This window comes from Pelophylax lessonae, assembly GCF_965119305.1.
Source record: "Pelophylax lessonae genome assembly, chromosome: 2".
NCBI classification, from domain to species: Eukaryota; Metazoa; Chordata; class Amphibia; order Anura; family Ranidae; genus Pelophylax; species Pelophylax lessonae.
In genome coordinates, this window is record NC_138769.1 from 159,458,816 (window position 1) to 159,747,173 (window position 288,358).

General features: G+C 46.1%; 2 protein-coding genes across 2 annotated transcripts; one reads left to right on the forward strand and one right to left on the reverse strand.

Moving 5' to 3' along the window:
- Positions 1 to 12,925: 12,925 nt before the first annotated feature.
- On the reverse strand, positions 12,926 to 42,563 carry TRIM50 (tripartite motif containing 50). The gene is made up of 6 exons (XM_082247234.1): positions 42,094 to 42,563; positions 34,513 to 34,608; positions 29,967 to 30,197; positions 20,046 to 20,068; positions 19,837 to 19,961; positions 12,926 to 13,532 (listed from the first exon to the last, which is right to left on the reverse strand). The coding sequence occupies exons 1-6, from the start codon at positions 42,496 to 42,498 to the stop codon at positions 12,964 to 12,966; spliced, it is 1,449 nt and encodes a 482-aa protein (XP_082103360.1). The 5' UTR covers positions 42,499 to 42,563; the 3' UTR covers positions 12,926 to 12,963.
- A 29,355-nt stretch (positions 42,564 to 71,918) lies between these two features.
- On the forward strand, positions 71,919 to 219,941 carry FKBP6 (FKBP prolyl isomerase family member 6 (inactive)). Its single transcript, XM_082247378.1, has 8 exons — positions 71,919 to 72,010; positions 119,108 to 119,225; positions 145,271 to 145,360; positions 145,445 to 145,647; positions 145,843 to 145,962; positions 164,989 to 165,183; positions 172,773 to 172,882; positions 219,774 to 219,941. Exons 1-8 carry the CDS (start codon positions 71,936 to 71,938, stop codon positions 219,850 to 219,852), a joined length of 990 nt encoding a protein of 329 aa, XP_082103504.1. The 5' UTR covers positions 71,919 to 71,935; the 3' UTR covers positions 219,853 to 219,941.
- The last annotated feature ends 68,417 nt before the right edge of the window (positions 219,942 to 288,358 follow it).

Below are 288,358 nucleotides of genomic sequence, written 5' to 3' on the forward strand. Positions count from 1 at the left end.
ATATGTCTAGTAAAGCTTTATTCAATATAAGTAATCCACTTACATAAAACCAAGTAAAGAAATCACTCTTCTTCCGCGTGGTGGAAGCTCCTCTCACCACTCTCACCGTACCAGAGTGGTGAGAGGAGCTTCCTTGAAATATTGAGCAATATTTTTACAGAACATGTTATGAAAATTTTTTATGAGCAAGCACTGATACAACTACATATTTTCCGTATCTGTATATGGCGTTATATCTCATAGACTGCTATATACACATCAGTTGTGTCACCCACACATAGATAGCGGTCAAGGGGAGCTCAGTGTTCAGGGAGCAGAGGAAGATCAATATTACTCCATCCTGATATAGGCTACTAATGCCCTGATTTCTACCCCCCCCCCCCCCATTGCCTGCTATTTGTACAGTCCTTATCTCTTTAGTTATGTGTAAATTATAAGCTGCACTGGATATGTGGGAGGCCAGAGGCCTCCAATCAATAGGCTGCATTCACGTCTCTGTGAAAATTGCAGACACTGAGGCGGCACCATTGCAAACTTATATTCTGAGGTTTTAATTACATTATTTTAATATAGTCAGACGTGAACTAAAGTGGGCCGGTTTAAGGCATGAAACTCCAAGGCTGAAAATGAGTCCCACTCCGGCCCTGCCCACAGCCGTACACTCTACACTTCTCTCCTGCACATACTACCCACCGCCGTACACTCCACACTCCTCTCCTGAACATAATATCCACCATACACTCCGTACTCCTCTCCTGCCCATACGTACTCCTCTGATGCACATACTACCCACCGCTATACACTCCACACCCCTCTCCTGCACATACTACCTTACACCTTACCTTGCCTTACACTCTGTACTGTGCATTCCCTATGTATTATTACCACATTCTGCACTATGTAAGTCATCTCAGACTCTATTTAACCACACACCCTTTAAGCCATACCCAATATTTAAGCACAATTATAACCATGCCCACTTTTTTGCACGCTGCATTTTTATCAACACCTAGGGCCCACTTTTGATCTTGCACACTGGCCCACTGATTTCATGATAGACCCCTGCTTAAAGTGATTGTAAATGTTGGAATTCTTATTTTAATAACATGCATATCATACTTACCTGCTCTGTTTATTGAAGAAAAGTATCCAAAATAGCAGACATCATGGACATAAAGGCAGCAAGATGGTTAACGCATTTCACAAAAAGATTTGGTTAGTCATAACCTATGAGCATCCGACTTCCAGGTTTTCATTACACACAGCTGAGCGGCTTTTTGTCCATCATTGTTCAGCTTTGCACAGAGCAGCCCCAAGCCTCCACTTCTGGGGTCCCCAATTGCTATAGGAGCACCCGAAGTGAAATGTCCAAACTGAGGCCTAAAGTGTCAATATTTTGTGTGGCCACCACTTTTTTCCAGAACTGCCTTAACCCTCTTGGGCATGGAGTTCACCAGAGCTTCACAGATTGCCACTGGAGTCCTCTTCCACTCCTCCATGATGACATCACAGAGCTGGTGGATGTTAGAGACCTTGCGCTCCTCCACCTTCCGTTTTGAGGTGTGATATGTGACCAGGTAATATCAATTGACAGGCTGGAGATTATGGGAAACATAGGAGAGTAATAAGAATGGCCTGAAATTGGCTGCAGAGATGGAGAGGCTTTTAGATATCTTTCATGCAGAGAAGACCATATAAAGGCATGTCACTAAGGGCCCACTCATACCTGTTCATTCTGTTAATGTGCATTGTATTGAGACATTGCATTAACATAAATGAGTCAGCCATGCAACTTAGTTGTTGAGGTCCCACATCCCGAAATGAAATATAGTACAAGAAGCTGAATAATGGATGGGGTTGTAAAGGCACTACAAAAAGATTTGTTGTTTTTTAAATAAAATACATTAATTTTATTATGCAAAAGTTAAAAAAGAAACCAAAGGTTCAGTTACATGAAACACAAAATATCACATGGTTATCATCAAAGTCCTCAATCCATTAGAAGGGACCCTCAGAATCCTAATGTATTTTATTGAAAAAAAAAAAATCTTTTTGTGGAGCCTTTAAAATCCCATCCATTATTTAGCTTCGTGTACTAAGGCATTGCAATAATTTTAAAAAAGCTACTAACACACCAGAGTGGACAGAATGATGTACCTGCACCTCTTTTCCTGTTGCAGCACACGGCAACACACAGTAGTGCTTTGCTACTAACACAGGTGCATTGGGTGCCATTCAATATGCCTGAAAAATGGTACACTAATGCACCACATTACCATACCATTTATGCTGATGGTGTGGCAACAGTGCTTTGCTCCTTCTGAATCAGAGCAGAGTTGCCACTCTCATGGGGAGCAGGTGTGTTAAATTTGGTGTTATTGCTCTCACTCTCTCACACTGGTCACTGGAAGTTCAACATGGCACCTCATGGCAAAGAACTCTCTGAGGATCTGAAAAAAAAAATGTTGCTCTACATAAAGATGGCCTAGGGTATAAGTAAATTGCGAAGACTCTGAATCTGAGCTACAGCACAGTGGCCAAGACCATACAGTGGTTTACCACAGGACAGGTTCCACGCAGAACAGGCCTCGCCATGGTCGACCAAAGGAGCTCAGCATCATATCTAGAGGTTGTCTTTGGCAAATAGACGTATGAGTGCTACCAGCATTGCTGCAGAGGTTGAAGGGGTGGGGGTCAGCCTGTCAGTGCTCAGACCATACGCTGCACATTGCATCAAATTGGTCTGCATGGCTGTCGCCCAGAAGGAAGCCTCCTCTAAAGATGATGCACAAGAAAGCCCGCAAACAGTTTGCTGAAGATAAGCAGACTAAGGACGTGGATTACTGGAACCATGTCCTGTGGTCTGATGAGACCAAGATAAACGTATTTGGTTCAGATGGTGTCAAGCGTGTGTGGTGGCAAACCAGGTAAGGAGTACAAAGACAAGTGTGTCTTGTCTACAGTCAAGCATGTGGTGGGAGTGTCATGGTCTGGGGCTGCATGAGTGCTGCCAAAATTGGGTAGCTACATTTAATTGCCAGAACCATAAATGCCAACATATACTGTGACATACTGAAGCAGAGCATGATCCCCTCCCTTCAGGGCAGTATTTCAACATAACGAAACCAAACACACCTCCAAGACGACCACTGCCTTGCTAAAGTAGCTGAGGGTAAAGGTGATGGATTGGCCAAGCATGTCTCTAGACCTAAACCCTATTGAGCATCTGTGGGGCATCCTCAAATGGAAGGTGGAGGAGCGCAAGGTCTCCAACCACCAGCTTTGTGATGTCGTCATGGAGGTGTGGAAAAGGACAACATCACAGAGTTGCCTCCTGTGGCAACTTGTGAAGCTCTGGTGAACTCCATGCGCAAGAGGGTTAAAGCAGTGCTGGAAAATAATGGTGGACACACAAAATATTAACATTTTGGGCCCAATTTGGACATTTTAACTTAGGGGTGTACTCACTTTTGTTGCCAGCGGTTTAGACATTAATAGCTATGAGTTGAGTTATTTTAAGGAGACAGCAAATTTACACTGTTATACTGTACACTCACTACTTTACATTGTAGCAAAGTGTAATTTTTTCAGTGTTGTCACATGAAATATATAATAAAATATTTACAAAAATGTGAGGGGCGTACTCTATAATAAAATATTTACAAAAATGTGAGGGGTGTACTCAAATTTGTGAGATACTTTAAGTGTACTGAAGAGACAGCAAATGCCAGAAGAACAGGGATGTCCAGCTTCAGCGTGGAGGCACGTTGCTGGAACACCAACCCACAGGTGCAAACACTTAATAATACCTAGGTTCAGGGCGGATTGGTAGGAACCTGAGCAGCTGGGACGGGGTAAAACCCGGCGCTGGACCAATGTACACAAGACCGTGACATTGATTAGCACTGGATCCTTGTAGTGTAGTAATTAGTACCGGACCCTTGTAGCGTACTGATTAGCACTGAATCCTTGTATTGTACTGATTAGCACTGGATCCTTGTAGTGTACTGATTAACGTTGTATCTTTGGAGCATACTGATTAGTGCTGGATCCTTGGAGCGTACTGATTAGTGCTGGATCCTTGGAGCATACTGAATGGCACTAGATGCTTGTAGCATACTGATTAGCTCTGGATCCTTGTAGTGTACTAATTAGCGCTGAATCCTTGTAGTGTACTGATTAACGGTGGATCCTTGGAGCGTACTGATTAGAGGTGGATCTTTCGAGCGCACTGATTAGCCCTGGATCCTTGTAGAGTACTGATCAGCACTGGATCCTTGCAGCGTACTAATTAGCCCTGGACCCTTGTAGCGTACTGATTAGCGCTGGATCCTTGTAGCGTACTGATTAGTCCTGGACCCTTGTAGCATACTTATTAGCCCTGGACCCTTGTTGCGTACTGATTAGCCCTGGACCCTTGTAACATACTGCTTACCACTGGATCCTTGTAGCGTACTGATTAGCACTGGATCCTTGTATTGTACTGATTAGCACTTGACCCTTGTAGTGTACTGATTTGCACAGGACTCTTGTAGTATACTGATTATGCTGACAGCACTAATCAATCATTGATAGTACAAAGTTCTTCAGGGGGTTGCATCAAAATTTAGCTAAAGAACCCTATGATCTGTAGTTACACACCTGCATAGGATGAATAAAATGTAATTATAATAATATATTTCAGAATGCAATTCTGCATTACATTTTCAATTTTATTAAGAAATGTCATTCATTTTGTTCACAGCCATAATACAAAGTCTGCGGTTTTCATGACATATTCCAGTGAAGTTTTATTTTTAACAGTGCTTTCATTTATTGGGAAGAAAGTCCCACTTTATCTTCTGTTCATTGTTTTACACATTATATTTCTTGCATTAGCCATACAGAGTATTTTTTATTGATTTATAGTTTTGTGCTATTAAAATAATTTATTACAAGCAAATTGCATTGAACTTGAAATGTAGGCTTCAGATTAGAATTTGAGAATAGATGTATTTATAGTTACTTTGCACCTCATAAAAATGTTAAACTGAGCGAACATATATTCTGCAGCAAAAAATCGAATTTATCTTTTGAAACAATGGAGGAAGACAAAAAAACTGCTATGGGCAACACACCCTGTCCAGGCTCGAAATAATTAAAAAGTTATCAAGAAACAGATAGCAAGACTTCTGCTTGTCCTTGGCTATACAGTATCTTGCAACTTGAATAACAGCTGAAAGTTGTGTCGTGCAGTTAGGTGTTTGATGTGCCTGCTACACAGAGATTTTTTAGTAGCTTGGGAAAATCTATGAGTGAAACAATAAACACTTTTTACTATTCCCAAGTTAGGCCATACATTATATACCTTGTACCTTATCATAAGAAGCCACTCCATGACGTGTCTACCTAAAAAGTCACAAAGAATATTGCATTCAACTATAGATATTTCTTCATCTTGGATAATAAAAGGGAAAGGCCAAAAGCTCTTTCACTTATTGTTAATGGTTCTGGTGTCCCTGTTGGTGAAACTGTCCCTCATTTACTGTACCAGTGATAGGAGTCCCGGGGACAAGAAGTTAGAAAAAAAAAATCTCCCTAGTGGGGACAAAGCCACCAAAATACTTGATAGTGTTTCTAATCCTTCCCAGCTCTATTCAAAAACTAAAATAACGTTTTGAGAAATGTACAACATTTACAAATGATTGTGGCTTTTTCTAAAGCGTTATGCTTTAAGCGTATACAAACCTTAACAACAAACTTATTTTATTTGCTCCCTTTTGGATTGTTTACTTTACAATTGAAATATTTTTGTTATTCCTGTTTGATAAGTGCAAAAAAACGAACAAAAACAACTGTTGATTAAGCCAGAAATGTGTTCTCTGCTCACTTCCTGCGTTATCTCAAACAGCCTTCCTAGTTCTTATCTTGGACTACAGATTGTGGCTTCTTTATTGGAGGGTATGAAGGTGAGAGTGGTTTAATAGTTTAGCAAAAGACAATGAGTTTGGCTGACACCACTGTGATGTTGAGTTACTAAAGGCAAACAGACTTTGCAAGTGCAATTGCCCTTATTTTCTCCAGAGCCTAGTGAAGGCAGTGAGGCTCTGCTGATTTCCATCATCCAATCATGTGCAAGCAAAAATGCTGTTTATTTTATTTTCCTTGCACCTGATTGGGTATTCTTTACAAATTGAAGCTTCAACACCCTAATTAAAGCCAGTCGTACATGGATTGAATTTTGGACGGTTCAGCAGGGACCAGACGAATTTTAATCTATGTATAGGCAGACTAATTGCTAAGCCTGTCCGATTTTTGGCATGTGATTACTGCTGAGGGCTATAGCCGCTAACAGTAATTATTGTGTTTTGGCATCCAGGAAGGCACCCCGTGCCCCCCCCCCCCCCAACCGCCAGAACACAATAGCTGTGTTGATGGGGGAATCAAGCAACTTTCTTTTCTTTCCCCTGTGGTGGAAGAAAAAGGGCTGCTCTGTGCCAAACACTTGCACAGAGCAGGTAAGTTTAACATGTTTGTTATTTAAAATAAAAATAAAAAACAAACCTTCACAATCATTTTAAGAGATGAGTGCTTTTTGGCACATCAATGGGAATTTTTCTGTACTTGCAGGGGTATTTAAAGGGATAAAGCAGATTTGTACGGCATATTGTTTTTGTGACTTTAATGTTATGTAGCACCCTTGTCTTAAGCAGGGTTGCTAGTAAAATTTAGTTAACTAGCTTGGCTGATTATTAATACTGTGGTAAATTGGACTTCCTCTTAATCTGGGTTTGGCTGTGGTTCTCCCTTCTGTCAGTAGGTGGCACTGTTGCCTCTGACATTGGAGTGAGAAGTCCAGTTAAACAGGTTAGAAATATCTATGTCTCTCTTAGCCAATTACAGTGCAGCTGAGGCATGCTGGGAGAGACTATTTAACTGGGGGGGAAGTCCAATGCTCGCTCTCTTCCCACCCGGACCCCCTCTGGGGTGGGTGTGTGCCACTATGCTGCTGCTGGGTAGGTCTGAAGCCTGGCCACATGCCTGGGACTCTGCTGAGGAGAGCCAGTGATCTGCATGGAAGTGAGCATCCACAGAGATCCAGCAACCTTTGTGAGTTACCTGCCTGTTTACTAAAGAAGACAGCTGTCCAGCCAGCGCAGACCACTAAAAGAGATTGGATCTAGGGGAGAGGAGTTGCCTCCCAGATCAATCTGAAGTTTCATGGATACGGAAAGGGACTGGATCTAGGGGAGAGGAGTTTCCTCCCAACCCAGCCTGAACCTCAAGGTCTGTTTTCCTGTACCGCTGTCTGATTGCTGTCATTTGTGAATACGGAGTCTGCCCTTTCAAATGTTCACTAAGGATGTCCTGTGCCCTACCTCTCTCTCCCTTATCTTATTTTTGTCCTGTTGATAAGAAATACAATTCTTCTGTTGTTCAAGCATAAAAGTGACTGGCTCCCATCATTTCTTTTACTTGTATCATTACCCACCATGCCTGACAATCCACACCCAAAGGAAGTATGTAGGCCCTCTCTGCCTCTGAGGGTCACTATCAGGCCCTAGGCTATGGTCACTATCAGGTTCGCTACAGTTATTTCTTGTGATCATTCCTGGGAAATACTTAGCAATCATTGTACAACAAATGTCAAAATAATTTATCCTGGACAATCAAGCTGCCCATTTATGTAATAGCCTTTCTTCTATTTCTCAATCCTCATCATATAGAGTATGTCATTGTGAAATAATTGTTTGCATTCACAGTGACAAGCTAAGTAAGAGGAGCTGGGAGTTTAATGTGATGTGGACATTTGTGATAGGTGACATTTCATGAGAAACAGTGAGCTTGCTCATTACAAATAAGTAGAGCCTTCAATAGAAACAGATTCTCATAACACTTTACTCTTCTCTTAGGAAGCCACTGTAGTGAAAGAAGGTCCATATCCCCCTGTGGATCAATACATTAACGTTACTAGGTACAGTGAGGGGAAAAAGTATTTGATCCCCTGCTGATTTTGCATGTTTGCCCACTGACAAAGAAATGATCCAACTATAATTTTCATGGTAGGTTTATTTTAACAGTGAGAGACAGAATAACAACAAAAAAATCCAGAAAAAAAACATTTTAAAAAAAAGTTATAAATTGATTTGCATTTTTATGAGCAAAATAAGTATTTGACCCCTTCACAAAACATGAATCAGTCTTGGTGGCAAAATCCTTGTTGGCAATCACAGAGGTCAGACGTTTCTTGTAGTTGGCCACCAGGTTTGCACACATCTCAGGAGGGATTTTGTCCCACTCCTGTCTGCAGATCCTCTCCAAGTCATTAAGGTTTCAAGGCTGACGTTTGGTAACTCAAACCTTCAGCTCCCTCTACAGGTTTTAGGATTAAGGTCTGGAGACTAGCTAGGCCACTCCAGGACCTTAATGTGCTCCTTCTTGAGCCACACCTTTGTTGCCTTGGCCATGTATTTTGGATCATTGCCATGCTGGAATACCCATCCATGACCCCCTTTTTTTTATCATGCTTTTATTAAAGATTTAAAAACAAACATCAAGATAGGATACCATCCATTTTCTGTCAATATAGAAACAAGGACATTGGTGTATAATCCAACATAATCAGTACAGGAAAAGGAAAACAGAACACTAAGAAAAAATAGATATGAGGAACCTTGTAGATTACTAGTAGTGCCAGTCAAGGCCTTGGGACATATGGACACCCCTTATTGGAAACTAACTGTGTCCGGATGGGGGAAAGACCACACATTTGCGTAATCAAGAAGACTGTATAGAAAATGAACAAATGCAGAAAGAATTTCTCTTCCTCAAAATGCAGTTTTAAACAATGGTTAAGAGATGAAGGACCATTGGTGCCATGCCAAATAATCATGTCATTGGGTGAAAAGTTATCAAAGCCCTGCTTGGGGATGCGTCACGACCCCTTTTCAATGCCCTTGCTGAGGGAAGGAGCTTCTCATCCAAGATTTGACAGTACATGGTCCCATCCATCGTCCCTTTGATGCAATGAAGTTGTCCTGTCCCCTTAGCAGAAAAACACCGCCAAAGCATAATGTTTCCATCACCATGTTTGACGGTGGGGATGGTATTCATGGGGGCATAGACAGCATTCCTCCTCTTCCAAACACGGCGAGTTGAGTTGATGCCAAAGAGCTAAATTTTGCTCTCATCTGAACACAACACTTACACCCAGTTCTCCTCTGAATCATTCAGATGTTCATTAGCAGACTTTAGATGGGCCTGTACATGTGCTTTCTTGAGCAGGGGCACCTTGCAGGAGCTACAGGATTTCAGTCCTTCACAGCGTAATGTGTTACTAATTGTTTTCTTGATGACAATGGTCCCAGCTGCCTTGAGATCATTGAAGAGATTCCCCTGTGTAGTTCCAATTTCTCACCGTTCTCATGAGCATTGAAACGCCACAAGGTGAGATCTTGCATGGAGTCCGAGACCAAGGGAGATTGATAGTTATTTTGTGTTCCTTCTATTTGCAAATAATCACACCAACTGTTGTTACCCTCTCACCAAGCTGTTTGGCGATGGTCTTGTAGCCCATTCCAGCCTGGTGTAGGTCTACCATCTTGTGCCCGACATCCTTGGACAGCTCTTTGGTCTTGCCCATGGTGGAGAGATTGGAATCTTATTGATTGCTTCTGTGGACAAGTGTCTTTTATACAGGTAACAAGCTGAGATTGCTGATTGATAGGGGATCAAATACTTATTTCACTCATTAAAATGCAAATAAATTTATATCTTTTTTTAAATGCATCTTATGGATATTGTTGTTGTTATTCTGTCTCTCACTGTTAAAATAAACCTACCATTAAAATTATAGGCTGATCATTTCTTTGTCAGTGGGCAAACGTACAAAATCAGTGGGAGATCAAATACTTTTTTCCCCTCACTGTACAACGTCCTTCACAAGATAGAACACACACACACACACACACACAAGCACTTGAAATAAACTTTCTATAAAATTAAGTGATCAGTGTTTTTGAGTCTGAAAAAAATATATATTTAGATGTGTAGTTTATGCTTACATATCCTGGCTCTGCGACCTACTGTGCAGTGCTACACAATGAGTGTGCTTTACTGCTTCTTCTCACAATGCAAATCTGGGAGTCAGTTGACTTGCTAAACACACTTTCTTTTTGACTGAAATCCTACTTCAGCAGTTGTTAAGCAATTAGGCAGTGTCATAGAGTTGGGTAATCTATACTGGCTCTAGTGGCTAAACTACAAATCTATATATTTAATAAAAGATGTGAAAGCCACATTGTGAAAATGTAAAAGCAACATTACAAATTACTACTACATAAACTAAAATAAGAACTAAATAAGTGCTCACTAAAATATGCAATATTTTCTTTGTTGAAAAGTCCTACAACTGTCATATAAGGGCTGGACTATCCCAGTATGTAAAGCATGCCTATTAAAATCTTGACATCCATTTCTAAAGTGTGTTTTTAACCACTTGCTGCCCGCCCACCGTCAAATGACGGCGGAGCGGTGCGGCTCTTGTTCTGGGACGCCATCATATGATGGCGCACCAGAACGACCTCTCTCGCGTGCCCGCGGGGGCACGTAGTGCGGCGATCGTGGCCGCGCTGTGTTGCTAGGACACGGCACTACCCCGATCTTGGTAAAGAGCCAATGACATGGCTCTTTACTCATGTAATCGGCTTTGTCCAATCACAGCCGATCACATGTAAATGAGGAAGTGCCGTTTATTGGCTCTCCTCACCTCACACTGTCAGAGTGTGTGGCGAGGAGAGCCGATCAGCGGCTTCTCCTCAAAGAGGAGCCTAAGACAGGTAATCAGTGCCCTGATTACTGTACAGTAAAAAAAAAGAAATGTCCATAAGTCCCCCCAACCAATGCCCATCAGTGCTGCCAGTCAGTGCCCCTCAGTGCCTGCTCATCTGTGCTGCCCATCAGTGCCACCCGTCAGTGCCCATCAGTGCCACCCATCAGTGCTCATCAGTGCTGCCCGTCAGTGCCCATCAGTGCCACCTCTCAGTGCCCATCAGTGCCGCCTATAAGTGCCCATCAGTGCGGCATATTAGTACCTCCTCATTAGTGCCACCGCATCAGTGCCCATAAGTGCCACCTCATCAGTGCCCATAAGTGCCACCTCATCAGTGCCCATCAGTGCAGCCTATCAGTGCCCACCAGTGCAGCTTCATCAGCGCACATCAGTGAAGGAGAAAAATTACTTATTTTCAAAATTTACTCACAGAAAATAATAAAAACGTTTTTTTTTTCAAAATCTGTCTTTTTTCTTTTGTAAGAAATAAATAAAAACCAGCGGTGATTAACCACTTGCCGACCGCTCACTGAGCTGGTACTGCGGCAAAGTGGCTCGTTATCGTCTGGTATAAAAAATCGCAGATCGCTGCCATTACTAGTAAAAAAAAATAAACAATAAAAATGACAAATCTTTCCCGTAGTTAGTAAACGCAATAACTTTTGTGCAAACCAATCAAAATACGCTTATTGTGATTTTTTTTACCAAAAATATGTAGCAGAAAACAAATTGGCCTAAAATGTTAAAAAATTTTGATTTTTAAATTTATTTTTGGGAATGTTATATATCAGAATGTAAAAAATATTGGTTTTTTTTTTCAAAATTGTTGCTCTTTTTTTCAAACATTAAAAATCGCACAGGTGATCAAATACCACTAAAAAAAAGCTCTGTTTGTGGGAAAAAAAGGACGTAAATTTCGTTTGGGTACAGGGTTGCATGACCGCGCAATTGTCAGTTAAAGTCGCACAGTGCCAAGTTGCAAAAAGTGGCCTGGACGTAAAGCAGGAAAATCCTCCGGTGGTAAAGTGGTTAAATACTACCAAAAGAAAGCTCTATTTGTGTGGAAAAAAAGGATAAAAATGTCATATGGGTACAGTGTAGCATGACCGCGCAATTGTCATTCAAAGTGTGACAGCGCTGAAAGCTGAAAATTGGCCTGGGCAGGAAGGGGGTGAAAGGGCCCTGTATTGAAATGGTTAAACAATTAAACACTTATCAACAAATAAGTTGTTTGCTGTTTATCAACAAACAAGTGATGAGTTTCTAAAATTTGTTAAAGATCTTCTATGAAAATTAATTGACAGGGAATAATTTGCAGCTGTATGTTACATTATGACAGAATCTAAAATTACCCTGACAAGAGGACTGCAAAGTATGAACCTAGAGGTGTGCTTACAAAACTGTCAATATTGCACTAATACTCAGGTCCCTCATCTATACAAGTAGTGGCTTTGCCTGAAGAAGGAAATGTGGCCTTTATTTCTCTGCACCTCTCTTACTGGAGCTCACTGTAATGGCTAATCTCAATGACAAGTAGTGATGCTCGTGTAGTGGACAAGGACAAATCAGTGTTGCAACTTCAGCAAATGAAGCTAATTGAGAGCCCCTAGTTTGTAGGTTGCTTACTTATGAGGGCTGGGGTAATGAGGGGTTTGGTCAACAACCTCCAAGTGCCTTCTTTAAAATCCTTGTACCATTGTATTATGTTTAGACTATATACAAGTTTACTTTACTTTAAGTAATTATTTAAAATAAATGTGTGTTCTTAAGTAATGATATACAAGCAAGTTTTCTGGTTACAGTCATTGAAGTTAGATGCTGAATATTCGTTTGTAGAATCGTACATTACAAATACACAAGACCAAAAGTTAAGGACTTCTAAGAAGTAAACATCTATAAAATAATTAAAGCAGTGCAAAAATACTTAAAACATGCTTTAAAAGAGATCTTTTTTTTTTTTTTTTTTTACAGTATGCTTTATATTTGATCCCTAATGGTTGAAGTAAAGTGGCTGAAAAACTTAAAAAACATCTTTTATCCTACTGTTCTGTTGAAACTTTGATTTGCCATATATAAAATATAATGTCATCTGAAAGGATAAGTAAGGTGCTTTTGTTAGGCTAGGAAACACAGTGAATAGATTTTTAAAGCATTTACAGGGTCTTCACCACTCTTTCTGGAAATGGCAATATAAGAGGTTGAGGATTAGTTCCTCTCTCCTGCCAACACACATCCAGAACAGGGTACAACTTTCCCTGGAACTCTGCATGGAATGTATACAGAGGAATGAGCTCATCAGGGTTGTCCGCATTATAGAAGGTTAGCTCTCCTTTCTCATAATTCAGGAAAATACCAATGCATTGTGGGCGGGAGTTGATGGGCAGACTAACGCTGGGAGATGTAAAGGCTTCATAGAAACGTCCTTCTTTAAGCCCTATGAGCCAAGCACCTGCTTCGGGTGCTCTAATCATTTTGCCTTTGCGACTTACAGTACCCTTTACTACACCAATTCTCCACTTTTGTTTGGTGCCAACAATCACTTCCCAGTAGTGCTTTCCAGTAGAAAAACCACGTGTTGCCAGCACACAGCTGCTGTTTTCAAAGCCCTCAGGATTGCTGCCACGGCGGTTTGCTAGTGATCGGCACTGAACAACGGTATTCCCTTTTGCCAACTCCAGAAAAGGGTGTGCAGTGAGAGGGTCAAGTTTCAAAATCTCTGGAGCTGAACAAGTGAATGGAAATAGGTACAGCGTTACAATACAAAACACAGAAAGGAAGTACTTATACATTTCATGACAATTCTCATTATATTTTTGTTTTTTGTTTTCTTTTTTTTCTTCTTTTTTTTCCGCACAGCTGTTTGGTTTATTCATTTACTTGGGCAAAAAGTTTTGGGCAAAAGATTTCCCATGCAAATTTTTTTTCAAATTCATCTTGCAACTCATTATTTGTTTTCAGGTTAAACGGAAGGTTATTTTTTTTATATACAGGTGCATCTCATACATTTAGAATATCATCAAAAAGTTATTTATTTTAGTAATTCAATTCAAAAAGTTAAACTCATACATTTTATATTGATGTGTTACACACAGAGTGATATATTTCAAGCATTTATTTATTTTAATTTTGTTGATTATGGCTTACAGTTAGTAAAAACCCAAAATTCAGTATCTCAAAAAATTTTAATACTACATAAATTAAAGAAAAAAGATGTTTAATACAGAAATGTTGGCTTACTGAAAAGTATGTCCATGTACAGTATAGTATGCACTCAATACTTGGCTGGGGCTCCTTTTGCATGAATTACTGCATCAATGCAGCGTGAAAAAAAGTGATCGGTGTTAAGCACCAACCTTCCTGCACAATGAAAGGTGAAACGAAAATTAATCCAAATGATGCACAGTGAATGGAAAACAAAAGGAATGGGAGCCGCAGCGTAAACGTGAAAGCACGCAAGGAATGACTAAATTATATGTTAATATATAATGGCCGCTCTCTCCAATATATGATTTCTCATAAATAAATCAATAAACCCTAATTACTGTTAAATTAAAGACAATAGGGTGAATTATGGTGAATAATACAATTCCCAGTGTATGAATAATCACTTAACTCTAAGCGCCACCTTAAAATGTGTACAAAATAAGTGATCAATAATTGGGCCACAATATGTGGATTCTAACAGATTAAAAAAAATTATATATGCACGGATACAACAATACAGTATATAAATAGTGCAAAATTGCAAACGACTGTGCAAATTAATAGTGCAGATAAAAGTCCCAACAACAATGTAAATGGGCCAAAAACAGTCCAATAAATATCATCAAAAGAATGGAATGTCAGAGGGATCCTGATCTGAACTTCTTGCGACAAAGACACCTCCACCATAAACACAGACCACCCGGTGAGTCAAACCTCTTACCAGATATGGTAGACCCTCAAGTTATAGGGGGTCAGTAAGAGCTTTTGAGACAAGGTGTGACAGAACCCACTGTCACTGTGTGTTTTGGAGGGGACTGTGCGCAAGCCTCCTACCGACAGATTATGGGCCAGAAGATACTGGAGTTTGGCGCTGCAGCCTTTTGACTTTATCATCCACTACTGCCCTGGGAAGCAAAACGGCAACGCCAACGAATTATCCAGGCAAACAGACATTGACAAATGATCCGTGAGTACTCCCCGGACATCCCCAAGCCGATCCGTTAGGATCAGACTGTGTATGCCGGCTTGGTTCTGGGGGAGCATTGTGGCAAACACAGCCCCTGTATATTGTCCTTCATGTATGCATTATGTTTATTGCATGTGTATACGTTTAAGAACCAAGTGTTTGGAATGTAATGTTACAGCCCACCCCCCCCCCCTCCTGTTTCTGTGTCTAAGTGTGTGGAATCCTGACACAGACAATGGTCTGGTCTGGCTGGAGACATCTCTCCGCAGGGGGTGTGTATTAAGACTGCCTGTTTCAAATGTACAAATGTTCAGTTCTCATTGGTTGGACCCTGTTCCCTCCCCCCCCTCTGCAAGTCTAAGGGGAGTTTCCCTAACTGTGTGTAAAACTGTGTCTTGGAATGTAATAAACAGTTTAAGCTCTGCATGGTTAACCCTCAACACCTGTGTGGATTGTCTCGTGATTGAGGGGTTTATATACTGTATTGGTATATCCCTGCATATATAATTTTTTTTGATCTGGTAGAAGCCACATATTGTGGCCCAATTATTGATCACTTATTTTGTACACATTTTAAGGTGGCGCTTAGAGTTACCGTAAGTGATTATTCATACACTGGGAATTGTATTATTCACCATAATTCACCCTATTGTCATTAATTTAACAGTAATTAGGGTTTATTGATTTATTTATGAGAAATCATATATTGGAGAGCGCGGCCATTGTATATTAACATATAATTTAGTCATCAATGCAGCGTGGCATGGAGTCGATCAGCCTGTCGCACTGCTGCAGTGTTATGGAAGCCCTGGTTTCTTTGATAGTGGCTTTCAGCTCATCTGAATTGTTGGGTCGGGTCTCTCACCTTCCTCTTGATAATACCCCATAGATTCTCTATGGGGTTTAGATCAGGCAAGTTTGCTGGCCAATCAAGCACAGTGATACCATGATCATTAAAACAGGTATTTTTACTTTTGGCAGTGTGGGCAGGTCCCAAGTCCTGCTGGAAAATGAAATCAGCATCTCAATAAAGCTGGTCAGCAGAGGGAAGCATGAAGTGGTCTGGAGCTTCCTGACAGAGGGCTGCGCTGACTTTGGACTTGATAAAACACAGTGGAGCCACACCAGCAGATGACATGGCTCTCCAAATCATCACTGACTGTGGAAACTTCACCTGAACCTCATGCAACTTGGATTCTGTGCCTCTCCACTCTTCCTCCAGACTCTGGGACCTTGATTTCCAAATAAAAGTGCAATATTTTACACAGTCCATGATATTTTGGGAAATCATGTCATCTGCTGCTGTTGGTCCACTGTGTTTTATCAAGTCCAAAGTCAGCACAGCCCTCTACCAGCAAATTCTAGAGCACTTCATGCTTCCCTCAGCTGACCAGCTTATGGAGATGCTGATTTCATTTTCCAGCATGACTTGAAACCTGCCCACACTGCCAAAAGTACCAATACCTGGTTTATTGATCATGGTATTACTGTGCTTGACTGGCCAATAAACTCGCCTGTGGGGTATTGTCAAGAGGAAGATGAGACACCAGACCCAATAATGCAGACGAGCTGAAGGCTGCTATCAAACCAACCTGGGCTTCTATAACACATCAGCAGTGCCACAGGCTGCTCGCCTCAATGCCACGCTGCATTGATGCAGTAATTCATGTAAAAGGAGCCCCAAGTATTGAGTGCATACTATACTGTACATACTGGTGTACATATTGGTCTTATGTAATATTCTAATTTTCTGAGATACGGAATTTTGGGTTTTCACTAGCTGTAAGCCATATTCATCAAAATTAAAAGAAAGAAATGTTTGAAATATATCACTCTGTGTGTAACACATCTATATAAAATATATGGGTTTCCCTTTTTGAATTGAATTATTGAAATAAATTAACGTTTTGATGATATTCTAACTTTATGAGATGCACATGGCTACCTCAATGTTTACACTGGTGAGGCAATTGAAATGTGCTTCTGTGTGTGTTTAAAAATGGGCCTGTGTAAAAAGTATAAGAATACAAATTTCTGAAACAATAAAACAGGATGGAATTGTGAAACCAGCTCCCAACGTGTTTTTGGAGACTGAAATTGTGGGTTACCTATATATTTTTCCTGCAATGGCGCCTCCTTTTGAAATCCTTTTCTGCAGGAAGGTCATTATGCTCTGCACTGTCTATGGCAGGGATCCTCAAACTACGGCCCTCTAGCTGTTGCAGAACTACACGTCCCATGAGGCATTGTAAAACTCTGATATTAAAGACATGACTAGGCATGATGGGAATTGTAGTTCCTGAACGACTGGAGGGCCATAGTTTGAAGACCCCCTGGTCTATGGTATTTGCTTATGGTGTTCACTGCCTGAGTGATGTTCCTTGGGAGCAGGTTTAAAGTGAGGAGCTATAGACTCTATCAGGAAAACATTTTCTGTCTCTATCTTCTGTTAGTACTAATTAACCTTAAGTTGTTGCTATGGATTCCTTCGTACAAGACAGCAGCACTGCCCTGGGAGTGCTTTGCTGGACAAGACTTGAGGGACACAAGAACTAACCAAACAGTGAAAAGCACTGGTATGGATATTATAAGTCATTTCACCTGGTACCAAATTACACTCTTTCTACTAATGAAATACTACTTTTTGAAAATGTTCCAACACTTAAAGTGTTACTAAACCCAGGACCCTTCATTTATTATATCTGATTTCCAAGAGTACACAGGAGATGCAAATTATTTTAGTAAATATAAGCTGCTAAATACCTTTTCTCATCAGCAGTCTTGTGACTTCTATTAGTGTCTGGCTGAGCACTGGTTAAAGCTTGTAGGAGGAGTTTTCATTCTTCTCTGACTGTCCTATGAGGCTGCACGACTCCTGACCTACTGCCTGGACAGTGCTGATTGGCCCTGTGCTGATCGCATGCACCCTCCCAAAAAAAAAAAAATGCTCCAGCAATACACACCAAACTGAGCATGTGCAGAATGCCCCCAAGGCTCTGCACTATCAGGAGATGGATTGGGGACTGTAGAAAAAGGGGAGGATCAGAGAAGACAGGATCAAACAGCCTTTTTACACAATGCTGAGGATTTAACCCCTTAAGTTCCACAGTGTGTATAACAAACATGCTTTACTGCATATACTGTACAGACTGATTTTACTGTTGTGGGTTTAGTAACACTTTATAATGCATTAACCACTTTGTAAAAGCTTTTCTATAAACTATGTGCATATTTATTGAATTCTTAGCACAATGGAAAACAATCCAATGATTCTCCAATGTCTTAACAACTTTGATAATAGGATTGTATACTAACTGTACTTTCACATTCAGAAGCTGATTGCAAGTTTTGTTTTGCACTGTAGTTCTAAACAGTGCAATTGGTTTTTCCTTGTTCATGAGGTTAACCACTTTTTATGTTTATCTTTTTTCTCACTCCTTTTCTTTCTTCTCCAATTCAGTGGGGAAAGGGGTACGGCCTACATCCATGTCACACTTTTTTGATGAAGTGTCTTCACTCCTGCTTTAATATGTAATGTGAATCAGACTCATACAATAGGAGTTACATATATTACATATCATTGTGATTGTAATGCTGTTTGCCAGATACAACCCTATTTTTGTAGTGTTAGATTATATCCATGTTGCATTGCATGTATAACTTTGGACACATATTGGCCATTCCATCTGTATTGTTTTTGTTTTTAGATGAAAAAAACTTAACAAAATTTTTTTAATGATTTAATGATTTAAAAAAGAAAATCCTATGCATGTTTTCACTCCTCTAACACATGCCTTAACAAACTGTATCAGGCCTCAAGGTTGCTGAGAATGTACTACTATGAAACAACTAAAATGCTGACTTCATCCTTCCCATCTAAACACATGCAACTTGGCACTAACATGACATAGCAGCAGCAGGAGTCACTTACTGATTTTTTTTTGAGTTTTGGACATAGTGGAGGAAGGTTAAAAACCGCTGATATTTTTAAATTGCTATCCGGGGGTCATTTAGAAAGATTTCTACTCACAATCACATTAATAATAGTTTTACCAGACAAAAAGTGAGGGAAAGTCTGCAAGACACATACACAGCAATAGAACGCCTTCCCCTGCTCTACTATGTCTATGTTACTGTTGGACATTTTCATATACTTCCTTTCCTGTCTGTTTAACCATTTTTATAATGAACCCCAGATAGCATGAAAAGCATGTTAGATATTCCAGGCCTTCCCCACGCTATCTAAAAACAAAAAAAATTAAACAATCTGACTCGACATAAACTGTTAAAGTGGTTGTAAAGTTGGAAAGTTTTTTATCCTAATGCATTCTATGCATTAAATGAAAATACCTTCTGTGTGTAGCAGCCCCCCTAATACTTACCTGGGCCCCCTCAGCTGTCCAGGTCCCTCCTGATTGGCTGAGACACAGCAGCAGCACCATTGGCTCCCGCTGCTGTCAAAGTCAGTTAGCCAATTAGAAGATAGCGGGGGCAGGGTTGTGCCGCAGCTCTGTGTCTGAATGGACACACGGAGCTGTGGCTCAGCTCAGGTGCCCCCATTGCAAGTTACTTGGAGGAAGGGGCCAGGAGAGCCGAAGAGTGACCCGGGAAGAGGAAGATCTGGGCTGCTCTGGGCAAAACCAACTGCACAGAGCATGTAAGCATAATATGTTTGTTATTTAAAAAAAAAAATAGACTTTACAATCATTTTAATATATAAAGCTGACAAACACTGATGTAAAATATAGCATTGATTTGCCTTTTTCATTGGAGATCTGCACACTAAATAAAAAGTGCAAATTGATGGTGTTTCTACCAAAAAACATGCAAAATTTACAGCAAATTAAATCCTTACGAGGAAGAATTCTGCGCTGCAGACGTTTCCATACAGTCAATTTAATGTCATCCTGACGGAAACCAGGCTTGAAGGAAACAGGGCTATAGGTTGTGTCCACACTGCGTGGGCTTGGTGGTTGACAGCTGTGGAAGTAAAAAAGTAAATATTTCCATAATTTTGTTTCCATACCTCCTATCCGTATAAAAATTGGGAGTTGGGTCTCATACCTGGATGTTACAGCAGAATAGTCCTAGAAATAGAAATACAGAGAGAACTGGTTAAAGTGAGCTTAGATTAGCTGTGATCACAGGGTATTTTTCATTATAAAATAAATCTGGATCTACTTTACTGCAGCATGGTAGAGCAATCGTGCACTGGGAAGAGATACTCTCCCATAATGTTACACAGGTTGCACAGTTAAACCCACGATTCACACTTATTTTTTAATTCACTTGGAAAAATGTGTGAATCTATTATGAAAGTTGTGTGACACTCAAAATTCCTGAAGACTTGGGAACCCTGGCTTAACTACACCTTTCCATTCAGTTTAGGCAAATTATACCATGCTGTCCAACTGAATCCTGAGTCTGTGGGGGATGTCCTTTATACTCCCTCCCTCTCTTTTTTCACTTTCCTTCCCTCTTAACTACTTTGGGTTGCTTAAGCCCTAATGGGTGCCCCCTCTTCTCAAAGCATCCTCGCCCCAGGCGTACTTGTTCTCTGGGAAGCCCCATCCCCAATGCCGACTTCATATGAACATTTTGTATAATGTTTTCACGCGTTAAAACAAAGCAGTAAAACTTATTGAAAGAAAGCTGGGTGGCCCTTGGGTGAAAACATTTTTAAAAAGACCCCTTAATGAACATAATATGATCAATATATGTAACAGTAAAGGGCCGAATATCGGGAGGTGTGTACGGCAGGGGTGTGTATGGCAGTTGGCCAGTTTCTATTGAGCCGGCCAACATTCAGCCTGAGTGTAAGGCAGCCAGTCCAACAGAAGCTGGCCAAAAGGGGCATGACCAAAAAAAAGTCTCCCATCAGCATCTGATCAGCGCTCTCAGCAAATGGCTAAGAGTGCTGAAGTGTTTTCTGGCGGTCCCCTCTCAGAATACAATAGCTTAGCGGGGAAGATAGCTGTACTAACAAACATCACATGGTTAGTACAGCAGCTCCTCCTGAGTTCTTTCGTTTTTTTTGTTCAGCCCGCTAGGTTGAACGGAAAAAAAATGAATAGTGTGTACTAGGCTTTAGTTCATATAGCTATTTTAGTTTCTCTTTCGTTCATCGATGGACACTCACGCTCCATAGATCATAACTACTTGGTTATATTGCCTCCTCCAGGAGTAGGACTTGGCAGAACAAAAAACACCTGGCTATGCCAATGGGCCATCTCCAGTTTGGTATATAACCCCCCTTTCTGCTCTAGGTAATCAGTTTTAATTTGTCTAGTCAGGAGTAAGGACCTAGGCTCCTGGCTGGGATCTCTGTTCCTAGCAATTTTTTTCTCCTTTCTTACATCTTTTTTGTTTTTTCCCTTAGGAGATCTACAATCAACTGCCGGGCTGGGCGATAGGCTGGATAATCTAGATCCAGTCCCCCCCCCTAGCCCAGCCAGCGAGCGTGTGCAGACCGCAGCTACACGTTAGGTCGGCCGTGACATAGTGTCACATACAAAGGCTGGCCCGCGAGTTAAACGCCTCGCAGGGTTGCATACGACTGGGAATGGGTCTGTGTCGCAGCGGTCCCTTGGCCAACAGCTCCCCTACTAGGGTGGCAAGGAGTTCTGTCTGGAGCATTACCCACACCATGGAAGGGTAAGTACAGTTCCCCCCCCCCTCTCCCCTTTTGGCGTTTTTTTTGAGTGGATGCGGGTAACCTCCTGGGACGGTCGGACCTCCTCCCATCCTAAAATCCTTCAGTGAGCTGGGCTTCCCTCACTCCTTTTCCCCGCGTCTGGACCTGGAGTCTGGTGGGGGTCCGAGGATGCAGTGGAGACCCCTGGGGTCTCCTCCGCATCCCCACTCTGTAAGGGTCCTGGAATAGTGTGTGTCCTACCCTGGTAGTCTGGAGGGGTGCCAGTGTAGGAGACCCCTAGGAGCATGCCCTAACTGGTTGCAGTGTGGGTGTAGTGCAGAGACCGGTGCAGAGTGCGCAGCAGAGTCTCCCTTAACGTGTGTCCTGTCCTTGGAGTGGAGGACCTTCAGGGGGATCCCCTTGCACAGGGATCAGCATTCCCTCCTCCCATCCTAAAATCCTTCAGTGAGCTGGGCTTCCCTCACTCCTTTTCCCCGCGTCTGGACCTGGAGTCTGGTGGGGGTCCGAGGGCAGAGGATGCAGTGGAGACCCCTGGGGTCTCCTCCGCATCCCCACTCTGTAAGGGTCCTGGAATAGTGTGTGTCCTACCCTGGTAGTCTGGAGGGGTGCCAGTGTAGGAGACCCCTAGGAGCATGCCCTAACTGGTTGCAGTGTGGGTGTAGTGCAGAGACCGGTGCAGAGTGCGCAGCAGAGTCTCCCTTAACGTGTGTCCTGTCCTTGGAGTAGAGGACCTTCAGGGGGATCCCCTTGCACAGGGATCAGCATTGCAGAGGGTGCAGGGAAGATCCTGGCAGCATGCTTCAGCATCTGTGGCTGCCCGTGGCCATGTTGTAGAAGTCTGATGATGTCATGGTGGCCATTTTCCTTTGGTCTGGTCTGGCTGGTCTCCGGCTGGCGGCTATGTTTGTGTAGCCCGATAATGTCACGGCAGCCATTTTCCCCTAGTCGGGGAGACTACCGAAACCTCGTGGGGATGCCAAAGCTCCTCCTCTTCCTCCTCAGTTTCCTCTTCCTGTGCCCGGGACATAAGAAAAGGGATGGCATCCATGGTGGAAAAGAGGCCATAAAGTCAGCTCAAAATAAGGCAGAGGGAAAATAGTTTTTTTTACTCACAACAGGTAGTATGATAAATGGTAATCAAGTTTATTAACCACTTCCATACCGAGTCATGTAAAATGACATCGGCAAAGTGGTTGTCTAGATCCGGGCCGCCGTCATATGACGTCGGCCCGTTCTAGCTGCTACTGCGCGCCCCCCGGCGGCGCGCAGCGGCGCGATCAGGGAAGAGGCTCGTCCCTCGGACATAGCCCATCCCTGATCAAGGTAAACAGCCAATAGAAATTGGCTGTTTACCACGTGATCGGCTGTGTCAATCACAGCCGATCACATGAGCGGCTCCAGCACGAGCCGCTCGTTCTCTCTGCAATGCGCGCCCCCGGGGGCGCGCAGAGCAGCGATCGGGGACGAGGCTCGTCCCTCGGACAGAGTCGATCCCCGATCTAGGTAAAGAGCCAATGAAATTGGCTCTTTACCACGTGACCGGCTGTGTCCAATCACAGCCGGTCACAAATGTCAACAGAGAACACGGTAACTAGCTGTCACCGTGCTCTCCTCCTCACACACTGATCCTGTGTGAGGAGGAGAGTGTGGTAACAGCTAGTTACCAACTACAGTACACCCTAAACACACTGATTGCCCCCCCCCCCCAATAAAGAGCACCTGTCACTAGCCCATCAAAGTACCCGAGTACCTGTCACCAGCCCATCAGGTACTCAGATGACAGGTACTTGGGTACTCTGATGGGCTGGTGACAGGTATTCGGGTACTCTGATGACAGGTACTCAGGTACTCTGATGACGGATACTCTGATGACAGGTACTCGGGTACTCTGATGACAGGTACTCGGGTACTCTGATGACGGGTACTCGGGTACTCTGATGACAGGTACTCGGGTACTCTGATGACAGGTACTCGGGTACTCTGATGACGGGTACTCGGGTACTCTGATGACGGGTACTCAGGTACTCTGATGACGGGTACTCGGGTACTCTGATGACGGGTACTCGAGTACTCTGATGACGGGTACTCGAGTACTCTGATGACAGGTACTCGGGTACTCTGACAGGTACTCAGGTACTCTGATGACAGGTACTCGGGTACTCTGATGACGGGTACTCGGGTACTCTGATGACAGGTACTCGGGTACTTTGAGTACCTGTCAACGGAGTACCCGTCATCAGAGTACCTGAGTACCTGTCACCTACCCATCAGAGTACCCGAGTACCTTCCACCTGCTCATCAGAGTACCTGACGCCTGAAGTACCCAAGTACTTGCCGCCTGCTCATCAGTACCCATCACTACTCATCAGTACCTATCACTACTCATCAGTACTCATCAGTACCTATCACGTATCAGTACTGATCATCAGTACCCATCAGTACAGTATCACCTATCACCTATCAGTCAGTGAGTACTACTCATCAGTACCTATCACCTGCCTGTCACCTGCCCATCAGAGTACCCGAGTACCTGTCACCTGCCTATCGGAGTACCCGCGTACCTGCCACCTGCTCATCAGTACCAGAGTACCTGTCACCTGCCCAACAAAGTACCCGAGTACCTGTCACCCTTCATACAGCCACCATGTCCAAGTCCAAAAAGGTTTATATACGTCCTCCGTTTAAACCTAAATACCGGTGTTATGGCAGCAGATAGCTGCCATAACCCTGGTATTTTTTTAAACGGTGGACGGTTGGCTTTCCGATAAGGGTGGTCCCAGCGGCGGATTCGCCGGGGGATCACCCTTCCGGCATGGCGGAAGAGGCGCCCCCCCCTCCCGACGCGTTCCGGTCCTTTTCCCCGCTTACCGGACCCGCCGGCAGCGGGGAAAACGATCCGGTCCCGAATCCTCACAGACAGGATGTCGAGTGAGGGCAAGCTTGCCCTCACTTGACTCTATGGTCTTGGAGGACCGGAGCTACGGAAAATGTTGTTGCCTAGCAACCGGTTTAAAGGTCCTTTTTTTTTTTTTTTTTCATTTTATATTATAATTATTATTTTTTTTTTTTTTTCTATCTTTTAGTGTACTTGTGAGATCTGAGGACTTTTTGACCCCAGATCTCACAAAAAAGAGGTCCTGTCGTGCCTATTTCTATTACGAGGAATATTTACATTTCTCTTAATAGAAATAAAAATGATCAATTTTTTTTTTTTTTAAACGGTGTAAAAATAAAAAATAATAAATAAAATAAATAGTAAAAAAAAAAAAAAAAAAAAATTAAAGCGCCCTGTCCCCGTTAGCTCGCGCGCAGAAGCGAATGCATACAGAAACCCCGCCCACATATGTAAACGGTGTTCAAACCACACATGTGAGGTATCGCTGCGATCGTTAGAGCAAGGGGAATAATTTGAGCCCTAGACCTCCTCTGTAACTCAAAGATGGCAACCTGTAGAAATTTTTAAATTGGGCTAACTTTACTGGTTTCTTATTTTTTAATTAAAAAAATTGAATTTTTTCCAAAAAAATTGCGTTTGGAAGACCGCTACGCAAATACGGTGTGATGAAAAATATTGCAATAATCTCCATTTTATTCTCTAGGGTCTCTGCTAAAAAAAAATATATAATGTTTGGGGGTTCTAAGCAGTTTTCTAGCAAAACAACTGATTTTAGCTTGTAAACACCAAATGTCAAAAATAGGCCTAGGCAAGTGGCTAGGATGCATGATGATGCTCCTTAGATGTTAGGTCCCTCTATATGGCTAGGCTGTGAAAAAGTCTCACACATGTGGTATTGCCATACTCAGGAGGAGTGGCAGAATGTATTTTGGGGTGTCATTTTTGCTGTGTACATGCTATGTGTTAGGAATATCCTATAAATTGACAACTTTGTGTAAAAAAAAAAAGTTTTCATTTTTTTCCCACATTTTCCAAAAACCTGTGGAAAAAAATGATATGTTCAAACGACCCATAATGCCTCATAGAATATACGTTGGAGTGTTTGCTTTCCAAAATGGGGTCATTTTGTGGACTTTTCCATTGTATTGGTGCTCTAGGGCCTTGAAAAGTGTGATAGGTAGTGAGAAAGTTTTATGTGTATTTATGCTCCTAGAACGCCTGAATGTGCTTCTTGGACGTGGAGTCTCTTTTTGTGGCCAGGCTGTGTAAAAGTCTCACACATGTGGTATCGCCATACTCGGAAGGAGTAGCAGAATGTATTTTTGGGTGTAATTTTTGCTGTGTACATGCTATGTGTTAGAAATAGCTTATAAATTGACAACTTTGTGGGAAAAAAAAGAAAAAAAACATTTTTTCTTCATTTTCCCAAGAATTGTGGGAAAAAATTACAACTTCAAAAAACTCACCATGCCTCTTACTAAATACCTTGGACTGTCTAGTTTACAAAAAGGGGTCATTTGGTCGGTATTTGTACTGTCCTGACATTTCAGGGCCTCAAGAAAGGAGATAGGCAGTCAGTACATCTGGTGTGATCAATTTTCAGTAATTGGTACCATAGCTTCTAGACTCAATAACTTTCACACAGACTAAATAATATACACTAATTTGGGTTAATTTTACCAGAGACATGTAGCAGTATACATTTTGGCCCAAATGTATGAAGAAAAATTTATTTTTTGCAAAATTTCATAATTGAAACTAAAAAAAAGTGTTTTTTTTTTCAAAATTTTTGCTCTTTTTTTGCATATATCACGAAAAAAAAAAACCCCAGTTGTGATCAAATACCACCAAAAGAAAGCTCTATTTGTGTGAAAAAAATGATAAAAATGTTGTTTGGTTACAGTGTAGCATGACTGAGCAATTGTCATTCAAAGTGTGAGAGTGCTGAAAGCTGAAAATTGGTCTGGGCAGGAAGGGTGTCTAACTGCTCTGTATGGAAGCGGTTAATGTAGGGGGGAAAAAAAAAATTCCCATATAATAAAATGACAAACTGGTTGCAAACTATATGTAAAAAAAGCTGCAGCAGCAAAACATAAAACAGAAGACAAGACTTGTCTTCTGTTGATTTAGCGGACCAGTTGGTTCATGGGCTGCAGGTTATTTGCGATGCAACTTTGGATACAGCTCCTGTGCTGTCCAAACTTTCTGTTTCAGCGGTGGTGATTAGGCGCGTGCTGTGGCTTAAGAATTGGTCTGCAGACCAAGCCACTAAGAAAGTCCTCATTAATCTGCCCTTGTAAGGTGATCGCCTGTTTGGTGCTACCCTGGATGAGAGGTTCCAAGCAACCTTGGTCTGGTAAGCCTAGAGCTAGCTTTTCGGGACCCACAGACAAGACCCCTTCAGTATGAAGGTCTGCCCTCACCCATTACTGGGGTGGGGGGACATCTTCACTGGTTTCTGGCCCCGTGGATCTCTTTCGTGAGCGTCAAGGAGGTCAGCGAAATGTTTATTTTTCAGGTCCTGAGTCTCCTTGTGCGGATTTATTCCTGCAAGGGTTCAGGTGACATCCATACTACCTAAGCTCCCCCCTATCCCTGTCCAGGGAATTGAATTACCTAGGTCTGATTTAAAATTTTGACCAGGGTGGTCCTTCCTCTGGACAAATGTCAGGAACCACAGAATGATTCACCGGCTGCTGTCACACAGACAGTTCTCTTACCCGATTTGCATACAGGTTGCATACAGGTTCTGAGTCTGGTAATATCCCCCTTCAAGACAGTTCTGTTTGCACAGTCCTACATGCAGCTCCTTTAGCAGGTTCAGCTCCACAGGAGGATACTGAGGTTGCTGGCGAGGTCACAGGTTCCTCTAGCAGATGCCAAAGGCATCCAAGAGCCACGGTAAGGCCACTATCATCCTTGGCTCAGGCTTCTTTTGCGGTTGCTGCGAAGAATCAAGGGCGAGGATCTTCTGATCATTCTGGTGGCTGTAAACACCCCTTGGGGGCTTCCTCTCAGAGATGACCAGTTGTCCCAAGGGCTGACCTACTATCCTGCTGGTTTTAATGGCTTAGCTATTGAAAGCCAGGTACTGAGGGATAGAGATCTGTCTGAATCACTGATCTCTACGATGGTAAAAGAGAGGAAGTCGTCTTCCAGCAAGATATACCATTGTACGTGGAATGCATACATTTCTTGGTGTGAGTTAGTTGGCACTCATCCTCAATCCTTTCCTGTGGCTTGGTTGTTAACCTTTATTCAATGGGCGTTAGCTTTAAGTATAATCAAGGGCAGGTGTCTGCCTTGGCAATCTTCTTTAGACGACCCCTAGCCATGCACTCTTTAGTTCATACCTTCATTCAGGGGGTCCAACATGTGAATCCACCTGTACGGTCTCTTTTGCCACCAAGGGATTTAAATTTAGTGCTTTCAGTTCTCCAGAAACCTCCATTTGAGAATATTCGGGAGATTCCATTGTCTACATTATCCCAGAAGCTGGCATTCTTGGTGGCTATTACCTTGGCCCACAGGGTGTTGGAGTTGCGGCATTATCCTTTCATAGTCCCTATTTAGTGGTCCATAGGGATAAAGTGGTTCTTTGTCCCTGTCCATCATTCCTGCCCAAAGTTGTCTTTGACTTTCATTTGAATGAGGACATTGTGTTGCCTTTCTTATGTCCCAAGCCAGCTCATCCTAAGGAATTTGCCTTGCATGCCTTAAATGTAGTTTGTGCAAATCGGGTGTATCTGGCAGCTACAGAGTCCTTTCGGAGGTCAGACTCACTTGTTCTGGTTACGGACGGACCAAGGAAAGGGCTGGCCGCTTCTTCAGCTACCATCTCCAGACAGACAGTGACTCAGGCCTATTCCATTAAAGTGCAGGTTCCACCTTTCCATGTCACAGCACATACTCGGGTGCTGAGTACTTCTTGGGCCTTCTGTCATCAAGCATCAATATCGGAAGTTTTCAAGGCGGCCACTTGGTCACTGGTGCATACCATTACAAAATTCTATAAGGTAGATACTTTGGCATCTGCGGATGCTTTTTTTGGCCGCAAAGTTTTGCAGGCTGCTGTTTAAGAGAGGTTGTTCCCTCTTGATGAGTGTTTTTATTTAAACTTTTATTTGTCAGATGGGGCTCCTGTGACCCAGTTAAAGCTCCTGTATCCTGGTTAAGGGCTCTTATGTTTAGCCTTGGGTTATTCTCCCCACATCTCATTTTCCTTTTGGCACTGTTTTTGGACATCCCATTATTTATGATCTATGGAGCACTGTGTCCATCGAATGAATGAAAGAGAAAATGGGATTTTTGTACTTACAATAAAATCAAATTCATCGACGGACACAGCGCCCACCCCTCTATGGAGTTTTGATACTTCTAATACTGCTTGCTACTAAACTGATTACCTAGAACAGAGAGGGGGGGTTAAATACCAAGCTGAGGATGGCCCATACATGTAGCAAGGTGTTTTTTGTTCTGCCTAGTCCTACTCCTGGAGGAGGCAATATAACCCAGTGGTTATGATCTATGGAGTGGTGTGTCTGTCGATGAACTCAGAGAAATGGATTTCACGGTAAGTACAAATCCCATTTTTAGCACAAATTAAAAGTGTATCTAAGCCCAAAAACAAAAATGGACTTCCAATTCACAGATGTTGATTTTTTTTTGTTTTATTTTCACTTGGTGCTACTGCCAGTAAAATAATTTCTGTCCTATTGAAACAACACTTAAGGCTCATACACACTACTAGTTTTTTTTTTCATTAAACCCAGCCTGTGTGTACTAGGCTTTACCCACTGTGGTGTGTTCAGGGAGAAGCAGCATTGCCACCCTAAGACATGAGGGGGGTGGATTTACTAAAAGCATTTACACCGTGCACTTTGCAGATGCAGTTGCAGTTATTTTCCCCAGAGATTAGTAATATGGTCAAGCTCTGATTTCCATCATCCAATCACGTGCAAGCGAAAATGCTGTTTTTTTTTCTTGTACCTGATTGGTTATTCTTTACAAAGTGAAGCTTTACCATGAAAAATAAATACAACTACACTTACAAGGTGCACAGTCTACTTGTCTTTAGTAAATCCACCCCAAAGTGTATTAGGACTAAAGAAAATTCCCACACCCCATGTTATGAAGACGGGCAGAAGGGGAGGTGATTTGTCATCCACAGAGAACTAAACAGAGCTAATGAGACTGCTTGATATAACGCTGCAAAGTGCACAAGACAGAACTGGGTTTCGATCATCATTAAGTTTTTTTGCACTTATCAAAATGATTTACCACAATGCTGGGAGTGGTTTATTTAAATGACCATAAGGGAGCAAATAAGAGAACTTTATTGTTAGAATTGATATACACTTTAAGTTTAACACAGCAGTACATTAAATGTGATTGATACTATCTATTGTGGACCCAGTTTGGTAGAAAGGCTCACCTGGATGAAGTGCAGGTGATTCTCATTTCCCAGGATCTCCAGCTGTCTTTCTTTCTCCTTTACAGAGCACAGTATTTCATTTTTCTGCTTTAATTGAATCTCAATGTTGCTGATGAGCTCTGTAGCTTTCCTGGAGACTTTTTTAAGGAAGTGATCCTCTTCCTCTGCAATGTATCTCTGAAGTTCCTGGAACTCCCTGCAGATTAGACGCTGAAAGACATCTGATTCATTCTGTAGCAAAACAGAGAAATTAAACATAAAAAAAAAAAAAAAATCAATAGGAATATACAATAACAAAAACATAACAGATATACAGTCATGGCCAAAATATTGGCAGCCCCACATTTCTGTCAGACAATGCACTACATAAAATTGTTGCAATTACAAATGTTTAAGCATTCTCATATTTATTTATTTTGTTTGTATTGGTATGGCACAAAAAAAAGTGGAGAAACAAAAAGCCAAATCTGACACATTCCACGCAAAACTCCAAAAATGGATTGGACAAAATTGTAGGAAATAATTGCATTCCAAGTTTGTGATCCTCCTGTAATTTGTAATTAAACTTACCTGTATCAATTACCAGGAGCTGACAATATAGAAATCCTACCGGCAACCAGTTAAAATGGTGAAAAATGTACTCAACCTTTCTGTTATGTGTCTCTGTGTGCCACACAGAGCATGGAGAAGAGAAAGAGCAGCAACTAATTGAGGATTGCCAATTATTTGGCTATGACTGTATATGTTTTACTGAGAGTAGAACAACGTATGCTCTATGAGGGGTTCATGCAATTCAAAGGTTAATCTTTCCAAAACCTTTCAAAACAAAGCTGCTCATAAGACCTAATGCTAAGATTATGAAAGTTGCACTTGTCCATATGGGGTAAACAACCACTATCCTTGATAAGGTTAAATACACCTTGCTGTTTTGGAACAGTAGATTGTTTGGGTCACACATTTGCACAGGCAAATAATTAAAACCTTCTTCTGTCATTGAAAAATTAAGGAAAGTTGGCCAACCTATATTATTTGAAAGTCCAAGGGATTTGATACAGTTTCAGAAAAACAAAAATTATTGTAAACCTAATAAGGGTCTAGGAAGATCTGAGATGTAAACTTTTGTCAAACTTTACAAAGTGTAGAATTTATTCCAGGAATTCTAGAAATATCCTGCACAGGACATGAGTCATTAAGATGCTGTTTCTTCTATTGTCTGTTTGATGGGTGTTAAACACCTTATGCAAGACCACTGTTACTGTGCCAGGAAAGCCTTATCTCCAGTCTTCTGAAGGACAAGTCACAAGGACAACTGATTCGGTTTCATTGTGACTGCAACCTAATCAGTGTGTGTGGGATTGTCACAGCATTACAAAGTACACAATGAGCTCACAGTAGTTTAAGAAAGATATTTTAGTAAACACCACACATTTGTAAAATGGAAAGTTTTGAGGAAAACATTGCTCATTTAGAACTGTGGTTTATTAGTAGAAATTCTGGACATACAGTAATGGTTTTAAAATCACCACATGGACAAAAGTGACAGCATACCTCCATAACTCTGAAAATTCCAATATGGGAAAGTCAGATACCTTTGAGCAAAAATAATGAAGACAAAAGGCACAATCCATAGCATGCCTCAAGCTACACAGGCCGCAACTAATTATTACACAAACGTGCTTCTTCTTTTATCACTACTTTTCCTTTCTGCTGGCCTTTAAAAATATCAAATCCAATAATTTAGGGGTTGGATAAAATGTATAGTACACTATACCAGTTTTGTTACCACTTGCTGTCCACCCTATAGCAGTTTTACTGCTACAGGGCAGCAGCCTTGCGCCGGATCACGTATTTATACGTGATTCAGCTCTTTAGGGGGCGTGCATGGGTGCCACTGGCGGCTCGCTCCTGCTGTGATCCCGCGTGGACTTGATGCCCGCCGGGACCTGTCGATCGTCCTGCAGATACACAGAATGGCGGTCTGACTAGGTAAACAAGGCAGATCTCCATTCTGACAGGAGGGAAGGCATGGATTTAGTTTTTTTTGTAAAGCAGGAAATGAAATCCACCTCTTCCCCTAGTAAAAGCCCCTCCCACCATTTAGAAAACACTGGCTAGGCACACAGTTAACCCTTTGATCTCCCCTGATGTTAACACCTTCCCAGCCAGTGTCATTAGTACAGTGACAGTGTATATTTTTAGCACTGATCACTGTATTAGTGTCACTGGTTCCCAAAAAAAGTGTCAGTTATGGTCCGATATTTCCACCTCAATATCGCAGTCCCGCTATAAGTCGCTGATCGCTGCCATTACTAGTAAAAAAATTAAAATAAATAAAAATATCCCATAGTTTGTACACACGAATACTTTTGCGTATACCAATCAATATTAGCTTATTGGGATTTTGTTTACCAAAAATATGTAGCAGAATACATGTTGGCCTAAATTGATGAAGAAATTCCATTTTTTGTTTTATTATTATTTTCGCATATGTTTTATAGCAGAAAGTAAAAAATATTGTCTTTTTTTTTTTTTTAAATTGTCAGTCTTTTTTGTTTATTGTACAAAAATGTAAAAAACCCAGAGGTGATCAAATACCATCAAAAGAAAGCTCTATTTGTGGCAAAAAAGGGACTTACATTTTATTTGGGTACATCGTTGCATGACTGCTCAGTTATCACGTAAAGTAACACAGTGCCGTATCACAAAAAATGGCCTGGTCATGAAGGGGGGTAAACCTCCTGGAGGTCAAGTGCTTAAATAAATAGTGCATTTTTTAATAGATGTCCATTAATGAAACTATGAAGAAGGATAACTGAAGAAAGAGGTACAGAGGGATTTGGTTTCAAATGGAGGATAGGCAGGAGTTAAAGTGGTTGTAAACCCTTACATATACCCAGGGAAGAGACTGCCCTTAGGTGATACACAGAGATGAAACAAATCCTCCTACATAAGTTGGAATTAATAAGTTGAAATTATAAAGATTGTTAGAGCTGTCAGAAGAAAAAGGCTAGCTGAAGCGGCACTCTGCAGAGCTCAGTGAGGAGAGCTCTGAGAGCTGAGTGGAGAGAAGGGACACCCCCCCCCCCTTCACACAGCACATAGGAACAGAGCTGAGGCTGCCAATCAGCTGGTGCGCCCTACCCTGTCACCTTTTTTCTCTTGGTGTCAGGAAAACTTGTCAGACAATATTCATACTGATAGCAGAGGAATGAAGCAGCAGAGAGAAATTACACTTAGTGCTTTTAAATGAGACACACACACACTATAGAGGGTTATGATTTGTTCATATTTTATGTTTGAGGCTTACAACCACTTTAAGCATGTCCTGTCAGCAACTGCCTACATGAATCTCAAAATTTTTCATGAAAAATTAATAACAGGTTGCATGGTTTCAGTGATTTGTACTAAAAAAAAAAAAATTATCAGATTGTCCTCATTTTAAAAGACAATCTTGTACAGTTGACACATGGCTGAGACCAGGTAGCCGAAGTGCCAACTGCTGGTGTCTAATTTTTTGGAATGATTTCAGCCAAGGAAAAGAATGTTCCCCTTGTTTGGTGCATTTAACTAATTCTTTTGTCTTTTGGGTACAGATCTGACTGGTAATCCAAGTTGTCCACATCTGTATGAGTACTCTAAGAGCACTTTCACACTGATCCGTAGCAAAAACACAGTAAAAATGCTTTTTTGTGTTTTTTCTCCACTTTTACCATGTTTGCTGTGCATTTTTCGCAGGACATGGGACTCAAAAACCGCATTAAAACGCAAACGTGGGTGCGTTTTTTTTATGCATTTCATTGGGGAGGTGCGCTTTTTTTTAACCACACCAAACCTGCACCAAAAATGCAGCAGGCAAGATTTTAATAAAAACAGAAGACCTACGATGGATCAGTGTGAAGAGTTCCATAGGATTACATGGTCACATGTTTTTCTTCTGCTTTTTTTAACGCAAAAGGGAAAGAAAAACAGATCAGTGTGAAAGCTGCCTAAATGGGTAATGTTAGATTAAGCTGTCATACAAAGATTCACAGTCAACAGGAATTATGTAACAATAGCAGCAAATTACACTATGTATGTCCTGCAGAGGTAAATCCTACTGAGCTTCCTTTCTTTATATAATTTATGTTTAAGAAGCAAAAGTTTGCTTTACATGTAAACAAATCAATAAGGTCTGAAAATATAAACCACATGGCAAAAAAAATATTTTATGGCAATTAACACAGGCATTATAGCTCAATGAATTGTGCCTATAAAATAGTTACACAACAGGTTCACTAAAAATATTGATTTGATGAATATTTCTACAACTCAGAATAATACATAAGATATTTTCAAGAAGAATAATTATCAATTTCATGTCATCCGTCTTTAGTAAAGACACCTAGCATAAAAGGGCTTGATTCTTTCAATTTTGTGATTGTAAGTTGCAGCTCTCATTGTCTGTCATTAGTGAAAATTACTGTTTTCTAGGTAAATAACAATCGTCATAGTTTATAGAATTGATCCTATAATAGTTTCCAATGCCTAGGGGTTTGTGGACACTCACTGTTATACGGGTCTTGTTGTTGGTGAGTTTGCTTATCTGCTCCTCCAGAGCTCTCCTCTCCTTTTGCAGCTCAGTCATAAGTGCAGACACATCTTCCTATAAATGTAGTAATGCAAAATATTAGACAACAAATAGTGACTGTCATACAAAATTAATTTTAAATAATGGGGAAAAGTTACAACCAAATTGTTATATAAATGAAAGTCTGTAGTTTAGGCCATGTGGATGGCCATGGAGGTCTTGCAATCAGAGTTGTTACCAGATTAATTAACTATTCAAAAATTCTTTGAAGTAGAGAAGTGTCACATGTAACACCTGCTAAACACTGATATTTACTACTAAACCTATCAAATTTCATGGCAAACGAGCCTCATGATATCTGGGCAAAGAAATAACATTTGAAATGTTGTAGCTTGGTGTGCTGTCAATTGCTTGTGCCTCTCTCCCTTCACTTGCCTCTCCCCATTGTCACTGTGCTGCAGCGGGTGCCTTTCACCTTTAGCTTCCCTACTGTGTGAGCAGAGTGGCTTTGTGTGAAATGCCCCACTCGTATATGCTCCCCCTCCCTCTGGGCAGTAATTTGAGCCAATCAGACAGCAGGGGAGTTTTAGCCAATTGGAGTTTCAGCGAGATGACTTGCTGTGCAGCAGTGGATCATGGGATATGTATTCCTTAAAGGGGCATTGCTCAATACAAGTGAATGAAGGTTTATGGCCGCAGAACTAGAGGCACACAATTCCCTACATACAGTCGAGGAGAAATACAGCATTTTTCCCAGACAAATTACCAGAGCACTCGAGAGAACTGGGTGGTCAGTGAATAGATGCAGACCTGCTGCCAGGGTCTGCGCTGGACTCCGGGAAGATAGTGTGGAGAAACCAGTGTGTGCTGACTTGTGCTGTGTTTGCCTGGTCTGAGGACAGAGCCTTTGGGGGTCAGAGCAAAAGACTGAGGCACAGAGAGAGTTACTGTGCCTTGAAATCCAATCTGGGGAGACCTATTGCTGTGTGCTACCACATCAGAGATGACCTGATTGTGAGGACTTTTGGGACCATTGAACGCCAAGCATACTGGAACTGATCCATTGAATACCAGGAGTGGTGACCTCAACTACCAAGCTTAACCCCTTATTGCCCACAGTTAATGCCATATAGACCAAATACTTGCCTAACGGCCCATTAGCCATCTACTGCAGATTGCCATAAGGAGACAGTTTCACATGCACCACCTCACAGAAGGGCCCCAACAAAAACTGGCCAACACTGACAAATGGGCGCTAGGTACTTTGTTGACACTACTAGGGGTACCTCTTAGTCAGGAACATATATGTTCACCAGCTATTGGGGCTGTATAAGTAGAGTTCACTCAGGAACATTCCTTGAGTAGCTATTGCTAAGAAATACAGTGAGGTTTCATTTATGCCATTCATGCTTTCATGGCTGATGATATTCTTACTAATACTGTGTAGACCAGTGTAGCGAGGCTTAGCCTTATTGCGGCTTTGTTCAACGGCCATAGGTGATGCTAATATTCCAATCAGTTACCCTAACAAATTCTGTTGTCTTGTTTACATGTCCTATACATTGTATTTGCTCACTCTTCAATAATACATCCACCTTTTTAAATCCTCAAGTTGCTTGTCTTCTATTTTCTGTGTACTATCATAGAGTGGTAGAATATTAATACTTTTTTCTCACGTGTATAAGTAACCTATAACCAGGTGTGTCAGTAGAGACCGAGGAGCTTTAAGAGTTGTGGAAGAAAAGTATATCAAGTGGTTCCTGCAGAGGTAGCACTACAAATTTATATTGTTTGACACATATTTATCAAAATGGAAAATTTGATGATTTCCTCTTCATTTGTTTTTCTCTTATTTTTTAACTTAATAAGTCTTTATATTTCAATGATGAATGAATTGACAAAGTCAGGCCCAACATAGTCTGCAATTCAATATGGGAAGATTGTAATTCCTCAAACCATATCATCACTTTTTATTGTTGGGAAACACATCATCATTGCTATTAGAATTTAATTCCAACCACACCAATATTTTGAGTATTGAATAGAGTGAGGAAACAGAAGAACCTCTGGTTTTAAATTCTGTCTGGGATTTGCACATGCAATTTCTCCTGTGAACATATAAACACTAGCAAAAAAAGAAAAGAAAAAAAAAACTGATATGATTTTGCCCTTATTTACTCTGACCAAAACAACTAAATAGAGTTTCGTCTGAAATTTAATTTCAGGTTTGTTCCTGGTGTAGAATTGTGCAACTTTCCCTTCATCTCAGGGATCTGATTTACAGTTGCCCTTGATAAACAATTGTTCCCTGAGTAAGGAAATTGTCCCAGTGAGCTGAATCAAAGTTGATAAAGAAAAATTCCCTTGCTATGATAAATGTTCCCTTTAGTATGTTCATGCTGCAGGCTCTTTAAAGGAAATGTACACTGTTTTTCCATAAATTGATTTATTATATTAGGTTGAAAAAAAAATATTTTGATGTTTTAAAGCAGGTTATTATGGAATATTAGAACTCTAGGATCACTATTTTAGCATATTAGGATCCTTTTGTATTGCCAAACTATGTCACGGGAGCCACAAATCGCTTCATACCTTTGTTTTAGTTATCACAAGTTAATGAGGAAGAATAACAACTGAACAACTGAAGTCAAGAATTTTGCATGCAGTTTAGGCTTTATGTATAGTAACAGCTTTTGGCATTTTTTTCTGTCCATGTACACATAGGCTTTTAGCAGAGTTCAGGAGCTGCCGTGTTTAGTTGAGGCTAAACCTCTCTCTCCTGAACGTGGAAGAATCACGTTCAGGACAGAAAAAGTCAAAAACACAACAAAAACGAATTTTGCGTTTTCCCGCAGCCACGGTCAGGGAAAGCTAGTGTACACATTTAGCCTTAGGTGGTCCAGTGCTTGTTGAGAAATGCACAATGCGGCACATATGACATCTGATGCAAAGGTACGTCTACTCTTGCATCTTCCAAAATGAGGTAAACTGCAAGTGGATCTTCAGATAAAAAAGAGTTTCTTTATTTGGTTAATGCATGCTTCATGTACACTGGCAGCTCCTACGCTCAAGTTTAGGAGCTTTTGGCGTTTTTTTGCCAAAACTCCTAAACTCAACTCCATAAAAGCCTATGTGTCCATGTATACATAGGCTTTTAGCAGAGTTTATGACATGCCGTGTTTAGGTGAGGTTAACCTGCCTCTCCTGAAGGTGGAAGAATCGTGTTCAGGATAGGATAGGATAGGACCGCCAGCCACGGGAAAATGTAAAACACGGCCAAAATGTAAAACACGGCCAAAATGTAAAACACGGCCAAAACGTAAAACACTTTTTTGCCACATTTTTGCATTTTCCCGCAGCTGCAGTCAGGGTAGGCTAGTGCACATGTAGCCTCAGGCTGTTTCTACCATTTTAATTCAATAAAGGAACTCTTGCATCTGGGGATCAGTGTGCAGTTCATATAATTTTGGAAGATTTGTTATCAAAAAGGTGAACCAGTTTATTATGCCTTCTCTTAATCTGAGCCTTTGACATTGTTTTTTGATATAACATTAAAGGGCCTAACAAATAATTGTGTTCTTTTTCCCTACTGCCACCAATTGGATTTAAACTTTCACTGACGTTTAGAATGTGACTAGCACTGGGAGGTAACCCCAGTTATGAATATAACTGCCTTGTGTGCCTCCCAAATGATTCCGGGGTCAGTATCTGCAAAGGTGTTAGTCTGAAAGAAATGGTCTAGTTCCGTAGTAACATCTGTCAACACAGTCTCATCTTGGAGTAGGCTCTCATTCAGTCTCCACGTCCGGGTTCCGGATGATCGAAAATCCGTCAGTGCGTAAGAAAGTATAACAGGGGCATGGTCGGACAATGTGATAGAGCCTATTGAAGAGTCACGGATCGAGTGTAACTGACAATGCGGGATCAAGGAATAGTCTACACGGGAGTATAGTTGGTGAGGTGAGGAATAGAAAGAAAAGTCTCATTCTCTGGGATGCATCAGGTGCCAGACCTCTATCAATTATGCACCATGGAGGGACTTTGCAATACGTTTGCGGACGTTAGGGGGGATAGAGGAGGATACCAGGATGTATCCTCCGAAGGAATCAGAGGGGTATTAAAATCTCCCCCAAATAATTAGTTGACCCTCAGAGAATTCCATGAGTTTCTCCATACCTCTAGTAATGAACACATCCTGTTGGCTGTTGGCATAAAAGGTGGCAAAAGTCACTTTGACGTCACCAATATCGCCCTTCAGAAACAGAAATCGGCCATTGGGGTCTTTTAGAATTTGCACGCAGGTCCACAGTACTGTTCTGGAAAAAATGATAGGGACTCCATTTGATTTAGCCTCTGGGTTGGTAGAATGGTAGGCCAGAGGGAAATACCGATTCTTAAAAAATGGGAGCTTGTCGTCTCTGAAATGGATCTCCTGAACAAAAGGCGATATCAATGTTGGACTTTTTCAAATCGTTCAACAAAATTTGCCTCTTTTCTGGGACGTTAAGGCCCTTAGCATTGATTGAAAGGGAAGGCTAAGATAGTATGAGGGAGAAAGAGAACGGAAAGTCAGGCAAGCTAAGAATATGAGAGAGTGAATGGGAAAGAGGCAATCCCACAGGGAGAAGCCTCAATTAACTAAATGATAGCAAAGAAAATGCTAAGACGCTCACCAGCAGGGAGCCAGGAGAATGAGCGTGTGTCTATGTGTGGTTGTGGTTGGAAAGAGCCAATGGACGGGCCCCCGACCCACTCTCCCTAGCCCGATAATATTCGTGAGTAACTGAAAGGTACATGCATTAAAGGCGTTCACATGAAGAACTTAGAACAGGGAAAAGAAATTTAGCTCTAAACAAACTCATGGAAAACAGTAGCAAAATCAGTAGGTAACAAATAATTCTGAACAGTGAAGGAAACCTCAACTTTAAACCGTAACTCCAAAAATTGGAGTGTAATTTATGCTGCGCAGAACCCGGATGTCACCGGAGCGGGACGGCACAGACAACAACTGGGGCAGACACCACCCCCAAAGCCAAACAGGCAAAGGGGGAGGCCCTCCACCTCGCCAGCCACCCCCCAGCGCAACCCAGACCACGCGTCCATGTCAGCTCCATGTCAGCTCCATTCACCCCAGCCGTAGGGTCCCCCCGGATCCCACCAGGGCAAAAATAGAGGGTATATAACTCCCGCTGTGGGGGGGGGGGTAGGACACGCCGCCAGCACGGCACACAGACCGGCATGAGGGCAACCCCATTAATCACCGGAAGGTAAGAGGGTAGAAAATATAAATCCCAACATGAACATTTAAACAGACAATGTGACCATAAGCTTAGCAAAATACACATGGTAATAAACATTGAGGCGCTAAGACCTCCTAAAGATATTATGATGGGATCTCCTCCTGGATCGCTGTGGACAGGCTGACCAGTTGCCCCGGTTTGCCCCCATTTCAGGAAGGTCCCGATGGGTGGGGGAGAATGAGGAGCCAGTTGGGGATCTTCATGGGATCTGTCTCCGGAAAACTAAAGAGAGACGGTAGATCTGCAGGCGTGCCCAAAGTGTAGGAATCTGCATTCCTTAGAAAGGTGACTGCCAGAGGGTAACCCCAGCGGTATGTAAACCCGAGTTGCCGTGCGAGATCCAAAACCATCTTCAACAAGGCCCTACGATGCAGGGAGGCTCTCCGGGAGTATTTTGATGGCTGTGCCGTCTAAGTCTACCATGCCCAGCTCCAAAGCTTTGCGGAGGATCTCTTCCTTTTGGTTGTAGTGGTGGATGTGACACACCACATCGCGAGGTCTGCTTGGGTCAGCGGGCTTGGGGCCCAGTGATCTATGCACCCTGTCCAGTTCCAAGGGAGCGGAAGGGGTGAGACTATAATTTTATTAAAAATATCTCTTACTGTATCTTGAAGGTCTTCCTCTCCCTTCATCTCTGGCAAGCCCCGGAGTCGGAGATTATCGTGTTGACTCTGATCCTCCAGGTCCTCAATGTAGAGTCGTAAGGCGATGGCTGTGTCCATATAAGAGTCCCTGGAGCTCTCAAGGGCCAACACACGAAGCTCTAATGCTGAGAGGGACGACTCACCAGAGGTCACTCTATCTGAGAGGGATTGAAAGTCTGTGCAGACCGCCTGGATGTCCCAGCGGTGTGCCTCCTCTATGGATGGCTAGATCTCCGTCCAGGTAGGGAGGGCCCGCAGGAGCACACATATGTCTGAGTCTAGAGCAGTGGTCCCAGAATCCTGTGGTGTGTCTGTGTATTCCATAGAGAAATGTGTAGGAGCCTCCGGGACACCGACAACCATTGTGGAGGGCCTGGGAGATGTAGGCAGGGTCCCAGCACTCTGGGTCGTCTGAGCAGGCCTCGCGGAGCCGCCATCCTGAAGCCAGGGGACCCGGATTGTAGATGTGGAAAAAAGTGGTGTATTTCCCCTGCCGGTCTGGATGTTCAGGCTGTTTGGGTAGACGAGCGTTTCTTGTGCCTTTTCGCCAATAACATGCCAGTGCAGAGAGTCTAAGTCAGCGGGGCTGCGTAGGAGATAGCCGGAAGCTCATGCAACATGCGTCCTCACACAGCCATGTCCAAGTCACGCCCCCGCAACAAAATGTTTGATGGTTCTGTGATCACGCCCAAATATCTTTTCAATTTCAAGAGTGCTGTATTCCTCTAAAGGACTTTATTCAATTTTTTCAGTTTTATAATTTTCAGAATCAGTTAAATCTCTTTTTTTGGCCAAGCTTGCCTGAGAAAAAGAAGCTGCCTAATAATTATGAACACCTTGATATGGGACGTTGATCTCCTTAGGTAACACCCTCCCTCATTACACAAATACACATCACCTGATTTGCTTAAATCCATTAAGCATTCAATTTTATACAGCTTGGAGTTGGACAATATGCATTAAAAAGGTTGATTTGGTCAAAATATTCACTTGCCTAATAATAGTGCACACAGTGAATTTATTCTTAGCTATTATTTAAAAAAAAACAAAAAAAAAAAAACTGTGCTCCCTCCATGGATAACCCATATTGGTCTATACAGTAATACCAGAGTCATCATTGAGCCTTCTACTAAATGTTTATTTGTAAAATAAAAACAAAATCTGACCCCAAACCTTTATACTGTAGTTTCCTTTTTAACAATTAAAGTACAGTTTGAACTTGGTATCACTCATTTTCTGACAGATTCTAAATGTACACTTTCTGATTGTTACATACAATATGATTACTTCTCCGAAGTATGTATTATTTTTTGAGACCATAGCTTCAATATTTATAGTTAATTTGCCATAACATAGCCACAGTGCTCCTTACCGCAAAGTTATACCTAAAGGCATGCAAATAAATGAAACATGTATCTACACATCACTACTGACTACAAAATACCGAAAGCATTGACTACAGATATATTTGATAAACCGTATTTTATTTTCTATACAAAAATCATCCCCTGTATACAGTTTTTAGGTAAAAAGATTTATACTATTACATGAAATATCCCCATACATTCAAGTCTAATCATTTTCTTTTTTAAAACAGTAGGACTGCGTATGCATACCTTCATTCGACTATACACACTTGTGAGTGGTGTGATGTGGTGATGCTTGTGGTTGCCAATAGTCCCGCAAAGGCCACAAATAACTTCTTGGTCTTGCTCACAGTACAGGCTGAGGGGGTTATTGTGATTTGGGCATATCTCAGCTGCAGCTTGCTCCTCACTTAATACCTTCAGAGTCTCAATGAGGCGCTTTAATGTAACATTGGGAGGTGAGGAACTGTAGTCCACTTCTTGGCGACACACAGGACACAGTAGGATAATGTGGGATTCTTTCATCAACCCCCATAAACAGTCTCTGCAGTAGGAATGTCCACACTGCAGCATGGCTGGGTCCTTAAATACCTCCAGGCATATTGGACAAGTCAACTGGTTCTCCAGTAGAGGAATCCTTATATTGAAAGCCATCCCTTTCTATGTAGATCTGCAGTATAACTTTAGAACACCAGCAGGTAAATATCACGTTACCTTGTTTTTCTAAAAAAAATAAAAAAATAATAAAAAATAAATAAATAAATCTTTGAAGTTTCTTATCAATCAACTTACAAATGGGTTTGATAATGTAATAAACTTGTTTATCTCTAAAGTGTACTTCTTATCTTCATTTAAACAAACTGAATGTACCATACAAGAACAGTGTGTACAGCAAAAACATGAAATGGCATCAGCATACACAAATAAAGTTTTTTTTTTCCCTTTCTTAAGCCCCCACACAGTTTCCTAGGAACTCTGGTATATGTTGGAGGTAATGAAAGTAGCAGCTGGAGAGTTTTGTACAGGCTGCAGGAGGTAAAACTATGCACTGTCTTCCATGTCTCAGGACTCCAGGGAGGAGAGCTCACCACCCATTTTCCCACATTTCCACACCTGTCAACATAAGGAGCGCTTGAAACTACTGCTGCAATAAGTGCAATGCTACTACATGGAGGGGGGTGAAGATGTCACTGATAGAGTTCCTATGAAAAATTATTTTTGGTTAATTAATACCAGAATATAATTTAAATATAATTTTTAAAAGGACTGACCCTTTAAGAGAGCAAGCCATAATTTATAGAAGAATTTTGCTTATATATTAAAGTGGAACTCCAGGCATGTCAAGCATGCTTGCTGTGTCACCTCAGGTCTGGCAGATGCTGACTGTCCCCTGTCAACTGTCACCCAAATAGCATAGAATAATACCAAATAACACCGCACTCTTGGTAGTTGTGAGATATGGTGTGATATCAAGAAGTTAACACGACAACAATTGTCATACTATTAAAGAAAAGGGGGGGGGGGAGAGCCCAAAGGGTTGGAATAGAATCCTGGTACCCACATCTCATAATTGATTGAAACAAAGGAAAAGGAGAAATGCTGAACACTCAGCCCTATCTCCAGTATATTGGGGCGGGACTTTTTAGGGTACTGTAAGCATATGTATACACATCAGATCCGAAAAATATATATATAAAATTAGCTTTTATTGACATATAGAGCAATCTAAATAAAAAAGAAGGATACTGTGTTACAGAATATTCCATCTATACAATAAAGATACACAAGGGACAAGAATTGTTTAAAATACATATACCCCCATAAGAGTTGACCAGCTTACCAACAACACATCCAAGATCCAATTGGCAGACACAGCAATCCCACCAGGTATAAAATCCCCCCCCCCCCAGGCGGACACGGGGGAGGTAAACAATGTATGACCTAGTAGATAAGAGATCAAGAGGGTATATATCATTTCAATGCTCTATATATATATATATATATATATATATATAAATAAATAACAATCATGGCTATATCTGATGTAGTCAAATTGTTAGCCAACCTTTAAGGCCCCAGATGAGCAATCCAGGAGGAGTGGGAAAAGACTGGGTATTGCGCATGCGCGGAATACCACACATGCGTGTAACTAGCCACGGTTCGCAAGGGACACGGCATACATCAGCGTAGAGAAGCCAAGGTGAAACCACACCTGGCACATCACATGTCCGCCGGGGGAAAAAACCATGGGAGGAGCCTGTGTCAATGCCGGATCAAGGATGTGTATATGTAAACACTCAGATACAGATATCCAGATACAGTGCATACATCACAATTACAACAAATAATAAATCAACAGTTACAGAATGGGTATGTTGAGAAACATATACATACAACACACAAGATCTTATATGCATTTTTAAAGGAGGGGTACGCCCTCTTAAGGCATACATAAAAAGACCCATAGAATAAACATTGAGATTGCCACTTAATGGTCCATACACAAAACAAGGTCCAAAGACCAAAAAGAAAGGAAATGAAGGGGTGGGGGGGGGGGGGGGAATTAAAGACACCAAATTTAAAGGAAAGGTTTGTATGTCAAAACTTAATTTAGACCTGATGAACTAGTGGCATTGAGTCTCTCAATCCATAAAGTTTCACATTGCGGGCTTCCACCAGAGAGACGTTTAAGCAGTAAGTGTTGTTAGTTGGGGACTGGTTACTGATAAGAATTCCCTCTTCTCTCATAATTTTACCCCGATATTCCCTTTAATACAGAAAGAATGTTTTTTTTGTCATTAGGGTAACTTTTCATGTTTTCCTATATTTTCTAACATTACAGACAGGATTGAAAAATCTTCTTACGGATGCTGCCTTTCGGTTTTCTGCATCTAGGCATATATATCCTGGTTTAAACCCCTTGACTGGTTTCTTACCCAGTCTTTTCCCACTCCTCCTGGATTGCTCATCTGGGGCCTTAAAAGGTTGGCTAACAATTTGACTACATCAGATATAGCCATGATTGTCGTATATTACACATACAGTATTGAAATTATATATACCCTCTTGCTCTCTTATCTACTAGGTCATATATTGTTTACCTCCCCCATGTCCGCCAGGGGGGGGGGATTTTATACCTGGTGGGATTGCTGTGTCTGCCAATTGGATTTTGGAAGTGTTGTTGGTAAGCTATATCAAACTCATAAATAAATTGTAACCAGGTTTTGTAATCCTTCTTTGTATATGATTCACTAACTAATATGTCTAGTGTTTATTTGCTAGATTTATTAAACCATGGTGAAAGATTGTATTAACATGCCTTATTATATTTCATATATATATTTCAGTTTATGCCCATTCTATGATGAAATGTGGCCCCCTGCAAATACAGATTTAACGAGCCAGGCTAACATCAGACAGCTGTATTTTGCATTTAGACGACATGTTAAACCACCTGTCCATTCGTTCATTTGAACACTTGACAGTTGGATATTTTGCATTTAGATTACAAGACATTTTGCATAGAGATTACTGACACCACCCATAAACAATTGGCACTTGCTTACATTAACACAGACAAGCTGAACACAGACGGACCGACTCTCCAACAAAACACAGATTCAGATACAAAGACACCTCATATTGACACAAATGCATAGGGAAACAAAAGCCTTTCATGTACAGTTTCTGTGAGACATGTTCTATTGTCAAATTGACCAGTAAATTGTAAACCAGTTAAAGCAGTTTTTTCCTGCTCAAACGTGCCTTAAATATGAGCTAAACTTGTAATAAAATCAGTTGTGTCTGCACTAAGTTTGAGTGCTATGTGTCGTCATAACTCCCGGCCGGATGAGGGACAATTCACTATCTAGGGGGGGTTAGCAACTGAAGGGCTGTACATCATCGTGATTGACTCCTGACAAGATTTGAGCTAACACATGGTCTTGTGTTTTTCTAGAGTACCTGTCATAAATACCCTTCTGAAGAAGCAGGCCGTGTCCTGTGAAACATGTAGAGGATTGTCAGTACTCTCAAAATATTGGAAAATTGCTGTCATCTTGTTTTCCTTGAAACAACTACATGCAATATTGTTGTTTGTCAACCCCTATGGTAGTATATGTATTTGAAACAATTCTAGTCCCTAGTTTCTCTATTGTATAAATGGATTTTCTGTAACACAGTATCCTTTTTATATTTATATTGCTCTATATGTCAATAAAAGCTATTTTTTTATATATATTTTTCTGATCTGATGTGTATACATATGCTTACATACCCTAAAAACAATTGTCATACCTTATGTGACCTCTGATCACTGGCACTTAAAGTGATGTTTCGGGATCAGATGAAGTAAAAGCAAAATGGCAAATGGCATATAGAAACCTTTCAGAAAAAAAGGCTGCACAGTTGCAAGTAACAGTTTAACATTTTCACACTTTAGGATTCTACAGTATATTTATATTCTTGCATCATCCCAATCATTCTTTTTTTTTTTTTTTATAGAGTAAGGAATGAATAAAACCCTGGGATTTTTTTTGTATGGCTGTCTGTATCCCTCTTCATTGTTTTCCTTCACTTGCTGATACAGAGACACAAAAGAAAGTGGGAGGAAATCTGGCCAAAGTGATGTAGTTATCACCAGAACAGGTGTACCTTAGGTCTAGGTCACACTCACAAATAGGGCTGTTGGTAGATTCCTGCAGCAAGAATCAGCAGGTTCTTTTACAAAGGTTTTATTATTTTTTTCTGACAAAAAAAGAAAGAGTTAGGATATTTGAGCAAGTTGAAAATTTACAGAAAAGATATACTTGTTGCAGAGTGTGATCACTGGGTGCAGCGGAGTCCATTCAGATCAGACATTGCGGAGTAAACAGGAACTGGCTTCTTTATTGGAACATAACACAGGAATCAAACATATCACCTCATTGTAATAAGAAGAACAGACAGGAAGAGATAACCAACAAGTTCAGTGCAGTGTACAGGAAATACACATCATAGAAAATGCATAGCATATCACTTAGCATTAGCGACATCTACTGTCCTATTTGTGAACTGCAGTTAATCTATAATAGGCTAAGCTTTAAAGTTGTTGTATCTCCAACACCCCTTCTCAACAGCTAAGGCTTAGTCTATTAAACCCATCTTCTTTGTAAGCCTTGAGTGTCTTTCAGCGGTCAGAGGCTTTGTAAGGATATCTGCTGTCATATCCTCGGTTGGGCAATAAAGTAACTCAAGAAGACCTTGCTCTTGAAGATCCCTAAGAAAGTGGAACTTCGCATCAATGTGCTTGGTTCTTGAATTAACTCCTTCCATGCGCGCAAGTGCGAGGCATCCTTGATTGTCCTCATAGATTTCTGTTGGTCCCAACTGTGGTTGACCCAAATCTGTTAATAGCTGTCTCAGCCATATAACTTCTTGACTTGCCTGCGCTGCAGCAATGTATTCTGCTTCAGTAGACGACAGTGAAACAGAGAGTTGCTTTTTACTAATCCAACTGATGGCACCTCCTGACAGAAAAAATAAGTATCCACTGGTAGATTTCCTGTCGCTGGTGTCTCCTGCCCAATCAGCATCCACATATCCTGTTAAGGTGCTTTCATCACTTGCTGGTAACTTTAACTTGTAATGCAAAGTCCCTTTTAGATAGCGAATGATTCGCTTTACAGCATTCCAGTCCTTTTGACTTGGCATCGAAACCTTTCTGCATAGGATTCCAACACTTGCTGCAATGTCCGGCCTTGTAGCAGTGGTAAGATACAGCAATTTCCCTATTGCCTTCCTGTATTGAGTATTAGTAGGTAATGGGTTATCTTGGCAATTCATCTCCTTTAGGTAGTTGGTTTCCATAGGAGACTTTACTGGTTTGGCGTCTTCCATTCCAAATGTTTCAATTATTTCTTGTATTTTGTGTCTTTGGTTCAGAAGAAAGCTGCCATCTTCCTCTCTCTCGATCTGGATGCCGAGGTAATTCTTTATGTTGCCAAGATCTTTGGTGTTGAAGTTCTGATTTAATTTTTCTAGTATTTCTTCTCCATCCCCTTCTTGCTCAAAGCAAATCAGGATATCATCCACATAAATAAGCATATAGACCCATCTGTTTGCCAATTTCTTTGTGTATAAGCAGGGGTCTGCTTTACTCCTCAGAAAGTTTTGATGTGTAAGCACTTCATTTATTTTTATATTCCACGCTCTGGCTGCTTGCTTTAGTCCATATATATACTCCTGCGAAGTTTGCATACTAGGTCTGGCCTTTGTTCATCTTTGAACCCTGGCGGCTGTTCCATGTAAATTTCTTCTGTTAGCTCGCCATGTAGAAACGCGGTTTTCACATCAAAATGTTTCACTTGCATTTTCCTTGTGACGGCTACTGTCAGTAAAGTCCTTATTGTAGTGTGCTTGACTACTGGAGCAAATGTCTCGTCATAGTCCTCTCCATATTTTTGAGAATAGCCCTTGGCTACTAGCCTTGCTTTGTATCGATCAATTGTGCCATCTGCATTGTATTTCACTTTAAAAGTCCATTTACAGCCTATGGCTTTCCTTCCGGGTGGTAGTTCTGTAAGTGTCCATGTTTTAGTGTCATGCATGGATTTTATCTCTTCATCAGCAGACTTTATCCATTTACTTGCTTCTTGTTCTGAAAGCTGAGATATTTCTTCCCAGGTTGCGGGTTCGTTGATACTGGCAGTACTTGCTTTGTATGAGAGACGTACAGGTGGTTTACCTTTGTTTTCTCTTGTTGAACGTCTTGGTTTTGTGTCTGAGCCTTCTTGTGTCTGCTCTTCAGTAGTGGTAGAGTCTGCACTCACTTCAACTGTTTGTTCAGAAGTTACAGAGATGGGCTGGTCAATGTCAGTTTTCCCTTCTATTCTTGCTTCTACTGTAGTCATTACATTGTCTCTGAAATCTTCAACAAAAGTTATGCTGTTGCTAACGGTAACCTTGTCTGTTTTGGGATCAAGGATTCTGTAACCTTTGACATTGTCACTGTATCCAACGAAGATACCTTCAAATGCTCTGTTTTGGAGTTTGGTGCGTTTTTCTTCCGGTATGTAGATGAATGCTTTGCATCCAAAAACTCTTAGGTGTTTTACATTTGGCTTCTCATTGTGCCAAAGTTCATATGGAGTTTTCTCTATTGTTCTGGAAAGAAGTCTGTTCTGCAAATATGTAGCTGTCATGGCTGCTTCACCCCAGTATTTTTGTGGTAGTCCAGAGTCTGTCAGCATACATCTGATCATTTCAGTCAGAGTTCTGTTCTTTCTTTCAGCTACTCCATTTTGTTCTGGTGTATATGGGACTGTCTTTTGATGTTCTATTCCATTCTGTTTTAAGTACTCTTGTATCTTATATCCTGTGAATTCACCTCCATTGTCACTCCGAAGTATGAGAGGCTTCCTCTGAAACTTGTTACTGGTCTTTATTATATAGTCTTGTAATTTGTCAAAAACGTCACTCTTGTGTTGCATTAGGTAGGTGACTGTGTATCTTGAATAGTCGTCTATGAAAGTCACTATGTACCTTTTGCCTCCAGATGTAGGTGGGTTTAGGGGACCACACACGTCACTGTGAACTAAGTCAAGTGGTCTTGAAGCTCTCTTCTGACTGACTTTGGGAAGTGTTGCTCTTGTAGCTTTGGATTTAATGCAACATTCACACTTAACAGTAACTGGACAAGGGGATACTGTTAGAGCCCTTGTCAGATTTCTCCTCTGTAGTTCCTGTATGCTTTCTGGGTGTCTGTGACCTAGACGTCTGTGCCATATATGTATACAGTCAGTGTGCTTGTGTGCACATAGTCTCACCTTTTCCTTCACTGTGTCGCGGTGATACAGATGATCATCCAGCTTGGCACTTGCTACTGTCTGGTTGCCGTTTAGGATTGAACACTTGTCACCTTGGAATGTTACAGTTAGTCCTCTGGTTGTCAGACGCTTCACAGATAACAGTCCTCCTTCTAGATTAGGAACATAAAGCACATCTTTCACTGGTATGGCTAGGTTGTGTCCCGCATCATCAGGGCATACAAGGGTTCCATGCCCATATCCTTCTGCATGTATTTTGCTTCCATCTGCAAGATAAATAGTTTCTTTGTTGTTCAGATCAAGTTCTGTGAAAAAACTTCTATCACTTGTCATGTGACTGGTTGCCCCCGAATCGATGCACCAGCCTTGATATTTATTGTTGCCTGTTGCTTTAAATGTGGCATTCCAGTTTCCTTCCCATGGATCATTGATTATGGCTTTGACCTTTTGTTTAGCATAAGATGGACGCTGTCTTCTTTGCTCTGCTTTCCATATAGTACAGTCTTTCTTCATGTGTCCCTGTTTGTGACATCTGAAACACACTCTGGTCTCTTTCCTGTGTAACCTTGGGTCTGTAGCTTTAAGAGCGGTTCTGGTGTCAGTTTCTGTCATGTACTAATTCCTTTCTTCTCTGATACTCATCTATGAGCCTGGTTTTTACAAATGTTAGCGTCAGATCTGTCTCAGGTCGTGTCTCCAGTGCATTGATCATTGCAGTATATGTATCGGGCAAACTGCATAACAACATGGCTGCAGCGTGGCTGTCTGTTATATTCTCCCTGATTGATCTGAGTTGTGCAATCACTTCCAGCATTGCATTTATATGCGCCTGCATGTCCTGTTCTCTGCTAAGTCTCATTTTGTAAAGTTTCCGCAGTAGAAACAGCTTGCTGTTCAAACTGGATCTTTCATGCAGTCTTTTTAGTATGTCCCACATGCCTTTCGCTGTGTCGTCATGGCGTATATGTATGAGCTGATCATCCTCCACTAGCAAGCTTATGGTGGCCCGTGCCTGTCTGTTTTTCTTGTCCCAGTCCTGATTATTGTCCTGTGGCCTCTCTGTGGTGGTAACCTACCACAAGTCGTCTCTAGATAATAGCATTTCCACTTTAAACTTCCATAGCTGATAATTGCCATTGTTCAGCTTGGCCACTGAGAGTTTAATTTCTGAGTTTCCAGCCATTTTTCCCTCCTTTATATATGAACAGTCTTACTTGTCTATAGGAGATGTCACTGGAAACCTTCCTTATGTCGATCTTTATCCTGATCCTGGGCCCATAACCTGTTGCAGAGTGTGATCACTGGGTGCAGCGGAGTCCATTCAGATCAGATAGGCGGAGTAAACAGGAACTGGCTTCTTTATTGGAACATAACACAGGAATCAAACATATCACCTCATTGTAATAAGAAGAACAGACAGGAAGAGATAACCAACAAGTTCAGTGCAGTGTACAGGAAATACACATCATAGAAAATGCATAGCATATCACTTAGCATTAGCGACATCTACTGTCCTATTTGTGAACTGCAGTTAATCTATAATAGGCTAAGCTTTAAAGTTGTTGTATCTCCAACAATACTACACATAATGAGTCAGCAAGCATCGTTGAGGAATGGCGTTAGAACAAAGAGAAACAGGGGTTAGCTAACTGGTCTCAACTATCAATTGGTGTGACTCATTGGTTAGGAGCATGGGAGGAAAACTGAAAAAGAGTAAAAAATAAATAAAATAAGAGAGACTAGCATTGAATAATCTGGGCTTGATTGGGAAACGTCAGTTTTCTCAGAAGTATGGTCTCTGATGTATGGATTGTAAGACAGAAGATAAAAGATACTGAGGAGATAGTGCTAGAATAAGGGTGCAAAGAAATGCTCCTGTTAAGAGTCAAAAAGGGAAGAAACAAAAAGTTTAGTAGTTTAAATAAAGTAGGAGTGGTAAGGGTGGCGGGGGGGAAGAGAAAGTGGTTTGACTAGATTCCGCAATACGTGATTCTATTGGATTGAGTTTACTTGAACTGGTGAATTCAAACAATTACTGGCAGTCTAACCGAGCTGATGTCACAGCAGCACCGAGGTGGATCGCCGAGGTCCTTGAATGTTTATGCAATATTTATACGGTGAATATGGCTGAGGCCTCTGCCCGTGGCTTAGCTGGAGTGGGCCCCCGCTGATTGTACCCTACCCCTCTCCCTCTCCCTACTTTACTTCCTTTTTCGCACCCCCCCTTTTTTTTTTTTCTCTTCCTCCTTCCTTCATGACCTTTTGTAAGTACTCTTCTCTACCAACTACTGCTTGGAGGCAGCTTGGTCTCTCTAAAAACTGAAAGACACAACCCCCGGATACATGGTGTCCCTCCCTTGTTGAGACAGATCCCTAGCCCTCTCCCCCACAATTGTATTTTCTGCTATTATGACTTAAGGGCCGAATATCGGATGGCATCGGCCAGTTTAATAAAAACTGGCCAACATTCGCACTGTGTGAACAGTAGTCGGTCCGAAAAGGGTCATGGCCAAAAAGGGTCTGCCGATCGGCACCTGATCAGCACTCTGGGCCAATGGCTGAGAGGGGGGTGGGGGGGGGGGGGAGTCCTGCCAGATATATCTGCTCAGGGAATGCTCCCTTTAATCATAAAGAGAGAAGGACATGGTCAAAGTTAAAGAGGAACTACAGTCTGCCCACATAATTTGTAATAAAAAACATATTTGCCATTCAGAAGCTTCCCTCCAACCACATTGCAGATTATTTTATTTATTTTTTATACTATATACTGTAATTCTGTACTTGCCAAATATGCTGCAGAAATCTCTCTCCACTAAGTCTGGCTGCAGCCATTTTAACTGTAGGCAGCTTAAGCTGCTGCCTGTTCACTTCCTGGATTTATACAGACACACACACACACACACACACACATATATATATCAGTGGCACACACATCCGGGGAAAACTATCTGGGGAAATCGAGTGTGGTTGGGTGAGACAGGGCTTTACAGACGTTCAGTCCGCCACGACGCGGATATGCCAGTAGCATTGCTGTCATTTTTAATGCGTTACCTTACTATGCATAATGTGAGTGCATTGTATGCGGATTAGCTTTAATAAATTGTGATAAACATTATTGCACTAGTGGTATCTTTCTTTATTTATACACATATCACTTGTATGGATCTACACTGAGGAGTGGATACAAAGTGTGGATCATCATTAACCCTAAAGGGGGTAATTGCCTAATTTTGCCAATATGAAAATATTTGGCAATCTTTTTTGGTGAGCGGACTTCTGAAGGGGAGAGGTGTCACCTGTGCACGTGGTGTGGTGGATAGTTACTGGAGAATATTGAATTACTATGGACACTTATGTTTTCCATTACCATTTTTTGGATTCTCAACCTTTTGATTGAAGACCTTTTTAATTGAATTCATTCTGGACTTTATGCACTTGTTATTCACGGGGGTTTGTTTAGTTATGGCGCCACTAGCTACTATATCTGATCATTTGCACTTTGTTAGATACGTTGTCATTTTTTTATGTTTAGGTGGAAGCTGCTCATAGATACATACAGGCAGTCCCCGGGTTACAAACATCCGACATACAAATGACTCCTATTTACAAACAGAGAGAGACAACAGGAAGTGAGGAGAAATATACCCCTAAGAAGGGATATTCACTCCTGTAAGAGTTCTCATGGGAAAAAGATGTCTCCACTGAAGCTTTATCACTAGTCTCTGTTTCCACAACAACCCAAAATTGTCAAAATACAGTTGTCATAGGGAAAGAAAGTGAGGTGAAATATTCTGAACAGGGGTACAGACAGCAAAACAAATGGTACAGGGGTGTTAACCCTTCCCTATGCTATCCAAAAAACGTAAACATTATTCTTTTGGCTGGATCTAAACTTTAAAAAATGTACCTATTCCGACTTACAAACAAATTAGACATAAGAAGAAACCTACAGTCCCTATATTGTTTGTAACCCGGGGACCGCCTGTATTTTCAAGACATTATTGCATGGCGCAGTGGTAGGATCTCTTTATAGGCGCGCTCCAATCACGGATCCTGTTGTTGTCTGTACAAAGCAATGACAGCTGTGAGGAGCTGTGCCTGTCTGCTAATGTTCTCATGTATGCATAAATCCAGTGTTTACCTGTGGCTAGGGATAGATGACCAGCCCTGGATGAAGATAGGTTGCCTCCAGGACTGGTCATCTTTGCAAAAACAACATGGGTCACATGCCTGATGGCCTGCTTAGCAGCGAAACGCTGCACTTTTTCGCTGTAATCTTTGGATAAAAAGTGCGTGTATATCACTTGGAAATCCTTGGTTTGCTTGCAAATTTACATTGATCTGGTTGTTGCCCATTTAGCTCTCTATTCCAGGAACTTGTGCAATGGGATTATCGATAGTTTTCAGGACTAATCATCTGTCCCTAACCTCAGGTAACCACTTTATGTGCTGATAATGTGCTGATAAATGTGAAAAGCGACGGTTCCTGTCAGCCTCTGGGTTGCCGTAGCTGTTCTCTTTTGCCTGATTCCAGCTGCACAAATCTGAAAATTCTTCCTGCACGAAACTGCTAACAGCCCTATTTGCTTTTGCATGAATGAGGACTGATACGAGATTTTCCATTCACCTGGAGGTGCCAAAACCAAAATATTGACTTTTTCTTCAACCAAGTGGGGACACAGACAGTAATAAAAACCTGACAGAATTTCTAACACTTATCCATGCTAACTAAAACGCAAAAAACACTTAAAGGGTAACTCCACTTTTGTGGGAAAAAATCAGCAAATAAAGAAAAAACAATATAGCGTATACAATTGTGACACAAATCATATTGTAATTAAATGTTATTGAAAAATATCTTTCCTTTCCAATCTGTAGCTGTTGCAATGTTCTGGAAATGCAATGCAATATGGCTACCTGGAGCTGTTCTATACACAGAATGTGTACTGACCACACCCCAGAAACATAATTTCCTGTTTGTGTGATTGGCTCACCAATTTTCCCAGAAGCCTGCCTAAGATACAAGTCAGATTTCTGGCATCCCCTGCAAAAATAATTACATTTTTGGCAAGATACTCACAATAGAAACACGTCTAAAGGGATGCAGACCCAGCAGATTTCCTCATTAGAGCCCTGCAGCTGCCACAGCTGAATGATAATTATGAAACCACTCCCATTTGACCCACTCAGCACAGAGGAACAAACAATGATTTCTTCAGAATAACAAAAGGTACGAGTCTGCTAAAATGTTTATTAAAATCCCTGCAATGTACAGAGATCACCCAGAGGGAAATGTTTTTTTTTCAACAAACGTGGAGTTACACTTTAAGGCGGAGTTCCATTCGTTTTTAAGTTAGCAGCTACAAAAAGTGTAGCTGCTGCCTTTAAATAAACACACACTCACCTATCCCACGGTCCAGCGATGTGGGGCTCCGGCCTCTCGCCTTTCCCCAGCGCTGGCATCACAAGTGTTGGCATCCGGCTGTGACAGCTTGCGGCTTCACAGCGGGGTGCACACTGCGCATGCACGAGTCGCGCTGCACCTCCTCATTGTGCGGGCAATCTTCTGGGACCTGTGACATGTTGCAGGGAGGGAGGAGGAGAACTTCCGTTCGAGCCGTCAAAACTTGGTACCCGCACCCCCCCCCCCCAAAAAAAAACTTACATGCCAAATGTGCCATGTAAGGGGGTCAGGAGTGCTTAAAGCGGAAGTTCCACTTTTTTTTTCCCGCTTTAAAAATACACTACAGGTGCATCTCATAAAATTAGAATATCATTAAAAAGGTAGATTATTTCAGTAATTTATTTAAAAAAGTGAAATTCGTATATATTTTATTCAGATATGTTACACACAGTGATATATTTCAAGCATTTCTTTCTTTTAATTTTGCTGATCGTGGCTCACAGCTAGTGAAAATCCAAAAATTCTAATCCAAAATTCAGTATCTCAAGAAAATTTTAATATGACATAAGACCATTAAAAAAAGGATTTTTAATACAGAAATGTTGGCTTACTGAAAAGTATTTCCACAGTGTGTGTATATATATATATATATATATATATATATATATATATATATACACACACACACACACAGTATCTCACAAAAGTGAGTACACCCCTCACATTTTTGTAAATATTTTATTATATCTTTTTATAGGACAACACTTATGAAATTACACTTTACTAGAATGTAAAGTAGTGAGTATACAGCTTTAATATAATGAAAATTTTCTGTCCACTCAAAATAACTCAACACACAGCCATTAATGTCTAAACCTCTGGCAACAAAAGTGAGTACACCCCCAAGTAAAAATGTCCAAATTGGGACATTTCCCTCCCCGATGTCATGTGATTTGTTAGTGTTACAAGGTCTCAGGTGTGAATGGAAAGCAGGTTTGTTAAATTTGGTGTTATCGCTCTCACTCTCTCAAACTGGTCACTGGAAGTTCAACATGGCACCTCATGGCAAAGAACTCTAAGGATCTGAAAAAAAGAAGTGTTTCTCTAAATAAAGATGGCCTAGGCTATAAGAAGATTGCCAAGACCCTGAAACGGAGCTGCAGCACGGTGGCCAAGACCATACAGCGGTTTAACAGGACAGGTTCCACTCAGAACAGGGCTCGCCATGGTCGACCAAGGAAGCTGAGTGCACATGCTCAGCGTCATATCCAGAGTTTGTCTTTGGGAAATAGAGGTATGAGTGCTGCCAGCATTGCTGCAGAGGTTGAAGAGGTAGGGAGGTCAGCCTGCCAGTGCTCAGACCATACGCCGCACACTGCATCAAATAGGTCTTCATGGCTGTCATCCCAGAAGGAAGCCTCTTCTAAAGATGATGCACAAGAAAGCCCGCAAACAGTTTGCTGAAGACAAGCAGCTTAAGGATATGGATTACTGGAGCCATTTCCTGTGGTCTGATGAGACCAAGATAAATTTATTAGGTTCAGATGGTGTCAAGCTTGTGTGGTAGCAACCAGGTGAGGAGTACAAAGACAAGTGTATCTTGCCTATAGTCAATCATGGTGGTGGGAGTGTCATGGTCTGGGGCTGCATGAGTGCTGCCGGCACTTGGGAGCTACAGTTCATTGAGGGATCCATGAATTCCAACATGTACTGTGACATACTAAAGCAGGGCACGATACCCTCCCTTCGAAACTGGGACACAGGGCAGTATTCCAACAAGATAAGGACCCCAAACACACCTCCAAGACTACCACTGCCTTGCTAAAGAAGCTGGGGGAAAAGGTGATTGACTGGCCAAGCATGTCTCCAGACCTAAACCCTATTGAGCATCTGTGGGGCATCCTCAAAAGGAAGGTGAAGGAGTGCAAGGTATTTAACCTCCATCAGCTCCATGATGTTGTCATAGAGGAGTGGAAGAGGACTCCAGTGGCAACCTGTGAAGTTCTGGTGAACTCTATGCCCAAGAGGGTTAAGGCAGTGCTGGAAAATAATGGTGGCAACACAAAATATTGACGCTTTGGGCCTAATTTGGACATTGTCACTTAGGGGTGTACTCACTTTTGTTGCCAGCGGTTTAGACATTAATGGCTGTGTGTTGAGTTATTTTGAGGGGACAGCAAGCTATATACAAGCTGTACACTCACTACTATACATTGTAGAAAAGTGTAATTTCTTCAGTGTTGTCACATGAAAAGATATAATAAACTATTTACAAAAATGTGAGGGGTGTACTCACTTTTGTGAGATACTGTATATATGTGTGGTATGCACTCAAAACTTGGTCAGGGCTCCTTTTGTGTGAATTACTGCATCAATTTGGCGTGGCACGGAGACGATCAGCCTGTGGAACGGCTAAAGTGTTATGGAAGCCCAGGTTTCTTTGATAGTGGCTTTCAGCTCATCTGCATTGTTGGGTCTGGTGTCTCATCTTCCTCTTGACAATACCCCACAGATTTTCAATGAGGTTTAGGTCAGGCGAGATTGCTGGCCAATCAAGCAGAGTGATACCATGATCATTAAACCAGGTATTGGTACTTTTGGCAACGTGGGCAGGTGCCAAGTCCTGCTGGAAAATTAAATCACTATCTCCATAAAGCTGGTTAGCAGAGGGAAGCATGAAGTGCTCTAGAATTTCCTGGTAGAGGGCTGTGTTGACTTGCTAAAAACACAGTGGACCAACACCAGGAGATGGCATGGCTCCCCAAATCATCACAAACTGTGGAAAATTATGCATTTCATTTGTAAATCAAGGTCCCGAAGTGTGGAAGAAGAGTGGAGAGGCACAGAATCCAAGTTGCATGAGGTTCAGTATGAAGTTTCCACAATCAGGGATGATTTGGTGAGCCATGTCATCTGCTGGTGTTGGTCCACTGTGTTTTAGCAAGCAACAATCAAAGAAACCTGGGCTTGCATAACACTTTAGCACTGCCACAGGCTGATCGCCTCCATGCCACGCAGCATTAATGCAGTAATTCATGCAAAAGTAAGCCAACATTTCTGTATTAAAAATCCTTTTTTTTATTGGTCTTATGTAATATTCTAATTTTCTGAGATACTGAATTTTGGGTTTTCACTAGCTGTAAGCCATAATAATGAAAATTAAAAGAAATACTTGCTTGAAATATATCACTCTGTGGGTAACGCATCTATATAAAATATAAGAGTTTTACTTTTTAAATTGAATTACTGAAATTAACTTTTTAAAGATATTCCACTTTTATAAGATGCACCTGTATATAAAATCTACACTTAAAGTCAAGCTTAGTCTTTCCTGCCCTTTGTTGACTACATGTCATTTCACTACCAGCCATCCAAGCAGTTAAGCTGTGTATGCCAAGCCTGCTTATCCTGCATTATCAGTATGCCCACATCTTAGTAAATAATAGCACAACAAGCGAATTTTAAGTGGTTGGAAACCCTTACATACACCCAGTGAAGTGAATGGGATACACAGAGGTGAAACAAATTCTCCTACATAGGCCGTACTAATTAATTGCAATCTTCTCTTCTCTACAGTAGTGCGAAGTGCATCATTTTTACAGCTTGACTGATCTTGCAGAAAGCAGGGAGCTGAAGTTACAATACATGGGGAGGGCTGAGGGCTGATTGGAGGGAATGGACCCCCCCCTTTCACACACAGAAACAGAGTTGAGGCTATCAATCATAGGCTGTGTACTGGAGCTCCCTCCCCTGTTACCTTTTTACCCCTTGGTGTCAGGAAAACTTGTCAGAAGTGACTCATGCAGAAAGCAGAGGAAAAAGACAGGGGATAGAAAGGACACAGTGCTCTGGATGGAGACAAGAACACTCACTATAGCAGGATATGCTTTGTTCATATTCTATGTCAGAGGTTTACAACCACTTTAAGCATATAACTATTCCATATGTACAGTACTCTCCATATTTGCTATCTAATGCATGTGAAAATAGCTCAGACAATATAATTCACTTGTTAAGAATGGCATGTAACATTTACTTTTCAGTTAAGTATATTTCTTTGTTACTTGTATAGTGAGTTACTTGTAGAGAGAATAGTCCAGTTAACAAATTAGTGGCACATTACTAAGGTTTACTTCTTTCTGGTTTTCTTTATTTTATATTGATCTTAAAGTGGTTGTAAAGCTTGAAGGCTTTTTACCGTCATGCATTCTATGCATGACGGTAAAAAACATTCAGTACGCAGCGCCCCCTGCAGCGTCCCTAATACTTACCCAAGCCCAATTTTGATCCACCAATCTGCACAAAAGCGGCTGGTGTCTCAGCACTCTGCTCCTCATTGGCTGAGAGACAGCAGTGGGAGCCATTGGCTCCCACTGCTGTTAATCACAGCCAGTGAGAGAGGGGGGCAGGGCCAAGCCGTGTTCTGTAAGCAACACGCATGAGTGCCCCCCCATAGCAAACGGCTTGCTATTATGGGGGCACTCTCGGCAGACGGAAGGAGCCTAGAGAGCCAGCGGGGGACCCAAGAAGAGGAGGATCGGGATTGCTTTGTGCAAAAACAGCACAAAGCAGATACGATTAACATGTTTGTCGTTAAAAACATTTTTTAAGGCTTTAGCATCAGTTTAAAAATCATTATTAATGTGTTTAATTCTTTTCATATTTCCCTTTATTTTGTCAAACTGGCCGCAAAAAATTATAGCAAGCTCATGGTTCCAGCTGCAGCCATGAGCTTGTTTTGACCATTTGAAAACCAGGCCATTTATAAATCATTTTAAAAAAAATGAGTCTACCCAAAACTGATATATCTGCATTTTGCAAGGTTTTGAAAATTGCAGAATAAACAGGTTTGATTCAAGAAGCAAAAGAGAATGGAATTCAATATATGCCAAGTTGACGCTGCCTTTTAATTTTTCCATGTATTGTATTTTTATCATAACATTTGTTCCCTTCTCTCAGAGCAGTGGGAGTTGTCAGGGAACTAAGATTTTAGTTTCCTTGTTATATACGTATTTTACATGAACTTTACATGGCAAATTTCCAATAAATGAGTCAATGTGTAAAATAAAACACTAATTATAATAAAACATACAAAGCATGATCACTGATTGGATAACAGCTATGCAAACCAACCAATTTAAAATCAGTTTTACACTTTAATGATGCTTGGGGTCATTGTAGCCGTATTAATGATGAAAGTTGAATCTAATTAGAAACTGTGGGCAGAGGAACATCATTGTTCTGAACATCCTATTGGATAATAAAGTTTTAAAGTATATTTATTTGCTAAACTACTATACAAAGATGCAATTAAAATGCAAGAGTGATAGAAATCTAGCATAACATACTAAGTGCTTGGATATTTGATGTTGACAATTAAAGCAAACTTTCCTATTCAAGATATACAAACTATTAGACAGCGCATTTATTTTTTAGAGTCCAGAAACATACCTGTTTTCCAGAGAAGCAGCCAAACTGCAGGATTGTGCGTTTTACTTCTGCGTATTGACTCTGCTTCCTTCTTATCTGCTAGTCATATGAGGCGTACTTCATGTGTGTTCTAGAAGAAAGGAGGTACCAAGAGGAACAATCAGATTGGATAACACCAAGCGAATATTAACCCTGAAACATCTCTTTATGTAAACAGTAGAATAATAATTTTACCAATAGAATTAGGGGTGTGTCTGTGATAAAACTTGAGAATGCAGATTGTAGAAGGAAGAAAATGCGGAAAGTTAAAATAGGTGATATTTTATGAATAGGTTATATTTTTTAATTAATTTCAAGAGTACCTACTATCCTATATTTTTTTTCATGTTAAAGTGACCCTGTCACTACAGAGTCACTTATGTAAACCCACATTGTAAAGAAGGATGCTCCATGCTCATACCTCCCAACTTTTGAACTTCAGAATGAGGGACAATTGAGGGAGTAAGTGAGCTGCGGCATGCATAACGGCAAAATGTGGGTGTGGCTAAAGTCTTGATGTTAGGGGCTTAATGGGGTGTGCTAAAAAAAACCCAGCTCTCTTACCAATGCTCCTAGCTCTCACTAATGCCCCCAGCTTTCTCACCTCTCACAAATGCCCCCCCAGCTCTCTCACCAATGCCCCCCACCCTAGATTTCTCAGCAATGCCCCCCAAGCTCTCTCATCAATTCCCCCCAACTCTCCCACCAATTCCCCCCAACTCTCCCACCAATTCCCCCCTCCTCTCTTACTAATGCCCCCCCAACTCTCTCACCAATTCCCCCTCCTCTCTTACCAATACCCCCCAACTCTCTCACCAATCCCCCCTTCTCCCTTACTAATGCCCCCCCTCCAACTCTCTCACCAATTCCCCCCTCCTCTTTTACTAATGCCCCCCAGCTCTCTCACCAATTTCCCCCTCCTCTCTTACTAATGCCCTTCAGCTCTCTCACCAATTCCCCCTCCTCTCTGATAATGCCCCCCCAACTCTCTCACCAATTCCCCCCTTCTCTCTTACTAATGCCCCCCCCGTTCTCTCACCAATTCCCCCCTTCTCTCTTTCTAATGCGCTGCCACCAGCTCTCTCACCTATTCCCCCCTCCTCTCTTATTAATGCCCCTCCCAGCTCTCTCAGCTATTCCCCCCACCTCTCATACTAGTGCCCCCACAACTCTCTCACCAATTCCCCCCTCCTCTTTTACTAATGCCCCCCAGCTCTCTCACCAATTTCCCCCTCCTCTCTTACTAATGCCCTTCAGCTCTCTCACCAATTCCCCCTCCTCTCTGATAATGCCCCCCCAACTCTCTCACCAATTCCCCCCTTCTCTCTTACTAATGTCCCCCCGCTCTCTCACCAATTCCCCCCCTTCTCTCTTTCTAATGCGCTGCCACCAGCTCTCTCACCTATTCCCCCCTCCTCTCTTATTAATGCCCCCCCAGCTCTCTCAGCTATTCCCCCCACCTCTCATACTAGTGCCCCCACAACTCTCTCCCCAATTCCCCCCTCCTCTCTTACTAATGCCCCCACCCAGCTCTCTCACCAATTCCCCCCTTCTCTCTTTCTAATGCGCTGCCACCAGCTCTCTCACCTATTCCCCCCTCCTCTCTTATTAATGCCCCCCCCCAGCTCTCTCAGCTATTCCCCCCACCTCTCATACTAGTGCCCCCACAACTCTCTCACCAATTCCCCCCTCCTCTCTTACTAATGCCCCCCCCAGCTCTCTCACCAATTCCCCCCTTCTCTATTACTAATGCGCTGCCCCCAGCTCGCTCACCTATTCCCCCCTCCTCTCTTATTAATGCCCCACCCCAGCTCTCTCAGCTATTCCCCCCACCTCTCTTACTAGTGCCCCCCCCAGGTCTCACCAATTCCCCCCTCCCCTCTTACTAATAACCCCCCAACTCTCTCACCAATTCCCCCCTCCTCTCTTACTAATGCCCCCCCCAGCTCTCTCATAAATTCCCCCTCCTCTCTTACTAATAACCCCCCAACTCTCTCACTGTCCCCCCCTCCTCTCTTACTAGTGTCCTACCCCAGCTCTCTCACTATCCCCCCTCCTCTTTTACTAGTCCCCCCCCTGCTCTCTCACTATTTCCCCGTCCTCTCTTACTAATGCCCCTCTTCTCTCTCACCAACTCCCCCTCTGCTCTTATAAAATGCCCCCCCAAAGGCTCTCTCACCAATTCCCCCTCCCCTCTTACTAGTGCCCCCCCAGCTCTTTCCCCATTTCCCCCTCCTCTCTTAGTAATGCCCCCCCCAGCTCTCACCAATTCACCCCTTCTCACTTACTAGTGTCCCCACCCCCAGCTCTCTCACAAATGCAGATTGATTTGAATTCCTGTGCACAGTGCTGCTGACAGCTCCGAGTGTCAGGACTGTAGCATGGAGCCGAGGAGTTTCACAGCACTTCACTCGGCTCCAAGCCAAAAGGATTCCTCTTTTTTGTCACTTGCCTGGGAGAAGCTAGGGGGCGAGCGCGCTCCGCTGGCGGGACACGCTCCTGTCCCCAATCGTCAGCGGGGAAGCCAAGGTGTGTGTCAGGCAGCTCCGATTGCTGCCTGACACCCGCAATTGCTCCCCGCAGAGAGAGAAGGGAGGTCGGCTGTTGTAAACACAGCCGAACGTCCTTCTCCCTGAAATGATCACAGAGCTCATGTGATCCTGCTATATAGGATTGCATGTTTCTGTGTAGTCCAACCCCCATACAGTTAGAATCACTCCCCTAGGGTCACATTTAACCCCTTGATCACCTATACTGTTAACCCCTTCCCTGCCAGTGTCATTATTACAGTAACAGTGCATATTTATAGCACTGATTACTGTAGTAATGTCACTGGTACCCAGTGGCGGCTGGTGCTCAAAATTTTTGGGGGGCGCAAACAGAAAAAAGTAATAGGCATTGCTTTGCGGCAAAAAATTGCATGACTTTGAGGTCACAAAAGTGTGAAAGGGGCCTTCAGCAATCAAAGTATAGTGTGCCCCCTTCAATGCATAGTGACCACAGCGTGCCCCCATCAATGTAGAGTGACCACAGCGTGCCCCCATCAATGTAGAGTGACCACAGCGTGCCGCAATCAATGTAGAGTGACCACAGCATGCCCCCATCACTGTAGAGTGACCACAGCGTGACCCCTTCAATGTAGAGTGACCACAGCATGCCCCCTTCAATGTAGAGTGACCACAGCGTGCCCCATTCAATGAAGAGTGACCACAGCGTGCCCCCTTCAATGTAGAGTGACCACAGCGTGCCTCCTTCAATGTAGAGTGACCACAGCATGCCCCCATCAATGTAGAGTGACCACAGCATGCCCCCATCAATGTAGAGTGACCACAGCGTGCCCCCATCAATGTAGAGTGACCACAGCATGCCCCCTTCAATGTAGAGTGACCACAGCATGCCCCCTTCAATGTAGAGTGACCACAGCGTGCCCCCTTCAATGTAGAGTGACCACAGCGTGCCCCCTTCAATGTAGAGTGGCCACAGCGTGCCCCCATCAATGTAGAGTGACCACAGCGTGCCCCCTTCAATCTAGAGTGACCACAGCATGCCCCCATCAATGTAGAGTGCCCACAGCGTGCCCCCTTCAATGTAGAGTGACCACAGTGTGCCCCCTTCAATGTAGAGTGACCGCAGCGTGCCCCCATCAATGCAGAGTGACCACAGCGTGCAGAGAGACCAGTACACTTACCTGATGCAGCGGCGGCTTCTCCTCAGTCCTCCGCGTCCTCCTCCTCCTCCTTGGCCAGTGGCAAAGGTTCGCCTTTCGGCCAATCAGGAAACGGGTCTCTGACCCGCTTCCTGATTGTCCAGGAGGAGGATCCGTGTGACAATAGCGAATATTCATTCGCTATTGTCACACAATGGGTGGGCTCGGGGCGCACTGCTCTGCGCCCCGGGTCCACCCTTTTCTGAAGCCTATTAGAGCCTCTGGCTCTAATCACGTGCTTCAGAAGAAAAAAAAACCCCATTGAACTCCCTGCGCCCCCAACGCACCGGCCACCACTGCTGCTACCCCCAAAAGTGTCGAAAATGTCAGTCAGGGTCTGATCTGTCCGCCGCAATGTCGCAGTCCTGCAAAAAATCGCAGATCGCTGCCATTACTTGTAAAAAAAAAAAACAAAACATTAAAAATTACATAAATCTTTCCCGTAGTTGGTAGATGCGATAACTTTTGCGCAAACCAATCAAAAAACGGTTATTGCTATTTTTTTCACCAAAAATATGCAGTAGAAAACAAATTGGCCTAAAATGTTTAAAAATTTTGAATTTTAATTTTTTTTTTTGAGAATGTCATATAGCAGAATGTGAAAAATATATTTTTTTCAAAATTGTCTCTCTTTTTTTGTTTATAGCGCAAAAATAAAAATCGCACAGGTGATCGAATACCACCTGGTCATTAAGCAGCAAAATCTTCTGGTCCAGAAGTGGCAATGAGGTGGCAACCATAGGCACCGCCCACGTCATTAATTCACACAGCTTTGTGTGTGAATTAACTACAAATTGAACCATAGAGAATAGTGCACACATACACAAAAAAAGGTTGCTTTCAAATCTTGCAAGGCTACTTAAAAACACCTGATCTTAATAAGTAAATATGGGGATTTAGTCCCACCATATGGCCAAACCGTGCTTAAGCCCACCACTGCGTCAAAGTACCCCATTTTCAGTGGGTCCTACACTATTCACAGAATGGAATATAAATCCCACTTCTCAAAACCATGGGGCATACTCACTCCTTACATGGGAGAAGTGTGCTAGCTGCAGATTCATCTGCTAAAACTGCACTTTAAGGGCTCTTTTCACATAGTTTTTCTAAGCAGGGGATCGATCCGCCGATCCCCCGCTGAGCAGGAGAATGACAGCTGTCAGAGCCCCATACATCTCTATGGGGGTATCGGATGGGAACGGACCGTCGGTCCCAGGGCCGATCCCAGGGTCACAGACGCCTGGGTGCAGAAATATTTCTGGCGCCCCCACTTGGGCGTGGTCATCTTACTAACTCCTCCCCTTTACAAATGTTTCTATGGCAACGACTTAAACACAGAGATGCTCCCCTAAGGAGTCTTCCTTACCCCGGGACCCTCCCACGATCTCTTAACAATAAACAAATACTCTAATGGGATCTGGAGGGGGGGTCTCTCTAATGGACACAGAGAGGGCCTCTGTTAGAGAGTCTGTTAGACAGAGCCCCCAGACATACTATAGGAGATGGTCAGAGACTGCAGACTTGATACAAGAGATGGTCAGAGACTGCGGATATGATACAAGAGATGGTCAGAGACTGCGGATATGATACAAGACATCAATGTATCGATGCAGCCTCACCAGTGCCCATCAAATGCAAGCTTATCAGTGCCCATAAAATGCTGCCTTATCAGTTGTGCCCACCAAATGCAGACGCAACAGTGCCCACCAAATGCAGACTCAACAGTGCCCACCAAATGCAGCTTACCACAGCCCACCAATTGCAGCATTATCAGTGCCCACCATATGCAGCCTACCAGTGCTCACCAAATGCAGCCTTATCAGTGCCCACCAATGCAGCCTTATTAGTGCCCACCAAATGTAGCCTATCAATGCCCACCAAATGCAGCCTAGCAGTTCCAACCAAATGCAGCCTACCAGTGCCCAGCAAATGCAGCCTTCACTACCTCCACCTAACCTCCTAACCCCTCCCCTACCTCTTCCTTGCAGCATGCATGCCCCCCAATACTGCACCTTCACTACCTCCACTTAACCCCTCTCCTACCTCATCCCTGCACCCTGCATACCCCACTCCATACTGTACCTTCACTACCTCCACCTAACCTCCTAACCGCTCTCCTACCTCATCCCTGCACCATGAATGCCCCCCTCCCTCCATACGGCTCCTTTACTACATCCACCTAACTCCTCTCCTGCCTCATCCATGCACCATGCATGCCCCTCCCTCCATACTGCTCCTTTACTACCTCCACCTAACCTCCAAACTCCTCTCCTACCTCATCCATGCACCATGCATGCCCCCCAGTACTGTACCTTCACTACTCCCACCTAACCTCCTAACCCCTCTCTTACCTCATCCCTGCACCATGCATGCCCCCCAATACTGCACCTTCACTACCCCCACCTAACCTCCTAACCCCTCTCTTACCTCATCCCTGCACCATGCATGACCCCCAATATAGAGGTGGGGGACTTGAGTCACATGACTTGACTTAAGTCAGACTTAAGTCACCAGTTTGAGGACTTGAGACTTGCTTGACTAAAATTAATAAAAGACTCGACTTGACTTTGACTTGGTATTCATGACTTGAGACTTGACTTTGACTTGAGACATATGACTCGAAATGACTTTACTTTTTTAAGTTATTAAATATTTGCATTTTCTCAAGAAGTGTTAAAGCAAAATTAATGTGCCTGTTATGTTTCTGACACCACAGTCACTTAAAACACCTCAGTGTGTTCCGATTTGGCTGTTTAACAATGGAAATACTTAAAGCGGAGTTCCGGCCTCGGAAACTATTTTTCAATAAAAATACCCCCGGGACAGTCAGGGCTAGTACATTTCATAATGGATAGTCTCTGAACTGTCCCAGGTTGCACTTACCTTTTAGAAGAAATACTTACCTTGAAAATGTCTTGTCCAGCGCTGCCATCTCAGGTGTGGGCAGCTGAAGCCAGCGCGTCCTCTTCAGCGTCCTCTTCCGTGTCCTCTTCGGTCCCACAATGCCCTGCACCGGCCCCGCTCATCACTTCCGGGGCAGGCGTGTCATCCCTGCACAGCTTCTGGGCATGCCCAGAAGCTGTTTAGCAGGAAATGACGTGCCTGCCCTGGAACTGACGAGCGGGGCCGGTGCAGGCGCATTGATTCCTGGGAGCGATAATGTTCAGCTCCCAGGAATCAATGCAAGCAGGAAGTGATGGCGCGAGCCGCGGCCGCAGAGTGAGGGAGTGGAAGAAAGGTAAGTATATTTTCTTCAATAACAAGGTAAGCAAAGAAAAAAAAAATCGGCATTATCCATTTCTTTTTCACGTGAATGATAGCAAGCAGATGGCCCAAAGTCATTTTTGAGGCCGGAACTCCGCTTTAACATGTTTTTTGTGGTGTTGAAACATGACCGGACGAAGGATTTTGAACTGTTTGGGCATTCAAAGTGTTTCTTTAATATGCCAAGAAAAAAGCACTAAGCAGTTTTGTTAATGTTGAAAATAAAATAAAACCTTTCCTGACCACTGACTTTTAACTGATTTAAAGGTGAAAATTGGGGTAGATCAGTATTTTGACTTGATTTGTGACTTGACCAAAATAAATGACTTGACTTGCTTGACTTCTAGCAGGGACTCGACTTGACTTGCTTGCTTTTCGCCACAGTAACTTGGGACTTGCTTGAGACTTGAAGGTTAAGACTTGAGACTTGCTTGTGACTTGCACATGTGTGACTTACTCCCATGTCTGCCCCAATACTGCACCTTCACTACCCCCACCTAACCTCCTAACCCCTCTCTTACCTCATCCCTGCACCATGCATGCCCCCCAATACTGCACCTTCACTACCTCCACCTAACCTCCTAACCCCTCTCTTACCTCATCCCAGCACCATGCATGACCCCCAATACTGCACCTTCACTACCCCCTCCTACCCTCCTAACCCCTCTCTTACCTCATCCCTGCACCATGCATGACCCCCAATACTGCACCTTCACTACCCCCACCTAACCTCCTAAACCCTCTCTTACCTCATCCCTGCACCATGCATGACCCCCAATACTGCACCTTCACTACCCCCACCTAACCTCCTAACCCCTCTCTTACCTCATCCCTGCACCATGCATGACCCGCAATACTGCACCTTCACTACCCCCACCTAACCTCCTAACCCCTCTCTTACCTCATCCCTGCACCATGCATGACCCCCAATACTGAACCTTCTCTACCCCCACCTAACCTCCTAACCCCTCTCTTACCTCATCCCTGCACCATGTATGACCTCCAATACTGCACCTTCACTACCCCCACCTAACCTCCTAACCCCTCTCTTACATCATCCCTGCACCATGCATGACCCCCAATACTGCACCTTCACTACCCCCACCTAACCTCCTAACCCCTCTCTTACCTCATCCCTGCACCATGCAGAACAGGCGCTTCTGCTACTTGGCCGCCCAGGAACTCCATTCAGAGGCGAGCTGATCCATCCCACAGGACCCACACCAAGACAGGAAGACCGCGGTAAGAAGATTTAAGGCATGTGATGGACATCGCTTTCGATGCACCCATTGGCTGTGTAAGCAGCAGTAGGCGGTGCAGCCTGCAAGATTTAGGCTGCACCGACTCCTGCTGCTTCCCCAGCCAATGGGTATTTGAGGTTCTCCTTAGTCCCTCCCTGGCTCCCTCATGACATCACCCAGAGGTAGGACACAAAGTGAAAGTAAGATACAGGACGCTTGTCCGGTCCTGTCTTGGTGTGGGATGGATCGGTGGCGCTCCCCTGTGATTCCTCCGCTCCTCCTCCCTCCCTCTGACCTACCAGCTCTGCTCTCCATCCGCCTCCCTCCGCAGCTCCCGGCCGTACAGCGATCCCCTGTGATTCCTCCGCTGCCATAGAAACTTAAAGCGCTGCGGCGCCAGGCAGCGGGAGGCTGAGTGCCATTTGAGCCTCGGCGCCCCCCCTTCTGCCTAAGCTTGCAGCGCCTGGGCGTGGTGCACCCCGTGCACCCGCCCAGGATCAGGCCTGGTCGGTCCGTTCTCATCCGATCTCATCCGATCCACTGGACGGATATAAAATAGGGTTTCCATCCGTCCACATTTGATGGATCGGATCGGGTGTCAGCGGACATGTCTCCGCTGACATCCGATGCCCCATAGAGATGCATGGGGGGACCGTTCAGATCCGCCAAAAAAAAAGATAGATGGATCTGAACGGTCCGCCTGTGTGAAAGGGGCCTAAAGGGACTCCTATACCTAGTACCAAACTACAAGCCCCGACATCTACCTGCAAAAAGATGTGCATTTATTATTTTTTCTAAAAAGTGAACTTATCCTTTAACATGGATTCCAGTGGCCCTAGTTCACACCAGTGCACTCAACAAAAGTAGAACATTTTGCATTTTTTTCTGGATGAAACACGGCAAAACTTATTGAAATTGCACAGGTCCTCAATTGGGATGAAGAAAAAATGCTCTGGAATGCTTAAACAATGTGCAAACAGAAATTGTGGTATGAACTGGCCCTAAAACAGCAGGCCAGCTGCCTGTTTTTACAGTCCCCTGGCTACTAATCTAAAGGGGCCCTTACTAGGGGTGACCAGTCCATAAGGTAACCCCCCCCAAGTTCATAGAACTATTTATTTTTAAATAAATGATAATATGACTAACATTTTTTTACATCTTAAAGTTAAAAAATGTTAGTCATATTATCATTAATTTAAGAATAAATTGTTCCATGTGTACACAGTGCACTGTGCCAGACTAATAGGTGTCTAATAGCTCCATCTATTTTTGACACTTGATTAGAGCCTCAGAGCACTGCGCCCCAAACTCTCCTACTTTTGATTTTAGCGAATCAGTATTCACCATTGCCTCATTTCCGGCTTCTCGTCCCGACCAATCAGGAGGTTGAGGATTTGGAACACGGAAGCCGCTGGGTATCAGGGCAGCTGTGACAGCCCAGGCTGGAAGCTCTGTGTGTAGGTAAGTCTCACCACGTCCTCTGGTGAGTGCGGACCTCAAGTAGTTTGTTTGCGCCATTATAATCAACTCTCAGTGGGTGGGTGTCACCCTACCTCTGTAATGGCCAGGGGCGGCTGGTGCTAAAAAAAATTTCTGGGGGGTTAGGGTTGCCACCTCATCCATTTAAACCAGGACATATTAATTACACAGGTTCTGAGGCTAATATAATGCACATAAGTCACAGAGTGAGTTTAATCACCACCTTAACAAGCCACAGAACCTGTATAATTAATATGTGTCCTAGTTTAACCACTTGCCGACCGCTCGCCATAGTATAACTGCAGCAGGGCGGCTTGGCTACGTCCAGTCACGTGACTGGAGTGCAAATAGTTTAGGTGCTGCCGGAGCCGCGCTCTCGATGTGTTTAGACACAACGGGAGGCGGGCCACGGGAGGAGCGGCGGCGATTGCCGCTGCCCTCCCGCAGTCGTCGGAGAAACCGAGAGACCAGCCTGCTTATGTAAACAAAGCAGGCGGATCATCTGTTGGACAGGCAGGGAGAGATCAGCAGTTTCAGCGATCTCTCTGTGCCTGTCACAGAACCCCCCCCCCCCACACACAGTTAGTAAGCATATTGGTCATACATTTTAACCCCTTCCCTGCCAGTGTCATTTATACAGTAACAGTGCATATTATTTTGCACCGATTACTGTATTAGTGTCACTGGTCCCCAAAAAGTGTCAAAAATGTCAGTTAGGGGTCCGATCTCTCCGCCGCAATGTCGCAGTCCCGCTACAAATCGCCATTACTAATAAAAAATAAAATAAACTAAAAGTCCATAGATCCTGTAGTTTGTAAACGCTAGAACTTTTGTGCAAACCAATTAAAATACGCTTTTTGGGATTTTTTTTACCAAAAATATATAGCAGAATACAAATTGGCCTAAACTGATAAAAAAAATGTAATATTTAAAAAATTGTATTGGGAATGTTTTATAGTAGAAAGTAAAATATATGGCGTTTTTTTCAAAATTGTCGCTCTTTTTTTGTTTATAGCGCAAAATCTAAAAACCGCAGAGTTGATCAAATACTACCAAAAGAAAGCTCCATTTGTGGGAAAAGGACATCAATTGTATTTGGGTACAGCATCGCACGACCGCGCAATTTGACATTAAAGTAAGGCAGTGCCGATTTGCAAAAAATGGCCTGGTCATTAAGGGGGTAAAAAGGGGGCTGAAGTGGTTAATGGGACGAGGTGAACCCCCCCCCCCAAAATTATTATTATTTTTTTTTTTTTTAGCACCAGCCGCCACAGAGATTGTAGCGCAAGGTAGGTGTCACACCGACCCACTGAGAGGTGATTATAATGGCTCTCCCCTGGCACAGAACTGCAAGTAGGTCTTTTTTTTCCAGAGGCTGAGAGAATTTTTATCTATTATTGAAACTGACCAATCAGCTATAATCTGTCAAGTCAAAAAAAATGGGATTCACAGAGTCTCGGGATTCACTCGTCATTTATAATGACGGGTTTATAAAAAAAGAAAAAAAAATCAGGCAAACATAAACTGCACTCATGTTCATGACCTCCTACCGGTACTTCACACACTGAGAGCTTCTAGAATGGACTGTGACACGCCCCGTTGGTCAGGCGCAGGCAGAAGCTGATTGGCGGAGGGCGGTGAAGCGGCAGGCGCTGAGGGTCCCTCAGTGGCGGAGTACTGAGGGGAAGTCACGTGTTGAACGCGGAGTGAAGAGCTGCGAACAATGGCGAGAGAAGGGGGCGTCGGTGGCACTCACAGCCAGCCTTGTACTCCGCGGGGCCGGGATGCGGATGGTTTGGTGAGACCGTACACCGAGGATGCTGAAAATGTGTTTTCACGTAGTGGTTTTCAAGTTTACTTGTTAGGCCGCACACGGCCCCCGCGTACCTGGCAGCCTCCATTCAGGCATCACGTAGGCCGGCATTTCCTAACAACGGCTGTGTCCATATCACGTGTAGAGCTCCATCTACAGGTAGACCGTGACCTGGCAGGTGTCTGTCTGATCGGATTCAGCCAAATTATATTTATCTTTATTATATATACATATATTTTTTTTTAGTTAATATACCTTATGGCCTGTTTGGGTAGGCCTAGTGGCGCCCTCTACTCCTTTTCTGAGTGCCCCCCTCAGCAGGCCCTGTGCTATGGGGCACCATTGAGGGAGCGTTCCTGAGCTGGGCTGGGGTGCCTCCAGCTTCCTCCTTTCAGGATTTCACTGACAGCAGCAGCAGCAGCCTATGGCACCTGCAGCTCTCAATGTAGCCTGTGATCCGAAGAAGAAATGTGAGTGGGGCCGCCTGTGGGGACAGCCCTGGATTGTGAGAATGAGAAGTGTCCGTTAAATGTTTGGGGGAAACCGACTTAGCGCCTGCCCACAATGTACTGCAGGCGCTGTAAACAAAGTGACGTGCCTGTACACTGCTGCTTGTTTTAGGGTGCTTGCCCGCTGCCTGGCACCTGATATGTTTGTTCACGGCTGGAGATGGGTTCCGACGTGCGTGTTCAAATTCCCGTGTGCCCTATCCCGCCAGGAAGCCAACACTGCACACTTCTGATCACAGGCACTGAGACATTTCCCGATCCACAGCTGCACAGATCAGGAAATGTCTCAGTGCCTGTGATTAGCGGAATGCAGTGTCGGCTTCCTGGCGGGATCTGGCACTTGGGAACTTAGACACATGCAAACCCATCTCTCTTCACAGCTGAAGCCTGTCAGCATGTCCCGACCAATGATTTATGGCTGGGACCTGCTGATTAGCTGTGTGCAATCACAAGCTAGAGCTCTTGTGTTGGTAAACAACACAGAGCTCTGTATGTGGGGGGTGATCTGTCAGTTTCTCTGAGTGATCCCTGTAAAAGCAGCACACTGATTACGCATTACACATAGTTAGGCACATGTTCAACCCCTTGATAGTTCTACGTTTAACCGCTTCTCAGCCAGTACAGTGAAAGTGTACAGTATTATCACTGAATAAATGTCACTGGTCAAGTCAGTGGCAGTTAGTCCCCCCCCCCCCAGTGTCAGTTAGTGTCAGATTGCCATATGTAAAAACAGTCCATGTAAAAAAATAAACTGTATATGTAAAATGGTCATAAGCCTGTAAACCCCACACTGGAAGTGATATAAAGTCCATACAAATATACTGCAAAGGTTATCCAACCAGCCAATGAAGCCTGTAGTGAAAGTAGTAGACAGTCCAGATAAATACACTGCAAAGGTTATCCACCCAGGTGACTATGATGATATCAAACCGCGTAAGGTCCCGACCACCATGTACTGCCTCTTACCAGAAAGCGGTGGGATAAGCGCATTGAGTAGTTAAGGACCACTGCAGCCTATCTCCCTGACGCAACTGCTCCATGGACTTCCAAACCACTTGAAGAGACCGGCACAGGCTCCCCTCGGGATCTTGATAGTATATGTCTCACATAGGGTATCTCACATGGAGTGGGGGGATAATAAACAAACGGGACATGCCCATAGTGTATTACCTCAATAACAGTTTATTGACAGAACACAATAGGGTATGCACTCACCCACAAAGGATATGACTAAACACATAAGCGCTGTGGAGAACGCGTTGTCAAGGGGGCGTCAGAATGATGAAACGCGTTGGAAGGAGCTAGTCTAGCATCACCAAGTCCGAGGTTGGCCATCTTTTCGGTGGTACTGGGAAGATCCATTGCCGAAAGCCTCCGGTTCTCCACAGCGCTTATGTTTTTTTTTAGTCTTTTTTTTTCATTTATATTGCAAAAAATAAAAAAAACTAGTGGTGATTAACCACTTCAGCTTCAGAAGGTTTTCCCCCCTAAAGAGGAAGTAAACCCTCCTCTGACACTTTTACCTATAGGTACTGTAAATATCTCTTAAACATGCACCGTTTAGGAGATATTTACCTTACATGCAGCCAGTGACGTCACTGGCGCATGTTCTATGAAGGAACGGCCGCTGGTGCCGTTTCTTCAGAGCCCTGTGCCGTGACCGTCGGCTCCCGCGTGCGTGCACGGGAGTGACGTCACTGCGGCTCCGGCCAATCAGATGGCCGGATGCCACGATCCCGGAAGACGGGCGACTGGACATGTCGTCCGTCATACAGGTGAGCGGGCGGCATGGCGGGGCCTCGTTCTTAGGTAAGTATTTCATAATGGGTTTCTCTTTCAGGTTGCAGCAAAAAAAAAAAAAAAGTTTCATGGGTTTACAACCTCTTTAATGACCAGGCCATTTTTTGTGATTTGGCACTGCGTTATTTTAACTAACAACTGCGCAGTTGTGCGACGCTGTACCCAAATACAATTGATGTCCCTTTTTCTCACAAATGGAGCTTTCTCTTGGTGGTGTTTGATAACCTCTGTGGTTTTTAGATTTTGCGCTATAAACAAAAAAGGAGCGACAATTTTAAAAAAAAAAAAAAAACGCCATATTTTTTACTTTCTGCTTTAAAACATTCCCAATAAAAAAATTCGATTTTTTAAAAATTTTTTTATCAGTTCAGGCCAATTTGTATTCTGCTACATATTTTTGTTAAAAAAAATCTCCAAAAGCATATTTTAATTGGTTTGCGCAAAAGTTATCGCGTTTACAAACTACGGGATAGATTTTTGGACTTTTTTTATTTTTTTATTAGTAATGGCGGCAATCAGCAATTTTTAGCGGGACTGTGACATTGCGACGGACAGATCAGACCCCCTAACTGACATTTTTGACACTTTTTGGGGACCAGTGACATTAATACAGTAATCAGTGCTAAATAATATGCACTGTTACTGTGTAAATGATGCTGGCAGGGAAGGGGTTAATACTGGGGGTGATCGAGGGGATAAATGTATGCCTACTTGTGCTTGCAAACTGGGGGGCTCTTTGACAGGCAAAGGGAGATTGGTGTTTCAGGCTAGCTGAAACACACTATCTCTCTCTGCTGGTCTGACAGAAGAGCCGTCTGCTTTGTTTACATAGGCAGGCGGCTCTTCTGTCAGTGTCTCTCAAGATCGTGGGAGGCTGACGGCGATCGAGCCTGCTCCTCCCGCAGTCTGACTCCCGCTGTGTCTAATCACAGCAAGAGCGAGGCTCTGACGGCGTGCGAGCCGCTGAGACTGCATGCACATAATCACGTAGTAGATTATATTACGAGTAAATCTGCGCAGGGCGGTCGGCAAGTGGTTAAATACCAGCAAAAGGGAGCTTTTTTTTTTTTTTTGTGAAAAAAAAAATATTCATTTCTATTGGGTACAGCATTACATGACCACGCAATCCCTAGTTAAATTAGCGATTTTTTTTTTTTTTTTTTTTTTTTTTCAGAAGCATCACAAAATGACACTTTAGTTCTCTGAACTGTTGCATGTTACAAGTAGAAATTAGCTCAGGCGTGTTCGGATCCCAGTCCAAGACCCCCAGGAAGCTGTCCCTGCTGTGTGGCAGTCATTTGCAGCGAGGCATTCCCCACCCTGCAGCTGCATGTACGTAAGGAGTCTGATACAGGGACAACTTCCTGGTGGGCTCGGACTAGAAACTGAACGTTTTTTAGTTCATCCCCATTTACGACTCTGGCATACTTTAAAACTGAATCTCATCCAAAAGGGGAAGTTCCGCTTTAATTTCTTTAATACCCCCCACCTCTTCACATTTGGCATGTCTTTTTTTCTTTTTTTTTTTTTTTTTGTGAGAGGGTACCTAGTTTTGACAGGTACCCGCCTGTTCCCACTTACGGAGCGCTGCTGGAAGTTGCCTGTGAAGCTACACGCTGTCACAGCAGGCTTGCCACACTAAAGATGCCAGAGCCAGGAACCCAGAGACTAGTGAGGAAGTAGCTCAGTTGTGGATGGAGCTGGATCCCTGGACAGGCAAGTGTCCTTTTATTAAATGCCAGCACATACAGTATTTGTAGCTGCTAACTTTAATTTAATTATTTTTTTCCCCAGAGTGATGAAGCTCTCTGTGTTTGCCCACACAGGAATGCACAGGTGTTTCATGCTCCCTGTGCAGGCAGTCCCATTCATGTAAGCTGGGATGCTGCAGCTGCACAGGTACAGCTGCTGCTACTCCTAATTTGACATCCAAGAGTGTTCCGGTCCCCGAACGCAATGTCCCGTCGAGGACCTGCACCCACACAAATGTCAGATGTGTGCAGCTGCTGCATCCCTATTGACATGAATGGAACCGCCGGCACAGGGATGCATGAAATACCTGAGCAAACATGGCCCTCGCACTGGTGGTGCTTGTGCTTAGGTACGCTAGTGTAAATAAGGCCTTACTGCAACATGCCAAATGTTTTGTTCACATTTTCTTCCCAATGAAATGTTAAAGAAAATAGTGGTACTTTGGATGCTGAACACTTGACCCATACCAAAGCATTGATCAAATGGTCTCTGCCAGGGGAAGTGATATTCACAGCTTTTCAACAGCAGTGCTCGCCATGTGAACATTTTCCTACCTGGTTATCTTCAGAAGTAGCTCAAAGCCCCATTTGGGCTTGTTTACATTTGTGTTGCACGTTGAACAGCGGTTCATGTTGGATTGCTTTTCAGAGGGCATTTGATGAGCAGTGAGGAAATGTTATGTTGCATCCTCACTGCCCATTTTAACCCATAAAAACCTGCACCATCCTTTGCATCTTAAGGAGAATGGTTGGGGGTAGCCCCAACTGCAAGTGTAAATTAAGCCTTTATTAGTATTTCAGGTTACTGATTATAGGTGTGGTGGGAGAGAAGATGGGTGAATGCGAGTCAAAGCTGAATTTCAGAAAATTCTCAAAGACACAATTAAATGCAGCTCTGTATTCATTACCAGCTTGACGACCGCTTCCTCTAGCTTTACTGCTACAGGGCGGCTTGACTGCGCAGAAATGCGTAAATATATGTGATTTGCATTTCCAGGTAGGAGGCTTGCACACCTGCCTGCCCTGACTGTGCTGATATTCGCTACAGCACAAGCCGATCCCGGTGATAAGCTAAGCGAATGTCAGAAGAGAGCCCTGTGTTGGTAAAAAAAACACTGGGCTCTCTATAGACAGCAGCAATGGGCCATATTTCCCCCCTCCCTGCTAAGCAGGGAGTAAAGACTGGCACATTGCTTAGGAAAACAAAACACACACTAAACATTGTTAGGCACACAGCCTCTTGATGGCTCCTAAATGCTAACGCCTTCCCAGCCAGTGTCATTAGTACAATGACCGTGTATATTATTAGCATTGATCACTGTATTGGTGTCAGTCAGTTCCCCCCCCCCCCCCGATTACCACCATTACTACTATGAAAAAAAAAAAAGAAAAATTCCAGTATAAATACTATTGTTTGTAGACACTAACTTTCATGCGAACCAATTAATATACACTTGCTGAATACCTATTAGCCTAAATTTTGAAAGAAATTTTATTTCTCTATCATCTGTCTCTCAGGACAGCACCTAAAAGCTCCTGACTCCCCACTAGGTGTTCCTGGACCGGAGGAAACACAAAATCTGATGAGCTGTGGGGAGAAGCCTCCTTTTAAAGTTTGGTGGAGGTGGCGTTTCCTGTTGGCAAGTGGGAGAAGCCATCTCTCAGGTGCTGTCCTGAAAGACGTTAAAGGGAAACAATATTTTCTCTTGCGTCCTCCGACAGTCGCCACCCACTCATACAGTCATCACTAATGGAGTATTGCTTCCTCTCCGCAGGAGTATCTAGGCATAAGACTTGTTAAGAACAATTCATCTACATAGTCAAACCCATGGGGGCTGTCCCTCTGGTCCAATACCCCCCTGCAATAGCCATCCCAACTCAGTTTGTCTTCTACATAGCTTAGGAGTAGATAGGCTTCCCTGTGCTGGGGCTACAGTCTCAGCCTTCTTCTTTTCTTTTATGATTTATTTTCTGAAAAATGTAATTTTTTTTTCTTTGCATTGCTAGCTGTTTAATTTGTCCAGCATTAGTTAGTCGAATCTTCGGATGAAGACGGCGTTTGCGGAGCTGGGAATCAGACTGATCTTCCTGATTCTCCAGGACACAGGGTCAGATGGAATCCCAGCCTGCCATCGAGCGTTTGCGAGGCCAGGGCGAACACACAGCCTGCTAAACGACCCATCCCTGGTCCTCAGGGATGCAGCCTGTGAGGTGGCTACCTCACTGGACACAACGGTTAGTCCGTGCACCACTAGTGTCCTGCGTTTTTGGCTGACGGCACTCCCCTGCCATCTGAGGGCGGGTGGTTTCCCGTTGATATGAGGCACCTCACGCCATCGGGTACAGGTAAGTACACTCTGTGTGGGGCCTCTGTCTGGGGTCGGCAGTTCTGTGTGTCTGTGGTGTCCCCTATGTCTGTGCGTTTCGGGCTCCCTGGTCCCGGTCCCTGCGGAGGTTTATTCTCTCACAGCCAGCGCTGTGTGGGGTTTTGGGGGTCCCTATCCTACTGTCACTTTAGGGTGCCTGGAGGTACAGACACGTGCGGCGGCCGCTGCCGGTTTATAATCGCCGGTCCCCCATTTTAGGTGTGGGCAGCATGTTATGTAGTGTATTTTGGCGCCTTGCGGCGCCATCTTGTGTGTGGCAAACGATCGTTCCGTTCACATGTCGGCGGCCATTTTACCGAAGCCTCCCATTACTTTCAATAGGCATCCATTTTTCCTTGGCCTGCAGCCTCAGTTCAGCCTTCGTCGGTGACATCACTTCCTTCTTTCTCTCAGGAGCGACCGAAGGCGGTGGTAACACACTTGTGGGGTTCTGTTTTGCTGTCCTTTCCTTTCCTACTTTGTGCAATCTTCCTGGCTTCAGTTTTGTCCCTGCGGGGGGTCTGTGATACTGTCATTGTAGCGGTGTGCTGCAGGGGTCCACGGCGCTCCTAAATGGCCAGTACCTTTTTAAAAAAAAAAAAAAAATGGAATCCCAGGACAGAAAATTCCCTCCAGCTTTGGTGGGGGATTCAGGTTCCTCTGAATCCTCTACGCTGACTAATTTGGCTGCTGTAGTGGCGACTTTGGTGTCCAAAATGGATGTGCTGATGACTGAACATGCTGCTAGAAAAAGGCCTAGGCTTTCTTTTTCTTCTGATTCTGAATGTGACATGGTTGCTGTGGGTAGCGTGCCCCTTTCAGGGTCTCGCTCTTCTCTGGACCCGCAAGAGTCTGAGGGGGAGGCGGAGGTTGCAGGGGTGGATGATTCCCCCCCCCTGGGACGCCTGAGGAACGCGCGGCTATGGATGTGCTGATTCTTGCCATAAAAGAAACACTACATTTAGAGGATGAGCCCAATCCTCCGGGCATTGTGTCCTCTTTTGGTACACACAGGACCCGCAAGACGGCGCAGGTTTTTCCTTGCCCCGCAGAGTTTCATCACACGGTGAATGAGCTATGGCGCAATTTGAAACACACCTTCATGGTGCCTTAAAAGTTTCAACTTCTCTACCCTTTTGCGTCTACTACGGTTGCACGCTGGTGTGTGGCTCCTCAAGTGTATCACACTGTAGCCAGATTGAACAAGGCTACTCTGGTTCCCACCAAAGACTCTCCGGTATTTAGGGATCCTACTGATAGGAGGCTGGAATCTCTTGCTCGACATTCCTACATGGTGGCAGGTTCCATGATAAAACCTATTTTTGCCTCTGTTATGGTAGCTCAGGCTGTGGCGGATTGGACCAAGATGCTCAAACGCACACTCGTGGCTGTTTCTGCCCCCCCCCCCCCCCCACTACCGTGGAGATGGTGGACCAGATTTATCAAGGGGTCATGTATTTGTGCGATGCGGCTTTAAATGAGGCGCCTGTCCAGTGTGATTAACCGTCGCCTGATCTGGTTGAAAAGCTGGCCGGCTGACCAGAAATCCAGGAAGACGGTGACTGATATTCCCTATGCGGGGGCTCGCCTTTTTGGGGACTCTCTGGATGAATTGGTTAAAGGAGTCACTGGGGTCAAGAGCACTCTGCTGCCCCAGAATCCTAAGGGCAAGTTTTTCCGCGGCAAGCGGGGCCCCTCCTAAGCCCCTCCCTTAAACCAAATCAGGGGTCCTTTCGTGCCTTCAAGGCGCAGAACAAGGGAAAACCCTTCAAAGGCCAAGGTGGCCAGAAAAAGCCCTGGTTCGGCAAACAAAAATCCGGCCAAGCTGGGGCGGCGGCTCAGTCCGCCTCTGCCTGAAGGGGCGCTCTCACCCGTTTCAGGGGTGGGGGGACGTTTGCTCGGTTTCCTCCAACCTTGGCTGTTCCGAATCACGGACAGGTGGGTTCAGGAAATCATTCGGTCAGGGTACAAGATCGAATTTCTTTCACGGCCAGCAGACAGATTCTTTCCCTCAAATCTTCATTTGACCCCAGGGCAGTTACAGGACCTGCATCGGGCGGTGCAAGATCTCTTCGTCCAGGGGGTGATCGTCTCGGTGCCTGATCGGGACAGGTTTCGGGGGTTTTATTCGAATCCGTTCACTGTGCCCAGAAAGGAGGGCAAAGTGCGTCCGATTCTGGACTTAAAAGCTTTGAACCACTTCGTGCGCGTTCGAAAATTCCGAATGGAATCGCTCCGCTCGGTGGTAGCCTCCCTGAATCCGGGAGTTTTCCTGGCCTCTATCGATCTGAAGGATGCGTATCTGCACATCCCCATTTTCGAGGGTCATCAGAGGTACCTCCGATTCGCTATCGCTGAGGATCATTACCAGTTTGTGGCGTTACCTTTCGGTCTCGCTTCGGCTCCAAGGGTCTTTACCAAAGTGGTGGCGCCTGTTCTGGGCCTGTTGCGGGCACAGGGCATTGCGGTTTTGGGATATCTGGATTATCTCCTGCTAAGGTTGAGTGCCAGTCAGACCCTGCTACGCGATCTGTCCACTACGGTCCAGACGCTCCAGGAGTTCGGTTGGACCATCAACGTTCAGAAGTCGACCTTGTCTCCTTCGGTTCGTCTCCCATATTTGGGGATGGTTCTGGCCTCTCCTCAAGCAAAAAGGTGTTCTTACTGGAGGACAAGCTCCGGACCCTACAGGACGAGGTCAGGTCCCTCAGGGACAACGAATCCTTGTCACTCAGGACCTGTATGTGGTCCCTGGGATTGATGGTGTCGGCCTTCGAGGCGATACCATTTGCACAGTTTCACACGCGATCTCTACAAGCGGAGATCCTAGCCAGGTGGGACAGACTACCTCCAGTCATTGGACCCGAGAGTGTCTCTGAGTCGCCAGACCAAAATGGATCTCTTGTGGTGGCTTCAGTCCCTGGCTGTGTCGGACGGAAAATCCTTCCGACTGATTCTGTGGACGGTGATAACCACAGATGCCAGCCTGTCGGGCTGGGGTGGTGTTCTCGGCAACCTGTCTGCCCAGGGCACTTGGTCGGTGAAGGAATCCTCCCTTCCAATTAACATTTTGGAACTGAGAGCGATCAGGCTGTGCCTTCTCCACTGGTCGGATCGTCTTCAGGGCCGTCCTGTACGGGTGCAGACGAACAATGCCACTGCGGTGGCTTACATCAACCACCAAGGGGGCACCAGGAGTGCCCGCGCGGCCCAGGAAGTGACCAGTATTCTGTCTTGAGCCGAGACTCGTGTCCCAGCAATACTGGCAGTTCATATTCTGGGTGTAGAGAACTGGCAGGCTGATTATCTGAGCCGCCAGACCCTGGACCAGGGGGAATTGTCCCTGCACCCGGAGGTGTTTCAAATGTTGTGCGCGAGATGGGGATCCCCGGATGTGGATCTGTTCGCGTCTCGGCTTTCCTCCGATTTCAGTTGTTGTCCAGGTTCCTTCGCAGGTTGGCCTCGGAAACCGACAGTGGTGATACTGGTGGCGCCGGACTGGCCACGCTGGTCCTGGTACGCGGTCATCGTTCACCTGGCCATCGAGCCTCCGTGGCGGCTGCCGATGCGAGAAGATCTACTATCTCAAGGACCGATCTTCCATCCTGCTTTACAGTCGCTGGCTTTAACGGCATGGCTGTTGAAAACCAGGTCCTGAGAGACAGGGGTCTCTCCTCAGAGGTCATTCCTACTCTAATCAAGGCTAGAAAAGCCTCGTCTGGTGAGATCTATTACCGTACATGGAAAGGTTATTTTGCCTGGTGTGAGTCCAGTGGCTTCTCTCCTCGTTCATACTCGTTGGCGAGGGTGTTGGCTTTCCTTCAGTCTGGTGTGGACCAGCGCCTTGCGTTGGCCCACGATTAAGGGCCAGGTATCTGCCCTGGCTGTTCTTTTCCAGCGCCCTGTGGCGTCTCATTCCTTAATTCGCACCTTTATCAAGGTGTGCGTCACTTGGCCCCTCCTAGAAGGGAGCCCTTGCCTCCATGGGACTTGAACTTGGTTCTGTCTGTGTTACAACGGTCCCCGTTTGAAAACGTCAGGGAGATTTCGTTACCTCTGCTGTCTAAAAAAGGTTGCCTTTTTGGTGGCGATCACTTCTGCTCGCAGAGTGTCGGAGTTGGCGGCGTTGTCTTGTCGCTCCCCTTACCTGGTGGTTCATAGGGATAAGATGGTCTTGTGACCTAATCCGTCCTTACTTCCGAAGGTGGTTTCAGAATTTCACCTCAATGAGGACATGGTTTTACCTTCGCTCTGTGCGAATCCTAAGCATCCTAAGGAGGTTGCTCTGCATTCCTTGGATGTTGTCAGGGTGATCAGGGTTTACCTGTCGTCGACCGAGTCCTTTTGGAAATCAGATTCTCTCTTTGTCCTTCCTGAGGGACCTCGGAAGGGTATGGCTGCGTCTGCGGCGACCATTGCAAAATTGATCAGACGGACAATTGTACAGGCCTATTCGGTGAAGGAACGGGTAATACCCTTCCCTGTCAAGGCGCACTCTACCAGATCGGTGAGTGCGTCCTGGGCCTATCGGCATCAGGCTTCGGTGGCCCAGGTGTGCAAGGCTGCGACTTGGTCGTCAGTGCACACTTTTTCCAAATTCTACAAAATTGATGTTCTGGCATCAGCTGATGCCGCCTTTGGCCGCAAAGTTCTCTGTGCGGCAGTACCATAGGGGACCCTGGTTTTGTGCGGGTCTCTGGCCGTTGGGGTTGTTTACCCCTTGGTTTTTTGCTTTCCTGGGTTGCTCCTGTTGAGCTTTTTGTTGCCCAGAAGGTTCCCTTGCTGTTATGGTAAGGTTCCTGTCTCTGATGTGGGTACTGCGTTGCCTTTCTGACAGTTGCGTTGCCCGCCCCTCATGTCTACACTGCTTTGGGACATCCCCATTAGTGATGACTGTATGAGTGGGCGGCAACTGTCGGAGGACGTAAGAGAAAACTGTATTTTTGTAAAATCTTACCGTAAAATTCCTTTCTCGGAGTCCTCAGACAGTCGCCGCCCCCGCCCCTCTATTGGGGTTCTTTATACACTTAACTGCTTGCGACCAAACTGAGTTGGGATGGCTATTGCAGGGGGGTATTGGACCAGAGGGACAGCCCCCATGGGTGTGACTATGTAAATGAATTGTTCTTAACAAGTCTTATGCCTAGATACTCCTGCGGAGAGGAAGCAATACCCCATTAGTGATGACTGTATGAGTGGGCGGCGACTGTCGGAGGACTCAGAGAAAGGAATTTTACGGTAAGATTTTACAAAAATTCCGTTATTTACTCTCTCCTATAAAACGTATCCCCTAAGAAAAACTGGATTTTTGTAAGAACTTACTGTAAAATCCTTTTGTCTGAAGTCCATTGACAGATGCAGCAGCAATGCTTCTTTACCCTTTGGTGCCATCTACAGGAGTAGACTAGGCAATGAAAAAAATAACTGGCAAGCCTATAGGGGCTGTTCTTCTCGGCATAACCCCCCACACACTGTGCACTTAAATCAGTTTCTTGCTGCCTAGTGAAGGATTAGGACCTAGGTCTTGCTGCTGGGGCTTTGGTCTCAGTTTTTTATTCTTATAAGAATGTTATATACAGTGCCTTGCGAAAGTATTCGGCCCCCTTGAACTTTTATCGCGTTTACTAACAAAGGGAAAGATTTTTGTCATTTTTGTTTTTTAACGCGTAATGGCGGCGATCTGCGTTTTTTTTTTTTTTTTTTTTTTTTTTGCGACATTGCGGCGTACAGATCCGGACCCATGACTGACACTTTTGGGGTTACCAGTGACATTTCTACAGTAATCAGTGCTATACATATGCACTGTTACTGTAAACTGTAAAATTACACTGGCAGTGAAGGGGTTAACTTTTTTTGAAAGGGAGGGGTGGTGTGTGTCCCTAGGGGCGTGATTCTAACTGTGATTGGCTGTGGCTTGAGGTGTAGGAACAGTGATCAACGGTCCTACATAGTAGAACCGTATGATCACTGTTTCCACACAGGGGAGAATGACAGGCGGCTTGTTTACATCAGCCGCCTGCCTTTCTCCCTCTGCACCGACGATTGCCGACGGTCACACGCGCGGGGGGGGTCCGTGACCACGCCTCTGGGGGGGGCGCGCGCTCGCTCCCTAGACCCTCACAGGCTAGCGACGTACGTCGCTCTGCCTGTGATGGGCTGACTGCCGACGTAAATAGTCGTGCGGCAGTCGGCAAGTGGTTAAGTTAATACAGTACTTTGTAGCGCCACCTTTTGCTGCGATTACAGCTGTAAGTCGCTTGGGGTATGTCTCTATCAGTTTTGCACGTCAAGAGACTAAAATTTTTGCCCATTCCTCCTTGCAAAACAGCTCGAGCTCAGTGAGGTTGGATGGAGAGCGTTTGTGAACAGCAGTTTTCAGTTCTTTCCACAGATTCTCGATTGGATTCAGGTCTGGACTTTGACTTGGCCATTCTAACACCTGGATATGTTTTTGTGAACCATTCCATTGTAGATTTTGCTTTATGTTTTGGATCATTGTCTTGTTGGAAGACAAATCTCTGTCCCAGTCTCAGGTCTTTTGCAGACTCCATCAGGTTTTCTTCCAGAATGTATTTGGCTCCATCCATCTTCCCATCAATTTTAACCATCTTCCCTGTCCCTGCTGAAGAAAAGCAGGCCCAAACCATGATGATGCCACCACCATGTTTGACAGTGGGGATGATGTGTTCAGGGTGATGAGCTGTGTTGCTTTTACGCCAAACATCTTTTAAAAAAATATCCAATATACTCAATTTATGTCATATTTTGGCCAAAATGTATTTAGCTACATGTCTTTGACAAAATAATCTCAATGAGCGTATTTTTATTGGTTTGCGCAAAAGTTATAGCGTCTACAAACTATGGTGTAAAATACTGAAATTTACGCAGCTTTAATTTCTGATTGCCGATCTCATTTCATGAAGTGCTAAAATGGCAGGGCAGTACAACCCCCCCCCCCCCCAAATTACCACTTTTTGGAAAGAAGACATCCTAAGAAATGTCCTGAGAGGCATGTTGAGCTCATTGAATATTTCATTTTTTTGTCACGGGTGTTTGAAAAATGACTAAAAAAATATATATATATTTTTTTTTACACAGAGTTGTCATTGAAATGATATATTGCGCACACATGCCATGGGTATATGTGTAATTACACCCCAAAATATATTCTGCTGCTTCTCCTGAGTATAGGGATACCACATATGTGAGACTTTTTGGGAGCCTAGCTGTGTACGGGACCCCGAAAACCAATCCCCACCATCAGAATTTAAAAGGGCGTACTTTTTTCATTGCATTTTCTCACTACCTATAACAGTTTAGGAGGCCCTGAAATGTCAAGATACCACAAAACCCCCCCAAATGACCCCATTTTGGAAATTAGACACCCCAAGCTGTTTGCTGAGAGGCATGGTGAGTCCATGGAGTATTTTATATTTTGCCCTAAGTTTCGAGAAAATTACAAATTTTTTTTTTTATTTTTTTTAACAAAAAGTTGTCACTAAAAGATACATTTCTCACACATGACATGGGTATATGTGGAATGACACCCCAAAATACATTCTGCCGCGTCTCCTTAGTATGGGGATACCCCATGTGTGAGACTTTTTGGGAGCCTAGCTGTGTACGGGACACCAAAAATCAATCACCATCTTCAGGTTTTCTAATGTCGTAAATTGTGCATTTCACTACTACCTGTCAGTTTCGGAGGCCCTAAAATTCCAAGATGGCACAAAACCCCCCCAAATGACCCCATTTTGGAAAGTAGACACCCCAAGCTATTTGCTGAGAAGCATGGTGAGTCCATGGAATATTTTATATTTTGCCACAAGTTCCGGGATATATATATATATATATATATAAATTTTTTTTTTTTTTTTACACCAAGTTGTTACTATATGATATATTGCTCACACATGCCATGTGTATATGTGAAATGACACCCCAAACACATACAGTGTGCTGCTTCTCCTGAGTACAGGGATACCCCATGTGTGAGACTTCTTTGCAGTCTAGCCGAGTACAGGACCCCGAAAACAAATCCCCACTTTTAGGCTTTCCAAGGGCGTAAATTGTTGATTTCACTCCTGACTACCTATTACAGTTTCGGAGGCCATAAAAATGCCAAGACAGCACAACCCCCCCCCCCCCCCCCCCAAATGACCCCTTTTCGGAAAGTAGACACAATAAGCTATTTGCAGAGAGGCATGTTGAGTGTTTTGCAGATCTCACTTTTTGTCACAAAGTTTTGGAAATTGAAAAAAAAGAGCAAACAAAATGCATTTTCCTGTTTTTTTTTTTTCTTCATTTTCCGAAATAAATGAGAGCTGCAAATTACTCACCATGCCTCAGCAAATAGATTGGAGTGTCTACTTTGCAAAATGGGGTAATTTGGGGGAGTTTTGTGCCATCTTGGCATTTCATGGCCTTCAAAAGTGTGATGGGTAATAAGGAGTGAGATCAATAATTTACGCCCTTAGAAAGCCAGAAGGTGCGGATTGGTTTTCGGGGTCCTGTATGCGGCTAGACTGCCAAAAAGTCTCACACATGGGGTATCCCTGTACACAGGAGAAGCAGCACACTGTATGTGTTTGGGGTGTCATTTCACATATACCCATGGCATGTGTGAGCATTATATCATTTACTGACAACTTTGTGTAAAAAAAAACAAAAAAAATAATAATTTTCCTGAAACTTGTGGCAAAATATAAACTGTTCCATGGACTCATCATGCCTCTCAGCTAATAGCTTGGAGTGTCTACTTTGCAAAATTGGGTCATTTGGTGGGGTTTTGTGCTATCTTGAAATTTCAGGGCCTCTGAAACTGTGACACGTAGTTCAGAGGTAAAATAAGCAATTTACGCCATTAGAAAACCTGAAGATGGGGATTGGTTTTCGGGGCCCGTACATAGCTAGGCTCCCAAAAAGTCTCACACGTGGTATCCCTGTACTCGGGAGAAGCAGCAGAATGTATTTTGGGGTGTCATTTCACATATACCCATGACATGTGTGAGCAATATATCATTTAGTGACAACTTTCTGTAAAAAACAAAAAACAAAAAAAAAACAAATTGTCATCTTCCTGAAACTTAAAATACAAAATATAAAATACTCCATGGACTCAATATGCCTCTCAACAAATAGCTTTGGGTGTCTACTTTTCAAAAAGGGGTAATTTGAGGGGTGTTTGAACTGTCCCGGCATTTTATGCTCAATCTTAGCCACACATCACCCACTCTTCTAACCACTTGAAAATCAAGCCTTTTCTGCGACTTCTTGTTTACATGAAAAAATATATATATTTTTTTTTTACTAGAAAATTACTTTGAACCCCCAAACATTAAATATTTATTTAAAGCAGAGGCCCTATAGAACAAAATGGTGGATGTTGCAATTTTTTTTGTCACACGCTATTTGTTCACAGATTTTCCAAAAGCAATTTCAGCGAAAAAAAAAAAAAAAAAAAAAAAAAAAAAAAAAAGAGAATTTAAATTTATTGCACAAATACACTATGTAATTGTTTGGTAAAATTTAAAAGATGATCTTATGCCGAGAACATAGATACCAAACATGACATGCTTTAAAAATTGCGCACGCCTGTGCAGCGGCAACTAACTACGTACATTTTTAAAAGCTTTTAAATGTCTTTACAGGTTACCACTTTAGATTTACAGAGGAGGTCTACTGTAAGAATTCTGCACTCGACCTGGCGTTCGCGGCGATACCTCATATGCATGCTGCAATTGCTGTTTACATATGACACTAGACCAACGCTTGCGTGCGCCTTTGCGCGCAAGCACGGGGGGACGGGCTTGATTTTTTTTTTTTTAATCATTTTTATTGTTATCACAGTGAATTTAAATATCCACTATGATGGCAATCTGTAGTGACAGGTACTCTTTTTTTTTTTTTTTTTTTTAAATAAAAATTGGGCTCTTTTAGACTCTAGATCTCTCCTCTGACCTTAACACATCTGACCGCACCAAAATTGGTGTGATAAAATACTTTCACAATTTCCCAATGGCGCTGTTTATTTCTGACGAAACAGAAGTCATGAAATGCTCGTAGCTTCCGATATCTTAGGCCAGGGGTCTTCAAACATTGGCCCTCCAGTTGTTCAGGAACTACAATTCCCATCATGCCTAGTCATGTCTGTGAATGTCAGAGTTTTACAATGCCTCATGGGATATGTAGTTCCACAACAGCTGGAGGGCCGTAGTTTGAGGATCCCTGTCTTAGGCCATAGAGATAATTGGAGCCATTCTCATCTCCAATCAGCTCTATGGTTAGATAATTGAACCACCGGCTGCACTCTCGGGTTAACCGGTGGGACAGGAGAGTTTGAGAAAAACCATGAAAGGCGGCAGTCTAGCGGCCAATTATCTGCTAGGATTGCTTTTACATGTAAGCCGACTGCTGGCTGTGAAAAACGATACCAAGGTGATGCCTAAATCTGCAGGCATCATCCTGGTATAACCATTCAAAGTCCAGCAACGTACCAGTACATTGCTGGTCCTTGTTTGGCATATAGTGTAGATTTTTTTTTTTTCATGCAGCCTGTGGGCTGAACGAAAAAAAAGAGAACCTAACAGGACGTAAGATTACGAAACGCGTACGGCGTGTCACATCACTTCCGGTTCCTGTTTTGAGGCGTGGACCGCATTGCGTTCCACACGCCAGCTTAGATCGCCTGTTGATTACTTTCTTTCTTTACTTTCTAAATGTGAGTACCCGTAATCTTTTATCTTTGCACAATAAACTGATTACCGGCAATACTACACTATGTGCCTTTATTTCTGAACACCTGCACCTTTGACCCCCGTGGACACCTGGAGCATATACCTCAAACCACCAGGATATCATTTGACCCTTGATCTCACCCAGGACCCGTCCTATCTAGACGCCCCATAGACGTCCAACCCAGGATTGTCCGAGGAGATTAGGACCCAGCACTGGAACAGCATTTGTACCCGCTCTGTACCCCTGTGTGGGGTGGGTACCTCTGGTGAGTGTGCTATATACCTAAGGGGTCACCTAGCACCTCACTGCCCACCACGGGGTTATTTATTGCACCTTGTTAATATCAGTATGGCACCTGCTGAAACCACCTTTGGACTTTTCAAGTCACAAAAGTGCACGATTGGACTGATCACTTCCCTTTTCTTTTTTATAACACCAATAACTATTGAGTTTGTCACTTACCTGTATTTATATGTATGCATAACAATACGATTTCATGCATTTGGCACTTTATATTTCTTTTGCATATGCACTCATTGCATGCACTTGTTAATTTACCCTATTGATGATTTTTCACTTTGTATCCTCCGCTGCACCTGCGGTTTTTTGACACTATTTCTTATCACTTTTTTATGGTATTTTAAGATATATATTTATTTATGAGTACATTTAAGTCCATGTTCACATTGATTGCACATTTTATGCACACAGCACTTTGATTTTCCAATTTAATTTATTTTTACATATATTTATACAGTGCATTTTTTATATATATATATCCTTTTTATCCATCCTCTTTTATATATTTACATATCATCTTTTAATATATTTATTGCCATACTAATTTAATAACAGACAGCGCCATTCCCCAAACCCCCCTCTTTACATTATATAGCCTTCGGGCTATAACCAAGGGAGGCTGCAGTCTCACATACTAGTTACATCCTTATAAACCACAAGCGCGGAGTCCATTACTTCTAACAGAAATCACCACAGGAATATTGTGTAGTATTACACACCATTAACCACTTACCGCATACTGACGTACCCATACATCGGCAGAGGCATCATCCCGATACCGTGGTTTAAAGCCGACGGTCAGCTTTCCGTCGGTAATGACCGATGCGGCTCGGGAGCCGCTCGATCGTTACCCGGGTGAGCGGGAGGGGACGTCCCCCCCCCCCCCTCCCACCGCCTTCCGTGGCTTTGCTCGGGGCTCCCGTCCCACCGGGAGACCTGAGCACCCAGCCGGCACGTCCGCCGGTTGGATGGAGTCCCGATGAATGCCGGAAACGGCATCGATCGGGTCTCCGATGACGTAACTCAGAGGTGGCGTCCATGACGTCCCTTCTGGGTTACTGTGCTGCAAAATGGCTGTATGCAAAAACGCAGTTTTCGGCGTTTTGCATACATGGAAGTGTAGTGGAGGGGTCTAGGGTCCCTCCATAAAGTGTACCTGTCACTACATATTGGTGTCACAAGGGATGTTTACATTGCTTGTGACAGCAATAAAAGTGATCAGATTTTTTTTTTTAAAAAAACCTGTAATAAAGTTAAAAAAAAAAGAAAAAATAAATAGGAAAAAAAAAATTTAGCCACCCCCGTCACCGTTAGCTCGCGCACAAAAAAAAAAAACGTATACGCAAGTCGAGCCGTGAATGAAATCGCTGTTCAAACCACACATGTGAGGTATCGCCGCGATCGCCAGAGCGTGGGCAATAATTTTAAAAAAAGAGCTACACTCTAACTCTAAACTGGTAACCGTTAAATACATTTAAAGCGTCGCCGATTGAGATCTCTATTGACCGTAGTTTGTCGCCATCCCACGGGGGGGGGGGCGCAATTTTAAACCGTAACATTTTGGGTATCTATTTACTCGGCTTGACATCATCTTTCACAATATACAAAAAAATGGGCTAACTTTACTGTTTAGTATTTTTTAAATGCAGTGAAATGTGATTTTTCAATTTTTTTCCCAAAAAATGGCGTTTTAAAGACCGCTGCGCAAATACCGCGTGACAAAAAATTTTGCAATGACCGACATTTTATTCTCCAGAGTCTTTGCTAAAAAAATATATATAATGTTTGGGGGTTCTAAGTAGTTTTCTAGGAAAAAATTCTGGTTTTAACTTGTAAACAAAAAATGTCTGAAATAGGGCTGGGGCTTAAGTGGTTAACTGCCCAAACAGCCACCCACTGAATTTAATGGTGGGTATACATGACAATATTCCACGTATACCTAAAAGGTATTTAACTGCAGTGGTGAAATCAGCCTACCACAGCTGCTGCCAGCAAAGGTATCCATATATGCTGTGCGCAAACACTGTTTGTGTCAGAATATATAAAATCAACGTGGCAGCCAACGGGTACCTGCAAGAGAAACAGGTTAACAAAAGAATTAAAAACAAACAAAGTACAGTAAAAAGTACAGTAGGAAGAGTAGAAGAACATAAAAAAATGACACGACAACTGTTTTTGGATTTTTTAAAATTTTTTTTTTTTTTTTTGTAACACTTTTTTTTTCTGTGAACTGCGATTTTTCCAGCTTGGGTCTCTCAAAATGTCGATAGCTATCGAACATCTTTCTAGACCCTTTGTTTGTGTGCCCTATACTATGTCGTGCTGTACCCTACACTAAAACTAAACTAGTGTATGGTAGCGCTCGAAACATTCCCCGATGCAGAGACCAGGTTGGTCAGGACCTCTGGGACAATAATAGCGGGTGTCATGCCTACATCCGTGCCTGCTACAGACACGACATCTTCTTTGGGGTCGTCTTTGGGTAGGGGTACTCGGGAGGACATGTGGAAAATGTCTCTCATGCAGCCGGCTTACTGCAACTGGAAGGGGAAGTTGGGCAGGCATACCTCCTGGGGTACAGGTAGGCATTGATGATCTCTTCCTGGAATTCTCGAAAGGATCCAGTTCGTCCTGACGCCCTGTATAGGACAAAGGCGTTCAGCATAGCCAATTGGAATAAATAAACAGACACTTTTTTGTACCAGCATCTGGCTTTACGGGCAACTAAATACGGCGCCAAAAGCTGGTCGTTAAGGTCCACCCCTCCCATTTTAAGGTTGTAGTCGTGGACACAGAGGGGTTTCTCCAGAACGCCAGTTGCCGTAGAAATTTGGATCGTCGTGTCTGCGTGAAGGGAGGACAGAACGAAAACATCCCGTGTATCCCTCCACTTCACTGTAAGCAATTTGTCCGTTGTCAAGCAGGCTTTTTCCCCCCGACTAAGACGGGAATTTACAAGCTGTTGGCGGAAGCCCCGGTGATTAGTTTGCACAGTGCCACATGTGCCAATTTGTAATTCAAGAAGATGACTAAATAGTGGCACACTTGTGTAAAAGTTGTCCACGTATAAATTAGGGATGCACCGAAATGAAATTCTTGGCCGAAGCCGAATAATAATAAAATGTTTGGCCGAAGGCCGAATACCGAACGCGGTGTTTCGCATTTTTTCCATTTATTTTGCCAATTTTTTGTTCGTTCTCTCTCTGTCTCTCTCTGTCTCTCTCTCTGTCTCTCTCTCTGTCTCTCTCTCTGTCTCTCTCTCTGTCTCTCTCTCTGTCTCTCTCTCTCTCTCTCTCTGTCTCTCTCTCTGTCTCTCTCTCTGTCTCTCTCTCTCTGTCTCTCTCTCTGTCTCTCTCTCTGTCTCTCTCTCTGTCTCTCTCTCTCTCTCTCTCTCTCTCTCCTGGGCAGGTCAGGGTTAATGTGGTAACATCAATTACTCAGTGACAGTCAGTCAGTGTGGACTCGATCAGATTATACAGTGACAGACAGTCTCTCATAGTGGTGGTAGTAGGAGGCTGGAGGTGGACTAGTAGGAGCCTGGAAAGGAGCACAGCCGCATACATACATTACTCACTCGTGCACTGCAGCCCGCCCCACACATTCAGTGAGTCTTACTCTCCTCCCTAGTTTTTTCAATGGCACATTCAGGAAGCCAATCACGCCGTGAGTAGCGGCACAGCGGAACCAATCAGGTGTGCAGGCACGCGTGATTGGTTCGCTGTGCAGCTAATCACGGCGTGATTGGCTTCCTGAATGTGCCATTGAAAAAACTAGGGAGGAGAGTAAGACTCACTGAATGTGTGGGGCGGGCTGCAGTGCACCAGTGAGTAATGTAATGTATGATCACCGCTGAAGTGTCCTGGCTTCACGGAAGTCTGAGAGTCCTCCTGTCCTCCTCCGAGTCCCTTCCCCCTGTAAATATCGTGACCTCGGCGATATGAATATCGCCTACGGCCACAGAACGATAGTCGATATCATATCGACTATCGTTCAGCCCTATTATTCGGCACAAAATTATTCGGCCTTTTGACTTATTCGGCCGAACACCGAAAGTGCTATTTTTTCTATTTTCGGCCGAATAATGTTCGGCCGCCGAACATTCGGTGCATCCCTAGTATAAATGGTACCCCTTTCCGGATAAGGGTGACACCAAGTCCCAAACTACCTTACCACTGCTCCCTATGTAGTCTGGGCAGTCGTGGGGCTCCACAGAGCTATCTTTTCCCTCGTAGACACGGAAACTAACTGTATAGCCTGTGGCCCTGTCACAGAGCTTGTACAGCTTTACCCCATATCTGGCACGCTTGCTGGGGAGGTACTGTTTCATAGCAAGGCGGCCAGTAAACTTAATCAGGGACTCGTCAACGCAGACAACTTGTTCAGGCGTAAACAAGGCTGCAAGCCGCTGATTGAAGTGGTCTATGAGGGGCCGAATTTTGTGGAGCCGATCATATGCAGGGTCTCCCCGAGGACGACAGATTTCATTGTCGTTGAAATGCAAAAAACGCTGAACTTGCTCGTATCTCGCCCTGGACATGGAGGCAGAGGTACACGCGCATATGTTGAATTGGGCTAGTGGACCAATATAGCCGCAATTCACTCTTTTTGGTTATGCCCATGTTCAAGGAAAGGCCCAGAAAGATTTTAACCACTTAAGCCCCGGAGGATTTGGCTGCTAAAGGACCAGGGGTTTTTTTGCGATTTTTTTACTGCGTGACTTTAACGGACAATTGCGCGGTCGTGCGACGCTGTACCTAAACGAATTTGACGTCCTTTTTTTCCCACAAACAGAGCTTTCTTTTGGTGGTATTTGATCACCTGTGCGATTTTTTGATCACGCGCTATAAACAAAAAAAGAGCGTAAATTTTGCAAAAATAACAATATTTTTCACATTTTTTTATATGAAATTCCCCAAAAAAAAAAGTAAAAATCAAAATTTTTTAACATTTTTCGGCCAATTTGTTTTATGCTACCTATGTTTGGTAAAAAAAATCGCAAAAAGCGTATTTTGATTGGTTTGCGCAAAAGTTATCGCGTTTACTAACAAAGGGAAAGATTTTTGTCATTTTTGGTGTTTTTTTTTTTAACGCGTAATGGCGGCGATCTGCGATTTTTTTTTTTTCGGTACTGCGACATTGCGGCGGACAGATCGGACCCTTGACTGACATTTTTGACACTTTTGGGGGTACCAGTGACATTACTGCAGTAATCAGTGCTATACATATGCACTGTTACTGCAAAAATGACACTGGCAGGGAAGGGGTTAACTTTATTGGACAGGGAGGGGTTAAGTGTGTCCTAGGGGCGTGCTTTCTACTGTGTAGGGACATTCCTATTGGTGTAAAAGCAAAGATCAACCGTTCTACATAGTAGAACGGACAGATCTTCACTTTTACACAGGGAGAACTGACAGGCAGCTTGTTTACACAAGCTGCTCTGTCTTTCTCCCTTCACAGCAGCGATCGCAGTGTGACTGGCGGACATCGAGTCCGCCGGTCACACGCACTGACTTGTCTGTGAACGAGCCGCGGCGGGCGCGCGCCTCGGCGGGCGCCCGCCCGCGATAGGCTCGCAAGTCAGTGACAGGCGAGTGACGTACCGATACGTCACTCTGCCTGGCCGGGGCTGACCGCCGCAGTATATAGTCGTGCGGCGGTCGGCAACCGGTTAAAATTGGGAACTGTTAGAGGTTTCCAGCCGAATTGTCTGGCAAGGGGCGAATTTGGGTTGGCGGCAATGAATTGTTGTGCATATAAATTTGTTTGATCCACAATAGATCCGTAAAGATCTTCCGTAAAGAACAGCTCAAAAAAATTCAGGGACGTAAAACCAGCTGTCTCCACGTGGATTCCAGGTTGGGCAGTGAATGGGGGAAGTACTGGCACTGTAGAATCAGTGGATTGCCAATTGGGATATGCCAGCGCATCAGGGTGGGGGCACTATGGGCTCTACGGGCCTGTCTTTGAATACGTGGTGGCTGCGGGCCACTACTCGTGCTAGCCACCGCACCAGCTTCAACTGCACTTATGGGACTCGCCACGTCACCAAGTGATACTACAGTGAAGGTTGTACTAGGTCCAGGGTGTACTAGGCCGCTGGCGCTTGTCAGGCCACCAGAAGATGAGCGGCACTAGTACCGACACTCTGCTCCATACGAGCACCCTGCGATTCCTGCATCTCAACAACTCCAGAATGGGGTCGGTTACACCTGGGTCTAACAGGGACCCATCTGTCGTCTGAGCTATCTGTCAGGGAGCCGCTGCTGTCATCAGGTTCCTATACTGACCCTGATTCTGCCAGTGAGGCTTCCCCATCGCTCTCATCTGACATGGTCAGTATACTGTAAGCCTCTGCACTACTGTACCAACGTTTGGACATTTTGGTAACTAAATTTACCGGTACAGTAGTGTGACTCACAGGTAATAAAAGCACCTGGTTGTCAAGGACTATTTCAAGCGCTACCAAAAATAACTTGCTAATGCTAGCAGGGATCAGGCCTGACTCTGCTAACACAGCGGTTTTGTGTGTTGTGTTTTTTGTAAGTGACAGTAATCTATTGATTACTACACTTGCCTGGGTGGGGGGGGGGGGGGGGGAGCTGGGCGGAGGGGTAAAACGCAGGTGCTGGCAGGAATCAGTGCTGATCGTGCAAACACCGCGTTTTGGGAACCCTAAACTATGGGGACGCTAGTATAGTTCTGATCAGATATTGATCTTTTCAAACTCTATACTAGTAATGGAAGTGTATATGTGTGTGTGTGTGTGTGTGTGTGTGTGTGTGTGTGTGTGTGTGTGTGTGTGTGTGTGTGTGTGGTAATCAAGGGGTTATTTCTAACTCTGCGCCGGGGATCTGCGCTAGTCTAGACTGACGCGAACACTAGCTAATGTCAACTGTGTCACTAATAATAGTGATTAGAAAAAAAACTGTACACTATAAAAGTGACACTGACAGGGCAATGAAGGGGTTAACTGGGGGTGATCAAGGGGGGGATCAGGGGGTTAAATCTTTATTGGGGAGGGGGGGGGTTGGCGGGGACCCTAAACCTCCTTGGGACAGAAACTAAGTCGCTAGTGCTAACTCAAGTCACAATCACACTAATAGAAAATACAGTAAAACAGTACATTACTATGCATTAGTGTGCAATGTGACAGGGGGGGAAGGGGTTAACTGGGGGTGATCAGGGAGGGATCAGGGGGTTAAATCTTTATTGGGAGGGGGTGGCGGGTATCCTAAAGGATAAACGGAACGACCGCAAGCGCTAAACCTGGTCACAAGTCACACTTATACGGGTATATAGGAAAATGCTATATACTGTATACAGTGTGTGTTGTGACAGGGGGTGTAGGGGTGATCAGGGGGTTAAATCTTTATGGGGGGGTGGCGGGGACCCTAAACCTATTTGGGACAGAAACTAAGTCGCTAGCGCTAACTCAAGCCACAATCGCACTAATACAAAATACAGAAAAACAGTATATTACGTTTGTATTAGTGTTCAGTGTGACTGGGGGGGATCAGGGGGTTAAATCTTTATTGGGGGGTGGCGGGTATTTTAAGTGTAAAAGGGGGGACCGCAAGCGCTACACCTGGTCACAAATCACACTTATAAGGGTATATAGGAAAATGCTATATAGTGTGTGTTGTGACAGTGGGTGAAGGGGTTAACTGGGGGGGCGATCGGGAGTGAAATATGCCTATCTAAGTGTGTGTGTGTGGGTGTGCTTGGTGCAGTACTCAGTTAGATGTGCTCTCTCCTCTCGATGAATCCAAAAAGGATCATGGGAGGGGAGAGCACGTCTTTTCTGAGCCTGTGTTTACATTACATAGGCTCAGCATGGAATCTGATTGGGCAGGACCGATTTTTGTACCAGTGTCTGGCCTTACGGGCAATTAAGTATGGTCCCATCATCTGGTCGTTGAAGTCCACCCCTCCCATTTTACGGTTATATTCGTGGACACAGAGGGGCTTTTCAACAACAACACCGGTGACCGTAGTAATTTCGACTGCCATGTCTTGGTGAATGGAGGACAGAACGAAAACGTTCCGTTTGTCCCTCCACTTCACTGCAAGCAATTTATTGCACCTCAAGCAGGCTCTCTCCCCCGGGCTCAGTGGGGCATTTACTAGCCGTTAGGGGAAGCCTCGGCGATTAAATCGCACGGTGCCACAAGCGCCAATTTGCAATTGAAAGAGGTGTCTAAAAAGTGGCACGCTTGAATAAAAATTGTCCACGCTCAAGTGGTACTCCTTTCCGAATAAGGGTGACACCAAGTCCCAAACTACCTTACCGCTGCTCCCTATGTAGTCTGGGCAGTCGTGGGGCTCCACAGAGCTATCTTTTCCCTCGTAGACACAGAAACTAACTGTATAGCCTGTGGCCCTGTCACAGAGCTTGTACAGTTTGACCCCGTATCTGGCACGCTTGCTGGGGAGGTACTGTTTCATAGCAAGGCGGCCAGTAAACTTTATCAGGGACACGTCAACACAGACATCTTGTTGGGGGGGTAAACAAGGCTGCAAACCGCTGATTGAAGTGGTCTACGAGGGGCCGAATTTTGTGGAGCCGATCATATGCAGGGTCTCCCCGAGGACGACAGAGTTCATTGTCGCTGAAATGCATGAACCGAAATATTTGTTCGTATCGAACCCTGGACATCGCAGCAGAGGACACACGCATTTGATGAATTGGGTCAGTGGACCAATATAACCGCAATTCATTCTTTTTTGTAATGCCCGTGTTGAAGGATAGGCCCAGAAACTTTTTCAAATCGGGAATCATTATAGGATTCCAGGCGAATGGTCTGGCAAGGTGTGAATTTGGGTTGGCGGCAATGAATTGTTGTGTGTATAAATTTGATTGATCCACAATAGATCTGAAAAGATCTTCAGTGAAAAACAGCTCAACTGGATTAAAACCAGCTGTTTCCACTCGAATTCCGGGTTGGGCAGTGAATGGGGGAAGTACTGGAGCTGCGGAATCTGTATGCTGCCAATTAGGAAATGCCAGCGCTTCAGGGAGGGCACTATGGGCTCTACGGGCCTGTCTTCAAATACGCGGTGGCTGCGGGACACTACTCGTGCTAGCCACCGCACCAGCTTCAACTGCACTTTTGGGACTCGCCACGTCACCAAGTCTTACTGCAGTGCGGTTGTACTAGGTCCAGGGTGTACTAGGCCACTCGTGCTTGCCAGATCACGAGAAGTGTGAGCGGCACTAGTACTGGCACTCTGCTGCATACGAGAAACATCCGGTCCTTGCATCTCAGCAACTCCAGAATGGGGTCGGGTATGCCTGACCTTAGCAGGGACCCCTCCGTCGTCGGAGCTATCTCTCTGGGAGCCGCTGCTGTCTACAGGTTCTTATACTGACCCTGATTCTGCCAGTGAGGCTTCCCCATCGCTCTCATCTGACATGGTCAGTATCCTGTAGGCCTCTTCACTACTGTACCAACGTTTGGCTATCATAGTAACTAAATTTACTGGTACAGTAGTGTGACTAACAGGTAAAAAAGCACCTGGTTGTCAAGGACTATTTGGTCGCTACAAAAAAAACTGCTAGTGCTAGCAGAGATCAGCCCTGACTCTGCTATCGCAGCGGTTTTGTGTGATTTGTGTTTTTTGGAAGTGACAGTAATCTATTGATTACTGCACATGGCTGGGTAGGGTGGGCTGGGCGGAGGGGCTAAATGCAGGTGCTGGCAGGAATCAGTGCTGATTGTGCAAACACTGCGTTTTGGGAACACTAAACTATGGGGACGCTAGTATAGTTCTGATCAGATCAGGGCGTTCCATGGCCCTCGGCTCCGTACCCGGAAGTGACGTATGGCGGAGTCTGAACGTCGTACGTCACTTCCGGGTACGGATCCGAGGGCCGTGGAACGCGGAAGCTTCCCGACGCGAGCTTTTCTCTGATCCTGATCAGCTAACGAGTGAGTGCATATCGTCTTTATACACTACTGCATTGGCATTTTTTATATCATGGGGTTTCATCTCTGTTGGAGCTTTTAGAGCGAGACCATCAGGTCACAGCCCTCCAGAAGCGGAGTCCGAACCCCAGAACCACACAAGCAGTGGGGACCACACACAGGTCGTATTACTAGCACGCCACCTAGTGGTATATTTGGATGAGCACATGCACCTTTCTTTATTTATTTTACATACACAATTTTGTGGTGTTCACTAGTATCGGATAACAACAACTGAGGTTCTGGTTTATATAAACCCAGTTCTTTGACACTTATAAGTTGACCCAGACATTGTCCGTGATTACTCAGTTTTCCACCATGCCTCAGTCATTTGTGTTTCCTCCGCCATGGTGGAAGCATTGCAGGAGCTATGTGGAAAGGGCTACACTCTCTCCAGGGGGAGAGAAGGATTTGTTGCCCATTTTTTGTTTGCTGTTTCAGCATGGAGACCATCCCAGCTCCCCTCCCTGGAGTGTCAAAGGGGGTATGCTCCGGATCCTCTCACCTCGTTCGCTCAGGGGAGCTGAAACCCATCGGAGGATCCGGTCCGGGCGTCAGAGGTCCGCGCTTCGGCCGGTCGGCGGGCGGGGAGCCGCTTTGGCATTCGAATCTCCCGCACTTTCGGACTCTGATCCTGGGGACGCGCTGCGTCACTTCCGGTGGACGGGACTTCCGGTGGGGGCGTGGCGGCGTTTGCTCCAACCGCAATACACGCAGGGGTCAGAGGCAGGTCACGAGGTCTGCGCTTCCGCTTCCGGTCCACAGAGGAGGACGCGGGAAGCGGTATTTAAATGAGAGATCTGCCAGCAAGCTGCGCTTTTCATCAAACATGGAGGAAAAGTCTGCAGCGACGGTGGAAGCAGGCACCGCCAGCGCCGGCCAAGCTCAGGTAGGAGAGGCGCAGTGGTGCCTCTTTCTTCTTTACTTTGTGAGCTTTTATTTGGGGTTTCTGTTCCCAGTTCTGAGTAACTGTTCCCAGTCTAACAGGATATATATGCACATGGGAGTCTTTTCTTCTGATCCTTTTTGGTGTGGGTCACGATTTCTTCTCCCTTGCAAAAAATCACTAGGTGGTGGTTTTTTTATTAGTGGTTATTGGGGTTTCATGGTGGCTTTTTCTTTACTAGGTTAAAGCCACAGTGAAGACAAGAGCCCCAGCATCAAGGAAATGCCCTTCATGCAAGAATCCACTCAGAGATTCCTGGGTGAAGCCACTTTGTAAATCCTGTATTGCTGACCTTGTGAAGGAAGAATCTAGTCAGCAGAATAGTGAATTCTTATCCTCATTCAAAGAACTCACAGACACCCTGTCCTCGGTTAGTTCCCTGTTATCCAGGACGCCACAAGTTCTATCAGATTCCCAACAAACAGGTGGAACATCTTCCCAGCCGTCTACTTCTAAGTCTGCAGTGTCAAGTGATTCAGAAGATGAGGGGGAGAGTGCTCTTTGTTCCATCAGGGATTCGGAGGAGGAAGAGAAGGAAGAGGTGGCTACATCTTCCAGATACAAATTATCCTTGGAAGAAGTTGATGATTTGCTGAAAGCGATTTACACCACGTTAGAAATCGCAGAAGAAAAGATGCAGTTTCACTTCATGACAGAATGTACCAGGGCCTTGAACAGACAAAGCGCAGGGTTTTTCCTGTTCATAAAGTCCTTACGGAATCTATTGAAAAAGAGTGGAAGGACCCAGAGAGGGCCCCTTTTTTTCTCTAAATCCCTAAGAAGGAGATTTCCATTTGAAGAGGATACGGCGCATCTATGGAACAAGAAGCCCAGAGTGGATGCTGCTTTTTCTCAGGTGTCTCGCCGCACGGATTTGGCGTTCGAAGACATGGGTGTTCTGAAAGACGCCATGGATAAAAGGGCAGATTCTCTCCTTAAAAAGGCTTGGGACTCCTCTACGTCCAGCCTTAAGCCGGCCATGGCCTCCACGGTGGTAGCCAGGAATCTTGAGTGCTGGCTCGAACAACTTAAAGGGCATGTGGAGGCTGGAACAGCAAGGAAAGATCTCCTGGATTCATTTCCGCTGCTCCTTAAGGCAGTAAAATATATGGCTGATGCATCTATCAAAATGTCCGCCAGGTCAGCAGCCCTCGTCAATTCTGCTAGGAGGGCGGTCTGGTTGAAAACCTGGTCAGGTGATTCAGCTTCTAAGGTGAAACTCTGTGGTTTACCTTTTGCCGGTGACTTGCTTTTCGGGCCAGATTTGGAAGCAATTCTTGACAGAACGGCGGATAAGAAGAAGGCCTTTCCGTCAAAAAAGAAATCGCCTCCTAAAAAGAGATTTAGTTCTGTTCAACAAACCAACAGAGGTCGTGAACAAGATCAGAGATCAAGATGGACCTCCCAAAAAGGCAAAGGGAAAGGTGGAGTCCTCTTCAGACCACCTGACCAGGCCAATAAAAGCAAGTGACAACAGTCTTCCAGTGGGGGGAAGGCTGTTATGGTTCCTCCCACGTTGGGAAGAGGTATCCGCAAGCCCCTTTGTAAAGAATATAGTGGCTCAAGGATACAAGCTGGAATTTTCGGAGACACCTCCAAGCAGATTCCATGTTACTCCCCTTCCAAGGGATCCGGAAGAGGCTTCCTCAATGTCTTTTACAAGAGCTGATTCAACAGGAAGTGATTATCCAAGTCCCGGAGGGGCAACAAGGCCGTGGGTTTTATTCTCAGATATTTCTAGTAAAAAAACCCTCAGGAAAGTACCGAATGATCCTAAATTTAAAGATCCTGAACAGATCAATTTGATACAAGCACTTCAGGATGGACACCATCTATTCAGTGACCAAACTGTTGTCCCCAAACTGTTTCATGGCATCCTTGGATCTGAGGGACGCTTACCTGCGCATCCCAATAAATCAGGAGTGCCAGAAATTCCTAAGGCTGGCGGTCAATCTGGGGGAATCGGTCTGGCATCTACAGTTCAGGGCCCTCCCCTTTGGCCTCTCATCTTCTCCAAGGGTGTTTACCAAGGTAATGGCGGATGCCCTAGAGCCGTTAAGGCTGAGGGGTATTTCAATTGTCCCTTACCTGGACGATCTGCTAATTTTTGCAGAGTCCAAGAGCCAGGCGTTGGTACACCTTCAGGAGACTCAGGACCACCTAGAGAGTCTGGGGTGGCTCATGAATTTGGAGAAGTCCAGCTTGATTCCTTCTCAACAGATAAAATTTCTGGGATACAGAATAGATTCGGTCCTCCAGAAGGTGTTTCTACCTCAAGAAAAGATCTAGAAGACTCAGAACGCAGTGGCTCGATTGCAAACCAATCATCAGGTTACTGTCAGGTCGGCCATGGCAGCTCTGGGCTTGCTCACAGCCGCTATCCCTGCAGTACAGTGGGCAAGACTGCATTCCCGTCTTCTCCAGAGAGACATTCTGCAGAGTTGGTCATATCCGGAATATCTGGAGAAATCCATCAGAATCTCCACGAAAGCAAAGAGATCTCTGTGGTGGTGGAGGAATTCCAGAAATCTGGAAGAAGGTCTGCAATGGACTTTCCAGACGAGCAAACGTCTGACGACGGATGCCAGTTCGTGGGGTTGGGGAGCCCACTTGGAAGGTCGGACGATGCAAGGAACATGGTCCAAAGCAGAGTCCAGGAAATCATCCAACTGGCGGGAGTTGAAAGCCATCCTTCTGGGTCTTTGGTCCTTTCAACAGACAGTCAGGGGCCATCATGTGCAAGTTCTGTCGGACAACATGACAGCAGTGGCCTATGTGTCAAAGCAAGGAGGCACAAGAAGCAGACAGCTATCAGACCTGGCAATACAGCTACTCTCCTGGGCGGAGAAAAATCTAGCCTCTCTGACAGCGGTGCATCTGAAAGGGTCACAAAACCTTCTAGCAGATCTGCTGAGCAGGAAAAAGGTGTTGGAATCGGAATGGAGTCTGAATCAAGAAGTATTCACACAGATCGTGGAAGTCTGGGATCTTCCCCAAATAGATTTGTTCGCTTGTCAACAGAACACCAAAGTCCAAAGATTCTTTTCCCTACACAGGGAAGATCAGGACTGGGGCTTGGATGCTCTAGCTCATCCATGGGACTTCCATTTGTCTTACGCGTTCCCTCCATTCCAACTGATTCCGTTGGTTCTCAAAAAGTTCAGGGAAGAAAAGACCAACTTGATTCTGATTACACCTTACTGGCCAAAGAGACCTTGGTTCGCCCTCCTGCTGAATCTTGCCTCAGAACCTCCCTGGAAACTTCCGTACAGGAGAGATCTTTTGACACAGGGGAACCTAGTGTATCCAGAACTGGACCGCTTACAACTGACAGCGTGGTTACTGAAGAAGACCTCTTGAGAGCCAGAGGCCTGTCAGAAAAAGTTATCTCCACCCTTCTCTCCAGCAGGAAGAAGGTGACTAGGGATATTTACTTGAAAGTCTGGATAAAATACAACTTTTGGTGTTCCAGCAAAAATTTTGAATTAAAAAATTTTAATTTCAGTGCTTGAGTTCCTCCATGAGGGAATGGAGAAAGGTCTAGCAGCAAGCACTCTAAGACGCAAGTAGCGGCACTTTCAGTTTTTTTCGAAAAGACTTTGTCCCAAGAGACTCTAATCATTAGATTTTTCAAGGCATTCGCCCGCAATAGGCCAATAGCCCTTAAAGTATTTCCAAAATGGGATTTGACCATTGTGTTACAAGGTCTGACTAAGTTTCCTTTTGAACCTTTAAAAGAGTCTTCTCTGAAGAATTTAGTTTTGAAGACTATCTTTTTGATAGCAATAACCTCGGCCAGAAGGGTCAGTGAGATCAGGCCCTCTCAGTTTCAGACCCTTTTTTGACAATTTTTGCAGATCGAGTAGTCCTAAGAACGGACCCAGCCTTTCTTCCAAAGATTGCTTCATCTTTTCATAGATCACAAGAAATTGTCTTACCAACCTTCTCCTCAACTCCTAGTAATTCTCGGGAAGAATCCTTTCATACCTTGGACGTGAGGAGATGCTTACTTCAGTTCCTCCTGGTAACTAAGGAATTTAGAAAGACAAATGCATTATTTGTCATCTTCTCAGGGTCCGTATAGGAGAAAAAGCATCAAAGAGCACTTTAGGCAAATGGCTCAGATGGGCAATTGAACAGGCTTATGTAGCTCAAGGAGAAGAACCTCCAGAAGGCATCTTGGCGCATTCTACAAGGTCTGTGGCAACCTCATGGGCTGAAAGGGCCGGTTCTTCGTCTGATCAAATCTGCAAGGCAGCTACCTGGTCCAGCTATTCAACCTTTATTAGACATTACGGGTTGGACTTGTTGTCAGCTCAGGATCAAGCCATCGGCAGAAAGGTTCTGCAGGCAGTGGTCCCACCCTAAGTGTAAGTAAAGGCCCGTACACGCGTACCGGTCGTCGTCATACAAACGTCGGCGGACGAAAGATCTGCAGATTGTACGCGTGTTAGTATGGTGCCTCCGACAGCTGTCTGCGCACAATCCGCGGACAAGAGTCTTTCTTGCAAACATGAAAATTTTTGTCTGCGGACACCAGAACGGACGATTGTTCCCCTGTCAGTACAGAAATCAGCCGACAGACCGCAGATTTGCAAGACTGGGCATGCTCAGAAAATAAAAAACACAGGGAAAGTTAACCATTACATGACATCACTTCTGCAGTCAGCTGAAGTCTGCGGACAAAATTCTTGTGCTGTCCTTGTGCTGTCTTTGCACTTTTCAACAGACACCGACATCCCGGGGAGAAAAGACGAACGTTTGTATGACGACGATCTGTACGTGTGTACGGGGCTTTACTCGCTTATCCTCTCCAGGTGCTGTCCTGAAAGGCGACCTGAGAAAACCTTAGTTACTTACCGGTGACGGTATTTCTAAGAGCCTTTCAGGACAGCAGCAGCTACCCCCCCTTGGTTTTGTTTATAATATAATTTGTAAATGTTTAACCTGTGGTAGTTTATGTTTTCCAGCATGTCGGAGGCTACTCTATGACTGAGGCATGGTGGAAGAGGAGGAGTTTTTATTTGCAGTGTTTCCTGTGGATTGGGTGGAGCTGCGCTCTCTCCAGGTGCTGTCCTGAAAGGCTCTTAGAAATACCGTCACCGGTAAGTAACTAAGGTTTTTTATCCACAAGATCACACCCATAATTTGGTCACACCGGTATATACACCCACCTTTCATTTTGCACTGTGCATCACGAGGTTTGTTTTTCAGTCACACGTACAGGTAGCGCCGGTACCAATCTTCACGCATTATCACGTGTCTTAGTGTATTTCCTTTCTCTGAATAGGTTTTTCCATATGCTAGGGTTGCTAGTACAATATTTGTACATTGATATCATATCACCCCTCAATCGTCTCTTTTCCAGAGAGAATAAGTTCAGTGCTTGTAGTCTTTCCTCATAGCTGATGCCCTCCATTCCCCTAATTATTTTTGTGGGTGTTCCCACACCCGCCTTGGCACAGGAAAAGGCGCTGGTAGATGCTTTGATATCCTCAGTGAGCGGATGCGATTGCTAAATCACAAGGAGCTTTGGTATCCTTTTGGATCCCTCAGGGCAAAGAAATCAGCCAAGGTTTTGCCTTGTCCCGAAGTCTTGTACGTCTTCGTGGCGGAACAATGGCAGCGATCTAATCCCACGCTTGCAATTCCCAAATGTTTGGCTAGACGCTACCTGTTTGAGGAAGAGTTCTTACGCAAATGGACGGTCCCCCCTCAAGTGGACCCCCAGATATGCGGTATTCACAAGGCCATGGTTTTACCAGTGGCAGAATTCTCATCTCGCCCTGATCCGGTTGACAGACGTATTGAGGTATTATCCAGACACCTGTATACGGTAGTGGGATCTTTTCTCAGGCCTGCCCTGACTACCATTCTAGTCTCTCAGACTATGAATGGATAAAGGCTCTGAGAGAGGCACTGACTGTAACCCCATTACCATCATCTGCCCTGGAACTTGCTGACCAATTATTGCAGACTCTGCAATTTGTATGTGATGCTAACCTGGACGTTCTTCTGCTCCTGGCCAGAGTGTCAGTGGTAAGTGAGCTCATCAGACGTGCAATCTGGCTAAAGTCCTGGTCGGCCGACCAGGCTTCTAAGAAGCTTTTGGCAGATCTTCCCTTTTAGGGTGATCGCCTTTTTGGTTCCTCCTTGGATGACTTGATCAACACGGTCATTGGGGGAAAGAGCACACTTCTTCCTCACTGGACTAAGAGTAAGTCTCCCTCGCATAAGCGAGGTCCTTCCTTTACTGCCCTGAAGCGTCTTTTTCGTGCCACCGTGTCGCAGAAAACCAAACAGAATTCGGGCGCAAAAGGATCTGGGAAATCGTGGGCTGGTAAGCCGAAATCCTCTGCCCCCAGCACCTCCAAGAATACCCCTTCTGCCTGAAGGGGCGCCCCACCCACTTCAGGGGTGGGGAGACGTCTCCGTTCCCGGATCCTTGGACCTCACTGTTGCACGACAGGTGGGTCCACAAGGTAATTTAGTCCGGGTACAAGATAGAATTTCGTTCCCGTCCGCCAGACAGATTTTTTTTCCCAATCTTCAGCTGTCCCCAGACCGCCTTGCGTGGCTGCAGAAAGCAATTCGGGATATGTGGTCACAAGGCGTGATTGTACCAGTTCCTCATCGGGAATGCTTTCGATGGGTTCTTCACAAGGCGTGATTGTACCAGTTCCTCATCAGGAACGCTTTTGAGGGTTCTATTCAAACCTGTTTACCGTTCCACAGAAGGAGGGCATATTGCGTCCGATCTTGGACCTCAAAACTCTGAACCGCTTTGTGCGTGTCCAGAAATTTTGCATGGAGTCCCTGCAGTCAGTGGTGGCGTTCTTGCATCAGGGGGACCTGCTGGCCTCGATCTATATCAAGGATGCCTATCTCCATTTCCCTATTTGCCAGGGTCATCAATGATTCCTCCGCTTCGCAGTGGGCAAGGACCATTTTCAATTTGTAGCGTTACCATTTGGTCTTGCCTCTGCTCCCAGGGTCTTTACCAAGGTGTTAGCCCCTATCCTGGCTCTGCTACGACAGAAAATAATAGCGATTCTGGGGTACCTGGACGATCTTCTCCACTAGTCTGTGACATTGTAACGGGATTTGGAGGTGACCATTGACACTCTGAAGCAGTTTGGTTTGTTTCTCAACCTTCAGAAATATGCCCTGGTTCCAACAACCAGACTTGAGTATCTAGGGATGATCCTAGATTCAGCTTCAGCAAAGGTATTTCTACCTCCTGTGAAGTTAAGGGAAGCGATTCTGTTACTGCTGGCTTGTGACCTGGTGTCTCTTAGGTCATCTATGCATTTGCTGGGCCTGATGGTGTCTACCTTTTGAGGCCGTACCATATGCTCAGGCCCACACGAGACTTTTGCAACAGGAGATCCTTTTCAAATGGGACAAGGATCCTCTATCCCTGGACAGTGTGATTCGTTTGAGTCGTAGATCCAAGGACTCCCTGAATTGGCGGCTCAGCTCTCCGAATCTTCTCCACGGGAAATCCTTTCTTCCAGTATTCTGGACGGTGGTGGTGACAGATGCCTGTCTGACCGGTGTTGGGGGCAGGGGATGTGATGGGCACCCTGAATGTTCAAGGGACCTGGACGTTGGAAGAGTCAAAGCTCCCGATCAACGTTCTGGAACTGAGGGCAATCAGGTTGAGCCTGTTCCACTGGACAGACAATCTCAAGGGGTGTTCTGAGTCCAGTCCAACAATGTCACGGCCGTGGCATATGTCAATCATCAAGGGGCCACCACTCCTGGTGGCTCTAGAGGTAGCCAAGATCATGCGCTGGGCAGAGATCTACATCCCAGCCCTATCCACCGTGTACATTCCCGGTGTAGACAATTGGCAGGCGGACTACCTGAGTCGTCAAAACCTGGATCAGCTTTGTCTCCGGTGGGGGACCCCGGATGTGGACCTGTTCGGCTCCAGACAAAACGGGAACGTTTCAAAGTTTGTGGCAAGGTCCAGAGATCCTCTGGCTGACGCAGTAGACGCCCTGGTGGCTCCCAGGAGCCTGTACAGGCTAATTTGTGCATTTCCTCCGCTGAAACTTTTATCTCGCCTGCTATGCAGGATCGAGTTGGAGGGTATTCCTGTAAATCTGGTGGCACCCGATTTGCCCCGGAGATCCTGGTACGCCGACGTGATTCGTCTTAAGGTCGCAGGTCCGTGGACACTTCCTCTGCGGGAAGATCTTCTATCTCAGGGTCCAATCTTTCATCCTGCTTTACAGTTGCTGGCTTTAACGGCTTGGCTGTTGAGAGCATGGTGTTAAGGGACAGGGGTCTGTCTGATTCTGTGATCCCTACCTTACTCAAGGCTAGGAAGATTTATCATTGTACGTGGAAAGCGTACATTGCTTGTTGTGAATCGCTGAAGCTGCATCCTAGATCCTTTGCTCTCAGCAGGATCCTGACCTTGCTACAGAAAGGGGTTGACCAACATAGTGTCAGCTCTCGGCCTTGGCTGTGTACTTCCAACGCTCTTTGGCTACGCACTCTTTGATTCGTACGTTTCTTCAGGTCTCCGTTACCTCCTTGGGATCTTAATTTGGGACTTTAATTTGGTTCTATCTGTTCTTCAAAAATTTCGAGAACATAAGACACATTTCCTTGCTCGCCTTGTCGCAGAAAGTTGCCTTTTTGGTGGCTATTGCCTCTGCGCGCAGGGTTTCTGAACTAGCGGCGCTATCTTGCCTCTCTCCTTATCTGGTAATACACAGTGATAAGGTAGTGTTATGGCCTAATTCGTTTCTTCCAAAGGTGGTTTCAGACTTCCATCTGAACGAAGACATCGTGCTTCTGTCACTCTGTCCGAAACCTTCACATCCTAAGGAAATTGCCTTGCATTGCTTGGATGTGGTTCGGGTGCTACGGGTGTATCTGAAAACTACGGAGTCCTTTCGTAAGTCGGACTCTTGTTTGTGAATAAGGATGGACCCCGTAAGGGTCAGGCTTCATCTGCGGTGACCATCTCTCGATGGATCAGACAGACAGTGGTGAAGGCGTATTCTCTTAAGGGCAAGGTTCCTCCTTTCCCTGTCACTGCTCACTCTACGTGGGCGTTGAGTGCCTCTTGGGCTTTCCGCCATCAGGCGTCGGTGATGCAAGTTTGCAAGGGGGCCACTTGGTCATCTGTACATATGGTTAACCAAGTTTTACAGAGTGAATGTGTTAGCATCCTCGGATTCATCCTTTGGCCGCAAGGTTTTGCAGGCTGCCATTTAAGGAGCAGTCTACTTTTTCCTTCTCCTTTATGGTTTTGCTACAATTCAGCCCCAGTTGTTGCTTGTTGGGCTCCATGTTATATAATTGGCTATGTTAGCCGTGGGAATTGCATTCTTTTGAGTTTGTCCTTTCCCCACCCCTCAGTGGTTACTGCTTTTAGACGTCCCATCCGTCTATGATTTAAAGCAGCAGCTACGTCCGTCGGTGGACAAGAGGAAATGGGATTTTTTACTTACTGTAAAATCCATTTCTCCACCGACTGATGTAGCTCCCACCCCTCTTTTCTCTGAAGAGTTGGGTTTTGGTTATTCACTGCTTGCAACTAAACTGAAGATGCAACGGTGAGGCCAGGGGTAATAACCCAGGGACTCCACCCCCCTGGGCATGTCAAAGCATGTCAAAGTGGCTGGTCACTCCTAGTGGGAGGGGCTTATTACCCATCGTCTATGATTTAAAGCAGCAGCTACGTCCGTTGGTGGACTCAGAGAAATGGATTTTATGGTAAGTAAAAAATCCCATTTTTTTTTTTTTTTTTGATGGGGACATGGGCCTTTTCCCAACAACCCTGGCTGATGGGTCTGCAAGCAGGGGGTCCCGCCCCCCCTGTGAATGAGTATGATGTACATTGTACCCCTACCCATTCACCAAAAAAGTGAGTAAAAACACAATATGAGTTTTTGACAAGTCCTTTGAAAAAAATGTAGATCCATAGTCAAATAGGACACCCGCCACCGTGGAAAAAAAAAAAAATAAGCTCTAAGGATTGATTGGATTTCCTTCTAGTTGCATTGGCCTAATTGCTACATGGAGAGCCTGTTGGCACCATCTTTCTGGATTCTCTGGCCAGGATTTCTTTTGTAGCAGGACAGACTGTCCGCCATTTAACTAGCATCTTGCAGGTGCTCATGTTCTAAGTTTAGACTGGTTCGTGGGCAGCTTTTTGATAAAATTACTGAGCCGCGATAGGTGATATGCATGCGTGAGTCGCTGTTTTCATATGTATAGTCATACCGGCACCCAAATAATAGCAAGAGCTGCTGATAAGAACGCATGGGACATGCCTAATGTTTGCTCAACTACAGTACTATGTGTATGAGGCCTATTCTGGGTCACAGTTGCACTCTCCAGTAAGTAGTGTGGTCAGTATACACAGCATATTTGCAGTAAACGCTTGGCTAGGCTTAAAGTGTATGGAAAGAGTAATGGGTAATACCCATCCTAGACTGTTGTCCCTGGAACAGGTGTCTGCATTGCAAGATTTCCCCTTATCTGTTGTTCCGGGGACAACTCCTCACATTTTGGATCTCCTTTTTACTTTCTTTCACCAGTCACCAAGGGTAAATCTCCCCATTGGGGGCACAGACAGCAATAAAAAAAAAAAACTGAACCTCCTAGCTGGAATAAAAAAGGTTTGCCTAGAAATACACTTTAGGCAAAGTTACATGCTCCCTTTTTTTTCACCTGTGTGAGGTTAGCTTTTTCTAGGCAAAGTATTCTATGGGCATAAATATGTGTTTACTCCACCTGGAACTGCAGTTTGAAGATGTAATTTCTCTTGCGTCCTCTGACAGACGCAGCTCTCCATGCTGCTTCACTAATGGGTAATGGCACCATCTACAGGAGTAGACTAGGCAGTGAAAAGTTTTCACTCGATACGCCTGTAGTGGCTGTCCCTCATGACATTACCCCAGACACACTGTGCTCTAAAAATCAGTTTCTTGCTGCCTAGTTTAGGAGTAGGACCTAGGTTCCCTGCTGGGACTTTGGTCTCTGTTTTTATTTTCTTTGGAAAATGTTTGTTTCTCTTTACACACTCTTGCTAGCTAGTGTCAGGGGGATCCTCTTGGTGAACTACAAGCGACAGCTGGGCTGGGGTTTCCACTGGATAATCTAGATCCTTATGGTCTCCCAGCCTGGCCAAGGAGCGTGAGCACGTTGTGGTCCGCCCAGGCCTCGCCATGACAGAGCCCCGGTGGATGGGGACGTGCCTGGGAGCGGATGCTTCACGGGATGCATCGACCTGGAACGCCCTGAGTTGCAGCATACCCCTTCTGGCTGGCAGCACCCCCACTCAGGATGGGAGGCGAGCTGTTTCGGAGCACAGCCCCCTGGTCCATGGTATGGTGAGTGATGCAACATCCCCCGTGTCCCTGGGACAGACCTCTGAGGGGGAGATGGGGCCCACTCCTGGGGATAACAGGGCTGTGTCTCTCTGGAAGATCCCCCAGGCCTGTCAGGACGGGTCCTGCCCTCCCTGCTCCCGCTGGGGGCGTTATAGCAGCGCTAGGGAGGGGGGTGTGTATGAATTTACCTTGTCCTGGGGGGTACTTTTAGGTGGATTCCCGCGGGGGCCTCATCCCTGATTTTTCTGGGTGGTTGGCGCCGTTTTTGGCCGCCATTTTAGGTGTGGGCATAGGCTGCTTCTGTGTGTGAGCAGCGGCCATTTTCCCTTAGCCTCCTGAGTGCTTGAAGCCATTTTCGGCCGCCATTTTGAGTGTGGGCATAGGCAGCGCTCTATGGGCAGTGGCCATTTTCCCTTTGCTTCCTATGCTTTTCTGTCGGCACCATTATGTTGTGGCTTTTTGGCTACACAGGCAGGCTTGGCCTCTAGTGATGTTTGGTCACTTCCTCTCTAACGTTTCACATGCTGGAAGACTGACTGCAGAGCAGCTGCTTCTAAGGGTGCTGGTACAGTAAGGGGATTTTTAGTCCTTTGGGCATTCCCCGGACACACTTAGCTCCTGTCAGGACACATCACAGCATTAAAGGGGGACTCCGACTTTAGCGTGGTATAGCGGTGCGGACCGCGATCGCAATTTAAAGGGGCAGTGTACTCATTATTTTTCTCTGCTACAAAAATGGAGTCCCAAGGTGAAAATTTCCCCTCTGATTTTATTTGTGCATCTAAGTCCATCCGGATAACGTTCTCTGGTGTCTTTCTGCAGCCTTAGAAACTCTGGCATCAAAGGTGGATCTTGTGATGAAACAAGTCTCTACCAATAAACGGCCAATGCCCTCTCAGTCCTCTGATTCAGAGCCTGATGTGGTTGCCACAGACAACACCCTCCCTGAAGGATCCCTGTCCTCCTAGTCAGACGGTGAGGAGGATGAGTCCTCCTCAGCTGCAGCGCTGGAACGCGCTCTGGTGGAAAAACTGATTAGTTCGTTAAGGGAAACATTGCTATTGGATGATGAACCCACACAGTCAGGAAAGCGGGTTGTCTTTGGCTCAGAAGTCGAGTCAGGTTTTTCCTTGTCCGAAAGATTTTCACGATATTGCGAATGAGCAATGCCGGTGCATTAAACACATGCTGGTGGTTCCCAAGCGCTTTTAGCGCTGTTACCCCTTTGCAGACTCAGTTTCCAATCGTTGGACGGTGTCACCTAAGATGGATCACACTGTTTTCCGGTTGAAAAAAATCTACTGTGGTACCTGTGGAAGACTCCCCGGTGTTTAAGGACCCGGTGGACAGCCGCATGGAATCCCTTTCCCCGCCACCTGCATTTATTGGCGGGTTCGATTCTAAAACCTGCGTTCGCCTCCGTCCTGGTTTCTCAGACGGTCACTGAATGGGTCAAGGTGCTTAGGAGCAACTTGAACGCTGAGTCGATTCCTCCAACTCTAATTGAGCTTACGGATCAGATGGCCCAGGCCATGGTGTACCTGTGTGATGCGGCCCTGGACACGGCTCCTCTGGCTGCCAGATTGTCTGCGGTGGGGATCGCCATGCGTCGCATGGTGTGGCTGAAGATCTGGTCGGCGGACCAGGCTCCTAAGAAGGCCATAACCGATCATCCCTTTTGGTTGAACGTCTGTTGGTGACTCCTTGGATGTGGTAATCAAGCCTCTAACTGGGGGTAAGAGTACTCTTCTCCCTCAATCCGCAAAAGGTAAGGTGCCTCGCAACAAGCGGGGGCCTTCCTTCAAGGCTCACAGGGGGCTTTTTCGTGCCTTATGGGCGCAGGAAAAAGGCAAACCGTTCAGAGCTTTCGGAGGACACAAGAAGGATTGGTCGGGTAAGCCTAAGGCCGGCCAGTCCGGTGCGGAGGCTAAGTCCTCCTCTGCATGAAAGGGTGCCCTCACCCGGTTCAGGGGGTGGGGGGACTTCTGCGTTACTTTCAAGAACCCTGGACGTCTCTGATTCCAGACAAATGGGTTCAAGAACTGATTCGTACAGGGTACAAGATCGAATTTCGATCTCGCCCAGCAGACATGTTCTTTCCATCAAATCTGTCTGTCTCCAGATCGTTTGACAGTGCAAGATCTCCTTGCACAGGGCGTAATTGTCCCGGTTCCTCAGCAGGACCGGTTTCGAGGGTTTTACTCCAACCTGTTCACTGTGCCCAGGAAGCAGGGCATGGTGTGTCCAATTCTGGACCTCAAATCGCTTAACCACTTTGTGCTGGTGCAGAAGTTTCGGATGGAATCCATTTGTCGGTGGTGGCGTCTTTAAATCAAGGGGATTTTCTTGCCTCCATCGATTTTTAAAAGATTTGTATCTGCACATCCCCATTTACGAGGGTCATTAGCGGTATCTCTGTTTCGCGGTGGCGGAGGATCACTTTCAATTTGCGGCATTACCCTCTGGTCTAGCTTCATCACCAAGGTTTTGGCCCTGGTGCTGGCTTTGCTGCGCAAAAAGGGGATTGCGGTGCTCGGTTATCTGGACGATATCCTGTTAAGGGCGAGCTCCTGTGTCACCCTGGCGGGCGACCTGTCCTTCATGGTTCGGACTCTTCAGGACTGCGGGTGGACCATCAACTTCCAGAAGTCTGCGCTGACCCCGTCAGTGCGTCTAGTTATCTGGGCATGGTTTTGAACTCCTCTCAAGCAAGGGAGAGGTCAGGATCCTGATGAACAACGATTTTTCCTCCCTGTGGACGTGTATGAGGTCCCTGGGGCTGATGGTGTCGGCCTTTTGAGGCGGTTCCATTTGCCCAATTTCACACACAGCCTCTGCAAGCAGAGATTCTTGCCAAGTGGAACAAGTATCTGCAGTCCTCGGACAGGATGATATGTCTAAGTTGTCCCACAAGGTCGGAGCTCTCGTGGTGGCTTCAGTCACCTGCTCTGAGCCAGGGCAGGTAGTTTCTGCTGCTTTTGTGGACGGTGCTCACCACGGATGCCAGCCTGTCGGGCTTGGGTGGAGTGCTGGATAACCTATGTGCCCAAGGTACGTGGTCGCCGGAGGAATCGTCTTTACCAATAAATGTCCTGGAGCTCAGGGCGATGAAACTGCCTGGTCCATTGGACGCCTCGGCTGCATGGTCTTCCGGTTTGGGTGCAATCCGAAAATGCCACGGCGGTAGCTTACATCAATCACCAAGGGGGCACCAAGAGTGCCCAGGCAGCCAAGGAAGTTCCCGAGATTCTTACTTGGGCCGAGGCACATGTTCCGGCTCTCTCTGCAGTTCACATCCCATAAGTGGAGAACTGGCAGGTGGATTACCGGAGCCGTCAGGTTCTGGATCAGAGGGAATGGTCCCTGTAGCCGGAGGTTTTTCGCCTCCTGTGTGCTCGATGGGGAACTCCAGAGGTGGATCTGTTTGCGTCTCGTCTAAACAAAAAAGTAGAGAGGTTTGTGGCCAGGGCTCGAGATCCTCTGGCCGACGCCACAGACGCATTGGTGGTGCCATGGAGCCGATATCGGCTGATTTATGACTTCCCTCCGATAGAACTGTTGTCAAGGTTCCTCCGTAGGTTGGCGGTGGAGAAGGTGCAGGTGATTCTGGTGGCCCCAGACTGGCCTCGCCGGTCGTGGTACGCAGACCTGGTAAAGATGGTCGTCGAGTCTCCCTCGCGGCTGCCTCTGAGAGAAGATCTGCTGACTCAAGGGCCGATCTTCCATCCTGCTTTACGGTCGCTGGCTTTAACAGCGTGGCTGTTAAAGGTCAGGTGTTGAGGAACAGAGGTCTCTCTGATTCTGTGATTCCTACCTTGCTGAGAGCTAGGAAGTCGACTTCCAGGAAGATTTATCATCGAACTTGGAAGATGTATATTGCCTGGTGTGAGTCGCAGAAATTGCATCCTCGCTCCTTCTCGTGGCGAGGGTTTTAGCCTTCTTGCAGAAAGGAGTGGAGCAGTGTTTGGCTTTGGGCACGATTAAAGGTCAGGTGTCGGCCTTAGTTATTTACTTCCAATGTCCCTTGGCGACTAATTCCTTGATTCTCACCTTTATTCAAGGGGTGCGTCATTTGGCTCCGCTGAGGAGATCCCCTTTGCCTGTGTGGGAACTGAATTTGGTTTTGTCCGTTCTCTAACGACCTCCCTTTAAAAATATCAGGGACATTTCTCTGCCTTTGTTGTCTCAGAAGGTTGCCTTTTTGGTGAATATCACCTCTGCTCGCAGGGTGTTTGAGTTGGCGGCTTTGTCCTGCCATTCGCCTTATCTGGACCTTCATAGGGATAAGGTTGTTCTGCATCCTAATCAATCCTTTCTCCCTAAGTCTGCTTTCCCTTTCAATGAATATATTGTTTTGCCTTCACTCTGTGCTAAGCCCAAGCATCCCATGGAATTTGCCTTGCATTCGCTGGATGTGGCTAGGGCGGTCAGGGGCTATCTGTCAGCCACAGAGTCCTTCTGGACATCTGATTCTCGGTTTGTCCTTCCTGAGGGACCTCCTAAGGGTTCGGCTGCGTCTGCTGCAACCATGTCAAAGTGAATCAGACAGACTTTTTCAGGCCTATTCGTTAAAGGGTCAGGTGCCTCCTTTCCCTGTGAGGGCGCATTCTACTAGAGTGCATAGTGCCTCTTGGGCTTTTCGCCATCAGGCATCTGTGGCTCAGGTGTGTAAAGCCGCGATCTGGTCGTCTGTACACACTTTACAAAATTCTACAAGGTCGATTTGATGGCATCCTCGGATGCTTCCTTTTGGCCACAAAGTTCTGCAGGCTACTGTTTGACGAAGAGACAATGGTTTCTCTTTTTGGGGTGAATTTTTTGTTTTGGGGTAAGCTCCTGTTGGTGTTGAGCTTTTTGTTGCCCTGTTGGCTACCTTCTGAGCCTTGGAAAGGAGTCAACGGTTTTTGGTTGCTGTCCTCCCACCCCTCATGCCTACACTGCTTTGGGACATCCCATTAGTGAAGAAGCATTGAGAGCTGCATCTGTCTGAGGATGTAAGAGAAAATTGGATTTTTGTAATAACTTACCGTAAAATCCTTTTCTGAGTCCTCTGACAGACGCAGCTCCCGCCCCTCTATTTTGAGGTTGGTTGTGTCTTCTTTCACTGCTTGCTACAAAACTGATTTTTAGAGCACAGTGTGTCTGGGGTAATGTCGTGAGGGACAGCCCCTATAGGCATGTTGAGTGAAAACTTTTCACTGCCTAGTCTACTCCTGTAGATGGCACATTGCCCATTAGGGAAGAATCATTGAGAGCTGCATCGGTCAGAGGACTCAGAGAAAAGGATTTTACGGTAAGTTCTTACAAAAATCCAATTTTTTGTCAGATTGTCATCCATTTACTTTTAAATTATTCATAACAAGACAGCTGGGTAATTCATGTCATTTATAGAGATGAGCTTGAGTTTGTTCTCAACACAAAAGCTGTTAGAGCTGGCTTAATCAGCTGCGGCCAGGGAATTCCTCACCCCTCAGCTGTATGTATACAAAGGGATGGGGATGCTTGTTACATCATTGAGCTAACATGGCCGCATGGCAAATATTGGGTCAATGATCTCACAAGCATCCCTGCTCTTTTGTGTATATCAGGGGTATTGAATTAAAATTCATGGAGGTCCGATTAGTAAAATTTTCTTCCAGCAGAGGTCCAGATTGCATTTTTGCGTGATGACTCTGATTCTTTACATCACAGCCCAGGTGTGCAGGCACAACAGCCCATTCATTCGAATGGGCTGTTGTGTCTGCGTTTTCTGCTGGGAAAAGGCCCTGGCACCTTTTTTAAAAACGCTGTCGCATGGAAACTGCATGGTGCGTATGTACCATGCAATTTCCATGTGTGGGAAACTGCGCCTTGTATTTCATTGCGTTTTAAGAGTCAATTGTACCCCTGCACGTTTTTCTGTGCAGCTGCTTATCCCCCTTCACATCACCACTCACAGCACTGTCCTCCTTCACATCACCACCCCCCACACAGCACTGTCCCCCTTCACATCACCACCCCTCACACACACACACAGCACTGTCCCCCTTCACATCACCACCCCCCCCCCCCCCCACACACACACACACACACACACACACACACACAGCACTGTCCCCCTTCACATCACCACCCCTCTCACACACATCTGTCCCCTTCACATCACCACCCCTCTCACACACCGCTGTCCCCTTCACATCACCACCCCCCACACACACCACTGTCCCCTTCACATATCACCCCCCCCCCCCCCCCCCAAAGCGCTGCCCCTTTCATAACCCCCAACCCACCACACTGCCTCCCTTCACATATCACTCCTGCAGCACTGCCCCATTCATATCCCCCCACAGCACTGCCCCCTTTACCTCCCCCCACAGCACTGCCCCCTTTACCTCCCCCCACAGCACTGCCCCCTTCATATATCCCCCCATCAGCACTGTCCCTCTTGCATATCCCCCAACAGCACTGCCCCTTTCACATTCCCCTCACAGCACTGTCTCTCTTTACATCACCCCCCCACCCACACACACACACCACTGCCCCCTTATATCACCCCCACAGAACTGCCCCTTTACATCACCCCCACACACATACACAGCACTGCCTTGTTAACTTACACCCCCATAGCACTTCCCCCCCCTTTACATCAACACACACCACTACCCTCTTGACATATCCCCCCCACAGCATTTCTCCCGTTTACATGAATCTCCACACACCACACTACCCCCCTGTACATGATCTCTGCTCCCCAATCATCCTTCACAACTTCACAGCCCTGTCCTCCCTTCACTCTCCTACCTTACACAGAGCGGAGAGCAGGAGGCGGGACAATCTCGAGGAAGGCAGAGGAACAGCAGCACCGCATGCATAGAAGCAGCCGACTTTGTGCCTCCCAGCAGCCAATCACCTTCCGCCTCCCAGCAGCCAATCACCTCCAGCCTGAAATGCTAATTCAGGCAGCTGCCTCCCTCCATTCAATGCCGGTCCCGCCCCCAGTCTCAGTCCCGCCTCCGGCCATCCGCCCTGCTCTGCTAATGACAGCAGCAGAGACAGGGACGAAATCCAGCAGCTGATCGCGGCGGTCCTGATGGAGCTGCAGCTCGGGCCGGAAACGGACTGCGGGCCGCCATTTAGTGATGCCCAGTGTACATGGAGTTGTGGGACGGGGTATTGCCTGGCTGATTGGGACAGCACTCCAATCCAGGGATGGCTTCCTTCTAGGTTTGGATTAAACCCAAACTCATCCTCAGTCTCTAGTCCAACTTCAGTATATTTGTTTTTCTTTTTTCTTTTGCTGTGCATTGATTGCTGTTGCTCTGTGCACCCGAATAAATAAACCTAATTGACTCCTTATATTTTGTCTTAGTCTGTGTATGAAAAGTTGGCTCTGAACATGCAAGATGTGTCAGGAGACCGAGGTGTGTTAAAAGAAGTCATCAGAGCTGGAAGTGGGGAGACCGTTCCTCCTGATTCAACAATAATTGGTATGTGAAGCAAATTTTCGGGGGGAAACTGTAGCACACATTGGCTTTTGGTCTGCAATGAGGGATTTGTGTTACATGTATACTACTTGGAAGCTCAAACACGCGTTCTTCAATTTTATAATTCTCTCTCAAATGTAAAATGCATGCAGGGAGCATAACCTTATTTTCATCCAGATATTGCTGTACTGCCTCTTTCCTCTGTAGTCCCCTTGATCTGTAATCTTGTGATCCTAGAAACCATCTTTACTGCCTCTTAGGCAGTCCACAGATAAATTTTTTTTTGCCGTTTTAACTGCAGGTTGAACAAAAATGAAAAACTAGTTACTCAATTTCCCACCCATACACTGTGAATGGGGAGACCTCCCCACTGAGCTATTGTATTCTGACAACAGGGATGCTTCCCCGCTGTTAGAATACACTGATCTGCATTGCAGACTATAGCCTGCTGCGCTGATTGAGCAGAAAAAATACGACAGAGCGGTTGTACAGAAGTTGATCTACCAATCAACCTCCCCACCCATACATGGATCGATATCGCCAGTCTCTGCTGAACCAGGCAAATTTTGATCGCTGTATGGCCTGCTTAACACTAAAACCCTTAATATAAAAAAGAAAAAAGGCCATTACAAAGAAGATTCTCATAGTTACCAATTAGATTTAGGGTTGTTTAAATTTATTTAGCAATGCATGCAGTGGAAAGGAGGAGGAAGGTAAATGGCGAAGGAGAAAGGGAAATTTGGCTGATGCAGCAGGGACTGGCCAAATTTCAAACCATGTGTGGTCACGTTGGTTTAACAGAAGTTGATCCTTCTGATCAACTTCTTTTCAGCCACCCTGTCGGTATTATCTTGCTCCCCATAGCCTACAGCACTCATCTGTGTATTTTGATGGTGGGGAAGTCTCCCCGCTGTCAAAATACAATGACACAGGAGAGAGGATTGCTAAAAATTTGTGCCCAAATGGCAATATTTAAATATTAAAAAATATATATAATATGCAAACTAGTGCCATAAAGATCTATAAATCACAGTGAATATTCATAGTAATAATGTGTATATACTTCAATAATACTGTATAAATATTAAATAATATTTGCATACTCCCAACAAATACCAATAAATAATTAAATTTCTCATAAAGTGCCAAATATTATACTCCTAAGTTGCAAAAAATGGTTATAATAAATAAATGAACAATGTCCTTCAATTAGTACAAAGTGCTCAGTGCTCTGAAAATCAATTGATGACAGTTCCACACAAATCAAAAGTGCTCTGTGATCAAATAGCATGTATTGCTGACAGTTCCATAAGCTTTTGAGAACGCTCTGATTGGAGGAGCGAAACGCGTCAAGCCATTGCTTATACGTACAACTTATTTTCCAGTTTCGGTGGTTGGAACGCACAGGGTGAGACCGGCGTCCACCACCAGGAAGATAAGCGATTACCACACCATATGTCTGTAAGTGTAACTTTTAAGATTCACTTTTGTAATGGCTATACGCATGGGGAGAGCTAAATCAGGTTAACCCAGGAGCCTGCAATACTGCCACGTTACTGCTGCTAATAAGTGTTTGTGTATGGTCATATTGCCCGCTTGCTATCCACCCTGATCTGAGGAGGGATTTGATGCTACAGGCTTATCTAACCCTTTTGTCCGGTGAGTAGGGGACTGAGAGGGGAGCACACAGCGGAGGCATCAAGCACTGAGCACTTTGTGTGGAACTATCAGCAATACATGCTATTTCAGCACAGAGCACTTTTTATTTGTGTGGAACTGTCCTCAATTGATTTTCAGAGCACTGAGCACTTTGTACTAATTGAAGGACATTGTTCATTTGTTTATTATAACCATTTCTTTGCACCTTATGAGTATAATATTTGTCACTTTATGAGAAATGTAATTATTTAATATTTATTGGTATTTGTAGCAGGAGGAGCTAGGCATAAAGACTTAAGAACAAAGGCATTTGCGTATACACACCCATGGGGGCTGTCCCATCTGGTCAATACCCCCCTGCAGTGACCACTCCCAGCTCAGTTTTAATCTGCCTAGCGTCTGGAGTAGTTAGGCTTCCCTGTGCTGGGGCTACAGTCTCAGCCTATCTAATCTTTTTTTATTTGATTTTCTTTTGAAAATCTCAGTTTTCTCTTACTTTACTAGCTGTTTATTTTGTCAGCTTTAGTTTTAGTCGATTCTTCGGATGAAGATGGATCATGCGGTGCTGGGATTCGGACTGACCGCCCTGGTTCTCGGGGGCAGAGGGTCAGATAGACCCCCAGCCCGCCATCAAGCGTTCAGCTATAGTTCGCCCTGGCACTATGAACGACCCATCCCTGTTCGCAGCAGGGATGCAGCCGTGAGGTGGCTACCTCACAGGACGCATCTGCGATGCTGCAGTGTCATGTCCCTGGCAAACGGCACTCCCTGTCATGAGGACAGCGGCTTTCCATTCATAGAGGCAACCCACGCCATCTGGTACAGGTAAGTGTTTCCCTGTGGGGCCTCTGTCTGGGGTGGCAGTCTGTGTTGCTGTGTATTCCCCATGTCTGTGCCTGTGGGACTCCCTGATGCGGTCCCTGCGGGGATCGCTTTTACATCTGCTGCGGTGCTATGTGTTTTTTTTGGGGGTCCCCTTCCCTGTGTCACTTCGGTGTTGGTGGGGGTGCAGACTGAGTGTGTGGCGACCGCAGCGGGTGAATCCGCGCGGTCCGCCATTTTTAAGTATGGGCAGGCATGTTGGGCTTCTTTGTGGGCTATCTACATCCTGTTTTTGGCGCCATTCACCGCCATTTTGCGGTAACCGAACGATCGTTCCGACCACATGTTCGGCGGCCATTTTGGCGGAGCCTTCCATGCAAATCCTATGGGGCAGCCATTTTCCCTGAGTCATGCAGCCTATACGTTCAGCCTACTCTAGCAGCAAGGAGCGACACTCTGCGGGGCTCTGCAGGTTATTGCTCTGAATATTTTTTTTTTTTCTGTATTGTCATTCTAGCTGTTTTTGTCTTCTCCTGTTTGGGGGTCTTTGTCACTGTAGCTGTAGCGGTGGGCTGCGCACTTCGCAGTGCTCTTAAAGGGGCAGTACAAACTTTTTTTGCACTGTTTGTCATTTGAGTAATGGATCTCAGGACAGAAAATTTCTCCCCAACTCTGGTGGGGGTTCCCAGTTCTCAAGTGGCCCCTCTGAGACTTGATTTGGCCGCTGTAGTGGCGTCCTTGGTGTCATTCATGGAAATGCTGATGGCTGAACGTGCTGCTAAAATAAAGGCTCAGATTGTCTCTCTCCTCTGATTCAGTTGGTGATATGGCTGCTGCTGCTGCGAGCGTGCCCTTTTCAGGGTCTTGCTCATCCTTGGACCTGCTGGGGTCTGAGGGGGAGGCAGAGGTGGAAGGGGTTGATACCTCTTCCCCGGGGTCGCCTGAAGAGCGGGCGTCCATGGATGAAATAATTGTTTCTGTTAAGGAAACACTACATTTGGAGGATGAGCCCTGTCCTCCGGGCGTTGTGTCCTCATTTGGGAACGCACAGGACCCGCAAGTCGGCGCAGGTTTTTCCCTGCCCAGCTGAGTTTCATTACACTTAAAACGTCCATTCCTGGTGCCTAGTCGGTTCAAATTGCTTTATCCTTTTGCACCAGCTACGGAATCACGATGGTGTGTGCCTCCACAGGTAGATCACACTGTGGCCGTGTTAAACAAGGCTACCTTGGTTCCTTCTGAGGATACCCCGGTTTTTCCGGGATCCCGCGGACCGACGGTTGGAGCCTCTAGCCCGCCATTCCTATACGGTGGCGGGCTCGTTGCTCAGACCCGTTTTCGCGTCCGTTTTGGTGGCTCGGGCGGTTGCTGATTGGACTAAGGTGCTTAGGAGCAACCTCGTGTCTGGTGATGTTCCGCCTGCCTGGCTGGAAATGGTGGATCAAATCCACCAGGGAATCATGTATCTGTGTGATGCGGCCTTGAATCAGGCCCCTTTAGTAGCTCGCCTCTCTAGTGTCTTGGTACTTAACCGGCGACTGATATGGCTGAAGAGCTGGTCGGCTGACAGGTCCTCGCGGAAAACAGTTACTGATTTTTCCCTATGCTGGCTCTCGCCTTTTTGGCGAGGCGTTGGATACCCTGGTAAAAGGCGTCATGGGGGGCAAGAGCACCATGCTGCCCCAGAACCCGAAGAACAAGTCCTTTCGAGGCAAGCGGGGTTCTGCGCCTAGATCCACTCAGGGGTCCTTTCATGCCTTTCGGAACTAATGCAAGGGAAAGCCCTTCAAGGCCCAGGGCAGTCAGAAGAAGCCCTGGGCGGGTAAGCAGAAGTCCGGCAATGCCGGCTCGGCGGGTCACTCCGCCTCTGCCTGAAGGGGCGCCCTCACCCATTTCAGGGGTGGGGGGACGTTTGCGCGGTTTCCTCCAACCTTGGCTGCTCCGGATATCGGACAGGTGGGCTCTGGAAATCGTTTCGATCGGAATACAAGATCGAATTCCTTTCCCGGCGGACAGATTCTTTCCCTCAAACCGGGGGTTTTATTCAAATCTGTTCACTGTGTCCAGAAAGGAGGGCAAAGTGCGTCCTATTCTGGCCCTAAAAGCGCTGAACCACTTCGTGCGCGTTCGGAAGTTCCGTATGGAGTCTCTCCGTTCGGTGGTGGCCTCCTTGAGTCCAGGAGAATTCCTGGCCTCGATAGCTCTGAAAGATGCGTACCTGCACATCCCCTTTTTCGAGGGTCATCAGCGGTACCTTCGTTTTGCTATCGCAGAGGACCACTACCAGTTTGTGGCGTTACCTTTCGGTCTCGCTTCGGCACCAAGGGTTTTTACCAAAGTGTTGGCGCCGGTTCTGGGCCTGCTAAGGGCTCAGGGCATTGCGGTCTTGGGTTACCTGGACGATCTACTTCTGTGATCGCGTGCCAGCCAGGACCTAGTGCGCGATCTGTCCACCACGGTGCAGACGCTACAGGAGTTCGGATGGACCATCAACGTTCAGAAATCGACGTTGTCTCCATCGGTTCGTCTTCCCTATCTGGGAATGATTCTGGACTCTGCTCAGGCAAAGGTGTTCTTGCTGGAGGACAAGCTCCGGATTTTGCGGGACGAGATCAGGTCCCTCAGGGACAGCCCGTCCTCATCACTCAGGGCCTGTATGCGGGGCCTGGGGTTGATGGTTTCGGCCTTCGAGGCGATACCCTTTGCTCAGTTTCACACGCGGGCTCTCCAAGCGGAGATACTGGACAGGTGGGACAGACTGCCTCAGTCCCTGGATCTGTGTGCCTTCTTAAATCGTCAGACCAGATTAGCTCTTCTGTGGTGGCTCCAGTCCCCGTCGGTGGCGGAAGGCAAGTCCTTCCGTCCGTTGGTGTGGACGGTGATTACCACGGATGCCAGCCTGTCGGGCTGGGGTGGAGTCCTGGGCAACCTGTCTGCCCAGGGCACTTGATCGGAGGAGGAGTCCTCCCTCCCAATAAATGTGCTGGAATTGCGAGCGTTAAAACTCTCTCTTCCAGTGGTCGGACCGTCTTCGGGGCCGTCCTGTCCGGGTACAGACGGACAATGCTACCGCGGTGGCTTACATCAACCACCAAGGGGGCACCAGGAGTGCTCGGGCGGCCCGGGAGGTGACCGACATTCTGTCTTGGGCCGAGACTCATGTCCCGGCGATCTCGGCAGTTCACATTCCGGGTGTGGAGAATTGGCAGGCCGACTATCTGAGCCGCCAGACCCTGGACCAGGGGGAATGGTCCCTACACCCGGAGGTCTTCCAAATGCTGTGTGCGAGTTGGGGATCCCCGGACGTGGATCTGTTCGCATCCCGGCTAAATCCAAAGGTGGAAAGGTTCGTGGCAATAAGCGCGATCCGCTGGCGGGCGCCTCAAATGCGTTGGTAGTCCCTTGGCATCAGTATCGTCTGATGTATGCCTTTCCCCCGATTCAGTTGCTATCCAGGTTCCTCCACAGGTTAGTCTCGGAACCGCACCTGGTGATTCTGGTGGCTCCGGACTGGCCACGCCGGTCCTTGTACGCCGACGTTCACCTGGCGGTGGCGCCTCCGTGGCGTCTGCCTCTGCGGGAAGATCACCTGTCTCAGGGTCCGATCTTCCATCCTGCTTTACGGTCGCTGGCTTTAAAGGCCTGGCTGTTGAGACCCAGGTCCTGAAGGACAGGGGTCTCTCCTCTGAGGTCATCCCTACCCTTGTCAAGGCTAGAAAAACCTCCTCTGGTAAAATCTATTACCGTACCTGGAAGACTTATTTTGCCTGGTGTGAGTCCAGGGGGTCCTCCCCTCGCTAGTACTCGGTGTCGAGAGTGTTGGCCTTCCTCCAGTCTGGTGTGGACCAGCGCCTGGCGCTGGCTACGATCAAGGGCCAGGTGTCCGCACTGGCTATTCTTTTCCAACGCCCTGTGGCGTCTCATTCACAGGTTCGCACCTTCATTCAAGGTGTGTGACATTTGGCTCCTCCCAGGATGGAGCCCTTACCTCCATGGGACTTGAACTTGGTTCTGTCCGTGTTACAGCGTGCTCCCTTTCGGGAAACATTCGGGAAATATCGTTGCCTCTGCTGTCTAAGAATGTGGCCTTTTTGGTGGCGATCACTTCGGCTCGCAGGGTGTCAGAACTGGCAGCGTTATCTTGCCGTTCTCCGTACTTGGTGATTCACCGGGATAAGGTGGTTTTGCGTCCGCATCCCTCCTTTCTTCCTAAGGTGGTCTCTGAGTTTCACAATAATGAGGACATTGTCCTACCTTCGCTTTGTACGAAGCCAAGGTTGCTCTGCATTCCTTGGATGTTGTCAGGGCGATCAGGGTTTACCTGTCATCTACGGAATCTTTTCGGAAGACGGATTCCCTCTTTGTCCTTCCTGAGGGACCTCGGAAGGGCATGGCTGCATCCGCAGCGACTATTGCCTAATGGATCAGACAGTCCATTGAACAGGCTTGTGCTTTGAAGGAACTGGTTCCACCCTTCCCTGTTAAGGCGCACTCTACCGGATCTGTGAGTGCGTCCTGGGCCTATTGGCATCGGGCCTCTGTGGCCCAGGTGTGCAAGGCTGCGACTTGGTCGTCGGTGCACACTTTTTCCAAATTCTACAAGGTAGATGTTCTGGCATCAGCTGATGCCTCCTTTGGCTGCAAGGTTCTCAGTGCGGCAGTGCCATGAAGGACCCTTGTTTTTTATGTGTCCCTGGCTGTTGGTATTTGCTTTCCTGGGCTGTTGCTCCTGTTGAGCATTGTTTTTCTGTTGCCCAGAGGTTCTCTTACTGTGCATGTAAGGTTCCTTTCTCTGATGTGGGTACTGCGTTGCCTTTTCTAAGGTTGTGTCTCCCACCCCTCATGTCTATACTGCTTTGGGACATCCCAACAGTGATGACTTAGAGGAGGCGGCGACTGTCGGAGGACGTACAGGAAACAGAATTTTTGTAAAATCTTACCTGTAAAATTCCTTTCTCTGAGTCCTCCGACAGTCGCCGCCCCCACCCCTCTTTTGGGGTTCTTATTACCTACTGCTATGCTACCGAACTGAGTTGGGAGTGGTCACTGCAGGGGGGTATTGACCAGATGGGACAGCCCCCATGGGTGTGTATATGCAAATGCCTTTGTTCTTTTGACTAAGTCTTTATGCCTAGCTACTCCTGCGGAGCGGAAGTCAATACCCAACAGTGATGACTTAGAGGAGGCGGCGACTGTCGGAGGACTCGGAGAAAGGAATTTTACAGGTAAGATTTTACAAAAATTCTGTTTTTTTTTGATCAGCAGCAGCTTACCTTCATATAAAGATACAGTGTGCCGATTTTCCTGAGCGCAGGTATTCATACCCATTTTTAGGAGAGAGGATTGCGGCATTTGACCCATGTGTACTTTGTTTACTTCTTCTGAGAGATATTCAAGGAAAACACCAACCACCATCACCACTTCAGTGATTTGAAGGCCAATTCGATCAAGGGTCAGGGTCCTTTGTTCCCTGTTAAAGGTGCTTTCTAAGCGGGCACTTAGTGCCTTTTGGCCATCAGGCATCAGTGGTGTAGGTTGGCAAGGCTGCCACCTGGTTGTCTGTGCACACTTTCACAAAATTTTATACAATAGATGTGCTGGCTTCTGCGGATGCTGCTTTTGACCGCAACGTTTTGCAGGCCGCTGTTTGGGAGGATTAGTCTTCTTTGAGGGTGTATGTTTTTTTTTTTCAGGTAAGCTTCAGTTCCTGCTTTAGCTGCAGGGTACCTCGTTGGCTGGGTTTAGCCTTTTTTTGAGAATTTTTTTCTGCTGTGTTTTTTTCCCACCCCTCATGTTTGACACTGCTTGGGGACATCGCAATGGTCAAGAAGATTCTGGAACTGTGTCCGTTAATGAACGAAAGAGAAAATTGTATTTTTGTCTTACTGTAAAATCCTTTTCTCTGATGTTCGTTGACGGACACGGCACACACCCCACTATTGAGTTGGGTTATTTTTTCTTCTGACACTGCTTTCCACTAATCTGAGTGCCTATGGCAGGAAGTGGAAGTATACCCCCTGGGACTGCCCTATAGACACGATAAAGCTTTTCCCTGCCTGAGTTTCCTACTCCTGTAGAGGGCAGCATAACCCAATAGTCAAGAAGATTCTGGAGCTGTCCGTAAATGAACATCAGAGAAAAGAATTTTACAATAAGTCAAAAATCCATTTTCCCAAGTCATCCTCCAGGACGGTCACATGAGAGAGATGGCTCCTCCTCCTACAGGAAACACAAGCACAGGCTGCCCCACAGTTCTTGTGTTTCCTGTCCTGCTTGCACAAGCATGGTCCTTAACATCCCTGTTTGTTATTTTAAATTCCCCTATCCTGGGCAGGTGTCCTGGTATACCTCCTCCTTCCACCGGCCTGAGCCGATAAGAATATCTGGCAGGCAGGTGCCAGCAATGGGGGCGAGGGAGGAGGACTTCCTAAGGGGGAGGAGCAGGATAAGAGTTGGCGCATCACACATACCTATATAGCATCAAGGGGTATGCAGTTCATGTATAGTCATTAATCTGGTGTAGTTGATGGCTGAAATAGATTACACTCAGGGCCAGCTCAGCTGCAGAGAGAAGTCAGCTCTGAAAGTGAAAATAAAAACAAAAAGCAGAGCGCCTCTAAGTGTTATCAGTTTAATTAAAAGGGTAATGCAGGTACAGGAAAACTGCTCACATTTAAAACAGTATAAATAGCTCATCTGTTAGGTGGTCTGCAGGAACACAGGGGTCCACGGCTGGATGTTAGTAGCTCCAAGAGATGGTGCAGGGGATGCTGAAGGAGGGAGATGTCTGGAGAGCCAAGAGACCAGATAGTAGGATGGTCAGCAGCTTCAGGAAGGTGTTCTGTTCCTCAGGGAGACACCTGGTGAGCCGAGAGACCGTTAGGTAGAATGGCTGTCGGCTTCAGAAGGGCGCCCTGCTCCTCAGTACATCCGGCGCCAACAGATAGGGGAGCCCAGCGTGACAGATCCAGCAGCCAAACGCACAACGCGTTTCCGAGCGTGCGCAGTAGCCTCACAGGGCGTGCGCGCTCCTTTCTCAAGTGCAGTGGCATGACACAGAAGAGCTGAACAAGTTTATAGGAAGCCAGCACTCAAGCTGGGTGGATACAGATGGACTTAAAGTGGCCATTGTAAATGGGCTGGACAGTGGGACCACAATACTTAAAGCGGCAATAAGAAAATAAAACACAAAAAAAAAAAAAAAAAAAATCGCATACAAATGAAATCGCATTGAAAAAAAAAAAAACAAAAAAAAAAAACAAAATGGTTATTTAACAAGGTAAAAAGACATACATCGGCTCTAATCATAATATGGTGTTAACATCTAACATCGGATTCACTTTCACCCAAGGGTTTAAACGAAGAGCTAGATGTTAACACCATATTATGATTAGAGCCGATGTATGTCTTTTTACCTTGTTAAATAACCATTTTGTTTTTTTTTTTTTTTTTTTTTTTTTTCAATGCGATTTCATTTGTATGCGATTTTTTTTTTTTTTTTGTGTTTATTTTCTTATTGCCGCTTTAAGTATTGTGGTCCCACTGTCCAGCCCATTTACAATGGCCACTTTAAGTCCATCTGTATCCACCCAGCTTGAGTGCTGGCTTCCTATAAACTTGTTCAGCTCTTCTGTGTCATGCCACTGCACTTGAGAAAGGAGCGCGCACGCCCTGTGAGGCTACTGCGCACGCTCGGAAACGCGTTGTGCGTTTGGCTGCTGGATCTGTCACGCTGGGCTCCCCTATCTGTTGGCGCTGGATGTACTGAGGAGCAGGGCGCCCTTCTGAAGCCGACAGCCATTCTACCTAACGGTCTCTCGGCTCACCAGGTGTCTCCCTGAGGAACAGAACACCTTCCTGAAGCTGCTGACCATCCTACTATCTGGTCTCTTGGCTCTCCAGACATCTCCCTCCTTCAGCATCCCCTGCACCATCTCTTGGAGCTACTAACATCCAGCCGTGGACCCCTGTGTTCCTGCAGACCACCTAACAGATGAGCTATTTTATACTGTTTTAAATGTGAGCAGTTTTCCTGTACCTGCATTACCCTTTTAATTAAACTGATAACACTTAGAGGCGCTCTGCTTTTTGTTTTTATCCTAAGGGGGAGGAAGGGGTCGTGAGAGCTCAGTCAATTTCTACATCTCTCTCTCTCTCTCTCTCTCTCTCTCTCTCTCTCTCTCTCTCTCTCTCTCTCTCTCTCTCTCTCTCTCTCTCTCTCTCTCTCTCTCTCTCTCTCTCTCTCTCTCTCTCTCTCTCTCTCTCTCTCTCTCTCTCTCTCTCTCTCTCTCTCTCTCTCTCTCTCTCTCTCTCTCTCTCTCTCTCTCTCTCTCTCTCTCTCTCTCTCTCTCTCTCTCTCTCTCTCTCTCTCTCTCTCTCTCTCTCTCTCTCTCTCTCTCTCTCTCTCTCTCTCTCTCTCTCTCTCTCTCTTCCCCCCCCCCCCCCTCTCTCTCTCTCTCTCTCTCTCTCTTCCCCCCCCCCTCTCTCTCTCTCTCTCTCTCTTCCCCCCCCCCCCCCTCTCTCTCTCTCTCTCTCTCTCTCTTCCCCCCCCCCCCTCTCTCTCTCTCTCTCTCTCTTCCCCCCCCCCCCCCCCTCTCTCTCTCTCTCTCTCCTCTCTCTCTCTCCCTCTCCCTCTCCCTCTCCCTCCAGGCGGTCCTAATGGCGGAGGATCAGTCCCTGCTACCAGAGGCTGTTGCTTGCGGCCTCAGTATGGTAAGCGGAGGGAAGGAGAGGAGAAGGGTGCAACCCCATCAACACCCCCCCCCCCCCCCCCGGGAAAAAAATAATAATTGGCTTTGTCTCTTTTTCTTTCTCTATCTACAGCCCAAATCCGCAGAAGCTACGGACACGTCGGTTAAACCAAAGAAAAAGCACTGCCACATCTGCGGGACAAAAATACCAACGGATTCGGACAAACTACTGTGCCAAAAGTGCATCAAGAAAGTTGTCAGCGAAGAATCCAAGCCACTAGGGAAGGATTTCCTCGATTTCAAAAAAGAAGTCACGTCCACTCTAAAATCGCTACAGTCATCCATAGAAGGGATGAAAAGAGCAGACCAACCATCCACGTCAGGATACTGCACGAAAACGGCAAGGATTCAAACGGTCGCCAGGCTAATGGAAGAATCCTCAGAATCAGACTCCCAAGATGAGGAAGGAGAACTCCTGGGAGGAGACAGTTCAGACTCAGAAGAACAGGACAGCGAGGTACAGGAAAAAGTGACCAGACACCTATTCCCAACGGAAGAGACGGAGGAACTACTGAAGGCAATATATGTAACAGAAGACCTACAAGAAGAGGAAGAACCAAGATCGGTAAGAGACCGACTATATAGAGGCCTACAGATTCCGAAGACACGCACCTTTCCGGTCCACCAGTCCCTGAAAGGGATTATCAAGAAGGAGTGGGAATGTCCCAAAAATAAGCTCTTCTTCCCGAAAGCAATGAAAAAGAGATTCCCCTTTGAGGAGTCAGTAGGAGTTTGGTCCAAGTGCCCAAAAATTTACGCCCCTCTAGCCAAAGTGTCAAAAAAGTCGGATTTGTCTTTTGAGGACATGGGCCACTTAAAAGATCCGATGGATAAGAAGATCGATGTGACACTTCGGAGGGCTTATGAGGCGGGGGCAGCATCTTTTCAGCCAAATATGGCAAATACCTGCGTGGCTAGGAACGTGTCCTTCTGGCTGGAACAGCTAAGGGGACAGTTGGAAAAGGTCCCAGGGAGCGAAGAGGCACAGGATTCCCTCCTCTTGATAGAGAAAGGGGTGGCCTATATGGCAGATGCAGCAGCGGAAGGGGTACGAATAGCAGCCCAAACCACCGGCCTAGTAAACTCTGCCAGAAGAGCCCTCTGGCTCAAAACATGGGAAGGCGACTACGCATCCAGAAATAAGCTGTTCAGTATCCCTTTTGACGGGAAGCTACTCTTCGGCCAGGAACTGGCTAAGGTCCTGGAAAGATCGGCGGACAAATCAAAAGGATTCCCCGCTAAAAAGAAGGAAAAACAGAAGAGATTTTTTCGCCGCCTGAGAGGCGACACTCAGGCCAAGAGAGGAAAACCAGATACCCAGAGGAAGTGGGTATACAATAAGGGCAAGGGTAGACCAAACAACCCCTTCCCCCAATAATAGCAGCAATGTCAGCAAGCCCCAGTGACGCCAGACGGCCAGTAGGGGGGAAACTGAAATTCTTCTCCCCCCAATGGGAAGAATTCTGCACGAACCGTTTCATAGTAGATATCCTCAAGGAAGGTTACAAGATAGAATTCGTGACAACTCCCCCCCACAAATTTCGGGTAACCTCTCTACCAAGAACATCACCAGCAAAAGAAGCTTGGGAAACATCCATATCGAACCTATTACAGGAGGAGGTAATAAAGGAAATACCCTTATCACACCAAGGAGAAGGGTTTTTTTCCAGAGTCTTTTTAAGACTAAAACCATCAGGCAAACATCGCCTAATCCTAAATCTCAAGGACCTCAACCGAAGAGTGAGGTACAGGAGGTTCAAGATGGAATCCATCTTCTCAGTGAGAACACCACTCCCCGAAGATGCTTTCCTAGTAACCCTAGATCTCCAAGATGCCTATTTACATGTGCCAATACACATAAGGCATCAAAAGTTCCCTAGGTTCGCAACCAAATTGGGGTCACAAATACGCCTATTCCAGTTCCAGGCACTCCCATTCGGAATCTCCTTGGCACCGAGAATCTTTACCAAGATTATGGCGGAGGTAGTCCAGGACCTTCGAGTAAGAGGGGTCCAGATAATTCCCTACCTAGACGACTTCCTGATATACGGCAAATCAGAAGCAGAAGCGTTGGAAAATCTCAGGACAACAGAGGATTTCCTCACATCACTGGGGTGGGTGATCAACACCCAGAAATCCAACAGAATCCCTTCACAGGAGACAGTGTTCCTAGGTTATGAAATCAACACAGTGACACAAAAAATCCTGTTACCAGAGAACAAGATTGTGAAGCTCAAAGAAGCTACGAGACGCCTAATAGAGTTACGCCGTATATCAAGAAGAGACACTATGGTGGTCCTGGGCCTCATGTCAGCAGCCATCCCAGCAGTACAGTGGGCTCAGCTACACATGAGACCTTTACAGAGACATCTCTTGAGTCACTGGAATGGGAAGACCTCAGAACTGGACGGCCTAATATCGATTCCACCAACCGTAAAAAAGGCACTAACCTGGTGGCTAAAGGAAGACTCCCTATCTCAAGGGAGACTCTGGATGCCCACAGTACAGTTCAGGATAATGACGGACGCAAGCCTTTTCGGCTGGGGAGCCCACATAGGACATCAGGTGAGACACGGAACCTGGTGCCAATCTGGGGAAGAAGTGTCCTCAAATATGAGGGAACTGGCGGCCGTAAGAGAAGCTCTGGTAGGATTCCAACAAGAGACAAAAGGAAAACCTGTCCAAATTCAGTCGGACAACGTGACGACAGTCTCTTACATCAACCACCAAGGTGGTACACGCTCAAAGCACCTGATGAGAATAGCGCAAGACATCCTATCCGAGGCGGAAGCAAACCTCTTATCCCTTTCGGCAGTGCACATAAAGGGGTCAACAAATGTGCTGGCAGATCTACTGAGCCGGAAGCACCTGGACCCAGCGGAGTGGGAGCTAAATCAACAGGTCTTCAACCTGCTGGTACAGAAGTGGGGCACACCGGAGGTGGACCTTTTCGCCACAGAAGGCAACCGAAAAGTAAAGACGTTTTTCTCCCTACACAAGGAAAGAGATGCATTGGGCATAGATGCCCTAGCATTCCCCTGGAACTTCGGCCTGGCGTATGCGTTTCCCCCGATCCAACTGATTCCAAGGACAATCAGGAAGATCCATCGAGAGGGGACAAGGGTAATCCTAGTGGCACCCTTCTGGCCAAAACGAGCATGGTTCACTCCACTCTGGAAAATGGCGGAGGAAGAACCCTGGATTCTACCAGCTCAGGAAGACCTTCTGGCCCAAAAGGGTGCGCATCACCCTTCCAGTCAGACGCTACAACTAGCGGCATGGATCCTGAACGGAGCATACTACTAAATAAAGGACTATCTACAAGAGTCACGGAAGTACTGGTCCAGAGCAGAAAACCTGTAACCAGGAAGATTTACAACAAGATATGGAAGACATACTGACTTAAAATGGAGCCCAGCAACAAGAACCTAAAAGATATTAGCACTGTGCTAGAATTTTTTCTAGACGGAGTAGACAAAGGTCTGGCCGTAAACACCCTTAAAGTGCAGGCAGCAGCTCTGTCAATCTTTCTGGAAAAACCTATAGGAGAAGATCCTTTAGTAAAGAGTTTTTAGATCCATCCAAAGATCCAGGCCTAGCAAAGATCTTCGCTTGGCCCCATGGGATCTAACACTAGTACTACAGGCACTCACCAAAGCCCCTTTTGAACCATTAGAAGAATGCAACCTAAAGAATCTTACTCTGAAAGCGGCATTTCTTGTGGCAATTACATCAGCCAGGAGGGTGAGCGACCTACAGGCCCTTTCCATTAAGGAACCTTTCTTAAAGATTTTTCCGGATAAATTAATCCTGAGGACGGACCCTCTTTTCCTTCCAAAGGTATCATCGGAATTCCATCAGACACAAGAAGTGGTCCTTCCATCATTCTGCCAAAACCCAACCTCACCAGGGGAGGAGGTTTTTTTCTACTCTGGACGTCAAGAGGTGTATCCTACACTACATAGAAGCCACCAGAGAAATCAGAAAATCGGCTAACTTATTTATACTTTTTGGAGGCACTCAGAAAGGGAAGGCAGCCTCAAAATCATCCATAGCCAGGTGGATCAGAATGGCTATCGGCGCAGCCTATACAGTGCAAAAGCAAAGCTTACCAGCCGGTATCAAGGCACACTCCACCCGAGCGATATCAACATCTTGGGCAGAAAAGGCTGGGGCCTCAGCAGAACAAATCTGCAAAGCAGCCACCTGGTCAAGTGATCTGACGTTTGTCAAACACTACAGGGTCGACCTGGTCTCCGCCCAGGATCTATCCTTCGGTCGCAAAGTGCTCCAGGCAGTAGTCCCACCCTAGGTATGCATCGTTGGGGTCTCATGTGACCGTCCTGGAGGATGACTTGGGAAAGAATAAGTTATTACCTGATAACTCCCTTTCCAGGAATCCTCCAGGACGGTGGACCCCCACCCTATTAATAAATTGTATACTTAGAAATTATAGTTTGAGCTAGTCGCTTAAGCAGGCCAGTTCATCTTTTTACAACTGTGGGGCAGCCTGTGGGGCGGCCTTTTAAACTTAACTGTGCTTGTGTTTCCTGTAGGAGGAGGAGCCATCTCTCTCATGTGACCGTCCTGGAGGATTCCTGGAAAGGGAGTTATCAGGTAATAACTTATTCTTTCTCTCCTCGCCTTCCAGGACGGCCCAAACAGTGAGAGATGATAGGCTCCTCCCTACTGGAAACAAAATCAATTACAATTTGTTAAAAGGCCCCACCCTTCCCTCTGGCCCTCAGTTTAGATTGTGTTTCTTCCTGCAATGAAACATTTATTATGTTCACTGACCTGCAGACTCTGAGTCGAACGGTACCCCTGTGAGCCAGGTTCAGCAAAAGGCCTTCTGAAGAGCTGAGCTCTACTTGATGCCTCCGTAGGCTTCTCACCGGTCGCCCCTGGGGAATACAGGCCGTCGGTCACCTGAGGTGTCCTTCCAGGCCTGTTCTCCGGCACCAGCAGCTCTCCTCCACGAAAGGATTTTGAATTTCCCGCTGGACGGGCGTTTCAAGCCTCCTCTTCAAACCGGAACGTCCGGTACAACGTCAGGACGCGCACGCGCGCAAACATGAAGAGGAAGAAAAATGTGGAGGAGACGCCGGAACGCATCCTAGCGGTAGAGCAAACTCCAAGGCTATCGCAGCTCGGACAACTGCTGGGGAAATGAAGCCCTCCACGTCTCATCCTCCGGGGATGGAGGAGGAGAGGCCGGTCCAGGTGTCTTTGGCGAAACCCAGGTCGGAACCGGGTAAGTGCGGACAACATATCCTTTATGGGTTGTTCCCTTTAAAGTCTGCTGGAACCGACTTAAATATGCCTGGAAATTGTCCCATTTCCCCCGACCTTAGTCGGACCATGCTATGTCCTTTCTAATGGTTTTCAAATGTATTTCTTTTTTGGGAAGAGTGATACTTGTATTGCTTTGTATCCTGTCTTCCAGAGTCCCTGAGCGGTTCACGTGAGACCTCTGCGCCTACCCCAGCTTTATCATGCTCTGTTACCTATAAGAAGTGTGGTAATTGCGGGGATAAGTTATCCAGTTCCTACGCTAAGCTTTTCTGCCCTAAATGTATTTACAAGGTGGCAGGAAAAGAAGCTTCATGGTTAATGAAAGACTTCCTTAAGACAGGACAGGAGGAAATGTTAACCACTATTAAAACTGTACGTTCTTCAGTAGTAACCCCAAGTACTATAGAACCAAAAGATCTTTCTTCAATGGAAGGTACCTCTTCAACAGAAAACTCTTTACCTAGGACAGGACTTTCAGGTCCTCTGGTATCTTCCCAAGGTATCCCTTCAGCACAAATTAGGGAAGAGCTTACCGTAGGTTATCACCAGAGGAGAGCCGCTCAGATTCCCAAACCTGCTCAGAAGGTGAAGGGGACAGGGACTCAGATGCTACAGATGAGGCAGAACCATCTAAAAACCTATTTGTTTTGGAGAATATGCAGGGTCTCCTTCAGGCTATTTATACCTCAGAAGAGATACCTGATTTGCCAAAAGAGACTTCAGCACAGGATAAGCTCTACAAAGGACTAGGGAAAAGCCCTTCTAGAGTCTTACCTATCCACCATTCCCTGAAGGATTTAATCCTTAAACAATGGCAACTACCTGAAAACAGGTTGAATAAAGCAGGATCTTGCAAAATAAGATTTCTCTTTTAAAGAGGAGCAAATAGAAAAATTCTTTAAAGAGGTTGTAAACTCGTTTTTTTTTTTTTTTTTTTAATTTTATTTTCCACCCTGCAAGAGAGACATAATGAGCTAGTATGCATCGCATACTAGCTCATTATGCAATACTTACCTTAGAACGAGCCCCCGCCGTGCCGCTTACTCACCTCTATGACGGGCAACATGTCCAGTCGCCCGCCTTCCGGGATCGCGGCATCTGGCCATCTGATTGGCCGGAGCCGCGGTGACATCGCGCAGGTGCGCGAGAGCCGACAGTCACGGCACGGGACTCTGAAGGAACGGCACGAGCGGCCGTTCCTTCAGAGCGCATGCGCCAGTGACGTCACTGGCTGCATGTAAGTTAAATATCTCCTAAACGGTACATGTTTAGGAGATATTTACAGTACCTATAGGTAAGCCTTATCATAGGCTTACCTATAGGTACAAGTTGTAGAGGAGGATGCCCCTTTAGCTGAAGTGACTAAAAGGTCAGACCTCTCCTTTGTGGATTCAGGTAAAATTAAAGATGCCATGAACCGCAAAGCGGAGTCCTTGCTAAGGAAGGCTTGGGATGCCAATGCATCTGCTATGGCTCCTGTATTGGCTGCTTTATTGTGAAGCAAGAAATGCTTTCTTTTGGGTTGACAGACTAAGTAAAAATTTTTCTCAGACCAAAACTCTGGACGTACAAGATTCCCTTTCAGTAATTGGTAAGGCTGTGGCTTACCTAGCAGATGCTGTGGTCGGATCTCTGGTAGCCTCAGCCAAGACAGGTGCTCTCATAAATTCCGCCAGAAGAGCTATCTGGCTAAAAGAATGGGAGGGGGACGTCACCTCAAAATCCAAGCTCTGTGGTCTTCCCTTTGAGGGGTCCTTCATATTCGGCTCTGGGTTAGATGAGGTCCTCAACAGATCCTCAGAAAAGGGGAAGAAATTTATAGCCAAACCCAAAAAAGAGGTGAACAGGACATTTTTTCGTGGCCCCAGGGACCAAAAACAGCAAAGAAACGAAAGGGAACCGGCAAAAAATTGGACCTGTCGGAGGGGAAAACAAAGAAACTATTTGCTCCCCCCCTTCGGTTTCAAGAGACAACAAATGACTTAAAAGTCAAAGTAGGGGGCAGGCTGACACAATTTCTTTCCAGCTGGGAAGAAATCTCAGCCTCCCCATATAACCTCTCAGTAATAAATGAGTGGTACCGACTACTATTCACATCAGTACCCCCCTTAACAATAATCCATTCACAGTTACCCAAGGACATTCAGAAGAAATAAGCCCTTCTACTGGGAATTCAGGAATTAGCAGAGCAACTTGTAGTAATTCCGGTCCCAGAAGATCAAATTTTCCAGGGGTTTTACTCCCATGTGTTTGTAGTTCCAAAATCCTCAGGAAAGCATCGTCTGATAATAAACTTAAAAGGGCTCAACAAATTTCTACTTTACCAAAAATTTGCAATGGAGACTATTCAGTGATAAAAAATGTACTGAAAGACGTCTTCATGACTACATTAGACCTCAAGGATGCTTACCTGCATGTCCCCATCCATCAGGAACATCAGTCCTTCCTGAGGTTTGCCATAGTGACAAAAGAATGAACGACTCACTAGCAGTTCAGAGCACTACCCTTTGGACTAGCAGCCAGTCCTAGAATATTTACCAAAATCCTAGCGGAGGCAGTAGCATATCTACACATTCAAGGGATAGCCTTGATCCCTTATTTGGACGACCTGCTGATTTTTGGCAAATCAGAGGCACAAGTGAAAGTGGACACCCAGCGGGTGATAAGTTCCCTTCAGAAATTGGGATGGCTTATAAACCTAGAAAAGTCAGCCCTGGTGCCAGCACAGATAGTCCAACACCTTGGTTACTGAGCGCCAACTCCTTAGGTCTGAGGGATGCTCAGAAAGAGTGGTAGATACTCTTTTACTGAGCAGAAAACAGTTACTAGAAATATTTATCTGAAAGTATGGAAACTATTTTGTACCTGACATAGGCAAAGGGAATTTGCCTCTACCTCTATTCCAAAAATTCTCGATTTTTTTACAAAATGGAGTAGATAAGGGTGTGGCAGTTAACACCCTTAACCACTTAAGCCCTGGAAGATTTTACTCCCTTCCTGACCAGGGCCTATTTTGCGATTCGGCACTGCGTGACTTTAACGGACAATTGCGTGGTCGTGCGACGCTGTACCTAAATTAATTTGACATCCTTTTTTTGCCACAAACAGAGCTTTCTTTTGGTGGTATTTGATCACCTGTGCGATTTTTTTTTTTTTTTTTTTTTTTTTTTTTTTTTTTTTTTGATCATGCGCTATAAACAAAAAAAGAGCGTCAATTTTGCAAAAATAACAATATTTTTCACATTTTTTTTATATGAAATTCCCCCCCAAAAAAATGTAAAAATCAAAATTTTTTAACATTTTCGGCCAATTTGTTTTATGCTACATATGTTTGGTAAAAAAAAAATTGCAAAAAACTTATTTTTTGATTTGCGCAAAAGTTATCGTGTTTACTAACAAAGGGAAAGATTTTTGTGTTTTTTTTTTCTTTTTTACGTGTAATGGCGGCGATCTGCATTTTTTTTTTCCCATTGCGGCGGACAGATCGGACCCTTGACTGACATTTTTGACACTTTTGGGGTTACCAGTGACATTACAGTAATCAGTGCTATAAATATGCAGTGTTACTGTAAAATTACACTGGCAGTGAAGGGGTTAACTTTTTTGAGAGGGAGGGGTTATGTGTGTCCCTAGGGGCGTGATTCTAACTGTGATTGGCTGTGGCTTGAGGTGTAGGAACAGTGATCAACGGTCCTACATAGTAGAACCGTATGATCACTATTCCTACACAGGGGAGAATGACAGGCGGCTTGTGTACATCAGCCGCCTGCCTTTCTCCCTCTCCACCGGCGATCGCGAGTGACCGGCTGACGATCGGGTCCGCCAGTCACACGCGCGGGGGGGTTGGGGGTCCGTGATGGAGCGGGAGCGCTCCTCCGGCGGTGCGCTCGCTCCCGAGACCCTCACAGGCTAGCGACGTAGTACTACGTCGCTTTGCCTGTGAGGGGCTGACCGCCACAGTAAATAGTCGTGCGGCGGTTGGCAAGTGGTTAAGGTACAAGTAGCGGCTCTTTCGGTATTTTTGGACACTAGTCTGGCAAAAAGAGCCGTTAATCAAAAGATTTTTGTTAGCTAGAAACAGGGTTACCCCTATTATTAAGGACAGGTTCCCTCCTTGGGCCCATGTCCAGGGTCCTAGAGGCTTTATCTAAGGACCCTTTTGAACCTTTAAGGGAAATCTCCCTTAAATTTTTGTCTTTAAAACTGGCCTTCCTGCTAGCCATTACAACAGCAAGAAGAGTAGGTGATCTGCAAGCACTTTCCATAAAATAACCTTTTTTGGTAGTTTTCCCAGATAGGATTGTCCTAAAGCCGGATCCTCTATTTACCTAAAGTAGCATCCTCTTTTCATAGGACTCAAGAGATAAATCTACCTTCCTTTTGTGATAAACCAAAAAATAAGAATGAAGGAGAATTCCACTGTATTGATGAGAGAAGAGCTTCTCGCTTACTTAGACAGAACAAAATCCTTCAGGAGATCAAATAATCTCCTAGTCCAGTGATGGTGAACCTTGGCACCCCAGATGTTTTGGAACTACAGTTCCCATGATGCTCAATTACACTGCAGGGTGCATGAGCATCATGGGAAATGAAGTTCCAAAACATCTGGGGTACCAAGGTTCGCCATCACTGACTAGTCCTTCATTCTTTGCCCAGAAAGGGTTTGCAGGCTTCTAAGCCTTCAATATCTAGATGGATTAGGCAGGCAATTGCCACCTCTTATGAGTCATCAGGTGTTCCTGCCCCAGCTAAAGTCAAAGCACACTCAACAAGAGCCCTTGCTACATCCTGGGCCGAGAAGGCTGGAGCATCATGGGAACAGATCCGCTGTGCAGCCACCTGGTCCAGTCATGACACCTTCCTGAAGCATTATCGTGTTGAAATACTGTCCCAACAAGACCTAGCATTTGGCCGAAAGGTCTTACAGGCAGTGGTACAACCCTAAGGTAGGCCTAAAAGGATCTCTATTATCCTCTCACTGTTTGGGCCGTCCTGGAAGGTGAGGAGAGAAAACCTACCGTTAGTTTACCGGTAACGGTCTTTCTTCCGAGCCTTCCAGGACGGCCGGCCTACCAGCCCTTGTTAAAAGGGTGTATGGTAATATGAATAAACTTAGGTGGTAAGTACCTATAGAATTATGAAGAACACTTCCCTCAGAAATGGTTGTGGAAGATATTTTTTTTTTACAACTGAGGGCCAGAGGGAAGGGTGGGGCCTTTTAACAAATTGTAATTGATTGTGTTTCCGGTAGGGAGGAGCCTATCATCTCTCACTGTTTGGGCCGTCCTGGAAGGCTCGGAAGAAAGACCGTAACCGGTAAACTAACAGTAGGTTTTTTTTGTTACAAAATTAGGACGCCCCATAAAGGATATATTTTCTGAAAGCAAAGGCCATGGAGAATAAAATGGTGGTAGTTGAAATTTTCTGTCACAATATTTGCACAGCAGTTTTTTAGATGCAAATTTTAGCCTCTCAAATCACTTTTATAAGAAAGGGCATCATCTGCAATAAAAATTATATCCCGGTCATGGCTGCAGCTATGATCCTGATATTGCCACTCCCTGATGAAGTGTGTGTGTGTGTGTGTGTGTGTGTGTGTGTATATACGTATGTATGTATGTGTGTATATGTATGTATATATATATATATTTATGTATGTATGTATGTATATTGTGTGTGTGTATGTATGTATGTATATATATATATATATATATATATATATATATATATATATATATATATATATATATATATATATATGTATGTATGTATAATACAGTGCCTTTCAAAAGTATTCGGCCCCCTTGAACTTTGCGACCTTTTGCCACATTTCAGGCTACAAACCTAAAGATATAAAACTATTTTTTTGTGAAGAATCAACAACAACTGGGACACAATCATGAAGTGGAACGAAATTTGTTGGATATTTCAAACTTTTTTAACAAATAAAAAACTGAAAAATTGGGCGTGCAAAATTATTCAGCCCCCTTAAGTTAATACTTTGTAGCGCCACCTTTTGCTGTGATTACAGCTGTAAGTCGCTTGGGGTATGTCTCTATCAGTTTTGCACATCGAGAGACTGAAATTTTTGCCCATTCCTCCTTGCAATTGCAAAACAGCTCAAGCTCAGTGAGGTTGGATGGAGAGCGTTTGTGAACAGCAGTTTTCAGTTCTTTCCACAGATTCTGGATTGGATTCAGGTCTGGACTTTGACTTGGCCATTCTAACACCTGGATATGCTTATTTGTGAACCATTCCATTGTAGATTTTGCTTTATGTTTTGGATCATTGTCTTGTTGGAAGACAAATCTCTGTCCCAGTCTCAGGTCTTTTGCAGACTCCATCAGGGTTTCTTCCAGAATGGTCCTGTATTTGGTCCCATCAATTTTAACCATCTTCCCTGTCCCTGCTGAAGAAAAGCAGGCCCAAACCATGATGCTGCCACCACCATGTTTGACAGTGGGGATGGTGTGTTCAGGGTGATGAGCTGTGTTGCTTTTACGCCAAACATAACGTTTTGCATTGTTGCCAAAAAGTTCGATTTTGGTTTAATCTGACCAGAGCACCTTCTTCCACATGTTTGGTGTGTCTCCCAGGTGGCTTGTGGCAAACTTTAAATGACACTTTTTATGGATATCTTTAAGAAATGGCTTTCTTCTTGCCACTCTTCCATTAAGGCCAGATTTGTGCAGTATATTGTTGTCCTATGGAGAGAGTCTCCCACCTTAGCTGTAGATTTCTGCAGTTCATACAGAGTGATCATGGGCCTCTTGGCTGCATCTCTGATCAGTCTTCTCCTTGTATGAGCTGAACATTTAGAGGGACGGCCAGGTCTTCGTAGATTTGCAGTGGTCTGATACTCCTTCCATTTCAATATTATCACTTGCACAGTACAGTGCTCCTTGGGATGTTTAAAGCCTGGGAAATCTTTTTGTATCCCAATCCGGCTTTAAACTTCTCCACAACAGTATCTTGGACCTGCCTGGTGTGTTCCTTGTTGTTCATGATGCTCTCCGCGCTTTAAACAGACCTCTGAGACTATCACAGTGCAGGTGCATTTATACGGAGACTGGATTACACACAGGTGGATTCTATTTATCATCATTAGTCATTTAGGTCAACATTGGATCATTCAGAGATCCTCACTGAACTTCTGGAGAGAGTTTGCTGCACTGAAAGTAAAGGGGCAGAAAAATTTTGCACGCCCAATTTTTCAGTTTTTTATTTGTTAAAAAAGTTTGAAATATCCAACAAATTTCGTTCCACTTCATGATTGTGTCCCAGTTGTTGTTGATTCTTCACAAAAAAATAGTTTTATATCTTTAGGTTTGTAGCCTGAAATGTGGCAAAAGGTCGCAAAGTTCAAGGGGGCCGAATACTTTTGAAAGGCACTGTATTATACATACATACATACATACATACATATATATATATATATATATGTATGTATGTATAATACAGTGCCTTTCAAAAGTATTCGGCCCCCTTGAACTTTGCGACCTTTTGCCACATTTCAGGCTACAAACCTAAAGATATAAAACTATTTTTTTGTGAAGAATCAACAACAACTGGGACACAATCATGAAGTGGAACAAAATTTGTTGGATATTTCAAACTTTTTTAACAAATAAAAAACTGAAAAATTGGGCGTGCAAAATTTTTCTGCCCCTTTACTTTCAGTGCAGCAAACTCTCTCCAGAAGTTCAGTGAGGATCTCTGAATGATCCAATGTTGACCTAAATGACTAATGATGATAAATAGAATCCACCTGTGTGTAATCCAGTCTCCGTATAAATGCACCTGCACTGTGATAGTCTCAGAGGTCTGTTTAAAGCGCGGAGAGCATCATGAAGAACAAGGAACACACCAGGCAGGTCCAAGATACTGTTGTGGAGAAGTTTAAAGCCGGATTGGGATACAAAAAGATTTCCCAAGCTTTAAACATCCCAAGGAGCACTGTACTGTGCAAGTGATAATATTGAAATGGAAGGAGTATCAGACCACTGCAAATCTACGAAGACCTGGCCGTCCCTCTAAATGTTCAGCTCATACAAGGAGAAGACTGATCAGAGATGCAGCCAAGAGGCCCATGATCACTCTGTATGAACTGCAGAAATCTACAGCTAAGGTGGGAGACTCTCTCCATAGGACAACAATATACTGCACAAATCTGGCCTTAATGGAAGAGTGGCAAGAAGAAAGCCATTTCTTAAAGATATCCATAAAAAGTGTCATTTAAAGTTTGCCACAAGCCACCTGGGAGACACACCAAACATGTGGAAGAAGGTGCTCTGGTCAGATTAAACCAAAATCGAACTTTTTGGCAACAATGCAAAACGTTATGTTTGGCGTAAAAGCAACACAGCTCATCACCCTGAACACACCATCCCCACTGTCAAACATGGTGGTGGCAGCATCATGGTTTGGGCCTGCTTTTCTTCAGCAGGGACAGGGAAGATGGTTAAAATTGATGGGACCAAATACAGGACCATTCTGGAAGAAACCCTGATGGAGTCTGCAAAAGACCTGAGACTGGGACAGAGATTTGTCTTCCAACAAGACAATGATCCAAAACATAAAGCAAAATCTACAATGGAATGGTTCACAAATAAGCATATCCAGGTGTTAGAATGGCCAAGTCAAAGTCCAGACCTGAATCCAATCCAGAATCTGTGGAAAGAACTGAAAACTGCTGTTCACAAACGCTCTCCATCCAACCTCACTGAGCTTGAGCTGTTTTGCAATTGCAAGGAGGAATGGGCAAAAATTTCAGTCTCTCGATGTGCAAAACTGATAGAGACATACCCCAAGCGACTTACAGCTGTAATCACAGCAAAAGGTGGCGCTACAAAGTATTAACTTAAGGGGGCTGAATAATTTTGCACGCCCAATTTTTCAGTTTTTTATTTGTTAAAAAAGTTTGAAATATCCAATAAATTTCGTTCCACTTCATGATAGTGTCCCACTTGTTGATTCTTCACAAAACATTAGTTTTATATCTTTGTTTGAAGCCTGAAATGTGGCAAAAGGTCAAAGTTCAAGGGGGCCGAATACTTTCGCAAGGCACTGTGTGTGTGTGTATGTGTGTGTGTGTATATATATATATATATATATATATATATATATATATATATATATATATATATATATATATATATGTGTATATATATATATGTGTGTATGTGTGTATATATATGTATATATATATATATATATATATATATATATATATATATGTATGTATATATATATATATATATATATATATATATACAATGTGTGTGTGTGTATGCATATGTACATTGGTTGGAAGTGGTTAATGTTAAAGTGATGCGAGTGGCTGTAAAGTACTAAGATCACTTTGCAATCATTGTTAGACTATTTCCAGCCTGCCTTGGTGTTCTACTTCATCTTCTAAAAGATGGGACATTCCTAAAAGTAAACTGATAAACTGCCATTTTTACTTTGTTATATAATTTATGTGATTTGCATATTGATTTATTTATATTTAATTCTCTGTAGCAAAGTACTCAGGATACTTGGAACATTCTGATAAACCCTTTGACACAAACTGGTTTCGGCGTAACCCGCAGCTGATGAAACTTGGAGAAGGTAAAGCCATTTTATATTTATATTTCCATATGCTAGCAACAAATTTGCCATATCAAATGTATTTCAGTGAGCTTTTTCTTGCAGATATTACACTTCTAGGTATGGAGGTTGGTGTACTGACAATGCAAAAAGGAGAAGTATCGAGGTTCCTTTACTCGCCAGCATATGCCTATGGTGCATTAGGTTGCCCTCCACTCATCCCTCCCTCTGCTACTGTCATGTTTGAAGTAGAGATAATGGACTTCCTAAATACAGCAGATTCAGACTCTTTCTTTGTTCTGTCCCCGGTAAGTGACTCGTTTATGAAAATTTAAGTTGTTTCAAACTGCAAATGTTAGACTTTCATTGTACAGAAACATAAAACTGTAATCTAATTTTATTCTCCCCCCACCCCCCAACCCACTTTAGTTTTGGTGTTTTATTATTTTTTTCTTCTGCTGTTTAAAAAGCCTATTTACAAAATAAACTATTTGGTTTTGCAGAACCAAAAGGTAATATTTCCTTTGGAGAAGGTCTTGGAAATTGCTACCACTGAGAGAAAGTTTGGCAATTACCTCTTCAAACGAGACCGATTTCATGATGCTAAGGATAGATATAAACGTGTAAGTACCAGATCAGATGGAAAGGTTCACCACAACCTTTATACAAGCTGAGTTATGTTTTTGCGATTATACTACCTCACTTAATTACAGACTTTTGTCTATCTTGATGCAGCTCTTACCATGAAGTTAATAACAATTGATACGAATGTGCTAAAAAACAAAGCTCTAATTTACCCAGAAAATAAATGTTTCTTTATCGTTCCATCGACAGACGCAGCTCATTAACTTCATGACTCATAGGGCTATGCTCCTCCTTCTAGGAATAGGCACTAGGCAGGAAAAAAAAACACGCCTATGGGGGGCTGTACCTGCAGGCATAACCCCTCAGACTCTGCTATCATCAAACAGAATGTTCTGCCTTGTGTTAGGAATAGGACCTTGCTCCCTGCTGGGACTTCGGTCTTAGCTGTAACAGGGAAAGCTTGTTGTTTTTTTTATTTTTTTAACTAGTTGCTGAGGACCAAGATTCAGAGGAACTGCAAGCAACAGCTGGCTGCGGTTTCGCACTGGATAATCTATTCTAGATCCTTAAGGTCTCCCAGCCTGGCCTGCGAGCGTAAGCAGGTTATAGTCCAGAACTAGGCCTCACCACGACAGTGCCCTGATGGATGGGGACGAGCCTGCGAGTTGACAGTCTCGCTGGGACGCATCAACCTAGAACTGCCCCTAGTTGCAGCTTCCCCTTGGCTGATAGCAAACCCGTCCCGGGTGGTGGGTGATCTGTTTTGGAGTGGCGCCCACCTGGTACCATGGTATGGTGCGTAAAATTGTCCCCCCCAAACACCCTTGGCGGTCGCTGGGTGGGCGTGGGCCCCTTCCTGGAATGGTCGGACCTTAGGGGCTCCCTCAGTTCCCTGGCAACCCGGAGAACTAATCTGGTATACCCCTTAGCATTCCCTTACCCCTGGCAGGTTTTACCTGGGGGTGGGTAATAATGCGGCTGTTGTGGCGCTTATTTGAGGGGGGTGGATTGTCCTGGGTGGGTCCCTGGCTAGGGACCTTTTAGATGCCTATTGTTCTGGGACCCCTTTGAGGGATCCTGGAGACCACATGGTGTGCCACGAGGGGCGGCCATTTTGCTGTGGTTCATGATCTCTGTGTTCCCGTTAGTTTGCATGGGCAGCCATTTTCTATTCTTACCTGTTTAGAATGTATGAGCGGACATTTTCTTGAGGTCCGTGGGGTGGATAGGTATGCGGCATGGCTTGTAATGATAGAGGCAGAGCTTCTTCCTCTTCCTGTGCAGACAGTGTTGGTTTTGTTTTTACACTGATCAGGCTGGATGCTTCTCTGTGGTCTGGTAACGTTCCTGGGTTTCCCTGTGGGTTTTTTTCCTCTTCTGCTCTGCCATTATTACATAATAATCAGGGATTGTGAATCCGCAGTAATAGTGGTGGGTCTGTGTTTTTTGCGGTCTTAAAGGGACATTACACAAAATTTTTTTTATTTGAGCAATGGATTCCCATTGTTGGTTACTTGGTGGTAACCTGACTGCTAAGTCAGAAATGCACAAGTGCCCCAGAGTCAGTTCTATTATAACTACACTGGTGCTAACCAAAGGAGTAACTTTAAAGTGATTGTTAGTAACCTCGGCTACACAGCTGTACCAGATTACTGTTCAGAAATACGCAACCTTATGGTTGCTAGTGGCATTTCTAAGTATCATTTCGGTCAGGTCTACAACTTTGTTTCAAAGTACACAAACTCTGAAATTTTATTGGTAACATCTCACTTACATGGCTATACCATGTGACCATTCAGAAGTGCACGGCATAAATGCACAGCGTTAATAGATTGCTAAGTGACTTCCCCGTTAGGACTACCCAGTTACTTATCAAATAACACAAAATTGTAAATTTTGTTGTAACTCTTGTTGCCTGCCTAGTACATGCCTATACCATGTTACCATGCAAAACGTGCACCATCAAATATGGATAGTCAAGCTGTACCTTGTTGCTATTCAGATATATGCAACATTGCTGTTAGCAGTGCTTTTGCGCCATATGGCTATACCTGGTGGCCAATTTTAAACGCACAATATTGACATGGCTATTGTCTTTGGTACCCTGTTGACTATCAAAAATCCACGACATGGAAGTATAGTGGTTTTCTGACATATAACTATACCTTGTTGCTCATCAGAAACGAGAAAACTCAAGTTTGTATCTTTTCTAGTATGTTTGTTATATGAAGGTACCTGGTCAGGTATCAGCAATACACAACATGGGAATTTGGGTCCCTTCTGTCCTTCTATGGACTTATTGCTGATTGTGCTACATTTTTAGAAATACACAGCAGGCATGTTCTTGTGTCTTTCCGTTTTCGGTCTTTACATTTGGCTGCGCATCTGTATACTCAATAAGGCAGACGCTCGGGTCTTCCTATTTTATAACCCGTGTTTATTACACTTCTAAAAAATACACAACTAAAAATTTTATGTTGTGTCTTGCCAGGTCTAGTTTATCTAGCGGCACTTCAGAAATACATGTCTGTCTACATCTTTTTTTCTGGGGTGGTTAGTAACTCACAATCAGCAGTTTTCTATACGTGTGATATTATTTATACATATATCACCTTTGTTGCAGACCTTATATCCCCATTGAAATGGTAGAAGCTCTGGCTGCAGAAGCATCAGATGCCAGAAGACACAGTCCCTTTTGTTAAGTCATGCCAGAGGTCTTCCTCTGCTTAAAAACCTGGTAAGGTCTTAGGACCCCAGGAGAGGGGGATAAAATATCCTCCTCTTCCCTTTAGGAACTTTGTGCTTATGGCATGGTAGTCTAAAGAGACGGCATCAGAAACTGTCTGACCCGTATACCTTACACTATAGGTTTACATTTCGGGGTGTATCCCTCCTGGGTACCTTACGGTATTGAAAGGGCTCAGCTCCTTTCCGGTTAATTGCGGACAGATCTATAAGGTTGAACCTATAGAAGAGGTTCCTTTTTAAAGTTTTGATCCTCAAAACTAGCTTTCTGTATTTGCCACTTCAGCCAGAAGTGTAAGGGATTCACAAGATCTTTCTAGGAAAAGATTTTTTATGTGTATCTTCCCAGATAGGATTATTCGCAGGCCAGATCTCTTAGATCTGCCCAAGGTAACCTCTTCCTTTAACAGGAAGCAAGAAATAATTTTACCATCCTTGGGTGGTAACCCTAAGAATGAAAAATAAATGAAATTTCACTGATTAGACGTGAGCTGCCTCCTCAATTACAGAGGACCAGGGAATTTGGGAGATCTAATCTTCCGCTTATCCTCTGCCCTGGACCAATAGGACTGTGGGCCTGAAAGCCTTCAGTTCCTAGGTGGTTTGGATAAGCCATTAACATGTCTTATGAAGTTTCAGGTGCTCCGGCATCAGCAAGCTAAAAGCACACTCGACAAGAAGCCCTGGAAACATCCTGGGCCGAAAAAGCTGGAGCATGTGGAGAACAGATCCGCAATACGGCCACCTGGTCCAGACATTGCACGATCCTGAAACATGACCGTGTAGAAGTACTGTCTCAACAAGACCTAGCCTTTGCCTGGAAGGTCGTACAGGCAGTGGTCCCACCCTAAAGTAGGCCTATGGGTAATCTATTATCCTCTCACCTTGGGCCGTCCTGGAAAGTGAAGTGAGAAAACCTACCGTTAGTTAACCGGTAACGGTCTTTCTACGAGCCTTCCAGGACGGCCGGCCTACTTCCCGCCCTGTTAAAAGGGTGTGGTAAGAATGTATAACATAGGTGGTAAGTACCTATAGAGCTGTATGAACACTTCCCTTGGAATTGGTTGTGGAAGATACTCTTTTGCAACTGAGGGGCAAGGGGAAGGGTGGGGCCTTTTAACAACTTGTAAATTGACTGTATTTCCTGTAGGGAGGAGCCTATCATCTCTCACGTTGGGCCGTCCTGGAAGGCTCGTAGAAAGACCGTTACCGGTTAACTAACGGTAGGTTTTTTCACTCAGGTTTTCCTATATTGTGGACAGACATGATCTGCTACTTCATGGCTTCAGCTATTTTCCTCCAATTTTTTTTTTTTTTTTTAATTACTTATATTTTTTCAACATTTGTCCCAAGTTCTGCTATAACATTAAATTCCTGACTATAGCTTCATTATCACCTTATATAACTTATCCAGGAACCCAAATTCCCTTGATATTATCGTCCCCTACTGTCTTCACGGGATTGCACCATTTTCAGGATGCTTGTGCTGGCCTGTTCACGTCTCCTGACCTGTTCCAACAGATTGACACCATACATCAAATGGCTTTCTACTCCCCATCGCCACCTGCTGTTAATTTTTTCCTTATTTTTTTCCAACATTCTTGTTGAGATGAGTATAGCAGACTTTGTGAATACCGTGTTTACCCCTTTGTGGGAATTCCCGTATACATTTCCTCCCACTCCCCCTACCCCCCGCCCCCCCACAGGTAGCACAGTGTCTGCTACGTTGAGCGGTCACACTACTTACATTATTTATCTCCATATTATTTGTGGAGAAATTATCCCTACCTCTCTTTTCCCATCAGTGGCTTTGCTGAAGGGCATGGAGTTTGATTTTACATATCTACCTTCCAAGTATTACGAATTTGTCTGACCCATCCTCAGAATCATTCTCCTCTATTTTCTCTATTTGTGAACTTCTCTCTTGCTTCTTGATTTTTTTCTAATACCTTCTAGGCTCTCTTGGGCAGAGCTTTTCTACCGCTGGACACGTCCACCTGTGCTTCTGAACAACCATGGCCTACTCAACACTAGGCAAGCAACCTTTTCTGATCTCTCACACTGTCAGAGGCTTGAATATTCTGGAAAAGAGTCTTTGTTATGAAAATTAGCTAAAGTGCAGCCCTCTAATGTATTTTTACAAGAGACACATTTTAGAACTGGGGCAATCTCTAGATTGGCCAGCAAACACTACACTCAGGCTTTTCACGCAACCAATAACTCAGGAAATCAAAAGGGGTGACAATTCTTTTACACGAAGATGCACCGTTAGTGATCACACAACATCGTGCTGATCCCAATGGACGATTCCTTCTACTCCGAAGGCCAATGGGCGGACACCCCTCTTATATTGGCGAACAGATATGCCCCCAACTCGGCCCACATTACATTTTTTTCACCAGGTAATGAATGAACTGAAAAGTTTTGCCTCAGGCTGCATTATACTAGGCGGGGATTTTAATATTCTCTTAAACCCACTACATGATACTTCAAACGGCAAATCGTCTACCATATAAATATCTGTGCAAAATAAAACACATCCTATCTGACCTAACATTAGTAGACACACGGCGCACAACTAACCCGACGGAAAGGGACTTTACCTATTTTTCAGCTTTGCACAATAAATTCTCCCGACTGGACTATATCTTTCTCTCTGAGAGACCTACCCCTTATGACAGACGTAAAATGGGGATCAAAACCTTCTCGGAACTATGCCCCAATCTCACTAAGCACATGCTCACCATCAACACATACTAAATGCAACAATTAAAAACTGAACCCATTTATACTTGTTGTGCATTTTATACGTTCGAGAATATTATTCTGATTATTTTAATTTATTACTAAAAGGCGATGTCTGAACTATCAATAGAATTATGACGCAGTGCCTCCAGCCGATTATGGCAAATAATTTAAGAAAAACCCAATCAATTTCGTTCAGACACTCAATAGTATGCCACAGCAATTTTCCTGAGTTCTTTTTGATCGATTAATTTCTTTTTAAAAGCATATACCAAATGTTAGTGAAACAGTCTACAGTAGGGAATATATATATATATATATAAGAATATTTATTCGCCAGACATATTTTCACCATAAATGATCAGACATGAGTGACACAAAGAGGTAACCTTACATAAAATACAAACTTAAAACGATAAATGCAATGTGATATTATCTAGACGATGAAAGTAAAATAAAGCAAGATTACGTTTTTCCCAGATGTAGTATGAACCATAAATGAATGTTCTATATAATCAGACCACAATTGTCTGCGAATTGCGAAGTCCGACAATCACTCCACTGCAGATGAAGCGAGAAAAGGCCATGCAAAACGGGAGACTAATACGCCAATATGCGCTAAATCTGATATTAATAAAAATGTTATAAAAAGCAAAACCATCTCTTAGAGAAAAATCTACATATGGTTCATACGGCTGGGATTGTAATCTTGTTACCCTTGAATATGAAATATAAAACATGTAAGGAAGAAAAGAAATGATAGTAAATAATTAGCAAGGTATATTTACCATACTTAAGATGGTGGCTAGCTTAAAATGGTCGTTACCAGAGTCCTTAAGATGGCTGCATTTCCAAGATGGTGGCCAATTAGGGAGGAGTTTCGTTGCGTCCCTCCAAGTTTCAGGTAAATGGTGGAGCAAGATGAAGTCTGTATAGATGAGTCTATGCATAGCTGTAGTAGCGTGTGTGTTGTATGTGTAATGTAATCCACCATGAAGTAAAGATTGGACCTGGTAACTGGACCTGGTAATACCATTAAATTAAGAATATCACTAACACAATATATATATATATATATATATATATATATATATATATATATATATATATATATATATATATAATATATTTTGATTGGAAATTACTGATTTACCCATATACTTTACATTTAGTAGCAGTAAGAATGATATAGATACATGGACAGTTATATATATATATATATATATATATATATATATATATATATATATATATATATTGCTACACAATAACTTGTATATGTAAACTTTTCTACACATGGGTTGTTTCCAATCAGAGTATTATCCATTAAGGGATTATTATGTTAACCACATTACAGTCATGATTTGGGACTGGATTATAAAATATGGAAGAAATTCTGACCATTTTGACACTACTATATAATAGATATACTGTACTTCTCAGTAGAAGATAGTCATAACATTATCAGTTTCACAACCCCCTTTTGTATATGATGGGGCAAGGATTTTGTATAAGCTTATGATTATATGAATTTCATTTGAAGATATAGTTCTCATCAGTCTGTCTCTTTGATATCATTTAATTTTCAATGGACAATTGTCTGTATGACACAATCTTTACCACAAATTCTAGTCTTTGTCAAGGCTGATTTCCATTTGTTTGTCTTCTCATGATTGAGACAATAGTTTATCTGCTGGTGGATGGTTGAACACAGGTGTTATCCTGAATTTGAGTTTTGGTCATTGTGTGATAAACGTCTCATGGCCCGAACATAAAGTTTTTTATGATCTCTCTGGCTTTTCTTGTTTCATGACCAGGGAAGAATGTCTTATGTAAACCTTCCCCCTAAAGGCTGTTCCACCTGGGATAAGCAATTTAGTTGCTTGCCTTCCCGAGCATTGTATTCAAAAGTTCGTCAAACACAATTACCTTTTTGGGGGTAGATACATAGCTTCTCATCTCACAGTACATGTAAATAAAACCATCTCAACAATGGACGCAATGTGTGCTTCAAACTGAAAGGGTTTTGCTCAAACTGTAACAAGGTCAATTGAGGCCTCAAAGTTTGCCATTCTTGACCTGTAATAATAAAAATGTATTTCTATTTTGTACTGAAAGTCTAACAAATCCCCCCTCTTGGAAAAAGTGTGAAAAAATGCCGTAGCCATTTGAAACATTTTTCCAAGGCAGACTCTTGAAGAAATAGGGCTTAAATTGGACTTTGACAGCTTTGTAAATGGGTATGGAATAATTGAATGGGGTGTAGACACCTGCAAGTAGGTGTAGTGACTTCAGTAGATAAGCATGGTGACTCCAAGTGAGGTGTGGATCCAAGGGTTATCATCTGTTGGCCAGTGAAATGTGGATTTCTCCGGGTACTTTCGCCTTTGGCTGTCTTGACGGTTTCGTCTTGGTAGACCGGACATCAGGGGTATCCCGGGGTCCTTCACACTGTACCCCCCTTGGGTGTCTCAGACACATCAGACTCTCGGGTTCCTGCTTACTTTCTGGATCTCTTAGTCCTATAAAGGAAAATGGATTCCATGAGAAAATGATACATAGTTTTTCATCCATAACTTTTAGTTGAAATTTCAATGTGAGGTTTGTATCCTGAGCTTCCTCAGAGTCCTCCTTTAGTCCATCGTGTGATCAGCCTTTTATCTGACCACCATGGAAGGTGAGACTATAGATGCAACCTTTTCCAGGGGAGACTGACTTCTGGGGCTCATTAACATGGGAACGTATTCATCACCATGGATACCACACATTGAACAATTGAACAGTAATATACTATTTTTGTTAGAATTTACCTTCTACTTGGGAGGAAAAAAAAATATATATAACATCCCCCCTTTGGGGCATCAATGCAAATCATGGTAGACAACAAAACTACCTGACATTGAGGATTCTTCTTGGTTACCGTAATACCACATTTAAACTCTTGACTTCATTACGTCATTAGGGTTTGATCCTCTTTGTATCACGATTGGCGATTTTTCGAAATGTGCCCGATTTGAGCGACCTGTTTGAGTCAGAGGAATGAAGTGACCACTGAAAAATAGGAGAGTAGTTAGTATCGAACAACCAAGATCCCGGGTATGGATTTCAGGATCCTCAATACTGTGACCTGGGGATAAAATGGTGTTAGAACCTTTGTCTCCTATGCATCCATTCAGTGTGTCCCACTGATCCCTTGCTATTTGGGCATTTAAGGATTTTGTGGCCTTTGGCTGGCCACAAGATTTGTTCCTAAAGAGGAATTATTATTTTAGTTCTGGGCTGCAGCGTCCTGAGTGAACCAAGTGATCATCCGATCCAACTTGGCATCTACTCGGCTGAAAAACCTTTTCAGAAATAGAATTATTGGCTCCGCCTCCTGTGGTGCCTATGTCTTTCGGGTACAGACAGATGGGACAGATTTCTATCAGAACCATTTGCTTGGTTCTGGCATGGGGTCTGGGCCTTAATGTCTCTCGTTCTTCCCGAGGATTTTGGGGAGCCCTAAGATGGGGCAAATCCCTATTTATTTGTGGGTGTCCCCCTTGTTTAGGATATTGGGCATAGCGAGGGTTTCCCTCCTCAAGGGTGAATTGGGCTCTTTGGGGATACTCCCTGGAGATTCTTCTAAACCTTGGGCCCTGTCCCCTTGGAAGGAAATCCTAAAATGGCCTCTGTTCCCCCCTCCTTATTGGTGGGGTGTCCGGTGTCCTCCTTGAGGTATCCGGTATAAAATCTTGCTCCTTTTTATTTATTTATTTATTTATTTTTTTATTTTTTTAGTGTTAAGGTTGAGGAGAAAGGTGTGTTTCTGCCACAATTTTGGTGGCAGGCTCACACCTTTCTTTGTATTCACTGGTCTGTTGGATGGAGTACAAATTGTCGCTCTTTTGCCAACCATTCCAGTGAACACCCCAACTAGTAGTCCCTGGCCAAACTTATATTTATGTACCTGGGCAATGCCTCAACGCACAGGGTTTTAAATTCTGGATGGTTGTACTTAGGCTCCTTCATTGAAGGGTGTTAGGCACTTTTGAGTACAACCAAAAATTAAATGGGGTTTGGTGCTGTGTACATTTTAAATTATGGATAGCAGCTCTATCGGCAGTAAGGTTTCTTTTAATTGTGGGCCGACTTTTAAATTACATCCTTGAGGCACAACACAGGCTGTTTTCATATGCCTCAGGATGATTAGTAATGTCTAAGGACCCTTTCTTAATAAAAATCAGGACAGTACTCTTTTTAAAACAAACTTTTTAAATTCTGGAGGTGTATGGTATCTTTTTTAGGGGTGCTAGTCTTTTTGCGGTGACCTGATATGACTAATACCTAGTTATGCATGGCTGCCCAATTTCTGCCCTCCTATATTAGGAATATGGCTGGGGTAGGACGTGGACTCTTTGCCTGACTCCCCCCCCCCCCCCCCCCTTTTCTGGGTCATAACCATCAGACTGGGAGTCATATCTGGGTCTAATGAATTACTTCATTTTATTTATAATGCAGGACTGATAAGCAGTACCCTTTTGTATGGACACCATAAGCTTTTGGAACTCTCCTATTTATTGATGAATTCCTGTCCTTACTGGAACTGTTACATTTTTATTTATTTATTTTATTTTTTTAATTTTCCACTGCTGGTTACTCGGCAACTTAATTTTCAACTGCTGGTTACTCGGCAACTTCCGCTAGAAACATTTTCCCTTGCTCAAAACTTCCTACTTATTGCATTAATCGTTTACATTGCTCTTTCAAATGGTGGCTTATATTACAGCTTTCTGAACAAAACTTCTGCCACAGTTCTACTTTTTTCCTGCAGTTTCACGCTACATTCTCTTAACCAATGTGTCCCAATAGAGGTCACTTTCACCTGCTCAAGGAGGTTCCTTATCTCACTTCTTATTATTTGGAGTGGAAATTAGAACTTTACTAAATTCCTTTTTGCTGAGCCTTATGGTGCAGTTCCTCACAGAGATACAGTAAGATTGGTCATGATTCTAAAAGTAGGTGATCACGCTTCCTGATGTCTTTGGTGTTAGAGAAGCTTTTGGTGAGTTCATACATCGGGTTTTCCTCTACCCACGTCTGGTGCCCATATTTGGCCCAACTTTTTCTGAGGATATTGGTATGATTCCAACCAGCCTTTACATATACCACCATTTCAGACTCAGAGAGGTGTCTCTACATATTCTAGAACTGTGCCGAATCTACTGGGGCTGTGGGATTGACATCTTGCCAGAGTTGGCAGCGTGAACCTTTACCTTTTTATGTAGACATTTTAGGGCATTACTATCAATATTCACAATTAAATAAATACTTTTGCAAAGTTATTAATTATGTCACCATGATCAAAATTATGATTGGCATATGTAAGAAATTAATGAGATCTCAGCAGTGCCTCCATTTAATATGTTGTGCATTTTATACGTTCGAGAATATTATTCTGATTATTTTAATTTATTACTGAAAGGCGATGTCTGAACTATCAATAGAATTATGACGCAGTGCCTCCAGCCGATTACGGCAAATAATTTAAGAAAAACCAATCAATTTCGTTCAGACACTCAATAGTATGCCACAGCAATTTTCCTGAGTTCTTTTTGATCGATTAATTTCTTTTTAAAAGCATATACCAATCTTAGTGAAACAGTCTACAGTAGGGAATGTAGGGAATATATATATATATATATATATATATATATATATATATATATATATATTCGCCAGACATATTTTCATCATAAATGATCAGACATGAGTGACACAAAGAGGTAACCTTACATAAAATACAAACTTAAAACGATAAATGCAATGTGCTATTATCTAGACGGTGAAAGTAAAATAAAGCAAGATTACGTTTTTCCCAGATGTAGTATGAACCATAAATGAATGTTCTATATAATCAGACCACAATTGTCTGCGAATTGCGAAGTCCGACAATCACTCCACTGCAGATGAAGCGAGAAAAGTCCATGCAAAACGGGAGACTAATACGCCAATATGCGCTAAATCTGATATTAATAGAAATGTTATAAAAAGCAAAATCATCTCTTAGAGAAAAATCTACATATGGTTCATACGGCTGGGATTGTAATCTTGTTACCCTTGAATATGAAATATAAAACATGTAAGGAAGAAAAGAAATGATAGTAAATAATAATCAAATAATTAGCAAGGTATATTTACCATACTTAAGATGGTGGCTAGCTTAAAATGGTCGTTACCAGAGTCCTTAAGATGGCTGCATTTCCAAGATAGTGGCCAATTAGGGAGGAGTTTCGTTGCGTCCCTCCAAGTTTCAGGTACATGGTGGAGCAAGATGAAGTCTGTATAGATGAGTCTATGCATAGCTGTAGTAGCGTGTGTGTTGTATGTGTAATGTAATGTGTCGTGATGTCTGATGTGTTGTTGTGTCTTGTGTATCCTATTACATCTGGGGTTCCTTTTTATATTGTGTTGAACAAAAGGGCAGTAAGAATTATCATAAGCCAAACCCAGTGGGAGGAACATTATTCCCATTGGTTGGTATTACTTAACCATTAACTGACGAGGTCATTGGGCGACACCTTTACTGGTTAACTAAGATATGGGATTTTAAAACTGTATAATTTCTCCATTTAAGATTATCATAACTAACAACATAATAATTTATCCATGCTCTCATCCTCTATACGTGTCCATCTAATATCCACCATGAAGTAAAGATTGGACCTGGTAATACCATTAAATTAAGAATATCACTAACACAAAATATATATATATATATATATATATATATATATATATATATATATATATATATATTGATTGGAAATTACTGATTTACCCATATACTTTACATTTAGTAGCAGTAAGAATGATATAGATACATGGACAGTTTTATTTATATATATATATATATTGCTACACAATAACTTGTATATGTAAACTTTTCTACACATGGGTTGTTTCCAATCAGAGTATTATCCATTAAGGGATTATTATGTTAACCACATTACAGTCATGATTTGGGACTGGATTATAAAATATGGAAGAAATTCGGACCATTTTGACACTACTATATAATAGATATACTGTACTTCTCAGTAGAAGATAGTCATAACATTATCAGTTTCACAACCCCCTTTTGTATATGATGGGGCAAGGATGTTGTATAAGCTTATGATTATATGAATTTCATTTGAAGATATAGTTCTCATCAGTCTGTCTCTTTGATATCATTTAATTTTCAATGGACAATTGTCTGTATGACACAATCTTTACCACAAATTCTAGTCTTTGTCAAGGCTGATTTCCATTTGGTTGTCTTCTCATGATTGAGACAATAGTTTATCTGCTGGTGGATGGTTGAACACAGGTGTTATCCTGAATTTGAGTTTTGGTCATTGTGTGATAAACGTCTCATGGCCCGAACATAAAGTTTTATGATCTCTCTGGCTTTTCTTGTTTCATGACCAGGGAAGAATGTCTTATGTAAACCTTGCCCCCTAAAGGCCGTTCCACCTGGGATAAGCAATTTAGTTGCTTGCCTTCCCGAGCATTGTATTCAAAAGTTCGTCAAACACAATTACCTTTTTGGGGGTAGATACATAGCTTCTCATCTCACAGTACATGTAAATAACACCATCTCAACAATGGACGCAATGTGTGCTTCAAACTGAAAGGGTTTTGCTCAAACTGTAACAAGGTCAATTGAGGCCTCAAAGTTTGCCATTCTTGACCTGTAATAATAAAAATGTATTTCTATTTCGTACTGAAAGTCTAACATACTTACCGACACAAATGGAAGAGACCACATTGCTAATGCTATTCAATCATATTTCACAGAAGATAATACGGAAGAGCTATCGCCTCGAACTATTTGGGCAGCACACAAATGTGTTATATGGGGAGTGTGATGGTGTTCACCGTCACTGGAATTTAAGGACAGATGGGTGAGGTTTGAATTGCTCTAGATTTGTCAGCAAGGTCATTTGTTCCCATTTGCCATGAGGTCTCTGGCCAGGAAGTACAACTCCTAATATGGTCATTCCAGGAAGTTCAATGAGGAGACGGACTGTCTGGCAATGTTGCTTTTGTCTGAGGTGGCTTTCCATTCACCTATTGTCGGGTGTGCTAATGAACTCACCTGTTGTCTGCTTGGGGATGTATTGACACTCAGAGTAATGTGTATTGGGGGCTCTTTAGGGAACCCTTGTTCTGTGTCTGGCTATTGTGTACATTGATTGCCCCCTGGGGCTTCTGTCTCATTGCACATAACAGTCCTTCTGGTCAAGCTATCCAAGCTGGACCAATCCCTGTTGACTCAATTTCAAGTCCTCATTTGCATGGCTGTAGAGGACCTGAAGGGGGACTGCAGGTACTTTGCAATTGACCAATGGAAGGGTGGTTGTTGGGGGCAGGATGTTCCAAATTCTGTATAAAAGTGTTCTTCCAATAAATTGTCTTCCTTTTTTGAACTTACATACAGCCTGCTTGGTGTTTGTTCTAATGGATTCCGGACGGCACATAGCTGTAGTTCGGATCCCGGATCCTTGGTTGACCGAACCATCAGACGTTGCGATCTGCAAGCTGACTCACTAGAAACAGAGGAGTGTCGGGAGAGCGGAAGCGAGCGAGCAAGGGTCTCGTCACAGGGAGAATTAATCAAATTAGGTTCCCGCAGAAAAAAGGAAGCTGAAAGAGCGATAAATGACCTGGTTGACAGGATCCGGGACTTAGACGCACCACATAAACACTCACTGGCTGTCAGTACAGCAACAGAACTACAGAATCTGAGGGAGACCTTACAGTCCACTCTGAATTTGAATGCAAAACAAATTATTTTTCTAAAAAAGGGATTATTTTTTGAACATGGCAATAAAACGGGCAAATTCCCTGCTAGAGTGCTAAAAGATTCTCAATTGTCTACAAATATAAACATCAAATCCAGAGATGGGCATCTGACCTATGACACCTCTAAAATTGCGAATGAGTTTCATGAATTGTACTCAACCTTTAAAATCTTCCACCCACCCACAGGCCACCAGATCTTGCGGTAACCCGTGCCCAAATCATACACAATTATCTGACTAACTGCAAGCTACCCACTTTATCAGACTCTGAAGCAGATCAACTTGAAAGGCCAATTTCTGAACTGGAACTGTTGACGGCTATTAAATTGCTGAAATCTGGGAAAAGCCCAGCACCCAACAGTTTCACTGCCCATTTTTATAAAACTTTTGCCAACCTCTTGACCCCTCATCTCCTCACTACATTTAATCATTTAAAGGAAGCTAAAGATATCCCAGACAAATTTTTGTAAGCCCATGTCGCAATTATCCCAAAACCGAACAAGGACCGCTCGGATTGTAGCAATTGTAGACCAATTTCGCTGCTTAATATGGATATTAAGTTATTTGCCAAAATATTAGCAAACAGGCTGCAACCTCTTTTGCACACGATCATTGGACCCGAACAAGTGGGATTTATGCCAGTAGGGAGGCATGGGATAGGGATAACGTCACGAAAGCCCTGAACCTCATCCACAATGCACAAACCGAAAGATTTGAGGGCATGCTACTGTCAACCGATGCAGAAAAGGCCTTTGACAGGGTCTCTTGGGACTTTTTAAAGGCAACCTGCTCATACATTGGCCTAAAATCTAATATGCTTAATTGGTTATCTGCACTTTACCAACACCCTACAGCAAAACTGAAAATTAATGGTACACTCTCCCAAATGGTCCCCATATATAATGGAACCAGACAAGGTTGCCCCCTGTCCCCATTACTTTTCATATTGCCCTTAGAACTACTATTGAGGACAATCAATGATTGCCTCCATACCCGGCTTCCAGGTCGGCGATAGATCATATAAAACTGCAGCATATGCAGATGATCTTTTGTTCTCACACAACCACATGTCACGCTACCAAAACTTTGCAAGATATTTCAACATTATAGCTACGTATCAAATTTTAAAATGATAAAAAATCTGAAGCGATTTTATTAAAAGCTGACACGCTGCTCTCTGCCATTAACAATTGCTCCTTCAAATAGGAAGAAAGGGCACTTAAATATTTGGGAGTCTGACTCCTGCCTAAGCTGGAAGCCATTTATGCCACAACTTTCATTCCTCTGCTTCAAGCTATTAACAAGGATCTTCACAATTGGACTTTACATTTTTTCCTGGTTTGAAAGAGCTGCCATTATCAAAATGACACTACTCCCAGGAGCACTATACCTGTTTCAAACCATACCTATAGACATACCAAGGACCTTCTTTAACACATTACAATCGAAATTGAGAAAATTCCTTTCGGCATCAAAACGACCACATATCAACCTAAATTACTAACCCTGCCAAAGCAAAGTGGGGGCATGGGTTTCCCTGACTTTAAAAATTATTATTATGCCACACATATTGCCCGCATAATAGACTGGAACTGTCATGCAGACAATAAGGACTAGGTTTATTTTGAGAAGTTCTATGCTACTACACAGGTTACTCACTCAATCACCATGGATACCAAGGGCCAAATGTCCAACCCCTCTGAAAACCCATCCCCTAATTGGGGCTACTCTTAAGGTATTCCACCAGCTTACTACGAAAACAGACTTCTCTAACACTCCAGGACTATTGACACCTGGATTCGAATCCAGACTTCCCACCAGGCCTCCCCATCCATCCAAATCCGTCCACGCGCAATAATCGTCCACTACTAATCACCCACTGCATACACAAAGGGAAAATGAAACCATACTCCACGTTGAGTGCAGAGCTAGACAGTAGGGCCTTATCACCTTGGGGTTACAGGCAAATCCATAGTTAATTCTCAAACATAACCAAAAATAACCACTTCTCCAACTCTCTGACCCCCTTAGAGAAAATATGCTTAGATGGTACTAAAACCGAGAAATCAGTATAGTTAGCCTATTCCTGGTTGCAGTCAACAGGGATCAGGGAACCACACAAACATAAATTGCTATGGGAAAAAGCATTGAATATCTCATTTAATGATAAGCAATGGCTGAAAGTATGCACTTTTGCGCACAAATGCTCCATTAACACCAAATTGTAAGAAAACTTGTTTAAACTCTTAACTCATTGGTATTACACACCAGATAAATTGAAAAGTTGGTTCCCTGATGCCTCTTACATTGTTGGCGCTGTAACAGGGAAAAAGGAACCCTATTACACAAATGGTGGGAGTGCCCGCTTATACAAACCTTCTGGCGTGATATCAAGGAGACGATTGTTCAAATCACAAACGATTTCCCTTACCCCAGAATGCTGTTTATTACACATTTCTAATTGTACCATGAAGAAATACAAAAAATCGCTGACACAACACCTACTTACGGCAGCCAAGTCAATTATTCCTAGGTTATGGAAGTTTACACGCACCCCTACGCGTACTGACTGGCTCAAAGAGATAAATCATCTCTATGCCCTAGAAGAAACTAGAGCTATAGCCAACGAACATACAGATAAATTTAATGATACCTGGGGACCATGGATTATGTTCAGACATTCTGACTCCTTTAGCAGTTTTTTCCCTCCTTAGATCCAACAGGTGGATGTGTCCAGGTATCTGGTCGTCCTTTATTCCCAACTGTCCTTCAACACTGGTAAGTTACCACATTTTTCTTCATCATTCTATTCTTTCCTGTCCTTATTGTTTGCTTAGCTCTGTCCACTATCTTTTCTTAACCTACCTTTTTCATTGAAAATACTTTTTAATTTTTTTGCCACACGTTACTACAATTAAACAACCAATGTGACAATCTTCATGTTAATTGTTGATACAGACATTTTGTTGCACAAGTTAAACATGTTATGAGCACCTTACAGTGGCCGTCTGTTTATTTTTCAAATGTATGCACTTGTCTCATATTGAGTAATATTGTACTTTATGCAAGTTTCTGTATATGCATTTTACTTTAATAAAATGTTATTCATTTAAGAAAAAGTATTGTCTAGCTCACATACATTAGCCTAACTAATTTATAGTAATGAATATGCATAAGACATAGGCGTGTTCTAGGTTGTAATCTAGACGTGACAGTATAATCAATCCAATCAATGTCCATATCTTCTGAATGGTAAGTTAATGGTTAAATGGGCGTCAACATCATGTGACTGACACAAAAGGGGGAACTAGCAGCAGTCCGCCATGACAGTTGTTGGTTCAGACTGGTTCTGACCACAAATGTCTATTCTCTGATCAAACAGGAAGGTAGGTAGTTGGTTTTCATCAGGTGGTTAGTGTCCTCACAAGTTCAATGGTTTATTTCCTAAGCATGCAAGAAAAAGGGTAGTTCTTACAATGAATTTTTAGAGAAGATATATATATATATATATATATATATATATATATATATATATATATATATATATATATATATATATATATATTGCATAGAAAACACAATTATCAAACCCCCATATATTTTCTCAAGGCAAACTGTGGTGTGTACCAGGCTTCACTCAGAAAGTGTGTCATCAGAGAACATGGACTTTGAATGAAGAAGAGGTGCTAGCTAAAATAGGTTAGTCCGCCACACATCAGTGCTGGGGAGAGGATGTCCATCCTTCTAGAGCACTAGCAAAAAACTGAGGCATGTGGGTAAAAGGAGGAGCTATCCTCATAAGTAGCAGTATGCTCTATACAAACAGCGCTTGCTACAAAAATGTGTATATGTACAAAATAACATGTATTGTGCTCAAAGCGAAAAATAAAATTTAGAAACTTAAAAAGTCTGCACTTTATAAACAAAAACCGTGCAAAGTGAAAATCCCAAAATAATCCTCTGTGATATCCAGTGTGAAAAGTTCATTGACAGATGCCTACAAAGATTGACCCACAGAGAGGGGAAACACCATATGTGAGCAATAAAGTGAAGGTCCACACTCACCAGATGTTGTTGGTCTTGTCATAAGACCCTCCTGGTCTTATGACAAGAGGATCAATAAAGGCTTTGGTGGTCTCCCTGACCAAAGTAGATCCTCCAGCAGGTTCTTAATATACGCTCCTTGCGGTGGTCAGAGGTTCCAAAGGTGAGGTGTTAATGGCAAAAAAAGAGAGACAAAACTGAGAATGGACTCCTCAGTGTAAAAACATTTTGGTTGACTTTATTAAAAGCCTCTATATTAGGCTATACATGCAAAATAGATTTAAGAAACCTCCCGTACGAGCATCCGCACTGTACAATGGGAGCAGTGGAAGCTGGACCCACTTTTTTTTTTTTTTTTTTTTTGCAGGGGACAGCAAAATGTGAAGGTGAAAGACTTCCTGTGTCCTTCAATGGACAAGTAGGAAACATTTTGTTGTAGAGTGAGGAATGTTTAGAACCTCCACCAGGATTTTTTTTGGTTTATGTAACCATTAGGTGATCATGGTCCCTGCTTCTTGTCCAAATGGCAGATGAATTTATCTGACTCCTTACTATTAACTGTTATGTAAGGGGTTAATCTTGGCTGACTCCATCTATGAAAGCTCTCTGATAAAATGTGCTTTCTCGGATTTGTGTTTTGGTGCTTATTATATACATGAGTTTAACTTAACTATTTAAATGTTTATTACTTCACACCTGTAGGCATCCTCTTGTCTATCACGTTGTGGAAAGTCAGAGGAGGAAAGAAGACAGCTTGAAGCAGCTCGTCTTCCTGTGAATTTGAATTTGGCACTCACATACTTGAGGTTAGAACGTCCCAGCCGCAGTCTACAGTGGGGTGAGAAGGCTTTGGCCATAGACAACAAGAATGTTAAAGCTCTGTTTCGATGCGGACAGGTAATTATGGTTTGTAGTTGATTTAAATGTTGTGTATTTGAGTTTTGGAGAATGTAACCAGTCACATCCAATTGTGGGCTCATTCATTCATACTAAAACACATGCTTTAGCAAGCATTGCATTGGTATTTTAGTTGTATTGCATCTTTGAAAGAGGTATGTTGGTCTTAAGGGCAAAAGTCGGGTCCATGCAAGAACTCCAATTGCATTGCGTTATTGGGATCCATTTAGCTCTGGCTTTGTTCTCTTGCAGCTCATTTTCCTTGTGTTGGAAAATGTAGAAGATTCATGATCCCGTCTGTTTTTGGCGGACAGGATCAGATGGCAGAAGATTACTGCTCCATAGAGGAGAATGAAGGGTCTGATCAGGTCTGCCTGAAATACTGACAGGCGGACCTGATCAGACAGCCCGTGTGAAAGGGGCCTTCGGCTGTGGCATGGCGATGAGGAAAAAAAGAGATATATATATATATTATATATATAAATTTTTTTTTTTAATAATAGGGGAAAAAACATTTTTTTTTTACATTTTTTTTAATAATTAAAAAAAAAAAAAAAGAAAAAAAATGTAATTATTTTTTTTTTACATTTAAAAAATAAATTAAATTAATAATAACCACACTCCCTGTCAAAGGTAACTAACTGGACAGGGAGATGGTAATGCATTGAGAACAAACAGGCAGTGGAAACAGTCATTACAACAGTAATTACTCCCGGCCACCACAAGAGGAAGCGCCCGTTCCCCATTGTAAGCCTCTCTCATCTCAAGTAGGCCGAAAAGCCGGGGCCCCAATTTTCGGACGGCGCGGAAGTCCGTGCATGGAAGTCCGTGCAAAAATGACAGGACACCTTCTGCAGGGCACCCCAGGCGCCAGGTCGCTAATTCTAGTCGCAAATGCGACCTGGCGCCCAGGGATTGTCGAGCCCTGACATATAACATTACTTAATATGTTTATGGAATAATGATACACAAACTAATGTAATTGTTTGTAGGCCTCACACCTTGGAAGTGGTACACTAAAATCCAGAGAAATTCTTCTCCTGCATACAGGATAAATGATCGGGTCTCCATCTACCTCATCTTAGTTTTTATAGTGATCAGCTGGATGATAGTGATGCCAAAAGATTTGTGGTCCAATATTTGTATGGATGTGTTTGATTATTTTGGAAAATGATTGTGGATTACAAAGGTGGCTGTTAAGTATTTATTTCTTTTTAGTCTCTGGTTCGAGTTACCTGTTACCATTACATTCTCGAGTTACCGCATAAACTGGAAAGTGATCCTTTCTCTTACGTCCTCCGACAGTCGCCGCCTCTTCATATTCGTCACATATGGGGTATTAGACTTTGCTCCGAAGGAGTAGCTAGGCAACAGAATATGTTAACAATAAAGCTTTAACATATCCCACCCTCAAGGGGTGGTCCCCTCAGTCAATACCCTCCTACTTCCTGCAACCATATCTCAGTTTTAATGTCTAGCTTGTCAGGAGTGGCTGGCTCTCTCTGTGCTGGGACTTTCTGTCCCAGACTCTTTCTTCTTTTTAATATTTTATTTGAGTTTTTCTCTCTACCTTTAATTAGCTGTTATTTTGTCAGCGTTAGTTAGTTCTTCGGACGAAGAGGATCATGCGGACTGGGTCTCGGGCTGATCCCCCTGGTCGCAGGTCGTGGGTCAGTGGCTTCCCAGTCTGCCATCGAGCGTTCAGCCAGGTAACGCTCCTGGCATAGTGAACGACCCATCCCTGTTCGGTGCAGGGATGATTGGTGAGGTGGCTATCTCACTGGACGCTGTGCGGTTTCTTAACCCCCATTTTGTGCGTCTTGAATTGCGACTCTCCCTGCCTCATGTGCAGCGGCTTGTTCGCCTGTGCGGGTCCCCCACGCCATGTGAGGTAAGTGTATTTATGTGGGGACCTGTCTGTCTGGGGGGGTGTCAGTCTGGGACTGTGTAACCTGCCTCTATTCACACTGCTTGTCTCCCTATCTCTCGGCTGCATGCTGTGGGCTGCAAGGGGGGGGGGGGGGAGCTGTATGACACTGTGTGTGTCAGACTGGGCAGTGTGAGAAGCTGTGTGCTGTGGGGCATGTTTTTTTGGCATGTTTGGGCATATACAGCGATCGCTGCGGCGATCTGACATGTATTCTTATATTGGAATGTAATGTGTGTTTTAATGCACTGTGGAGCGGCGTTTTCGGCGCCAAACGACGCCATTTTGCCTACACCCGCTCCGGCCGCATGGTTTACATGCATGGCGGCCATTTTCTTGTAGCCTCCATAGGCTTACATAGAGCGCCCTGGCAGCATCACTTCCTCTTTCCAGGAACACCGATCGAGGCAGCAGCAGCGGCGAGGGTCTCCTCAGGTTTTATCCTTCTGTTCTTGCTATCCATTGCCTGTGTTCAGTTTGCATATTCCCTGTGGGGGTCTCATTGTGCTTGAGTGTGGTGCGGTGGGCTGCGCTTGCCGCGCTTGCTAAAAAGGGGCAGTTAACCCTTGGTTGTCTGGCATTACAGGGGCAATGGATTCTCAGGAGGGCAAATTTCCTACAGTATTGGTGGAAAGCCAGGGGACCGCTGTTTCCCCCCCAGGGGGGGATTTAGCCACTATTGTGGCTGGCCTTGCTGCTCAGGTGCAAATGCTGGTGGCTGCTCAATCTACTAAAAGGCCCAGAGTTGCTCTTTCCTCTGATTCTGAGGGTGAAGGTGATGGGGCTGTTCTGGCAGGGGCCTCCTTATCGGGGTCCCGCTCCTCTCTTGATCTAGTGGGGTCTGAGGTGGAGGCTGAAGTTGAGGGGGTCGATAATTCTCCCCCTGGCTCGCCTGAAGAGCTTGCAATCATGGATGAGTTGATTGCTTCCATTAAGCAAACGCTGCGTTTGCAGGACGAAGTGTGTCCCCCCCGCTGCCTTGGCGGCTTATGGGACGCAGAGAAAACGCAGGACGCCGCAGGTTTTTCCCTGCAATGCTGATTTTCAGCGCGCTGTTAAGGATCAATGGCGCGATCTGCGCAAACCTTTTGCGGTACCAAGTAAATTCAAGCTGCGTTATCCTTTTTCGCCTGCCACTGATGAACGGTGGTGTGTGCCTCCACCAGTGGATCATGCAATTGCGGTTTTGAACAAAGCCACTGCGATTCCTGCAGAGGGTTCCCCTGTTTTCCGTGATGCCACGGATAGGAGACTGGAGTCTCTTGCCCGTCATACTTATTCTGTTACGGGTTCTATGCTTAAGGCTCTGTTTGCTTCTCTCATGGCGGCCCAGGCGATCGCAAGTTGGACGCAGATGCTTAGGCGCGTTCTAGTGGCCGATTCGGCCTCGGCGGCGACCCTGGATATGGTGGATCAGATCCACCAGGGTGTCATGTATCTGTGTGATGCGGACCTGGACCTGATTCCGTTGGCTGCACGTGTGCACAGCGTGGCGGTGTTGTCTCGCCGCCTGGTTTGGTTAAAATGTTGGTCGGTGGACCAATCTTCACGTAAGACCTTAGCCAATCTGCCTTATGATGGGTCTCGCCTTTTTGGGGAGTCCCTGGATGTGTTGATTAAGGGGATCACCGGGGGTAAGAGCACTCTCTTGCCCCATTTCCCCAAGGCTAAGGGGGCTTCTGGGAAGAAGCATGCAAATTTTCGGCCCCCTCAGGGGTCCTTTCGTGCCTTTCGGCCGCACTACAAGGGCAAACCGTTCAAAGGTCAAGGCTCTCAGAAGAAGCCCTGGTCTGGAAAACAGAAGTCCAGCCAATCCGGACCTGCAGCCCATAACAGTTCGGCCTGAAGGGGCGCCCTCACCCAGTTTTGGGGTGGGGGGACGCTTGCTCGGTTTTCTTCAGCCCTGGTTGGCCCGTGTGCGGGACAGATGGGTTCTGGAAATCGTTCGATCTGGTTACAAGATCGAGTTTCTCTCTCGGCCGGAGAGCAGATTTTTTCCCTCAAATCTTCAACTGTCTCCAGAGCGCCTGCGGGACCTGCACCTGGCGGTGCGGGACCTGAGGGCTCAGGGAGTGGTGGTTCCGGTGCCTCATCGGGACAGGTTTCGGGGGTTTTATTCCAATCTGTTCACCGTGCCCAGAAAGGAGGGCAAGGTTCGTCCGATTCTGGACTTGAAGGCTCTGAACCGCTCTGTGCGGGTTCGCAAGTTCCGCATGGAATCCCTGCGGTCGGTGGTGGCTGCCCTGGTTCCGGGGGAATTCATGGCCTCCATCGATTTGAAGGATGCGTACCTTCACATCCCCATATTCGAGGGTCATCAGAGGTACCTTCAATTTGCCATTGCGGAGGATCACTACCAGTTCGTGGCGTTGCCCTTTGGTCTCGCCTCGGCTCCGCGGGTCTTCACCAAGGTGCTTGCACCGGTTCTGGCATTATTGAGGGCCCAGGGCATTTCTGTCCTGGGGTATCTGGACGACATTCTGGTTCGGTCTGCGACCAGACAGGGTCTGGAGGAGGACCTGTCTGTCACAATGCAAACTCTGCAGGAGTTTGGTTGGACGATAAATTTTCCAAAGTCGACACTGAGTCCGTCGGTTCGTCTCCCCTATCTGGGAATGATACTGGACTCGGTGCAGGCGAAGGTCTTCCTGCCGGAAGACAAACTCAGGACTCTCCGGGAGGAAGTCAGGTTCCTCAGGGACGTTCCGAACTCGTCTCTGCGGACGTGTATGAGATGTCTGGGATTGATGGTCTCGGCCTTCGAGGCGATTCCTTTCGCACAGTTTCACACGCGGGGTCTCCAAGCGGAGATCCTGTCCAGGTGGGACGGGCGACCTCAATCTCTGGATCTTCAAATCTCGTTGAGTCTTCGCACCAGGGAAAACCTTCTGTGGTGGCTCCAGTCCCCGTTGGTGTCCGGGGGCAAGCCGTTTCGTCCGATCTCGTGGACGGTAATCACCACGGATGCCAGCCTGTCGGGCTGGGGTGGAGTTCTGGGAGTTCTGTCCGCTCAGGGGACTTGGTCGGAGGGGGAGTCTTCCCTTCCGATCAACATTCTGGAATTGCGTGCGATAAGGCTCTGTCTTCATCGCTGGACGGACCGGCTACAGGGTTGCCCGGTTCGGGTGCAGACGGACAATGCCACGGCGGTGGCCTACATCAACCACCAAGGGGGCACCAGGAGTGCCCGAGCGGCTCGAGAAGTGGCCGACATTCTGTCTTGGGCCGAGACTCGTGTCCCGGCGATAACGGCGGTTCACATTCCGGGAGTGGAGAACTGGCAGGCGGACTATCTGAGTCGCCAGACCCTGGATCAGGGGGAATGGTCTCTCCATCCGGCTGTCTTCCAGACGTTGTGCGCGAAGTGGGGTCTTCCAGATGTGGACCTGTTCGCGTCTCGCCTCAACAACAAGGTGAAGAGGTTCGTGGCAAGGACGCGCGACCCTCGGGCAGACGCGTCGGACGAGTTAGTGGCCCCGTGGCATCAGTACAGGCTGATGTACGCGTTTCCACCGATTCAGTTGCTGTCCAGGTTCCTTCGCAGGTTACACTCGGAACGCAACACGGTGATTCTTGTGGCACCGGACTGGCCTCGCCGGTCCTGGTACGCAGACCTCGTGAATCTGGCGGTCGACGCCCCGTGGCGTCTGTCTCTTCGAGACGATCTACTGTCTCAAGGACCGATATACCATCCTGCTTTACAGTCGCTGGCTTTGACGGCCTGGCTGTTGAGACCGAGGTCCTGAAGGAGAGGGGTCTCTCTCCGGAGGTCGTTCATACTTTAATCAACGCGAGGAAGTCTTCCTCGGGGAAGGTTTATTACCGTACTTGGAAGGCCTATTTTGCCTGGTGTGAGTCCAGGGGGTTTTCACCCCGCACGTACTCGGTGTCCCGTGTGCTGTCTTTCCTTCAAACGGGTGTTGATCAGCGTTTGGCGCTGGCTACGATAAAGGGTCAGGTGTCTGCTCTGGCCGTTCTGTTTCAACGTCCCGTGGCTTCCAACCCATTGGTTGGCACCTTTGTTCAGGGTGTGCGGCATCTGGTTCCCCCGAGGCGGGATCCTCTGCCCCCTTGGGACTTGAATCTCGTTCTCTCTGTGTTACAACGTGCTCCTTTTGAACAGATCAGGGAGATCTCGTTGTCTATGTTGTCCAAAAAGGTCGCCTTTTTGGTGGCGATCACTTCGGCTCGCAGAGTGTCGGAACTGGCGGCTTTGTCCTGCAAGTCTCTGTACCTGGTTATTCATTTGGATAAGGTGGTCTTGCGACCTAATCCTTCTTTTCTGCCGAAACGAGTTTCGGAATTCCATCTTAATGAGGATATTGTCTTGCCTTCGTTGTGCACGAAGCCTAAACATCCAAAGGAGGTGAGATTGCACTCTCTGGATGTTGTTCGGGCGATAAGGGTTTACCTTAAATCGACTGAGTCTTTTCGAACGACGGACTCCTTGTTTGTTCTTCCAGAGGGTCCTCGGAAGGGCATGGCGGCTTTGGCCTCTACCATCGCCAAATGGATCAGGCAGACCATTGAACAGGCCTATGCTTTGCAGGGGAAGGTTCCCCCTGTGCCTGTGAAGGCGCACTCTACTAGATCTCTGAGTACGTCTTGGGCCTGTCGTCATGGGGCTTCTGTAGCCCAGGTGTGTAAGGCGGCGACTTGGTCGACCGTGCACACTTTCACAAAATTCTACAAAGTAGATGTTCAGGCATCGGCGGATGCTTCCTTTGGCCGCAAGGTTCTTAGTGCGGCTGTTCCCTAGGGTCCCTTGTTGGGGACTCCTGGCTGTTGGGATAAGTTTTGTATCCCCTGGTTTTTTTGTCTTTTCCTGGGTTGTTGCTCCTGTTGAGCACTTATTTTTGCTGTTGCCCAGCTGGTTTCCTTCCTTTGGTAAGGTTCCTTTCTTTGATGTGGAGACTGCGTTGCCTTTCGGCGCGGATGCGTTTCCCACCCCTCATGTTTGCACTGCTTTGGGACGTCCCCATATGTGACGAATATGAAGAGGCGGCGACTGTCGGAGGACGTAAGAGAAAACGGAATTTTTGTAAAATCTTACCTGTAAAATTCCTTTCTCTGAGTCCTCCGACAGTCGCCGCCCCCGCCCCTCTTTTGGGGTTTGATTGTATACTCTACTGCTATTCCACTAAAATTGAGATATGGTTGCAGGAAGTAGGAGGGTATTGACTGAGGGGACCACCCCTTGAGGGTGGGATATGTTAAAGCTTTATTGTTAACATATTCTGTTGCCTAGCTACTCCTTCGGAGCAAAGTCTAATACCCCATATGTGACGAATATGAAGAGGCGGCGACTGTCGGAGGACTCAGAGAAAGGAATTTTACAGGTAAGATTTTACAAAAATTCCGTTTTTTTTAACCTTAGAAGGGAGAAATCTCTAGGACGCAGTTTTCAGAAGGGAATTATTTTAAAATATGCTTGTGGAGATTACTGTTTTTTGCACAACTGGGTAACCATAAATATCATAATATAAATTTATTATAGTAATTGTTTTTGATAAAAATCATCTAGTCCCATCATCATCCTTCTTCTGCCCATCACTTTTGTGTGTGTGCCTTATTTTATTTAATTTTCTTTACTACATTTGTACGTTAAGGATTATGCATATTCAACTGTTGCCTTATCTTGTTTTTTACCTTCCTATGCCAGGCATGTCTTGAGTTGAAAGAGTATGAAAAGGCTCGTACATTTCTTTTAAGAGCTCAGAGGTTGAAGCCATTTAACTCTGAAATTAATGGTGAATTAAAGAGACTGTCCAGGTATTTTTTTTTTTTTTTTTTCTTTTTATAAATTGATAAGCTTTAAAGCTGATTTCCTTTTTAGATTTTAATTGGTTAAGCTTTAGTCTAGTTATGTATTAACCTTTTCCTGCCTGCCATCTGTATATAAACTCTACACAGCCCAATGATTCATGCTGTGGACTTGTTTCTAGATTCAGCATTTAATTGCAGAACCTTTGCTGGCTGCTGGTTCGATTTTAGTGCTGTATCTGCTCTGTCAGATATGGCAATCAGGAACCAATCACCAGAGAGAGGCACTTTGACAGAAGCTTTTATGGTAATAGCACACTTATTTTTAAAAAAATTAATTGAAAAAAGTTTATCCTAAGTTGCGCAGATAAACTGCCTTTGAACCGAAGACCGGGGAAGGCAAGGAGCATCCTTTAGGGCCCATTCACACCATTAATGAGTGGTATGTAAGGCAGCCTTTTCATGTGAATAGACTGCCTGATGCACCAAAAAGGTGCCTGTTCTGTTTCTGGCAGTGAGCTGCACTGCAACTCGCATGAGTGCATAGTTCTGGGTTTTAACGCATATCAGTTGGCAAGGGATACCTTTCAAGACCTGATGACACTATTGAGTAGAATGTGTTGGGTTGAAGCCGAGGCAGTGACGTCCTTCTGCACGGCCGCAATCCGAAGCAGCGTGTGAATGAAGGAGCATCATTACTATAAGCTTACACATTGTCTTTTACATATACAGAAGTGCACTATTTGTAGAATAAAATAAAAGCCTGTTGGAATTTTGCACTATGGAGGCCTTTTTTTTTTTTTTTTTTTTTTTGCATGTAATTTGACTGTGGCTACTTTGTGGCAACCCTGGAAGAAGACTTGGAATTTAAAAGTGTTTTCTCTTTCGTTCGTCGACGGTCACAGCGCTCCATAAATCATAACTAGTGGGTTATATTGCCTCCTCCAGGAGTAGGACTAGGCAGAACAAAAAACACCTGGCTTATGCCCATGGGCCGTCCCCAGCTGGTATATAACCCCCTTCCCTGCTCTAGGTAATCAGTTTTAATTAGTCTAGTCAGGAGTAAGGACCTAGGCTCCCGGCTGGGATCTCTGGTCCTAGCAGTTTTCTCCTTCCTTACATCTCTTTTGTGTTCTCTCGGGAGATCTACCGTCAACTGCCGGGCTGTGCGACGGGCTGGATAATCTTGATACAGTGACCCCCCCCCCCTCCCCCAGCGAGTGTGTGCAGACCGCAGCTACGTGCTAGGTTGACCGCGACGTAGCCTCAAGGACAGAGGCTGGCCCACGAGTTAAACGTCTCGCAGGGTCACATATGACCGGGCTTGGGTCTGAGTCGCATCGGTCCCTTGGCCAACAGCTCCCCTACTTTGGTGGCGAGGAGTTCTGTCTGGAGCGTTTCCCGCACCTTGGAAGGGTAAGTACAGACCCCCCTCTCCCCTTTTGGTGGTTTTCTTTGGGTGGACACGGGTAACCTCTAGGGGCGGTTGGACCTGCCTGCAGATTCCCCTCTCCCACCCTTAATCTCTCACTGAGCTGGGCTTTCCCCACTCCTATTCTGCTGCTTTTAATGGCTTCGCTATTGAAAGCCAGGTACTGAGGGATAGAGGTCTGTCTGGATCAGTGATCCCTACTATGGTGAAGGCTAGGAAGTTGTCTTCCAGCAAAATGTACCGCCATACGTGGAAAGCGCACATTTCTTGGTGTGAGTAGATTGGCGCTCATCCTCGATTATTTTCTGTGGCTCGGATCTTAGCGTTTCTTCAACAGGGTGTTGGTCAGACGTTGGCCTTGAGTACCATCAAGGGCCATGTGTCTGCCTTGGCAATCGTCTTTCAGCGACCCCTAGCTGTGTACTCTTTCATCTGTACCTTCATTCAGAGGGTTCAACATTTGGCCCCACCTGTACGGTCTCTGGGATTTAAATTTAATGCTTTTGGTTCTCCAGAAACCTCCATTTGAGAATATTCAGGAGATTCCCTTCCCTACGTATATTCAGGAGATTCCCTTGCCTACATTATCCCAGAAGGTGACATTCTTGGGTCACCTTCCAGGGTATCAGAATTGGCGGCATTATCCTGTTGCAGTCCTTATTTTGTGGTCCATAGGGATAAAGTGGGTCTTCGTCTTTGTCCATCATTCCTGCCCAAAGTTGTCTCTGACTTCCATTTGAATGAGGACATCTCCAAGCCGGCTCGTTCCAAGGAATTTGCTTTGCATACCCTGGATGTGATTCATGCGATTCAGGTGTATCTGGCAGCTACTGAGTTTTCGGAGGTCAGACTCTCTTTTTGTGGTTACGGACGGACCAAGAAAAGGGCTGGCCTCTTCTTCGGGTACCATCTTTAGATGGATCAGACAGATGGTGACTCCAGCCTATTACATTAAAGGTTAGGTTCCACCTTTCTCTGTCACAGCGCATTCTACTTTCATCATCAGGCTTCAATATCGCAAGTTTGCAAGGCGGCCACTTGGTCGTCCGTGAATACCTTCACAAAATTCCATAAGGTAGATACCTTTACATCTGTGGATGCTTCTTTTGGCTGCAAAGTTTTGCAGGCTGCTGTTTAGCCACTTGCCGACCATCTGCCGCAGATTTACACGCGGCAGGTTCCCTCAAAACGAACTACCTGCACGATCCTGGGGGCCATGCCGGTGGCCATGATTGCCGCTGGACGCCTGCGATCGCTCCCCGTGGAGACAGAAAGGCGTTCTGCAGTTGTAAACGCGGCTGACATCTGTTCTGTCAGCAATGAACACAGGGCTCCTGTGTCCCTCCTATTTAGGAACACAGGTCCCTGTTTTGAGTCTAGAAGTTCATGCCCCACACAGTAAGAAAGCACCTCCTGGGGACACATTTTACCCTTTAATCGCACTCTAGTGTTAAGCCCGTCCCTGCCAATGTGATTAGTACAGTAACAGTGCATATTTTTAGCACTGATTACTGTAGTAATGTCACTAGCCCCCCAAAAGTGTCACAAATGTCAGTCGGGTGTCCAATCTGTCCATCGCAATGTCGCAGTCCTGCTGAAAATCACTGATCGCAGCCATTACTAGTAAAAAAATAAATGAATATAAATCTTTCCCCTAGTTTGTAGACGCGATAACTTTTTGCGCAATCCAATCAATATACACTTATTGGGATTTTTTTTTTTTTTTACCAAAAATACGTGGCAGAATACAAATTGGCCTAATTTGATAAAAACATTTGATTTTTAGTTTTTTTTTTTATTGGCAATGTTCTATAGCAGAAAGTGAAAAAAATATATATATTTTTGTTCAAAATAGTCGCTCTTTTTTTGTTTATAGCGCAAAAAAATAAAAATCGCAGAGGTGATCAAATACCACCAAAAGAAAGCTCTATTTGTGGGGAAAAAAAGATGTCCATTTTATTTGGGTACAGCGTTGCACAACCGTGCAATTGTCCGTTAAAATAACGCACTGCCGAATCGCAGAAAATGGCCTGGTCATTAAGGGGGAAAATCTTCCGGTCCAGAAGTGGTTAAGAGGGGCTTTTTCCTCCTTGGGGGTGTTTTTTCTTTAAACGTTTATTTTTCAGACTGGGCTCCTGTTACCCGGTTAAGACTCCTGTGTTTGGTTAAGGGCTCTTATGTTTAGCCTTGGGTTATTTTCCCCACCCCTCATTTTCCTTTTGGAACTGCTTTTGGACATCCCACTAATTAATGATTTATGGAGCGCTGTGTCTGTCGAACGAATGAAAATTGGTATTTTTGTACTTACCGTAAAATCCATTTCTCTGAGTTTGACGGACACAGCACCCACCCCTCTATGGAGTTCTGATATTTTCTAATACTGCTTGCTACTAAACTGATTACCTAGAGCAGAGAGGGGGGGTTATATACTAGCTGAGGGCGGCCCATGGGCATAGCCAGGTGTTCTTTGTTCTGCCTAGTCCTACTCCTGGAGGAGGCAATATAACCCACTAGTTATGATCTATGGAGCGCTGTGTCAGTCGAACTCAGAGAAAGCGATTTTCTCTTACGTCCTCCGACAGTCGCCGCCTCTTCATATTCGTCACATATGGGGTATTAGACTTTGCTCCGAAGGAGTAGCTAGGCAACAGAATATGTTAACAATAAAACTTTTAACATATCCCACCCTCAAGGGGTGGTCCCCTCAGTCAATACCCTCCTACTTCCTGCAACCATATCTCAGTTTTAATGTCTAGCTTGTCAGGAGTGGCTGGCTCTCTCTGTGCTGGGACTTTTTGTCCCAGACTCTTTCTTCTTTTTGATATTTTGTTTGAGTTTTCTCTCTACCTTTACTTAGCTGTTATTTTTGTCAGCATTAGTTAGTTCTTCGGACGAAGAGGATCATGCGGACTGGGTCTCGGGCTGATCCCCCTGGTCGCAGGTCGTGGGTCAGTGGCTTCCCAGTCTGCCATCGAGCGTTCAGCCAGGTAACGCTCCTGGCACGGTGAACGACCCATCCCTGTTCGGTGCAGGGATGATTGGTGAGGTGGCTACCTCACCGGACGCTGTGCGGTTTCTGAACCGCCATTGTGTGCGTCTTGAATTGCGACTCTCCCTGCCTCATGTGCAGCGGCTTGTTCGCCTGTGCGGGTTCCCCACGCCATGTGAGGTAAGTGTATCTATGTGGGGACCTGTCTGTCTGGGGGGGGTCTCAGTCTGGGACTGTGTAACCTGCCTTTAATCACACTGCTTGTCTCCCTATATCTCGGCTGCATGCTGTGGGCTGCAAGGGGGGGGGGGAGCTGTATGACACTGAGTATGTCAGGCTGGGCAGTGTGAGGAGCTGTGTGCTGTGGGGCATGTTTTTAATGGCATGTTGGGGCATATACAGCGATCGCTGCGGCGATCTAACATGTATCCATATAATGGGATAATATTGTGTGTGATTTTATGCACTGTGGAGCGGCGATTTCGGCGCCAAACGGCGCCATTTTACCGGCGCCCGCTCCGGCCGCATGGTTTACATGCACGGCGGCCATTTTCTTGTAGCCTCCATAGGCTTACATAGAGCGCCCTGGCAGCATCACTTCCTCTCTCCTGGAAGCACCGATCGAGGCAGCAGCAGCAGCGGAGTCTCCTCAGGTTTTATCCTTCTATTCCTGTGTTCCATTGCCTGTATTCAGTCTGTATATTCCCTGTGGGGGTCTCATTGTGCCTGAGTGTGGTGCGGTGGGCTGCGCTTGCCGCGCTTGCTGTAAGGGGGCAGTTAACCCTTGGTTGTCTGGCATACAGGGGCAATGGATTCTCAGGAGGGCAAGTTTCCCACAGTATTGGTGGAAAGCCAGGGGACCGCTGTTTCCCCCCCAGGGGGGGATTTGGCCACGATTGTGGCTGGCCTTGCTGCACAGGTGCAAATGCTGGTGGCTGCTCAATCTACTAAACGGCCCAGAGTTGCTCTGTCCTCTGATTCTGAGGGTGAAGGTGATGGGGCTGTTCTGGCGGGGACCCCCCTATCGGGGTCCCGCTCCTCTCTTGATCTAGTGGGGTCTGAGGTAGAGGCTGAAGTTGAGGGGGTTGATAATTCTCCCCCTGGCTCGCCTGAAGAGCTTGCAATCATGGATGAGTTGATTGCTTCCATTAAGCAGACGCTACGTTTGCAGGACGAGGTGTGTCCCCCAGCTGCCTTGGCGGCTTATGGGACGCAGAGAAAACGCAGGACGCCGCAGGTTTTTCCCTGCAATGCTGATTTTCAGCGCGCTGTTAAGGACCAATGGCGCGATTTGCGCAAGCCTTTTGCGGTACCAAGTAAATTTAAGCTGCGTTATCCTTTCTCGCCTGCCACTGATGAACGGTGGTGTGTGCCTCCGCCAGTGGATCATGCTATTGCGGTTTTGAACAAAGCCACTGCGATCCCTGCAGAGGGATCCCCTGTTTTCCGTGATGCCACGGATAGGAGACTGGAGTCTCTTGCCCGTCATACTTATTCTGTTACGGGTTCTATGCTTAAGGCTCTGTTTGCTTCTCTCATGGCGGCCCAGGCGATCGCAAGTTGGACGCAGATGCTTAGGCGCGTCCTAGTGGCCGATTCGGCCTCGGCGGCGACCCTGGATATGGTGGATCAGATCCACCAGGGTGTCATGTATCTGTGTGATGCGGACCTGGACCTGATTCCGTTGGCCGCGCGTGTGCACAGCGTGGCGGTGTTGTCTCGCCGCCTGGTTTGGTTGAAATGTTGGTCGGTGGACCAATCTTCACGTAAAACCTTAGCCAATCTGCCTTATGATGGGTCTCGCCTTTTTGGGGAGTCCCTGGATGTGTTGATTAAGGGGATTACCGGGGGTAAGAGCACTCTCTTGCCCCATTTCCCCAAGGCTAAGGGGGCTTCTGGGAAGAAGCATGCTCATTTTCGGCCCCCTCAGGGGTCCTTTCGTGCCTTTCGGCCGCACTACAAGGGCAAACCGTTCAAGGGCCAGGGCTCTCAGAAGAAACCCTGGTCTGGGAAACAGAAGTCCGGCCAATCCGGACCTGCGGCCCATAACAGTTCGGCCTGAAGGGGCGCCCTCACCCAGTTTTGGGGTGGGGGGACGCTTGCTCGGTTTTCTTCAGCCCTGGTTGGCCCGTGTGCGGGACAGATGGGTTCTGGAAATCGTTCGATCTGGTTACAAGATCGAGTTTCTCTCTCGGCCAGAGAGCAGATTTTTTCCCTCAAATCTACAACTGTCTCCAGAGCGCCTGCGGGATCTGCTCCTGGCGGTGCGGGACCTGAGGGCTCAGGGAGTGGTGGTTCCGGTGCCTCATCGGGACAGATTTCGGGGGTTTTATTCCAATCTGTTCACCGTGCCCAGAAAGGAGGGCAAGGTTCGTCCTATTCTGGACTTGAAAGCTCTGAACCGCTCTGTGCGGGTTCGCAAGTTCCGCATGGAATCCCTGCGCTCGGTGGTGGCTGCCCTGGTTCCGGGGGAATTCATGGCCTCCATCGATTTGAAGGATGCGTATCTTCACATCCCCATATTCGAGGGTCATCAGAGATACCTTCGATTTGCCATTGCGGAGGATCACTACCAGTTCGTGGCGTTGCCCTTTGGGCTCGCCTCGGCTCCGCGGGTCTTCACCAAGGTGCTTGCACCGGTTCTGGCATTATTGAGAGCCCAGGGCATTTCTGTCCTGGGGTATCTGGACGACATTCTGATTCGGTCTGCGACCAGTCAGGGTCTGGAGAAGGACCTGTCTGTCACGATGCAAACTCTGCAGGAGTTCGGTTGGACGATAAATGTTCCAAAGTCGACACTGAGTCCGTCGGTTCGTCTTCCCTATCTGGGAATGATACTGGACTCGGTGCAGGCGAAGGTCTTCCTGCCGGAAGACAAACTCAGGACTCTTCAGGAGGAAGTCAGGTCCCTCAGGGACGTTCCGAACTCGTCTCTGCGGACGTGTATGAGATGTCTGGGATTGATGGTCTCGGCTTTCGAGGCGATTCCTTTCGCGCAGTTTCACACGCGGGGTCTCCAGGCGGAGATCTTGTCCAAGTGGGACGGGCGACCTCAATCTCTGGATCTTCAGATCTCGTTGAGTCATCGCACCAGGGAAAACCTTCTGTGGTGGCTCCAGTCCCCGTTGGTGTCCGGGGGCAAGTCGTTTCGTCCGATCTCGTGGACGATAATCACCACGGATGCCAGCCTGTCGGGCTGGGGTGGTGTTCTGGGCGTTCTGTCCGCCCAGGGGACCTGGTCGGAGGGGGAGTCTTCCCTCCCGATCAACATTCTGGAATTGCGTGCGATAAGGCTCTGTCTTCATCGCTGGACGGACCGGCTGCAGGGCTGCCCGGTTCGGGTGCAGACGGACAATGCCACGGCGGTGGCCTACATCAACCACCAAGGGGGCACCAGGAGTGCCCGAGCGGCTTGAGAAGTGGCCGACATTCTGTCTTGGGCCGAGACTCATGTCCCGGCGATAACGGCGGTTCACATTCCGGGAGTGGAGAACTGGCAGGCGGACTATCTGAGTCGCCAGACCCTGGATCAGGGGGAATGGTCTCTCCACCCGGCTGTCTTCCAGATGTTGTGCGCGAAGTGGGGTCTTCCAGATGTGGACCTGTTCGCGTCTCGTCTCAACTACAAGGTGAAGAGGTTCGTGGCAAGGACGCGCGACCCTCGGGCAGACGCGTCGGACGCGTTAGTGGCCCCGTGGCATCAGTACAGGCTGATGTACGCGTTTCCACCGATTCAGTTGCTGTCCCGGTTCCTTCGCAGGTTACACTCGGAACGCAGCACGGTGATTCTTGTGGCACCGGACTGGCCTCGCCGGTCCTGGTACGCAGACCTCGTGAATCTGGCGGTCGACGCCCCCTGGCGTCTGCCTCTTCGGGACGATCTACTGTCTCAAGGACCGATTTAACATCCTGCTTTACAGTCGCTGGCTTTGACGGCCTGGCTGTTGAGACCGAGGTCCTGAAGGAGAAGGGTCTCTCTCCAGAGGTTGTTCATACCTTGATCAACGCGAGGAAGTCTTCCTCGGGAAAGGTTTATTACCGTACTTGGAAGGCCTATTTTGCCTGGTGTGAGTCCAGGGGGTTTTCACCCCGCACGTACTCGGTTTCCCGTGTGCTGTCTTTCCTTCGGACGGGTGTCGATCAGCGTTTGGCGCTGGCTACGATAAAGGGTCAGGTGTCTGCGCTGGCCGTTCTGTTTCAACGTCCCGTGGCTTCCAACTCCTTGGTTGGCACTTTTATTCAGGGTGTGCGGCATCTGGTTCCTCCTAGGAGGGATACTTTGCCCCCTTGGGACTTGAATCTAGTCCTGTCTGTGTTACAACGTGCTCCTTTTGAACAGATCAGGGAGATATCGTTGTCTATGTTGTCCAAAAAGGGTCGCCTTTTTGGTGGCGATCACTTCGGCTCGCAGAGTGTCGGAACTGGCGGCTTTGTCCTGCAAGTCTCCGTACCTGGTTGTTCATTTGGATAAGGTGGTCTTGCGACCTAATCCTTCTTTTCTGCCGAAACGAGTTTCGGAATTCCATCTTAACGAGGATATTGTTTTGCCTTCGTTGTGCACGAAGCCTAAACATCCAAAGGAGGTGAGATTGCATTCTCTGGATGTTGTTCGGGCGATTAGGGTTTACCTTAAATCGACTGAGTCTTTTCGAAAGACGGACTCCTTGTTTGTTCTTCCAGAGGGTCCTCGGAAGGGCATGGCGGCTTCCGCCTCTACCATTGCCAAATGGATCAGGCAGACCATTGAACAGGCCTATGCCTTGCAGGGGAAGGTTCCCCCTGTGCCTGTGAAGGCGCACTCTACTAGATCTCTGAGTACGTCTTGGGCCTGTCGTCATGGGGCTTCTGTAGCCCAGGTGTGTAAGGCGGCGACTTGGTCGACCGTACACACTTTCACAAAATTCTACAAAGTAGATGTTCAGGCATCGGCGGATGCTTCCTTTGGCCGCAAGGTTCTTAGTGCAGCTGTTCCCTAGGGTCCCTTGTTGGGGACTCCTGGCTGTTGGGATAAGTTTTTGTATCCCCTGGTTTTTTGTCTTTTCCTGGGTTGTTGCTCCTGTTGAGCACTTATTTTTGCTGTTGCCCAGCTGGTTTCCTTCCTTTGGTAAGGTTCCTTTCTTTGATGTGGAGACTGCGTTGCCTTTCGGCGCGGATGCGTTTCCCACCCCTCATGTTTGCACTGCTTTGGGACGTCCCCATATGTGACGAATATGAAGAGGCGGCGACTGTCGGAGGACGTAAGAGAAACGGAATTTTTGTAAAATCTTACCTGTAAAATTCCTTTCTCTGAGTCCTCCGACAGTCGCCGCCCCCGCCCCTCTTTTGGGGTTTGGTTGTATACTCTACTGCTATTCCACTAAAACTGAGATATGGTTGCAGGAAGTAGGAGGGTATTGACTGAGGGGACCACCCCTTGAGGGTGGGATATGTTAAAAGTTTTATTGTTAACATATTCTGTTGCCTAGCTACTCCTTCGGAGCAAAGTCTAATACCCCATATGTGACGAATATGAAGAGGCGGCGACTGTCGGAGGACTCAGAGAAAGGAATTTTACAGGTAAGATTTTACAAAAATTCCGTTTTACGTTAAGTACAAAAATCTAATTTTATCTGTGGCAGAAACCATTACCATCTGGAACCAGTTTGAGCGGATTGGTGCTACCCAATGATTACAATATACAAGTGCATCTCAAAATAATTAGAAGATCATCAAAAAGATCATTTATTTTAGTAATTCAATTCAGAAAGTGAAACTCATACACTACATAGATTCATTACATACGTTATCACATTACACAGTGATATATTTGAAGCATTTCTTTATTTTAATTTTGATGTTTATGGCTTACAGCTAGTGAAAAACCCAATATTCAGTATCTGAGAAAATTAGAATATTATAAAAAAGTTCAATATTGTAAACTCGCGGTGTCAGGCCAATTAGCTAATACACTCAAAACACCTGTAAAGGTTTCCTGAGCCTATAAATGGTCTCTGTCTGGTTTAGTAGGTTACCCAATCATGGGGAAGACTGCTGACTTGACAGTTGTCCAGGAGACAGTCATTGACACCCTCCACAAGGAGGGTAAGTCACAAAAGGTCATTGCTAAAGAAGCTGACTATTCAGAGTGCTGTATCCAAACCGATTAATAAAAAGCTGAGTGGAAGAAAAAAGTGTGTGGTAGAAAAAGGTGCACAAGCAATAGCGATAACTGCAGCCTTGAAAGGATTGTGAAGCAAAGGCCATTCAAGAATTTTGGGGAGATTCACAAGGAGTGGATTATGACTGGTGTCAGTGCTTTAAGAGCCACTACATACAGACGTATCCAGGACATGGGCTACAACTGTTGCCTTCCTTGTGTTAAGCCACTCTTGAGCCAGAGACAATGTCAGAAGCAGCTTACCTGAGTTAAGGAGAAAAAGTACTAGATAGTTTCTCAGTGGTCCAAAGTCTTCTTTTGGGGTAAAAGAAAAATTATCTTTCGTTCATTGACACACAACTCCTGACCTGATTCTTTTAACAATTGGGTTATACTACAGGAGTTGGGCACTAGGCAGGATAAAGCTTGACTACACCTATGCGCAGTCCCAGCAGGTATACACTTTAGGCACTCTGTTTTTTTTCTGCCCAGTCAGGAGTAAGGACCGAATTCCTTGCTGGGATCTTTGGTCCTGGCAATTTCTTTCCTTTTTAAATGTATCTTTTCTTATCTTTGTTATCTCGTTCCTTTGAGAATCTACTATGAACTGCCGGACTGGGCGACGGACTGGATAATCTAGATCCAGAGGGTCCCCCCAGTCTGGCCCGCACGCTGCGCTAGGTCCGCCGGGACATAGTCCCACTGGACGGGGGCTGGCCTGTGAGTTAAACATCTCCCGAGGGCGCATACAACCTGGCCTCGGCCTGAGTCACAGCGTTCCTCCTGGCCGACAGCCACCCACATTCCGATGGAGCGGTGGGCTGTCAGGAATAGTGCCCACCCTGTTCCTTGTATGGTAAGTAGCTGTCCCCCCTCTACCACTGGAGGGTTTTTGGGGTAGACGTGGGCCCCTCCCTATGACGATGGAACCCCAAGAACCCCCCCCCCCCCCAAGCCCTCTAAAAATTTGGTCACTGTGGGTCTTCAGGCCAGGCCTTTAGATTCTCATTCAGCTATGTTGTAGGATTTTGGCAATCACTGTAAGGACTCTGCAAGTGTTTGGCTGGACCATCAATTTCGCAAAATCAGCCTTGGTGCCATCCTCAAGACTGGTCTACCTCAGTCTGACTCTGGATTCCGCTTCGGTGAAGGTGTTTCTTCCCCTGGACAAGCTGCAGAAGTTGCAGGGGGCGATTTGTTTGTTGTTGCCCAGCAATCTGTCCTCTCTGCGGACTTGCATGAGAGTCCTAGGCTTGATGGTGTCGACCTTTTGAGGTGGTCCCATTTGCTCAGTTCCACACCATGTTATTACATAGGCAAATTCTGGTAAAATGGAACAAAGATCCAAAGTCGTTGGGTTCTTTGATTCAGTTGAGTCACAACAGAAAGACTGCTCTTCTATGGTGGCTTCTCTCGTTGGCATTGCGTCGGGGCAAGTCTTTCCTTCCCTTGTATTGGACCGTGGTCACCACGGACGTCCGCCTATCCTGCTGGGGAGGAGTGCAGGGGAAGCTGTGTGCCCAGGGACTTGGACCCTGGAAGAGTCCAGACTACCGATCAATGTTCTGGGACTCAATAAAGCTTTGCCTTTGTCACTGGACAAATCGTCTACGAGGTTGTCCAGTCCAGGTTCAATCGGACAATGCCATGGCATCAATCATCAAGGGGGCACCAAGAGTGTCCTAGCAGCCCGGGTGGTGGCAGAGGTCTTGAAATGGGCAGAGAATTTTTTTTCTGGCTTTCTCCGCGGGAAAACATTCCAGGTTTGGAATATTGCCAGGCGGACTACCCGAGCCGTCAGGCGTTGGATCAGGGGGAATGGTCTCTACACCTTGAGGTGTTTCATCTCCTGTGTGCTCGGTGGGGGACACCCGATGTCGAACTGTTGACCTCTCGGCTCAACAGAAAGATTCAAAGATTTGTAGCCAGGGGACGGGATCCCCTAGCCGACACCGTAGATGCACTGTTGGCTCTTTGGGGTCATTATTGGCAGATCTATGCATTTCCTCTGCTGAAACTCCTGCCGAGGCTTCTGCGCAGAATAGAGGCGGAGGGGATTCCAGTCATTCTTGTGGCTCCAGACTGGCCTCACCGGTCTTGGTATGCGGATCTTGTAAGATTGGTCGCCGATGCTCCTTGGAGACTTCTTCTCAGTTAAGATCTGCTGTCTCAAGGGCCGATCTTCCATCCTGTTAAAACCCAGGTGTTGAAGAATAGGGGTCTTTCTGATTCAATGATTCCTACACTGTTGAAGGCCAGGAAGTCTACTTCCAGGAAGATCTATTATGGTACGTAGAAATCGTACATTTCATGGTGTGAATCCATGAAGGTGCATTCTCGCCTTTTTTCGGTAGCTAGGATTTTGGCTTTCCTTCAAACAGGTGTCGAACAGAAGTTGGCCTTGTCTACTGTTAAAGGCCAAGTGTCTGCCTTGGCTGTGTTTTTCCAATGTCCTTTAGCCTCGCATGAGTTGATTCGCACTTTTAACCAAGGGGTTTGTCATGTGGCCCCTCCGAAGCGATCCCCGTTACCTCCGTGGGATTTGAATTTGGTATTGTCTGTTCTTCAAAAACCTCCTTTTGAGAACATTAGGGAGATTCCTCTGCTTTCCTTGTCTCAGAAGGTTGCCTTTTTGGTGGCTATTACTTCTGGTCACAGAGTATCAGAATTGGAAGCGCTTTTCTGCCGTTCGCCTTATATGGTGGTCCACAAAGATAAAGTGGTACTTCGACCTAGTCAGCCATTTCTTCCTGAGGTGGTTTCTGATTTCCATCTAAATGAAGACATTTGTGCTGCCTTCTTTATGTCCTAAGCCCAAGCATTCTAAGGAAATTGCTTTGCATTCTTTGGATGTGGTTCGGCAATTTGGGTTTACCTGGCGGCTACTGAATCTTTCAGGAAATCGGATTCTCTTTTTGTCCTTATGGAAAGACCTAGAAAAGGATTGGCTGCGACCATTTCTAGGTGTATCAGGCAGACGGTGGTTGAGGCTTATTCACTGAAGGGGGTCAGGTTCCACCTTTTCCCTGTGAAGGCGCATTCTACTAGGGCGCTGAGTGCTTCTTGGGCTCTTTGCTATCAGGCGTCAGTGATACAAGCTTGCAAGGCGGCAACTTGGTCATCTGTGCACCTATTTACGAAATTTTATAAAGTAGATGTGTTGGCATCCTTGGATGCTTCTTTTGGCCGCAAGGTTTTGCAGGCTGCTGTTTGGAAGAGACTTAAGGCCCGTACACACGATAAGATAATCTGAAGGGAAATTTCATCCGTCGACCGATCTGCCGATTTTCGGATTGTTAGTATGGTGCTTTCGACAGCCGACTTTTCGGCTGACAAAATCCTGATGTGCAGGCTATAAAATTTTTGTTGTCCGTAATAAAACGTCCGATTTTTGTCTCATTAGTACAGATTTCGACGGAAAAAAATCTTAAGAGCAAGACTAGGCATGCTCAGAGACGAAAGAACACATACAAAGCAATCCAACACATGACATCACTTCTGAAGTAGAATTCTGTCGTACAGGAAAATTCGTATGAAAAAAACCTTCACTTTCCACATCAGACTAGCATGCCACAAAAAACGGACGACAGATCTTTCGATAATCTGATCGTGTGTACGGGGCTTTAGTCTCTTTTAAGGGGGTTTGTCCAGATGAGCTCCTGTTGTTCCTGGTTGAGCTCTATTCTCTGGTTGGCTAAAGTTGGGCCTTGTTGGGAGTTGCGTTCTTTTTCTGCATTGTTTTCCCACCCCTCATGCAAATACTGCTTTGGGACATCCCAATGGTCAAGAATTATATGGAGCTGCGTCTGTCAATTGTGTCAAGTGACTGCATTTTTTTCCACCTTCAGGTGATTGGATACTGGCAATAAAAGACAGGAAATCCTCCTCCCCAGCATAACTATTCCTGTTAGGCAAGGCTCTATTTTTTTGGCTAGTGTATTATGTGATGGCAATGTCTGTGCAGTCTCCGCACTAAAACATAGCTAGCTTCTCAACAGTTTCATCAGGTATTAGGAAACTGGCATTTTCTGGATCTGTTTCCTTTAAGGCTTTTTTTTTTTTTTACAGTCAGAGGAATGGTACCTAGCCCCACTGTGGAACCTGGGGGATGGCCTGTAATGTTGCAATTCAGCACTGGACCCTGAGAAACCTGAACCTCCTGCGCAATGATATATTGCTTTGTGGACTAGTAGGATGCAATACAGGTCAAAGACAGTGATCCCCTGCTTGGGGAATCAAGTCTTTGAAGGCCTTTGTGCCAGAGCCTGCTGTGATGGGTGAAGTATGGACCCACCTTGGGAATCCTGAGGCATGGAATGGATGGGTGCCTTGGCAGTATCTCTGCTGGTACCTTAGACTTGGACTTTAAACCTTTTTTTTTTAATGTGTACTTTCACTGTAATGCTCTCCTTAGCGCACTGGTTGCGGTCATCTTTTATTTCATGTATGTAAAAAAAGAGGGAATCTAGAGGGTCAGGGGTCATAAATACAGGTAGGGAGGAACCTAAGGGCAGCCCTTGTGCAATAGGTGTCCTGGGGGACAGTGTGTTCCATGTGGATCTGACTCACTCCACCTATCTGGTTGGGCTACTTTTGGGTCATCTTCTTCCAGTTCCTTGTAACAAAGGAAGAATCCCTATCTGTTATTGCTAAGTACAGCTGCAGCTTTTTGGAATACTTTCTGGCTTTAATTGCCATGGTTTCAAGTGGAAGCGTTCCTCCTTCTCCTCCCCTTTTCTGTAAGAGGAGGAACAAGTGGAAGATGAGGTAGAGGAAGATGCAACTGTTCTGACAGGAGGGGAAGTAGAATAATCCCCATCCAAGGATCCTACTTCGGTAAGAACCCCAAGGTCAAGGTTTATCTCAGACCCAATAGCCTTTATGAGTTTTCTCTTGGAAGTAATCTGGACCAATTTCTAGTTACCACTTCCTGAGTCCTCTTCTCCAAAGGTTGCAGAGTTTGGATCTTGGCAGCTGCCATAACATCCTAAATCTTTTCCTCTACATCCTCATTTTAGAGATGTTTTGTACGTAGACTGGATTCACCCTGACAGGGTGTTTGTTCTGCCAAAAAAGGTTTGCTCAGCAATCACCCATGGATAGTGAGTTCACTTAGAAATGGAGTATGCCTTCTGGCCTGTATCTGGCAGATTCTTCTTGCAGTATGATCCTAATGTGCTTAGTGCTTCAAACAAAAAAAGTGTGGGAAGCCTTACAGCTAGCAATTGAGGCAGTGGGTGTGGGCCAAAGCCGTAAGGCCTGGGCTCTAAGGGAGCCTACTAGTGGTGATACCAAAACTGACAGAAACCTGGAGAATTTGTAATGTGCTCTTAGCGTCTCTATGAATGCCTCGAAGGGCTCCAAACAGCAACTTTCTCAGCTGGCGGTCTTGTTGGTCAGTCCAATTACCCCACAGGAAACCAACGTGAAACATTTACCTTCTCAAGGGGAATGTTAATTTCCCAAGTCATCTTCCAGGACGGCTTAATTGAGATATAGTCTCCTCCCACCTAGCACAGGAAACCCAATCCACATCTGTTTAAATACAGGTGAGAGGCAGATCCCCCTCAGGTTTTTGTGTTTCCTCGGCCAGACAGGATCACTCAGAAGTGGGTGCTGTCAGGTTCTGTGCTAGGTGGCCGGGGCCTCCTGACCCTGGCCCTTCCTATACTGGGGCAGTGTCCCTGGGGAGGGTGTCGGGGGGGGGGGGGGGGGGGGATTCTGAATTTCTCCTCCCTAAGCAGGTATGGTTTCTATTATGTCGTACTCCATTAAGCCTTCTTGGAAGATGACTTGGGGATTTTGAATTTCTCGGTGGTCAAAGCCAGGACTGGCCCCCAAGCAGGACAGACACCGCTGTATGGGCCCGGATCCAATCCACAGGGCTGGGCCCAAGTCTCTGTGGACGGACACTGAACAAAGGGCGGTGCCTTAATGGTAAGGCACTTATAGGACACAACAGCCGCAGCTCCCTGCTCATCTATGGAGGCTGCTGCAGAGGAAGCAGATCAGGGGGACACTGGCGGATCCTGGCTCTAAGGTAAGGAGTGATGGGGGTCATCTACTCTATTACCCATCACTGGTGGAGGGACACTAGTGGGGCTGCATTTTTTATGCAGCTGGGGTGGGGGCACAGGAACTGTGATGCTTCTGATCCTCTGTATGTTTTGTAATTTGTTTTGCACGCGGCTGTTTTTACCGCTGAGGTTCGCTTGTGCCTTGCAGGGCAAGAGCCGCAAAGAAAAAGATGGTGCAGTCCCTGGGGAGGTCCCCAGAAAGAAATGTGCTTCGTGCAAACAAAAAATGTATTCAACCTGGAAAAAAGTGTTATGCCAGGATTGTATTGATGCCCTAACTAAAAAGGAATCATGCTCTATGTTTAGAAAATTCCTTGACACCATGAATGCAGAAATGGTTAAAAATTTCAAGACATTCAGGTTTTTCTTTCAAGAGTACGGCCCAGCAGACGCATCTCAGCCTAGTATTTCATGCACTGACATGGCACCTCAGGACCTTCCATGCGCTCTGGTTCTGATAGAATAAGGAGGGGTGTCGGAACAATTAGAGGAAAACTCCAGTAGTTTCCAGTACAGAGGAGGGGAAAGTTAAGGAAGACAAGGCCAGTCGGGTACAATTTTTTTTTTTTCCCTCTGACGGAACAGATGATTTACTAAAAATCTTATATGATACACTAAAGCTAGAGGAAAAATAGAGCCTAAGCTTGTCAGTACACGACAAACTGTATGCAGGTTTTCTAACAAGAGGGCAAGAACATTCCCCGTGCATGCTACGCTCAAAGATACCATATTGCAAGAATGAAGAGAGCCGGCAGAAATCTGAAAAGAAGATTTACGTTCAAGGAAGAAGTAGCACTGTGGGAGAAATGCCCTAAACTGGACGCAGCCTTGTCAAAAGTAGCCAGAAAATCTGACCTATCATTTGAAGACGCAGGAGCGCTAAAAGATGGAATGGATAGAAAAGCAGCAGGCTATCTGAAGAAAGCATGGGATGCGCAGGCAGCCATTTTTGCAACCAGCCATTGCGTCCACTTGTGTTACAAGGACACTGGACCTCTGGTTGAAACAATTGAAAATCCTCCTGGAACAAGACACTCCAAAAGAGGAAATTCTGAACTCGCTCCCTATCCTTAACAAGGCGGTTGCCTATATAGCGGATGCCTCCACGGAAGCTATTAGGTTTTCAGCACGTACAGCGCTCATCAATGAAGCCAGACGAGCGATCTGGCTTAAAGCCTGGGCGAGGGACGCAGCTTCTAAGGCCAAGTTGTGTTCACTACCTTTCAAGGGGGGCTTAGTCTTCGGTGAAGATTTGGATTCGATATTGGAGAAGTCAGCAGATAAGAAAGGCTTTCCAAATCCAAAGAAATAGCAGTTCAATAAGCCTTTTCGTCCTTTCAGGAAGAATAATCAAAGTGCAGCCAGAAAGGACTAAAGCAGGCCCTGGCAACAAAGGAAGGGCAAAGGTCAAGCGGGATTTTGGTTTAATCCCTCCCAGACGAAAGACAAAAGCCAATGACTCCCTTTGCAGGGTAGGAGGGAGGCTGAGGGCCTTTCTACCCTTTTGGCAAAGGGTTACGACCAAAAAATTCATTCTGGATCTGATCCAAAATGGATACAGAATAGAATATCGTGAAGTTCCCCCAGTTCAATTTTTGGTGACCTCGCTGCCTTCAGACCCAATCACGGCGACTGCCGTAATGGGTCTTATCCAGGAGTTTCTGGATCAGAGGGTCATTTCCCCCATTCCTCAAGTTTGAGGCTACGGGGGATTCTTTTCTCACATATTCGTCATTATAAAGCCATCAGGAAAATACAGATTCATTCTGACTTCTTGTTGACTTAAAAGAAGTCGACAAGAATGTGGTGTACAAGAAATTAGAGATAGACACGATATTTACAAGAGAGCTGCTGTTCAAAAACATTTTTTATATCAACGATCGATCTAAAGGATGAATACCTGCATATCCCGATAAGGGACTGCTCCAAACCCTTTCTCAGGTTTGCAGTAAAAGGACCAGGTGTGGAAGAAATTCTGCTTTTGGCGCAAAAGTAACAACAAGATTTCCTGACCGATCATCCCAGCTGTGCTGGATTTCCTTCCGTCTCTAGGAGCAGAGATCCACTGTTTAATAGATTTCCCCTTTGGGATCTGTCTACGGTGCTGCAGAGTTTGTCGAAACATCCTTTTGAGCCGTTAGAGTGTACAGTAAAATAACCTACAATACGGTGCTCTTAGAAGCTCTGGTCACGGCTAGAAGATTCAGCGAGCTGCAAGCCATGTCTGTAGCACAACCATTCTGTTCCATGCTTCCTGATAGTGGTTCTTTCACTGGATCCAGGTTTTCTTCCCAAAGTGTCAACGAATTTTCACTGATCACAAGAGATCGTTATCCCATCTTTCTGCGGTCAAGCCAGCAATCCCAGGGAAGAAGATTACCAAAAAAAATTACATAAGGCGATGTTTGATAGGTTACATTGAACACACTAAAGATTGGAGGAAAACTACCAAGCTGTTCCTGCTGTTTTTGGGAAATAAAGGATCAGCTGCCTCTAAAGCCACCATCGCTAGGTGGATGAAAGCGGCCATCATGGAGGTGTATGCATCGGCGGGGCTCCCCTAAACCCCTTAAAGCCCACTCCACTAGAACTCTGGCTACATCCTGGGCTGAAAGGGCAGGAGCTACTCCGATACAAATCTGCAAAGCAGCCACATGGTCGAGCTTCCAGACCTTTTGTTAAGCATTACCGTCTGGATCTCCTTTCGGCTAGCGACCAGGCTTTTGGGAGAAAATGCTGCAGGATGTAGTCCCTCCCTAAGCAGGTATGGTTTCTATTATGTCGTACTCCATTAAGCCTTCTTGGAAGATGACTTGGGGAAAAACGAAGTTATTACCTGTTAACTTGATTTCCAATCATTTTCCAGGACGATGCTGCTTCCCGCCCTATCTCGAATGTTGTAACATGGGTGGTAGGTTTGAGGTTTAATGGGCCTTCGGTATTTGTTCTTACTGAGGGGGATCTGCCTCTTACCTGTATTTAAACTAATGTGGATTGTGTTTCCTGTGCTAGGTGGGAGGAGCCTATATCTCAATTAAGCCACCCTGGAAGAGGACTGGAAATCAAGTTAACAGGTAATAACTTAGTTTTTCTCTATCGTTCGTTGACAGACACAGCTCCATATTCTTCTTGACCATTGGGTTATGCTGCCCCCTACAGGAGTAGGACACTAGGCAGGAAAAGTCTTTACCACGCCTATGTGGCAGTCCCTGCAGGCATACACCCACTCACTCTGCTATAGGATTAAAGCGGTTGTAAACCCTAAAAAAAAAAAAAAACACCTGCAAGACAAAGGCATAATGATCTAGTATGCATCGCATACTAGCCCATTATGTGTAACTTACCTTAGATCGAAGCTCCGACGCGGATCCCCAGACATCGCTGCAGGCGCTGCCATGATCCCTCTCATCGCGGCTCCGGCCAATCATCGCACCGGAGTCGTCTATTCCGGTCAATCACCGCGCCGGATCCGCCGAACCCGGAAGAGACGGCTCCGGTGCGATGATTGGCCGGAGCTGCGATGCGCGCGGGAGTGATTTTCCGGCAAGCTCCCGGCAAACAAAACTGAAGGTCTCCCCGGACCTTTAGAGCGCTCGCGCGAGCGGCTGCATGCACTGAAAATATCTCCTAAACCGTGCCGGTTTAGGAGATATTATTTGTACCTACAGGTAAGCCTTATTATAGACTTACCTGTAGGTAAAAGTGTCAAAAAGCGGGATACTACCGCTTTAAGTTTGTTTCTGCTTAGTTTAGGAGTAGTTCCTGGGTCTTCGGTCTCAGCTTGGCTTCTTTATTTTAAAGGGAACCTTTGTTAATTAAATTTTTTAGTTAGTTATGTTCCTGAGAGAACTGTAATCAACAGCCGGACTGGGTTTCGGACTGGATATCCTAGATCCTTGAGGCCTCCCAGCCCGGCCAGCGAGTTTGAAGGTTATAGCCCAGCGCTAGGCCTCGCCACGACAGAGCCCCAATGGACAGGGGCTGGCCCGCGAGTGAAACACTTCGCTGGGACACACACACGGAATGATTCTGCCTGAGTCGCAGCGTACCCCCCCCCGGCCTTCAGCACCCCCCCCTCCCGAGTGGAGAGGAAGTCTGTCCGGAGTGGCGCCCACCGATGTCGTTGGTATGGTAGTGCCCACCCCCCCCTAATGGCTCTAGCAGTCTCGGGGCAGGATTGGGCCCCTCCCTGGAAACGTCTGACCATGGGGTACCTCTCATTTCCCCTGGCCTCTCTGTATGTACCAGGCTTTCCCAAGGCCACCCTCCTCACCATCATAGAGGTCCCTACCTCAGTCAGCGATTGGGGTCCTCGGGGGGGGGGGGGGGGTGGATGCGTCGATGCCACTTTAGCGGATCGGCTGGGGGGGGGAGGAGTTAATCCTGGTGGGGGTCCCTGATGCCTCTAACCGTTTCAACCTCTTCAGGGGTCCTGGAGACCGCATACCGTGCCGATGGGGCCGCCATTTTACTGTAACATTGTTTAGCCTCATTTTGCACAAGTTTCCATTGAAATGTATGGGCGGCCATGTTTTTATGGTTTCCCATAGGAATGCATTAGATGGCTATTTTCTCAGAGTCCGCGAACGCTGGACAGCAGGGAGCAACTAGGCCTTTACTCTAGTGATGACTCAGGTACTTCCTCTTCCTGTGAAGGTCGTTTTTTAGTTTTTCGCAGTTTTCTTAAGGTGACACTGCGCTATTCCAAGGTTCATATGAAGTCCCAGGAACAAATTTTACCTACAGATCCCCTCCTTGTGGTTTCGGGGACCTCTGGGTCGCAACCCCTGTCTGCCTTCACGGCGGTTTTGGAACACCTGGTCTCAAAAGTGGATTTGGTTTTAAAAAAAATGCCACTAGTAAAAGGCGCCCTATGCCCTCCCCTGCCTCTCCTGCATCCTCAGATTCTGAGGTAGATATGGCCGCCGTGGATGCATGTCAACCTGAGGGTTCTACTTCATTGCACTCGGATGGCGAGGATGACATATCCTCGCCTGCAGCTGTACGGGAAAGTGCGCTGGTGGAGGCACTTGGTGTCAGTGCGGGAAACTCTAAAAATGGCAGATGATCTACAGCGTCAGGTATGCAGGTTTCATTTGGCTCTCGCAAGTCCTAGAAGTCGGGTAAGGTTTACCCTTGTCCTGGACTTTTTGACAAAATTGTCTCTGACCAATGGGGACGCCTCAAACAGATGTTAGTAGTGCCGAAGTGTTTTGAGAGGCGCTATCCATTCGCGGACGCGCTATCCGCAAAATGGACTGTTCCACCAAAGGTGGACCATCCAGTCCCCAGACTGAACAAATCTACTCTGGTCCCTTTTGGAGGAGTCCCTTGTCTTTACAGACCCTGTGGATAGAATGATTGAGTCTCTGTCCTGCCACTTACATGTGATAGCGGGCTCAATACTTAATCCGATCTTTATGATCACTCTGGTGTCCCAGACCATAACAGAATGGGCAAAGTTACTAAAAAGTGACCTAGAAACAGAACAGCTCCCTCCGGGCCTGGCAGAGCTAACAGATCAAATGGTCCAAGCCCTACTATTTATATGTGATGCGCCAGAGTATGCGCGGTGGGGGTAGCGATTAGATGCGTGGTGTGGCTAAAAAGCTGGTCTGCGGATCAGGCTTCAAAAAAGGTCTATCAGTGCTCCCCTTTACGGGGGACCGCTTGTTTGGATCCTCATTGGATGAACTGATCAAGGGTCTTGCAGGTGGGAAGAGTAATCTATTTCTCAATCCTCCAAGGGCAAGTCACCACGTAATAGACGGGCCCTTACTTTACAGCCCATAGGCGGCCCTTTCGTGCCTCCAGCACACAGGAGAAAGGATCTAAGCCATTTAGGTCTTCTGGGGTTCCAAGAAGTCATGGTCAGGTAAGCCGAGAGCAGACCAATCCAGATCTACAGACAAATCCCCGGCTGCATGAAGGGACGCACTCACCCGTAACTGGGGTTGGGGGACGTCTTCGCTTCTTTCTGCAACCATGGACTTACTTGATTCAGGACACATGGATTTATGAGAGGCCGTACAAGATCTGCTGTTGCAAGGGGGGATTGTGCTGCTTCCCTCCCTGGAATGTTTTCAGGGGATCAATATAAACTTGTTCACTGTTCCCAGGAAAGAAGGCAAAGTGCATCCAATCTTCTTCTTTTTTTTTTTTTTTTAAATCTTTTTATTAGCGGAGAAAAAGCATAAAGTACATATAACAAGGCACTCAACAGGAATGCCAACATATCAAATAAAGTGCAAACAGAAACGGTACATCAACTTATGCAGGCATACATTAGATATAGTTTCCATGATAAACATTGTATTTCAATCATGTTATCTTAGAGATCAAGCAGCATACTGCAGTCCAACACGGCATGAAGTAAAACCATCAGACACAGTATGAGAGCAATGTAGAGAACGGCATATACTATACAAAAAGGGACCAACTTCATACAGCCAAAGCTAGACAGCAGAGTTGGTAATGTCAGAGGAGCACCATGCCCCCCAGACCTTATCATACTTGGCCGGGCAACCTCTATGTTCAAACACGAGTTTTTCATATGGCAGCACTTGATTAACCGACTGCAGCCACATACGTACCGAAGGAGGAGCAGGTTGAATCCACTTGAGGGCAATGGCCTTACGTGCCATAAACAAGGACTCCTGTAACAGTGTCCTAGCATGTCTTGGCCACTGCTCCTCGTCCAGCACTCCCAACAGGCACACCATGGGCGTGCACGGCACCGTGTCAGACAGGACCGAGGAGAGAACCTCAGTCACCCTCCGCCAGTACTGCGCAATGACCGGGCACTGCCACATGACATTCGCAAAATCCGCACGCGGGTGCGTACACCTAGTGCACGCAGGAGTCTGGAGTCTATGCATGGCATGCAACCAGACCGGGGTCAAATAAGATTGGTGTAGCATGTAGAGATGGATCAACCTGTTAACAGCCGGAGAAACCGAGAGGTGCGTCAGACACGCCTCCTCCCAATCTTCATCCGACAAATCGGGGATAAATTGCTGCCACTTGGTGCGCACCACCAGCGGATTACTATGAACTGTGGCCGATAACAGATGCAAATAAATCGTGGAGATAAGGCCCCTAGGTCCCTGAGAGCGCAGGATACCAATTAGTGGATAATCAGAGCGAATAACCTCATTCGAGCCAAACTGGGAATGGAGTGCATGGCGAAGCTGGAGATGCCTATAGAAGGTGCTATGGGGGAGAACACATTTGTCCCGCAGCGACTGAAAGGTAGCAATCCTATTCTCCACATAAACATCCCCCAAGGTACAGATTCCCCTGCACTCCCAGAACCTAAAATCCAGAAATGATTGGAGACCGGGGAACATTGGATTATGCCAAATAGGTAGGGCAGCCGCAATGTCGCCAGTGTCTGCAATCTTCTTAGCCTCTCGCCACACTGCCCTGGCTAGCGTAAGAATCGGGACCGAACGCCCTCCCAGAGTTCTTGCCGGGGCCTCCAGAGCCACCAACAAGTGCTCCAGCCCCAACACCCTGGCAAGATAAAATTCAACAGCTGGAGTAGTCGGCAATAACCAGTCAGTCAAATGGCATAACTGTCCTGCCAAGTAATAGTAGTACAGATTGGGCAGTTCCATGCCTGCCTCCAATTTTGGGCATTGTAGCTTGGAAAGTTTAAGCTTACGTCTAGTATTAGTCCATATAGAAGACACAAAAAGCGAGTTCAGGGATTTAAAAAAATGATTTGGGAACTGGGACAGGTACGTGAGAAGTCACATAAAGACACTTAGGCAACAAGATCATCTTGATGAGGTTTATTCTACCTGCCACTGATAAAGGGAGCCTAGACCATATCCCAAGCTTGTGTTTAACCACCTGTAGCAGGGGATCTAGATTAGTCTGCAGGGCATCCGATGGAGACCACGTAATGATAACACCCAGATACTTAAATGAGGACACCACCCGGAGGGGGGTAAGGGGGTCACCCGCCACAGTAGCCCTGGCGTCAAGTAGCATCAGTGCAGACTTCTGCCAGTTGATCTTCAGGCCAGAATAGGCGCCAAAGCCATCTATAATATGCATCGTGGTCGGTAGTGAAGTGGAGGTGTCCCGGAGATACAAAATGAGGTCGTCCGCATAGAGCCCGATGACGTCAGTCCTGTCACCCATAGAAATGCCCCGCAGTCGGGGAGACTGCCAAAATCTCAATGTCAAGGTCTCAATAGCCACCGCGAATAACAAAGGGGATAATGGACACCCCTGTCTGGTACCTTGATGTAGCTTTATAGACGGGGACAGTAAACCATTAACCAGGATATGGGAGGTGGGATCTCTATAAAGGATCGAGACCCAGGCCTGAAACTTAACCCCGAAGCCAAAGGAGCGCAAAGCCGCCATCAGAAACTGCCACTCAATCGAATCAAAGGCCTTAGTGGTATCTAGTGAGGCCAGTGCGCAGGAGTCCGGGAAAGACCCTTTAAGTTGTAAAATCATCTGTGTCCTCCGAATATTAATAGATGTGGACTTGCCAGGCATAAAGCCGGTTTGGTGCGGGTGAATAATTTCAAGAATCACAAGATTAAGGCGTTTTAGCCAGTTTTTTCTCTAAGATTTTGTAATCAATATTCAATAGGGAAATTGGGCCATAGGAGGCACAGTCTGTCAAGTCTTTATCAGGTTTTGGAATGAGAACCACTGGCTGAGTACATGGATGAAGGCAGCCTACCCTCCCTAAAAGCCGTGGAGTAAACCTGGGCTAGGACAGGAGCGAGGGCATCCAGGAGCGAGGACATCCAGATAGTGAAAATAGACCTCTAGGGGCAGACCGTCGGGTCCAGGGGCTTTACCCTTACCCAGGGAAGTAATCGCCTCCCTAACCTCATCCTCCGTGATATCCGCCTCTAACCCCTCCCTCTGTTCCTGTGACCAAAGTGGGAAACAACAAGTCTTGACTGGTAAGCATCTGTGTCGTTGCTGGTAAAGGTCAAAGTGGAGGAATACATTCCCGTGTAGAAATCGTAGAAACAGGAAAGTATGTCCCCAGCCAGTCGGGCCTCAGAGCGTATGATTTTGGTCACCACCGTACTACCCAGTTGCTGCCACGCCATGTGGGCCAATAACTGACTGGATCGATTACCAAATTTGAAATATTTCTGTTGAGTATAGAAAGTCTTTTGCTTAGTACTAGCAGAGGTAAAATAGGCATACATATGGGACAGTCCCTCCCAGTGGACCCGATAAGAGACAGTGGGAGAGTCGAGGTAAGTCGCCTCAGCCTCCCGATATCTCTTCTCAAAGTCCTCCTCATCCTGCTGAGAAGCCCGTTTAATATACGAGATGGTAGACCTAAGCGCTCCTCTCAAAAATGCCTTGAGGGTGTCCCAAAATATTATGCTCCTGTCCGTCCCATGAGCCTCCAAAAAGACAGCTAGCTGATCAGGGGTGCGGTCATTGGATCCAATTTGGGACAGCCAGAAGGGCTGTACCCTCCATTGCCTATGGATACCCCGGATACCAACATCGATGGACAGTGACAAAGGGGAATGATCAGAGACTCCTCTAGGGAGATATAAGGCTGAAAGCAAAGTAGATGGCAACCAATCATTCCCCAAGTAGTAAAAAATGTGTAGCGCTAACCCAGAAAATAGTTTAAATTGTGTAATATATACTGATGTTACACGCTAAATAGTATATTCATAAGAAAAGAAAAGAAAACCTGTGGTGTGCGCCTTCCTGTGCAAGTTGTCCTTTGCGTGGAGTATTGACTTGTATCTGGGATCTGTGGTTCTTTCTTTGCATGGCCACTATTGTGAGACACCTTTTAGTAGTGGGACACTGTGAGTGCAATTCCTCTATTTCCTTTCTTTTTGTGACACTTACAGTATTACACTATATATTTTTTCTTTTATCCAACCTATATGGCTTCCTGAGCATCTATCCTTGAGAGCTCCCCCCTCTTCCATGCTAAGGAGATACTCAGCGAGTGGATTCATCTTACATTGCATCAAAAGCGATTTTTGGTCTGTCCATTAATTTGGTAGACCAATTCCATCTGGTAAGCAGTTTCTTCGTTAGCACAAGCCTTTTTGGATTTTCTACAAAAGAGATCATTAATTTCTTAAAGCGCTATGGGACTTGTTATAATTTAGCGACTTCATAATCACATGGACTAATACCATCTTATGTTATTTTTTATTATAACTAATATTGTTGTCTTTCTTCTGGTCCATATTTTTGGGTTTAATCACTTTATAATATTGGATTTGTTATATTCAAGCAATTTAAATTGCAGTGAACTTTTCTTGGTAAACGCATAGATCAGTATCACTTATTTTATTTATCTTCTCGCTTGTTGTTACAACACAGGGTTTTTTGTTGATTTGTATTTTGAGCACAATCATTTCACATATTTGGATTCACTATATCCCAGCGACTCAGAATCGCAGCGATATTTTTGTTTTGTTTTATACAGTTTTTTTTTTTTAAATTATTCCCCTTCAATGAATATATTCTTTGGTGAACAATCACTTCACTTAATTAGATTGGTTTAATCTTAGCGACTCAAATCGCAGTGAATATTTTTAACTATACACCATTTTTTTTTCTTTTCTTATGAATATACTATTTAGCGTGTAACATCAGTAGTTATACACACTTTAAACTATTTTCTGGGTTAGCGCTACACATTTTTTACTACTTCTGTTGGGATTCTCTATAGGCCCGTGCAGCTGCTTCCCCCCCTATATCCTAGGTTTTTCAATATACGTTATTTTTTAGTGCAGAGACCCCCCCCCCCTTTTTTTCACATTCCCCAAGGCCAGGTCAATCAGTGAGAGGCATCCCCTACTAGGGACGGACCAGGAGTATGTCCTAACCCGGGGATTAAGGACCCGCCACAGGTCATGCTACCCAAATTCGGTAATTAAGGCCCCAAAAGCTGTCGGGGAGGAAAGAGACGGGGCTAAGGAATCTCCATGTCCATCCAGTCCTGCGTCAGCAATGAGGTTAAAATCCCCCAAACAAAGGACGTATGCTTCAGGAAACAGCACAGCAAAGCTAATGGCTTCCTTAATAACATGCAGATTAGCAGGCGGGGGATTGTAAATACCCAAGATAACAAAGGGGAGAGCATGTAACTGGGCACAGATAAACACAAATCGAACATGGGGGTCTGTCCTGAGGCGAACACACTCCCAAGGGACCGACCAGTGTACCAACACAGACCCCCCTGGAATAACAGGAGTGGCCCGACCACTGCACCCAGGGCTTCCGAAGGAGTTCCACCGTATCAGAGGTAAGGTGGGTCTCCTGCAGGCACACCAGGTGCGCGTTGGATTTCAAAACAGTTTTAAACACCTGGGAGCGCTTATGCGGTGAACCCAGCCCCCCCGCACATTCCAGGACAGAAAGGTAGTAGCACTAGCCATCATACCATCTAGGGTACCATAGGAGTGACAGGAGAGGCAAGCCAAGCAGTAATAGCACCGTGTGGAGCATCATTGTCATGGAAACGTAGATGTACCTGAAAGAGAAAATTAGTAAAAGGACCCGGAACTCCAGACTACACATCAAAGTATGCTGAAAAATTTAAACTGTCAATAACAAAAGGAACACATAAATGAACAATTTCAATGGGGCATTGCCCACACAATGCAACCGCATATGTGAGGGCAAAGCTCTCGTAAACAGATAAATACAGTGACAACACCAGCCCGTGACTGAGCGTGCAGCCAACGACCTACAGCATATAAGAGGAGGATATCAATGGGGGGGAGATAGAATTCCCTCCTTTCAGTTAGTACGCCATTATGCAATAAAGGGATGTGAGGAGTCACTGGAGGAGTTCCGAAGTGTGACCAGGAGGGGGCGGTGGAGAACAACAGTGGATTGTGAGAGTCTTTCTGCTGACACAAAAAGGGGGAGAAAAGTGATTCTGAATTCACATAAGAGGACACACAGTACTCCATTTAACCAAAGGCTAATGTAAATCACAGGGGAAGTACCAAAAGTTGACCAGCAGAGTGTAACCGTCGCAATCAGAGAAAGATTAGCTGCTAAAGGACACCCCTAATACTAAAAAAAAGGGGAAAACACAGAGGAGAGGGGGTTTTTCCCCTCGGGGTGGGGGGGGGGGTAAACACTCCAGGCACGTCAGGTAAGAAACCGTAGGCACTTCAAGCACAGGTGGAATTCAAGTGCAAACAGCTGGAGCAGGAACTCACGGCGGCCTTCCTTTCATGTTGAACAATTCTTGGGCAGCATCTGGGGTGTTGAAGAAAATGACATGACCGCCATCAATCACTCGCAGGCGAGCCGGGTAAGACATTGAATATATGATTCCGTTCTCCCTTAACTTTCTCTTGATCTCAGTGAAAGTGGCTCTCTGCTTCTGCAGTTCAATGGAGAAATCAGGGAAGATGGAGATGTTAGCGTTTTCAAACTGTAGCTGGCCTTTTTGGTGGGCTTTGCGAAGGATCAGGTCGCGGTCTCTACAGTTCAACATGCAAGCCCTAAGAGGCCGGGGGCAGTGCCAGGAATTGGTAACTTGGCTGGGACCCGGTGTGCCCACTCAACCGGACCCAGTGTGCCCACTCAACCACAAAGGCAGACGAAAACTGAGCATCAGGAAAAGTAGCTTTAAACCAGGCCTCAAAGTCTCCAGGGTTCTGACCTTCTGCCTTCTCAGGGAGCCCCACTATTCTGACATTATTGCGCCTAAGGCGATTTTCAAGATCATCAGCCTTCTGGAACCAGAAGAATATTTGTTTTTCTGCGGCAGACACCCGAGCAGGGAAAGGGGAAAAGTCATCTTCAATGGAGGAGATCCTCCATTCAGTCTGTCACCTGCTCCCGTACCTTTTGCATGTCGTGACGCATAAGGCCAATGTCCACCTTAATCTCCTCCATCTTGCCTGTCAGAGAAGTATTGCAGGCAGTAATGGCCTCTAGAAGCTGAGCATTCACCTGCTCTAGGGTAAGCTTACCCGGTTTCTCAGCCGCGGAGGCGCCGGGTTTCACAGTCCCTCCCGCCACCACGCTGCTGCTCCATGTCAAAGGGGGGCCGCAGCCATCTTGAAAAGAAATCCGGTGGGTTTATCTGAGAGGAAGTCACATCAAAGAGTAGTGCGCATAGTCCAAGTATATGGAAAAGGAAACAGGAATGGAAAAGGAAACAGGAATAGCAAAGCACACAGAGTTAATAGTTGTTCCTCAGGGTGATATCATGAGCAGAGTACGTACTGAACGAAAACTGGAGCACTAACAGCAGACTGCAGTATTGAGCAGGTGCAACGATCTGCAGGCAGCACAGGAGCTGCAGCAGTGGCTGAGACAGTCCTTGTGGAGAGACAGGCAGTTCACAAATTAAAGGTGGGCACAGCTGAAGTTGTATAAAGCTGACATAGGAAGTTATGGAGAAACAATGTGGTATATGGGGGTCTCATTGCCTACCCAGAATGACACCTGGGGGACACACAAGCCATGACGATGGTAAAGATGAGCCGAGCTGGAGGCAGTATGGCAAGGGATGAACTAAGGCCCGGGCAGGCTGAAAACAAGGCAGGGCCCACGGACTCTCCCCAGAAGGGTTCCAGAGGGCAATCTGTGTCCGATGGGCACTAGCGTGGGCAAAATGGCGCCGGCCATGGGTGGAGAGAAGGCCCAGGCAGCTAGGGGACTCCAAGAGGCAGGGCAGCAGATAGATGGCAGGTAGGAGCTTGGGTCGGGATGCCGCTGTGGGGGTCTGGCAGACTCCTACCTGGCTCCGGGCGGCAGAAACTATAAGCGGAGGCGTCCGATGGCGGCGGAGGCCCGAGTAGGCCGCGGTCTCCCAGCTGCCGTGGTCCGTGCTCATGCTCCAGAATTAGGGTCCAATAGAGCGATGGCAGGACCCACTGTAGCAAGTGGATGCTGGAACAGGCCGTGGTCTGGCGGAGGATGGAGAAGGATGGGGGCCGATGGCTCCGGAGCTCACCTGCTAGGCATCCGTTCGGCTGATTGCCGGATACGCTCCCAGAACGAGCAGGCGTCACAGCGAGGCACTTTTGTGAGGGAGAGCAGCTAGTTTTATAAGCAGGATGAAGCAGGATTCTGTGAGTGGCCGACGGAGCTCCTCTCAAACACGTCCTGCCTTGCCGACGCAAGCCACGCCCCCCCCAGTGCGTCCAATCTTGGACCTCTATACGCTCTGAACCATTTTGTGCGTGTACAGAAGTTTCAAATGGAGTCCATTCGCATAGTAGTGGTGTCCCTACACCAAGGAGACTTTTTGGCCTCCATAGATAACACTCACATTCAGTCTTGTTAGGCGACTTGACAATCACTGTACGGACTCTGCAAGAGTTCGGTTGGAACATCAGTTTAAAAAAAAATCTGCTCTGGGACCATCTTCAAAACTGGATTATCTGGGCCTGACTCTGGACTCCGCTGTGGGAAGGGTGTTTCTTCCCCCAGAAAAGCTGCAAAACTTGCAGAGAGCGGTTATTTTGCTGTTGTCCAGCAACCTGTCCTCTCTGCAGACTTGCATGCGGGTCTAAGTTTTGATGGTCCCGAACTTCGAGGCGATTCCGTTTGCTCAGTTCCACAAAAGACCCTTACAAAGGAAAATTCTTGTCAAGTGGAAAAAAGATCCAAAATTCTTCGACACTAATGATTCCGTTGAGTCACAGCACAAGGAGTACTCTTCTGTGGTGGCTTCGCTCGTTTGCCCTACGCCAGAGCAAGTCTTCCTCCCATTGTATTGGACCGTGGTAACCACGGATGCCAGACTCTCAGGCTGGGGAGGAGTGCTTGGGAAACTGTGTCCAGGGGTCCTGGACCGTGGAGGAGTCTGGACTACCGATCAATATTCTGGAACTCAGAGCGATAAAGCTTTGCCTGAGTCACTGGACAAATCGTCTGCAGGGTTGTCCAGTTTGGATTCATTTGGACAATGCCACGGCTGTGGCTTACGTCAATCAAGGGGGCACCAAGTGTCTTGGTGGCCTGGAGGTGGCCGAGATCCTAAAAGGGGCGGAAAATTTTGTCCCAGCCCTTTCCACCATGCATATCCCAGGAGTGGAGAACTGGCAAGCGAATTACCGAAGTCGTCAGGTGTTGGATCAGGGGGAATGGTCCCTACACCTGGAGGTGTTTCACCTGCTGTGTGTCCGGTGGGGGACACCCGACGTCGACCTGTTAGCCTCTCGACCCAACAAGAATGTACAGAGGTTTATAGCCAGGTCTCGGGATCCTCTGGCCGACGCCACAGATGCACTGGTGGCTCCTTGGGGTCCATATCGGCTGATCTATGCTTTCCCTCCGCTGAAACTCCTGCCGAGGCTTCTGCGCAGAATAGAAGTGGAAGGGATTCCGGTCATTCTGGTGGGCCCAGACTGGCCTCGCCGATCCTGGTAGACTTCCTCTCAGTGAAGATATGCTGTATCAAGGGCCGATCTTCCATCCTGCTTTACAGTAGCTGTCTTTAACGGTGTGGCTGTTGAGAGCCAGGTATTGAAGGCTAGAAAATCTGCCTCCAGGAAGATCTATCATCGTATGTTGAAATCTTACATCTCATGGTGTGTATCGCTGAAGGTGCATCCTCGCCTTTTTTCAGTGGCTAGGATTTTGACCTTTCTCCCTAGAGGGGTTGAACAGCGGTTGGCCTTGGGTACTGTTAAAGACCAAGTGTCGGCTTTGGCTGTGTTTTTCCAATGCCCTTTAGCTACACATGCTTTGATTCGCACTTTTATTCAAGGGGTTCGCCATATGGCTCCTCTGATACGATCCCCGTTACCTCCATGGGATCTTAATTTTGTACTGTCTGTTCTTCAAAAACCTCCCTTTGAGAACGTACACTGTCACAGAAGGTAGCCTTTTTTGTGGCTTTTACCTCTGCTTGCAGAGTATCTGAATTGGCGGCGCTATCCTGCCATTTGAAATTATCTGGTGGTCCACAGAGATAAAGTGGTACTTAGACCTAATCAGTCATTTCTTCCTAAGGTGGTTTCTGATTTTCATTTGAATGAAGACATTGTGCTGCCTTCACTCTGTCCTAAGCCCAAGCATCCCAAGGAAATTGCCTTGCATTCTTTGGCTGTGGTTTGGGCAATTAGGGTTTGACTGGTGATAACTGAGTCTTTCAGGGAATCATACTTTCCTTTTTGTCCTCACGGAAGGACCTCCAAAGAGATTGACTGCGTCTGCTGCAGCCATATCCAGATGGATCAGGCAGATGGTGGTACAGGCTTATTCTCTGAAGGATCAGGTTCCACCTTTCCCTGTGAAGGCGCATTCTACTAGGGCGCTGAGTGCCTCTTGGGCTTTTTCCAACCGGGCATCAGTAATGCCAATTTAGCCTTTGGGGAATTGCATTCTTTACGTTGTTTTCCCACCCCTCATGCAAATACTGCTTTTGGACATGCCAATGGTTAGGAAGAATTTGGAGCTGCGTCTGTCAATGAACAATAGAGAGAACTGGACTTAACGAAAAATCCTTTTCTCTGAAGTTCATTGACAGACGCAGCACCCGCCCCTCTATTTTTGAGTGGGATGGGGTTTTTTCTTCTAAATACTGCTTGCAACAAAACTGAATACTATAGCAGAGTGAGTGGGTGTATGTCTGCAGGGACTGCCCCATAGGCGTGGTAAAGATTTTTCCTGCCTAGTGTCCTACTCCTGTAGGGGGCAGCATAACCCAATGATTAGGAAGAATATGGAGCTGCGTCTGTCAATGAACTTCATGTCATGGACATGCAATAGTGTCTGGCAGCTTACCTTCTCCTTCAGGTCTGCATTAGAGGCCAGACTCTCCTTCTGGCTGCCTTTTTATCATCTCTCCTCCGTTTGGCTCCACCCCAGGCCATTCCAGGAAGTGTATATTAACCAGCGCACTGCAGGTCTGCTTTGCTGTTCAACAGTGTTTGTTAGTTTGTGTGCCTGTCTGCCGTGTGCTTCATCTACCTTTCGGTTTACCGACTTTGGCTCGTCTTTGACCACTCCTGTTTGCCTGCGACCCTGACCTTTGGCCTGTCCCTTGTTTACCCTCTTCTGCCTGTTGTCTCGACCTCGGCTTACCCATCACTATCCCTTGTGTCCTGAGTGGCTGCTTCCCCTCTCTCCCTACGGAGCATGACCCAGGGGACCCCAGGGGCCGCAACTTGGGCCCAGCTGCAGCCAAGTCCATCCTCACCACTAGAGGCTCTGGTGAACACATGCTGGGTCTTAGACTCCACGCCCTGGGGAATCTTGGGCTCACACTTCTGTCCATCCGCAGCAGTCAGCTACTGGGTTCACTACCTTGCGGTGCACCCCTGCTTCCAACAGGGTGCAGTTGTCACCTGGCCACAGGTGACCTGACAGTTTGAACAGCCATGAACCCGGCCGAAGTGCCGCTCCCCGCAGACGATCCATTACAGGGCTTAGTTCTCAGACTCGAGACGCATAAAGCTAATCCGCCTCAGGTGATGCGATTCCTACAGGATCTGGCTTCCTGCTTTGAGCAGCTTCAGACTTCATTGGGAACCCCGAATCCGCAACCCCAAGAGCAACCAGTGGCTGGACCTGTCGTGCCAGTTACAGATTCGCATTCGCTGCAACTACCTCCTCCAATCCGTTTTTCTGGAGACTCCAAGGCCTGCAGGGGGTTCCAATGCACCATCCATTTTGAGCTTCAGCCGCAAAACTTCCTGTCAGATCGGGCAAAGGTAGCCTATATTAATTCCCTCCTTTCCAGTGAAGCTCTAGCCTGGGCTGCCCCCCTATGGGAGAAGAATGATCTGGTAGTTTCCAACCTGTCTGACTTCTTGAAGCTCTTTCGTAGCATCTTCGAGGAGCCGGCTTGGATTTCTTCAGCGGCTAGTGCTCTTTTATGTCTCCGCCAAGAATCCTGTTCAGTGGGACAATATGCTCTCCAGTTCCATATCCTCTCACCTGGATTGAGCTGGAACAATGAGGCCCTGGTCCGCTACCTTTTTGCATGGCCTCTCTGACCGAGTGAAGGACAAATTAGCGGGAAGAACCATCCCCGTTGGTCTGGACGATGTAATCTCCTTATGCAACCAGATCGATATTCGTTTTCAGGAGAGGTCCATAGAAAAGATGCCAACACTCCCTAGGTCCTAGCCAGTCTGAGCTCCCCTCACCTTGTCCCGTGGAGCATCCTCTGCCTGCTGAGGAACCCATGCAGCTGGGCCGGACCAGACTTACCCCCGAGGAACGTGCTAGGTGCAGAACTTTAGGCTTGTGCCTCTATTGTGGAGGCAAGGGCCACTTTCGTGACTCCTGCCTCGCTTTGCCCGAGAAACGCTCGGGTCTAATACATTCCACCCGAGGAAGGTGGAGTATTGGACCTAGAAACATCACCTTCCTGTCTTCTTCTTCCGGTGTCCCTTCAAGTAAGCATTTCTCTCCAATCGACCCTTGCATATCTGGATTCCGGGGCTGCCGGCAACGTTATGGATTGGAGAACTGCTTGTTCTATGAAACTCACCCTTTCACCCCTCTCTACGCCGTTGGTAGTCTCGGCAATTGATGGCACTGTTCTCCCAGGGGGTCCTATTCGTTTCCAGACACTACCTGTTAGGAAGTCCGTAGGGATTCTCCGCCAGGAGTGGATATCCTTTCTCATCCTACCCAAAGCCTCTACCCCCATGGTATTGGGCCTTCCTTAGCTACAGCTCCTCTCTCCCCATGTGGACTGTGTGTCTGGGCAGATCCTAGCTTGGGGCCCTCATGTTTCTCGTCATGTCTTTAGAAGGTGACACCAAAGGAGAGACTTCCGGTTGCTACCACATCAGTATCTTCTGACCTTCCCGCTGCATACAGCAAATACCGGGATGTGTTCTGTAAGAAATCTTCTGAGGTGCTTCCTCCCCACAGGTCTTTTGACTGTGCCATTGACCTTTTTCCCGGGGCAACTCTGCCCAGGGGTCGTACCTACTCATTGTCCATCCCAGAGACCCAGGCCATGTCTGAGTATGTCGCAGAGAATCTTGAGAGAGGTTTCATCCGCATTGCCTGCAGGAGCAGGGTTCTTTTTTGTCGCCAAGAAGGATGGTACCTTGAGACCCTGCATTGATTATCAAGGCTTGAATGCTGTTACTTTTAAGAACTGATACCCCTTACCCTTAATATCTGAACTATTCGATAGGTTGAAGGGTGCCTCCATTTTCACCAAGTTGGATCTCAGAGGGGCGTACAACCTCATTCGAATTCGAGAAGGTGACGAATGGAAGACTGCGTATAACACTCGTGACGGTCATTACGAATACCTGGTCATGCCTTTTGGGCTGTGTAATGCCCCAGCTGTGTTTCAGAACTTTGTCAATGAAATCTTCAGGGACCTGCTGTACCAGTTTGTTGTCATCTATCTGGATGACATTCTTTTTTTTTCGTAAAATCTGCTTGTCCACAAACCATGTCCGCTCTGTACTCCCAGCGCCTTAAAGAGAATAATCTCTATGCCAAGTTGGAGAAATGTTCCTTTGAATGTTCGGAGGTCCTATTTCTAGGATGCTTTGTCTCTAGTTTGGGTCTTCGTATGGATCCTGGGAAGGTCTTTGCCATTACCAACTGGCCTCTTCCTGCTAGCCTTAAGGCCACACAGCGCTTTCTTGGCTTCACAAATTATTATAGGCAGTTCATAAGGAATTACTCTTCCATTGCCTATTATCGCTTTGACCATGAAGGGTGCTAATGACAAACTCTGGCCCCCCGAAGCTGTCGCTGCGTTTCACAATCTGAAACAGGCCTTTGTCTCTGGACCTCTCTTGAGGAGACCTAATCCTGGAGATGCTTTCTTTATTGAAGTGGACGCTTCTTCAGTGGGGGTGGGAGCTGTGCTTCTTCAACTCTTTGAGAAGAAACGTCAACCATGTGCGTTCTTTTCCAAAAAATTTTCTCAGGCAGAGAGAAATTATGCCATCGGCGACCGAGAACTTCTCGCAATCAAATTGGCGCTAGAAGAGTGGCGTCATCTTTTGGAGGGTTCTCCTCACACCATAACGATCTTCACTGATCACAATAATTTACAGTATCTACAGAATGCTAAACGTTTGAATCCCAGACAGGTCAGGTGGAGTCTCTTCTTTTCCTGTTTTAATTTCACGATTATGTACAAACCTGGTTCCTGCAACGGTCGGGCTGATGCTCTTTCTAGGTCCTTTGACACTTTGGACAAGGAGTTCACTCCTGAACCTGAGCCGATCGTCCCAACCTCATGCATTGTTGCCCATTCTACCACCCTGGACTTTAAAAAAGACCTTTGTCCCCACTGAGCTAAGAGCTAAGATTCTTTGTTGGGGACATGATTCCAAGGTGGTGGGCCACACAGGTTTTCTCTGGTCCTTCTTGCTCATCAGCCGTCACTACTGGTAGCCTAATCTCCGCTCGGAGGTCAAAGACTATGTCAAGGCTTGTCATGTCTGCGCTCAGTCTAAATCCTCCACGCAAGCTCCTGCTGGTCTCCTCATGCCTTTGCCCATTCCTAAGGAACCCTGGGCTCATATTTCCATGGATTTTATCACCGATCTCCCACTGTCTGATGGTAATGCGGTCATTTGGGTGATAGTCGATCGGTTTTCCAAGATGGCTCATTTAGTTCCCCTTCCTGGTCTTCCTTCTGCTCCTGCTATGGTTCCCAATTTTATTCGAGAAATATTCCGCCTCCATGGCGTTCCTTCTCACATTGTTTCCGACAGGGGCGTTCAATTTACGTCTCATTTCTGGAGAGCCTTTTGCAAATCCCTCAATATTGCCTTGGATTTTTCCTCTTCTTACCATCCTCAATCCAATGGGCAGATGGAGAGGGTTAATCAGGAGTTAGAGGTCTTTCTTCGAACCTTAGTTTCCGCTCATCATGACGATTGGTCCTCTCTACTTCCATGGGCGGAATTTTCTCATACCATTCATGTTAATACCAGTTCGCAGAAAACGCCCTTTTTCTCGGTTTATGGAAGACATCCTCAACTTCCGCTTCTCATGACCTGTTCCAAGGATATCCCAGCTTTGGCTTAAGCTCAGGAGTCCCTTCAATTCTACCTGGAGTGACATTCAGGATTCACTGCCGGGCAGCTGCCGACAAATTCAAAGGCTTTTCTGACCGCCGCAGGTGTAAACTGCCTTCTCTTCAGCCAGGGGACAAAGTTTGGCTCTCCACCAGGAACATCAAGCTTCGAGTGCCTTCCCTGAAGTTTGCTCCAAGATTCATTGGTCCATTCACTATAACTTCTAAACTGAATCCGGTTTGTTTCAAACTTCTGATCCCCAAAAGCCTCAAAATCGCTAAATCCTCCCATGTTTCCCTTCTGAAGCCTTTAGTCCTCAATAAGTTTTCTCGTCCTCTCCCTACCGTGGCACCAGTCTCTGAGTATAATCAGGAATATGAGGTCAGTCAAGTTCTGGATTCCTGACTCTGTAGAGGCGTTCTTCAGTACCTTGTTCATTGGAAAGGCTTTGGTCCTGAGGAGAGGTCTTGGGTCCCTGCATCGGAGGTCTTTGCACCTCGTCTGTTAAAAAGGCTTCATCTGAAGTTTCCCTCTAAACCCGGGCCCAGGCGGGGTAGGGGGAGGCCTCATAAGAGGGGGGGTTCTGTCATGGACATGCAATAGTGTCTGGCAGCTTACCTTCTCCTTCATGTCTGCATTAGAGGCCAGACTCTCCTGGCTGCCTTTTTATCATCTCTCCTCCCTGTTTGGCTCCACCCCAGGCCATTCCAGGAAGTCTATATTAAACCAGCGCACTGCAGGTCTGCTTTGCTGTTCAACAGTGTTTGTTAGTTTGTGTGCCTGTCTGCCGTGTGCTTCATCTACCTTTCTGTGTACCGACTTTGGCTCGTCTTTGACCACTCCTGTTTGCCTGTAACCCTGATTTTTGACCTGTCCCTTGGTTACCCTCATCTGCCTGTTGTCCCGTCCTCGGCTTACCCAACACTATCCCTTGTGTCCTGAGTGGCTGCTTCCCCTCTCTCCCTACGGAGCGTGACCCGGGGGACCCCAGGGGCCGCGACCTGGGCCCAGCTGCAGCCAAGTCCATCCTCACCACTAGAGGCTCTGTTGAAACATAGAGACCTAGAATGTGTCGGTAGATAAGAACCATTTGGCCCATCTAGTCTGCCCAATATATCTGAATCCTATGAATAGTCCCTGGCCCTATCTTATATGAAGGATAGCCTTATGCCTATCCCATGCATGCTTAAACTCCTTCACTGTATTTGCAGCTACCACTTCTGCAGGAAGGTTATTCCATGCATCCACTACTCTCTCAGTAAAGTAATACTTCCTCATATTACTTTTAAACCTTTGCCCCTCTAATTTAAAACTGTGTCCTCTTGTGGTAGTTTTTCTTCTTTTAAATATGCTCTCCTCCTTTACCGAGTTGAATCCCTTTATGTATTTAAAAGTTTCTATCATATCCTCTCTGTCTCTTCTTTCTTCCAAGCTATACATGTTAAGGTCCTTTTAACCTTTCCTGGTAAGTTTTTTCCTGCAATCCATGTACTAGTTTAGTAGCTCTTCTCTGAACTCTCTCTAGAGTATCTATATCCTTCTGGAGATATGGCCTCCAGTACTGCGCACAATACTCCAAGTGAGGTCTCACCAGTGTTCTGTACAGCGGCATAAGCACTTCTCTCTTTCTACTGCTTATACCTCTCCCTATACATCCAAGCATTCTGCTGGCATTTCGGGCTGCTCTATTACATTGTCTTCCCACCTTTAAGTCTTCTGAAATAATTACTCCTAAATCCCTTTCCTCAGATACTGAGGTCAGGACTGTGTCAAATATTCTATATTCTGCCCTTGGGTTTTTACGCCCCAGGTGCATTATCTTGCACTTATCCACATTAAATTTCAGTTGCCAGAGTTCTGACCATTCTTCTAGTTTTCCTAAATCCTTTTCCATTTGGCGTTTCCCTCCAGGAACATCAACCCTGTTGCATATCTTTGTGTCATCAGCAAAAAGACAAACCTTACCATCGAGGCCTTTTGCAATATCACTTTTGAAGATATTAAACAAAATTGGTCCCAGTACAGATCCCTGAGGTACCCCACTGGTAACATGACCTTGTTCTGAATGTTCTCCATTGACTACAACCCTCTGTTGTCTGTCACTCAGCCACTGCCTAATCCACTCAACAATATGGGAGTCCATGCTCAATGACTGCAGTTTATTGATAAGTCTTCTATGTGGGACAGTGTCAAAAGCCTTACTAAAATCTAGGTATGCAATGTCTACTGCACCTCCACCATCTATTATTTTAGTCACCCAGTCAAAAAAATGTATAAGATTTGTTTGACATGATCTCCCTGAAGTAAACTCATGTTGTTTTTCATCTTGCAATCCATGGGATTTAAGATGTTCCACAATCCTATCCTTTAATAGGGTTTCCATTAATTTGCCTACTATTGATGTCCGACTCACTGGTCTATAGTTGCTCGATTCCTCCCTACTACCTTTCTTGTGAATGGGCACGACATTTGCCAATTTCCAATCTTCCGGGACGACTCCTGTTACTAATGATTGGTTAAATAAATCTGTTAATGGTTTTGCCAGCTCACCACTAAGCTCTTTTAATAATTTTGGGTGTATCTCATCAGGACCCTGTGACTTATTTGTCTTCACTTTAGACAGCAATCTTAGAACGTCTTCCTCTGTAAAGACACATGCATCAAACGATTCATTAGTCATCCTTTCAAGTGGAGGTCCTTCCCCTTCTTTTTCTTCTGTAAAAACTGAACAGAAGTATTCATTAAGGCAGTCGGCTAGCCCTTTATTCTCTTCAACATACCTTCCGTCCTTTGTTTTTAATTTAGTTATTCCTTGTTTTAATTTCCTTTTTTCATTTATATATCTGAAGAATGTCTTATCCCCCTTTTTCATAGACTGAGCTAGTTTTTCTTCTGCCTGCGCTTTAGAAGTTCTTATAACTTGTTTGGCCTCTTTCTGCCTAATCTTGTAGATTTCCTTATCTTCATTGCTCTGGGTTTTTTTATAATTACAAAATGCTAGCTTTTTATTTCTAATGATTTGGGCCTTTCTGCTGAGTACCACAGTGGTCTCTTCCTTTTTTTGCTTTTACTGACAAGTCTAATGCAATTTTCTGTTGCCTTCAATAATGCACCTTTTAAGTAGTCCCATTTCTCCTGGACTCCATGTAATCCGTTCCAGTCTGATAAGGACTCATTTATGACTAATTTCATTTTTGAAAAGTCTGTTTTTCTAAAATCTAAAACTTTTGTTTTTGTGTGGTGTGACTTTCACAGTTCTTATATTTAACCACACTGACTGGTGATCACTAGATCCCAAGGTTTCGCCTACAATGACATCATATACCGAATCCCCATTTGTGAATACCAAATCCAAAATGGCCTCCCTCCGGGTTGGCTCCTCAACCACTTGTTGCAGAGACAACCCCAGTAGGGAATTTAGAATATCTGTACTCCTGGTAGAACTTGCTATTTTGGTTTTCCAGTTTATATCTGGAAGATTGAAATCTCCCATAATGATAACTTCTCCTTTCATTGTCATTTTAGCTATTTCTTCAACTAGTAGATCATCTAGTTCTTTAACTTGACCAGGTGGTCTATATACCACACCTACACGAGTTACTGCATGATTAGCAAACTGCAACGTAACCCAAACTGACTCTATGTTGGCCTCACCAACTTGTATTAGGTTAGATTTAATGCTATCTTTCACATACAGGGCCACTCCTCCTCCTTTCTTGCCTTCTCTGTCTCTTCTGTATAAAGAGTACCCTGGTATGGTTATGTCCCAGTCATTTCTTTCATTAAACCATGTCTCCGTAACAGCCACTAAATCTACATTCTCAGATGCCATTATTGACCCAAGTTCATTGATTTTTTTTACCTAAACTGCGAGCATTTGTAGACAGGACTCTGAGCTTATCATTTCTTAACCTCTGTGCTTCTGACCTGTTGTTTCGGGGGGCAATTGAACTCTTGTATTTTCACTCTTTTGCCCCCCCTTCCTAGTTTAAATACTCTTTCGCAAATTCTTGGAGTTGTTCACTAAGTACATTTGTTCCTTTGAGAGAAAGATGCAAACCATCTTTTTTGTACAGTTCCTTTCTATTCCAAGTAGAGCTATCATGAGAAACAAAGCCAAATTTGCTCTTGACACCATTTACTAAGCCATATGTTGAACTTCTTTATGCGCCTCTGCCTATCATTCTGAACATTATGCACAGGCAGAACTTCAGAAAATGAAATGGTGGATGCAAAATCCTGTACGTCATTACCAAATGTGATAAAAGATTTTTTCACCTCTGACACTTCATTGAAAGCCAGGTCATTTGTCCCTAGATGGACAAGAACATCCACGTCCCCTTCCTTCAACATATGGCTTAGTAAATGGTGTCAAGAGCAAGGATTTGGCTTTGTTTCTCATGATAGCTCTACTTGGAATAGAAAGGAACTGTACAAAAAAGATGGTTTGCATCTTTCTGAACACATGCTGGGTCTTAAACTCCACGCTCTAAGGAATCTTGGGCTCACGTTTCTGTCCATCAGCAGTAGTCCGCTACTGGGTTCACTACCTTGTGGTGCACCCCTGCCTCCAACAGGGTGCAGTTGTCACCTGGCCACAGGTGACCTGACGCTTCAGAGAAAAGGATTTTACGGGAAGTCAAAAATCCCGTTTTGTCTTACCGTAAAATCCTTTTCTTTGAGGTTCACTGACGGGCACAGCACCCACCCCTCTGTTGAGTTGGGTTATGTATCCTTCTGACACTGCTTGTTACAAACTTAAAGCCCCGTACACAGGTACTGATCGACGGCCAAACGATCGGCCGTCTTTTGTCCAGGGCTTTCGTGTCTGTTGAAAACTGCAAAAGACTGCACACGAATTTTGTCGGCCAACAACAGCCGACTGCAGAAGTGATGTCACGTGATGGTTAACTTTCCTTGTCTTTTTTCTTTTCTGAGCATGCCCAGTCTTGCAAATCTGCTGTCTGTCGGCCGAAATCTGTACTGACTGGAGAACAATCGGCCGTTCTGGTGTTGGCCAACAAAAATTTTAATGCCTGCACGACAGATTCTGTTCGGCCGAAAATGCACTGTCGGCTGTCGGAAGCATCATACTAATAAGCCTACGATCGGTCGTCGGCTGAATATTTACGGCCGACAATCGGTACGGGGCTTTAGTCCTAGAGCAGGAAGTGGAAGTATAGTCCCTGGGACTGCCCCAGGGGCATACCCAAAACTATTTCTGCCTAGTCCTACACCTGTGGAGAGAGCAGTATAAGAAGATATGGAGCTGTGTCCATCAGTGAACCTCAGAGAAAAAGATTTTACGGTAAGAAAAAATCCAGTTTTCATGCAAAAAGTCCAATAAAATTGTGCCATGATAAATGTGGAAATCCACTGGAAGCTGTTTGCACCAACTTCAGTTTGCCATCACCATGGCAGGACAGACTTCAAACATCTACAAACAATAAAAGCAGCGCCAATAAGAAATGGGCACATAAAAATATGCATATAGTCCTTATAGTTCTTAAAACCAAGAGGCAAAAAAGTCCCAAAGTTCTTAGGAGAGAGAGAAGATTGGAGTGAGAACAGTCCAAAATGTCCAAGCGCCTGTGAATCAGTGAGGAATAGATTAAATCGCCCACTCGTGACAGCCAAAAAAACTGCTTACCAGAAATTTTGACTCTCCTGTTACAGAGAAGTCAAACAAGGCTATAGGAATCGTCAGGATCAACAAGATGATGGGACACCCTTCTCATATCCTCCAATGGAAAAGACACTCCCACACACACGGATAGATGGACAGCTCCAGGAAATATCAAGCCTTTCCTCCCCTGTTCCCCAGCAGTAGCGACACCACAGTTAGGCAGTAATAGATGCGGTTTCAGCAGACATCCGGGGCCGTGCGTTCCACGGTCCTCCATATCCTCTAGCGGAAGTGACGCAATTGGGTAGAAGATCCCACTCTACGTACGTTTCGTTTGAACAACGTCTTCAGGTGCGACTGGGAACCCTAAGGTAAAGAGGACACTGATATATGTGGAAACGCAAACTTTGGTGTGAAGAGGAACTCTGATGTAAGAGGGGCACTGTCACCTTACATCAGAGTTGCTAGTTTTCCTCCTTAAATCATAGTGCCCAGATTCCCTTTCATCAGATTTCCCCCTTACTGTATAAATAGAAACTCTGTATATTCTGATGAAAGTGCTCATTTAGGCAGGTGCTGAGTCCTGTCCTTCACGCAGAGCTGCTCTCCATTGGAGGGGAGGGGGTTGGCGGGGTTGTCACCACAATGCACCTTCGCCTATGTACACAAAAATCCTCACATGACCCGCGCAATATATGAAAGAAATAAGGTACAAAGGAACATTTTAAAAAGTTTAGAAGATTACAGATTGATTTCTATTGCTCATTACATGTGAGTAGTGAGTTTTAGGCTCATTTTCCACTAGTGCGACTTGTCATGCGACTTTAGACACAGTCGCATGACAAGTCACAGCCCATTGATTTCAATGGCACCCGTTCACATCTAAGCCACTTTGAAAATTGGCCACTTTGAAAAGGTGCCTGCACTACTTTGATGAGACTTCAATCCAGAGAGTGTAAAATTGGATCAAAGCTGCACTCAGTCACACTTTAAATCGCACAACTTAAAAGTCATACTAGTGGAAACGTAGCTAGAGTGCGACTTTGAAGTGCGACTTTGATGCCACTTTGAGTGCAGCTTTGATCCAACTTTACACTCTCTGGATCAAAGTCGCATCGAAAGTTGTATCAAAGTAGTACACAGGTACCTTTTTTTTTTTTAAGGTCGCTGATTTTCAAAGTCGCATAGATGGGAATGGATGCCCCTGAAATCAATTGGCTGTGACTTGTCGTGCGACTTTGTGTGTCCAAAGTCGAATGAAAAGTCACACTAGTGGAAACAAAACTTTAGTCTACGTTTTCACTTTTGCGATTTAGAGTGCGACTTTAATCCAACTTTATACTCTCTGGATCAAAGTCGCATCAAAAGTTGCATCAAAGTAGTGCAGGTACCTTTCCAAAATCGCTGAGTTTCAAAGTCACATGGATGGGAATTGGTGCCATTGAAATCAATGGGCTGTGAGTTGTCATGCGACTTTGTCCAAAGTTGCATGACAAGTCGCACTAGAGGAAACGCAGTTTTAGTTTACGTTTCCACTATAGCGACCCCAAAGTCGTGCTATTTTAGAGAGTGACTTTGATCCAGCTTTACACTCTCTGGATCAAAGTTGCACCAAAAGTTGCGTCAAAGTAGTGCAGGTACCTTTTCAAAGTCGTTGATTTTCAAAGTTACATAGGTGGGAATGGGTGCATGAAATCAATGGGCTGTGACTTGTCATGCGACTTTGTGTGTCCAAAGTCACATGACAAGTGGCACTAGTGGAAACGTAGACTTCATGTGGTTGCCTGTACTATGATCATTGTAGACTGAGCTTAGACCCTAGAGCACTTCCAGCTGTACTGACAGTCATGTGACAGCACTGAAAACTGCAAAATACAGGTAGAAAAACTGGGACTTTTTCATTTTGACACAACGCTGAACTCGGCTCATACAGGTCCCTCTCAAAAAATTAGCATATTGTGATAAAGTTCATTATTTTCTGTAATGTACTGATAAACATTAGACTTTCATATATTTTAGATTCATTACACACAACTGAAGTAGTGCAAGCCTTTTATTGTTTTAATATTGATGATTTTGGCATACAGCTCATGAAAACCCAAAATTCCTATCTCAAAAAATTAGCATATTTCATCCGACCAATAAAAGAAAAGTGTTTTTAATACAAAAAAAGTCAACCTTCAAAAAATTATGTTCAGTTATGCACTCAATACTTGGTCGGGAATCCTTTTGCAGAAATGACTGCTTCAATACGGCGCGTGCCATGGAGGCAATCAGCCTGTGGCACTGCTGAGGTGTTATGGAGGCCCAGGATGCTTCGATAGCGGCCTTGAGGTCATCCAGAGTGTTGGGTCTTGCGTCTCTCAACTTTCTCTTCACAACATCCCACAGATTCTCTATGGGGTTCAGGTCAGGAGAGTTGGCAGGCCAATTGAGCACAGTAATACCATGGTCAGTAAACCATTTACCAGTGGTTTTGGCACTGTGAGCAGGTGCCAGGTCGTGCTGAAAAATGAAATCTTCATCTCCATAAAGCTTTTCAGCAGATGGAAGCATGAAGTGCTCCAAAATCTCCTGATAGCTAGCTGCATTGACCCTGCCCTTGATAAAACACAGTGGACCAACACCAGCAGCTGACATGGCACCCCAGACCATCACTGACTGTGGGTACTTGACAGTGGACTTCAGGCATTTTGGCATTTCCCTCTCCCCAGTGTTCCTCAGGGTCCGGTCACCTCTTCTCGTTGTGCAGCGTTTTCTGCCACACTTTTTCCTTCCCACAGACTTCCCACTGAGGTGCCTTGATACAGCACTCTGGGAACAGCCTATTCGTTCAGAAATTTCTTTGTGTCTTACCCTCTTGCTTGAGGGTGTCAATGATGGCCTTCTGGACAGCAGTCAGGTCGGCAGTCTTACCCATGATTGCGGTTTTGAGTAATGAACCAGGCTGGGAGTTTTTAAAAGCCTCAGGAATCTTTTGCAGGTGTTTTAAAGTTAATTAGTTGATTCAGATGATTAGGTTAATAGCTCGTTTAGAGAACCTTTTCATGATATGCTAATTTTTTTAGATAGAAATTTTGGGTTTTCATGAGCTGTATGCCAAAATCATCAAAATTAAAACAATAAAAGGCTTGCACTACTTCAGTTGTGTGTAATGAATCTAAAATATATGAAAGTCTAATGTTTATCAGTACATTACAGAAAATAATAAACTTAGTCACAATATGCAAATTTTTTGAGAGGGACCTGTATTATTGATTGCAGGGAGACTTAAAGGTTTAAGTGCCGGTTCACATTACCGCGGCACGACTTCGGGGGCGACCTGTGAAGTCGCGTGCCACGCTACTTCAGCGCTATTTGCACGGACTTCATATAATGAATGTCAATGCAAGTCGCTCCGATGTCGCCCCGAAGTAGTACAGGAACTATTTTCTAAGTCGGAGCGACTTGAGTCGCTCCTATTAGAACGGTTCCCGTAGCACTGCATGGACTGCGACTTGTCTGGCTGACCAGTCGCCTGACAATTCGCGGTAGTGTGAATGGGCACTTAGGCTGTACTTTCGCTTTAAGTAAATATTTTTATTTATTTTTGGTGAAGAAATACTTGTTCACAGCTTGTTGTAATGACATGTTCATAGCTGTTGCTCCTCTCTCATGCTATATTTTCTCTCTTTCAGTTGTTACGGGGAGTACATGGACCAACAGAGAGCACTCTGTCTTCGTATGTTTTCCCCAAAGTCATCCAAAATTGCATAATGTTATAATGCTGAAAAAGTCATCATCAAGTAAGATCAAGCAGTACAGTCTTCTCTGCGCCTTGCTTCTTTGGAGTTCCCCTGTCAAGTTACAAAGACTTGACAACAACTTGAAGGGGCCAGTATATGTTCATTTCTTTTCAAGGTGTATAAAATGCTCTTGTGTATTGTGTCATAACAATTAGAGAGCAGAGAGTGGATATAGCAGTCCTTATGTTACGGTTTCCACCATGGTATAGTTTTGTGTACATTTTAGTATTTTTTGTTTTCCCAATCTTTTCTAAAGACTTCTCATGCTTTGTCACAAAAGATGGTTATATTCAAATTTGTTTTCCACATTCTAAAAAAACGTCTAAGATGTCACCACATAGGCCTTTTAAATGAGAGATTAACCCAATAAGTACTTGTTGGAGAAATTGTTTTCCTCCTTGTTCCTTCATTGAATTAAATGATCAATAACACTAAGGCCTGGTTCACACCTATACATTTTCTAGTGCATATTCAGTTTTTCCAAAACACACTAAAGTCCATTTAACACGGTTTCCTAGGGGTCACAATCACATCTGTGCAATTTATAGAAAGTGCAAGGGACTTTTGTTTGGTTTTTGGTTCCAAAGACTTCCATAGACTTCAATGGATCAAAAACGTGTATTGAAAAATGCACCTGGGAAATGCAAACTGCAACTTGCATAGGTGTGAACCAGGCCTAAATGTAACTCCATTTTCCGATGTCTCTAAATTCTTTAGAAATATACCATCAAATGGTATGCATGTACCAGTATGATTGGCTCTCAATGGAGCTGGTTCACACATCTCCGGGGTGGCCTCAGCACACTGCAGAAGGGTCCTGTGCATCTTTGCCTCTGTTTCGGGTCTGAATTCAGGCAAAAATTTGTACCTAATTCGCCCCTGAAACGTTGAAAAGGGACGCACCGGACCCCCCTGCTGCCAGCCACTCCGCAAATAGTGTGAACCCAGCCTTCTAGAGCAGTCAAGAGCATTCTTAATGTGAAACAGTCTTTAGGTAAAGTTGCACAAAGTAATCAGATTTTAATGTACTGCAGTCAGGCTAGTAAATGATAAATTCTGATTGGCTAATTTGATCGACATGTCATTACATATTCCTCTCAGGCATACTGAACAGGCATGTTTGTTTTGCCTACTTAAAGTTTTTTTTGTTTAGCAGTTATCTTTCAACTTGTCATTCTTGTCTGAAAAAGCAGAAACTGCAAACCAGTTTGGTATTTTCAAATGCTCTGTTGAAATTTTTTTTTGCAAAGAATAATAAACTTTGCATCTGTTAGGCATTTCTGAATATATTGTGTGCTTAGTGAGTCTTTTGTTTCAGGTTGTGGTGCTAATGATCAGACTAAAAAAAAAAAAAATTCCCAATTGTTTCGACTTGGAGTGCATAGTACCTGTGGGACCCATTCACAGATGTGCCCTTGTTTTTGCGTGTTTCTTGGTATGCTCATTTGTACCCCACTATTCGAAAATCCATGATGTTGGTGGCCCCTGTGATAATGTAAATCAACAGAGAACCCCCATAGAGGTGGGACTTTAAAGGCAAGTTAGCATCAAAGAGTAATAAAATCCTATTTTTTTCACCTGTATAAAAATAAAAATTTGTTGTACATTTGTGGAATACTTCATTGTTTCACCAAACACATGTATAAATTATAAACCATAAACCATAAAATATTTTCATGGCTTAGAATAGGTGATCGTCAGGATGCATGGAACATCATAGTAACAATTTATCAAATTGATCCAATGCGTTTCAGGTGAAACCTTTCCTCAAGGGTATAGTAAATGGTGCCTTGGATATTCCTACATTATGTACATAGAAAAACACATTGTTTCAATCATATAACAAATATATTACATATAACATGATCATTGCAATGTAGTTAGATACGTGCCAGTCAAAATATTCCTGGTGATCATGATCATAGGCCTTGTAATTTCTTCGAGAAGAAAGGGGGAGAAAAGAGGATGTGGTTGTGTCTGCCGCACCGCACATTTCGGAATGGGGATAATGGTGTCGCCAGGCCCTTGTCAGTATCTCACGGAGGTCCTCACTGGAAGGTGGGCCAAAATGTCCCCAGAGAGAAGCCTATCTATAAGACATCAATACATATGTTGTATCAGCGCTTAGTTTTAAAATGACTAGAAAGAGGTTAATTATACACAGGGATTAACCGGTCCCTTCATAATAAACCTATAACTTAATTTAACCACTTGCCGACTGCTGCACAACTATTTACTGCGGCAGTCAGCCCCCTACAGGCGAAGCGACGTAGGGCTACGTCGCTCGCTCCCGTTGCTCTGGGGCGCGCCCCCGCCACCGTTGATGGTCTGATTGGGTTCAGAACCGATCAGTCATCAGGTCCAGGCCAATGATTTTTGGCCTGGACCTGTTGATCGGTCCTGCCCAATCAGATACTGTAATGTAAACGCAGGCACAGAAAAGACCCGCTCTCTCCTCCTCAAATCCTTTTTGGATTCATCGAGTGGAGAGAGCGGATCTAAAACTGAGTACTGCACCAATCCACACACACACACGTAGATAGGCTCATTTAACCCTTGATCGCCCCCCCCCCCAGTTAACCCCTACACCCCCTGTCACAACACACACTGTATACGCTATATAGCATTTCCTATATACCCGTATAAGTGTGACTTCTGACCAGGTTTAGCGCATGCTGCCCTTCCTTTTATACCTTTTTATACTTGGGATACCCGCCACCCCCCACCCCCAATAAAGATTTAACCCCCTGATCACCCCCAATTAACCCGTCCCCCCTGTCACATTGCACACTAATATACAGGTTATTATATAGTGCTTTACTGTATTTTGTATTAGTGTGATTGTGACTTGAGTTGGCGCTAGCGAGTTAGCTTGTGTCCCAAGGAGGTTAAGGGTCCCCGCCACCCCCCCCAATAAAGATTTAACCCTCTGATCACCCCCAGTTAACCCCTACACCCCCTGTCTCAACACTGCATAGAGTATATAGCAGTTTTCTATATACCTGTATCAGTGTGAATTGTGACCAGGTTTTGCACTTGCGGCCGTTCCTTTAGGGTTAGAATACCCGCCACCCCCCAATAAAGATTTAACCCCCTGATCACCCCCAGTTAACCCCCCCCCCCGTCACATTGCACACTAATATACAGGTAATATAGTGTTTTACTGTATTTTGTATTAGTGTGATTGTGACTTGAGATAGCGCTAGCGAGTTACTTTCTGTCCCAAGGAGGTTTAGGGTCCCCGGCACCCCCCTAATAAAGATTTAACCCCCCGATCCCCCCCGATCACCGCAGTTAACCCTTCATTGCCCTGTCAGTGTCACTTATATAGTGTACAGTTTTTTTTCTGATCACTATTATTAGTGTCACAGTTGACATTAATTAGTGTTAGCGTCAGTCTAAGATGGCGCAGATCCCCGGCGCATAGTTAGAAATAACCCCTTGATTACCACACACACACACACACACACTTCCATTACTAGTATAGTGTTTGAACAGATCAATATCTGATCTGATCAGAACTTTACTAGTGTCCCCATAGTTTAGGGTTCCCAATACGTGGTGTTTGCACGATCAGTACTGATTCCTGCCAGCACCTGCATTTAACCCCTCCGCCCACCCCACCCAGGCAAGTGTAGTAATCAATAGATTACTGTCACTTAAAAAAAAACACAAAACACATGAAACCACTGTGTTAGCAGAGTCAGGCCTGATCCCTGCTAGCATTAGCATTTTTTTTTTTGGTAGCGGTTGAAATAGTCCTTGACAACTAGGTGCTTTTTTTTACCTGTGAGTCACACTACTGTATCGGTAAATTTATTTGCTAAAATGTCAAAACGGTGGTACAGTATACTGACCATGTCAGATGAGAGTGATGGAGAAGCCTCGCTGGCAGAATCGGGGTCAGTATACGAACCTGAAGAGAGCAGCGGCTCCCTGACAGACAGCTCTGACGAAGGATGGGTCCCTGTTAGAACCAGGCGTACCCGCCCCATTCTGGAGTTGAAGAGGTGCATAGATTGCAACGTGCTCGTATGGAGCAGAGTGTCGGTACTAGTGCCGATCAGCCTTCTGGTCACCTGGCAAGCACCAGTGGCCTAGTACACCCTGGACCTAGTACAACCAGCACTGCAGTAACACTTGGTGACATGATGAGTCCCATAAGTGCAGTTGAAGCTGGTGCGGTGGCTAGCACAAGTAGTGGCCTGCAGCCACTGCGTATTCGAAGACAGGCCCATAGAGCCCATAGTGCCCTCCCTGATGCGCCGGCATATCCTAATTGGCAACCTACTGATACTACAGCGCCCGTACTTCCTCCATTCACTGGCCAACCTGGAATCCACGTGGAAACAGCCGATTTTACGCCCCTGAATTTTTATGAGCTGTTCTTCACGGAAGATCTTTTCAGATCTATTGTGGACCAATCAAATTTATACGCTGGTCAATTCATCGCCGCCAACCCAAATTCGCCTCTTGCCAGACCATTCGGCTAGAAATCTATAACTGTTTCCGATTTTAAAACCTTTCTGGGCCTTTCCCTCAACATGGGCATAACCAAAAAGAGTGAATTGCGGCTATATTGGTCCACTAGCCCAATTCACCTTATGCGCGTGTACTCTGCCTCTATGTCCAGGGCAAGATACGAGCAAATTCTGCGATTTATGCATTTCAATGACCATGAAATCTGTCGTCTTTGAGGGAGACCCTGAATATGATTCGGCCCCTTGTAGACCAATCAGCGGCTTGCAGCCTTGTTTACCCCCCAACAAGTTGTCTGCGTTGACGAGTCCCTGATTAAGTTTACTGGCCGCCTTGCTATGAAACGGTATCTCCCCAGCAAGCGTGCCAGATACGGGGTCAAGCTATACAGTTAGTTTCCGGGTCTATGAGGGAAAATATAGCTTTGTGGAGCCCCCCAACTGCCCAGACTACATAGGGAGCAGCGGCAAGATAGTTTGGGACTTGGTGTCACCCTTATCCGGAAAGTGGTACCATTTGTACGTGGACAATTTTTACACAAGTGTGCCACTATTTATTCACCTGCTCGAATTACAAATTGGCGCACGTGGCACCGTGCGACCTAATCGCCGGGGCTTCCCCCAACGGCTTGTAAATTCCTGTCGTAGTTAGGGGAGAGAGCCTGCTTGAAAACTGACAAATTGCTTGCAGTTAAGTGGAGGGATACACGGAATGTTTTCGTTCTGTCCTCCCTTCACGCAGACACGACGATCCAAATTCCTACGGCAACTGGTGTTATGAAGAAACCCCTTTGTGTTCATGAATATAACCTTGATATGGGAGGGGTGGACCTTAACGACCAACTTTTGGCGCCGTATTTAGTTGCCCATAAAGCCAGATGCTGGTACAAAAAAGTTTCTGTTTTATTTATTCCAATTGGCTGTGCTGAACGCCTTTGTACTATACAGGGCGTCAGGACGAACCGGATCCTTCCAAGAATTCCAGGAAGAGATCATCAATGCCTACCTGTACCCAGGAGGTGTTCCTGCCCAACTTCCCCTTCCAGATGCAGTGAGTAGGCTGCATTAGAGGCATTTTTCACTTGTCCTCCCGAGTACCCCTACCCAAAGACCTCCCCAAAGAAGATGTTGTGTCTGTAGCAGGCGCGGATTTAGGCGTGACACCCGTTATTATTGTCCCACCTGTCCTGACCAACCTGGTCTCTGCATCGGGGAATGTTTCGAGCGCTAACACACACTAGTAGAGTTTTAGTGTAGGGTACAGCACGACAGTGTAGGGCATACTAACACAGGGTCTCGAAAGATGTTTGATGGCTATCGACATTTTGAGAGACCCTAATCTGGAAAGTTGCAGTTCACAAAAAAAAAAGTGTAAAAAAAAAAAATACAAAAAAAAATATAAAATAAAAAAGCCAAAAACAGTTGTCTGTTATTTTTATGTTCTTCTACTCTTCCTACTGTACTTTTACTGTACTTTTTCATTCTTTTGTTAACCTTTTCCCCTTGCAGGTACTCGTCGACTGCCACACTGAATTTATATATTCTGACACAAACAGAGTTGGCGCTCAGCATATATGGATACCTCTGATGGCAGCGCTTTTGGTAGGTTGATTTCACCACAGCAGTTAATATACCTTTAGGTATACGTGGAATATTGTCATGTATTCCCGCCATTAAATAAGTGGGTTTGGATGTTTGGGCCGTTAATGGTGTGTATACTACACAATTTTCCTGTTGAGATTACTGTTATGTTCTTTTTTTTTTTGTTCAGCCCACAGACTGCATGAAAAAAGAAAAACCTACACTATATGCCAAACAAGGACCAGCAATGTACTGGTACGTTGCTGGACTTTGAGTGGTTATACCAGGATGATGCCTGCAGATTTAGGCATCATCTTGGTATAGTTTGTTACAGGCAGCGGTAGGCTTACATGTAAAAGCAATCCTTGCGGATAATTGGGCGCCAGACTGCTTTTACAAGCACTGGGAGGGGACTCCCTCCCGCCGCTTTCCGTGGTTTTTCTCAGGCTCTCCTGTCCCACCGGTTAACCTGAGAGTGCAGTCGGTGGTTCAATTATGTAAACATAGAGCTGATTGGAGACGAGAATGGCTCCAATCCTCTCTATGGCCTAAGATACCGGAAGCTATGAGCATTTCATGACTTCTGTTTCGCCAGAAATAAACAGTGCCATTGGGAAAGCATTTTTACACACCAATTTTGGTGTGGTCAGATGCGTTAAGGTTAGAGGAGAGATCTAGAGTCTAAAAAACCTAATTTAAAAAAAAAAGAGTACCTGTCACTACAGATTGCTATCATAGGGGTTATTTTAATTCACTGTGATAACAATAAAAATGATTTAAAAAAAAAAAAAAAAAAAAAAAAAGAAAGGTGTCAAAATAACATAAAAAAGCAAAATAAATAAAAAAAAGAATCAAGCACCCCCCTGTGCCCCCGTGCTTGCTTGCAAAGGCGCACACAAGCGTTGGTCTAGTGTCGTATGTAAACCGAAATTTCAGCATGCATGTGAGGTATCGCAGTAAACACCAGGTCAAGGGCAGTAATTCTTGCAGTAGACCTCCTCTGTAAGTCTAAAGTGGTAACCTGTAAAGACTTTTAAAGGCTTTTAAAAATGTACGTAGCTTGTTGCCGCTGCACAGGCGTGCACAATTTTTAAAGCATGTCATGTTTGATATCTATGTACTCGGCATAAGATCATCTTTTAAATTTTACCAAACAATTTGGAATTGTATAGTGTATTTGTGCATTAAATTAAAAAAAACGTATTTTGTTCGCAGAAATTGCGTTTGGAAAATCTGTCCGCAAATATCGTGTGACAAAAAAATTTGCAACATCCACGATTTTTTTCTGTAGGGCCTCTCTTTTAAAAAAAAGTATGTGTTTGGGGGTTCAAAGTAATTTTCTAGTAAAAAAAAAAAAATTTTTCAAAAAAAGTCACAGAAAAGGCTTGGCTTTCAATTGGTTAGAAGAGTGGGTGATGTGTTGCTAAGATTGAGAATAAAATGCCAGGACAGTTCAAACACCCCCCCAAATTACCCCTTTTTGTAAAGTAGACACCCAAAGCTATTTGCTGAGGCATATTGAGTCCATGGAGTATTTTATATTTTGTCCTAAGTTTCGAGAAGGTGACAATTTTTTTTTTTTTTTTTTTTTTACACAGTTGTCACTAAATGATATATTTCTCACACATGCCAAGGGTATATGTGGAATGGCACCCCAAAATACATTCTGCTGCTTCTCCTGAGTACAGGGATACCCCATGTATGAGACTTTGGCAGTCTAGCCTCGTACAGGACCCCGAAAACCAATCCCCACCTTCAGGCTTTCCAAGGGCGTAAATTTTTGATTTCACTCCTTACTACCTATAACAGTTTTGAAGGCCATGAAATGCCAAGATAGCACAACCAAACCATCCCCCCCCCCCCCAAATGACCCCATTGCAAAGTAGACACTCCAAGCTATTTGCTGAGAGGCATGGTGAGTATTTTGCAGCTCTCATTTATTTTGGAAAATGAAGAAAAAAACAGGAAAATGCATTTTTTCCCCTCTTTTTTTTTTTTTTTTTCAATTTCCAAAACTTTGTGATAAAAAGTGAGATCTGCAAAACACTCAACATGCGTCTCTGCAAATAGCTTAGGGTGTCTACTTTTCGAAAAGGGGTCATATGGGGGGGGGGGGGTGGGGGTTTGTGCTGTCTTGGCATTTCATGGCCTCCGAAACTGTGAGAAGTAGTCAGGAGTGAAATCAACAATTTACGCCCTTGGAAAGCCTGAAAGTGGTGATTGGTTTTCGGGATCCTGTACTTGGCTAGACTGCAAAAAAGTCTCACACTTGGGGGGTATCCCTGTACTCAAGAGAAGCAGCAGAATGTATTTTGGGGTGTCAATTTCACATATACCCATGGCATGTGTGAGCAATTTATCTTTTAGTGACAACATAGTGTTAAAAAAACAAAATTGATTTCTCTTACGTCCTCTTGACAGTCGCCGCCCACTCATACAGTCTTCACTTATGGGTATTGGTCTCATCCACAGGAGTAAGCTAGGCAGAAGATTTTGTTAGAAATATTCACAAAACTTTGCCTAAACACACCTACAGGGGGCTGTCCCTCTGGTCCAATACCCCCGGCTAGCCTCATTCCCAATTCAGTTTGCCTTTTGCCTAGTTAAGGAGTAGGCAGGCTTCCCTTAGCTGGGGCTCAGTCTCAGTCTTTTCTTCTGTTTTCTTAATTTTTATTTCTGCTAAGTGTGTTTTCTTTACACTGATAGCTTTTTATTTGTTCCTGCGCTTAGTTAGTCAGACTTCGGACGACTACAGCGTTTGCGGAGCTGAGAATCGGACTGGTTGTACTAGAGCCTTACGGAATCCCAGCCCGCCATCGAACGTTTAACAGGCTATGCATACACCCAGGCCTCGCAAATGACCTGTCCCTGTCCTCAGGGACAAAGCCCTACTTCGCTAGGATGTCTCAACTGTGGTATGCCGCGTGTTGCTAGCGTGCTGTTCGGCTGACGGCACCCCCACCCGGGGTGGGAGGCTTCCCGTCGCAGAGTGGCACCCACGCCTTCGCTGTTTCGGTGAGTACCATGCTACCCCCTCTGTCTATGGCATTGTATGTCGGGCGGTGCCTGTGGGGCCTCTGTCATGGGGATGGCAGTCTGTTTGGAGTCTGTGATATCCCCCTCATGTATGTCTGTGTGGTTCCCATGTGTCTCTCATGGTCCCTGCGGGGGGCGCTATTGCGGTTATGTCGTGCTGTAGGGGGTTTGCGGGGGTCCCCGAGTCCCTTGGTAGTGCTTGTGCAACGTTTGGGGGTACAGACATGGTTGTGGGGGCCGCAGCGGTGTAAAAATCGCAGGGCCGTCATTTTGGGTGTGGGCAGGCTGTTCGGCTTCATTAGCAGCCATTTTCCCTGTAGTGTAATGGCACCCTTTCGGGCGCCATCTTTAGAGTGGGCACTGTATTTTCCCATGTGCTCAGCGGCCATTTTCCCGGAGCCTCCCCTATAGATTTGCATTGGCAACCATTTTCTTTTGGCTCAGTCCTAATTTGGCCTCTAGTGGCGTGACCTAATTTCCTTCGAGCTGGAAACGTGGTATTGTACAGATACACTTCCGGGGGGCTTTTGTGTTATGTTTTTGGGATGGTATCTTGCTGGCAGTTATATTCTTTAGTATTTAGTAGCACAGGCAAGTCCTCATTGCAGTGCATTACGGTGGGATCCGCCGCTGTCGATTTAAAGGGCCAGCGCCATAAAAATTTTTAAATGTTTTTTATGGTGTCCCGGGACAGAAAATTCCCCCCAGCTCTAGTGGAGGGTTCAGGTATGCCTGAATACTCTGCGATAGGCTCCCTTACTGCTGCACTTGCGACTCCCCCCCCCCCCCCCCCCCCCCCTCTGGGTCGGCCAGTGACAGCACTGCGATGTCTGCGCTAATTGGTTTTGTTAAAGATACGCTACATTTAGAGGATGGGCCCCACCCGCCGGGTAAGCAGTCTTCCTTGGGACCCGCAGAACCTAGTAGCGGCTCAGGCATTTCCCTATCCCGCTGAAGTTTCACGAAACGGTGACCGTGCAATGGCGCTATTTAAAGCGCAACCTTGTGGTACCTAAGCGGTTTCAGTGCCGTTATCCCTTTGCGTCTCCGGTGGATTTGCGCTGGACTGTGGCCCCTAAGGTGGACCACAACATGGTATCCAGATTAAACCACACGGTATCCAGATTAAACCACACGGTATCCAGATTAAACCACAAGGTATCCAGATTAAACAAGGCCACTCTGATGCTAATGGAGGATTCTCTGGTGTTTAAAGACCTGGCGGACAGGCGGGTGGAATCTCTTACCCGCCACTACTATATGGTGGCAGGTTCCTTGATGAAGCCCGTGTTCGCCTCAGTAATGGTCTCTCAGGCTGTGGTGGAGTAGACTAAGGTGCTCAGACGCACCCTTGTGGCTGATCCCGCCCCTCCTGCTAGTTTGGAGATGGTGGACCAAATTATTCAGGCTGTTTTATACCTGTGTGATGCGGCCTTGGATGAGGCCCCTTTAGTCTCATGCTTGTCTGCTGTCGCAGTGATAATCCATCGCATTGTGTGGCTGTAGAGTTGGTCGGCCGACCAGACTTTCAGGTAGACTGTGTCTGACATCCCTTATGCAGGGAATTGCCTTTTTGGGAACTCCCTGGACGAGTTGGTTAAGGGGGTACTGGGGGTAAAAGCCCTCTGCTTCCCCATGTGTCCAAGGGTACGTTTTTCCGCGGAAGCGGGTTCCCTTCCTTTAAACCTAACCAGGGAACCTTTCGTGCCTTTAATGCACAAGACAAGGGCAAATCCTTCAAGGCCTTTGGTGGCTAGAAGAAGCCTTGGGCGGGCTAGTCAAAAGCTGCCCACACTGGAACGGCGGCCCAGTCCGCCTCAACCAGAAGGGGCGCCCTCACCCGTTTCAGGGGTGGGGGGACCTCTGTGCTGTTTTCCCAAACCTTGGCTGACCCGGATTCAGGGCAGGTTGGTTCAGGAACTCATTCGGTCGTGGTACAAGATCGAATTCCGATCGCGCCCAGCAGACAGATTCTTTCCCTCAAACTTTCATTTGACCCCCAGATCGTTTTCACGATCTTCAACGGGCGGTTCACGATCTCCTCACCCAGGGGTTGATTGTCCCGGAGCCTCATCGGGACAGATTTCGGGGGTAAGGAAGGTGGGCAAGGTGCGTCCGATTCTGGACTTACAGTTTCTAATCTGATTCGTGCGGGTTCCAGAATTCCGTATGGAATCCCTTCGATTGGTGGTGGCCTCCCTGAGCCAGATTTCCTAGCTTCCATCGGCCTCAAGGATGCGTATCTCCACATCCCTATATTTGAGGGTCATCAAACCTCCGATTCGCAATCGCGGAGGAGCACTATCAGGACTCCGCCCATGCAAAAGTGTTCCTGCCGGAGGACAAACTCCGGACTCTACGGAACGAGGTCAGGTCCCTCAGGGTCAACGACTCCTCATCACTCAGGACCTGCATGCGGTCCCTGGGATTGATGGTGTCAGCCTTCGAGGCGATACCATTTGTACAGTTACACACACGATCTCTGCAAGCGGAGATCCTGGCCAGGTGGGACAGGCATCCTCACACCTTGGAAAGGAGGATATCTTTGAGCCACCCAGTCAGTGGATTTTCTGTGGTGGCTCCGGTCTCCGGCTCTGACGTAGGGGAAATCCTTCCGGCCGTTGTTAGGACGGTGGTCACCACAGACGCCAGCCTGTCGGGCTGGGGTGGCGTTCTGGGCAATTTGTCTGCCCAAGGCACTTGGTCGGAGGAGGAGGAACCCTCCCTACCGATAAAGGGGGCACCAGGAGTGTCCGGGCGGCCCAGGAAGTGACCAAACTTCTGTCTTGGGCCGAGACACAGTTCCCGGCGATTTCGGCAGTTCACATTCCAGTTGTGGAGAACTGGCAGGCTGACTATCTGAGCAGCCAGACCCTGGACCAGGGGGAATGGTCCCTAATCCCGGAGGTGTTTTCACGCCTCGTCTAAACAACATGGTGAGAAGGTTCGTGGCAAGAACACGCGATCCTCTGGCAGACGCATCGGATGCGCTGGTAGTGCCTTGGAATCGGTATCGCCTGATTTATGCCTTTCCCCGGATTCAGTTGTTGTCCAGGTTCCTTCGCAGGTTTTTCTCGGAACCGAAGTTGGTGATTCAGGTGGCTCCGGACTGGCCGCGCCGGTCCTTGTACGTGGACATCATGCAACTGGTCGTCGAGCCTCCCTGGCGGCTCCCGTTACGAGACGATCTGCTGTCTCAGGGGCCGATCTTCCATCCTGCTTTACAGTCACTGGCTTTAAAGGCATGGCTGTTGAAAGCCAGGTCTTGAGAGATCGGGGTCTCTCCTCAGCGGTCATTCCTACCCTACTCAAGGCTAGGAAGACCTCATCCGGTAAGATTTATTATCGTACCTGAAAGGCTTATTTCGCCTGGTGTGAATCGCAGGGTTTCCATCCTCGCTCCTTTTCGGTGGCGAGGGTGTTCGCCTTCCTGCAATCTGATGTGGACCAGCGTCTGGCGCTGACCACTATTAAGGGTCAGTTGTCTGCGCTGGCAAATCTTTTCCAGCGCCTTTTGACGTCTAATTCCTTGATCCGCACCTTCATTCAAGGGGTGCGTCATCTGGCTTCCCCTAGGAGAGCGCCCTTGCCTCCTTGGGACCTGAATTTGGTTTCTGTCCATAGTACATAGTTACATAGTAGGTGAGGTTGAATAAAGACAATAGTCCATCTAGTTCAACCTGTGTAGGTGTGTGTGGCTGTAATCTTCTCACATACCCCTGAATGTTCTGATCCCTGAGATGTAAGTCTAAGAGTCTTTTGAAAGCCACCATACTACCCGCAGAAACCACCTCTTGTGGTAGAGAATTCCACAATCTTGTTGCCCTAACAGTAAAGAACCCCCCGCGTTGCCTGAGGTTAAAACGCTTCTCCTCTAATCGCATTGTATGCCCTCGAGTCCTCATGCAATCCCTTCGAATGAACAGCTTTTTTTCTAAGCTGGGATCCCCATTAAGATATTTATAAATTGCTATCATGTCCCCCCTCAGACATCTCTTCTCCAGGGAGAATAAATCGAGCGATTGTAGACGCTCTTCATAGTCAAGGTCCTCCAATCCCCTAATTAGTTTAGTTGCCCTTCTCTGGACTCTCTCCAGCTCCAACACATCCCTCCTGAGGACTGGCGACCAGAACTGGACGGAATACTCCAGATGCGGTCGGACCAGAGTTTTATAAAGTGGAAGGATTATAGTCTTATCTCTGGAATGCATCCCTTTCTTTATGCATGCTAATATTCTGTTGGCTTTGGAAGCTGCCGCTTGACATTGCATGCTGTTTCCTAATCTATCATCAACCAAGACTCCCAGATCCTTCTCCATTTTTCCCCCAAGGGCTCCCCTCCTAACGTGTATTGTGTTTTTATGTTTTTAGTCCCCAAGTGCAAAACCTTACACTTCTCCATGTTAAACGTTTTGCAACATCCTCTATTTGAGAACAGTAGGAAGATTCCTCTGCCTGGGCTGTCACGGAAAGTCGATTTTCTGGTGGCGATCACATTTGCTCGCAGAGTGTCGGAGTTGGCGGCCCTGGCTTGCCGCTCCCCCTACCTGGTTGTTCATAGGGTTGAGGTGGTCTTGCGACCTCACCAATCTTTCCTTCCAAAGGTGGTATCCGATTTTCATCTTAACGAGGACATTGTCTTGCCTTCGCTGTGTGCGAATCCTAAACATCCTACGGAGTTTGCCTTGCTTTCCTTGGATGTAGTCAGGGCGATCAGGGTTACTTGTCGTCTACTGAATCCTTCAAAAAAGTCGGATTCTCCTTTTGTCCTTCCTGAGGGACCTCGAAAGGGGATGGCTGCGTCTGCATTAACCATTTCTGAATCTTCCCTGTCACGGCGCACTCTCCCTGGCGGAGGGTGCGTCTTGGATCTTTCGCCGTCAGGCGTCGGTGTCCCAGGTGAGCAAAGCGGCGACCTGGTCGTCCGTGCACGCCTTTCCAAATTTTCCAAAAGTTTGCAAGCTTGAAGTTTGGGCGTCGGTAGATGCCTCCATACAGTTCTGAGTGCGGCAGTACTTTGGGGGAGACATGGCATTTTAGCCTGTCCCCTCCTGTTTGGGGTTTTTTCTCCCTTGGTTATTTTGCCTTCCTGTGTTTGTTCACTCCTGTTGAGCTTTCCTGTTACCCAGTGGGTTACCTTTCTGGTTCAGATATGGTTCTTTTATCTGACCTTTGGTGCTGCATTGCCTTTGAGACGGTTGTGTTTCCCACCCCTCATGTCTACACTGCTTTGGGACATCCCATAAGTGAAGACTGTATGAGTGGGCAGCGACTGTCAGAGGACGTAAGAGAAAATAGAATTTTTGTAAGAACTTACCGTAAAATAATTTTCTCTGAGTCCTCTGACAGTCGCCGCACCCCGCCCCTCTTTTGGGGTTCATGGACTATCTACTGCTTGCTATCAAACTGAATTGGGAATGAGGCTAGACGGGGGTATTGGACCAGAGGGTCAGCCCCCTGTAGGTGTGTTTATGCAAAGTTTTGTGAACGTTTCTAACAAAATCTTCTGCCTAGCTTACTCCTGTGGATAAGACCAATACCCATAAGTGAAGACTGTATGAGTGGGCGGCGACTGTCAGGACTCAGAGAAAATAATTTTACGGTAAGTTCTTACAAAAATTATATTTTTCCCGAAACTTGTGGCAAAATATAAAATATTCCATGGACTCCCCATGCCTCTCAGCAAATAGCTTGGGGTGTCTACTTTCCAAAATGGATCAGGTCATTTGGGGGGATTTTGTTCTATCTTAAAATTTCAGGGCCTGCGAAACTGTGATGGGTAGTGAGGAGTAAAATCAAAAATTTACGCCATTAGAAAACCTGAAGATGGTGATTGGTTTTTGGAGGTCCCGTACACAGCTAGGCTCCCAAAAAGTCTTGTACATGTGGTATCCCTGTACCCAGGAGAAGCAGCAGAATGTATTTTGGGGTGTCATTCCACATATACCCATGGCATGTGTGAGCAAATTCTTTTAGTGACAACATTGTGTTAAAAAAAAAAAATGTAATTTTCCCAAAACTTGTGGCAAAATATAAAATATTCCATGGACTCACCATGCCTCTCAGCAAACAGCCTGGGGTGTCTACTTTCCATAATGAGGTCATTTGGGGGGGGGGGGTGTGTATGTGGTATCTTGACATTTCAGGGCCTCCTAAACCGTAATAGGTAGTGAGAAAATGCAATGAAAAATGTACGCCCTTTGAAATTTTAAAGGTGGTGATTGGTTTTCGGGGTCCCGTACACAGCTAGGCTCCCAAAAAGTCTCACATATGTGGTATCCCTGTACTCAGGAGAAGGAGCAGAATATATTTTGGGGGGTAATTATCTATGTACCCATGGAATGCGTGAGCAATATATCATTTCAATGACATTATGTAAAATATATTTTAATTTTTTTTTTTTAGTCCTTTTTCAAACACCTGTGACAAAAAATGAAATATTCAATGAGCTCAACATGCCTCTACTTTCCAAAACGTGGTCGCGGGGGGGGGGGGGGGGGGGGTTTGTACTGCCCTGCCATTTTAGCACTTCATGAAATGAGATAGGCAGTCAGAAAGTAAAAGCTGCATAAATTCCAGTATTTACACCATAGTTTGTAGACGCTATAACGTTTGCGCAAACCAATAAAAATACGCTCATTGAGATTTTTTTTGTCAAAGACATGTAGCTAAATTCATTTTGGCCAGAATATATGACCTAAATTGCGTATATTGGATATTTTTTAAAAGACAAAGTTTAAAATGTAATTTCTCTTACGTCCTCCGACAGTCGCCGCCTCCTCTAAGTCCTCACTGATGGGTATTGTCTTCCTATCCGTAGGAATAGCTAGGCATATAGACTTAGTCCAAAGACAAAAGGCATTAGCATATACACACCCACGGGGGCTGTCCCATCCGGTCAATACCCCCCCTGCATCACCACTCCCAACTCAGTTTTAATTTGCCTAGCGTCAGGAATAGTCAGGCTACCTTGTGCTGGGGCTTCAGTCTCAGCCTTCCTAAATCTTTTATTTGATTTTCTTTTAAAATGTCAGTTTTTTCTCTCACTTTACTAGCTGTTTATTCTTCGGATGAAGATGGATCATGCGGTGCTGGGATTCGGACTGGCCGCCCTGGTTCTCCAGGGCACAGAGGGTCAGATGGACCCCCAGCCCACCATCGAGCGTTCAGCTATGGTTCGCCCTGGCATTATGAACGACCCATCCCTGTTCGCTGCAGGGATGCAGCCGTGAGGTGGCTACCTCACAGGACTCGTCTGCGCTGCAGCAGCTTCATGTCCCTGGCTCACGGCACTCCCTGTCAGGAGAGGACAGAGGTTTATCCGTGCATAGAGGCTCCCCCACGCCATCGGGTACAGGTAAGTACTTTTCTGTGTGGGGCCTCTGTCTGGGGTGGCAGTCTGTGTTGCTGTGTGTCCCCATGTCTGTGCCTGTGTGACTCCCTGTGCGATCCCTGCGGGGTTCGTTTTGTGCAAATTGTATGTTTTTTGCTGGGGGTCCCTGTCCCTGTGTCACCTTATGTGCTTGTTGGGGGTATAGATGTGCGTGTTGTGCGGCGACCGCTGCGGGGGTATGTTTGCACGGTCCGCCATGTTTTTTACTGCACATGGATATGGCCCCTCTGGGGCGTGTGTACAGATCGTTTTGGCGCCCTCCGCCGCCATTTTGTGGGCTGTAGTACGATCGATTCGGCCGCATGTCGGCGGCCATCTTAGTGAAGCCTCCAATGCATTTCCTATGGGCAGCCATTTTCCCTTAGGTCTGGCTTATAGCCAGCCCCTTCCAGCAGCATTTCCTTTTCCTCTCAGGCAGCAAAGGACACAGGTAGCAACGATCTGCCGGCTCTGCACTGCATCTCTCTGTCTTCTTCTGCATACTGCTTCTGGCTCAGTTTCTTTCTCCTTTTGGGGGTCTTCATAGCTGTGACAGTAGCGGTGGGCTGCGCATTCCGCAGCGCTATTTAAGGGGACAGTACATCATTTTTGCACTGTAATTTTTTCTTGAGCCATGGATTCTCAGGAAAGCAAGTTTCCTCCAGCTTTAGTGGGGGGGCCCAGTTCTCCTGTGGCTCCGCTGCGACCTGATTTAGCTGCTGTAGTTGCGACTTTAGTGGCAAATATGGAAATGCTGATGTCTGAACGGGCTGCGAGAAAACGGCCCAGGCTGTCTCTCTCTTCTGATTCAGATGGGGATATGGCTGCTGCTGCTGCGAGCGTGCCCTTTTCAGGGTCCCGCTCATCCTTAGACCCCCCGGGGTCTGAGGGGGGAGGCTGAACTGGAGGGTGTTGACACATCCTCCCCAGGGTCACCTGAAGAACGGGCGACCATGGATGAGTTGATTGTTTCTGTAAAAGAAACCTTGCATTTGGTGGATGAGCCCAATCCTACGGGCGTGGTGTCCTCCTTTGGGACGCACAGGACACGCAAGTCTGCGCAGGTTTTTCCCTGCCCAGCTGAATTTCATTACACTGTCAATGAAATGTGGCGCACGTTAAAACGTCCATTCGTGGTGCCTAGTCGGTTCAAATTGCTTTATCCTTTTGCGCCGGCTACGGAATCGCGATGGTGTGTGCCTCCACAGGTAGATCACACTGTGGCTGTACTGAACAAGGCTACCTTGGTTCCTAGGAAACCTGGTTGTCCCTAATTCAGGACAAATAGGTTCACAAATTGATTCGTTCAGGGTACAAGATCGAATTTCGATCTTGCTCGCAGGCAGGTTCTTTCCAACAAATCCCTGTCTGTTTCCCGATCGCCTGATGGCTCTCAAGGGGGCAGTGCAAGATCCTCTTGCTCACGGCGTTATTGTCCTGGTTCCACAGTGGGAGAGATTTTGCAGTTTTTATTCAAACCTGTTCACAGTGCCCAGGAAGGAGGGCAAGGTTCGTCTGATTCTCGACCTCAAGTCACTGAACTGCTTTGTGCGGGTGCAGAAGTTCCGGATGGAATCCACCCGGTCGGTGGTGGTTGTTTTGAGTCAAGGGGATTTTCTGGCCTCCTTCGATTTTAAAGGATGCAAATCTGCACATCCCTATCTCTGAAGGTCATCAGCGGTATCTTCGCAGTGGCAGAGGAGCACTTTCAGTTTATGGCATTACCCTTTGGTCTAGCTTCGGTTCACAGGGTCTTCACCAAGGTGTTGGCCCCGGTGCTGGCTCTGCTGCGCAAGAGAGGGATTGAGGTCCTCGGTTATCTGGACGATCTCTTGTTGGGGGCGAGATCGTGTGCCACTCTGTCGGGCAATCCGACGGTCACGGTTCAGACGCTCCAGGAGTTCGGCTGGACCATCAACTTTCAGAAGTCGGCACTGACTCCCTCAGTACGTCTGCAATATCTGGGAATGGTCCTGGACTCCGCTCAAGCGAAGGTTTTTCTCCTGGAAGATAAACTCCAGACTTTGCAGGGCGAGATCAGGTCCCTCAGGGATGACGATCTCTCCTCCCTGCGGACCTGCATGAGGTCCTTGGGGCTGATGGCTTCAGCCTTTGAGGCAATCCCGTTTGTCCAGTTTCACACGAGGACTCTGCAAGCAGAGATTCTTGCCAAATGAAACAGGAATCCCCTGTCCTTGGACAGGATGGTGTGTTTGAGCCGTCTCACAAGGACGGAGCTGTCATGGTGGCTTCTTTCATCCACTCTGAACCAGGGCAAGTCCTTCCTGCCCGTTTTGTGGACGGTGATCACCACGGATGCCAGCCGATAAATGTTCTGGAGCTCAGGACGATCAAACTCTGCCTGCTGCAATGGGCGACTCGGTTGTGCGGTCAACCGGTTCGGATTCAAACCGACAATGCCACGGCTGTGGCTTATATCAATCACCAAGAGGGCACCAGGAGTGCCCAGGCGGCCAAGGAAGAGGCAGAGATTCCGGCTTGGGCCGAGGCGCACGTTCCAGCTATCTCTGCTGTTCACATTCCTTGAGTGGAGAACTGGCAAGCGGACTATCTGAGTCATCAGTCCTTGGATCAGGGGGGATGGTCCCTGCGTCCGGAGGGGTTTGTGCTCCTGTGCGCCCTGGTGGGGGACTCTGGTCGTGGATCTGTTCACGTCTAGCCTCAACAAGAAGGTGGAAAGGCTCGTGGCCAGAGCTTGAGATCCTCTGGCAGATGCCACGGATGCGTTGGTGGTGCCTTGGCACCGGTATTAGCTGATTTATGCCTTTCCCCAGATTCAACTGTTGTCCAGGTTCCTCTGCAGGTTGGCGTTGGAACAGGTACAGGTGATTCTGGTGGCCCCAGACTGGCCCCGTCGGTCTTTGTACGCAAACCTCGTCAAGATGGTCGACAAGCCTCCCTGGCAACTACCTCTGAGAGAAGATCTGCTGTCTCAAGGGCCAATCTTCCATCCTGCTTTACAGTCTCTGGCTTTAACGGCATGGCGGTTGAAGGTCAGGTGTTGAGGGACAGAGGTCTCTCTGATGCTGTTATTCCTACCTTGCTGAGGGCTCGGAAGGCTACCTCCAGAAAAATCTATCATCGTACCTGGAAGGGGTACATTGCCTGGTGTAAGTCGCAAGGGTTGCATCCTCGCTCCTTCTCGGTGGGGAGGGTCCTGGCTTTCTTGCAGAAAAATGTGGAACAGCGTTTGGCGTTGAGCATGATTAAAGGTCAGGTGTCGGCCCTGGCCATCTTCTTCCAGCGTCCCTTGGCGACGTATTCCTTAATTCGCACCTTTATTCAAGGGGTGCATCATATGGCTCCCCCCACGTAGGCCCGTTTGCCTCCGTGGGATTTGAATTTGGTTTTGTCTGTTTTGCAGCGACCTCCCTTTGAAAATATCAGAGAAATACCTCTGCCTGTGTTGTCCCAGAAAGTTACTTTTATGGTGGCTATCACCTCTGCTCGCAGAGTGTCTGAATTGGTGGCTCTATCCTGCTGTTCGCCTTATCTGGTTGTTCATAGGGATAAAGTTGTTCTGCGACCCAACCAGTCTTTTCTCCCTAAGGTGTTGTCTGCCTTCCACCTCAATGAGGATATTGTTTTGCCTTCGCTTTGTGCGAAGCCTAAGCATCCCAAGGAATTTGCTTTGCATTCGTTGGATGTGGTTCGGCGGTCAGGGTTTACCTGTCAGCCACTGAATCCTTTAGGACATCTGATTCCTTGTTTGTCCTTCCTGAGGGATCTCAGAAAGGTTTGGCTGCGTCCACTGCAACCATTGCGAAATGGATCGAACCGACTGTTCTTCAGGCCTATTTACACATGGATCAGGTGCCTCCTTTCCCTGTGAGGGCACATTCTACTAGAGCCGTGAGTGCCTCTTGGGCTTTTCGCTATCAGACTTCTGTGGCTCAGGTGTGTAAAGCAGCAACCTGGTCGTCTGTGCGCACTTTTACAAAATTCTACAAGATTGACGTGATGGCATCCTCGGATGCCTCCTTTTGGCCGCAGGGTTTTGAGCGCTGCGGTTTGTTGAAGAGACATGTTTTCTCTTCCTGGGGTGTTTTTTTTGTTCTTCTGAGGTAGCTCCTGTTGGTTGAGCTTTGGTTTGTCCTGTTGGTCACTTTTTATTCTGGCCTTGTTGGCATGTTACCGTTTTGTTGGTTGCGTCTTTTCCCACCCCTCACACCTGCACTGCTTTGGGACATCCCAATAGTGAAGAATACTTGGAAGGGCTGTGTCTGTCAGAGGACTTAAGAGATAATTTTGTAAGAACTTACCTTAAAATTATTTTCTCGGAGTACTCTGACAAACGCAGCCCCCGCCCCTCTATCTTGGGGTTGGTTGTCTTCCTGTACTGTTTGCTACGAAACTGAATATTAGTTCTGAGGGTAATGTCTAGAGGGACAGCCCCTAAGGTGTGTCTAAGCATAAGCTTTTAATGAAGTTTTCACTACCTAGCCTGCTCCTGCAGATGGCGCCATTACCCAATAGTGAAGAATACTTGGAATGACTTTGTCTGTCAGAGGACTCTGAAAATAATTTTATGGTAAGTTCTTACAAAAATTCTATTTTTATCAAAGCGCAGAAGTCTAAATAGACCCTGAAACCCATTGTTTTTGGTCTGGGATGTCATCGTAGTTAGCCTGATATCATGTGTTTACACATGTTCAGTTATACTTTCAAATATAAGCAGGTAATAATGGGTATTCTGTAATGTAACATCTGTGCTTTGTCTATAAATTAACCTGTCTTAGATTGTTGGGTTGCTCTAGCCAAATAATGGTAGCTTTGATATTCATATCATCGCAATAAGTAAAGGAAGACAAGCGCACAGCCGCCCTAGCATAATATTGCTTTTATTGTTGACATTAAACGAAAATTGTATGATAGATACACTCACAAAATCCTGGATGATATGGGTATGTATAATTGATATTTCCCTTCTCCTCTTGTGGATGGCCCCTTCAAGCTACGTAGAGCTTGATCGTTGCTCCTGCAACACCCGATGGCGGAGTCCAAGTCCTCCTCACTGGGCCCCGGCGTACTCAGCCGAGTGAACCTGCGCCCGTACAAGCCAGCACAGTCGCTACTATGCAGGGACTCCGCAGGCCCTTTCTCAGGTGACCTGAGGAAGGAGGCCACGCCTCCGAAACGCTTAGTCATAGCAACGGACGTGGATGCAAACAGCTGAACTGTATCTTCCTCCCCACTATCTATAGCCTTCGGAGACAGCCGGGGCGTCCATGCATAGTAGCAACTGTGCCGGCTTGTCCGGGCGCAAGCGCACTCGGCTGAGTACGCCGGGGCCCATAGTGAGGAGGACTTGGATTCCGCCATCGGGTGTTGCAGGAGCAAGGATCGAGCTCTACTTAGCTTGAATGGGCCATCCAGGAGAGGAGAAGGGGAATATCAATTGTACATGCCCATATCATCCATGATTTTGTGAGTGCATCTATCATACAATTTTCGTTTAATGTCATCAATGAAAGCAATATTATGCTAGGGCGGCTGTGCGCTTGACTTCCTTTACTTTTTGCACAGATCTTTTGTCCGCCACCCAGTGGAATCGAGGAGGGCTGCAATGACTAGGCTAATTTCGTTTTTTTAATATGACTATCTACCAGACAACTTTGAAGGGTTAATTGGTCAGCACATTATCTGGTGAAAAATCTTTATATGTTCTGGTATATCATCGCAATATCCTGTAAAATACAGAGAAATGGACATTGATCTCTGAGAGATATCTTATTGGCCTTAACAACGGAAATCTAGCAATTTTGCCATCTGCGGTAAACTGCGTGCATGGAGGAATCTCTCCTGTCAACAGGGCCACCATTCCCAAAATTCTCTCTGAATATAGCCGGCTCTTATTTTCCTTGTTGTCATAGCTTACAAATGCCACTAGAGAGCAGTGTTTTCCTTTTAGCATGTTAGGAATTTAAATGCATTTAAGGCTGACTTGCTCCAAAGGTAATCGCATCTATTAATGTTGTATAACTGTACCTTTGATTTCATGTTTAGTTATCTTGTCTGTTTACTGCGTGGGAATTTTACTTGCAACAGCATTGAGAAGGATATATATATGCATTAGACATATTACACACAGCATTGTTTAAATCTGGCTTTTAAATGCTGTCTACAGTTTTAGATTCAGGAATTGTCACCAAGATGTTTGCAGTTCTCAGTGGAACTTGCTAAAAGCTTTTGTAAAGGTAAGCCTGAATGCCTGCTAAAGGCTAGGTTCACCCTTAGTAACATGTTACACCCATATTCAGGGTGTATCATGTACCATGTACGAGAGCAGCAGCCCTGATCCCCTGTCAATGAATGAACTACAAGTCCTGTCTTCCACCGCAGCAGACAGCTTGTAGTAGTGGACTGCAAGGACACCAGTGAGTGTTCTCGTAGTTAATTCTTTCTTCCTGCTCTTCAGTAACTGTCCGTACGGTAGATATGGGCAGACAGTTGTACTGAGAATCTGCAGGAGCCTGACACTGCACACGCAAGCCCCAATGAGAACATTCTTCCCTCCATATCACTGGAAACTGATAACAACAGATGCCAATTTTTCAGGCTGGAGAGAAGTCCAGTTCCTCACAGTTAAGAAAACATGGCCTTTGAAAGAAGACGAGCTTCGCATCAATATCCTGGAGCTCAGAGCGATGATGGCTCTGCAGCACTGCACCTCTTTTCTATAAGGACACCAAATCACTGTACAGTCAAAGCTACAGCTGTGGCCTACAAAAACCACTTGGGGCACTGGGAGTCTAGCAGCCTTGAAGTAAGCAAACCAGATCATCTCATGGACAGAGAACACCATCCAGAGATCTCTGCTGTTCACATCCCAGGAGTGGATAACTAGAAGGCTCTCATGCCTAGATCAAGGGTACCACAATATCTTCAGCCTCATGTCAGAGATGAGACCCCGGACATGGATTCCTGGCCTCAAGATTCAACAACATGGTACCTCTGTTTGTTGCCAAAGCAAGGATCTTTTAGCTATGACATTGGATGACTTAAAAATTCCCTGGTCTCATTTCAGGCTAATCTATGCCTTCCCTCCAGTTAGGGCTGGGCGATTTTGCCTAAAAAAAAAAAATCTTCGATTTTTAACCTGCTGCCATCCGCGCTACAGCCTATATACGGGTGCAGCGCGGACTCGAATTTTCGGGAGGCCGTTTTTAAACGGCCTCCAGTGACACGCCCCCCCCGCGCGCTCCCGCGAGCGCGCAGCGGGGAAAATCTGTGTCGGCCGTGTCACAGATCGTGGTGAATGGCCAATCACAGCGGCCATTCACCACGTGATCGGGCCGTCCAATGAGCGATGATCTCATATGTAAACATATGAGATCATCTCTCATCGCCGGCGCTCCTTCCTCACACAGAGCCTGCAGTGTGAGGAAGGAGGGGGAGCCTCACAGCGCCGGGGACACACAGCGATGTAATCAGGGCACTGATCACCAGTGCCCTGATTACTAAAAGGTAAAAACATACACACAGTGCCCGCCATCAGTGCCCCCATCAATGCCCACAATCAGTGCCCATAGTGCTGCCAGTCAGTGCCCATCAGTGCCTGCTCATCTAGGCACTGATGAGCACTGACTGGCAGCACTATGGGCACTGAGTGTGGGTACTGATGGTGCTGCCCATCAGTGCCGCTCATCAGTGCCACCCGTCAGTGCCCATCAGTGCTGCCCGTCAGTGCCGCCTCTCAGTGCCCAGCAGTGCCACCTCTCAGTGCCGCCTATCAGTGCTTATCAGTGCCGCCTATCAGTGCTCATCAGTGCGGCATATTAGTACCTCCTCATCAGTGCCCATAAGTGCCACCTCATCAGTGCCCATCAGTGCAGCCTATCAGTGCCGCCTCATCAGCGCACATCAGTGAAGGAGAAAAATTTATTTTCAAAATTTACTCGCAGAAAATAAGAAACTTTTTTTTTTTTTTCAAAATTTTCTGTCTTTATTCTTTTTTTTTTTTTTGTAAGAAATAAAAAACCCAGAGGTGATTACATACCACCAAAAGAAAGCTCTATTTGTGTGGAAAAAAATGATAAAAATTTCATATGGGTACAGTGTAGCATGACCGCGCAATTGTCATTCAAAGTGTGACAGCGCTGAAAGCTGAAAATTGGCCTGGATGGGAAGGGTGTTTAAGTGCACAGTAGGCAAGTGGTTAAAGAAAAATTCGAGTTTCGATTCGATTTTCGATTTTTTTTCCAATGCACTTAAAAAATGACTGCAGACATCAGATATAGTGTCAAAAGTGCAACTTTATTGCTATTTTAACTCCTCAAGAGTTAAAATGCGTAGAATTTTTTGACTGTGTTGTTCTTTTAATAGACTACTAGACATTAGACAGTAAAAGAAGATGCGGAGGCGTCGCGCTGAGCGGGGAGGGAGGAGAGCTCACTGTGTTGAGGGAGGACTGAGGAAGGAGAAGCGCTGTATATGTGTGTCTGACTCTGACGGACCACCGCCGCGCCTGGATGTTGTGACATCAGCTGCGGGGCGGGCGGTGCATCTGTACAGGCTGGTGTTCTGTGAAAAAACCATACCCGTGAGAAAACCATACCCTTGTCACTTCCGGAGCACCTACGGAGGGTATGAATTTCTCACGCTAGTTACACTTGCGGCTGTTACATTAAAACAGCTCCTCTGCAACATGGCTCATCTCCGCTCCTTCCCCTGTCACTTCCCTGCTCTCAGGTAATAAATATAAAAGCGGATCACGGAGCCGCGATCGCCGTCATTTACATCTCATACACCCGCCACCGCTTTTATATTTATTAGGCGAGATCAGGCAAGTCACAGCGATAGGAGAGGAGATTATTGATGTTGCAGCCGAACTGTTTTACCGCCGCAAGTATAACATTACGCCCCTGAAGACGTCAGTCATATGTGACGAAACGCCGCGTCGGGCCGCCCTTGCTGGACGCCTACATGCAATAGAGGACATTGGCTGCTACCTTGCTAACCGATTTGGAACCACGCAGGTCGGCGTGTGATTCGCACACTATACCCTTCTCAAATGTGAGTGCTATATATCTTTGCTTTACATCCAATAAAGTTTATGGAAATTACTGCACTATGAGGGGTTTTATTTCCTTCTTTTGAGTGGCTCCCTTAAGGTATACTGTCAAGGTATCAATTCTGGGATTCATCTTTGTGAAGAGGTCCGGTCCAATTCGTCACCGAGTGTGTTGCAGTTCTATGATAGTTCAAGGCCCAATGCATATAACTATCTGGTAAGCGTGTTTTGAACACTCCTTTTGGTGGTGGATTCCTTTCACTTTACTGCAAATTGGTGCCGTGCAATATCACTGGTGGAAATGGACTTTATTTATGGACTTTGTTCATAATGTTTTAGCGCTACATATTTTATTTCTCACTTCTGAAATATTGACCATCGTACCTGGAAATCTCTTTTTACCTGGTGTGAACACATAATCCTTTGTACCTCACAATCTGGTCTCCCTACAATCAGCACTGTAAGGACAGGTTTCAGTCTTGTCCATTCTTTTTGAAAAACCTGTGGGCTTGCTTTCCCTTGTCAAAACCTCTACTGAAAGGGAAACTCCAGTCAAAGATGAACATTTTTCCTATTATTAGTATGTTAAATCGTTTATCTTTGAGATTATTAATTTTCTGGCTGGCTGCTTGTGTACCTTAGTCTTGTCTACCTGGACAAACCGCTTCTTCCTGTTCTTCACCGACAACGCTATTTTCTATTATCTGAATTTGCTAAGCTTTCTTTCACTTCCTGAAAAGGTTGTCACTCAATCTTAGACCGGCATGCCTAGACCTGCCCAGCCTGACCCATATCTCCCCTATCCTTTACAGTACATGATTTCTGTCTACATAGCCTCGTTTATGCTATCAGCTTCTACTGAGAGAGAGAGAAGGGGGATCCTAAGACCAGTGCAATATATGAAAGAAATAAGGTACAAAGGAACATTTTTGAAATTTTAGAATGGTATAGATCCATTTCTATTGCTCATTACATGTGAGTAATGAGTTTCAGGCTCAGTTTCCACTAGTGCGACTTGTCATGCGACTTTGGACACAGTCACATGACAAGTCACAGCTCATTGATTTCAAGGACACCCGTTCCCATCTAAGCCACTTTGAAAATCAGCGACTTTGAAAAGGTACCTGCACTACTTTGATGCGAATTTGATCCAGAGAGTGTAAAGTTGGATCAAGGTTGGACTCTAGATCGCACAACTTAAGAGTTGCGCTAGTGGAAACGTAGCCACTAGGCTAGAGTGCTTCTTTGGAGTGCGACTTTGATGCCACTTTGAGTGCAGCTTTGATCAAAGTCGCATCAAAAGTTGCAGGTACCTTTTCAAGGTCGCTGATTTTCAAAGTCTTATAGATGGGAATGGGTGCCCCTGAAATCAATGGGCTGTGACTTGTCATGCGACTGTGTCCAAAGTCGCACGACAAGTCACAGTGGGAACTGAGCTTAAGTCTACTGTTTCCACTATTTCGACCCCCAAAGTCGTGCGATTTAGAGTGCGACTTTGATCCAACTTTACACTCTCTGGGTAAAAGTTGCATCAAAGTAGTGCGGGTACTTTTTCAAAGTCGTTGATTTTCAAAGTTGCATAGACGGGAACGGGTGCCATTGAAATCAATTGGCTGTGACTTGTCGTGACTTTGTGTATCCAGAGTCGCATGACAGGTGGCACTAGTGGAAACGTAGACTTAGTGTGGTTGCCTGTACTGTGATCATTATAGTGTGGTTGCCTGTACTATGATCATTGTAGACACTTAGCTGAGACCCCCTAGCACTTCCAGCTACACTGACAGCCCTTAAACACTAAAAGTAAATTGCTCCTTAACGCTTGGACTTCACTAGAGCCATTAGAGACTACCTCAGAGCAAAAGCTTTTATCAGGAAGACAGACTCCCTATTTGTCCTACCCCTGCAAGACCTTGCAAGAGACATCCTGCTTCCAAATCCACCATCGCTAGATAGATAAGTCAACTAATCACCGGAGCTTATACTCTAAAGGACAAAACTACTCCTGCTCTTTTACTTACAGACTTCACCATGATTTTTGACCTACTCATTAATTCCATATTTTGGAGTGCAATACACGACACGGGCCGCCCTCTTTTTTTTTTTATTTTATTCATGGGTTAACTGTGTTGCTTGCTTCAAAGCTGGGGTAGGATTATAGGGAGGTGTCCTCCAAAAGCTTTTCAGTGTCCAATCACCTGAAGTTACTAGCCAGAATACAAAGGCTTAACAGGAAGTATTCCCTCATCCATATCGAGTGGGTTTATAGCGAAATCAAGTCCGTTTTTATATTCAACCAGCTAGTTGAATAAAAAAAAAATTGACTCGTCTATGGGCTGCCTAAGGTGTCCAACAAGTGAATGCCTTAATTATAATTCTCTCTATAACTGGGCAGGTATTGCATCAGTGCCTAGAAACATTGTTAAGCAGTAAAGAATTCATATTTTCTAAAGCTGGTCATACACTGTAATGGTATCGTGCGCTGGGACACCATTTTGTCCTCACGGGCATCCATGTTGTCCAGTAACACAGGCTAGCAAGCAACTGTGTACTCAGAGATGTTTTCCTTCGCCCCTCTCTCCTAATTAACATGCGAGCCTAAAAGAACTCTTATCTTAGCAGCAGACAGACATCCTAGCCGATATGTTTCTTCCTGGCCAGAGCTATGTCGTAATCTGAGCAAAGCCATATGGCTAATGGGTCGTATAACCGAGCATTGAAGAGCTCTGTTATTTGGACACAGTTACCCACAAATTCATAACTTTACACACAAACAAGATATGTCTCTAGAAAGGATATATTTGAATGCCAAATAAAATACCGATCGAATTAAGATCACACATGATCACGTTCGCTCTTATGGAAGACAAGCTAGCTGTCAGATGCCTTACGGGTCAGAGGTTATTAGGAGATAACCTGTGTTTGGTGTCTATGAAAATAGAATTCAATACTGCACAAGAATATATCAGTTTCAAGAATGTAACCAATTACATAATTCAAGATATGAATTGTGTTGTAAAATCTGTCTAAACGGGATGTCCCTTAGCAGTTTATGAGCCTCAGGGGCCGCCCATGGCCCCAGTGTTTATTGGTCAAGGATTTCTGGTAACACCCCCTGCGGGTCAGAGGAAAGAGAGAAACTGATGGAGCTCTCAGTTCTAATTTTTCCATCAAAGCAGAAACATCAAGCTGGAGAACCGATCATGTTCAGCTTCTGAAACTAAGATACACTTGGGACTTTGAATGCAAGTACAGTAAACCCCCGCTCCATCGCGGTTCAGTTTTTGGGGTCCCGGTATATTGCGTTTTTTTTTGTAATGTTATTTTACGATATAAATCATTAAGAATTAAATATTTTTGTGTTTTCCATAGCTCTTGCTATGTCTCTCAGTATCTTTTATGTGTTTAAATTAGTTTCTATTGTTTTAAAAGTGTGTTTAACCACTTGCCTTCTGTGCATTTAAACACCCTTCCCATCCAGGCCAATTTTCAGCTTTCAGCGCTCTCACACTTTGACTGACAATTGCGCGGTCATGCTACACTGTACCCATATGAAATTTTTATCATTTTTTTCACACAAATAGAGCTTTCTTTTGGTGGTATGTAATCACCTCTGCGATTTTTGATTTTTTACAAAAAAAAAGAATAAAGACAGAAAATTTTGAAAAAAAAAAAAAATTTTTCTTATTTTCTGCGAGTAAATTTTGAAAATAAATGTTTCTCCTTCATTGATGTGCGCTGATGAGGCGGCACTGATGGGTACTGATGAGGTGGCACTTATGGGCACTGATGAGGTGGCACTTATGGGCACTGATGAGGAGGCACTGATGAGCACTGATAGGCGGCACTGCTGGGCACTGAGAGGTGGCACTGCTGGGCACTGAGAGGTGGCACTGCTGGGCACTGAGAGGCGGCACTGACGGGCGGCACTGATGGGCACTGGCGGATGGCACTGGACACTGACGGGTGGCACTGATGAGCGGCACTGATGGGCAGCACCATCAGTGCCCACACTCAGTGCCCATAGTGCTGCCAGTCAGTGCTCATCAGTGCCTAGATGAGCAGGCACTGATGGGCACTGACTAGCAGCACTATGGGCACTGATTGTGGGCATTGATGGGGGGGCACTGATGGCGGGCACTGTGGGCACTGATGGGGGGGCACTGTGTGTGTATTTTTACCTTTAGTAATCAGGGCACTGGTGATCGGTGCCCTGATTACATTCTCCTGTGTCCCCGGCGCTGTGAGGCTCCCCCTCCTTCCTCACACTGCAGGCTCCGTGTGAGGAAGGAGCGCCGGCGATGAGAGATGTTCTCATATGTTTACATATGAGATCATCGCTCATTGGACGGCCCGATCACGTGGTGAATGGCCGCTGTGATTGGCCATTCACCACGATCTGTGATCGGCCGTGTCCAAGGGACACGGCCGACACAGATTTTCCCCACAGCGCGCTCGCGGGAGCGCGCTGGGGGCGTGTCACTGGGAGGCCGTTTAAAAACGGCCTCCCGAAAATTCAAGTCCGCGCTGCAGCCGTATATAGGCTGTAGCGCGGATGGGGGGTGGTTAAAGACCTTTAAAATGCTTTTACACGTACAGTGACAGTAAAAAAAAACATGCCTACAATGCATTTTAATAGGTTTTTTCTATTTCGCTGATTTTCACTTTTCGCGGCTGGGTCCGGAACGTAACCCCCGCAATGGAGGGGGGTTTACTGTATCTCATTTCTAATTCTTTATCTATTCTTCTAAATTGCTGAATTGTGTCTCTATTTCTTTGTAACCCATTTTTCTGGAAAATATTTTTATTTGCACCAATTTTAACCTTTTTTATAATTAAACCGTATTTTGAAAAGTGTTAATTCTGTCTCTAAGCTCTTAACGCAAACTACCCAAAAGAATCTGTCCCCTGAAGAGCGCTACTGTATAGAATAAATCTTCTGGGCACTCCTGTCTGCGGTGACAGCGCGTGTTACAGATGATTATTCTAAAGTCATTATTGGTATTTCTAAAATTATGAGCGTCTTCTGGGCTCATCATAACGTAGAGGTGGTGGCAGAGAAAGGGTTTATGGTTTAATTAGCCTGGTGACAATCGCTCTCAGCCTGCTGGCATCTAGATTGTGGTCCCGCAAGCTGGACAATCTGTGTGCCGGGTGCAGCTGAGAGTGGCATTGTTACGCAAGTGACGGCAGGGTGTGAGATTGCCTGGTCTTTGGTTACGAGTTGGATGAGAAGGCCAGGGGTCTGATACCCGCCACCGTCACATACACTAGTAGAATTTTGTAAGGTTTTTAGTTTAAGAATATTCCTTCAATGTTCTCATTGTCAGTGGGGTCTTAGTGACATTCATTTTTGACCACATTGACAAGAACATTCGAAGGAGCAAAAAAACTTTTTTTTCTCTTACGTCCTCCGACAGTCGCCGCCTCTTCATATTCGTCACATATGGGGTATTAGACTTTGCTCCGAAGGAGTAGCTAGGCAACAGAATATGTTAACATTAAAGCTTTTAACATATTCCACCCTCAAGGGGTGGTCCCCTCAGTCAATACCCTCCTACTTCCTGCAACCATATCTCAGTTTTAATGTCTAGCTTGTCAGGAGTGGCTGGCTTTCTCTGTGCTGGGGCTTTCTGCCCCAGACTCTTTCTTCTTTTTTGAATTTTTGTTTGAGTTTTCTCTCTGCCTTTACTTAGCTGTTCTTTTTGTCAGCATTAGTTAGTTCTTCTGATGAAGAGGATCATGCGGGCTGGGTCTCGGGCTGATCCCCCTGGTCGCAGGTCGTGGGTCAGTGGCTTCCCAGCCTGCCATCGAGCGTTCAGCCAGGTAACGCTCCTGGCACAGTGAACGACCCATCCCTGTTCGGTGCAGGGATGATTGGTGAGGTGGCTACCTCACTGGACGCTGTGCGGTTTCTTAACCCCCATTCTGTGCGTCTTGAATGCGACTCTCCCTGCCTCATGTGCAGCGGCTTGTTCGCCTGTGCGGGTCCCCCACGCCATGTGAGGTAAGTGTATTTATGTGGGGACCTGTCTGTCTGTCTGGGGGGGTGTCAGTCTGGGACTGTGTAACCTGCCTCTATTCACACTGTTTGTCTCCCTATCTCTCGGCTGCATGCTGTGGGCTGCAAGGGGGGGGGGGGGGAGCTGTGTGACACTGTGTGTGTCAGCCTGGTCAGTGTGAGAAGCTGTGTGCTGTGGGGCATGTTTTTTTTTGGCATGTTTGGGCATTATACAGCGATCGCTGCGGCGATCTGACATGTGTTCTTATACAGGCATGACATGTGTGCATTACTGCACTGTGGAGCGGCGGTTACGGCGCCATTTTGCCTACACTCGCTCCGGCCGCATGTTTTACATGCATGGCGGCCATTTTCTTGTAGCCTCCATAGGCTTTCATAGAGCGCCCTGGCAGCATCACTTCCTCTTCTCCAGGAACACCGATCGAGGCAGCAGCAGCGGCGAGGGTCTCCTCAGGTTTTATCCTTCTGTTCTTGCTATCCATTGCCTGTGTTCAGTTTGCATTTTCCCTGTGGGGGTCTCATTGTGCTTGAGTGTGGTGCGGTGGGCTGCGCTTGCCGCGCTTGCTTAAAGGGGCAGTTAACCCTTTATTGTCCGGCATTATAGGGGCAATGGATTCTCAGGAGCGTAAATTTCCTACCGCCTTGGTGGAAAGCCAGGGGACCGCTGTTTCCCCCCCAGGGGGGGATTTAGCCACCATTGTGGCTGGCCTTGCTGCTCAGGTGCAGATGCTGGTGGCTGCTCAATCTACTAAGAGACCCAGAGTTGCCCTTTCCTCTGATTCTGAGGGTGAAGGTGATGGGGCTGTTATGGCGGGGGCCTCCTTATCGGGGTCCCGCTCCTCCCTAGATCTAGTGGGGTCCGAGGTGGAGGCTGAAGTTGAGGGGGTTGATAATTCTCCCCCTGGCTCGCCTGAAGAGCTTGCAATCATGGATGAATTGATTGCTTCTATAAAACAAACGCTGCGTTTGCAGGATGAAGTGTGTCCCCCCGCTGCCTTGGCGGCCTATGGGACGCAGAGAAAACGCAGGACGCCGCAGGTTTTTCCCTGCAATGATGATTTTCAGCGCGCTGTTAAGGAACAATGGCGCAATCTGCGCAAACCTTTTGCTGTACCAAGTAGATTCAAGCTGCGTTATCCTTTCTCGCCTTCCACTGATGAAAGGTGGTGCGTGCCTCCCCCAGTGGATCACGCAATTGCGGTTTTAAACAAAGCCACTGCGATTCCTGCAGAGGATTCCCCTGTGTTCCGTGATGCCACGGATAGGAGATTGGAGTCTCTTGCCCGTCATACTTATTCTGTTACGGGTTCTATGCTTAAGGCTCTGTTTGCTTCTCTCATGGCGGCCCAGGCGATCGCAAGTTGGACGCAGATGCTTAGGCGCGTCCTAGTGGCCGATTCGGCCTCGCCGGCGACCCTGGATATGGTGGATCAAATCCACCAGGGTGTCATGTATCTGTGTGATGCGGACCTGGTTCCGTTGGCTGCACGTGTGCACAGCGTGGCGGTGTTGTCTCGCCGCCTGGTTTGGTTAAAATGTTGGTCGGTGGACCAGTGCTCCCGTAAGACCTTAGCCAATCTACCTTATGATGGGTCTCGCCTTTTTGGGGAGTCCTTGGATGTGTTGATTAAGGGGATCACCGGGGGTAAGAGCACTCTATTGCCCCATTTCCCCAAGGCTAAGGGGGCTTCTGGGAAGAAGCATGCTAATTTTCGGCCCCCTCAGGGGTCCTTTCGTGCCTTTCGGCCGCACTACAAGGGCAAGCCGTTCAAAGGTCAAGGCTCTCAGAAGAAGCCCTGGTCTGGGAAACAGAAGTCCGGTCAATCCGGATCTGCAGCCCATAACAGTACGGCCTGAAGGGGCGCCCTCACCCAGTTTTGGGGTGGGGGGACGCTTGCTCGGTTTTCTTCAGCCCTGGTTGGCCCGTGTGCGGGACAGATGGGTTCAGGAGATCGTTCGATCTGGTTACAAGATCGAGTTTCTCTCTCGGCCGGAGAGCAGATTTTTTCCCTCAAATCTTCAACTGTCTCCAGAGCGTTTGCTGGACCTACACCTGGCGGTGCGGGACCTGAGGGCTCAGGGAGTGGTGGTTCCGGTGCCTCATCGGGACAGATTTCGGGGTTTTATTCCAATCTGTTCACCGTGCCCAGAAAGGAGGGCAAGGTTCGTCCAATTCTGGACTTGAAGGCTCTGAACCGCTCTGTGCGGGTTCGCAAGTTCCGCATGGAATCCCTGCGGTCGGTGGTGGCTGCCCTGGTTCCGGGGGAATTCATGGCCTCCATCGATTTGAAGGATGCGTATCTTCACATCCCCATTTTCGAGGGTCACCAGAGGTACCTTCGATTCGCCATTGCGGAGGATCACTACCAGTTCGTGGCGTTGCCTTTTGGTCTCGCCTCGGCCCCGCGGGTCTTCACCAAGGTGCTTGCACCGGTTCTGGCATTGAGAGCCCAGGGCATTTCTGTCCTGGGGTATCTGGACGACATTCTGGTTCGGTCTGCGACCAGCCAGGGTCTGGAGGAGGACCTGTCTGTCACGGTACAAACTCTGCAGGAGTTTGGCTGGACGATAAATTATCCAAAGTCGACGCTGAGTCCGTCGGTTCGTCTTCCCTACCTGGGAATGATTCTGGACTCGGTACAGGCGAAGGTCTTCCTGCCGGAAGACAAACTCAGGACTCTCCAGGAGGAAGTCAGGTCCCTCAGGGACGTTCCGCACTCGTCTCTAAGGACGTGCATGAGATGTCTGGGATTGATGGTCTCGGCTTTCGAGGCGATTCCCTTCGCCCAGTTTCACACGCGGGGTCTCCAAGCGGAGATCCTGTCCATGTGGGACGGGCGACCTCAGTCTCTGGATCTTCCAATCTCGTTGAGTCGTCGCACCAGAAGAGCCCTTCTGTGGTGGCTCCAGTCCCCGATGGTGTCCGGGGGCAAGTCGTTTCGTCCTATCTCGTGGACGGTAATCACCACGGATGCCAGCCTGTCGGGCTGGGGTGGTGTTCTGGGCGTTCTGTCCGCCCAGGGGACTTGGTCGGAGGGGGAGTCCTCCCTTCCGATCTCGTGGACGGTAATCACCACGGATTACCGTGCTGCGTTCCGAGTGTAACCTGCGGCGGTGGCCTACATCAACCACCAAGGTGGCACCAGGAGTGCCCGAGCAGCTCGGGAAGTGGCCGACATTCTGACTTGGGCCGAGACTCATGTCCCGGCGATAACGGCGGTTCACATTCCGGGGGTGGAGAACTGGCAGGCGGACTATCTGAGTCGCCAGACCCTGGATCAGGGGGAGTGGTCTCTCCACCCGGCTGTCTTCCAGATGTTGTGCGCGAAGTGGGGTCTCCCAGATGTGGACCTGTTCGCGTCTCGTCTCAACAACAAGGTGAGGAGGTTCGTGGCAAGGACGCGCGACCCTCGGGCAGACGCGTCGGACGCGTTAGTGGCCCCGTGGCATCAGTACAGGCTGATGTACGCGTTTCCACCGATTCAGTTGCTGTCCAGGTTCCTTCGCAGGTTACACTCGGAACGCAGCACGGTGATTCTTGTGGCACCGGACTGGCCTCGCCGGTCCTGGTACGCAGACCTCGTGAATCTGGCGGTCGACGCCCCGTGGCGTCTGCCTCTTCGAGACGATCTCCTGTCTCAAGGACCGATATACCATCCTGCTTTACAGTCGCTGGCTTTGACGGCCTGGCTGTTGAGACCGAGGTCCTAAGGGAGAGGGGTCTCTCCCCAGAGGTCGTTCATACCTTGATCAACGCGAGGAAGTCTTCCTCGGGGAAGGTTTATTACCGTACTTGGAAGGCCTATTTTGCTTGGTGTGAGTCCAGGGGATTTTCTCCCCGCTCTTACTCGGTTTCCCGAGTGCTGTCCTTCCTTCAAACGGGTGTCGATCAGCGTTTGGCGCTGGCTACGATCAAGGGTCAGGTGTCTGCGCTGGCCGTTCTGTTTCAACGTCCCGTGGCTTCCAACTCCTTGGTTGGCACTTTTGTTCAGGGTGTGCGGCATCTGGTTCCTCCTAGGAGGGATCCCTTGCCCCCTTGGGACTTGAACCTCGTTCTATCTGTGTTACAACGTGCTCCTTTTGAACAGATCAGGGAGATCTCGTTGTCTATGTTGTCCAAAAAGGTCGCCTTTTTGGTGGCGATCACTTCGGCTCGCAGGGTGTCGGAGCTGGCAGCTTTGTCCTGCAAGTCTCCGTATCTGGTTGTCCATTTGGATAAGGTGGTCTTGCGACCTAATCCTTCTTTTCTTCCGAAGAGAGTTTCAGAATTCCATCTAAATGAGGATATTGTCTTGCCTTCGCTGTGCGCGAAGCCTAAACATCCAAAGGAGGTGAGATTACACTCTCTGGATGTTGTTCGGGCGATAAGGGTTTACCTTAAATCGACTGAGTCTTTTCGAAAGACGGATTCTTTGTTTGTTCTTCCAGAGGGTCTTCGGAAGGGCATGGCGGCGTCGGCTTCTACCATCGCCAAATGGATCCGGCAGACCATTGAACAGGCCTATGCCTTGCAGGGGAAGGTTCCCCCTGTGCCTGTGAAGGCGCACTCTACTAGATCTCTGAGTACGTCTTGGGCCTGTCGTCATGGGGCTTCTGCTGCCCAGGTGTGTAAGGCGGCGACTTGGTCGACCGTACACACTTTTACAAAATTCTACAAAGTAGATGTTCAGGCATCGGCGGATGCTTCCTTTGGCCGCAAGGTTCTTAGTGCGGCGATTCCCTAGGGTCCCTTATGGGGACCTCTGGCTGTTGGGAAAAATTTTTTATCCCATGGTTATTTGTCTTTTCCTGGGTTGTTGCTCCTGTTGAGCACCTGTTTTTTCCTGTTGCCCAGCTGGTTTCCTTCCTTTGGTAAGGTTCCTTTCTTTGATGCGGAGACTGCGTTGCCTTTTCGGCGCGGATGCGTTTCCCACCCCTCATGTTTGCACTGCTTTGGGACGTCCCCATATGTGACGAATATGAAGAGGCGGCGACTGTCGGACGTAAGAGAAAACGGAATTTTTGTAAAATCTTACCTGTAAAATTCCTTTCTCTGAGTCCTCCGACAGTCGCCGCCCCCGCCCCTCTTTTGGGGTTTGGTTGTATACTCTACTGCTATTCCACTAAAACTGAGATTTCTCTATCGCTCATTGACAGACGTAGTCTTCTTGATTCTCAAGAGCTGGGTTATGTTGTCTCCGCAGGAGTAGGACTAGGCAGAAAGACAAAACGTTCTGGCTCCACCTTAGGGGCAGTCCCTGAGGGTATATCCTCCCTCTCTCTGCTACAGGGAATCAGTTTTTTTCTGTCTAGTCAGGAGTAAGGACCTAAGTTCCTTGCTGGGATCTTTTGGTCCTGGCAAGACTTTTCTTTTTAGAAAAAGACATTTTTTTAGGTAGTTTTTCTCCAGTGTTTTTCCTGTGAGATCTTCAAGCAAAAATGCCGGACTGGGCGACACTTGTGGTCACCCCAGCCGGCCTACGAGCGCGCGCAGACCATTGCATTGCGATTGGTCGGCCGCGACACATTCAAGTAAGTATGCGGGGCCGGGCGACGGGCTGGATGTTGAGATCCAGTGGTCACCCCGGTTTCTGCCTACGAGCGTGTGCAGACCAGAGCTCCACGCTGGGTCGGCCGCGACGGAGTCCCATTGGAGGGACTGACCTTGCGAGTTAAAAGTCTCGCTTGGACGCCAGGAACCACAGAGTCGAGGCGTCCGGAGTGGTCCACAACCCCCCACCCCGGTATTGTGAAGAGAGGGTGCCTGTCGGTTTGGTATGGTGAGTAAACGTTCCCTTTTTTCTTTCCTCGTTATGAGGCAGTATGAATTATGGGCCCCTCCATATATGGTCAGTATATATCTGATACTAAAAAGTCCCCCTTGTAAATACAGCAAGTGTTGTGGGAAGTGGACTTGGTTTGAGAGCTAACACTCTACCCAGCAGACTGTAACATTACAGCAGACATAGGAGGTATAATCCTACCTTATTTATAGTGTATCTCCTGTAGATCCATATATCGCCACTTAGCAGAGATGCAGGTGGATGTGCTGGGAAAACGATTTCGGCGGTCCGCCGCCATTTTGCCGTAGACCAAGTGCATGTATGTCCTCAGGTCACGCTGGCCGCCATGTTTTTGGAGTCTTATGTCTCTTCTATGGGGGCGGCCATGTTTCGTGAGCCCAGCTACCTCGTGGAGAGCTGGGAACGCCGGAAGGCGTACACAGGGGGCGGAGCCACGTCCTTCTACCCGGGAAAAAGCAACAGCTCCTTCCAGTCTGTAAAAGACAGACGCTGACTGCAGTTGGTTGGAAACTTCACTGCATCGGTTGGTGAGCCTTGGGGGTCCCTCTCTCTCTCTGTGGGATCGAGAAGCAGGTACTCTGAGGGGCGCTATTGCGCTAGGGGGAGACACACAAAAAAAAAATAAAAAGAAAAGTTTTTTTGTTTTTGCTGGCATAGGTGTCCTGAATTAACATGGACCCTGCCACTCATGTATCTCCTCCGGATCCCCTCAAGGGGTCTGCAGGATCCTCCAGCACCCCACTGACAATTGAATCATTGTCAGATATTATGGAAACTTTTGTGTCCCGGGTGGAAGTGGCTTGTCAGTGACAGGGCGCAAGAAAGCGACCCCCGCCTAACCCCTTATTATCTGAAACCTCGGATTCAGACTCTGAGCCTATTTCTGCAGTTGCAGGTACTTCATCTGGGATTGGTGTCTCGGGTCCTGTCTCTTCAGACAGCGAGGAGGATGTTTCGGCATCAGCCATAGCCCGAGAGGAAGCGTTGGTAAACACACTCATTATATCTGTTCAAGAAACCTTAAGATTACAGGGTATTCCATCGGAAATAGCTGAAACTGAAATCCCTTTTGGGACTAAAAAACGCATCAAAGTGGCGAAGGTTTTTCCATTGCCCAAATGTTTTGGCAATCCAATCGAAGAAGAATGGCGTTTGCCAAAACGCACTTTTACTATTTCTAAACGCATTAACAGGCGTTATCCGTTTGAGGAAACCCTCATTAAGAAATGGACAGAACCACCTGTGGTGGATTCACCAATTGCTAGATTGAATAAAGCCACGGTTATTCCTCTAGAAGACGCTCCGTCTTTTAAAGATCCAGTGGATCGCAAGATAGAAGCTATGTCTCGCACCATGTTTTCCTTGATTGGATCAGCTTTCAGACCTATAATAGCTATTGGTCTGGTTTCGCAGGCTGTAACTGAATGGACTAAGTGGTTACGCCGGGACTTAGAAGAGGTCCCTCAGGCGGTATCAGATTTGTTGGAACAAATGATACAAGGGTTACAGTTTGTGTGTGATGCGGCGTTAGACGCCACTCCATTATTGGCGCGAGCATCAGTCTCAGCAGTGGTTCTCAGGCGTACACTGTGGCTAAAAGGTTGGTTAGCCGACCAAGGTTCCAAAAAAGCATTGGCAAATATCCCCTTTTTAGGAGAGCGTCTATTTGGAGCCAACTATTTGGAGCCAACATTAAGGATCTCACGGGTGGAAAGAGCACCTTTTTACCGCAAAATTTTAAAGGTAAAGGAACTCGTCAAAGACGAGGGCCTTCTTTTTCTGCTCACAAGAGGTTTTTTCGTCCCGCGGGTGAAAAAACTAAGTCCTCCAAAGCTCCTGCAGGAGGCGTCAGGGGTCGTTGGTCGGGCAAGCAAAAGCCCGCCCCCTCCAGACCTGAAGATAAACCGTCCAAAGCCTGAAGGTGCGCCCCCACCCATAACTGGGGTGGGGGGACGTCTTCGCCGGTTACCGGATCCATGGCTTTCCAGAATCCCGGACAAATGGGTTTGCGAAGTCATAAGGTCAGGGTACAAGATCGAGTTTCGATCTCTCCCACCGGCGCGATTCTTCCCTTCCAATATCCGACTATCCCCGGATCGTTTAGAAGATCTGCGGAGAGCAGTCACAGATTTACTACAACAAGGAGTGGTAGTCCACGTTCCTTGGACAGAACGGTTTCAAGGGTTTTACTCAAACCTTTTTACAATACCCAGGAAAGAGGGCAAAGTGCGTCCAATTCTGGACTTAAGGGCACTCAATTCTTTTGTCAACATAAGAAGATTCAGAATGGAGTCCATTCGCACAGTAGCAGCCTTCCTGCATCCAGGGGATGTCCTAGCGTCCATAGACATCAAGGACGCCTATCTTCACATTCCCATTTTCGCAGGACATCAGCGATTTCTACGCTTTTCCGTAGAAGAGAACCACTATCAGTTTGTGGCGTTACCTTTCGGTCTCGCCACGGCTCCGCGGGTCTTCACGAAGGTGTTGGCCCCAATGTTGGCACTACTGCGCCAAAGAGGCATATCGATTCTTGGTTACCTAGACGATCTTCTGCTTCATGCAGAGTCTCCTCAGACCTTGCTACAAAACATAGAAATTACTATGATTTCTTTACAGGAATTCGGGTGGCTGGTGAACCAGCAAAAGTCATTTCTGGTTCCCACCCAGAGGCTCGAATATCTGGGTCTAATTCTAGACACAGTCAGGACAAGAGTTTTCCTTCCGGTAGGGAAACTCCGAAAGATTCAATCAGCAGTCCAGTTGTTACTGTCCAACAGCTGGTCTTCCCTTCGGACTTGCATGAGGGTTCTGGGGTTGATGGTGGCTTCCTTCGAAGCAGTCCCATTTGCCCAGTCCCATACCCGAATTCTTCAGCAAGAGATTCTTCTCAGATGGAATCGGAATCCGGAATCCCTGGACAATCAGATCCGATTGAGCAAACAGACCAGAGAGTCTCTGGTCTGGTGGCTTCGGTCTCCGATGCTCAGCCAGGGAAAGTCATTTCTGCCAATATATTGGACGATAGTGACCACGGATGCCAGCCTATCCGGATGGGGAGGAATTCTCGGTCAGTTATCTGTCCAGGGACTTTGGTCCCCGGAAGAATCCAGATTGCCGATAAATGTATTGGAACTGAGAGCGATCAGGGCAGCCCGGTTCGGATCCAGTCGGACAATGCCACGGCCGTGGCTTATGTCAATCACCAGGGGGGCACCAAGAGTGTCCGAGCGGCCAAAGAAGTGGCTTGCATTCTTCGCTGGGCGGAACGATTTGTTCCAGCGATCTCTGCGGTGTTCATTTCGGGGGTGGAGAATTGGCAGGCAGATTATCTCAGCCGTCAGACTCTGGATCAGGGGGAATGGTCCCTCCATCCAGACGTTTTCCACCAGTTGTGCCTACGGTGGGGCACCCCGGATGTGGATCTGTTGGCATCACGATTCAACAGGAAAGTTCAGAGATTCGTGGCTCGCTCCCGCGATCCTCTAGCAGAGACCGCAGACGCACTGATCGCCCCGTGGGGGCAATACCAGCTAATGTATGCCTTCCCTCCTCTCGCGTTACTGCCAAAACTTCTTCGCAGGATAGAGGAGGAAGGAATTCCAGTAATTCTGGTAGCTCCGGACTGGCCTCGTCGAGCTTGGTACGCCGACGTGGTCAGACTGGTGGCGGACGTCCCGTGGAGACTTCCTCTCAGGGAGGACCTACTGTCTCAGGGACCGATCTTCCATCCTGCTTTACGATCGCTGGCTTTAACGGCCTGGCTATTGAGACCCAGGTGCTGAAGGACAAAGGTTTGTCAGCTTCAGTTATTCCTACTCTAGTTGAAGCAAGGAAAGCGACTTCCAGAAAGATTTATCATCGCACATGGAAGTCCTACATTGCATGGTGTGAACCTTTGGGGTCCTGTCCTCGGTCGTATTCGATTAGTCGAATATTAGCTTTTCTGCAACAAGGGGTTGAGCAGAAACTGGCCTTGAGTACTATCAAGGGTCAGGTCTCAGCATTAGCTATCTTCTTTCAGAAGCCTTTGGCTACTCATTCCTTGGTGCGGAATTTCATCCAGGGGGTGCGACATCTGGCTCCGCCAGTGCACGCGCCGTTACCCCCCTGGGATCTTAATTTAGTGTTGTCGGTTCTTCAGAAACCTCCCTTTGAAGATATTAGGGAGATTCCTCTACCTACGTTGTCCCAGAAGGTGGCCTTCCTGGTGGCTATTACTTCTGCACGCAGGGTGTCAGAACTGGCCGCATTATCTTGTCGTTCACCATATCTGGTGGTTCATAGAGATAAGGTGGTTCTTCGTCCGAATCCATCCTTCCTACCAAAAGTGGTTTCAGAATTTCATCTGAATGAAGAAATTGTGTTACCTTCCCTGTATCCTAAGCCCAGTCATCCTCGGGAGTTTGCTTTACACTCCTTGGATGTGGTCCGGGCGATCAGGGTATACTTGAAAACGACAGACTCGTTTCGCAAGACGGATTAACTTTTTGTGATCCCGGATGGACCCAAAAAGGGGTTGCCTGCATCTGCCGCGACCATTTCCAGATGGATCAGACAGACGGTAGTACAGGCTTATTCTATTAAGGGTCGGGAGCCCCCGTTCCCTGTTAAGGCGCACTCCACTCGGGCGCTTAGTGCGTCATGGGCCTTTCGCCATCAGGCGTCAGTGGTCCAGGTGTGCAAGGCGGCTACCTGGTCGTCGGTGCATACCTTTACAAAACATTATAAAGTTGATGTAATGGCATCGTCTGATGCCTCGTTTGGCCGCAAGGTTTTGCAGGCCGCAATTTGAGGAGACCAGTGGTCTACCTCGAGGGTTTTTTTTTTTTTTCCGTTGGAAATTTTTCTTTTAGTCTCATTCTTTGTTTATAATGAGCCTTTAAAACTTCTAGTTTGGCACCGGTTGGGCCTTCTAGATTGGATTTGATTTTGTCAATCCCACCCCTCATTTGTGGCACTGCTTCTGGATGTCCCAGCTCTTGAGAATCAAGAAGACTACGTCTGTCAATGAGCGATAGAGAAAAATGGATTTTTGTAAGATCTTACCGTAAAATCCTTTTCCCTTAAGCTCATTGACAGACGTAGTACCCGCCCCTCTATCATTGAGTTGGGTTGGGTTAAATTCTCTGTTACTGCTTTAGAACAGAACTGATTCCCTGTAGCAGAGAGAGGGAGGATATACCCTCAGGGACTGCCCCTAAGGTGGAGCCAGAACGTTTTGTCTTTCTGCCTAGTCCTACTCCTGCGGAGACAACATAACCCAGCTCTTGAGAATCAAGAAGACTACGTCTGTCAATGAGCTTAAGAGAAAAGGATTTTACGGTAAGATCTTACAAAAATCCATTTATGGTTGCAGGAAGTAGGAGGGTATTGACTGAGGGGACCACCCCTTGAGGGTGGGATATGTTAAAAGATTTAATGTTAACATATTCTGTTGCCTAGCTACTCCTTCGGAGAAAAGTCTAATACCCCATATGTGACGAATATGAAGAGGCGGCGACTGTCGGAGGACTCAGAGAAAGGAATTTTACAGGTAAGATTTTACAAAAATTCCGTTTTTTTTTGGGTTTTTTTTCGACGGTTTAACTGTGAATTTTAGTTTTCGTTTGGGAAGTCCATTCACTCCAAAATAGAATGTTAAAAGCAAATGATTTTTTAAATACTTACAGTAGCTCATGAAAGTGAGCCCTCCCATTATTGTAAATATTTTATTACATCTTTTCATGTGACAACACTAAAGAAATGACACTTTGCTACAATGTAAAGTAGTGAGTGTACAGCTTGTATAACACAGTGTAAATTTGTTGTCCCCTCTAAATAACTCAACATACAGCCATTAATGTCTAAACCCTTGGCAACAAGAGGTGAAAATGTCCAAATTGGGCCTAATTAGCCATTTTCCCTCTCCGGTGTCATTTGACTCATTAGTGTTACAAGGTCTCAGGTGTGAATGGGGAGCAGGTGTGTTAAATTTTGTGTTATCGCTCTCACTCTCTTATACTGATTACTGTAAGTTCAACATGGCACCTCATGGCAAAGAACTCTCTGAGCATCTGAAAAAAAGAATTGTTGCTCTACATAAAGATGGCATTGGCTAAAAGAAGATTGCCAAGACCCTGAAACCGAGCTGCAGCACAGTGACCAGGACCATACAGCGGTTTAACAGGGCAGGTTCCACTCATCATCATCTTTTGAAGAGGCTTCCTTCTGGAACGACAGCCATGCAGACCAATTGGATGCAGTGTGCACCGTATGGTCTGAGCACTGACAGGCTGACCCCCCACCCCTTCAACCTCTGCAGCAATGCTGGCAGCACGCATACGTTTATTTCCCAAAAACGACCTCTGGATATGACGCTGAGCATGTACACTCAACTTCTTTGATCGACCATGGCGAGGCTTGTTCTGAGTGGAATGAACCCTTTTAAAGCGCTGTATGGTCTTGGCCACTATGCTGCAGCTCAGTTTCAGGGTCTTGGTCATCTTCTTGTAGCCTAGGCTGGTGATGGCGAACCTACGCACCCCAGATGTTTTGGAACTACATTTCCCATGATGCTCGGCTACACCGCACAGTGCATAAGCATCATGGGAAATGTAGTTCCAAAACATCTGGGGTGCCAAGGTTTGCCATCACTGGCCAAGGCCATATTTATGTAGAGTAACAATTCTTTTTTTTTTTTTTTTTCCCACATCCTCAGAGAGTTCTTTGCCATGAGGTGCCATGTTGAACTTCCAGTGACCAGTATGAGAGAGTAAGAACAATAACACCAAATTTAACACACCTGCTCCCCATTCACACGTTAGACCTTGTGACACTAACAAGTTACATGATACAGGGGAAGGAAAATGGCTAATTAGGCCCAATTTTGACATTTTCACTTAGGGATGTACTTACTTTTGATGCCAGCGGTTTACACATTAATGGCTGTGTGTTGAGTTATTTTGAGGGGACAGCAAATATACACTGTTATATAACCTGTACACTCACTACTTTGCATTGTAGCAAAGTGCTATTTGTTCAGTGTTACGTGAAAAGATATAATAAAATAATTACAAAAATGTGAGGGGTGTACTCACTTTTGTGAGATACTGTACATATTTAAAAATAAACAGTTAATACCTCATAATTATTTACAATCCAAGTGCAATCTCTTCCAGATAAAAAAAGGTATACCGCAATGTTAGAAAAAAATATCCAAAACCATTCGTGTAGGTGAAAAAATAATTAAACTGCAAATATATCAAAGGGGGTTAACCTGAGGTGCACTAAATCTTCTCACTTAATAGTATCCAGGCAAAGAATCCATCTTTCTGTGAGCACTCCTTTGTTTTGTTCCAGTCCACTGGTCTAACATCTAGAGATGATCCAAACGAATGTACATTAGAGAATTCAAGTAGGCTTCTTCCCTTTGAGGCTGGGTTCATACCTCCGTGCGGAGTGGCTCCCAACAGGGGTCCGGTGCATCCCCGTTCACCTTTTCAGGTCCAATTTCGGTCTAAATTTTTTTCTGAATTCGGACTTGAAAAGGACCATAAGGCGCACAGGACTCCTGTGCAATTCTGTCTGCAGCCATCCTGGAGCTGTGTGAACCTGCTCCATTGTGAGACAGTCACAGGCTCTGGACATGCAAATTTGATGCAGGTAAACACGCATCCAATTCGCATAAGTGTGAACCCAGCCTTAGGGTGAATCTTTTACGTCTCTTCTATAGTATGAACTCTCTAGGATGCATCACACCATCACTCAGAAAGATGAAACAATTTGTTATTTTGGACATTTTAGTGATTTTTTTATAGCAAAAATAGATGGAATGATGCATTATGGTTTATCATGTATTTATAGAAGCTAGGTGTCCCTAATTCCTATTCTAATGAATGTGATTGACTGGTTTATGGAGCTCATGCAATGTTGGCAGTAAGCAGGGGGAGGCAGCAGCAACAAAGGACTTGAACTCAGCCATGTGCAGAAGACAAAGCAAAATAGTTTTGGAGGACTCTATACTATAGACTATAACATAACAAGGAAAGTCTGTGCCAGAGGGGACTTCACGGGACCAAAGGAGGAATTTCACCTGGGGATGATGCTAAATCTGCAACTTCAATTTCTAACTCTTAGTGTATCCCTATCACATACACTGTCCATGTTCATTTGCTATTAAGGATAGATACCTTGTGCATGTTTATATTATATGCATATTTCATGATCTTCTGAATGTTGTATATTGCTTTCCTAAAATCGTAAGTAGTTTGTATGTATAGCATTTTATTCATTTTCAATGATTTTTATTCGAAAATTTTCAGAGAAAGTACATAAATCCAGCATTTGCAATTATAAACAATTAGAATAATAGTGTATGTTGGCTGCACAACATGGTGCAAAACTTTACAACACTAAAGAGTACATGTTTTCAATAAACATATTTTCTCTTTCGTTAATTGATGGACACGGCTTCATATTTTCATTTGACAGATGGGTTATGCCGCTCTTCCTAGGAGTAGGACACTAGGCGAAAAGGGGTTAACAAAGCTTAACTACGTCTATAGGGCAGTCCCAGGTGGTATACTCCCACTTTCTGTTCTAGGATCTCAGTTTTTTTCATCCTAGTCAGGAGTAAGGACCTAGCTCCTTGCTGGGATCTCTGGTCCTAGTATTTTTTCCCCTTTTAAACTGAACCTTTTTCCTTTTGTTGGTTTTTTTTTTTTTTCAACAATAATGCTGTTCCTGTGGGAACTACAATCACCTGCTGGACTGGGTGGCGCACTGGATACCATAAATCCTTACGGTCATCCCAGTTTGGCCAGCCAGTGCGTGCAGGCCTCAGGTCCACGTCAGGGTCCCACGGGAGGGACTGACCCGTGAGTGGGACACCTTGCGAGGACGCACACGACCTGGTCGCGGCAGGAGTCGCAGCGTTCCTCTGGGCCGCAGCACCCCCCATTCTGAGATAGGAAGGTGAACTGTCCAGAGTCACCTGGCTCCAATGGTATGGTGAGTAGTTTCCCTCCTCTCCCCTGGGGAATTTGGGGTGAACGCAGAGCCCTCCCGGGGTTGGTAGATCTCCAAGGGTCCTTCTCTCCCACATCCCCCCGTCCCTTACTAGTGGGTTCCCTCTGTATGGGTTTCGCTTCCCTACTTCCGTGGAGTGGGTATTGACTTCCACCAGCGGTGCGGTCGTTCGGTGGCCTTGTTTTCAGTGTTTTTTTTCTATTGAGAGTGACAGTGATTTTCTTCTAGCCGTGTAGAGCGGCGCTCAGCAGGCATCCTCTAGTGTCAGCATGGCCGTTTCCTTTTCCTTTTGGAGTGCCGTGCTGCAGGCTTGGCACTCATTCTTCTTCTCTCCCTGCTCTGATGAGACACATTGGTGGTGAGTCCTGGGCGGTATCTCCCGGCCTGTTCTTCCATTGCAGTGTTACTGGGACTTGTAGTTCCAGAAGTATCAGCGCTGCTGGGGTGGTTTCTTTTTATCACAGCCTGTTTTATATATTTTACTGTGATATTTCCTCACTGTGGCACCAGGGCATCATGGAGCCTGCAGAATATAGCTCCCCACCGGACTCACTCTCTGCTATGGCGGCCATGACAGCGGTCCTGTAATCTTTAGAGTCTAAAGTGGACCTGGTTCTACAGAGAAGACCTGGCAAGAAGCGCCCTCCACCTTCACCTGTTTCCTTTGCCTCCTCAGACTGAGGCTGATTTGGCCGCCGTGGACGCATGGGGTCTGCGTCCATGCACATTGAGTGCTCTGATAGTGAGGATGATTCCTCTTCCACCACCTCCACGCAAGAAAAAGAGCTTGTAGAGGCACTGATTGTGTCAGTGCGAGAAACCTTAAAGATGGTGGACTCAGCGGATGGCTGCATCGGCTGCTCCGGTGCATCTGCAGGCCATCCAGAGTGACTAAAGTGTTTCCTTTCCATGCCTATTTTGACTAGATTGTCGCTAGTCAGTGGAGGTCCCCTAAAAGCATGGCTGGTATACCTAAGCGTTTCGCTAGGAGATATCCTTTTGAACACTCCCTTTTAAAGAAACTGACAGTGCCACCAGTGGTGGACTCTCTGGTTTCTAGGCTAAATAAAGTCACATTACTACTAGTGGAGGGCGCTCCGTCCTTTTAATGATCATGCAGATAAGAAGGCAGAATCATTGGTCTGCCATCTTTTTACCATGGCAGGTTCAATCCTGAGACCGGTGTTTGCCATAACCTTGGTCTCTCAGACCCTGACAAAGTGGGTGAAGCTTTTACGGCAGGATTTTTATAGAGGGTCAGCACCCTCACAAAATTGCAGAGCTGGTGGGCCAGTTAATACAGGGGTTGCAATATATTTGTGATGCCTCCTTGGATTCAGCCCCATTAGCCTGCAGGGCATCAATAACAGCTGTGACTTTACGCTGCATGATCTGGTTGAAATGTTGGTCTGCAGACCAAGCCTCCAAAAAGGTTCTCACAGATTTTCCCTTTGTAGGGGACCGCTTGTTCGAAGCCTCCATGGAAGAGATCATAAGGGGTCTTATGGGAGGAAAGAGCACTTTGCTTTCGCAAGTTACGAAGAACAGAGAGCCTCACCGCAAACATGGTCCTGTTTTCTCTATCCTTCATTGACAGACACAGCTTCATATCTTCTTGACTATTGGGCTATGCTGCCCCCTACAGGAGTAGGACTCTAGGCAGGAAAAAGCTTTACCATGCCTATGAGGCAGTCCCTGCAGGCATAACCCCACACACCCTACTATAGCTCTCACTTTGTTTATGCCTAGTTTAGGAGTAGGACCTAGTTCCCTCCTGGGACTTTGGTCATAGCTGTCTATTTTTGGGAACCTTTTTTTTATGATTAATTTATTTTTGTTAGAGTTCCTGGAGAACTACAAGCAACAGCCGGCTGGGTTTCGGACTGGATTTTCTAAATCTTTAAGGTCTCCCAGCCTTGCCAGCAAGCATGAGCAGGTTATTGTCCAGCACTAGGCCTCCCCAACCCAGAGCCCCGATGGATGGGGACAAGCCAGCGAGTGGACCGTCTCGCCAGGACGCGGATGACCTGGGATTCGCAGCGTACCCCCTGGCCGTCAGCACCCCCACCCTGGGTGGGAGGTGGTCTGTTCAGAGTGGCACCCGCCTCATACCGTGGTATGGTGAGTCAGTGTCCCCCCAATTCCCTGGCGGTGGATATGAGCCCCCTCCATGGAATAGTCGGATCCTCTGGTATCCCTCGATTCCCCTGGCTCTCGGGCATACCAGACCCCCCTTAGCCCCCCTTAGCTGTTTCCCCTCCCCTCTGTAGCAGGTTCATACCTCATGGTTGTATTGCGGCGGTTCTGCGGGGGGGGGGGGGGCCTGTCCTGGTGGGGTCTCCTTCTGGGGACCCTCCGATGCCTCTGGAATGATGACCCCCTGTGGGTCCTGGACACCGCATGGTGCGCCGTGGGGGCTGCCATTTTGCTGTAGATTTCTGCTCTGCCTTAATGTAAAGTTTTCTCATTACAATGCATGGGCGACTATATTTTGATAGCTTCCCATCGGAATGCATTGGCGTCCATTTTCTTGTAGCCGACAATCGCTGGACAGCAATGGGAGACACTAAAGGCTCTAGGCTTGACCCAGGGGCTTTCCATTTCCTGTTCCAGATCGTTTCTATCTTCAGCAATGAACGTTCCTGTAGCTTCCAGACCGATTTGCTGGTAATGTTTTTGGGATCTCTGTAGGCATTCCTCACTCACACTGCTGCAGGCTGTGTTAGGCTGGGACTTGTAGTGCAGCGGTGCTGATCGAATTTTTGCGACTTTTTTAAAGTGACACTGCATTTTTAAATTTTCATTGCTAATGGAGTCCCAGGACAAAATTTCACCAACAGACTCCCTCAGTGCGACTGTGGGACCTTCTGGGTCACAGCCCCTGTCTGCTTTACAGCAGTTTTGGAAAGCCTGGTGTCAAAAGTGGATTTGGTTAAAAAGTGCCGCTAACCGAAAGCTCCCTTTTCTCTATCGCTCATTGACAGACGTAGTCCTCGGTGATATAGCACCTTCGGGTTATGTTGCCTCCACAGGAGCAGGACTAGACAGGAAATTAAAATGCTCTGGCCACACCCTAGGGGCAGTCCCAGAGGGTATATCCTCTCTCTCTCTGCCTCAGCAAATCAGTTATTTTCTGTCTAGTTAGGAGTAAGGACCTAGATACCTTGCTGGGATCTTCGGTCCTGGCAAGATTTTTTTCTTAAAAAGATTTTTTAGACAGCTTTTTTCTCCAGTGTTCCTGTGAGATCTTCAAGCAAGAAAGCTGAACTGGGCGACGGGCTGGATGTTGAGATCCGGTGGTCACCCCAGTTCAGCCTACGAGCGCGTGCAGGCCATAGCTCCGCGCTGGGTCGGCCGCGACAAAGTCCCATTAAGGGACTGACCCCGCGAGTTAAACGTCTCGCTGAAACGCCAAAGACCATGAGTCACGGCGTCCGTATTGGTCGACAGCCCTCCCGCCCCGGTGGAGAGGGGTACTGTCAGGAGTTGGTGCCCGCCTGGTTCCGGTATGGTGAGTAGTATGTTCCCCCTTTTTCCCCCTGACGGGTCTTGTGGTGAACGCGGGCCCCTCTCTGTATGGTAAGATAGAGTCTCCCTCTATCCTATAACATGGCACAGATCCCCCTACTTTGAGTGTGATTTTATGTGCAAAAAGCCAGGAGGCTTGGTTTGGGAGCTAACAATCTAATTGTATACATGTTTAAAAGATTGTAATCAGTGGCAGTCTGGGAATCTTACTGTGATAAGAATAAGGTACCTACCAGTCAGAAGCCACGGACATGTAGACTGCCTTCCTAGTCAAATCTCCAGCTATAGCAGGCCTTCCGAACGGCCATGAGGTCCGCCAGGGCCGGTACCGCCAACCACGCCAAAAATCCCCATGCAGAGATAGTGTTGTGTGCCCTGCAGCACACCGCTATTCGGTACAGGCCGCCGCCATTTTTTTTGCTGGATTGCACGAGCCGCCATTTTGGCGTAGCCTCGTGTCTCCAGCATGGGGGCGGCCATGTTTGAGGTGATCCAAACACCTCGTGGAGCTAGGGGAGGCGCCGGAAGGCGTGCAGAGGGGCGGAGCCGCCTCCTTTCTTCCTGGGCAGCCAGCCAAAAGACTTCCTGTTTGTCAAGACAGCGCTGTAACCTGTTGCAGTTAAACTCTGAGCATCAAGTGGTGAGCCTGGGGGTCTATCTCTCTCTCTCTCTCTCGATCGATAGGGATCCCTAGCAGGTAACACTAAGGGGCTTTTGTGGCGCTGGGGGTCTGTGAAAAAAAAAAAAAAAGTTTTTTATTTTTGAATTATATTATCCGGGAAGTTACTGGAATAATCATGGACCCTGCCACACAAATTCCCCCACCTGTTTCCCTCGAGGGGGCCACGGGACCCGCCGGTGCACAGAGTGTAGAGGCATTTACAGCAATTTTGGAGTCTATGGTGGCTCGGGTGGAGGCGGCCTGTCAGGGACGAGGGTCAAGGAAGCGACCCCCGCCTACCCCTATATTATCTGACACCTCTGACTCAGATTCAGAGATGGTCACTGCAGTTGCAGGTCCCTCTGCAAGGGCTGTTACCTCAGGTAAAGCTCCCTCAGACAGTGAGGAGGACGTTTCTTCTCCCGCTATAATTCAGGAAGAAGCATTGGTGGACGCACTAGTTGTGGCAGTGCAGGAAACCTTAAAACTTGAGGTTTTACCGGCAGAAGCAACTGATACAGAGATTCCTTTTGGTACTAACAAGCCCATCAAAACGGTGAAGGTTTTTCCTGTACCCAAGTGTTTTGGTAATAAGATTAAAGGAGAATGGGAGCATTCTAAACGTACCTTTACTATTTCCAAGCGTATTGCTAGACGCTATCCGTTTGAGGAATCCATCATTAAGAAATGGACGGTACCACCAGTGGTGGATCCACCTATTTCCAGGCTGAATAAAGCCACGGTTATCCCAGTGGAGGACACTTCGTCCTTTAAGGATCCGGTGGATCGAAAGATGGAAGCAGAGTCCCGCACCATCTTCTCTCTGATAGGGTCAGCATTTAGACCAGTAATTGTTATTGGTCTAGTTTCCCAGACACTTACGGAATGGGCGAGATTGGTACGCCAAGACCTTAGGGGAAAAGATATTCCCCAGGAAACATCTGATTTGATGGAACAGATTATACAAGGGCTACAGTTTATCTGTGACGCAGCCTTGGACACTACTCCCCTATTAGGGCATGCATCTATGTCAGCGGTAATCCTCAGACGTGTGCTGTGGTTAAAATGCTGGTCAGCTGACCTAGGTTCCAAAAAGACCTTGACGAATCTCCCCTTTCAGGGGAATCGTCTATTTGGGGCCACCCTAGATGAAATCATTAAGGATGCCACTGGGGGCAAGAGCACTTTTTTGCCACAGGCTGCTAAAGCTAAGGGACCTCGCAACAAGCGAGGACCTTTCTTTACCGCCCATAAAGGGTTCGCACGCCCGGCTGGAACAAGCGGGAAAGGCAAGACTCCTCCAGGAGGGTTCAAGAAAGGCTGGTCGGACAAACAGAGGACCAACTCAGCCAAACCCGAAGCAAAGGAGTACACAGCCTGAAGGTGCGCCCCCACCCGGTTTGAGGGTGGGGGGACGTTTTCACCGGTATTCAGGACATTAGATCGAGCATCAACTACTACTACCGGTGCGATTCTTCCCTTCCAACATTTAAGTACTACAGGGAGCGGTAGTCACCGTTCCCTGAATAGATCTTTTCCTTTACCTTTTCCTAAGATTAGTCTCAATTCCCCACAGGAATCGGATCTGGTTGACCAGACAGGCCAAGAAGCCTCTAGCCGGGTGACTTCGGTCCCTGAGGTTCAACCAGAAAAGATCACCCTTCCTGATAGCAATCAGGTATCTGATAAATGTGTGGGAACAGAAAACGACCAGACTTTCTCGGATGGTCGGGGCCAGATAGCTCTAGGGACGCCTGGTTCAGATCCAGTCAGCACCAGTGGTCCTAGAAATTCTAGGCTGGCCGACTTGGACAGGCTAGTCGCAGACGTTCCGTGGGAACTTCGTCTCAGGGAGTGTCTGTGGTCTCAAGGACCAATTTACCATCGTGCTTTACAGTCGCTGGTTTTAATGGCCTGGCCATTGAGACCCAAGTACTGAAGGACAGAGGTTTGTCAGCTTCAGTCATTCCTACCCTTATTAAAGCAAGGAAAGCGACTTCCAGCAAGGTCTATCATCACACATGAAAGACTTATATTGCGTGGTGCGAATCTTTAGGATTTCCTCCACGTACCTATTCGGTGACTCGAATATTGGCTTTTTTGCAACAAGGGGTTGAGCAGAAGCTAGCCTTGAGCACCATCAAGGGTCAAGTTTCAGCATTAGCAATCTTCTTTCAGAAACCTTTAGCTACCAAGTCCTTGGTGCGGAATTTCATCCAGGGGGTGCGGCACCTGGCTCCACCAGTCCGCGCGCCCTTACCGCCCTGGGATCTTAATTTAGTTTTGTCGGTTCTACAGAAACCTCCCTTTGAAAACATCAGGGAGATTCCCTTGTTTACTTTATCCCAGAAGGTGGCCTTCTTGGTGGCTATCACTTCTGCTCGCAGGGTGTCAGAACTGGCTGCATTATCATGCCAGTCCCCATACCTAGTGATTCATAGGGATAAGGTAGTACTTCATCCTAAGCCATCCTTTCTTCCTAAGGTGGTTTCAGATTTTCATCTGAATGAAGATATTGTACTACCTTCCTTGTGTCCTCAACCCAAGCATCATCGGGAACATGCGTTGCATTCCTTGGATGTGGTTCGGGCAATCAGAGTATACCTGAAAGCTACGGAATCATTCCGTAAGACGGATTCACTTTTTGTGATCACGGATGGCCCCAGAAAGGGTTTGCCTTCATCTGCCGCGACCATTGCCAAATGGATTAGACAGACGGTGGTACAGGCTTATTCTATTAAGGGTCAGAGTCCTCCGTTCCCTGTTAGGGCGCACTCCACTCGAGCGCTCAGTACTTCCTGGGCCTTTCGCCATCAGGCGTCAGTGGTCCAGGTATGTAAGGTGGCCACCTGGTCGTCGGTACATACCTTTACAAAATTCTATAAAATTGATGTGACGGCATCGGCGGATGCCTCATTTGGCCGCAAGGTTTTGCAGGCCGCAATTTGAGGAGACCGGTGGTCTACCTCGAGAGTTTTTTTCTGTTTGAAAAATTTCTTTTTTGTTGAGTCTCATCATTAAGGATGAGCATTGTAAACTTCTAGTTGGCACCGGTTGGGCCTTCTAGATTGGGATTTGATTTCCATTTTCCCACCCCTCATTTGTGATACTGCTCTGGGACGTCCCGAAGGTGCTGTATCACGAGGACTACGTCTGTCAATGAGCGATAGAGAAAAATGGATTTTTGTAAAATCTTACCGTAAAATCCTTTTCTCTTAGCTCATTGACAGACGTAGTCCCCGCCCCTCTGTTTTGGAGTTGGGTTGGGTTAAAATCTCTAAAGACTGCTTTTTGACATAACTGATTTGCTGAGGCAGAGAGAGAGAGGATATACCCTCTGGGACTGCCCCTAGGGTGTGGCCAGAGCATTTTAATTTCCTGTCTAGTCCTGCTCCTGTGGAGGCAACATAACCCGAAGGTGCTGTATCACCGAGGACTACGTCTGTCAATGAGCTAAGAGAAAAGGATTTTACGGTAAGATTTTACAAAAATCCATTTTTGCCTTCACATCCCTCTGTGGATGTATCCTCAGATTCTGAGGCTGATATGGCCGCTGCGAATGCACCCCAACTTGGTGGATCTGTGTCATTGCATTCTGATGGCGAGGAGGACAGGTTCTTGTCAGCCGCTGCACGAGAAAGCGTGCTGGTGGAAGCACTTATAGTATCAGTGCGGGAAACGTTAAAAATAGCAGACGAGTCTACAGTGTCCGGGACGCAAGTGTCTTTTGGCACCCACAAATCCCAGAAGTCGGGCAAGGTGTTTCATTTTCCATTTTCCGTCCTGCCATTTACATGTGTTAGCGGGCTCAATATTAAAAACCAGTATTTGTGATTACATTGGTGTCACAGACCATTACAGAAGGGGTAAAGCTACTATAAGGTGACTTGGAAACGGAGCAGCTCTCTCCGGGTCTGATTGAGCTAATGGACCAGATGGGTCAAGCCCTGCTGTTTATTTGTGATGCGTCGCTGGATGCGGCTCCCCTGGTGGCCAGAGTGTGTGCAGTGGGGATTGCTATTAGACGCATGGTGTGGTTAAAGAGCTGGTCTGCGGACCAGGCCTCCAAAAAGGCTCTTTCTGACCTTCTATTTATAGGGGACAGGTTGTTTGGATCATCCTTGGATGAGCTGATAAAAGCCCTTACAGGAGGGAAGAGTAATCTTCTTCCACAACCATCCAAGAGCAAGGCGCCACGTACTAGACGGGACCCTCTTTCACTACTCATAGGTGGCCCTTTCGTACATCCGGGTCGCAGGAGAAAGGAGCAAAGCCATTCCAGTCTTCTGGGGGTTCCAAGAAGACATGGTCAGGTAAGCAAAAATCTGGGCAGTCTGGATCAGTGGACAAATCCTCGTCTGCATACAGGGATGCCGTCACCCATTTCTGGGGTGGGGGCTTCTTCGATTCTTTCTGGAACCATGGACTTGCTTGATTCAGGACAAATGGGTCCACGAACTGATCCGTTCGGGTTACAAGATCGAAATCCGGTCTCGACCGCTGGACAGGTTCTTTTTGTCCAATCTTACGCCTATCTCCAAACTGATTGTGACGGTTCCCTCTCAGGAACGTTTTCAGGGATTTTATTAAAACCTGTTTACTGTGCCCAGTAAGGAAGGCAAAGTACGTTCAATTGTGTACCTCAAGGCTCTGAACCGCTTTGTGCGGGTACAAAAGTTTTGAATGGAGTTCCATTTGAACGGTAGTGACGTCTCTACACCAAGGTTTTTTTTTTTGGCTTCTATAGATATCAAGGGCGCATATCTACACATCCCGATCTACGCTGGACACCAGCGTTTTCTTCGCTTCGCTTTGGCCTAGCCTCCACCCCCAGCGTCTTTACAAAGGTGCTGGCTCCGATGTTGGCATTACTGCACTAATAGGGGATTTCAGTACTGGGATCTCTGGACAATCTACTATTAAGAGCGGACTCTCATTCAGCCCTGTCGGGCGACTTGACGATCATGGTACGGTCTCTGCAAGAGTTCGGTTGGAACATCAATTTTAAAAAATCTGCCCTGATACATGCATTAAGACTGGAGTATCTGGGCCTGACTCTGGATTCCGCCTTGGCGAGGGTCTTTCCTCCTCCAGACAAGCTTCAGAAGTTGCAGGGGGCGATCTGTTTGCTGTTGGCAAAGAAATGGTCCTCTCTGCGGACTTGCATGCGGGCCTTAGGTCTGGTGTCAACCTTAGAGGCGGTTCCGTATGCTCAGTTCCACACGAGACCCTTACAAAGGGACATTCTCGTCAAATGGAACAAAGATCCAAAAGTCCTTGGACACTTTGATTTGGTTGAGCCACAAAACGAAGACTGCTCTTCCTTGGTGGCTTTGCTCGTTAGCACTACTTCCTTCCATTGTATTGGATGGTGGTAACCATGGACGCCAGCCTGTCAGGCTGGGGTGGAGTGCTGGGGAAGCTATGCATCCAGGGGTCCTGGATGGTGGAAGAGTCAAAACTTCTGATAAATATCTTGGAGCTCAAGGCGATAAAGCTTTGCCTGAGACACTGGACAGCTCGTCTGCAAGATTGTCCAGTCCGGATACAATCCGCCAATGCCACGGTCGTGGCCTACATCAATCAAGGGGGCACAGAAAGCGTCTTGGCAGCCTGGGGGGTAGCCAAGATCCTAGATTGGGTGGAAAAGTTTGTTTCAGCCCTCTGCTGTGCACATCCCAGGTGTGAAGAACTGGCAGGCGAACTACCCAAGTTGTCAGGTGTTGGATCAGGGGGATAGGTCCCTGCACCCGGAGGTTTTTCATCTCTTGTGTGTCCGGTGGGGGACACCCGACGTCGACCTGTTTGCTTCTCGACTTACCAAGAAGGTTCAGAGGATCGTAGCCAGGTCCCAGGATCCTCTGGCTGACGCCACAGACACGCTGGTGTCAATATCGGCTGTTTTATGCATTCCTTCCACTAAAACTTCTCCCGAGGCTTCTTCGCAGGATAGAAGTGGAAGGGATTCTGGTCATTCTGGTGGCCCCAGATTGGCCTCGCCAGTCTTGGTACACAGACCTAATTGGTTTGGTCACCGATGCTCCCTGGAGACTCCCTCTCAGATCTGCTGTCTCAAGGACCGATCTTCCATCCTGCTTTACAGTCACTGGCTTTAACAGCGTGGCTGTTGAAAGCCAGGTATTGAAGGAAAGAGATCTTTCTGATTTGGTAATTCCTACCCTTCTGAAGGCCAAGAAGTCTACTCCCGGGAAGATCTATCATCGTACGTAGAAATCGTACATTTCATGGTGTGAATCTTTGAAGGCGCACCCTCGCTTGTTCTCGGTGACCTAGGGTTTTGGCTTTTCTTCAAAAAAGGGGTTGAACAGCGGTTGGCCTTGGGCACTATCAAGGGCCAAGTGTCAGCTTTGGCTATAGCTGTGTTTTTCCAACACCCTTTAGCTACGCATGCCCAGATTCACACTTTTATTCAGGGGATTTGCCACATGGCTCCCCCTGAGGCGATCCCCGCTACCTCCGTGGGATCTGAATTTGGTACTATCTGTTCTTCAAAACCTCAGTTTGAGAACATTAGAGAGATTTCTCTGCTTACCTTGTCTCAGAAGGTTGCCTTTTTGGTGGCTATTACTTCTGCCCGCAGAGTATCTGAGTTGGCGACGTTGTCCTGCCAGTCACCCTATCTGGTGGTCCACAGAGATAAAGTGGTACTGATTTTCATTTGAATGAAAACATTGTGCTGCCTTCACTTTGTCCTAAGCCCAAGCATTCCAAGGAAATTGCATTGCATTCTTTGGATGTGGTGCGTGCAATTAGAGTCTACCTGGCGGCTACTGAGTCATTCAGGAAATCAGAAGCTCTATTTGTCCTTACCGAAGGATCTCATAAAGGATTGGCTGAGTCTCCTGAGACCATATCTAGATGGATCAGACAGACAGTAGTTCAGGCATATTCGCTGAAGGGTCAGGTTCCTCCTTTCCCTGTGAAGGCGCACTCTACTAGGGCGCTGACCGCTTCCTGGGCTTTTCGCCACCAGGTGTCAGTGATGCAGGTTTGCAAGGCGGTGACTTGGTTCACAAAAATCTACAAAGTAGATTTGTTGGCATATTCGGATGCCTCTCTTGGCTGCAATGTTTTGCATGCTGCTGTCTAAAAAATATTTTTTCTCTTTGAGGGTGTATGTTGTTTTTTTCTGGGTGAGCTCCAGTTGTTCCTAGTTGAGCTCCATGTTGTTTGGTTGGCTATGTTTAGCCTTGGGATATTACGTCCTTTTTTTTTTTTTTCCCCCCCCACCCCTCATGCAAATACTGCTTTGGGACGTCCCAATGGTCAAGAAGATATGAAGCTGTGTCTGTCAATGAATGATAGAGCAAACTGGATTTTTCACTTACCGTAAAATCTTTTTCTCTGAAGTTCATTAACAGACGCAGCACCTGCCCCTCTATGAGTGGAATGGGGTTGTGGTCTTCTAAATCACTGCTTGCAACAAAACTGAGAGCTATAGCAGAGTGTGTGGGGTTATGCCTGCAGGGACTGCCCCATAGGCGTGGTAAAGCTTTTTCCTGCCTAATTTCCAACTTCATTAGGGGGCAGCATAACCCAATGGTCAAGAAGATTTTAAGCTGCGTCTGTCAAACTTTAGAGAAAAAGATTTTACGGTAAGTTAAAAATCCATTTTTTTTCAGCTCACAAGCGGTCCTTTCGTCCCATGGGGTCGCAGGACAAGGGTTCTAAATCTTCTCGCTCCTTTACAGGGGCTTCCAAGAGACCCTGGGTGGCAAGTCCAAAGCGGGCTCGTCTGGCCTCGCGGATAAGCCTTCCTCTGCCTGAAGGGAAGCCCTCACCTGTTCTAGGGGTGGGACGTCTTTGTTTCTTTCCGGACCCATGGGCCTCGTTCATCCAAGACAAATGGGTAATCGAGTTGATTCGGTCCAATTACAAGATAAAGTTTCGATCATTGCTCCCAGCAAGGTTCTTCCCTTCCAATTTGCGTCTGTCCGCGGATCTGCTTTAAGGCCTTTTGGGAGCAGTACAGAATTTGTTGTCACAGGGGGTAATAGTCACAGTTACAGAGGTTTTATTAAAGCCTGTTCACAGTACCCAGGAAGGAGGGGAAAGTGCGTCCAATCCTGGATCCCAAGGCCCTGAACCACTTTGTGTGGGTTCAGAAATTCAGAATGGAATCCATTCGCACAGTTGTGGCTTCTCTTCTTCATCAAGGGGACTTTCTAGCCTCCATCGACCTCACGGGTGCTTACCTTCATATCCCGATCTACATCAGGCATCAGCGTTTTCTTTGCTTTGCCGTAGGCGAGAAGCACTATCAACTCGTGCCTTTACTATCCCGTACCTGGTGAAGACTGGAGTGTTGTGGAGTCCTCTTTTGCTCCTCCCAACTTGCTCCTCCCGCCTAACACTCCTGAAGGTGGGAACAGAGAGTGCAAGAACAAGGAGTGGCACGAGTGCCGTAGCAGCCAGCTGGTGATGTTCACTCTATAGGTGGGTACAGCTGGTAGTCGCAGTCCTCTGAATTGGATGCAGTAGTAGCTTGGCACCAGAGCGTGGGACGGGAGTAGAACCGGGAGACAAGCGGCAGTCAGCGGCAACCGGGCAGTGAGGTACCGAATCAGAAAGCAAGTCCAGAAAATAGGCAAAGGTCTTTAACAGCCGGGAAGTGCAGTACAAGGTCAGCAGGCAGTTTAGGTCCAATAAGCAAGCCAAGGTCGGAGTAGTAGGTAATAGAGCTGAAGCACGGGCAGAGGCAAAGTCCAAAGGCAAACCGGGTCATACACGGGTAAGCAGGAACAACAAACAGATCAGGTCTCAGGAACACAGGAACAAGCTGAAGACCATTCAGCAACTGCTCATAGTAATAGAACAGTTTAAGTAGGCCACTGGGCGCCAAGTGCTATTTGGTGTGTGCACGCGTTCGCGAACAAATATGTGCGCGAACGCGAACATGAGTCTGTACTGGCCTTTTGGTGGTGGAAATTCAGTTTACCTTAGTTACTCTTTGGTCTCACCTCAGCTCCTCGAGTGTTCACAAAGTGTTGGCTCCGGTGTTAGTCTTGCTCAGACAGCGGGGGATTTCGGTACTGGGGTACCTGGGCAACCTTCTGAGGGCAGAATCGTCATCTGTCCTGAAGGAGGATCTGGTCATCATGGTGAGGAGTTCGGCTGGACTTTTCAAAAGTCAGCCTTGATCCCATCCACCAATTTGGACTTCCTGGCGCTGACTCTGGATTTAGCCTCAGCCCGGGTGTTTCCCCCGGAAGCAAAACTATTGAAATTGCAGCATGCAATTCGGCTTCTGCTATCCAAAACCCCAGTCATCTCTCAGAACTTGTATGCAGGTGCTGAGCCTGATGGTCTCCACCTTTTTGAGGCGCATATGTGGAGTTGATACAAAAATGTGCCAGAACCCAGCCTATAGTCCCTTCCCCAAACTAATTCATAGAAGAAACCAAAACAATGTCCCTGGGGAATTTAGTCGGACAAGGCTGGGAGAAGTAGTATAATAAGAAAGTAGAAAGGAAGCAGATAAAAAGTAACATTTATTTGTCATATTAAAATAAACATATAATAACAAGACCACATATTACGATAAAATGCTAGAGAACATGATCATGTAAACATGTTCAAGTGGTGTTACACATATCCCGGTATAGGAGTGTAGATCATAGGTTCTTGAAACAGATGTGTATATCCAACATGTTTCGAAATCTGAAAATTCCTTCTTCAGGGAAATGTACACAGACCATACAATCACCACATCAACATCTAGAAGGTATATAAAGCAAATATAAGTTTACAGTGAAGTTTGTACATGTGCTGGGACCATCTTTCCATCAATACAGCAAAAGTCAAAAATTCACAGCAATTGGAAAGAATGTGTATATATATATATATATATATATATATATATATATATATATATATATATATATATGCAAATGCATTAACTTACCCCAACGGCAGGATGCATATGCATAAGTCGTTAGGCCAATGAGCCAAAGATGGAGTAGATGTATATACAACCATACAGCCAAACCCGTCAGTCTGGCCCTCTTATATTGCACAGGCAAAAAAAGAAGGATACAGAAGGGGCCGCTTGGTGTGGTACACAGTACAAAAGGAGCATATGCCCCCACACGTAAAAGTGACCCTAAAGGTCCCCACTGTCAATCGCCTCTCCCCCAAAGGGCCGTATCCACGCACTGGTCACAAGGAGCACATTGGATGGGTCATTGCAGTTGGATACAGAATCTGTGCTGTCCATATAGGATTCTATCCCTCTTACCGGGTAAGTCAAAAACTATTACCTCTCCCTTTACAAAATTGGATGTGCGCCATTTAAATTCCACTGATCCATATTAATTTTTCCTTCCTTCTACTATTATACCCTAGCTGTTAAACCATTTCCTATTATTATTAAGGGTCAGGTTTCTCCTTTGCCTGTTAAGGCGCATTCCACAAGGGCGCTTAGTGCCTCCTGGGCCTTCGGTGGTCCAGGTTTGTGAGCGGCCACCTTGATGTCTCTATACACACATTCACCAAGCTCTACAAGGTGGATATCTTTGCATCTTCAGTTTCTGCCTTTGGCCTGCAAAGTTTTGTAGGCCGCTGTGGCAGAGACTTCTGCTTCTTGAGGGTGTTTTTTTCTGGTAAGGTGAGCTCCAGTTGTTCCTGGTTGAGCTCCAGTTGTTCCTGGTTGAGCTCCTGGTTTACCTGTTTGGCTAAGTTTAGCCCTTTTTTGGGAATTTATTGTGGCCATCAATGAACGAAAGCGAAAACTGGATTTTTGTCTTACCGTAAAACCCTTTTCTCTATCGCTCATTGACAGACGTAGTCCTCGGTGATTCAACACCCTCGGGTTATGCTGCCCTCTACAGGAGTAGGACTAGACAGGAAAGAAAACGTTCTGGCCACACCCTAGGGGCAGTCCCAGAGGGTATATCCTCTCACTTCCTGCTCTAGCAAATCAGTTTTTTTCTGTATAGTTAGGAGTAAGGACCTAGATACTTTGCTGGGATCTTCGGTCCTGGCAGGATTTTTTTCTTAGAAAAGATTTTTTAGACAGCTTTTTTTCTCCAGTGTTCCTGTGAGATCTTCAAGCAAGAAAGCTGAACTGGGCGACGGGCTGGATGTTGAGATCCAGTGGTCACCCCAGTTCAGCCTACGAGCGCGTGCAGGCCATAGCTCCGCGCTGGGTCGGCCGCGACATAGTCCCACTGGACGGGGACTGACCCTGCGAGTTAAACGTCTCGCTGAAACGCCAAAGACCATGAGTCACGGCGTCCGTATTGGTCGACAGCCCTCCTACCTCGGTGGAGAGGGGTACTGTCAGGAGTTGGCGCCCACCTGGTTCCGGTATGGTGAGTAGTATGTTCCCCCTTTCCCCCTGACGGGTCTTGTGGTGAACGCGGGCCCCTCTCTGTAATGGTAAGGATGGGTTCCCCTCTATCCTATAACCTGTCACAGATCCCCCAATTGAGTGTGATTTTTGTGTACAAGAAGCCAGGAGGCTTGGTTTGGGAGCTGACAATCTAATTGTAAAAATGTGAAAATGATTGTAGTCAGTGGCAGTACTAGAACTTTACTGTGATAGTATAAGGTATCCTACCTGTCAGAAGCCACAGGGCGATGTCTATACATGTATACTGCATTCCAGATCATTCCTCCAGCTAAGCAGATGCCTCCCGGCGGCCACGGACCGCATACGGCCCGCCAGGGTCCGGTACCGCTGACCACCATGAGGGTGAAGGGTTGTGAGGCCGAGATCCTTCTGCAGACATGCCGCTATTCTGTGCAGGCCGCCGCCATTGTCTGGTAGATCGCACGAGGCCGCCATTTTGGTGTAGCCTCGTGTCTCCAGCATGGGGGCGGCCATGTTTGAGGTGACTCAAACACCTCATGGAGCCAGGGGGAGGCGCCGGCAGGCGTGTTAAGGGGCGGAGCCGCCTCCTTTACCCAGGAAATAGGGCCAAAGACTTCCTGTTTGTAACAAGACAAGCACTGAGCAAGCTGATGAAAACTTCTGTGCATCAGGGATGAGCCTTGGGGGTCTCTCTCTCTCTCTCTCTCTGTGGGGTCCAAAAAGGCAGGTAACACTGAGGGGCGCTGTTGCGACTGGGGGACACAAAAAAAAAAAAGTTTTTTTGTCGCTGGCAAGTGTCTTGTATAATCATTGACCCTGCCGCATAGGTATCCCCCACCTGTTCCCCTCATGGTGGCCGCAGGACCCTCCAGTACCCTACTTGTTTTTAATGCATTATCGGCACTTTTGGAGTCTTTGGTATCCCGGGTGGAGGTGGCCTGTCAGGGATGGGGGTCAAGAAGCGACCCCCGCCTACCCCTATTGTTTATCAGATACTTCAGGGGCTGTTGTCTCAGGTAATATCTCCTCAGCAGTGAGGAGCACGTTTCTGCCTCCGCCATAGCACAAGAGTGGTGGATGCACTAGTTGTGTCCATCCGGGAAACCTTTAGTCTTGAGGTTACACCGGCAGAGGTAGATGAGACTGAGATTCCTTTTTGGTACTTGTTAGCCTACCAAAAGGGCGAAGGATTTTCCTTTACCCAAATGGGGTTGTTTTGAAACGAACCCCTGTTATTTCCAAACGCATGGCTAGGTGCTATCCGTTTGAGGAATTCCTCTTTAGAGGATAGACGGTACCACCTGCTGTCTTGCCACAGACTGTTAGAATAAAAGGACCTCGTATCTAACGAGGACCTTCCTTTTCTGCTCATAAAGAGTTGTTCGTTCCGCGAGGGCGGGCGATAAGGCGAAACCCTCCAAAGCCCCTTTAGAGGGGTTTCAAAGGGCGCTGGTCGGCTAAACAAAAAGTCCGGCTCAGCCAAGCCTGAAGATACAGCCTGATGCGCCCCTACCCATCTCTGGGGTGGGGGGGATGTCTTCACCGGTTTCTGGAGGACACATGATCGAGTTTCGATCACTTCCACCGGTGCGATTCTTCCCTTCTAACATTGAACGGTTTCAGGGGTTCTATTCAAACCTATTCACAATGCCCAGGAAAGAGGGCAAGGTGCGTCCAAATCTGGACTTGGGAAGAAATAGAGTCCATCCATACAGTGGTGGCCTCCCTGCATCAGGGGGATTTCCTGGTGTCCATAGACATTTAGGAGGCCTATCTTTATATCCCCATCATCGCAGGACATCAGCGTTTTTTCGCTTTCCCAAAGATCATCCCTGGTTCCCACCAGGAGACTGAACTATCTGGGCCTAAGGTTGGATACATCCTGGGCAAGAGAGTTTCTCCTTGCGGAGAAACTCCAGAAGGTTCAGTCAACGATTCGGATGTTGCTGTCCGTCAATTGGCTGGGACTGATGGTGGCCTTCTTAGAGGCAGTACCGTATACCCAGTCTCATACCCGAATTCTACTGAAGGAGATTCTTTTTTTAATGGAATCAGAATTCCGATTCCCTGGACAATCGGATCCGGTTGAGCGAGCGGACCAGGAAGTCTCCGATGCTCAACCAGGGGAAGTCATTTCTTCCGATAGTATCCAGATTACCAATAAGGGTATCGGAACTGAGAGCGATCAGATTTTGTCTGATTTACTGGATCGAGCAGCCCGATTCGGATCCAATCGCATATGGCCTCTTCATCCAGAGGTTTTTCACTAGCTGTCCCTTCATTGGGACATCCCGGATGTGGATCTGTTGGCACCTTGGCTTAACAGGAAGGTGCGGAGGTTTGTAGCTCGCGCCGCGATCCTCTAGCGGACGCAGCAGAAACGCTGATCGCCCCGTGGGGGCAGTATCAGCTACGGCATGCCTTCCATCCTCTCAAGTTGCTGCGGGAACTTCTTCGCAGGATAGAGGTGGAGGGAATTCCAGTTTTCTCTTACATCCTCCGACAGTCGCCGCCATCTTCATATTCGTCACAATGGGGGGTATTAGTCCCTGCTTCGTAGGAGTAGCTAGGCAACAGAATATGTCAATATTAAACGTTTTAACATATCCCACCCCCAGGGGGTGGTCCCCTCAGACAATACCCTCCCATTTCCTGTATCCATTCCTCAGTTTCAATGTCTAGCTTGTCAGGAGTGGCTGCATGTCTCTATGCTGGGGCTTTTGTCTCAGCCTTTTTCTTCTTTTTTGATTTTATTTTGAGTTTTTTTTCTCTTTCTTTACCTAGCTGTTATTTTTACCAGCATTAGTTTAGTTTTTCTGATGAAGAGGATCATGCGGGCTACGTCTCGGGCTGACCCCCCTGTTCGCAGGTTGTGGGTCAGTGGCTTCTCAGCCCGCCATCGAGCGTTCAGTCAGGTACTGCTCCTGACGTTCTGAACGACCCATCCCTGTTCGGTGCAGGGATGCTATGGTGAGGTGGCTACCTCACTGGACGCTGTGCGGTTTCTTAACCCACCTTTGCTGCGTCCTTGATGCGACTCTCCCTGTCTCATGTACAATGGCTTGTTCGCCTGTGCGGGTTCCCCACGCCACCTATGAGGTAAGTGTAATCTATGTGGGGACCTGTCTGTCTGGGGGGTGTCAGTCTGGGACTGTGTTACCCTGCCTCTGTCACACTGTAAATGTTCCCTATCTCTCTGGCTGCATGCTGTGGGCTGCAAGGAGGGGGGCTGTGCTGCACTTCTGTGTCAGACTGGATCTGTGTGTCAGACTGTGTGCTGTATAACATGCATGAATCGTGTTGGGGCACATTACTAAGACCGCTGCATGTTTACTGTGCATTTCACTGAGGTGAGGGAGCGGAGTTTTCGGCGCCAAACGACGCCATTTTGACAGCGCTCGCTCCGGCCGCATGGTGACACTGCTGGTGGCCATTTTCTTGTAGCCTTCCATAGGCTTGCACAGAAGCGCCCTGTATTACATCTCATCCTTCTCCCTGGGCGCACCGATCGGAGCAGCAGCAGTGGTCTTTGCAGGTTTTATCCTATCTATCCCTGTGTCCTTGCCTAAGTTTAGCCTTTATCCCTGTGGGGGTCTCGATTGTGCTAGTGTGTGTGGCGGTGGGCAGCGCTCGCCACGCTTGTTGTAGGGGCTGTTAACCCTTTATTTTCCGGTCTGTTCTGGGGGCAATGGATTCTCAGGAAAGCAAATTTCCTACCACTTGGCGGGTTCACAAGGGACTGCTGTCTCCCCCCATTTGGCTGCGGTTGTGGCTAATATTGCTGCTCAGGTGCAAATGCTGAATCAGAGGATGATGGTGGTGGGGCTGCTATGGCTGGGGTCTCCTTATCGGGGTCCCATTCCTCCCTGGATCTTGTGGGGTCCGAGGGGGAGGCTGAGGTAGAAGGGGTGGATAATTCTCCCCCTGGCTCGTCTGAAGAGCTTGCTCTCATGGCTGAATTGATTGCTTCTATCAAGCAAGAGCTGCATTTACAAGGTGAACCATGTCCTCCTGCTGCTCTGGCAGCTTATGGGACACAAAAGAGGCGCAAGTCATCGCAGGTTTTCCCCTGCACGGATGATTTTCAGCGCGCTGTTAAGGAACAGTGGCGCTATATATACGCAAGCCTTTTGCTGTACCGAGTAGGTTCAGGCTGCGTTATCCCTTCACACCCGCTACTGCTGAACGTTGGTGTGTGCCACCTCCGGTGGATCACTCGGTGGCGGTTTTTGAATAAGTCCACTGCGGTTCCCTCAGAGGATGCCCCGGTGTTCCGGGATGCCACGGACAGGAGACTGGAGTCTCTTGCCCGCCATACTTACTCTGTTACCGGGTCTATGCTGAAAGCTTTATTTGCTTCACTTATGACAGCCCAGGCTGTCGCGAATTGGACGCAGGTGCTTAGGCGCGTCCTGGTGGCTGAATCTGCCTCCCCGGCGACTTTGGATATGGTGGATCAAATCCATCAGGGTGTCATGTATCTGTGTGATGCGGACTTGGATATGGTACCGTTGGCTGCACGTGTACACAGTGTGGCGGTGTTGTCTCGCCGCTTGGTTTGGTTGAAGTGTTGGTCTGTGGACCACTCTTCGCGCGAAAACCTTAGCCAATCTGCCTTATGATGGGTCTCGCCTTTTTGGCGAATCTTTGGATACGCTGATAAAGGGGGTCACGGGTGGCAAGAGCACGCTCCTGCCCCACTCCCGCAAGGCTAAGGCTGCTCAGGGTAAGAAGCATGCTTGTTTTCGGCACTCTCAGGGGTCCTTTCGTGCCTTTCGGTCGCACTATAAGGGCAAGCCCTTCAAGGGTCAAGGCTCCCAAAAGAAGCCGTGGTCAGGTAAGCAGAAGTCCGGCCAGTCCGGACCCACTGCCATGACAATGCGGCCTGTAGGGGCGCCCTCACCCAGTTCTGGGGTGGGGGGACGCTTGCTCGGTTTTCTTCAACCCTGGCTGGCCCGGGTCCGGGACAGGTGGGTTCAGGAAATCGTTCGGTCTGGCTACAAGATCGAGTTTTCTCTCTACGGAGAGCAGATTTTTTCCCTCAAATCTTCAACTGTCTCCGGAGCGTTTGCGGGATCTGCACCTGGCGGTGCGGGATCTGAGGGCTCAGGGAGTGGTGGTCCCGGTACCTATCTGTTCACTGTGCCCAGAAAGGAGGGCGAGGTTCGTCCGATCCTGGATTTGTAGGCCCTGACCCGCTTTGTGCGGGTTCGCAAGTTCCGCATGGAATCACTGCGGTCGGTGGTGGCTGCCCTGGTTCCAGGGGAGTTCATGACTCCCATCGACTTGGAAGGATGCGTACCTTCACATCCCGATTTTCGAGGGTCGCCAGAGGTACCTTCGATTCGCCATTGCGGAGGATCACTACCATTTCGTGGCGTTACCTTTTGGTCTCGCCTCGGCCCCACGGGTGTTCACCAAGGTGCTTGCACCGGTTCTGGCTTTGTTGAGAGCCCAGGGCATCTCTGTCCTGGGGTATCTGGATGACATTCTAGTTCGGTCTGCGACCAGCCAGGGTCTGGTGGAGGCCCTGTACACCACGATGCAGACTCGGCAGGAGTTTGGTTGGACGATAAACGTTCCAAAGTAGACGCTGTGTCCGTTGGTTCGTCTTCCCTACCTAGGAATGGTCCTGGACTCGGTCCAGGCGAAGGTCTTCCTACCGGACGACAAACTCAGGACTCTTCAGAAAGAAGTCAGGTCCCTCAGGGACGCTTCGTGCTCGCCTCTCCGGGCGTGCATGCGGTGTCTGGGATTGATGGTCTCGGTTTTCGAGGCGATTCCCTTCGCCCAGTTTCACACGCGGGGTCTCCAAGCGGAGATCCTATCCAGGTGGGACGGGCGACCACAGTCTCTGGATCTCAAGATTTCCTTGAGTCATCGCACCGGAAGGGATCTTCTGTGGTGGCTCCAGTCCCCGGCGGTGTCGGGGGGCAAGTCTTTTCGTCCTCTTTCATGGACGGTGATCACCGCGGATGCCAGCCTGTCGGGCTGGGGCGGTGTTCTGGGCATTCTGTCCGCCCAGGGAACATGGTCGGAGGAGGAATCCTCCCTTCCGATCGATATTCTGGAATTGCGAGCGATAAATCTCTGCCTCCGTCGTTGGACGGACAGGCTGCAGGGCTACCCGGTTCGGGTGCAGACGGACTATGCCACGGCGGTGGCTTACATCAATCACCAAGGGGGCACCAGAAGTGCCCGAGCGGCTCGGGAAGTGGCCGACATTCTGTCTTGGGCCGAGACGCACGTCCCGGCGATGTCGGCGGTTCACATTCCGGGGGTGGAGGACTGGCAGGCGGATTATCTGAGCTGCCAGACCCTGGACCAGGGGGAATGGTCCCTCCACCCGGATGTCTTCCAGATGTTGTGCGAGAAGTGGGGTTTTTCCGGAGGTCGACCTGTCCGTGTCTCGTTTGAACAACAAGGTGAGAAGATTCGTGGCAAGGACGCGCGATCCTCGGGCAGACGCGTCGGACGCGTTGGTAGTCCCGTGGCATCAGTATCGACTGATGTATGCGTTTCCACCGCTTTAATTGCTGTCCAGGTTCCTTCGCAGGTTGCACTCGGAAACTAACACAGATCTCGCTGGTCCTGGTACGCAGATCTCGTAAATCTGGCGATCGACGCTCCATGGCGTCTGC

What these genes read in the sequence shown, in the direction of transcription:
- TRIM50 (XM_082247234.1), bottom strand. Translation starts at nt 42,498, where the DNA reads ATGGCTTTCAATATAAGGATTCCTCTACTGGAGAACCAGTTGACTTGT. An exon ending in GTGTGTATAGTCGAATGAAG is followed by an intron (nt 34,609 to 42,093) that starts GTATGCATACGC and finishes CTACATTTATAG; the next exon opens with GAAGATGTGTCTGCACTTAT. An exon ending in TATTCTGCTGTAACATCCAG is followed by an intron (nt 19,962 to 20,045) that starts GTATGAGACCCA and finishes TTACTTCCACAG; the next exon opens with CTGTCAACCACCAAGCCCAC.
- FKBP6 (XM_082247378.1), top strand. Translation starts at nt 71,936, where the DNA reads ATGGCGAGAGAAGGGGGCGTCGGTGGCACTCACAGCCAGCCTTGTACT. An exon ending in TCCTGATTCAACAATAATTG is followed by an intron (nt 119,226 to 145,270) that starts GTATGTGAAGCA and finishes AATTCTCTGTAG; the next exon opens with CAAAGTACTCAGGATACTTG. An exon ending in CTAAGGATAGATATAAACGT is followed by an intron (nt 145,963 to 164,988) that starts GTAAGTACCAGA and finishes TCACACCTGTAG; the next exon opens with GCATCCTCTTGTCTATCACG.